Raw genomic sequence first — 213616 nt, 5'->3', positions numbered from 1 at the left:
AGGTTAGCAGGCTTGTGGCTTTACCCACTGAGCCATCTAGCCAACCCTGCAGTTTTTATTTGTCAAAAATACCTCAACACAGCTATAATAACGACAGCGACGATGGTGATGGTGATGATAATGATAAAAATAAAATCTCAAAAGGTATCGACTCTGAGGGTGACAGTAAAATGGATTCAGAAGAAACCTGACTTGAAGCCTGAAAACACTGGGCAGGCAGCATTCTTCTAAGTCCTGAAAAAATCCAGCTTGCCTAATCCCCACGTCAACCATGTGGGGTACGAACCTGTACTATCCACAGACAGCACACCCAGCATAGTGAACAGGTAGCTTGTCCTGGATCTCAGCTAGGAACAAAGAGAAACAGGATGAGGCCCATAGGTTCCCACAAAGACTGAACCACTAACTAGCGAGTATGCATGGGACTGACCTGGGCCTTTTGCACATATCTAACAGTTATGTCGGTTGGTCTTCATGTGGGACTCCTAGTAGCAGAAACAGGAGCTGTCTCTGACTCTGTGGCCTGCCTCTGGGTCACTTTCCCCATCCTGGGCTGCCTTGTTTAGCCTCCATGGGAGGAGATGCTTACTGCAACTTGATATGCCAAGGCTGGTTGATAACCACTTTTCTGAAGAGAGAACAGGAGTGGATGTGGTGGTGCTGGTGGTAGGGAGGTGTGGGGGGGTGGACAGGAGAGGACTGGGAGGAAAGGAGGGAGGGGAAACTGTGGTTGGGGTATAAACTAATTAACTAAAAACAAAAGAGACAACCAGGATGAAACTCATGACATCAGCAGCCACACTAAGCCACCTGGCACCTGAGACTGAAGTGAAAAGCACGAGCTGGGGCAATAGGTCAGCTCTGGCAGTGAGGTCATCTTCGGATACCCACTGTCCACTGGTTTTTACCTCGCTGAGCTTCCAATGAGGTGGGCTCCCTTTCTAGTCCATGTGAGGAGTGAGACAAGGACAGCACCTTCTGGGCTCCCAATCCTGATCCTCACATTTACCCCACCCCACACCATCTTGCTTGTGGCTTCCTCTCTGGCCACTGAAGGATGACTTCTCCAGCCACGTGACTTCCTCTAACCTCTTGGGTTAGCCTCCTGCTTTCCATAAGGATCAGTCCCCTTACTGGGCAGTACCCCAGCTTCTTGTTTGTCCTTGCTCTGTGTTCGAACTGCCATCGGAGGGAGGGTCATGCAGAGGCTGGAGGAGGAAGGGCAGTCACAGGCACTGCGGAAAGAAGCGGACACGGAAGGCCATAGGTCCCATGTGCCGCCTCACCCTGAATGTGTGTGAAGCCCAAACAGCGTTGAGTGTCTTTAAGACCAATGTGTATGGGAACACTGAGCAAGAAACTGGAACAACTGGCCTGGGGAGGAAACTATCAAATGATCTGATCGTGCTGCCCCAGAGAGAAGAACTGACGCGAGAATGCTCCTCTTCTTGAACTTCAGCATTTCTGCAGTACACACGGGCCGGAACACTGGCCATGGCACGGCCCCAAACCCTCCTCACATTCAGATTCAATCACTTGTGTTCTAAGGACAGAGGCAAGCACACACCAATGTTTTCCCTGTGGTTAGATTTTTTAAAAATTGCTTCCAATTGTGTGGAGGTATTATTGAATAAAAAGTTCACGTGTGCACACCTGTGTGTGAGCGTGCATGTCTGTGTGCGTTTGTGTGTGGGTGCTCTCATCCCTTCAGGAGGATAGAGGTCCACATCTGGTGTCTTCCTCAGTCAGCTCCCCACCTGCCTTATTTTTTCAGCCAGAGTGTCTCCCTGAACCTTGCAGCTTGCTGGTTCTGTTTCTCTGACTAGCCAGCAGACTCCCAGCAATCCTTTCATCTCTGCTCTTCCTTCCTCCCACCAATGCCGGGCTGATAGACAAGCACTGGCACACATGGCATTTTTACGTGGGTGTGGTGAATCCAAACTCAAGTGTGCATGCTTGCATAGCAAACACTTTGCCCACCGAGACAGCTCCTCAGCCCCAGATTGCATGGACCTAAGGAATGCAATTGATGATTTGATTGGAGCATACAATGTCAGAGATTACTGCAATTAAGCTACTTAATATATACACTCCACATTGGGGGGTGTGTGTGAGTGAGTGAGTGTGTGTGTGTATTGGGAAAATGTTTGTGTTAAGAACGTGTAAGATCTCGTGGCTTTTCTTAGTAGCCTTTAAAAGAACACAACAAAGTATACTTAAATTATTCTTGCCATAGCTGTGCCCAGATGTGAAGAGAGAGACATATGTATTCTTAAATATATTTAGTTTTGCTGGGTGTAGTGACATACACATGCAATCCCAGCACTTGGGGAGGCAGAGGCAAGTGGGTCTCTGTGAGTTTGAAACCAGTCTGGTCTACAAAGCAAGTCCAGGACAACCAAGGGTACATGGAGAAACCCTGTCTCAAGGGGGTCAGGGAGGCTGAGGGAGAGAAAAGAAAAAAAAATACATTTAGTTTTATATGGATTTGTCTTTTGACGAGCTACTATCTTGGAAGAACCTAGCTAGAAGTCCTTTTGCCTGGGCTGGAGGGCACTACTGAGTCTGTCCTGTGCTTCGAAAGGACTTCCCAGTCTCAGGTAAAGTTTGCATTTTAAACTGCAGTTTGAGAGTGAGAGGGCTGAGACCCATAGTAGGCCCATACCCATACCCTCTGAGGCCTCAGGCCCATCTGCTCCAGGAGGGGGCAGGGCCTCTCAAGGCTGGCATCAGGGCATCTTATCAGGACACACATAAAGGGCCCTATTGAACTGCAGGCTCCTCGGCTGCCGTCCTGACAAAGCCCTTTTCTGCTGAGCCACAATGGCTCTGTCAGGCAGGTAGCAGGGCCTGCAGCATTGTCTCCCCCGTCAAGAACAACAGGGCTCACTGTTTGACCCAGCCTTGGTCTCCATGGGGCGGGTGGGTGCTTTGAAAAAGTCTAACCAGCTAGGGACAGATGGGCTCTGTCCTTAGGCAACCAGGGACTGGTAAACTAGCCATAAATCTTTTGGCCAGTTATTTAAGAATGAGCAGGAAAAAAAATTTGTTAAAACCTTGACTTTTCTAAGCTTTGGTCCAAGGGTTGGTACTAAAGATCTTCAGAGATGGAGGTGGTGGCCACTGGCCATGTGTGCCTAATGTAAGCTCTTGACAAGCAGCCAGTCCAAGCAGGAGTTTGTCACAAGCACTAAACGGCTTCTGTTAAGATTGTGGAACAGACAATCCTTTGATGGAGGGGTCTTTCCTGTGCACTGTAAGTTGGTCAGCAATATCTGGCTTCTACTGTCAGGTTACCAAGAACACACCCATGTCTCCACCTTCTGCCCCCAGTTTTAATAACCCCCAAACACCTCAAGATAAACTACCAGATCGCCTTGAATTAAGAACCACCAAGATTTCACAGAGCAAATGAGATGATAGTATGAGGACTCCGTTAAAATGAGAAAAATAAGTATTCAATTTATTTCCTATTACTCCACTTCCTTTGATGTTTTATAAAATACAGCACCTACAACTGTTTAAAGTTGCTTTAGTGACTTGTGGTGTGTTTCTGTTGGACAGGGTTGTTACAGACACAAACCCTGGGCCACAGAGGGAAAGCGACTAGTGGAAGGTAACAGAGAGAAAGAGCCAGAGATCAAGTCAGATCTCCAGACTGGCACTCCAGACTGTCTCCGCTACTCCACACCCATCACAGTGAAAAGATGTTCCTAGATGTCCTTTGTTGGGGTGTTTTCAGTGTCATGTGGTCAAATAACAGCTCAGGAGGAATAGAGACAAGAGTACAGTTAATGCTACTTGCTTGCTAAATGTCATGTGTGTGCCCCTTTCATCTTTGCAATTACCTTAGAAGAGGGTTCTGTGTGTAGCTCCATTTTTCAGGTTAGGAAATGGAGGTTCATTTAGGACACTCATCTCATGAGTTGTGATGTCAAGACTCAAGTGCAGATAATCTTCAATCCAATGCATCGAGCCTTAGAGCTCTAGGTCCAGTGACACTACATGAGATATGGGGAGGCCCATCTCCTTATATTGTACATTGGGTAAGAAAGAGTCTTCAACAGCTGGAAACGGTGGCCCACACCTGTAATCCAAGCACTCCAGGAGGCAGAGGCAGGTGGATCTCTGAGTTCAAGGCCAGCGGGTCTACAAAGAGAGTCCAGGACAACCAAAGCTGCAAAGAGAAACCCTGTCTCAAAAAAAAAAAAAATAGTCTTCAGTCTATCCCAGCTCCAGCTCCTCAAAGCTGGTCTCTCTTTGTAGACCAGGCTGGCCTCAAACTCACAGAGATCCATCCATCCGCCTGCCTCTGCCTCCCTGAGTGCTGGGATTAATGGCGTGTATTATCAAGCCCGGCTCAATCACGTTCTTAATCAACTCATTACAGACTCTGCAGTCTGAGAGATGGGTAAAAAAGGGTTCAGGAAACATGACATCTTCTCTCTATTCTGCCACTAACACTTGGGACTTAAGGCAATTTCTTAACATTGGGTCTTGGTTGTCCATATATGTACACTGAAGCTGAAAAATTCAAAGCTTCCCCAACCCTTTTCTTTTCAGTGAAATCAGAGTAGATGGCAACCCTTTTTTCCTCTTAAATAGAAAGTTACATGGAAAGAAAACAAACAAACCTCCAAAATTACCTTTTTTTTTTTTTTGTCCCTTCAGAGAAAGACCTTGAAGGCTTGCTGCTTGTGTGTCTCCATGTTGTCTTTCTACTGTCTGCCCCCTAGCAGCGACTGGACACCCTATCCATGCTCGAGCTTGGAAGCTGGAAGTTCAAAGATTAACATGCTGGGGTTTATGTGCTCTGCTGGGCAGACACCATGGGTCACTGATCTTGTGAGGTATTCTAAGATTTAGATTTGGAAGAACAGTCAAGGGCCTTCTTGCATGGAAAGGCTTATGGAAGTGTACCTCTAGGACCTACTCAGTTCTCTAGGTTCAGTTGTCAGGGCCCTGGGCCACCAGCATGTGTTCCTAATTGGCTTTGAATACTCCTGAGTGAGTGGTGGGGTCTGAGCCTCAAAGGAAAATTCCTACCTGTTCTGGAGTGGTGTGTGAGGTGGTGAGGTCTGCTGGGGAAAAAGTGTTTCACTGCAAGTTCAACCATCGTCAGTGATTGGGAGGAGAAGCAATCTTGTGCCTGTGTGTGACTCTCACCTCAGCCACTCGTAACACAACCAGAATGAATCAGATTTTCATCCTACAGAATACAACACCCAGAACAACCTCATCCAAGAAAAAAAATAAGGGAGTGGAGAAATATTGCCTGTAACAGGGAAGGAGAGCTGCACAGGACCCATTTCCAAAGCAATGCCCTCCCTGAGTAGGAAGTGTGGAGGTTTTATTTCAAAGCATATATATATATATATATATATATATATATATATATATATATATGGAAGCTCAAGGCACTTGTGTTTAGGCATACTTCTGAGCATGCTCAGTTTTAAGAAGAAAGGATGGCAGACACATTTGGAGGACAGGGAGCACATATTCCAAAAGATAAAATGATGGAACACCCTGGGGCATGCTCAGTGTGTGTCATAAAGATGATGGACAGTAATACCTCTGAGCATGCTTAGTTTTCTTCCAAAAGTCTTAACTGAAAGGAAAATGACTCTTTGAAGATGCATTTGTAATAGGAGTTTCCTTCTAAAGGGACTTGCCTCAGTTTATAGCAAACAATTGCTTTATGACTTTAAGCAAGCCATCTGCCCTTTCTTGCTTTTGTTTTTCGAGACAGGGTTTCTCTGTGTAGCCTTAGCCATCCTGGACTCACTTTGTAGACCAGGCTGGCCTTGAACTCACAGAGATCCACCTTCCTCTGCCTCCCTGAGGTCTGGGATCAAAGGCATGCACCACCACATCTGGCTCGTCATTTGTCCTTTCAAGGCTCCATTTGTTTTATGTGTATAATGAGGATGACAGTAATGATTTCATAAGAATTTTAATTATTACAAAATTGTCTCTGATTGAATATTAGTGACGTGTAGATTCTGAGTCCTTCCCCATGCACTAACAGCGGTCCCTTACAGAAACCCTGTGAAGTTGGTCTTATGTTATCAACCTAACAAACGGGGAAACTGAGGCACAGAGCACTTAGTCAACAGGCACACATTCCCAAAGCCATAGCTACCAGACGACAAGCGGAGATGTTTATCTGGCACCATTTCAGCTGCAACCTTACAGAAATTTCTTACACTAAAAACTGCCTCAAAGGCTGGGTTTGAAATTCTTGAGAGACAATTACAGACAGCCACAATCACAGGCACACACACCAGTAGCTGCTCAGCCTGTCAGTCCTCCTTCTTCTTCCCCATACTAAGGGCACCAGGAGGCTGCAATGGGCCTGAGGGAGTCCACAAGTGTCTAAACATTCCTTTATTCCAAGCAGGTTAAAAGAGAAAAAGAGGGCTGGGTGCGGCGGTGCCCACCTGTAAACCCAGCACTCAGGGAGGCAGAGACAAAAAATGAAAACACAGAAAGAGAGGTAAACTGTCTCTTTTCCAAAGACTGGGGAAAACAAGGTTTCATGTAGCTCATGCTGGTCTTGAACTCCCTACGTAGCCATGGATGTCACTGAACTTACAGTCCTCCAGCCTCTGCCTCCCGGCTGCTATCGTGCCCAATTTATGTGACTCCAAGCCAAGCTGTCATCATCTTCAGGAGTTCGATTAGGCTTGCTTGCCAAAGAGCATCACAGCTGGGCTTGTCAACTGCTGATGTTCCCCATTGGAAGACGCAGGTGAGGAGGGTCAAGGGGCCATCACCTGAGTATAAAGCTCGTCCTCCCAAACAGCTGTATGCAATTCTGCCCTAACTGTATGAGACCTCACGGTCTCTTGGAAAGCTGGAGGATATAAGTGGGGGAAGGATATAAGCTGGAGGGGACTCCGTGTATGAAGTCACAAGGAGTTGTTTTCTAGGCCACTTCTGGACCTTCCAGTGTGGTGGCTTTAACATTCCCCCATTATTCCGTAAGTAAACTCATTATTAGTTCCCTGGAGCGAACTTTGGTTGAGCTGCACCTTGCTTTGTTGTGGGGACCGTAAGAGAGGAGAGATATTTTGTTTTCCCCAAGGGAAGGAATTTTAGCCACAGTGCTGCTGGGGGTAGAAACCAGGACTTTGTGGGTGCTAGACAACTGAGTTACATTCCCCAGCTTTAAGTGTGTGTCTTCAATGTATGTCTCCCAGCCTGGGTTCCATTAACTGTACTGAACATTGTTCTGTGTTAGGTAAAGCTTGAAGCGTGCTGTAACCCCCTTCCCCGTCTTCCACAGGCCCAGGGAACGTTGTATTAAAGGCACAGAACTGGCCTGCTATAAGCATCCTGGTTCATTTAGTTTAATTACATCAAATCCAATTGGTCATGAAATTCCACCCACTCACCACATACTATTAATAGCCTGTTCTAGAGAACACATTTGAGAGGAAGCTCATTCCTGTCTCTTTATGCATGTGGGGTAACCCACACCCAGAAACTACACATCAATCGAAGAGCCTTCTAGACCCCCTGGCAGTGCCTACTCTTGTAAATAAATCCCTAATTCTTCACTGAGCTGTAGGGTAAAGGGTTAAAAAGCAGGCCTATGCTCAGGCTCTTCCTACCTAGTTTCTCTAGCCCCAGAACAGCTTCTTTAATGTCTTTGGGCCTTCATTTGCCTATCAAGCATATGCAGATAATCCGGTATACACCCAGTAAGCCTTGTGTGGTGCTTAAGCAAGTGACAAAATGAATATGCAAAACAGCACCACCAAGCAAGTTGTTACCAAGCCTCCTGGAGCTTTGCATAAAATGTAGTTGGCCCGCATGTCCGTGGCCCTGGAACCAGGGCTACTGTTTGATTGGAAGGCCTACTGGAGCCTTGCTGGAGGGAGGCTCTGGACAGGCCTTGTTCTGTGACCACAGCTTCAAATGGGAGCGCACCTATGCATCTTCCTGACTATATTTCTCCTCCTACCCCTCATCTAAGCACAGAGGAATCCATGCTGAAGTTGTCAGTTTAGGAAACAGGAGGAAAAGGACCATAGACAAGACTGCATAATACAAGGGTATTTATTGACTCTTCAACCAGAAGGCTCTGACATCAAAGTCAGGCCATGACTCTTCCTAATTGCCGGATTGACTCAGTCACTTAAAGTCCTTTTAGTCTGTGTTTCTCGTTTGCTCCATGAAGGTAATTCTACTTCGGCAGTCTGATGGGACATGCAAAGTTACATAAACTGATACTCAGTAAGCATTCACTCACTGCATTCACTCAGTGGGCCCTGTTCTAGCAACCAGGGACAGCTCAGGTCACAACGGGGAAGGTCCTCGCTCTCACAGATCTTACATTCTAGAAGGGGTAGATAATGCCACATGAATAAGCAGAGAAAGTGTAATAATGGGACATAAAGAAAGATAAGGCCAGATCTCTGGGAAAGCTTCCCAGACAATGATGCCCGAGATCAGATTGCCTTTCCAGATGCTCTCCTCTCCAAGCTTCTAGTTCTGCTTTCTGCGCTCCAAGGAGAGAGACACCTGTTGGGGCAGATCCACAGTGGGAAGAACTCCAGGCCGACTGGCTGCTGGGTAACTTTGCTAACATGATCACACCGGAAATTCCGGTTCGCATACCAGACCTGCATGAGAGACCCCACAGGAATCCAGACTGTGGGTTGAGGATTCCTCAGGACAGGTGAGGGAATGGTGAGGCCTAAGCATCTCAGTTAAGATCCAAGACCTGTCTCTGTGTAGCAGCTTAGGGATGCTAGGACCACAGAGTCCCCCCACAAGGGCAGAGACACAGGGCCTTCTGCCTCAGGGTTGGCTGTAGACCAAGGCTGTGGACCAGTCAAAACCCACACTGCCCTCCCCCCCCCCCACCGCCGCAGTCCAGTTAAACTTAATTAGTGATAATTATCTACATTTTGTTCTTCAAAAATGTAACTCTATTTGCTACCGTCTCATTAGCTATTGGTGTTTCTGTGTCTATGGCCTTCCGCACTCAGAAAACCCATTCTATGGAGAGGTTGACCTTTGGCCAAATCCTGGTAAAGCCAAAGACACATCTTCGTTTGAGGGAAGGTCACGCCGTTAATGTTGAGTATTTTGAAGGCTCCAGATCTTCTATAAGACAAAACTCATCACACCTGCTTCCGAAGGATACACACATTACTTTGCACGTGGAGAAACAGGCTTATTCAACCGGTTTGGCTTTTGGACATAGGGAAATACATCTCATATTTTTAAATGTACATTTATGGGGGCAGAATTTCAAAGACAGCAGTGACAGGTGTTAAGTGTGAGGCTCGGTGGGGTTTTGACAGACGTGCAGACTATAACCACTCGGCAGGTAAAATTCCCTGCCAGCCCTCACATGAATTAAAGCACATTTGATTTCTTTCATATGTTTGTTTGTTGGAGACATGGTATCATTTTGCTCAGGCAGGATATGGCCTCACTGTGTAGCTGAGAATGATCTCGAATTCCTGATCCTTCTGCCTGCTCCTAAGGGCTGGGGTTACAGGGGTGCTCCATTGTACCCCACTAGAGATGTTAGTAAGGCATGAGAATTCTTTCAATATCACCAACATCCCACGTATACAAAAATATTTGGATTTATTTTTATGTAGTAACTACTTTTGTGTTTTTATTCTCACACTGCAGACAGGCTCGCTTTCAACTCAGAGCTCTGCCTGCCTCTGCTGAGATTAAAGGTGTGCCCTACCACCACCTGGCCTCATCATCCTTGCATTATTAACATATGTACCAAGAATAGTGGGTACCAAAGCTGCTGACAAAAGTGCCAGACACTCATAAGAGGTGTGTGTGTGTGTGTGTGTGTTGAGCTTAAGTCAAGGGCTGTCTCTGAAAAGATGCTATTAATGATAAGAACCGAGTCATTGTGTGATAAGCATTGTGCTGGTACCAGTCTAATTTTAACCATTATGTGGACAGTATAAGTAAGTTGTAGTTTCACTGATCCCAGAGCTGGTCACTAATGGCCCTGGGCGGTAACTGCAGTTAGGTGTGACCACAGAGTTCCACCACTGAATACTAACTATCCTCTTTCATTGCTGGGAGTGGGAGGTGGGTGGGTCAGTTGGTGGGGGCTGAGGCAGGAGAAATATGTAGGGCTGAATCTATAGGAGAAAACTGGTCCTCCTAGACAAGCTAGTGAGCTTGACTCGGGGAACAGATGGCTGCCATCACAGCAGGCCATTAAGCATCCCCCATTATATTTGTGTGTGTGCGTGCTCGCGAGCACACACACACTCTGGTCCTCATGGCTGCTCAGCAAGTATTTTATCACTGAGCCATCTCCCCGGCCTCTCCAGGCAGTGTATCTTTATACATGTCTACAGTTATATCCGTAGGATAAATTCTGGAAGTAGACTTGCTAGATTGAAAGCTATGACTGTCTAAAAAGTGGATTCTTGCCAAAAAGGCTTACGGTTCAGCTGAATATCAACACTCCCCTCCCCCATGCCAAAATCTTGATCGATGGAACCTGTTACCTTGCACCCTGAAAAGACTTTGTAAGTGTGATTACATTAAATATCTTTTTAAGATATATTTTATTATTTGATGTTGTAATATAATTAGATAATTCCCCCCCTTCCTATTTCCCCTCTAAACCCTCTCATGTTACACACTCCTTGTCCAGTTCTCTTTCAAATTCATGGCTCTTTTTAAACATGAGAGGGTTTAGAGGTAATTGTTGTTACCTTTATATGTGTATGTTACATATATATTTGTGTGTGTTTATACATTCCTAAATATCTAAATACAATCTTCTCAGTCTGTGTAATGTTACTTGCATGGATATGGTTTCAGGGTTGAGCATTTGGTGTCTTGTAACCATTAATGTGCTCTTCCCTTTGGGAGACTATTGTTCCCATTCTTAGCATTCCTTAGCTGTGTGTAGTTCATTGCCTAGGGCTGAGGCACTGTGAGTTTTGCCCTTCCATGTTTGCATGTCTTCTGGTGTCATCCTTTTCAGGTCATATTTAAGCAGCTATGCTGGGGAGACTTAAATTGAGTATCTTGAGATGGGCCAGTAGCTTGCCTTTTCCATGTGGTCCTAATATAATCACAGGGGTCCTTCTAAGTAGAATGTAGAAGGGTCAGAGAAGGTCAAGAAAGATCGAAGCCTTTACTGAAGTGATGTGGCCCCAGCCAAGCAAGAGTAAACCTTGATAAGCAGTAATAAACCAGGAACAGATTTTGCCCTGGCGTGTCTAGAGAAAAAGCAGGCTTCCTGACACCATAATGTTAGCCCAGTGACTGTTTAAAGAATTAAATTAAAGAATATGTGCCAGATCATGAGGTTTAGTTTTTGTTCTCCACAAGAGAGTAAGTTTGTGTTGCTTCAGGGACTCCATTCAGAGTAATGTGATAAATCAGCTGCGAGGGATTAGTATAATGTTTTGCCTTCTCTCCCTTCCCCTGAGAATAGATGGATGTTGTTGTCCTAAGTCTTCCAAGCATTCTAGGCATTCCCTTGGTGAATCAGAAGCTGTCTATGACCGTCTAAATATGTTAGCTTACTATTTCTGGGTATTCACAGATACTGGAAGCCTGCTCGAAGCCTCCTGAGCTGAGCGATTTTCTTCAGGGTTTCTTCCCGCATGACCAGGGCATATACAATCTCAGCTTGGGAAATCCTGGACTGTCTGGGAGAGAAATCTCTAGAGAGCATCTGGGGTGCCAGTCTCATTTGGAAGATGAGGGAAATGAAGCCTGTGATAAGGAAGCTAGGATTAGCATCTCTGTCTCCCAGTGTTCTACACATCCTCCTCTGGAAGACAGGAGGCGTGGGAAAGCCAGGCCTGGGTTGAGTGAGGGTTTGGGAGATGCCTCAAGTCACAGGTAAGTCTATTTTTCTCAACAACTCATCCCCGGGGAGTAAAAACCTCGATTTTACTTGGGCTTGCCTTATCCGTTGGTCAGGAAATGTACACACAAGAGGACCATAGAAGGAATAATGGCCTTGGAGTTCAAGAACAAACTGCATCCTCTTTTTATTAGCTAGAGAGCATGCTAAGGAGAGACTAGGGTGGGGAAACCTCCCCTCTATCTTCTGCTTCTTGGAACAGTCCTCTCTGAGGCTCTGTCTCCTGTGGTCAGCCATTTCTCTCTCCAATTGGTTTCTTTTTGGTAGGTCTTTGAATCCATTGGGAAACTTTCAGATTGATTAAAATCTAGAAGTGAGTGAGAGTGTCTGAGATAAACTTTCACCTTCCCTGGGCTATCCTGGGTGGAAACTCTGGTTGGAGAGAAGAAGACAGATGATCCTGGCTGCAAGGAGAAGTGAAGAGACTGACACTCTTCACCATACCTGTGCCTCTGGCGTCTTGCAATAACTCACAGCGTAGGTATCGCTACTTTACCATTCTTTGTAGATAAGAACATAGATGGGCCTGGGCATGGTGGGGCATGCCTTTTAATCCCAGCACTTTGGCAGGTGGATCCCATGTGTTTAAGGCCAGCCTGGTTTATGAAAGTGAGTTTATGACAGCCAGGGCTATTACACAGAGAAACCCTGTCTTGAAAAACAAAAACAAAAAATGCTTGTCAAGATTAAAAACTTGTTAATTATGTTTTTTTCTTATGTTGGTTTTTAAGTTTTCCATATGTATGCTACAGTCTGAAAGGCAGGAGGTTAAAGAGATCCTTAGTAAGAGACCAGGAGGAAGGAAGGATCTCCTAAGGAAGGTGAAACGGAATATAGTGTTATGGAGATATGAAGGAGAAACTAGATTATAATGGAGGAGGATTAAATAAGGAGGGGATTGGAGAGTGGAGAGGCAAGTAAAGGAGGGAAATGTGGGAAGGGACTAAAGGTCTTTTGAGCAAAAACAAACAAACAAACTACATGGAAAACCACTACTGTAGAAGTTTCCTAAAATACATCCATCCATGAAAGGGGTTTTTAAATGGGGTCACTATACAGTAGGGGAAACAATGACCCAACTAGACATCCTATGCCACAAGCAAAACCTCCAGTGATAGGAATGGTCACATCTTCTTCAGTCAGTCCAAGGGGGCCCATAGAACCCACCAAACATTACACACTAATGCCAAGGCTATTGGTTGCTCTCCACAGCCTGATGGTGATGCCCTGTAGCTGAAGACAACACTTACTCATAGAGAAGGCAAGCTGGTACCCAACTAGAAGCCTCATTCCCTACTGATGAGCCTTCCTAGTGCTGGTAGGTATCTACATGCTACCATGAGGAGAATTACCACTTAGCTACAAACCTTGCAACCAATAACAGTGACTTTCCTGAAAAATACACTGGAGTGATAGTGGCATAAATGTTATGGAACGAGCCCCTGGTTTTGATTGGATTTAAGGCCCACTCCATGAAATGGAACCCATACCTGACACTGCTAAAGTGGCCAAGAACCTGAGCCTGTTTAAGTCATGGGCCTTAGAGGAAAACCTAATACTCTTATCATGTTAAAGGCACATAACAATAAGATGACTCCTAATGACATACTGCTATACCAACGGATTAGCGCCTTGCTCAGCCCTCATTAGGGAATATTTTTTCCTGAAGTAGGTGGGAATTAACACAGAGACCCGGATAATGTGTAGAGGGTGAGAGATTTTGGAGTATTCAGCTCTAAATGGGAAGTCTCCCTCAAAGCCCTTAACCTCAAGGCTCAGAGATCTATGCAGAAGAGCTGGTGGAAAGATTGTAAGAGCCAGAGGTGAAGGATAACCCTAAGGAAACAATGTCTTCAAGACACAATAGGACTGACGCGTGCACGCGTGCGCGCGCGCGCGCGCGCGCACACACACACACACACACACACACACACACACACACACACACAGTTGGCAGCATATATAAGTTCAAGTCAGATAGGGTCCCAGTACTGAGAGGGGGAAGTGAGCATGGGTTCCTATCCCTAACCAAGAAACTATTTGCAAGATACCCTTTGGCAGAGGGGAAATCAGCAATTTAAAAAGAGATGTCACTGGGTATATTGGCTACACTCCAGGGGAGGTCCTTTGCCCAGGAGTAGTTGGTCAACACAACATGAATTCTTTTTTGTCTTGATATTTTTTGTTGTATTGTTTGCATATTTTCACTTTTGGTTTTAGCTGTTGTTGCAGAGAAAACATGAAGTTGGTTGGGTAAGAAGGTATGGGGAAGACCTAGGAGGAGATGAGGGAGGAGAAAAACATTATCAAAATATATTGTATAAAATGTTTTCTAATTTAAAAATCTTACAACTTCCAGCAATCTAGCTTGTTCTCTATTGCTTGCCCAAAGAAATGAATATGAACTTCATTTTCAGTCCTAACTCTCTTCCTTTTCTCCCATTTATCTGTCTGTTTATTTATAGTATTTACTTTTGAAATAGGGTCTCACTATGTAGCCTTGGCTGGCCTATATCTCAACTATGAAGAGTACTTGCTTCTGCCTCCTGAGTGCTGGAATTAAAGGTTTGTGGTTCCTTACCTGCATCTCTTCCTTTTTTGTTTGTTTCTGTCCATCCTGCCTCCATCTTCTTCCTCACGGACTCTGCTTCCTGCATCCCATGGTACATATCAGACAACCCCCTCTGCTCTTCTCATTCATGCTGTTCCCTGTTGATATCAAGTACAAGCCACCCTTTGAATTAGGGGTGGTGGGAGAGAAGGCTAGGGGAAACTGATTCATGATACACAAGAGGAACATTTATGCTGTGTCACCCAGAGCCCAGGGCATGGGCATGATGATAGTGCTGAGATGCATGGCACTTTCGTGAATTGTTTTTATTGAATGGTTGAGATTCCCACTGAATAAGGCCCAGAACAGAGAGCTTGGAGATACTCCTCTTTTGGAGCAGCAGAAGGAAGGGAAAGTTCTTGAAGGATGACGGAAGACCTCAGTCTCTCTGGACTAGGAAGGCCAAGGTGACATTTCTGCTGGACTGGAGTGGGTAGTAGTGAGCTTGCCAAGCTTCTACTGTGTTTTTTGAGTTTGGGTCCTTGTGTATAAGACAGAGTGATGTTGTTGGCATTTGGAGGGTGGGGCTGATGGCTGCACTCTGTCTTACCCAGTCATCCCTAGCCTTGTTGCAGACACGGTTGAACCCAGTTCACTTTCTCAAGCTCTCACCCGGTGCCTTGGCTCCCTGCCAGAAAGTGTTTTAAGACCTATACAACTGGCTCTCTTTGATTTCTCCCTTTCCTGTCCTTCGGAAACCCCACAAGGCAGAACTGCCTGGGTTTTATTCAGACTAATGAGGGTGGAGTGCACAGGCAGCCTACTTTTTGTGCTGATAGCACTCTGAAGCATGTTTTCCCAGGGAAATCCCACCCACTTTCTCCTAGTCTGCAGGAAGCCTGGGCCGGCTAGACAGCAGAGCATCTGGAACCCGGTGGGAATCACACAGGAGGGAGCTTGGGTGGGAGAACAGAATAAATCAAACCATATGGATGAGTGGGGCCTGGCTGTGCGAGTTGGTGACTTGCCACCTACACGGATCAAGTGAACAACTGCATCTCTTTCCCACCATAGGCTCTACCTCGTTGAACGGGCCAGTGTCTAGGACAGAGGTAGCACATACCAGAAGTCTCTAAGTAGACTTTTGGTCTACTTCCATATCACTAATGAATTTATAGAATATGCTGGCATCCAGCTTGACATTTTATTACACTGACTAAAGTCGATGTAAAGCTATGCATTTGAAATACGACAAAACAGGCAAAAATCCAAGCTAATTAAACACAACAGTCCTTAGATAGCTCTGAGCTCCTGGATTTAAAGTACGTGTTCTGCGTTCTCCTATGCATTCTATGTTTTCTTTCTTAATGTTAGCAATAGTGGTGGTTTTAAATATTTATTCTATTATGTGTATGTGTGTGCTTGCCTTAAGTGTGTGAGTGAGTGTATATACATCTGTACGTATGCAAAATTTGTGCTTGTCAGTGCCTTTGGAGACCAGAAGAGGGTGTGGGATCCCCTGGAGTTATGGGAGATTAGGAGTTGTTTGGTGTGAGTGCCGGGAACTGAACTTGGGTTCTCTGAAAGAACAACAAGCACTTTTAATCTCTTAGCCTTCTCTTTAGCCCCTGTAACATTCTGTGTCCAGCTTTTGCTGGTTTTTGTTTATTTGTTTTTGTTTTTTTGTTTTGTTTTGTTTTCTGACCGGGTTTCTCTGCATAGCCCTAGCTGTCCTGGAACTCACTCTGTAGACCAGGCTGGCCTCAAAATCAGAGATTCGCCTGCCTCTTCCTCCCAGGTGCTGGGACTAAAGGCATGCGCCGCCACCAAATAGTCTGGAAACGAATATTTTAAAAATAGTCTACGGGCAACCTTGAGTCACTGTAGCCCTTGGATGACTTTTAAGAAATTAATTTCAGTTCCAAGAAACTCTGCTCTAATAAGAGACAGTTTCCAGTAAGAGTTTTAAAACAATCTTAGCGTCACAAGCCTACCATGCACACGACACGTGACATCTGACTGCAGGGACACGGCCATACCAACTATTACTACCACAGAAACATTACAAAATACCTCTATTGCTTCACACAAAAAAAGCATATCATTTTCGGTATTTATTAAGTATCTAAATTATAGATATTTCTTGATTTGTTCTTTTAAGTGGTTATTTCTGGGACATTACGATGTATCCTGGAAGGCAGCAATGGGCTCAATGTTTTTCTCGCCACCTTTCAGTAATACAAGTTTTGGCTTACACTATGCTAAGGCAAGTCTGTGTAGTAGCATGAACTGCAGGTAATTTTTGGTTGGGTAAAACATTTTTAATTTCACCGTCTTAATCTGTTTATTATTTCACTGCAATATAAATTATCCACTCATCCACACCTTTTCCTGCAAATTTCGCACTTGCTTTCACCACAGAGAAGGTATTTTCTAAAAGGCACATATTAAAAAAAATGTTTAAAGACCTGCCCAGTAAATCTGTTCTATTTAGATGCCCTTGGTTTTTGTAATATCGATACTGAGTAAAAATCTTATGCTAAGAAATCAACAGGGAACATTTTACTTCCTCTGAAGTCCATACTTTTCTATGTAGTTGAGGGTGCTCTGTTGTTCTCTCTTGTCTAAGTTTGACCCTGTTAGCATTTCGTCAGCACGATCACGTACATCTGAAAGTCGTTAGAAAGTAAAATTTGATGTTTCCTTAAATGTTTGATGTTGAGCAGAGCCACAGAATACTTAGTCTTTTTGTTGCCCTTCTTCCCAAACACAGACACGGAAGCACAGTTATGATCATGTCTCTGAGTAAATTTGAGCTGTGTGCCGTCCGTGGGCAAAATGTGTTCCTGGGTATCAGGTTGAACTTAGTGCCATGTTTATAGACCTACTTAGGTAGAAAGCTGTTTTCTTCAGACTCTTGGTTTTTGCTTTGTTTTGTTTTGAGACAGGGTTTCTCTGTGTGGTCCTAGCTGTCCTGGAACTTGCTCTGTAGACCATGCTGACCTCAAACTCAGAGATCCACCTGCTTCTGTCTCCTGAGTGCTCGGATTAAAGGCATGCGCCACTGCACCTGGCTCCTTCAAGCTCTTTTTTTTTTTCTTGTTTTTTTTTTAATTAGTTTTATTAATTACACTTTATTCACTTTTATATCCCCCCCGTAGCTCCCTCCCTCCTCCTCTCCCAATACCACCTGTACCCCTCCCCAAGTCCACTGATAAGGGAGGTTCTCCTGCCCTTCCCTCTCATCCTAGTCTATTAGGTCTCATCAGGAGTGGCTGTATTTTCTTCCTCTGTGGCCTGGTAAGGCTGCTTCCCCCCTCAGGGGGAGGTGATCAAAGAGCAGGCCAATCAGTTCCTGTGAGAGACAGTCCCTGTCCCCATTACTATGAAACCCACTTGGACACTGAACTGCCATGGGCTACATCTGTGCAGGGGTTCCAGGCCATCTCTATGAGCAGTCCTTGGCTAGAGTATCAGTCTCAGAAAAGACCACTGTGCCCAGACTTTTTGGATCTGCTGCTTTCCTTGTGGATTTCCTGTCCCCTCCAGGTCTTTCTATCTCCCCCTTCTTTCATAAGAGTCCCTGCACTCTGTCCAAAGTTTAGCTATGAGTCTCAGCATCTGCCTTGATACCTGCAGGGTAGAGCCTTTCAGAGGCCCTCTGTGGTAGGCTTCTGTCCTGTTCCCTGTTTTCTCCCTCTTCCGATGTCCATCCTCTTTGCCTTTCTGAATGGAGAATGAGCATCTTAGTCAGAGGGGATCCTTTGAGCTCTTTAAGTCGTCAAGGATGACCGTGGAATTCTGATCCTCTTGCCTCCATTTTCTATGACTAGGATTACAGGCTTGGATGAGTGTTAGGGTTCAACCTCAGGCACACTAGGCAAGCATCCTACAACTGAGCTACATCCCTGTATATGTGTCTGTTTGGGGTAGATGCCCCCAAGTCCTAGTTTTGTGACAGCCAGCCAGCAGGCTCAAGTCCAGAGTCCAAAAGAGCTACAGAAAGTGGGTGACTAATGGCTGTTCGCAGAGCAGAACCCTCAACTCCCCTTACTCTACCCCTAGCAGTAAAGCCAAGCCAGCCTGCATAGGTAGTGGGAACAAGTTAACAAAGCCACAACCTCTTGCAAGTTTCATCACCTCTACAGAGATTAAAGACCTTTTAGTAACTTTCAGCAGATCAGGGTTCTCCCCCTCCACCCCCCCAGGTTTGGTAGCTCTTCCTTGATTGGTTTCCGTTTCTACCTTATTTGCATACTCACACTCAGCCCTTCAGGGCCCAGCTGGGCACCCATGAATTCTAGCATCTAAGGCTTCAAGAATTTTGTAAAGATGTGTTTGGGGGATCTGGGCTGCTGTTCAGTGCTGGCTTTCCTTTTTTAAGCTAAGCATACTCAACACCTGCCTGTCTGGTGTTTTTAAAGCATTGCCTGATTCCCATATTTCCTTCTTCATTTTCTTGGTGGGTCTAAATGTTGAAAGTGGGTTGCTGTAAGCCTTCCCTGATACCACATTGTGATATCTCTCTCCCACAGAGCCTTTAATATTTGACTTTTATATTTATAGGCTGTAGGCTGGAAGAATACATGTTTACAATTGGCATAGGCTCCTGATCAACTAGCTCCTTCATTGGAAAGTCAATAGGCATCTCTTTGAACAGAATGCATGTGTTTTGCTACAGAAAGCTACCTTGATCTCCTTCGTTCCAAATTGTGTGGCATGTTTTCCACACTTTCTGTCCAATATGTCTGTAAGAGCAAAGTGAGTCTCTTGTATGCATACATCTTTGGGCCTTAAAAATTCATTTGCTTGGGCAGGGAATGGTGGTGCTTGCCTACCTTGAAAATCAGCTCTACAGAGGCAAGGAAAGATCTCTGCAAGCTAGGAGAACACAGTGAGATGCTGTCTCAAAACAACAACAACAACAAAAAAAACCAGAACAAAACAAGATTCCATTCATTCATTGTGTTTTTATTGGGGAACTTAATCCATGAATATTCAAGACAAATTACTATAAGGTAAGTATTTCCTGCTGAAAATTTTGTTAACTGTTTTCTGGTTCTTCTGTAAGTCTTTTAGTAATTTTTGTTTTGTGATTAGACATGTTTTGTAGCTTTGAGTTCTTTTGATTTTTCTTCTGTTTCTGGTACAGATTTTTTGCTTGTGGTTACCAATTTTGCGAGAGTTATTCCAGGAGAACAGCCTAGTGTTGATTGCTGACATCTGTATACTTTTATCCCCCACTCCCACAGTTTTGATATGGGAATTCCTATTACTCTGTAATATATATCCCTTGATAACTTTAGCTGAGTCATTATTAATTTTCCCCTCTTTTAAACCTCAGACTAGGGCTCAAATGACTTTATACACCCATTATACTTCATAGTATTTTGAACACAGCTCTGAGTAAGTCATGCCACTGTTTGGGCTTTTGTGGACTTCATGAGTTAACAAGGTTTCTGTTTGTGCTTAAAGTATGCCTTTATCAATTTCTGTAAGCCTGGTGTGGAAATAAACTCCCCAGCTATGGACTGCTTAGAAGCATTTGTCTTCTCTCATTTTAGAAAGATAATTTCAATTGATAAAATATTTATGGCTAGTAGGCTTGTGTTTTTGCTTCAGCACATTGAAGATATTATCCCTCTGTCTCTGGCCTGCATAGTTTCTTATGAAAAATCTGTTGATGATTAAACCGTTGACTTTTTATGTAGTGTTTTCTTATCTCTTTCTGTTCACAGCTTTTTTCCTTTGACTTTGACCTTTTTCTCTCCTTCCTTCCTTCCCTCCCTCCGTGTATGTGTGTGTGTGTGTGCATGTGCATGAGAGAGTGAGAATGTGTGTATGTGAATGCCAGACATCAATATCAGGTAGCTTTCTTAGTCATGGTTCACCAACTTAGTTTTCTTATTTGGCTTGAGACAGGGTTTCTCCTTGTATAGCCCTGGCTGTTCTGGGACTCACTCTGTAGGTCAGGCTGGCCTTGAACTCAGAGACCTACCTCTGTCTCCCGAGTGCTGGGATTAAAAGCGCGCGCCACTGAGCTTGGCCATGTTAGTTTTTGAAACAGGTCTCAATGAGCCTGGCCTGATTAGCCAGTTCTTAGGCTCTAGAGGGCCTCTTGTTCCTGCCTACCCAGCACAGGGATTACAGATATATGCCACCATGCCTGGCTTTTTACAGGGGTGCTTGAGACATGAACAAAAAATCCTCATGCTTGTGAGGCAAACATTTACTAAGCAAACCATGTCCCTACTTTCTTCCTGGCATTGAGTTATAACAGTTAAAATGTTCTAGGCCTTGGTGAACTATCTTTTGGTATATCTGTGCTTCTTGTGTCTATGTTGGTATCTCTCTTTAGGGGAACTCAGGTCCTTGCCTTCTCAAATGTTTACTGAATGTTCTCATTCATTCTCTTCCTCCTTCCTTCCCTCCCTCTCTCTTCAGCTTTCTTTCTATTTTTTTCATGTATTTGCCAACATTTGTTTTAATGTTTTTGTTTGTATATTTCCGCAGTTCACTGACCTCCTTGAAGAGAATTTTCAGACCCTTTTCTTTAGGTCGACTGTGGGAGCTTTGTTAGTTTCCTTTGTGGTTGGCATTGATTTCCCGAGAGTCTGTAACCTTGCATCCTTATATTGGTACCTAAAAGCATGAGAAAACAGCCCTCTTCTAAGCAACTTTATTTGCTTGCTTGCTTTATTTATTTATTTATATTTTTTTGAGACAGGGTTTCTCTGTGTAGCCTTGGCTGTCCTGGACTTGCTTTGTAGACCACTCTGGCCTCAAACTCACAGAGATCAGCCCGCCTCTGCCTCCCTGAGTGCTGGGATTACAGGCATGTGTAACTGCACCTGGCTTCCTAAGCAACTCTTCAGAAATATTTAGGCCGGAAACACACTAGTTCAAATATGTGGCATAATCCAAATTTGAATCCATAATTCAAATATCAGGCATAATCCAAAATGACAATTTTTGGACATAGTTGAGAGAAGGGTTTGTGTTTCATAGCCAAGCCCCTCAGAAGATACTGTTGGGATGCCATCTAGAATCGGGGTTGGGAAGTCATCCAGAACAAGGGCTGGAAAGGAGCTTAGATAGATCAGAAACCAAGGTACCCAGAGCTTGAAGGTTGGCCCTGGTTACATCAGCAAGGCAATCACTGATGGCTTTAGCGTGCAGCTGAAATAGATGGTCATTAGAAAATCTGGTGCTTTGTGAAACGTGAGGCTCTGAGTCCCTGAGGCTGGTTTAAATGCATCCTCCTAATTGCTATGTAATCAACGCATTCTTGATGAAAGCAAAGACTTTCCAGACATTAGGCCTGCTTGAGCCTGAGGACCTGGCAATCATGTGCTGGACTCCCTCCTGATACCAGACACTGGTCAATCTGATGACCCTGGAGCCCCTGAAAGCCTACTGACCAAACTTCCAACTTTCGTTTGGGGGATTAGCCCAGGCTTTGGAATTCTCTTAAAATTCCAGCTTTGCTACTTGGTATCTGTGTGAAAATAGTCTCTTGAATTTCTGTAAAAATGTGCATAAAGTTAAGTGCCACACAGTGATGTCAGATGCTTGAAAAGAATGGTTAGCCTTAGCATGGTACTTATATACATGAAGCTTCATCAGACATTAGTTTCAATTCTTCCCTCTCAAAACTACAGCTAGAGTCCGACTCGCTCCCAAGAGCAGGATTTACCTTCTTTATTTGCCTAGTTCAAAGCAGTTATTATTTTTTTCTTTTTCCACTTTTGTGTGTGGTGTATATGTATGCATATGCATGCATTGTTTGTGGTCACACTCATGTAAAAGTGTGTGTATCGTAGGCTGGAAGTTGATGGCAGGAATCATACCCGATGGCTCTTCAGCCTTTTTTATTGAGAGGGTCTCTCAATCAAATCCAGAGCTCAGCAACATGGTACACTCACTAACTGCTTTGCTCTGGAGATCCTTTGCTCTGCCTCCTAAGGCTGGAATTATGGATGATAAGCTGCCCCAGCCACCATTTATGTGTTTTCCTGGGGATCTGAACTCTAGAACTCACGGCTCAGCAAATGTTTTAACCACTGAGTAATCTCCCAGACCCCAAATCAGATCCATCCATCCATCCATCTATTTTTGGTTTTTCAAGACAGGGTTTCTGTGTATAACCTTAGCTGTCCTGGAACTAGTTCTGTAGACCAGGCTGGCCTTGGTCTCATAGAGATCTACCTGTCTCTGCCTCCCGAGTGCTGAGATTAAACACATGCTCTACCACAGCCTAGCTACCAGCTTTATTTTTTAAATGTATAATTCCTTCGGTTAGAAAACAAAATAATGTATCAATGTAGGGTATCTATATATGCTATATTGTAATTTTACTTCTACCTTATTTCAGGTTGTTTGTCTAGAGGTTAGTTTTAATGTGGCTTCCACAGATCAATGAAGACTGAAATGTGACCAAGAAATGAGGACAAAGAGGCTAGTTTTGTCTAGTTCGGAAGCAGTTTTAATGGAGATGAAAATGTTTTATCAACTCAACACAGGTACCCCCAAAATACAAATCAAAATATCCTCTTCAGCTGCATAGCAAATATGATCTAAGAATTTAACATCATTATCTGATCACAAGCGTAAATAGAAGTTCACCATAAATAAATGTAAATTCATTGTACAAAAATCCCCAACAACTCTTAATACAAATATGGTACACATTTGACGGTTTCTGAAACAGAATTCTTTTTAAAACATTTTAAAATCTAAGCTTTTTTTCCTTGATTTTTAAATACATTAAAAAAAAAATCAAAAAGGGGGGTGGGGACAAGGAGAGCTAGAGAGGAAAGAAGATTGAAGTTGTCCAGTGTCCACAGGCGATTGCTGAGGAAACGAAATCTCTGTCCTCAGAGTGAGGACCTCAGTTTATTGGGATCAACTCTCCTGAGGAGAATGTGACTCTTCCCACAGGGTCAACTGTTGGGGGTCAGGAGTGCAGGGTGGGAGGGATGAGTTGCCAGAAAGGCAGTCTTACCAAGCAAAGGGCCCAAATCTCTAGAGTGTAAAATGAAGGCTATTCCCCACCAGGGCCAAAGATTTGGAAGGTGGAAATCTGCCTCTGGGATACATCTATGGTCATCAAAGGAGAGAAACAATCAGACTAGGAATTAATAGTGCCAGACAGGAAGGCTGGCCAGCTTCCATTTCAAACCACATCCCTAAAATGCAAATGGCTCCTATTCTTGCTCAGAGAGACCTCAATGCCCAGAGCTAGTGAAGGGGTCCAATCTATAGCTGGGGCTCTGAGTCTGTGATATGCAGGAAAGCAACTGGAAAGATTCAGATCTTCTGGCCCTATTCCCAGAGATTCAGACTTGGTGTCCGGGAATGAACACTCAAGTTTCTCAAGTTCTCAAGATCCTCAAGAGTTCTAATTTCCGTGACCACACTGGCGTACGTGGCCATGTCTCTCAAAGGCGCAGGACATGCATATCTCCTCTGTTCCCTGTGTGGTTAAAAATGGTGATGGATGTCAGCCACCTTCCTGGGGGCTGGGATGGTTAGTTCTCCGCTTTCTCTCTTCCTCCCCAGGCTAGAAGAGGAGTATCTCTCATCCCCTTCCTATGTTTTGGGGGCTCAGGGCTATGGCTTCCCTCTACAGGTCAAAAGACTAGCTCTGGACAGAGCCATGGGCACCTCCTTAAAGATCTGCTATACAGGGAGATTCTACAGCTGTGTTTGATTTAGCATGGAATGCAGAAGTCAATGCACCCCTGTGAGAGAATCTATACCCCAGTACTGAGCTTGAGCAAAAGGAAGAGACCAGGAAGTTGAGAGCAAAAGAGTTAAACAGTCCAAGAATCTTTTAGCAGCTGACATGATGAAAATTCCAGTTTGCTCAAAGGTGTGTGTGTGTGTGTGTGTGTGCGTGTGTGTGCGTGTGCATGCGTGTGCATGTGCATGTGCATGTGCCCATGCTCAGGATTGAAAGCTGGTTGAAAAAGATTTCTCCTCCTTGCCTCCCTGTCTCCAAGATATCTTAGCCATCTGTTGGAGTAAGCCTGTAAAGTTTTCTTTTTTTATGTGTGTGGGGGGGTATTTTTCTGGATGAGGTCCTGTGTTAAGCGGTCACCAGTTTGGTCTCTGCCTAATGCTATGTGTAGTGCCATGGCCAACACGTCTAAGCACCTGTGTGCGGAACAGGAGTGCCTCATCTCCCCCCACCTCCCTAAGGTCTTACATCTCTCCTTTGGGAGCTGGAGTTTTGGCCCGTGCTGACAGATATTGCTTCCACATGGTAGGCCTGGTCCTTTTCTTCACCTTGTTCCACTCAGTGGGATATGGTTTCAAGAGCATTATTTTCTTCTCTCTAGGACTGTTCTGCAAGGAGGCACTAGGGTGGGCCTGGGGGAGACTGTAAAAGGTCAATATCATCTATTATCCCAACAGATTAAAACCTCTTCCTGGTTCACCAAGGGTCAAACCTTGATGGTGGAATCCCTAACATCTAGCACATGAAGCAATGTGACCAGGGAACTGGAGGGGGAACCCCAAAGATGGGCCCAGTAAGCTGAGGCACACAACTGGATCAGGCTCATTTCTCTGCTATGGCTACAGTCTTCTCGTCTTAGTCTCTAAGACTACAGTGCTGGACCAAATACAGATACTGGGTAGGAGGTAATGATGTTGGGGAGTGGTCTTGGGAAGCAATCACAGATGGGGTAGGCAGCTGCAGGATGGAAACAGTAGCTCTTAGATACAGTTAAGGTAGGAAACAAAAGAAGAAGAAAGCACACACCGTCCTGTGTTTTCGTTGTTTTTTGTTTACACTATGGAAAACCCACCATGGAGATATCATGGGAGAACATGCAGGAACCCAGCCCTTGGGAGTGGTGCAGATGTGTCGGGGAAGTTTTCTTTTCTTTCCAGGCCCGTCCCATACACTGTTAGCTGGACCTGCGGTAGGCTGACCGCTGTGTTCTCTCTCCTGCTTCTCCTCCTCCTCCAGTTTGAAGGTCTGCAGGACTTTCCGCCTAGCAGGTGGTAGCCAGCGACTGGTGGATCGGGGGCTGGAAACAGCGCACGTGCTCCACAGTGGAGCTGTCTGTCTCCACAGACTTCATGTACTTGTTCAGGATAGCAAAAACCTCATTGTTCAAGATCTGGTACTTCCTGATGCGGTCAGCCATCTTCTTCAGGGGCTGTAGAAGGATGAGGACGCTCAGGTTAGAGGGGGAGTAAAGGGAGAGGCAGAGAAGGGGGCTGGGATCCAGGTTCTTGATGTTTCAGTGGTCATACTTCTCTTGTCTTTAAAGGGTTCCATGCCTCCCAAATACAATGCTGAAGGTTTATGATAACCATTGCAAGTTTCCAGGTTTACAATGAACCTACCATATTCAAAACAGCGCAGGCTCCTTGTGAAGATCAATGAGATAGAACTCAAGGATAGAAACAAACTCTGTGTTGATCAAAAGGCTCTGAACAGAATGACAAGACCTTCTGAAGCATGTGTGTATCAGGGGCAACCTTTCCAACAAATGCTGCCAAGACTGCCTACTTACATGCAAAGGAATGCTAGACCCTAGTTTATATACTGTATCCAAGAATAAGCTGGAAATGGACAAAAGGCTTCAACATGAGTCAAGCTCTGAAACACGTAGAAGAAAGCTCAGGAGTACATCTTTACGATGTTGGATTTGGCTATGACACCAGTGTCACCACCAGCAAATGCAGAGTGAAATGAAGGTTTCTGTACGTTAAAAGATACCATCAATGGAATGAAAGGAAGTATATGTGAAATAGGTAAGAAGTTATTATTCTGAATGCATAAAGCACTATATAATCCAGGGCCAGGAAGATGACTCAATGGGAAACTGTGCTTGTCTGCCATTCAATCCCCAGACCCACATTTTGGGAAGAGAGAACTGACTCCAGTAAGTTGACCTTTGACCTCTGCTTTGGTTGGTATGTTTCTCCAAACATAGACATGCACACAAAGGAAGTAAAAATGTGAAAAAATTAAGCAGTGATTAGAATTTGGAGAAAAGATTTAAAGGCACTTCTCTATAGAAGATGTGCAAAGACCCAATAATATATGGAGCTTTATATTCTTGGATGTTACTCTTTGGTGTTAATGGTGAGTCCATCAGAGAAAACAGTATGGCTGTTCCTCAAGAAACTGAAAAGAATTATTAAATGGCCCAGCACTTAGACTTCTGTGTGTATATTAAGAAAAAAAAAAAAAAAACCTGAAAGGAGAGACTCAGCTGCCTAGGATATCTAAGTTCATAGTTCTGTTACTATTCCTAGTCGCTCACAGTGAAGGCAAGGCAAGGGGCCATGGATTGTGCTTTTGCATAAGATGAAATACTAGTTAACTACAAAATTATAAAATAATGGGATTCTAACACACTGTAACATGGATAAGCCTTGTGAAATAAGCCAGTCACAAGACAACAGAGCTGTTACTCCCCTTACATATGAGGTACACAGATTCCATAGATTCATAGAGACAGAAAGAAAAATGGTGGCTGCCAGGAACTGGGGAGTTATTTAAATGGACGCAGAGCTTCAGGAGAAAGTGAAAACACATGGGGCATGACGATAAAGGTTGCATGACACTGTGAGGATGTAACACTGAAATGGATACTAGGAAATAAGTTACTTATAATAACTACAACTCTTAACACCCTTTTTTTGTGAGGTGGCTCCCATTTCCTCTCTTCTGATCCCTGGCCATCTCTTTTTGTGCTGGACCAGCTAGATCAACCTCCCTTAAGGCTGCGACCCTTTAAGACTGTTCCTTATGCTGTGGTAACCCCCAACCATAAAATTATTTTGTTGCTACATCATAACTGTGGTTTTGCTACTGCTATGAATCATAATTTAAGTTATCTGATGTGCAGGATATCTGATATATGATCCCTGTGAAAATGTCATGCACCCACAGGGGTCATGACCCACAGGTTGAGAACCCCTGTGCTAAACACTCACCCCTGTGCCTCCCTGGCTGTGGGGTGGCTGCTCCCTGTGTCTGGAATCTATCCAGGCCACCTGCCCCCCCTGTATTTCAGGCTATCCTCCCCAAGCCCCACCCCTATGAAGACCTCTGACCTTTCCCCCACCACTGCTGTTTAGCTTAATGGCTCTGTTTTCTTACAGCATCCATACCCTCCCAGAACCTGCCAAACCTGTAGTGTTTAATGTTCTTAGCAATGGTGGCCAGCACCAACAGGGTCTGCTTGGGACAGGGAAGGGACATTTGAGGCCAGGCGGCCAGGCTTGCTTTTCAGGGTTACCCAATCTATCATAGTATGTTACGGACAGGCCTTCCCCAAGCAGGTCCCCGATTCTGAGTGTCTGCGTGCAGACCTCACCCTCCATTAAATATATAACTCTCTTCCTTCCCGAAGGTAGCCTGTAGCCAGGCCCTGCTGCCCAGGCTGGCCACATCTGCTTACCACGTTCTTTATGATTTCATCCTTCCCGTCCTGCCTCTGCACCTTCAACAGATGGTAGCAGAAATCAAACAGATCAAAACGTCGCTGCTGGCCCAGCAAGACAATGATGGAGCAGCCAGCCCAGTTCAAGCCGTCACCAAAGCATTGCCTGGTGTGGGGGAAGGAAAAGGTGAGAAGCAGAAGGGAAATGTCCTCCCCAGAGCCCGCAGCACAGCGCCTGAGCGGGCCTGCCGCCGGTTATGACCGTTCCTTTATAAAGTAGGTACAAGGACGTCCCTGAGGGTGGTTGCAGTGATACCAGCTGGTCAATGAGCTTCCAGGCATCCTCCTGTCTCAGCCGCTGGAGTACCAGGATGACAGGTGCATATTGCTTCACTTGGCCGTTTTTGAAATGTGTATTTTTTTTATCATAAATTCTATGTTTGTTTTATCTTCTTTTAGACTAAGACAGCAACAGGTCTCATTTTAAATTGATAAGGATTTTTATAAAAAGTAAAAGTTATATTTTACAATATCTATGATTCAACCCTGGTTCAAAATAGATTGTATATAATGCTAAATTTTCAAGGCCATAAAGGTCTATCTAAATTAAGCTAATTTAAAATGTGCACCTAACTGCCTACGTCTTTATCAATTCCTTAATTAATGTGTATTTTTAATCACGTGTCTGTGTATGGATGTGCACACGTGAGTGCTGGTGCCCACGGGAGGCAGAGGCCTGTCTTAACGGGTCCTTCCAGAGCTGGACTTTGTGGGCTGCTGTGAGCTCTCTAACACAGGTACTGCGATCTCAGTTTGTGCCCTCTGCAATACCAGTATAGTGCTCCTAACCACTGAGCTGTCTTTCCAGCTCTTTCCCTGGCTTCTGGTCCTTAAGGCTTGCACTGAGCCATCTCAACTCTAATTGGCCTTTGAGACTCACATGGCTAGTCACCCGTGGCCAGTCAGGAGGCTGTGTTGGCTGCCTGGGGTTAAGAGCAGACAAGGAGGGTTGCAGGGATCAGGTAGGTACTGCTCATATGAGAGGCCAAGAGAGTCCTTGGGACTCTCATGAAGCCCTACTATAGGCCTCAATTCCCAAGAGACACATGGCTGACCGTAGGGCCATCCTATGTCACTTTAAGTAGCAGACCAGCTCGCCCTAAACATGTTTCCTGCTCCCCTCACACAGGGCTGGAAGGACACAGCCCTCACATCTGTGGCCTTTCTCTTCCCATCCCAGCACTAACTTCCGCAGGGGTCCCTAATCAGTCCCTCCCCACCCCTTCCTTCCCTGCTTGGCTAGTCACCTCTGCCACGGCCCCCTCAGCATGAAGCTAGATGGGTGCAGGAAGAAGGGGACTCTGCACCTCTCGTCTCTGGTGTCAGAACTGAGTGATCCGAAAGGCTCCTCATTTCCCAAGAGTGGAGTTTTGCAGGGGTGAGGGATGGTGAGGGGCCAGAAGGCTGATACTCATCAGGATCTTTCTTGCCTTTCTTTATTGAGCCCCAATTCTGTGGACAGCCCTTTACTGATTTTCCTGGACCACCCATTCCCCTTTACAGACCCACATCCCAGATACCGTCACAGGATCAGTTCTAGTCTGAGAATTCAGATCTGACAACTCAACCCAGGCTCCATTCTCTGCTGTCTGTACCCTGCCCTTGTCTCTAACCAGCCCCAGGCGACACCTTGACATATGTGCTTCTATAATCTGGGTGGACCCTTTAACCTCTGGAGGCCAAGAACAGTCCACCAGCACCAGCACTGGCACTGACATGCTTAGAATCACTGTCATACCGCTTCAACCCCTGTTCCCTTTTCTGGCTGGTCCCAGGCATCCCAGTGCTGAGGGAAGGGGGAGAGGGTGCACTCACTCAGCTGTGAACTCGTTGGTCCCCACAGGGATGCAGTAGACGAACTGCATGGCACTCCACAGCCTGTGGAACTCAACACACTCATCCACGTGCATGACGCCATTGGTGGGAGGCGGACCCCTCCAGATGGGGTCCTGCAGGTAGCTCCTAATTCGGGTGAGGATGACCTCGAACATGGACAGGCCGCAGCAGAGTCGTTCCTTGGTCAGCAGGTCACCTTCCCGAGCGATGGCGATTTGCTGGGACGGGAAGGGCACATTAGCATTGCACCCGCCTCTGAGATCCCGTCTGCCCCACTTCCACCCGTGCTGGCCACATCTAGAACTTGTTCGCTAGGACTGCCCAGAACAGGGCACTGAGGATGAGAACTTGAGGGCACGGAAGCCTTATGGTAACTGTCACTCATGGCAAATAAAATCCAGGCACCATCAATAGAAGAGTGATCATAAAAAATAATTTATCTGACCACATACTGGACTCAAAGTCTGGTTAGGACTGAGGAGATGGCTCAGTGCAAGTACAAGGACCTAAGTTCTGTCCTCCAGAGCCCAGATTAATAATCCAGGCATGGCATATGTGCCTGTAATTGAGGCGCCAGAGAGGCCAGGATGGCTAGTTAGGTACACAGAAGCGGAAGTGGTCCTGTCAGTTATACAATGTATCACAACTAGAGTATGCAGCACATCAGGCTCACAACAAGGGGTAGGGGTGACTCCGTCCGATTCTACGGGTACATCATTATTTCTATTTCACAGATGAGGAAGCCGAGGCTTAGAGGTGCAGCCACGGAAGGTATAAAACTTGGATTCTGCGCCACAAAGCTTAGTTCTACAAGTTAAATTATGAAACGAGTTGAGTAAGATGGAGAATACCCTCAAACACCAGTACAACTCCACAAGATGAACAGCATATATGTGTGCTTGTGAGTGTGGGTGCATGTAGAAAACATTTGGGAGTCAAGATAGTTGTGGGTACAGATGGGCTGGGGGAAATGGGTAAGCTTTTCGCTTTTAAAATAGTTTTGTACCATGGAATGTGCTAGAAAAAAACGTATGTCACTGTTTTAAAATTTGCCACTGCCTTCAGAGAATTCTTTTCTCTAGCTGGAAACCCATCTTTGACAACGGCGCATGGCCTCGATTAGTAATTCAAACAAGCTTCTCATCTGGTTCTGGCTACTGCGCGTAGAGCAATCAGACAGGCAGACAGGCACATCAAACACATGACCGCGTCTAACAACTGTCTGTGCTGGGTTGAAAACCTCTAAGAGCAAAGGCGCTGAAAGCCATCTGCAAGGCACATATTAAAATCTAAGGTCAGAGTCAGGTCTTTTCGTCTGGGAACAAAGCTAAAGAAAGCTGGCTTCTGAAACAGCCAGACCCACAGGACACACATGAGATCAGCTCCCTGTGGGAGGAAGGGTTCTCGGGGAGGGCCCTTCCATAGGGGGCTGGAAGGGACCACCTGCCCTCCCCCTCAAAGCGCTCTCCCTTGGAGACCTTCCCCTCCCCCGACAAAAAAGGGAGACCTCTAAGTAAATCCAGGGAAGGAAATAAATCAGGAAGTAGAACCTGTGATGAACATGGGTCATGAGTTGAGTGTAGTTGTCATGATGACTACAAAGTGAAAAAGCTTAAAAAGAAAATGAGTCGGAAAAGACCTGGTGGATATGTGTTTGAAACAGAGTGCACTCTGATTCATGCAGAATCAACTCGATTCCACAGGCAGACACAGTTCACAACACAGGAGAGCACTCAAGCTGCCACAGGCATCTAGAAAAAGCACTCTTAGGACATCATAGGCTCAGCCCGTGATTCTCCTCATTTGTGGTTACTCTGTTCTGCTCAGCTCTCCACATGTGAAGAACATGGTACCTGGAGATGCTCAGTAAATAAAGGACCCATGTCTGTTCTCCTCAGACATGAGGGATTTCTGGGATTCTAATTAATCTGTTGTCTGATTATTCTGATTCAGGCAGCATCTGAGAATCCTGTTTTGGGGGGGCAGGTGGGCAGAAACCCTGGCAAATGACTTTTATAAAACCTGTGGTTTGACTTGCAGCTCCCCACTCACTAGCCAATGAAAGCAGCCTCGACCCTTTCTCTGAAGAAGTGTTCACTCTTCTATTTCTGTGAACCACAAAAAGTAGTATGCATTCACTGGGTAAAATCTGGGGGAAAAAACTTAACATATAAGAAAGACACTGCTCCATTTATCCCATTACCCAGAGATGAGATTTCTTAAAATACAGATATATAAAGATTATGAATATGTACACATGTATGTCTATAGATGATCTATATTATGTTTCTCACTTAACATATCTCTAATTTAAAAACTCATTTCCATAATACATTCAGTGGCATGGTTTTTAGATTGCTATCCAAAAACAGCCTCTGACAAGATGTATTTAGTTCTCTACCCTTGCTGGTTATTTTAAATTGTTCACGGATCTTCAATGTTGGGGACAATTCTAAAGCAACTGCCTGTGGACATGGCATTTGGTGAGCATTGTCTCCTGTCCTGTTGTTGGGTAAATCTCTAGTCTTAATGGTTGTGAGAGAACGTAAATACCTTAAAAGGTTCTGCTAGCTGGATGGTGGCAGCTCACACCTTTAATCCCAGCACTTGGGAGGCAGAGGCAGGTGGATCTCTGTGAGTTTGAGGATAGCCTGGTCTACAGATGGAGTTCCAGGACAGCCAAGGCGACACAGAGAAACTCTGTCTCAAAAACCCAACAAAACAAAACAAAATCCAAAGTGTTTTGCTACACAATAGTGAATGAGCTTCAAGGATGCTGACCGGATAACTTCCCAGGTGATGAGAATTTCTCTCACACACTCACCAGTCAACGTGCTCTGAAGAAAAATGTCTTTACCAAATGGAGATGAGAAACTGCCTTGACCTTGGGGTTCACACCTCACAGATTGCTAGCAATATTGAACTTTTTCTGTTTGTCACCATTTTTCTTAAATGTGAGTCTTGTTTTTGCCTTTTTCGGTATATCATTTTGTGTGCGCATACACGCACCTGTGCAAGTATGCCTTGCCTGTGTGAATGCATGTGGAGGTCAGAGGTCAGCTTTGGGTACCTTTATCTGATCTCTTTGCCTATTTTTTGAGACAGGATCTATCACTGAACTTGGAGCTCCCTGTATTGGCTAGACCGGCTGCCAGCAAGGTCCTGAGATCTGCCTGTCCCCTCCTCTATTGCTGGGGTGATAGGTGTGTCACCAACCCTGGCTTTTACAGGGGTGTTGGGAATCTGAACATAGGTCTTCATGCTTCCACGGAAAAAAAAAAGGCCATCTAGTGCTTGATGCAAATGTGGCCAGCTTGTGGCTTGTTCTAATGTAAAAAGGATGGTGCTTAAAAGATCTTATCTATTTTCTGTTCTACAGAGTGGGGGTCTTTCCCAAGCTCCCTCTCTTTTTATGGAGAACTCTGAGTACATGAAATACCTGACCACATGTGCAGCTTCTCAAAATTCTTTTCTATGGCCCTTCGAATCTTTTGGAATTTTAATTTATTCATTAGCAATCAAGAAATGCAGACCCTACCGCATTTTATATGCATGAGTGTGTGCGTGCACGCGCGTGCACACACACGTAAATTTGCTAACTTTTCTGTACAAATCAAAAAGGAGAGGCTTTCCTGCCGATTCCTGAGTAATAAGCAAAAGGCTGAGCCCTGAAAGTGCAAGACAGAAAATGGCTCCAGAGAACTACACTGACTACCTGGGAAAGAAAACAAGGCACATAATGATTTTTACCAAGTGGACCGTCAGCAAAGATCAGCTCAGTTTGTTCAGAAACAAACACAAACGCTATACTGCTCAGGCCTCCCTGCTTTAAAGCGGCCTCAACAGTTTCCTCTTTCACTGACCCGGATGCCAAACACGATCCAGCAGGGAAGACCTAGCTGGCCGGCTTCAGGGTTCACTATTTGTTAGCTTTTTGGCCTATGGGTTGATGAAATTGTGTTTGTTACTGTTTGTGTATATATGCATTTAGTCCGTGTGCACAAATGTGCATCTGGCACACATGTAGAGCTCAGAGGACATTCTTACCCAGCCTGGGAAGCTTGGTAGCAAGTGCCTTTACCTACTGAGCCATCTCACTGGCCCCAAGTTTTATTTTTTAATTTAGTTTTCTTTCTCACTTTACACACATTAATGGGGAAGAGTGTACCTCAATCTTACCCTACAATCTTTTCTTCATCCCTCTTTCCCACTCCCTGGTAATCTCTGGTTCTACTTTCAGGCTGACCTGAACATAATGTTTAGACTACTCTTTGAGAAGCAGGGGACCTGTCAAACTGGCAAATCCTCTCTCTCACTCGGCTCTGGTTTAATGCTCAGCATTGGATAAAGAGATGTCTATCAGTCGCAAGGAAATGGTGCTCGCTCGAATGGGGAGGGAATGCACTGCCATGAGTGGAAACACATGCCAAGCCCCTTAGGCTCACAGAGCTGGATTCTTGCAGGATGACACCCAGAGAGTAGCAGCAGGCACGCCACTGGCTTGGGGGATTTCTCCCTAAAAGGAAATCTTAGGAGGATTTCCTCCGTTCAACCTCTGCTGCCAAAAAAGTAGGAAGATTCTCCACAGTGTTCCAGCAGCCTCCTCTGGTAGTCACCGCTGACAGTGGGAACCTGATGTGGGCAGCTTCTCAGTCTGACACCTGCGCAGACGGGGCGTGGCCTTATGGAGAGTGGCTACCTCTTGCCCTCTGCTGAGGTTGGGGGTTCTTCTGACCATGGTGATGAGCCCAGGGGTGGCTTTAAATCTCGAAACTCAATAATAGTCAGTGTGGCTGGTAATATAGAGCAACTGGGTCCCCCATACAGTGTCCTGTGACTCTCGATCTCCTTCCTGTCTCCAAATGGCTCCCTTAAATCAACTTGAAGAGGAACAGAAACAGACATTTTGGTGCCTATCCCCCCCCCCTGTTTCTCTTCTGTCCTGCCTCCCTACAGAGTCCGTGAGTGCTCTGAAGGCAGGCACCCTTCCTTACCCAATTCAGTGCCTATAGTAACTGGCACCATTTTTTAAAAGCTATTTTCTAGACTCAAAGTGACCCCAGGCAACTTAGAAGTTATGAGAACATTACAGATAAAACTCAAATCATGTTTGAGTCTTCATCCTCCCAGTGTCTTACTCCATCTTGCTTTGAGAGGTGTGCTGGCTAGTTTATGTCAACCTGACACAAGCTAAAGTCATTTAAGACAGGAGGAAACCTCAGTTAAGAGGCAGCATAAGACTGGGTTGTATGCAAGCCTGTAGGGCATTTTCTTAATTAGTGATTGAGAGGGGAGGGCCCAACCTATGGTGGAGCACATCTCCATCCCTGGGCTGGTGGTTCTGGGTTCTATAAGAAAGCAGGCTGAACAAGCCATTAAGAGCAAGCCAGTAAGCAGCACACCTCCATCAGCCTCCAGGTTCCTGCCCTGACTTGCTCTTAGTGATGAAGAAGGATATGGGAGTGTAAGCCAAATAAATCTTTCCTCCCCAACTTGCTTCTGAAATGGTATTTTGTCACAGTAACAGAAACCCTAACTAAGGCCACTGGGTTTGGAACATCCCAGAGATTCCAGAGGACATTTTACTTTCACACTTTCGGAATGTGGATGTTTTTGAAAACCCTATGTGACATGTAACTTTGAATTTAAGATCTAGACACATTGACTGAAGCACTTAGATGTAATTTTTTTTTCCTTTCTATTATTATGTACTTAACAATGTCAAACCTATCAGCACAGAATGCCTACACAGAATGCCTCACACTGCCAGGCCTAACGCCTCGCGGGCAAACCATGTGAGCACAGCTTCTCCTGATCTTGAGCTTCTTGAGGAAGATACCCTGATGTGGAGTGTGGACTCACAGTATGTGGGGTTTTAATTGTGATTGGCAGTGTTGCAGAATTCCTGATACCTGGCAGGGGTATGATACTGTTTCAAATAGACTTCCTTTCCTCTTTCTTAGCAGAACTCACTCTGCTGGGCGGAGAAGAAAGAAGTCAAGGCCAAGAGGAAACAAACCTCATCCCAGCCTGCTCCAGCTTTATGGTACTGGGCACACCCCACGTGCCTTAGTTTCCCTGTGTGTAAAATGAGGAGGTTGGACCCCAAACTCTCCATTCTTGGGATCCTTTGGGCCCATAATACAGGGTTTGTACCTGAGGTGTCCCCAGCCGCTCTATCAGGGGAACCAGGTGAAGTGGGGCGTACTTGGCTTCCAGGCGCTTCATCCGGACTTCCAGGCGCTCCCCCTCTGCAGAAGGGGCAAAGGAACAGAGTGAGTGTGTGATCATGGGAGGACTTGGTGCTGTTACTGTGTCCCCAAACTTGGCTAGAACATGCAGAACTTTCTCCTTGGCTCTGCAGACTGTTGGTGAGAATTCATCATGAGGGATTGTCTCCCTTTGAGCTTTGGTCAATAACAGAAGCATCTGTCTAGTTGGAATGGTGAGTTCTGTGTCACTCAGTGAGTTGAAACCAAGGCTAGACTTGAGTGACACAGTATGTCTAGCCTTGAAGGAGCAAGGCTCAAGAGTGCCATTTCCAATCACTGAATGATTTCACGGCACCCAAAAACATAGTGCTCCTTCTTGCTCCTTCTTAGATGACTGCAGTCTGAGTTGACTGGGATTAGGAAGTGAGCGGACCTGAGTTTGACTCTCCAGAGGCCTCCGTAATTCTGGCACTCTATGGCAAACAGATGGGAGGCGGAGACAGGAGACTTCCTAGGAGTCTGTAGGTCAACTAGCCTGACACAGCGTCAAACAAAAAAGAGGCCGTGTTTCAGACAAACTGAGAGGTGAAGATGACACCGGAGGTTTTCTTCTGACACCCACGTGCCAATATATTTACTTATAGATTTATAACAGTACATTTTTTAAAGCGAATATTAATTCAAATGCAAGAAGGCCGTCACAGCAGCTGGTGGTTTCTTACCTTTAATGTAGACCCGGGGTAGGATGTTCTGGAAGGGTGCAGCATGAAGCAGATCACAGACTTCCTCCTGAGACTGCAGAGACGGGGGTGGGGGGGTGGGGGGTGGAGAGAAGGCAATTTTCACATCAAATTAAAAATAGTTCCTGGGCCCAGTGTTCAAGCTCTGGGTATTCTTACGGGCAGTGTAACCCTACCAGCCAGTTCCTAAACCTAACTTATTGGTTTCTATTAGTCTATTTAGCATCACAATGAGGACAAAATCAGAATCTGGTTCAATGGGCTGCTGTGAGGACCAAGAGAATCCGCAGCTTCACAGCCCACTCCCAGCTCACGAGAGCACAACACATTTTTACCATCATCGCGTACAGACTTTTTGAAGACTCAAGACCAAATGAATGACAGAGGGACCAGACAAAGCTGAAGGCTACCAGATTCTGGCTGGTGATTAGGTCTATAGGATTAAAGAAGTGAGAAAGGACACAGTTGGGGGTGGGATGGGGCAGATGTTTCAGTTGGTGAAGTGTTTGGCCTGAGTTTGAGCCCCAGAACATCTGTAAAAAGCCAAGTGTGGCTGTTTGTGCATATAATCCCATCATTGGTGAGAGACACAGGCGGATCCCTGGGACTCACTGGATAGATAGCCCAGTCCACTATGTGGGCTGCCATATTCCAAAAATAAAGTGGACTGCTCTTGAAGAATGGCATCTGAGTATTGCCTGTGTGTGTGTGTGTGTGTGTGTGTGTGTGTGTGTGTGTGTGTGTGTGAGACTCTGGACAAAGGTCTGTGTCCCTGGATAACTTTTCATCACATTATACACCAACTAGAGAGAGAAGAGAAACTAGAACCTAGGTCAGACAGATTTTGATGGAGACAAGTTACACATAAAAGCATACCCTTAATCCCAGCACTCAGGGAGGCAGAGGCAGGTGGATCTTTGTGAGTTCGAGGCCAGCCTGGTCGAGTCCAGGACAGCCAAGGCTATACAGAGAAACCCTGCCTCAAAAACCTCCCCCAGCCCCTCAAAAAAATAAAATAAAAAGAAAAGCACACTTACAAATAAAAGGATGCCTATACCACAGTGACGAGAAGGCAAAGTTGGCTATGGCTGGCATGGTTAATAGACCTAATTAATGACCAGCCTCTGCTTGCTGATTTCCGGACACTGCCGGGAAAGTGGCTAGAGATGGGCCCCTCATCCATGTGTTCACCTTTCCTTTCAGTTGTGGGTACCACATGAGACTGGATCCAGGATGCATTCAAACTTAACTCTTAGGAGATACAAGGTTCAGAGAAAACTTAATACTGTAGGGGCTGTTGGGCTTCTTCCACCCCAGGTATGGATGGAAGAGCAGCAGGGAGAGGGAAATCCTGAACTCTCTTCCTGAGAATTGTAGACCACTCCACATGCCTCCCATGTCTCCCTTCCAGCAGGTCACACTTTTGACTATCGCTTAGATGGTGAGTTTCTCTCTGTTCACCGATTCATCTTGCCTGCTCTCATTACTCAATAACACTCAGTGCCTTCAATTTACCAAGTCCGTGCTGCCACCCAGACCGAGATGCGTAGATATTTGACTTCTTGCTGGCGTCCTCACGGGGCTATTCTCCTGACTACACCTCTAAGGCCGACCATGGCCCCTCGTCCTCTGCTTGTCCCTTGCTCACAGCATGGCACATGAATCTCGTCGTCTTTGCCTCTCAAACAGCCCCTACAGTTAACCTATGTTTTGATCCATGTCTCTCTCGGCTCTTTCCGTATTGGCTACTATAACAATATCACTCCTTCAGCGCTGTGATAAGGTATCTGTTATCATCTTAGTCCCAGCAATAACTTATGACTAAATGCCTTGTGTAAGATAATTTATCAAGAATCACTCAAGTGGGTAAATGTTTGTTACGACACATGAATAGATGAAGCCATTTGCCCACAGGAGAGTCATCCAGGCATGAGGAGACTGCCATCCATCTAACCATTCACCCAACAGATATTTATAAAACACCAGGCACGGTTCTAGGCTAGGTAGGTATGACATTGAACCAGTTAGACAACATCTTTGCTCTCATGCCACCTAAATTTCTGTAAAGATTTACGAGCGCAAAGAAAAGTTCAGATAGTGATCGCTCACGAGAGGGACTGAGAAGCAGGCAAGAGTTAATTTGGGTCACTAAGAAAAATCCCTAGGGAGGATGAAAGCTGAACACAGGATGGGCATGGGGGGGGGAGCTAGCCATGCAGATTCAGGCAAGGGCATTCCAGTGCAAAGGCCGTGGTAGCCAATAAGCCAAAGTAGAGCTGCAGAGAGAATCACTGTACACACTGCATGAGGTCCTAAAAAGTGGGGAGCAATGACATTCTGTGTGGCCTTAATGGCACGGTTTAGTGTAGATTTCATTCTCAGTGTAGAGAGGAGCTGTTTAAGTTATTGTAAATACATATCACCCCGTCATCACACAGTCACACAGCTTTGTCTTTCTTACACAAAGTTCCTTTGCGCTTGGGCATGTTGCAAGAAGGCCGTCCACTGCCTGAACCCTCAAGTTCTCCTTCGTTCATGTGGAGCTCTTACGAGCCACCTGAGAGTTCATAGGAGGGAAAAGAAGGCTCTAAAAGAATAATGCAGGACCTCACTTGAAGCCCTCTCTTCCCAGAGCTTGCACACTAGAGGACTAGGGGATCTTGGGTATGGTCATCCTTCTTGAATGCTTTTTCCTTTGCTGTATACTGTTTGGCTAGGGAGTTGAGAAGACAAGTGGGGACTAGATAGCCATTTGCTAGGAGCAGGAAGGTCCCAGAGGAGGAACTAAATGTCTATTTGCATAATGAGGTGGCTGCACACCTTGTGTGGGAGGTAGCTGTTTGCTGTTCATTAGCTGAGATCATTGCCACAGATAGAAACAGCCAGTGGGCTCAGACAAAGGCCTGTGTGAAGGACAGAACAAGCTTCCATTGTGCCGCCTGGGCTGATGGCTGACTTTGCTCTCCTCTGATTAGTAGCTCAAAGCATCTGTCAAAAGCCCACCTGGCTGTTCCCCACTGGACAAGGTCCTTTCCTGGCCCACAAAGCCCACCCTCCAGTGGTCCTTCACACTTGTCCCTGGCTCTGTGGTCATGTGTGTGCATAGCCCTGAAGCTTTGCTTTCTTCTCCTGCACGTTCCTGAACCCACCTCTCTCCTGAACTGAGTTTCCTTTCTTCAGCTCGCAACACCTCTCCCTGAAAGACACTTTTGGGAGACCCTCGACCGTTGACCCGACCCTGCACATGCCACTGTTAAGCATCCTTTAAGAATCACGTTCTTTTCTTTTCAGAATTTGAGCTCAGTCTGTATTTTCTGTTCCACCTGACTGAGGAATAGCTACCTCTCGCTGGAATCCAACCTCGATAAAGTTGAGACAGCCTTCCGTTATATATCGTGCCGTATTTTTCGCTACAGAAGCACGGAGCTGGGGACACAGCAAGTGATCAATAGTCACACAGAACAAAAGCTGAAGGCTCAGGGGCGGGGACATAGCTTATCTGGCAGACGGTTGTCTAGTTTCCTAGTGCGTGGGACGTGGAGGCAGGAGCATCAAGACTTGAAGGTCATCCTAGGCTACCTGGCTACTCTGAGGCCAATCCAGACTACAGAAGACCCTGTCTTAATTTTTTTTTTAAGTTAGGTGTGCAAGCATTCGAGAAGTTTGAGACATATTAGAATCTCTCTGAGTTTGGTCTTCCTATGTAGGCCAGGAACTTTCTCTCTATTAATGATAGAAATAGGTTCTCTTTGATCTGAACTATGAAATATTTTTAGCAAATGCTTCATATAATAGAATTTTCCAGTATTTTTATATTTTCTAACCTATTCTCTCTCTCTCTCTCTCTTTTGAAAACCATATGTATAGAATCACTATATTTTCTACATCAACTATATATTACTCTGAAAATTAAACTTAGGGGGAAAATCAACTAATAATTTTAAAATCAAAAGCCCCTCACACACATGCTGTTCCTGAGAAGGTGATGGATCCTGGCTTTGATCAGGGAATGCTGTTTGCATAGGTGCAAGCAGCATTTGGTTTTGTTTTAGGCTACATTAGGGGCAAATTATAGAACAGAATACAAATGAAAACAAACAAACAAACAAACAAACAAATCCACAATGCTGTAATAACACAAGGGTGCTGGTGTCAGGAGCAGGAGACGGTGGCACTTTGAAGCGTCACCTTCTATCTCAGGGTCTTCCACAGAATAGTCACAGTGATGAATCACGCTTCTGAAAACAGCTTATTGGGGTTGGTGCATTTGATTACACGGAGTGACAGAGATCTCATCTTTCCCCCCAGACAGTCCACGGATACCATGTTAAGTTGCCGTCAGGCCAAAGGTTATCTTCTGTTAAGTGTTATGGAGAAAACGGAAGAGGCGGAAACAGCAGTGATCTCGGGGACTGGGGGTTAGGTAGGGAGAGGCCCTCTCCATCATAAACATGTCTGTATCGCTTCATTCACTGTCACATGTGATTAGGAGAAATGTAGGCAGAACAAGATGCAGATGGCAGAAGACATAGTCCCCAACAACCCTTGGCTGGAGCAGAGCGTCTCTAACAACACAATCACTTTGTTCTTCAGGGAAGTTGAGGCAGCAGGCGCTAACTGAAGACTTCACTGCACACCAATACATCCAGGTGCTTCCTGCTGGTTATCTTCGGCTTTCAAAATCTCGATGCCATAGGTCTCACTGTCGTCATTCTGTAGGGGAGGCTACCAAGGCCCTTGATAATACTGGCTTCCTGGCTCGGTCCACAGAGGTGTTAAGCAGTCAGCCTGGCTCTGAGACCCAGGCCACCTCCCTTCACCACCCACAGCTGTGTGGCAGTCCATAGAACCAAAGCTCAGACAATACCATTGTGTGCCTCCAAGAAAGCCGTTGTTGAAACTTAATCACCCGTCTTCTGTTAAGGGTGTCTGGAGGTGATTAAACTACCGTGGATGAATGAGGTAATGTGTCACCTAGAGAGGCCGTGTCTCTTCACCATATGATCCTTCTGGGTCACCTCAGAACCACAGGGTCCTACCAGCAAAAGACCCCTCTACCTTGAGCCTCCTGACTTCCAGAACTGTAAGGATCTACAAACTACCAGCTTCAGATATTCAGAAAGGCAGTCCAAACCCAGCCGAGAACAAGAAGCCAAAGCCAGAAAGACCGGTCCCCACACGCACACATATAAAACTTCCCTTAAACTTACAGAGGACTGGTATTTTCACAGACAGTTAAAGAAGAACAGGGAGGCGGCTTGCTGGGTCAACTGTTTGCTGAACTAGCAGGAGGACCCGACTTCGACCCCTCACCCTTGTAGATAGGGCAGGAATGGCAGGGTGCACCTGGAACCCCACTGTAGAGAAAGTGGAGGCAGGGGGACACCTGGGGCTTGCTGGCCGGCCAGCCTAGTTCGATTGGTGAGGTTTGGGCCAGTGAGAGACCCTGTGTCCACACCGGTGCACCCATCCTTCTGCCGACCCCTACAAAGAAGGACAAGTCTTAAGCCACCATCTGGTCAAATAAGTAGGAAATTATCGATGTCTTTCTTCCCAGAAGTAACCTCTATCCTGAATTTGTGTAAATACCGTCTCTACAGGCAAAACCCATTTTCATAGGGCTGTTGATGCCATTCAAAAGCACTGCATGCCTCATGTGGTCAGTGTCTGCCTCCCAAATCCTCCTCCCCGACTTTCACAAAGTCCCCTAGCCAGTCTTACCCATCCCCCGAAGCTCCAATCAACTTTGTCCTTCTGGCTCATCAGTTCCCAACCTCCCTAGTGCCGTGACCCCTTAATACAGTTCTGCATGCTGTGGTGACCCTGACCATAAAGTTCTATTTGGTGCTATTTCAGAACTGTAATCCTGCGACTGTTATGGGTCATCACGCGGATATGTGTTTCCCGATGGTTTTAGGTGACCCCTGTGAAAGGGTCATCTGACCCCCAAACGAGGGGCACGGCCCACAGGTTGAGAACCACTGCTCCAGGAGCCTCCGAAGTCCCTCAGGGACACACTGCATTGTCTTTTCAAAACTGGAAGACTGCTCCCATTTCTTCAGGGCCCACAGTGAATAGAGCTGCAGATTCTGATGCAAAACCGACCAGTGACTCCTGCGACCGATGACTCCTGCAGTTACTGACTGAGAGAGCCTCTCCTCAGAGGGCCTACGTGCCTGGGACTGGAATTTCATATGACACGAGAAGTCTGTGAGAAGAATGTCCTGTACAGGGGTACAATACTATCCAGAGCTGGAAACAAGGTTCCACACATTGACCTCCAGGATGGAGGCACAGTAGTAAGGACAGACCATTTTCCAGGCTCTGCAAGGTACGTAGAAGGGCATGCAGTCCTTCCAAGTCCAGTGGAGGAAACAAGCAAGTGGGGAAGTCTACAGGTGCTCTGATGGCGTGTACGGGAGGGCCAGTGAAGGTCGGGCCATCTCCAAACAGGAGTGAGTCACTAACAGAATTTTGATGCTCTACTAGATCCCGGAAGAGGTGAGCGTGGGTTGTGGTGATGGTGACGGTGGTGACCTGATGACAAGCTGGTGGATGTCCAGGACAGTAGGATCTGGCCCTGCTTTGATGCAGACCGGCAATGAGTGTGCCTCCGCGTAGTGAGTGGCCGGACTGTGTAGCAGAGGAAGGGGGGCGGGGAGATGAGAGGAGGCTGGGGGAGGCCTCGTGGGTCAGAGCTGAGAGTCTGAATTCCAGTACAATGGGAAACCACCTGGCAATTTTAAGGGAGAACAACACAACTTGTCATAACTGTATGCCGATTCTTTTGATGTCCCACGGAGAAACTGGCTGAGTCATTCTCTGCCCTACCAGTCAACTTTACCTACCTACCTCACTCTTTCTTGGTTTATCAAGACTGAGTCTCATGTAGCTAAGGCTGGCCTTGCACTCTGAATTCTTCTGCAGCCGCTTCCCAAGTGCCAGGATTACAGGTGTGTGCCGCCATACCTGGCTCAGAAAAAGCCACCTTTTGGCGTGTTCCTGCCTCAGCTCTACTGTGAAAAGAAGTGGCCCCCAGAGAAGTTAGGTCTGATATAATTTCCCCACATTGAGCACAGTGAGAAAGAAGTATGATTTTTCTTCTAAAAGGCCCCGAGATGGAAGACAAGTCCTCTAGCTGTGACCAGCGGGAGAAAGGAGGCCAACAGGATCACCTGCGGGTCCCACGTGACCTCTTTTTAATCTGGACTGAACAACGTCCCGGGCACACAGAATTTTCTGGATCTTGAACTGACGCTTCCTGGTGGAGAATCAAATAGAGCAGTGGCACTAGCCGCGGCCCTGGTTTTATAAACGAGATGGAAAAAGCAGCTCTGGGGCACACCTCGTCAACGAAGAGCTTCCCACGTAGTGGAGGTGGCTGGAAGAGACGCACATTTTTCGTAACCTCGCGCCTTCCTGGTGTGTTGTAACCATCTATGACTTCTTTCCCTAACTTTTTTGGCTCCTGGCCTGTTTTCTTTCCCCTCCTCTAACTCTGCATGAGGACTAGCTTTAGACCTTCCGTGGGAAGTCCTGGCGGCTATTCTGTCCTGGTGGCTGTAACTGTTCTGAACCAGGTAAGAGGACACTAGATGCACTGAGTCCCTTCAGCCCTAGCTGTCTAGGTCCCGGGCTCCTCAAAGCCAGGCCACACTGCTGCCTTCAATAGCGAGCACTGAGATCAGCTGAAAGTAAAACTCCTCAACAACACGGAATATGCAACCAGAGTCTCATTTGTTCATAAAACAGTTTTATAGCTTTTTTTTTTTTTGACCATGAAGAATGAAAGTCGTGTGTGTGTGTATGTCTGTGTGTGTGCGTGCATGTGTCTTCGTGTGCATGAGGGCGCCTAGGTGGAGGTAAGGAGGCAATGTGTGTGCGTGTGAATTCATGTTTGTGACGATACATGTGTGGTGGTCAGAGGACAATTGAGCATGTGCTTCATGTGTGTGATGGCGCCCGAGTAGAGGTAAGGAGGCAATGTCTGTGCGTGTGTATTCATGTGTGTGACGGTACACATGCAGAGGTCAGAGGACCGCCTCAAAGGTTGGTTTTCACTTTCTAGCCTTAGACCGGCTTTTGTTGGCTGCTACACACACCTGGCTGGCTGGTCCCGTAAGCTTCCGGGGATCCTCTTGTTTCTGCCTCCCATCTCACTGTGGGACTATTGCATCCGGGCTCTGGGGATCTGAACTCAGGTCTTCATACTCACCCCACAAGTACCTTCTCTACAGACCCATCTCCTCAGCCCCCCCCCCCCCCCGGCTGAGTTTTCCAAAGTAAGAAGCCACTTTACTAAGAGAAATGCTTACACCAGGAGGGGGCCAAAGCCTGGACAGCAGAGTTGGGAAGCGTGAGTGTTTGAGGCCAGCCCTGCTTATATTGCCATATGACCCCTGCCTCAGAGGAAAAAGCTTCAGCGTCGCCTCATTTGGGGACTGCAAGCTGCTTCTGCAACAGATGCTCAGGGTGGAGCTGACGAGTAAAACCGCTTTTCGGTACCATCTGCATGGACCAAGCGTCACGCCGACGTTTATTATTCCTGTGACGCCCGCTAACGTATTTTGGTGAGAGGTGCGGTGACAGGAGAGCTAATAGGACCCAGGCCTACCGCACCATCATTCGTTGTCAGCAGAATTAAGTGAAAGTGAACGGGCTTTTGGAGCCAAGGTTCAAAAATGATTTATTGTAAGGAGCCCGCATCAAAAGTCTTCAAAGGTTCTGTATGTTAATTTCGGGCTGCTCTTTGCTTTAACATTTTCTTTTACTCTTGCACTTCGTTTAAAATTGAGAGGACTTCCGCCAAACTCCAAAACCCAATTTGCTGTGTTTTCTGAGGCCAGGGACTTGGCTTCTCTTGGCTAAAGGGTACTACAAAGATCCACTGTGCTTATATTAAAAAAAGACCGTGTGATCCTAATGATGTCAGACTTATGTGAAAAATGGCAATTGACTCTATTAAGCTCTGCACTTGGGGGGAAAAAAGACCATTTTCAGCCGACTTACTAGAATCAGCAGCCTAATCTCAAGAGTGTTTTCTTAAGTAACATCTGGCTTTGAGTATTAAGGCAGTAAAAAGACAAATTCCGCTCATGTATTAGGTGTCTGTCTTTGTCAAGTGTCCTAGAAGAACTGACTTACCAATGAGGCTAAGAACCTCCCACTACCCCCATCTGGACTCTGGCTTTCTGGTATGAAGGGGGCTCAGGGCCAGGCCTAGCCAGCAAGCTCAAGCTCTAAACATTCCCTTATATGGACACATGTGTTATTACTGTGAGTGTTTCCTGAAGGGCCCATGGAACAGGCCAGAGATCAGGCTTCCCACACCCACCACGACCCTCTGCATGGAAAGTATAAGCAGGGGTTTCCGTCCTCATTTGAGTCTCTATTTGCAGAGAGAGGCCCACCCGGGAAGCGCCAAGTCTGTTTCTGCCACACAGGCTTCCCTGAGTCCCAGTAGCTCTCTGCTGTGAAAGCAGATAAATCTGAATTTTGTTGCTCTCCCCTCCAGGGTGGGCTGCAACCTGAGCGCTGTTTCCTCTTCTGACTAATGCCATAGATAACATGCCCACGCGTGAATTTTCTTATTCAAGGGAATAAGAAAATCGTCAACATGGATCAGATCCATATCTGATCAACTGGGAAAGACTTGTTGTAGCCAAGACACAGTGGCCTACAGAGTAGTGTCCCCTTTGCTAAAAACATCAGCATTTTCCTCCTGACAACCTGCAGGCTGAATCAGTCTTCGTTTGGAGCCACCCCGGGGTTGACACCTTTCTAACTTCCGTGGATCTGAACTTTTCAGCCCTCTACACCATATACATTCAAGCGTGCCAATATTTCCTTCTAAGGAAGCTCTAGCTGCTGCGATGCATCCAAGAGATTGATAATATGAAGCAGAAGTTGAGAAACCCTCTTATTTCTCATTGCTGTTCCAACCACACTCACAGAAGCGTCCAAGCTTGGCTCCCCAGACTTTTAAAACCAGCAGAACAACCGGCTTCGCAGGAGAAAGGCTGGCAGACACACATCTGGGAAAATGCCCTTCAGGACGTGAGCAGCCGCCATCTTCACACAATAGTGATTTTGTTTAGCTTCTGCTTATCTGGGTTTTCCGAAAGGGAATTTACTTCAACGGTCCAAGGAGGGAAAAGAGAGGAAAGTGATGGTGGTCAGCTGTGGGGCTGGATCATGCAGCCGAGCAAGCTTTTAGTCAGCCAGCCTTCTGTACCTCACCCCCTTGACCAGCTTGGCTGCACACGCGTCCCTGTCCCTCAGTGGGTGGCTTCTACACTCTGAACCATACCAGGCTCGAGGCCCATCTTTTGTGAGAGCCCTAACGCTGGGAACATCAGCACCTCAGAACCACTCCAGTATATCAAAAAGACACTCGTCCAAAAGGTCTGATTAACACAGAGATGACGTTAACAGTTCACAAAGATGTGAGGAAATCAAAACTCTGTAACATGGCTCAGTGAGAATAAAAATTAACTGGTCTGTAAAATCGTCTGGTGATGTCAAGTTTCACCATCCGCAAAACGTGAAGTGGCCCCGGGTAAGGGAATCTCAGTAGGGTCAGGCAGAATCTGGGGCCTTCCTTGTTGTATCTGAAGGGGGTGCTACTGCCATCTTGTGGGCAGAGTCCAGGAGTGCAGCCCTGCAGCCGTAAAACAGAAGAGGCCTCCAACAAAGGATTACCTGGTCTCAGGGTCAGCAGGGCTGATACAGTGAGTTGAGTCTAGACTCTCCTCACCTGTAGGAATAATGTTCTCAGTACGAGGCTGTGTCTGTTTCGACTGTGGCTCACTGCACTGCAAACACAGAAATAAGCAACAGCTACAAAGGTAAGTGGGGTGGCCGTCTCAGAGCCCATGCATGTGTGTGCAGCCGGAGGACTTCCGTGTCTCACTCAAACATGTGTCGGGGGCTATAACATACAACTGGCTTGATGTGTGAAAGTCCACAGATGGTGTGAACAAAAACGTGAAAATCACAGAGTGGTATCTGAGGAAATAGGAATCACCTCGGAGACGGCAAAAGAAACAGATCAGACTCAACAGCTGTTAAGAGCCAGCTATGACCAGTTGTCGGTGGATACTTGATAAGCAATCAAGTGGAACATGTTGATGTCCGCCTGTGATCTCAGCACACAGGAAGCTGAGGCGGGAGGATCTCAGGCTTGAGACCAAAGACCGCCAAAATTCAACATAGTATTTATCCTGCGCCTAGAAGGCCGACATTATTTCAATGTGAAAATAAACAGAATTGATTTTTTGGCTTTTACTAAACACAGAATGAATTACAGATAATGCACTCAGTGGTTTGTTTCATCTTGAAAGGCTAAACCAGCTACAAAGGGGGAAAATTACGAATACATCAACCCTTTTGATTCTTCGACAAAGGCCAGCTATGATAGATCTACTCTGCCTAGATCAACCATACATTAATAACACCTACAAACGAATGAAGAAACCCGGCTAAAAAGTAAACAAAACTCTTAACAGCACTTTACTTGTAAAGAGGGAGTCCAAATGGCCAGGCAAGGACCTGGTGTCCTCAGGTCAACCAAAACCACGATGGGCTGCCGAGACACGCCTAGGATGGCTGTGGTTAAATTCAACTCTTTACCTAACACGTTCCTATCAAAGGACGCATCCAATAGTCACCACGTCTAATTCATAAGAGTACTGCACTCTCAACAGCCCCAAAGAGCACTTTGCTAGCGACAAAATGTCTTATGTAGGTGAAGGAAAAAGAGGTTTCTTTCAGCCCAAAGTTTTGGGCCTCAGTACAGCATGGCAGGGAGGGCGTGAAAAGTCAGAGAAGCCTGTATCATGACAGCCACAGAGCAGAGGAAGAACATGCCTGCACTTGTGGGCTTTTCCCTCTACCCTTAAAAAGATTCTTTTTTTTTTTATATTAAATGTGTTTAAGTGTTTGCCTACATGTATGTATGTGTGCCAAATGTGTGCACTGCCCTCAGAGGCAGAAGAGAGCACCAGATACCTTGACACTAAATTTACAGATGGCTCATGTAGGTGATGAGAATTGAACCTGAGACCTCTGCGAGAAAGTGTCCTTAATCACTGAGCCACTTCTCCAACCCCATAATCCCCGTTTTTTCCACCCACACCCTCAGCCCATGGAATGGTGGCATCTACATTGAGGATGAGTCCTTTCCTGCCATCCCTAGTTAAGCCTTTCCTGGTTAAGTAAAAAGTCTAGCAAAGCCTTTTTGGAAATGGCCTTCACAGATACACCTGGAGGGCGTGTTTTACTTGACTTCTAGGTGCTTCTTGACACAATCAGATTTCGAGTTAGGATTAGTCATTAGCACCCAATTACTCTAAACCAGACTGTTCAGCTCACCCGATAACGTAATGAGAACCATCTGTATTACAAGCTGCACAGAAAGCGCCGGACGACAGGCGTCAGACAGGGAAGGGAAAATACGCTGCACAATTCCGTTCAGATGAGCTTCAAAGACAAAACCACCCTCACCCGGCAGAAGTCTGAACCGTGGCTGCTTTGAAGGTACATCAGGGGGCACAGAGAACTGCCCAGGGCATGGTGAGTGTTCTGTTTCTCGCCTTGGTGGAGGTTACGTGGGCTTGGTGTTCATACAAGGTATCTGCTTAAGGTCTACACACCTGACTGTACATGTTCCTTAAAGACCCCACATGACCCCACAGAGAAAGAGAAATTCCACGTACCCGATCTTTTACACACAAATTGCATCCTCAATCTTGAGATCCACAAGCATGTAACTTAAATGAAGAAAATACGGTTCTCCTTCTAAGTGTATACTCTATACCTGGAAGTTAAGGCTGAATCACCGCTGTTGTTTTAGAGAGGCAGGTCACAGGATAAAAGAAGATACCTGTAGCTTATTAAGCAATAGGAAGACCATGGACAAGTGAAAGCTGAAAATCTATTAGGAGAGAGCAAAAGGTATGGCAAAGACATGGAAAAATGACCTCTCCCTTGGTCCTTCCGGCTGTCTATCAAGCTATTTTTAATTGACCTTTAGGTCAATGCTAACACGCCAACACGATTTCCAAGTAGGAAGTTAAGCCATTCTTGGTATAGCTAAATGTCCCTATTGACCTCTAATCCTTGTCTCTTTCCTGACATCTAAGGACAATGGCTGCTGACCATTCAGCCTGATTAGCTCCTATTTATTCCTTAATGTGTTCTTTTGTAGGTTCTATGTATTTTACACATGTAACCTCAGGATATATCTTTGTTTATAAACTTGCATTTTTTTAAAAATTCTACATTCTCTCTTGCCGTATCTTACACTGTAGGTGAAGAACTACTGTTTGACCTGACTCTTGTGAAGAGCCTCAGTCTTTCAGAAGAATGGATGGTCCAGTTACACAGCTCTTCTTTTATGGCCTTTCCCCTCCCCCTCCCCCTCACTCTGCCTCGTCTCCCTTCCTTTTTCCTTTCCCTCCCTCTTCCCTTCCTCTCTTTCCCTGCCTCTCCTTTTCCTTCCTTTCCCCCTCTCCTCTCACCCTTTCTCCCTTTCTTTGCCTTTTTTTTTTAATGGGAACAACTGATACACCACTTACTTACTTAATTTCCACTTTCTTAGCTCTAAAACTCTCATGCTCTACTTTCACCCCAGCAAGCACAGGACAGCTGCAGATCTCCCCATTTGTCAAAGCAGGAAGCAGAGCTCTCGGCCTTGCTGAGCATGAAGTCCCACCGTGTCACCCCACTTGGCCCAGCTGTCCAGGACTCAGGTCAGCACCCACACCTGTACAATTCTGTGCTTCAGTCTGCCTCTGCTGCTAACATGTTCTTCACGTTGTGTGCGTTCTCTTGGGCTGGAGAGGGTCGTCTGGGGGAATCTAGATCCTGAGTGTCCATCTGCCCTTAGTGATGGACCTGGGAAAGATCTTTCCTCTGAGGTTAGCCTGCAATGGGCGCATGGCCTCCTGCTTTGAACCGAGGGTCTCACTCACAGCTCCTAAAAGTGGGGGCTCACATGTCTGTCCTCCCCTCTCCAACCTTCTTCTTGTGCTCTTGAGGCCTTGAACAATTTTTACCACTCATCCTTGTGACTTCTGAAAGCTATGTTGCTATAGTAACCCAGGCCCACTGAACCGTGTTAAAGAACCTGTTATCAGGAAGAGGAGCCATTAGCTGTCTCCAGAGTCCATTTAAAAGAGAATGCAATTACTCTTCACTGAGGATGCGCCACAGTGCTGTTTCGGAGCTTCTGTTTCGGAAGGTCTGAGAGCAGCTGATCCAGCTGCCCCAAATTAGGATGAGGACGGACAGTGTGGCAAGCCTAGGCTCACCGAGGGTGACCAGCCACCAGTGAATGATCCTTGCAAGCTGTCACTCTGCAGCCCTCACAGTTACTGCTTCCTTTTTCCTCTCTACCTTTGCCGTGTCTCTCACTACCCACCACGCCTCTCTCCTCCACGGACCTGGGCTGCAAGCAGCCACGCCCTTATCTTCACTCTGTGTCCAGTTGCTGCTTTCTCCTTGTGGCCAAGAGGACCTTTGAAAAAAATCAGATTCCCACCCCGCTCCTGCTCACAAGTCCCCAGCAAGTTCCTGTCAGTGTCTTGTGGCCAGATCTGGCCTGCCACTTGGCAGTCTTCTGCCCTCAGCACCTGCCTAGGTCTTTCTATGCCTGTTTATCCTGGCTCCTTTCTGCTCCTTCTACATACCAAGTTCTACCATCTACAACAGCACCCTCTCCCCACAGCTCCTGGCCTTCCCTACTCATGTGCTCAGAGTGTCCCCATGCGCAGTGGACTCGGTTACCCCATTGTGAGATCTTTGCTTATCTCCCTCTCCAGAACAAAGACAAAGCTGCCCGGCTCTTGTTTGTGGCTGCTATCTATCCCACGAGAGCTCCAACAGTCGGGGAGTCAGCTCTTAGAGATCTACGCTTTGTGTGCGGGTGAAGGAGACGCCCGGAGTGTATTCCAATGCACCTGAAGAGTTACATCTCCCTGTATCCCCCCAGTCCCAAGGGGGGGGCCCTTCTCCATTCCTTCCCACTGCCCCAGGCACAGGACACCCTGAGGACTGGATCCACCACATAGGGAAGACGTTGGAAAGAACGTGAAGAGCCTCTGGTTAAGTCACATCAGTCCACTGGGGCCAGGAATGCAGATGCCCCTCTAGTCAGCAAAGGGACTTCCTAAGACGCATCTATGACGGCAGGCATCCTCATTTCAGCTCTTATGATGCCACTACTATTTATCTTTTGCTACTGGTACTTCACATACACTATTTCTCTTCAGCCTCCAAGGTACACGGCAGGATCATTCTTCCGTCTGCTATCGTAAGAGCTGAAGACACAGGGCTGCCTTCGGCCCACGGCAGCTTCTGGAATGAAGTTCGCATTCACTTTCCAGGACACTCTGCATGGAAGCCTGGCCTCAGTCCCCATACTGTCAGGTCCGACAGAAACTCCATTTCCCCAAATTCCAAAAGGCGGAAGGGACAAATGGTTATCTGCGGTGCCTGCCAGCATCCCAAAGCTCATGCTGGCCTCCATGCTCTTTCAGTATGCCAAGTACCTGCTGCACATTTCAAGGTCCGCAAGAGCATCCTAGCTCTTCTCCCCTCCTCCTCTCCCCTAAACTCCCTCCAGCTCACAGGCTTCCTTCCCGCCAGCTACTCATTCCACTTATAACCCTGCTGCTTCAGTTATGCTCTCCTTGTCTTCCCCTCTCTGTCTCCCTCCTCCTCCTCTCTGCTCTCCTATGCTCCTTTCTCCATGTCCCCCGACCCCGCTCTGTTCCTGCTTCTCTCATGACCAGGTCTAGTCTGCTGGCCATGTTCAGTCTGCTGCTTTCTTTCTCTGCCAAGGACTCTTGCATGTCTCTGGCTGTTCTTTCTCTCATATCTCCAATAAAATCCTTTCCCTTAACCATACCGTGGAGTGTTCACGTCGGCTCATTCGCAAACCACACTGGCTTCTATTTTTCTTGTTGTTCCCCCTGGACCCTGTGCTTGCTCCTCACAGCACTACTAACATTATAAGTATCGTTTCCATGGCAACACAACAGCACTAAGCCAGGCAGACACCTTTGGGAACCCATACCCTCAAAGTATTTTTTTTCTTATTTTCAGCTAAAACTTTATGATGCAATTGAGCATGCCCAGAGGCATTTGTGTCCATCACATTCATCTTTAAAATAGCCTTTACAGGAACTAGAGAAAGACCGCTCAGCAGTTAAGAGTACTGGCTGCTCTTGCAAAGGACCTGGGTTTGGTTCTCAGAACATACAAAGATGCTTACAATCATCTGTAACCCCAGGTTCAGGGCCTCTGATGCCCTCTTCTTACCTCTGCAGGCACTGCACACCTATGGCGCACATATATACATGTGGGCAAAACACTCACTCCTTTTACACATCTTTTAAAATTATGATTTAAGCAAAGCACGCTCAAGAACAGTCCTTATCTGAACATGCTCCTAAATGTGTGGCTTCTCTGCATAAATATGCGTAAGTTCCCAGGGTAAAGTCCTTATGCTTTCCTTGCTCACCAAGAAATAACTCCATGCTCCCCTTGCCTGCTGCAGACAGCAAGCTCCCGCCACACTTTCAGCCCTGGGCTGTGATTACGTTGCCTTTGTGTTTACCAACAATGCAAACCTGTTTTATTCAGTCATAAGCACACACAGGCAGCAGCTGGCAGGTGCAGCTTCTTCCCCAAGCACAGCGCTGGTTGGCACTGTGCTTTATGAAAGAATGGATGACTAAGACTTGGCCAACAGCTCTGAGGACTGGGTCCAACCACTGAGGGGTAACCCAGGTCTGAGTATCTCCAGAACCTCTGCGCCCTCTGGCCTTCTGACTTCCAGGAATAAAAAGCTGGGTATGTATGGGGTCCCTCTGGCCGGCAGACACCATGATTTCTGTGGGTTCAGGACTTACCAGAGCTTGCTCTATGAGGAGGCAGAACAGGATGGCGTTGCCCACCTCTCTGAGGCTCTGGAACACGTCTGTCTTGAGTTCTGCATACTCAATGATGTCCTTCAGTTGATGGTGGAAGAACTCCAGGATCCCTGAGAGCCACAGGCGGGACATGGACACTGTTTAGCCAGGTTTATGGGCAGTGACAACTGAACCACAGCCCCAGACTTAGCAGCCGTCTACTTGCCAGCTTAAGGGTGGGATTCCATGCAAGGGTCGATATAGACCAAGTTTAGGGGGCTGGCACAAATTATTTGGAGCAAAATAAAACACATCCATAATCCCAAATGGAACAGTGCTGGCCCATTTGTCCCTTCAAAAGGGACCTGAATTCCTAACAGCAAGGTGACTATTTATAGGTATTATCTACTGAGTTAGGTATTCTACCTACAATATCCCTTTCATTACTCATGATAATCAACGAGGCACTATCCTCCTTTTTCAGAAGAGGTTCAGAGAGGGTAAGTGACAACCCATAATCACACAGCCCGGAAGTCATGCTGTCAGACTTGGACACCAAAGCCTCTAGCCTCATCCTTTTCCTGTTCTCAATCATACTCATACAGAAAGTTATGCCTTAACTTCTGGAAACAAAAAATACGAGGCACCAAATTTATAGCTTCTATCTGTCCTATATTGAATGGTTAAAAAAAAAAAAACAACACTTTCAGCCTCAGTTTATCTGTGTCACATGGCACCCCACAGGAAGGCCTGCTGGAGACCCACACACAGTGAAGGAGACCTTTTCCTTCACTGTTTAAACCAGAGGTTCCCAACCTTCCTAATTCCATGAGCCTTTAGTACAGTTCCTCATGTTGTGGTGACCCCCAGCCATAAAATTATTTTCGTTGCTGCTTCATAACTGTAATTCTGCTACCGTTGAGTATTTGTGTTTTACCATGGTCTTAGGCCAACCCTCTGAAAAGGTTGGTTGACCCACAGAGGGGTCGCGACCCACAGGATGAGAACCACTAGTTGAAATGCTTTCATAGTTGCAGCGCCAACTCCAGCTGGCCAGCAGTCCAGCGGGTACCCTCACAGGATCATTCACTGTCCCTGACAGAAGATGATACATCTGCTCACGGGGTTTAAGACAGGCTAAAGGCTATCCAGTTGGCAGGAGGCACAGCCGGAGATGTCAGTTGCCTGGCAATTTAGAGACTGGCAACGTGGAGGAGGCCAGAGCCTCCTTTTCAGTCACCCACCTGGGGAGCCGTACTCGTGCCGAGGCAAACGGCAAATTTTAGGCATCACCTCTATCAGCGTCTTCACGTACTGCAGGATGGTGCCTTGGAGCTGCAAGACAAGAGAGAGTCCAGAGGAGTGAGCTGGCGTGGGCTAGCCCACTGTTGCCCTGTGCACCTCTGGGCTGAATGAAGGGCCACAGCGGGGTACCGGGTCTCTGTTGAGACTTGTGAGAAGAGCATTTAGAAGAGGGGTATTCCCCCTTATCCTTTATAGACAGGAAAAGAGTAGAGACTTTAGGACAGATGTGGGATGGGGGATTTTCGGGGTTGGGGGGGCGCTTATGCTATGGAGACTAAATGAAATGTAGGCAGGGAGTGGTGGAGAGAAATGCATGTAATCTAATAAGCATGGAAAAGCCATTGCACATTCCTCCCCCTCGTTCCCAAGACGAGACATCTTTAATCTATTACAGCATTTTCCTGTTTTACTCTGGACTTGGCACAGGAGTCCTTAATGACCTATAGCTTCTCACGGCTGCTTCTAAAGAACCGGGCTGACTGAGTCTGGCTTGTTCTGTAGATGGTTGGTCGTAAATTATTTCTCTCCAGGAACTCAGATTTCCAGAGAAACCATGTTTCCAAGTTTTGGCCTTGCTTCAACAGCACTGCAGGGAATTAAAGGCAGGCTCAGCTGACCGTACTTGGATCACACACAGAATGTTGAAAAAGGAATACAGAATTCCATAACTGCCAATATACTGTTGGTTGCCGTGGTCTGTAAGAAACCCCAAGGGCACAAAGTATAGTGAGTAATTAGAGATGTCTGCTAGAACCATGAGAAGAAAAATGGCAACAGATGATTTATGTGTTTACTATGCTAAAGTGTTTTGTTGTCGCCATTTGCTTGTTTTAAAGGGTCTCACATAGTCTAAAATGGCCTCGAACTTACTATGTAGCTGAGGGTGATCTTGAACCTCTGGTCTCCTTACCTCTACCTCCCAGATGCTGGGATTACAGGTTGGTAACTCCATAGGAGCCAGCTTTATGGGGGTTCCAGGCATTGAACCGAGGACCTTGCACATATCAGGCAAGCATTGTGCCAACTGAGCTACACACCCAACCCATTGTGCTAAATCAGTTAACAGAGAGAATGAGTAGCGATATGGCTTTGAATAGAAAAATCAGGATTTCTCAGTTCAGTCAGCAAAAACAAGGGGTGAGATCTGAGACACAAATGAGGAGACAAAAAAAAAAAAGGTATAGGTCATGGCACAACTATGAAGGGATAGAGAGACAGCTCAGTAGGTAAGAGCTCTTGCTACTCTTTCTTGCTGAGCTTACAAATGCTTGGAACTCTTGTTCTAGGGATTGACAACCTTCTTCTGGTATCTGTGGGTACTGCATGCACATGATACACATAAAGGAAACACACACACACACATACACACACACAAAAGCTAGATAAAAAGAGGTATAAAGAGGACATGTAGGAACCACAATGAAACAAGGACCAAGGACTATCAGGGTGACACCCAATGGCAGAGCTGGTACAGCCACAGTTTGGCTTTTCAGTTCAGTAAAGCTAATTGTGTGCACAGCTACTGTACCTGGGAACATGGCAGCAACTCCCAAGCCTCCCCTTACCAAGCTCTTGACGATTTTCAGCAGTTCCTCCATGACTACAGCGATGCCCTGGTAGCCCAGCAGTCTGCAGATGGTCTTAAAGTGAGGGGGCCCCACAAAGTTCCTGTAGGAGCTATAGATGTGGCTGTAGGCAATGTTGAGAGGCTGGAAACAGAGGTTGAGGGAAAGTAAGTGAGGAGGTGCGAATGGGTGCTGGAGGGGAGTCCTGGCAGGTATTTTGCTGATAGGAGAAGTGGGATCTTGCTGCTGCCAGGGACCCCTCTCTGGAGACCTCTTGAACACGTTTGCAAGACATGGGTCCTGGAATGTATGACCAAAATGTCAGGTCCTAGACTGGTGATTGCAAAAGGCTGCTACATGGCAACCACTCGGGCCATGCTCTGTGGGGCTTCCCATGCATTTTCATTCAATGCATCATTCGCACACAACAAAGGTATGTGCTTTGTGGCCGTCTTTCCCCATTTCACAGATGAGGCAACTAAGGCTCTGGGTAGACAGCAGCTTGTTCAAGGTTACACAGTCCCTAGGTGATTGAGCTTGGATATGAAGCCAATATGGCTGACTCTAATGTCTGTATTCTTACCTCTCCCTCTGTTTTAGGAGTTGAAATCATCTACCTATGATATTCCACTTCTTAGCTGAGGTTACGCCTTATTTCTGGGTATTTCTTTTTTAAACCTGGGATTAAAATCTTGCGCATGAGCATGCCAATCTGGAAGGCTGCACCTGATACTCTACTAGCTGAAGTTCCGTATTTAGCTGCTTAGTTAGAAATTCTGCACAAATTAAACGGAAACCATCGTGATATGTGTGGAGGCCTGCAAGACTCGTCACTCCCTCCTGACTCGTCGGGGAAGGTTTAATTAGGCTCAGCCTGTGTTCTGGGTTCAGTATGTTTTGCAATACGTGAATTATCCTAAGCTGTACCAAGTGGGCATCACAGCTCTTGTGTTCTCCCACACTGAGGATATGTGAAGAACAGTTAGTGTTCCCATCAGTAACTTGGATGCACGCTGAACTGGAACACCCGTGAGCTCAACAACTGAGTGTGTCTGGTGAGCTCATGCCTGCACACAGGGAGGCACGCATGAAGCATGAGAAAGAACTGTTGTGGTAAACTACCTAAACGTAGGAAGGGCCATAGCCTATGCCATTTCTAAATGTATGCAGTGAGGGAAATCTCTGAATATGATGTTCCCTAAAGCCCACACTGACTCCTGAAAGGGTGTGGACTGTGCCATTGCCTATGTGGACCCTGAAGCCAGGCCATGCCTCAATGTGCAGACTAAACCTAACTTAACTTAGTGCTTCTGTAGCAGGGAGCCTTATCAATCAAGAATGTGGAAGGGGCTTTGAGGCACGCCCACAGAATGCTAGGAGGTGTGATTTGCTTCAGGGTCTTATCATCAAAGCTCTACTCTGTATTCTTCTGACTCCTTCGGAGTGTTGGAGTCCAGGGGCCAAACAGGCTTGACCGGAGAGGAACACAGACATTTCAAGGCAGATGGGAAAGACCACATCCTCACTGGGTTGTTTGATGTACTTGGCAAGACTCCTGAAATCATGATCCGGGCAAGGATGGACCTGTTGCTGTGTCCCTCTCAAATTTACACACTGAGATCCTAGGCCCCCATATGACAGCATGAAGAGCTGGGGATGTTGGGTGGCTGGAGTCCTGGTGAACAGGACTTAGTGTCTCCATAAGAAAAGGCATGTGCACTTGTTCCCTCTCCAGACACTCATTTGCAGACCAGACATGGATCTGCCAGCACCCTATTCTGTGATCTTGAACTTTCCAGCCTCATGAGCCATAAGCAATAATTACTTGTTATTTCAGTCTCCCAGACTATGGTGTTCTGGTTATTGCAGCCCAAACAAAGCCAAGCACATTTTACTATCTATAATTATATCCCTATATGAAAGTAACAAAACCCTCACTTTTTATACCGTAGCCTAATTTACTTACTTCCTAAAGATTAAAACGCAGAATGATGCTTTGCATTTTCTCCCGCAGGTTTGGCATACTAGAGAACACTACAGGACAAACCTTCGGCAGACATGTGACAGAGCTTGCGGCTCATTCCAACAGCCTCCTCATTCCCACTTGTACTATGGAGTCTGGGCTTTTCCTATGATCCCTGGAAAGCACCTCCTCCTACATCTTCTCTAAAGATCCCAGGAAAAAAAATTCTGCTCTGCACGGCAAGGGGATTTTACATGGATGTGGGTGAGGATGGCGGTGATGGCAAACAGCTTATTGTGAGTCTCTATTTCTCTATCTGAGTCTCTATTTTCATACAGTGAGACTACATGTTGGGCCTTAAGATAAGTACAGTCACAAGTGGGTTCAAGTCCCAGGACCCTATTTTCTTCTTATTGTTTGTTATTGCTTTGTGAAATAAACACTTGTTAGTTACGTAGCTCTGGCTTGCCTGGTGTTCCCTATGTAGCCCAGGATGGCCTTGAACTCATCATAGCATATCCTCCTGCAGAGCCCTAACTTACTAGGAAGATGGTACTTTAAGTATAATAGGGAAGACACGTGAGGCGGTAAGCATGGTGCTTACGCAGCCTATGGAAGCACCCGTGGAAACATTCATTAATCTTATTTCAGCTGAGAAAAGCTAAGAGGGTAGAGTGTCTTGCTCAAACCCTTTCTCCCCAGAAACTACGGCACAGTGGTGATTCCCTGACATGGACAGGTTCAATACATGACATCTAATTTTATATACCATGGTGTATACCCCGCAAGGGGATAGGACGGAAATCAGAGCTGGAAGCAGCGGATAGAACATGCCCTCAAATGCAGGTTTTGTTCAACATTCAAAACATCACAGAAGTCAGCGGTGTCCAGGACTTGGGCCGGGCAGCCCTCATCCTGGGGAAGAGGCTGGAAGAGAGGCACTCTCTTTTCCTTCCAAGGTGCCATCCCCACTGCCCTCTTGCTGAGTGTTTGTCCTTTTCAGCAGTCTCCCAAGCCTCCTTCCTCCCCCAAGGACCTCTCGGTGCCAAGCACCTCCTAGCAGCTCAAACAAAACATATTTTCAGGTAATATGGAGGCTGTTCAGCAGGACTTCCCAGTTTTAGGCAGAGGAGAAACACTTTGGAATTCTTTTTCCATACAAGGGTTAAAAAAAAAAAAATGACACCTCCTGCCCCAACCAACTTGGTACACTTAGGAGGTCTCTGGTACCAATTCTTATGCCAGTACAGGTGGAGAGTTCAGGCCTCAGTAGAACCAACATGAACTTTTCAGACTTCCATGCCACCTCCTTAGTGAACAAGCGCTCCTCCCCATCCCCAAATCCACCACAGACATGCAACAGGAAACACACACATGCAGAACGGGACACACACACACACACACACACACACCCAGAGGGCACCCCTCTGACCTGCTGGCTCAGCAGGAGGCTGGGCCCTATTGAGAAAATGTGGGAATAGGGGAGCCTGGGCATTTTCTGAGGTTCAGCAAAGAAAAACAGGAATGCAGTGTGACTCGAGACATTGAACATTTCCCACCCATCTTTCACCCGAACCATCTCCGCTCTCTGACTCAGGTTACGACCATAGTCCAGTGGGAAACTAGTTAGCTATCGTGCAGCTCATGCAAAATCAGATTTGTTTAAATCCAGATCAAGAAATAAATGAGCTCAGCTCAGGGCTCATTACCGGGCAGTGCCGGTTACAGTTTCTGGAAAGGCAAATGGCGTTTTTCTTTAGGTTTAATTTCATGTGTCATCATTGCATGTGTAGGATGTGTTAACACATGCTGCCTCAGAGGGCGACTTCTGGGGGTCAGTTTTAAACCTGGGTCATCAGGCTTGCACAGGAGGAGCTCCTATCCCCCTAGCTCATCTCAATGGTCCACAAACAAGACTTTAAGAAGAGGAAAGTGTCAAGGGTGTCAGAAGTGTAAGACCAGTCTTGGATACACAGGACTTAAAACCAAAACAAACCAAACCAAACCTAACACTGGCCATCTGCATCTCCACCTCTCAGTAGATGGTAGGCATAGCCAGCCACTCCAAACAATGAATTCTGTTTATCAGGCTAACCCAATTTGTAAGTACTTTGCATCTCTGCTCACTGGACTCACAAAATTACTGTTTTCAGAGATCCCGAGAGGAATTCAAACACATCCTGACTTCCTGTGTGTGTTACAGTTTCTCTAGTGGATGCCAGAAGTCCACAAACAAACATGGGCCTCTGACTGAAGCTGGAGGCCTGGCTAGCTGCAGCTCAGCTCTTTAAAACCACTGCATGTAAATATCAACAAGATGAAGGACTAACATGCCATAAGACCCTTGATAGGAAGATGCTTCCTGGGACAGATCCCAGTCCGCAGGTTCAGATCCATTGCTAGAGCTTGGGCAAAAGTGCTGACCTGCCTGCTTGTCACTTCTTGATTTACCCGTCAGAGCATGACACCATCCAGCCTCTGAGTTTCTTCCTGGGGGTTCTCTGTCCATGGGATGGATGGACCCAAAGGAGTTGTTGGAGAAAGCGAAAAGAAAGGATGCTTCTTTCTCTCTTGTGCCATGAGTTAAGTGCTTTGGAAAAAAATCAAAAGGATCTGGCCCTCTCAGCTTGGAGAGGTCATGCCCACTCTGTAACACGTGGTTTCTGGAGGAAATGAAAGACAGCTCTAACCCAAACCCCTTTCTTTAGAATCGGGACTCATTTGATGACACACAGCCACACAGAGGTGTGCTGCTTCTTGATGAGGATATTTGTTTGTTTCTTTGTTTGTTTGTTTCAGATGAGTCTCACTATGTATCCCTGGCTGGCTCTGAACTCCCTATGTACACCACAATGGCATCAAAATCACAACAAGTCTGCCTTCCTCTGCCTCCTGACTGCTGGGATTAGGTGTATACCACCACACTCTTTTAACTCCTTCATGCTGTCCAGCAGAAGAAATCACTATAAGCCTGGTACCTTGAAACATTTTTGGTAGCTATCAATCCAAAATTAGCACCACTGGTCCCACTTTGAGGTTCAGCTTGTCCACATTCCCCCCCAGAGGCTCCAGCAGAGAATCTCTTCTAGCTAGCAGTGGTGCCAGGACCCCTATTCTGCGGCCACATCACTCCTAGCTTCTAGTCTCTCTATTCAGTCTTCCTGTCACATCCTCCTGCTAGGTTGTTCTCTTTAAGGCCACTGGTGATACTTCAGCGCTCACCCTGACCATGGGCCGGTTCCTCTGCCCATGGCAAGGTCTCTCATTCATCACACCTGCACAGACTTTGTTCTAAAACAGCAAGGGCTCCAGGATGAGCGCTGGCTGCCTGTAGGGACCATCCTGCGCTATGACAGCTGGTGAGGCAGCACCATCTTCGTTTAGAATAGGACATCAGAGGTTCAAGCGGAGACGAGCAGGTTCTGCTGTAATCATAAAAGCCTTGTCCGGGGAAGCCATGCTGTGAAGCCCAGGAACACCAGTGATTGTGCCGTTGTGAGACTTTCTGATAGCGTTATCACCTGGGCTGGTGTCAATTCCCCAGGTCAGTCAAGGTGAGATGTGTTGATGCCCAAACAGATGCTCGATGAAGATGGACCCAGCTGGCTAGAGAGGTTTGGACCCTCTAATGGGGATGTGCTGGGAGGGCTGGAGGAAGTTCTATAATCAACCAATTCATGGCTGAGATAGAAGCACTGTGTGGCTCATGAAGAGAATGCTACCCAAAGGAAACAGCAACAGCTTCTAAAAGCCACAATACTGGGAAATGATTAAAAGAATGAATAATCTGCACTCAAATATGCATCGTTCTGAAGATAGTTTTATGCCATTGTAGAGCCCAGGGAAAATATCTTTAAAGTGTATTCTTTTTGATGGCACCCTTCCTTGTGGAAGTCCTGAGGCAGGTGTACTCGGATTCCAGAGCATGGGATGTTCACACGTGAAAATGGCTGGCTGGCTTCGGGCCTCCCAGTGAGGCTCTGTTCCTCCCAACTTCCCTCAGTTACATCCAGGCAGATCCATGTTCTCTGCATGGTCTCTTTGCTTGTCTGCAGCACTCTGGAGTCCACCGTGCTACACAGTCTTGTCTCTCTACCTCTCAAGAGATGATAACATCAAGGCAAAGCAGGGTGGCGTAGGGCAGAGGGTGGTGAACGGTGCAAGCCGGGGCCAGTCAGGAGCCCAGGTTATGTGACCACCTGGCCCAGGCTTGAAGCATCATTGTCCTGTCATCTGGCTTTGTGAGAGTCCAGTCAGCCTGGCTTTCCATGTCTGCTGTGTTTGGTTGTGATAAAAAGACCCACACTGTCTAGGAGAAACATGGAAAGTGCACCATGTGTTCCCAGCGGTTATTTCTGAGTTGTGTGATACCTTGGACCTTTCTACATTCTTTCATTTATACACAACAAGCACATGCATGAAAAAAAATTAAAACCAACAATGCTGATTTAGGTGGGAAAAGCAAGATAGTGCGTGCGATTGCTTTTGAGGGACTCGGGATGTAGCTTCAAGTGGCACAGAGGATGGTTCTGACCCAACGACCTTTTCCTAAAAGGTCCTAAACTACTGTTTCTGAGCCCAATTCCTCACAGGCTTGGATGGGTGTATCAGTAACATATTGATATCAAACCAACATCAAATCAGGCATTGCTGAGATTCCTACTGTATAATTGAGTAAATCAAAGCACGAGAGAGAGAGAGAGGAAATGAACTGAAGGCCACACGTGTCTCTGAGCTGGATGTTCTAAAGCAACGGTTCTCAACCTGTAGGTGGCAACAGGGCGCCCATTAGAAGGTGCCCTGCATTTCAGGTATTTACATTGCGATTCATAACAGTAGCAAAATTACAGTTATGAAGTAACAACGAAAATTATTTTATGTTTGGGGGTTACCACAACATAAGGAGCTCTATAAAAGGGTTGAAACAGTGGTTCTCAACCTTCAAAGGTGTAGTTGGGTACCATATCTTTAAGTACCAACCCAGCTCTGTCATTTCTTTACTTTGAGGAGGAGCAAGGGAGCCCCCATTCAAGGCTGATTTCCTATGAGAGGAATTTGTCCCTGAAACACGTAACAACCGGGAAGCACCTGGCCCAATGGCTGAAGCGGCCACAGTTGTACATACTGTGGAAAGCGGTGCCTGATGGTGGAGAGAAAAGGGGATAAACTGTTCTTATTGGTTGAAAGCTCCACTGGCTCAGTGCTGTGGGCAGATGGTAATAGCAGAGTCGGGGACCCTGTTTCCAACTCTGCCATTCATCAGTCACGTGGCCTGAGGAATGCCATGTCTCCTCTTGGGATTCCTTTTCACTCTTTTTGAGACAGCCTCTCATAGCCCAGGGTGACCTGGCACTTCTGACTTTTTGGCCTCGACCTCTGGAGTGCTTTGATTATAGGTATAAGCCGCCACATCCAGTATATGGAGGCCTGGGGGCTAAACCCAGCATGCTGGGCGAGCATTCTACTAACTGAACTACATTCCTAATCTCTTCTTCTCTGGGGACTGTGAAATGAGGGGCTGCTGGGCCTGACATTCTCCGAGTTTCTTAATTCCTCATATGAAGGGCCTAGGGGCACAGATAACACCCGGGAGCATTAAAAACAGATTCCCACTCTATGGAGAAAGGGAAGAGTGTTGCCTCATCCCTTCTGAGGCTAATTCTGGCATTTTTATTCCCCTCAAAATAACCCTTGAAAGGACACCTGCCAACTGCAGCATTGGCCCTTCTGTGGAGCGGGGATGCTCTGTGGGGCAGCACCATTGGCATCTGAGAGACGAGACTTGCTGTGCACTTTCCTACAGCGGACTTGAGGCGGTCTGGAGTGATGGATCTGCCAGCCACTTCTGTTAAGACGGAATGCCAAGAGAAGGCCGGGGACACCTGTCAGGTCAAAAACACTGTGCACCCTGGGACTCCAGGCCTCCAGGGCCCCTTAGCCCGGCAGGTGGTGACTCACTAGGCAGCTTCTCCTAGCTTTCTTATGGCCATTGATTGTGGCTCATCAGATGACCTTCATAGCTCTACTAAGATGCTTTGTCCAGGAACCAAGGAGGAGGACGCCGACTTTTAAAAAATATATATTATCTTTAACTGATGCACAGTCAGATTGTATGCAATTATGGGAAACAGCATGACATTCAGTGCACACAGATCTCCGTGATGACTGGCATATCCATTACCTCAGACGTTTATGGACTGAGGACATACTCTGAAACAATAAACAATAAGTCGCTGTCAATCACAGCTATCTTAACACGCCATAGAACATTAGAAGTTATTCCTTCTATTCAGCTGCCCCTTTGCCTACTTTCCCTCTATTTCTTACTTTCTCCAGGCTCATGTGACCACTGTTTTGCTCTGGAGACAACATATTCACATGCATCTGCATACACACACTCAAGTGTGTGCGCACACACACACTAATATAAAAAAACAACAACTTAGAACTCATCCCTACCCTCCATCTTAGACACTTTCGGGCTCCTGTAGAGATGATGGTTACATACTCTTCTAATGCTGAGGAGACTAGGAAGGGATATGATAAACAGAAAGGATGGAAGTGCAGCCAGGATTCCGCAAAGAACACACATACTGGGTGCCATCTGCCCCAAGAACACGAAACGGTTTCCGTGTCTCGCGTCAATTCCAGGTGACTGACTGGCAAGCAGCTGCTCAGATGTCTGTACTGAGAACTCCAGGGCTGACTGTGAGCCCAACCAGAAGGAGAGCTGTGCTAAAATTCCTAGAATGCTGTGACAAATTCGCACAAACATGGTGGCTCCCAAGTGACAGAATGTATCCTCTCACAGTTCTGTAGACAAGAAGCCTGAAATCAACATGTCTGCGGGACCACGCTTCCATCAAAAGCTCCAAGGGAGGACTTTTCCTTGTTTCTCCCCACTTCTGATGTTCATTGGCTCATCTGCCTGTCTCCACACAGCCTCTTCCTTTTGTGCGTCTCTGTGTCTGCAAACCTTCTCCTTTCTCTAAGAAGGACTCCAGTCAATAGATTTAATCAAGGATGATTTCATCTTGAGACCCTTAGCTAATTACCACCCACGAAGATTCTACTTCTAAATAAGGCAGGTTCTAAAGCCGATGCCAAGGAGCCACCGTTCAACCCAGTTCAAGAGACGTGATGGTTGAGCAGTCTTGAAAGGCTACAGGTAAATGAAATGTTAGTACCAATATCCACTGCCCCCACTGGAGTGTTCACGGCTTTACAGATGAAGGAACTAGGATCCAGACAATAGAAGAGGCTTGCCCAGAACCACAACATAAGAGCAATGCAGGAAATGAGAAGAAAGTGGGTGGGTGGAGGGCAGGGGGAGACACAGTTACAGGGGAGAAGTAGGATGGGAAAGGATCGGGATGAATTTATAGTTCGCCCTGGAACCAAGAAGGGCATCTTTGCATTTGAAACCATTATTCACAGATCTAGATAGAGTAAGCAAACGATCATTAGCCAGACTGGAAGATGGCTCAGCAGTCAATCCCTTGCCTGCAGGAGCCTCAGGACCTGGGTTCAAGCCCCAGAACCTACATAAAAATGCTGGGCATGGCGGTGTTTGTAATCTCAGAGCCTCCAAAGCTCACTGGCCAGCTAGCCTTAGCCTGCGTTGGTGTGATTCCAGGCTCACAGGAGACTGTCTCAAACAGGAAGCAGCTAGTACTTGAGAAATGACACTCCACACAGGTATGATATAACGTGTACATGTGAACCTGAACACGCACGCGCGCGCGCGCGCACACACACACACACACACACACACACACACACACAGAGATACACACAGAGAGAGGACAAGCCGACTACAGAGAAAATACAGGAGCACCAAAAGAATGTAATATCTTGGGGATCAACCTGCAGAACATGCTCCCCATTTTTTGGCTGAAGGAAACAAAGTTCGTCTCACTGGGCAAAAGCCTTTGCAGACTGGTCCCTGAAAGCATAGTGCGTAGATGCCTGCTGGTTGCCATGGTGAATGATGCCGATCTGAAGAAATGAATAATGTGAACGTTGGGGGCGACTGTGGGATTACTCAGTGGTGAGACAGACATCAAGGAGAGCCTAGTGCGGAGGAGGGAGAAGCATATCCTCTCTGATTTGGTCCACTCTGTCTCAGAGGGGAGAAGTCTAACCAGACCTACTGCGAGCATCAGGTAAGACTCATGGATGTCTGTCTTGGAAATAAAAATGGCTTTTCCTTTCACACTCAGCCAGGAGAAGGGCCAGGCTGTGGGAATGGCTAAAAATGGGAAGAGTTCAAAAACAGAAGGCAGGGAGAAAAATAAATATGGGGAGATGGATTTGTCCCTGGATGCTGAAGATGCTGCTGCCATGCTCAGCAGATGCTCCTAAAAATGTCTGCTCCAAGGAACTCGGGCTACAAAATAGCCAGCAGCAGAGGGAAGGGAAACAGAAGGCACGGTATGTGTGTGAGAGCAGGATTCCCAATTACCCTGATGGGAGGGCTTTACAGAGCGCGGAGCCTATATATGATACAGTATGAATCCGACCCATTTATGGCAGTTGAAAATGTGTTGGCTGAACATGTGGGTCCCTGGGTGGGGAGATGGGCATGTATGAAGAGACCAGGGAGGGAGGGGGAGGAAATCAGTTTCCTTCCCGCAGCCATCCTTGAAAGGTTCTGCACGGATCTGTCTCATCTTTTTCATTTCCCAATTACGGGGCAGGGATTCCCAGCCAAGTGGAAAAGAGTAATTCCTTTCCCCAGGTATTTCATTGTCTTTAGGGAAGAAAATCAAGGATTGAAAAATTACCTCACCTCACATAGCCGCATTTCCCCTCGGCATCTACCCTAACAGCGCGAGCACAGAAACAGAAATCGGTTTGGCTTAACATTCACTTCAGGCTAACATCTGACTGTGCCATTTCAGTCTACAATACGATCTGCTCTTCTGGTATGGAGATGAGGAATGGAGAGCAAGGCACAGGGAGACAGTTACGGGGACATATAGAGGCTGGCTACCATTGTCTCCAGATTTCTGGTCAGGGGAAATTCAGAAGGGGATTTTTTTTTCTCTCTCTCTCTCAGACAGAATGAAAGAAAACCCAAAAACCTCGAAGCCTCTCTTACCAAAGCAGAAAGGCTGGCAGCTGAACAGGGCTCGGCTGACTTGTCCGGCCCCAGCCACCAGGGCCCTTCATTTAGCAAGAACGTTCTGTGATTAAACCCAGTGGCTTTGCCTAGCAATACAGTGGCTAAGTTCCCTCTTTTTCTGCGAGCTGAGATGCCCGGCTGCTCATCTGTAAGATGGAGTGTGTTGTTGTATGAGAAGCCATCTAATACAGCCTGGATTTAAGAACTGTTTGCTTGCTATGTGAGTGGCTAGACCAGTGGTTCTCAATCTGTGGAGCACAGTGGCACTGGGGATGGAATGACCCTTTCACAGAGATCAACTAAGACCACAAGACAACACAGATATTTACATTATAATTCATAACGGTAGCAAAATGACAGTTAATGAAGTAGCAACAAAAATCATTTTATGATGTGTGTGTGTGTGGGGGGGGGTTTACCACAACATGAGGAACTGTGTTGAAGGGTGGCAGCATTAGGAAGGTTGAGAACCACTGAGTTAGACAGTTACAAATAGTCATGGCACTATTGTGGCTTTTAGAAGTCACTATTAGAAGAAGTTAAGTTATCCTGGCAGCTGATGACCTTGAACTGAGAAGCTAATTTCTTGTACCATGGGCTTTCGAAAAACAAAACAGTAGCAGAAGCTTTAAGGTGGGCTCCAGCGTGAATCTCCACTAGCCACAGGACAACTCAGAGTCTAAACAAACAAACAAACAAACAAACAAACAAAACCCAAGCCACTGGGCAGAATAACAGTTCATAGCCCTCAGAGCAGAGAACGGATGTCAGGGAATCTGAGAATCATAAGGCAGGCCCTCCAAGATTCCACTGAGCTCACTTTATACTGCCAGTGTTCGAAAGGGCTGGGAACATTGCAGTCAGTAATGGATTTCAGCCAGGATGGGGAATGACTGGAGCGTTGCGGGTGCATCTTAGGCCTGAGGGCTACAAGCTTTGTCATGAGCCGGCGCTCATTCCTAACTGTGTTCTGCCACTTGTTTGACAGCTTAACCTCTGGACCTTATTTTTGTTGTTGTTTTGTTTTTTGTCTATATAATGAAGTACTTTTGGCCACCTCACACGCTGAGCTAGCAGTTGGCTAGGATTCTGTCAAGTACTGGTGTAGGGGAATGTCACTCTTCACTGTGATTTGGTTCCAGAACCGGGATGAACATTGAGGTTGGGAACGTGTCTCACACGGGAGCCATCATCTCCTGGTCGTCCTCGGAGCCCTGCTTGGAGGACTATTACCATATTATGTACAGGCCCAACTGGAACAGCATCTTCTCCGGCTACCTGCGCTATAGCTTCCATCACGAGGAGAAGGTGCCTCGGACCATCACCTCCGTGGCGTTAGAACACCTTGCCCCTTCCACTCTCTACTTCCTCTGCATCAGCTGCAAGAAGGCTGCCTTCCCATACAGTCACTACTGTACCATGTTTCACACCCTGGATAAGAGTCCACTGGCTGCGGGGGGCTCCCTGGTGGACCCTCAAATTTCCCTCTGGGTGCTGATGGCCATCCTGCTGGCTTGCTTCACGGCTGTGTTGGCCTTCATCTGCCTCCAGTTCTGGTGCATCCGGTGTCATGAGCCGAGATGGTCTTACAGAGCCGGCCACATGGAGGAAGCCAATGGGTTGGTAAGATGGCCGGAGGACACCCCAGCTCTCGGTCAGAGGGAAGAAGACATGCAGGGGCTCCCCCTGGTGGAACTTCCACGGAAGAACTCTGGGGCCAGAGCTGAAGCTGAGCCAGAGGCTGAAGCCAACCAGGATGTGGTGGCCTTAGCTAGAGAGGGTGGTGACCAACCCGCCATCTTGCCTCACTATAGGGAGTGAGTGAAGTGCAGGAGATGCTCCATTTCACGTAGCCTAAAACGCTCTCCATAGCAAGTCCTATGTGAAAATTTGCCTGTAGACCACCCACTTCTCTCCTCGTGAATGTCAGCGCTGTATGAATGAGTGAGGTTGGATGGATGCCACACAACAACGGTCCCGAAGCTGGAAAATGGACCCTCAAGGTATGCCAGGGACAAACAAGGCATTATTTCTGTATTGTCCCTGTGGAGGCCTAGTTAAGAACTTAAGACCTTGTTTCAATATTAAAACCAACCACGGCTGTATAACAGACAGTACAAGTAGCTAGACCTGAATCTGACACAGTTCTCGAAAGGAATGCCGTGTCAGTCATCTGTTTAAAGGTACGAAAGCCTCAGCCTGCACCTCCAGGTTAAATTTTTTTTTTTTTAAGCCACAGACTGGTTTATCACTTTTATTAACAGCTAAGACCTTTTATTTAAATTGACCACAGCTTTCAAACATAGACTCTCAGGAGACAGCTTTGTATAACCCCGGAAACAGAAATCCATGCCTCTGTTGTTATAAGCAGAAGGGAACAGAAGAAAGGATAAACACAACAAGCAAGATGACATCAAATTGGATGACTACCACCTTGCCAATGAATCCTGGGCTTAAGACCTGCTCTCTTGTGTTTGGTAAAGAGGTAGGCCAGCCAGTGCAGAGGAGAGTAGCATCAACGCTAGCGTCAATGCCTTTCCTTTCCATAACATAAGGTTCGAAAGGGAACCGAAAAGGGAAGTGTGCCTCTTGGTTTGTGAACCATGTCTGTGAGCCCCCTCAAATGATGTCTGCAGGCCCTCCCCATTCTTTTCTTTCTCCTCAGACCCCCTGTTTTTTGGGGTGAGGGTAGTCTTACTACACAGCCTTGGCTGACTAGAACTTGCCATGGAGACCAGAGTGCCCCTGAACTCGCAGCAGTCCTGCTGCTCTTCGTGTTACAAGCTTCTCTCGGTTTGAGGAAATTGCCTCCAACAGCCTGGCTCCTCTGGAGAAGACACCTGCCCTCCCGAGCACCCTCCTCACACCCTGCAGGTGTCCCATCCAGAGCTTCTCCAGCTTAACCACACCTCTAAAGCCGAAGATCTCTTGACCTCACACCATCATATTCATCTAAGCCTATCTCTGCTTACGTTGAAAAAGGGGGACCAAAGGTGGCTGTTTTTGCTCTGTCAGCAAGAAAATCACTGCCCTCTCTCTTGGTGGTAGACATGTTTTACCCTTACCGTGTCTTTCCTTATTCCTTCCATACGAGCCCCTATTATAAGGATTAAATCTATACATACTGTGACATCGGTGGGACTTGGTGAAAACTATTCCCTACCACAAATGTGGAAATGAAGTATGGCTGGGTGTAGGTTATGTCTTCTTCATCTTTGATGTACAGTGAGCATTTACAATCTAACCCATGTCTGGCCTCAAAGGGGTATATACTAAATGTTATTGGATGGATGAATGGCTAGAAGGACGGAAGGCAATAGATCCTACGGGGACAATTAATTGGAATGAGGATGTGCACGTGTGAATAAAAGCTACACGAAATAGAGGAGACCTTCCTCTCAGAGACAGCTCCCGACACTTACAATAGCCTTCAAGCTCTGCCTGCAAACCCCTTATATTTACAGAGCTCAGAATCCCAGAGTCACTAGACCATGTTGTAATGAACCAACCTAGAAACGGGAGAACCTGGGAAGCCCCAGGGAGTCTCCCCATGTACCCACTAACCTCAGCATAACACTCACCCTTCCCCTGAGCTTCCACCCAGCTTCCCCACTGCCGGAGCTTTGTACCCCATCCCTGCTGGCTGTGAACCAATAAAGATGGACCTGCTTGCAGTGCCTGGCTCTCAATGTACCTCTCCAACAATATACCCTCTGGCTTTGCTGACTCTGGGAACGCCTTCCTATTCGTTTTTTCCTCACTCTGTCTGTCACAGGCGGGATGGGACAGGACTAATTTACCTTGGATCCATAGAGGTAATAAGGCTGGACGTTGGCGGGTTTATCTCGTTGCGGTTCTTGGGTGAAAGGGATGGCAGTTCGGACAAAACTAGGAGAAAGGAGACGGACGGGCAGTTAACTGAGGGTGTCCTAGGACGTCCTCCCACGGGCAGGAGACAGCAGAAGCCCCTCCCACTGACACCTGCCTCATGGCGTGTCCTAGATGGCTGCCTATGTGGAGCTGCGCTCTCCTGATAACCCCCTTGGCTTACTGCACGCTCTCCCATTCTTCTCCAAAAATGGGGAAACTTGGAGCCCAGGAGGCAAACTCTGGGGTTGACTGAAAGACCTAGCTGAAGAGGCAAGCTCTGGGGTTGATTGAAAGATGTAGCTGAACAGGCAAGCTCTGGGGTTGATTGAGAGAGCCTGTTTCAATGAGTAAGGCGGAACAGCAACTGAGAATGATTCCTGTCATCAACCTGGGGCGTTATGTGTGTTCACATGCATGCATGCACACCCACACACTCATGTGCCCACACATATTCAAACATACATACATGCATACAACACACACACACAAGTAGGGGACAAAGCACCCCCCCACACACACACACAAAGATAGCACCATTCCCAGTACATGGGCTGTTCACAGCCAGGCTCAGCTCATGTGTTGTCATGGCTGGTGACAAGACAGGCTATATAGTTTGTGGCCAGGCTAAACTTTGTAGTCCTGACGCAAATGCGCGATAAAGTCAAATCTTTAGAAAGCTGGGCTCGTGCTGCTCAATGTGAAGATTCAGGCACATCTGTGAGCAGAGTCTTTTTGTATCCTTCCAGGCATCCAATGGGGATTCAGTCCACACACCCCTGACCCTGGCTCCAGGGGCGGAAAGGCTTCACCTACAGACACTTTCCCCCTACAGACACTTTCCTCCATCTTTGTGTTCTCCCTTGGTTTGCAAATATAGCGGCTAAGGCCCTGTGTGAACAAAGGATTAAGTCTCATTTCTACTTTAGTGCTTGCCTGAGAGCTGTGTGCCCCTTCCAGGAGGCATGTTTCACTCTGTAAAAGAGACCTGTTTTGCACACACATGTTCAGGTATGTGCATGTCCTTCCAAGGCACAATTTGATCACAGCGCCATCCTTCATCAAACTCTCCCAGGGCTAATGAACACGTGATGATCCTATTGTGGCCTACAGAGCCTATAATCTGTTTCTGGGTCAAAACTTCTAGGGTCTGGCACCAAGTGGTTTATTTTTTACACATTTAAACACATTAAGACTTTGGGGGAAGTTTCCTTGTGGCAATTGTCACAACAAAGCTTTAGGCCAGGATACACCAAAACTCCTTTGCAAAGTACATCTCTTTAGTAAAGCACCTGTGACCTTTCCTACAAGAATGGTTCTACTGCCTGCGGAACAGTTCTCGGGATAAGGGCCTAGGGAAGAGCAGTCTGTGATAAGCATAACAGCAAACTCTTTTGCAAAGTACATGGGACCTCCTTCCTGAGGGTGGGTCCTATTGACTGAGAGACAGTGCTCAGGATTCTGGGCCATTCCGTGAGGGCTGGCTTTACAGAACCGCAAAGATTAGCAGGTATTAATACACCCAGCCATTCCCGACCTTCTGGATGGAAAACAAGTGCCAACTTCTTATATCGAAGAAGAAAGCCCGCGTGTTTAACACTTCTGGCTGTTCTGGTGCTTACCTGTGAGCTCCTGCCTTCCGCAGGCTGCCTTTACCCTCTATCCGTTTCTAACTCCCCTAGTGCTACTTTCATCCCCAGCTTCTCCGTTATGTACAAGCTTTGCCCACGATAGACTCCTGCTGTTTGCCTTATTTATTCCTGCTGATCCTTTACCACCCACCTCCTGCATCACTTTCTTGGAGGAGAAAGCCTTCTCTGAGGTTTGCATCGTTTCCAAACTGGGCCAAGTCAGGTTAGACCGCTCCAAGCACCTGGACAGTAGTGGTTGTTCACCGTGGCATTGTCACCTCCACCACAGAACCTATACCCAAGAGCATCTCCACACCAACACTCATCACGGCAACAAACAGAACCGCTCGGCCCAGTTTGGAGGCAACTGACCACAGCCTCTTTTCCTGCCCTGCTCAGTGCCCTGGGCACAGGGATTCCCTTACCGGTTTGTGGATCCATTATAGCAGTAGTTGGGGAGGAAATCAAAGTTCAGCTCCCAGAAGACATGCAGGGTGATCCGGCCATAGGGGGCAGACACATTGTGATTGGCCTCCCGGAACATGGCGTCGAAGCTGTCTAGTGTCATGTGCTTACAGAGGAGTCGATGTGTGAGCCGGTTAATCTCCAGCAGCCACTCCAGCTCCTGACGAAGAGAGAAACCAAGGCTGCTAAAGAGCTGCAGGAAACACACACACACAGACACACACACAGAACATGCCCTACATCTAGAGACTACTCTCAGACAACCTATGACCTCCTGTATACCGACTAGGACCCCTCGCAGTGGCACAGGACAATGCTCCCTTCTTCTGATACTCTTAGAACAAGAGAGGGTAGGAAGGCTACATGGAACCAGGAAGGAGACTGTTGGCAACCTACAAACCCCATTTGCTGCCCTTTGGGTGAAAGTGTGTCTGTGTGAATTTAGGTTTCTTCATTGGTGAGGAAAAGGCCTGTCCCTTAGGGTCCAGTGTCATAAGTAATGCTGTGACTGAGTCTCGGTAGAGATCATTTCTCCATCCTGGAGAAAGTGCTAAATAAATAGGAGCTACCACCTACTTAGGGCTAATTATTCAACTGAAATATGACATTTCTAGGTTTTGGCAATGTTGTATGATTTAAATAAATTAGCACATTATATATATATACGTACATATATTACATATAAATAGCACAGATACATAACAGCATAATTAGCATATGCATATATATGTACATATATATATGTATAAATGCTCATCAAAGCCCTATGAGGTCAGTACTGCTGCAGTTCTTACACATGTGAAAACTGAGGCTTTGTGAAGTTGAATTATTTGGCTTTAGATCCAGGAACTGGGCTCTAAGGTACCATTCTTAACCATGATCAAATTACCACTGGAATGTTTAAAGGAGGTGGGTGTGTGTAGGTGTGTGTGTGTGTGTGTGTGTGTGTGTGTGTGTGTGTGTGTGTTTAGAATGCCTCCTCCTTTGGACCTCAGGTCCTGAGGCACATGAGGCACCTGTAGTCTGTCTGCACTCAGCCCCAGTGACCACCAACTTGTGTGTGCCAGAGGCTCTGATCGTTTGGAGTTCCACCTTCACGAAGAGGGTGAGCTCAGAGTTTAGGTCTGCACGGAGCAGGATGCTGTATTTGTTGGGAAATAAAATGATAATGAAACCCTTCAGGTTGGGTTTCATTTCTTGTTGCTCTGCAGCTTGTCGGTCATTATTATCCAAAAGAATCACAGTCCAAATGGGAAGAAAAAAGCTCGAGTTCTGGGGCACCTGAGGCCACTGTGGCCAGGCTTTGGTGAGGCCAGCTTTAGAGAGTGGTACCTCTCTTACTATTACTGAGGGGAGAATCAAGACGACCAGAAGGCCAATAACATGCCCAAGGTCACACAACGAGAACAAACAAGGGCTTGGGATGGCATTCTGATTCTTTGGATTCCAAGTCATTCTTGGTCTCTGATCCAGCTGGAGAGACAGACAGAAGAGGCAAGAGGTCCTTCGAAAGGGGAACGTGACGTAAATAAAGTCTGCTTTTATATTCTAAAACCATATTGGGATGACAGGGGCCAGCTTTCCCGGTGAGTCACTGGCCGCAAAGATTTGGCTCCCTTCTCATCAGCCACAAGGACCCTGTAGCCTGACAAGTCCACTTTGGAGGGGTCAAGGCTTCTGCCCACACTTCCAACATTGCAGCTTGGGAACCCTGAAACTCAAGCTGCATGGCTGCAACCTGGGAGTGCAGGCAATAACTGTAAATACTAACAGCAATGGGGCCAAGCAGGCCATGAAAGGGAGACTAATTGAAGTAGAAAAGGAATCTTAAGGGATGGGTTATCTGAGGCAGGGTGGGGAACCCTATCATATAGGGGTGTGCCTGCTGCTTTGATATTTTAGCTGATTTTTGCCATGCTACAATGGGCTATGGATGGTAGACCCTTAGTACTCCAAAGAACGCTAACACTTGGATTTCAACCACGGGTGCCCGTCAGAAGGATGTTCTCAGTCTCTGTACCAAGAAGTACATGAAGGACAGAGACAGCCTCAGCTTTCTGCTGCTGTCTCTTGGGGCTGAGCTGATTCTACTGCATCTCTGTCCCCATTCGCTGCGGATTGGTAATACAGTAAACAGATATTAATGGCAACTGCTAATGAGTGCCTTTTGAAGATCACTGAGCCCTTAGCACACTGTGGTACCCTGTTTGGGGGAAGATAATGAGACCAAGGGAACAAATTCTCCTAAGGTTCTACGACTTTTAAGTTTCCTGAACTTGAGTTAGTGTTACAGGGGTGGGCAAAAGGGAGACAGTACTCAACTGCAACACAAAGGCAAAATGAAACAGCCGAACGGGCAGTTTCAAAGAACCAGGCGACAGAGAGGTGGAATGAGAGAAGGAGGGGCTGGCTAGGTTAGAGCAACTGGAACTCTGAGAGGTCAGGGAGATTCCAGCAGGCATCGAAGAATTAAACAGAGGAGGCGGGGCGAGCTTTGCATCCAGCGTGCCTGTGGGGATGTCAGGATGACTGCAAGCTCAGGAGAGCCAGGCCTGCTTAAACAGTGCAGTCAGCCGGATGATAGCTGCCATCTGGGAACCCTAGTCTGGTGCTGTCTGAGCTCTTCCTGCATCTTAGTTGGAGGTTTCCAAATGTTAGGTGTTGCCTCAAGATTTCAAATACACCAGTAGCCAGAGAGTGCACAGCCTGCCAGCCTGTGAGACTCCCTGCTTAGCACACTTACACAAAACGAGGTGACTGTCTCCCCAAGTCACACACAGTGACTCCCACATTTTAGAGCAGAGTTTTGGAGGTGGAAGGGAAGGGCACAATCCTCTGTTTGTTTCTGCCATTGCCTGGAGGCAGAGGCTGCTCAGCTAAGGCCTGCAGGAACCGTGTCTACCCCCAAGGAGAGAGGCTCCCTAGGGGTTCCTACGAAGGCTTCCCAGGAAGAGGATGTTCTGGGTGGGGACCAATGTCTCATCTGATTAAACCAGGGCTTTCACCTCATGTTTTCATTTTGTTCTAGCCAAGAGAACATTCAGTGTCTTCCAGGGAGTGGGAAGAAGCCATGAACACCTGCCCCCGCATAAGTGGAAAACAAGAACACACAGCTAAACAAAAGAGAAGAAACACAAACTCCCACCTCTTGAGAGAGATAAGTGCTGAGGACATTTTAACATGTACAAAACAAATCTGCGTTTCCCAAGAGAGAGGCAGCCTAGTGGTTTCAGGAACGTGAGCTCTTTATTCCAGTTTCTTGTAAGTAATGCAAGATTCAAGTGAGTGGTTGGGTCTAGCAGATGCTGTAAATATCAGCTCCCCCCTCCCCTCCCCGAGAACCCTGCAGCCCCATAGTTCTTCTCTTGCTCCTTTTCTTAAAAAGCTATTACTTGTTTGGCTGGAACCCTTGCTTGGCCCTGCACAAGCCAGGAAACCCCATCTGCTCTTTTTTCCTCAACCCTGCCTGCAAGGAGGAAACTCCGGGCTAACATGTCATCATCATTCCCCTCTCTGCATTTCAGACAGTTTACCCAAGAGCGCCCTCTCAGGGGCTCAGTGTTTAACCGTATATGGGCACAATCCCAGCTCCTAGCTGACGCGTCATCATTCCTTGCCTAAACTCTATAAAAACCCCCTCGCTTTAGCCCAGACGCAGGACTTCACTGACCTCCATCTGGGAGATGTCTGCTGCTTCCTAATAAACCTGCCTGTAGCTGCTTTTGATCTGGCCTAATCTGGCCTATACCCACATCACCAAGGGAGAGAAAAAGCCTATTATTTCTTATTAAGTGTTTATCAACTACGAAGACCCATTCCAAATTCTTCCCAAGTCTATTTCTACTATATCTTGATGGCTCCTTTACTTTAGAGATGAGGAAACAGGCTTGGTGAAGATGTAGAACTTGGCCAAGATCACAGAGCTAGTAACTGTCAGGGGCAGGATTGGAATAATATGTCTGTCTGATTCTGGTGTCCTAGTTCAATGCACTTCCTGCTCCCTCTCAGAGAGAAAACTGACAGGGAGCAATTCCAGCTGCTGTCTTCTAGAAGGGGACAGGTTTATTCCTGACTGCAACAGAGCAGGCTGAAAACTCTGCAGGGCATGGTGCAAAATGAAAACACAGGGCAGTATTCAAAACCATTCAGTATTTCAAGATGGAGACACACCGGAACAAATAACCCACCATAGAGCCCTTCCCGTCCATCAAGGGCTACACACCCTTCACGTGACCTTGTGCTACCTTCACTAGCTTCTCTGGACTCTGCCTGCTTGCTCCACTCTGTAGATCCCAAAGACATTGTCAAACCTGAGGGATGTCACCTCTGTTCTCAAGGAGATTCTCTTCCTCTCCCCTCACCTGGCTACCCGTCTATAAGGATGATAAAATCATTCGCATTCCATTCAAGTCTTTTTTTTTCCCCCAGATACTCTGGTCAGGTGTGAAAGAAGTCCCCTGCCTCTCTTGAACTAGCCCGGAAGAGCTAATAACTATTTCCAACTGGGCATCTATCTGAAGCCTCTTAGAGCAGAAAGCTAACAGGCCTCCTGTATCTTACCACAATGGAAGTCAGGTCTTCACTCTCAAAGCGGCTGATTGCCTGGTCCAGGGATTTGTACATGGCAGCCGAAATGCGCTGGGTAATGAGCCTGTTCAAGTCAATTGATCTACCCAACAGCTGAATGGTAGAGGAAGGGGGCGGGGGGGGGGGAAGAAAGTTACTTAACATCTACACAGACAAGTAAATACGATGCATTGGTACAAAACTGTACTAAAATTATAAAGAGTATTACTGGGACAAGGGAAGACTGTATGTAGAAAACAGCATCACAAAATTTATTGACAATGGTAATTCCATTTAATTTTTAATCTATGTGCATACTATATGTATATATGGCATATGTGTAATGAGTATGCATGCTTGTGGGAGGAAGAGAAAAATGAACTCAATACAGTGAAACACGCATCATCATGTTTGGCTAGCCTGGAAACAGCTGTGTATTGTACTATTCTGACTTTCCTGAAGGCTCTACATAAATGGTTCTCAATGTGTGGGTCATGATCCCTTTGGGGTCACATATCAATATTCTGCATGTCAGCTATTTACATTACAATTCAGAACAGTAGAAAAATTACAGTTACAAAGTAGCAACAAAACAATTCCTCAACACAAGAAACTGCATTAAAGGGTCACAGCATTCGGAAGGTTGAGAACCACTGCCTGACTTAAAATCCATGGAGGGAAAAAAACAACTCCGTTTCGGCTGTGGGAGAAGGCTTGGGGCAAGCTCTGATCTCTGGGAAATGCTTCTGCTGACACCCTAGATTCAGTCCTAAGGTTCATTCTGTGTCTTCCTGTTTTCTGTTTGTCTCCAGGGAGCAGTAGCCACCTTAGCAATGGCCTACTTTATGCCTCCATGGGAGTGACTTTAAAAGCAAGCATATGAAGGGCCGATTAAAGGGTGGAAAAATATAGCTTAAGATAATTTCCACTGGGATCCACACAGGCATTATTGCAGATGCTTTGAAGATAACAATAACCATTTATTCAGCACCTGCTGTGTGCATTGTGCTTTGCTAGGTGCTAAGTGATTACTCTTAAGTATTATTTATTTTAGAATAAATTTCCTACTAACAAATTTAGGTCCCATAAAGGGATCCCGTGGCTAATTCTGCATGAAGCTGATGATGCTAGTCTTTTGAAAGTTATGTTTTTCTCTCTTGTGACTAGGCACAGGCAATGGGTGTCCACAGAGTTCAAGATAGATTCTTTCCTGTTCATCTCAGCATCTTGGCCTCAGCTCTGCTCATGCACAGAGACCAAGGACCACACAACAACCGCACAGAGATCACCGCACACAGGCTGTTCTGCCAGAAGTCTGGCAGGGAGAGTTTAGGGTCTGTGGTGGTGGTCATTATGCCTCTCCAGAACAACAGAGATATTTGTTCTTATCCCCAGCAGGATCTTCTCTACATCTGGGATCAGGAGAAACCACTGGATAAAAACAAACCAACGTCTACCCCAGATTTAGCTTGATGCACTTCATTTAAAGGGGATGCAGCCCTTTTCATTTAATTCAGGGGTGGGTCTACCTGAAATATGTGATAGTGCCGAGGAAGAAAAGGGGACTGCTCAGGATGGCAGGCCAGGGTGGTCAGTGCTTCTCAGAGGCTGGCTGGAGACGAGCCAGGAAGTCTATAACTTACACCAAAGGATACTCACTACTGTTTGTAACAGATTCTGAGGCTGTTGCGGCTGGGTGCAGACACTTCAGGCAGATAGGAAAGTCCACACCACCTCCACAGAATCTGTTCCTCCCATTTCTCCCCTCTGTGGCTTTCTCCCACATACCTGGACGTGTCTCTGTTTTAGCAGCGTCTCATAACGGTTGGATGGTGGGTACGGAATGATCACTCCATAATTCTTACACTCAGCTCGAAAACGTTTATCCAACAGGACACTGGAAGAGAGCAATGTGAAGTAGGTGCACTGAGAATGGTGGCAAATGGCTTCTCAACAACCGAGCCACAGCTATGCCAGGCCACAGGGGTCCACCCAGAACACATGATCTTAAACATCTCAAACAGAATTGTGGCTGCTCTAGAGATGGTTCCCCAGATTTCCTTCTGGCCACAGAAGCTCAATATGTGAAATGGAATTTCTAAATTAATGGCGGACAACCCAGGGTAGAGACTCTTTTCTTCATTATGGCAAATAAAAACAAAACAAAACAAAACAAAACAAAACAAACAAACAAACCAACAAAAAACAGTTGAGTGCGTTCTTAGGATGTCCCAGTGAAAATTCTAGGTAGCAGGAACACCAAGAAAATAATTTTAGGTACTGCCCTCACAGTACTGACTTTCCAATGGAGAGAGACTGATAGATGTGTGAGCAATCAAGAGAACAAAATGATTTGCAACAGGAAGCATGTGCATAGTGTTCACTGTTCACCAGGCAACACACACACATGCACACACACACTCATAGACACACACCACACGCACAAACGTTCACGCACACGGACACACACACACACCTGTAGATGCATACACATACAGTTATTTTTAATGTCACAACAGTCATATAAACCAAGTGTACTATTTTTATCTTCCACAGTGAGGCATGGGTTGAGGAAAATCCCTAGTACTTGAAAACAATAAAGTATGGTCATTTGGAGTTAGGGGTTATAAAAAGCTTTTTTGTTTGTTTGTTTGTTTTGTTTTGCTTTTTTTGGAATAGAGGCTGAAAGATAGTGGTAAAGTCAAGGTAAGCTTATCTCACACGCAATAAATAAGCTTGGTCTGTTTTAGAAAAGAGAAGGCAGTCAGGGTGGGTAAAGAGAATGAGATTTTGGAAAAACATCTTAGTCTACAGGCTAGATCTTGTGAGTCTACAGAACCCTTGTAGAAAGGTGGGGTATGCAGATGAACTGGAAGCCGTTTCCAAGTTTTAAGTGGGGAAAAAGATGTATTTAAAAAGATGTATTTGGCACGGTCCAAAGTAGCAGCCGGCAGCCATCGTGCCTAATGAACCAAACGAGGCAGGCCCAACCTGAGACCCACTGCCATATACACGCTAGATTTAGGAGATCCAGGAGAAAAACAGAGCTATCTCTTTAATAATATTTACACTGATTCCATGTTGAAATTTTAGTGGCTTTGGTTTATTGAATTAGAGAAAACATATCATTAAGATGTCAGCTGTTTCTCTTCCTCGTTAAAATATGGCTGCTAAGATGCTGAGGACTGCGTAGGCGGCTCCCATGTGCAGCAGCATTTTATTTCAGATGATGGGGTTGGCCTGTGTTACCCTTTCCTTCTAGTGCTTCTTTTCTCTCACCTTTCTAGCTTCTCTCAATTTCTACCCTTTTGAAAAGCACCCTCCTTGCAGGGACAGTTGTTGAGAGATATTTTTCAAATAGCGTTATATGTGTGTGTGTGTGTGTGTGTATACCGAGACAGGGTTTCTCTGTTGTAGCCCTGGTTGTCCTGAAACTTGTTCAGTAGACCAGGCTGGCCTCAAACTCATAAGAGATCTGCCTGCTTCTGCCTCCTGAGTGCTGGGATTAAAGGTGAGCCTCTACACCCAGCTGGGGATAGAGATTCTTAACTATGAAAATCTCTCTCTTCTCTTCTCTCTCTCTCCCTCACTTCCTCCCTCCCCCAACAGGTGTGTGTGTGTGTGTGTGTGTGTATGTGTGTTTGTTTGTGTCTGTGTGTCTGTATACAGGCCAGAACAGGGCAACAGCTCACAAGTAGTTGTGAGCTACCTCCTGTGGCTTACTGGGATTTGAAGCTGGTTCCTCTGGAAGACAATCAAGAGCTCTTAACCACCGAGCCATCTCTCTAGCTTCCAAGATGAAAAGACTTTATAAACCAAGCACAGAGAGTCCCTGTGACGTAACACTCCTGAGTTTGTTTACACAGAAAGAATCGGCATGTTTAGGACCACAATTGTCTCAGAAATGCTGCCTCCCCTGTTGTGATTGCACCCTACCAGACCTGCTCACACCCATTAGGCAACTCTGTAGCGATGCATGTGCCTTTGTGCTTTCTATCTGCTCATTATTTAGGATTCATGCTCTTTAGTCAGTGCAGATTCCGTGTTTGGGGCATTTTGTGTGCAGTGCATGTCAACTCCTATTTGAAGTGCGTCTTGCCTGTCCAAGCAAAACAAGCCAATCACTTCCTTAGGGGAGGGGAAACTGAGGTGGGGAAATCCCCCTTGGGATTGCTGACCGGTTTGTCTCACCTTTCAGCAAGAACTGCAATACTTTTATATAAATGCATTTTCTTTCATGATAGTACCATTGCTGGTTATTAAAACCCAAAAATTCATTGAGGATGGGGGGGGGGTAAATACTGAGAAGCCCACAAACCTGACACATCTCCAAGTCAAACTTCTTCACACACACCTTAAATACATCCTCCATAGATTTTTATGTTTTAAAGAGGAAGTTTAAAATTAAGAATCACATCAAGCCACAGCTGTGCTTCTGAAAGCATTTTTGTGGAGGTTTATTCCTCTCTTGTTCCTCTCCAGGACCTTCAAGGTTTATGGTGCCAGGTCATACAGCCCGCCCTCTAGTGGCCACTGCCATGAAGTAACCCAAGCTTCTCACCAAATAATAGCAAGCAAGCTATTATTTTTGTACTTGATCCACCAAGGCTTCGATAAGAAGTTCCCTTTGCCTACACACTCTGGACACATCCTACACCTCATTTTACTTAACTCCCTAGAGGCTGCTTCCTTAAGATGCCCTCAACTAGCTCACGATTATCCACCATATATTCCCAGTCTCATGGACTTCCTTTCGTTTTTATCACTCTGTTCTTCTATTGAACTGTAGACCTCATGAAGTATTTCTACACTATCTGCCCATTCTCCTTTACAGAGTTTCAGTGACCGAGCCCATGGAAACTGCTCGGTTTTCCTTAAGTGCTAAACAAGGGAGAACAGGGAACCATGGCTTCCAAGCCCCAGGCTGAAGAAAGGCTTCCAAGCCCCAGGCTCCCCTACCTGCCCGCCATGGCTTTGTAGTAGGCAAAGATCTGGTCCGCCAGCTTGTAGACAAACTGATCAAAGCACAGGTTCACCTGGAGGGGAGAAGGCAGGGAGGTCAGTGGGTCCTGTCTGCATTAGCCACAGAAACACGGGGCAGCTGGGAGGGCCCCCGGGCAGGGTTGAGTGAAGTGCATTCTGGGGCAACACAACAGCCTTGACAGAGAGGGTAAAAAGAAGAAGGCATCTGTGTCCACGAGTTCGGCCCTTTGCTCTCAGTGTCTTCAGTTAGTTAGCAGAGGAGCCCAAGGAACCAGCTGCAGCCCCTATTGCTTCCCCCTGCTTGGTCAGGGAACACAAATAAAAGCCTGCCCTCTTGTGTGGTGATTAGCCCTGGCAGCCTGCTAACCGGAAGGCTTTCTTGTGTCCTCCTTGCATTTGCTTTTCCTTGTTCTGCAGACCTAATTTTGAGAATGTCTGTGGACATAGAAAAGTCCCTTTCTTCAAGCTTTCCTTAAATCCCTCTGGCTTTTGGTGAACAAAGACATGCACCGCAGTGTTTCAGGATATTCATAGGAGACTGTGAAGTTTGGGGTGGAAGACGAGGTCACACCTGACATCAAGCATCAGAGCCACATCTCCCATCAATGAGCAGGACAGAAAGTGGCTGACGCAATGTGGGACTTTAAAGAGATCAGGCCCTGGCAACAGCAGGGCAGGGGACAGAGTCAAAAGAGGGCTCCGTCTTTGATTCCTCCCTATGAAGTCCTCAGCTTTGCAGGATGAAGTCTTTATTTAAAAGTTTCTGTACCTATGCATTGACATCCCACTATATTACACAGAGCGAAACCCACAGCAGGTCCCGGGCATGGTGCCGGATCCACAGTCACTGTGTTGGCTTCAACCCGAGGTGCTGGCTTCACACCCAGGTAACTGAGGCCTCCTGCCTGCGCCCCTGAATCTAATTATCCTCAGTGTACCCTCTAGAGAAAAGGATTCTACAGGGTCAAGGCAGGGGTGTTCATTCGGGCCCCACCTTCCCTTTCTAGAACCAGCTCTGAATTCTTATCTAGATATTCCCAGCCCCTCCAGAGGCCCCATGGTCTTTTTTGGTGCTCGTGACCTGCCTTTGGAGAAGTCAGATGGCATCATTTGCAAGCGGGGGCGTGTATGGACGGGGGGGGGGGGGTCCTTGAAGCACAGAGGAGAGACTAGGAGAGCAGGAGAGGGCCATTGCACACTATTGTATTTGAGAGCCACAGCTGTCACAGGGAACATGAATATTGTTCCCTGGAGAAGAGTCTCTGCCCCTGCCCCCATTTTGTGTTAATTGCTAAATATTGGACAAGTCCAGCATCTTGGGAGACCGCAGGGATGAAGGAAGCATGTCACTTGCCTCGGCTTCGATCTCGTCATACAGGAACTGCTTTTTGAACTTGGTGAGAGCATAGTAGGCGCTGTCGTTGTATAGATCCAAGGGGTAAAGGACATACCTGTGAAGGAACACAGAGTCATGGGGTGGCAAAGCACACCGGCCTGGAAAACATGAGGTGTGGGCGATGAGTCCGATGGCTTGGCATTGAAGACAAGGTCCCCCCTTCCCCTGTGTTCCCTCCATTTAGGAAGGACCTGCTTTCCAGTTTGCACACAGATATCAGAATTCATGTTGCTAATGGATCCCCTGGCCTAAAACACCTTAGCCAAGGAGGATACTTCTTGGTTGCTAGAGAAGGCGATTTCTTGAGCATGGCTGATTTGAGATGGCCTAAGAGAGGAAGGGCAGGTAGGACTGGGGCCTTTCTAAGTCCATCTGTGTGGCTGAGGCAAATGACCTTGGGGCGAAGTACCATGCCTCATCTCCACGCAGGAGTTTCTTCTTTAAAGCAAAGAGCTCGGTGGCTCATCCTCCCACCCCACCCCAGGAACTTCCTGCTTGGCCCAATCCTGACTCTTACTCCATCATAGAAGGTTCTTTGGTTTCCAGGATATGGTCTGTTAGAATCCAGGGCATGGACATCTCAATTGGGAACTGGATTCGCCGGCCCATGGTTAACTCCAGGAAGAATTCTCGGAACCAGAGCTGGGAGAGGTCGCAACACTGCTGAAGGGCTTCTGGAAGTACAGGGAGAGAACCTTGGCTTAACAGAAAGCGCTCACACGCCACAGCGTTCGCCATCTATTGGCTGTGACCACTGGGAGCACAGCACGTGTGTCACACACAGCCCTTCCCTGCTCTTGCCGTCTTGTGCCTGAAGCCAGCTTAGTAGCACCTAGGGTGAATGGCATCAGTCGGCTTCTGAGACAGGACAAGTTATGTGGGAAGAGGCACAGATGTTTCTCCTAAATCCTACAGAGCCATGCAAAAGAGGCGGGATTTGTGTTTTTAGAACACACCTACCAATGTTCGCTTTCAAGGAAGCTTGGCTCCCTCATCCCCTGTGTGTGGTGATTCTGGCTCCCTTGCTTTTTGGAGGTCTTGAAAACCCAACTTCAAACACATTCGCTGACAGAGAAGCCTGGACTACTGTTTTACGGGTATACTGTGTGACCCCCATGTCACTGGGTTCCCACTTGCCTTTGCCTTGCTGCTTACACCCTCTCCAAGCAGAGGAAAAAGAGTATATGTGGTAGTTTGAATGAAAAATGGCCCCATAGAAATAAAAGAAAAAAATGACTTTGAGATTCCATCTTATACCTATCAGAATGGTTAAGGTCAAAAACACAAGCGACGGCTCATGCTGTCGAGAATGTGAAGCAAGGAACCCTCAGTGCAAGCTTGTACAATCACTTTTGAAATCAAGATGGCAGCTCCTCAGAAAATTGGGAATCGATCTATCTCGAGACCCAGCTATACCATTCTTAGGACTCAAAAGACCTTCCTACCACAAGGACACTTGCTCAACTGTGTTCATTAGCAGCTTTATTCATAATAAACAACCTAGATGTCCCTCAACCCAAGAATGGATAAAGAAAATGTATATTTACACAATGGACTATTTTACTCAGCTATTAAAAATGACACTGAAAATTTCAGGCAACTGGACACTAGAAAAAAATTATCCCAAGTGAGGTAACCCAGACTCAAAAACAAATGTATGTACACACTTATAAGTGGATATTTGCTGTAAAGGATAACCATGCTACAAAACACAGACTCAAAGAAGCCAAGGAGGGCCCAAGGGGGGACGCTTGCTTGAATCTCATGAAGAAGAGGAAATAAAATAGACATCTGAAGTAGATGAAGGGACCCCTCTCTGCCTGGAAGAGGGGGTGGGGAGGGTAATGGGGGAGAGTAGGGGTGAGTGGTGGGGCAGTGGGGTGGGAAGGAACTGGAGAGAGACTGGAAATTGGTGGGGGAGTATCTCTGGGACAGGGGAGGTCCCCTGGAGTCTGTTGGGGTGACCCTAGCTGAGATCCCTAACAGCAGGGGACATGGAGCCTGAAGTTGCCACCTCCTGTAGCCAGGTGGGATTTTCAGTGGAGGGAGGGTGACACCAATCCACCCATAAAACCTTTGACCCCAAATTTACCCTGACTACAAGAAGTGTAGGGATAAAAACAGAGATTGAGGGAATGCCAGACCAATGGCTGGCCCGACTCGAGACCCATCCTGTAAGAGAGAGACAACCCCTGATACCACTGAGACTCTGCTATGCTTGCAGACAGCAGCCTAGCATAACTGCCTTCTGCGAGGCTTCATCCAGCAGCTGATGGAAACAGATGCAGAGGCCCACAGCCAAACAACAGGCCAAGCTCATGGAGTCTGGTGGAAAAGTGGAAGGAAGGACAGAGGGAACTGGAGGGGTCAAGGACACAAAAAGACCTACAGAGTCAACTAACCTGGGATCTCAGGGGCTCACAGAGACTCAACTCCAACCACAGAGCATACATGTGCTGGATCTAGACCCCTTATACATGTATAGCAGATGTGCAGCTTGGTCATCATGTGGGTCCCCTAACAATGGGAATGGGGGTTGTCTCTGACTCTGTTGCCTGCCTGATCCCTTTCCCCTAGCTGGGCTGCCCTGTCAGGCCCCAGTGGGAGAGGATGCACTTAGTCCTGCTGTGACCTGAGGTGCTAGGGTGGGTTTGTTGCTCTGATCAACAAAACACTGATCCAGCGCACGCTGAACCACAGATCTGCATTCCCGGAATGAATACCCCTTTCTAACGGATGCTTCCCAGACAAACTCCTTAGGGGCCTCCCCTTCCCTGAGAAGGTGATGGGGGAGTGGGGAGAGGGGTGTATGAGGGTGAGACTGGGAGGAGATGAGGGTGGGGGCTGGGCCCAGACTGCAAAGTGATTAAATAAACAAAATTTTAAGAAAGTCAGTGAAATGATTCCCAATGATGCTCTGCTCTACTTGTCGGCAGGAGTCCAGCATAATTGTCATCAGAGAGGCTTCATGACAGGAGCAGATGCAGAGATCTACAAACAAACATTAGGTGGAAGGAGGGGAGGAAGGACTATAGGAGTCAGAGGGGTCAAGGACACCAAAAGAACATGCCCCTCAGAACCAACCAAGCAGGGCTCAAACGGCTTACAGAGACTGAACCAACAGTTGGGGAACCTGTCTGGGTCTGGTGCGGGTCCTCTGCATACACGTTACAGCTGTGTAGTTTGGTGTTCCTGTTGGACTCCTAAAGTGGGCATGGGGGCCGTCTCTGACTCTTTTGTCTGCTTTTGGGACCCCTTTCCTCCTAGTGGGTCGCCTCATCCAGCCTTAGTCTTATTGTAACTCGTTATACCGTGTTTGGTTGATACCCCAGAGAGACCTGCTCTTTCCTGAAGGGAAATGGAGGAGGAGAGGGATCTGGATGAGAGCGGACCAAGAGGAGAGAAGGGAGGGGAAATTTCCACAGTCAGGGTGTTGCACACGAGAGAAGAATAAAGAATAAAGAAAAAAGAAAATGGCCCCCTAGGCTCATAGGAACTGGCACTATTGGGGAGTGTGGCCCTGTTGGAGTAGGTGTGGCATTGCTAGTGGGGTTCTCAGATGCTCAAACCAGGCCCACTGTGGTATCGTCTCTTCCTGCTGCTTGTAGATCAGCTACTTTTCCAGCACCATGTCTGCCTGCATGTGGCAATAACGGACCGGACCTCTGAACTGTGAGCCAGCCCCAATTGAATGTTTTCCTTTGTAAGAGTCGCCCATGGTCATGCTGTCTCCTCACAGCAATTGAAACCCTTACTAAGATGGTACAACAGAGTTTATAGTTGCTCTGATCAACAAAACACTGATCCAGCGCACGCTGAACCACAGATCTGCATTCCCGGAATGAATACCCCTTTCTAACGGATGCTTCCCAGACAAACTCATTTGGTCCAGAATGGGTGCAACAGAGCCCAGCCTTTCCTACCTCCCCCAGCTGACAGAAAGGTCTTTCTTTTTGTTATTTTTAAATACTCTTTTGCCCTCGGGAGCAAAATGTGTGCCCCGTGTGACCCACAATTCCCTCTCTCTATGACTTTCAGCCCGACGTCTCTGGTTGCCCTGGGAGGTGGATGCCCTGCCTTCTCTCCCCCAGGCGAGGGCCCTGAGGCTCACCGCTGATGTTCAGCAGGTGTGTGAAGAAGAAAGACTGCTTGTGGAAGTCCTCTATGGCAAGGACAATAGGGCCATCCAGGCTGCTTCTGAGTGTCTTCTTGGAGCCGCTCTTGTCTGCGATGAGGGACTCCAGCATGGTACGGACCATGTACAGCTTGAAAAGGAAAGGAGAGCAAATCAGGGTGGCCCTCCACGCTGAGGAAGGACTTGCCTCCTCCTTCCACCCTCCTCATGCCTCTTTCTGCTCTTCTTAAGGAAGCACTGGCTTAGGCAGAGCAGCAGATTTGGATCCACCAGAAACCTCTTCTCTCTCTGCTCTTCTGGGACCCAGCACATGCCAGGCAAGCATTCCATCACCAAGCTCGCCACCCACCCTAGCGAAAACCCCTGAGATGGAGACTGAGCAGCTTTGCGAAGTTCTCTGCCTAGGGCCCACAGACCCCTAGGTGGACCTGACAATGGCAGGGCGTTAAGACCCATGACAGGTCCCTGCCTGCCCTGCTTAGCCAACGGTGTGAGCATCCATGTCACTCTACAGTCACTCTCTGATTTCCCAGATGACCATGGTAACAGCATGGATGGGGCACTGAACCAGAAGTCAAAAGAGCCAGGTTCAAAGCCAGGCACTGCCAACGACTTGCTGTGTGACCTTAGACAACAAAGCCTCCACTCTGGGCTCCAGTTGCCTTTTCTCACAGGAGGACCCGATAAGTTCTCAACTCAGTCTTTTTCAGCTCTAACATCGGGAGGAGTTACGCACTGGACGAAGCTTTAAACAGCAACCCCAACCCAACTACCTTGTTTCTGAGCCTCTGTGGTTTGAACCTGCCAGTGAATGCTGGCGCCCTCTGGTGGCCAGAGCTGCATTGCACAGCCTTCCAGAGATTCTGGGTGGAAATCGGTACTTACACAGGACACTTAACTCCTGCTTACAGAGCGCCCTACATGCAAAGGGCCCAAGAGCAGTAGGCTTTGTTCTTTCTGCTACTCTAGTTTTTTGGGTTTTTTTTTTTCCCCACACCACTTGTCTTTGAATCTGAGGGCTGGGAAGGGCCTTGAGGAGCCAGGCTAGTCTGTTCCTGCTGCCTCCCGCAGTGGGCACCCAAACCAACCCAGCCAGGCGGTGTTATACCAGGGATCGGCAGCCTCTTCGGCCCTGTGTGCCACCAGTGGGGTGAAACAAAGCCCTCGGGGACCACTGGCAGGCCTACGACGTAGATAGGAGAGAAGGAAGAGGGAATGGGAGGGCAGGAGAGACAGGGAGGAGGGAGAGAGAGAAAGAGAGAGAGAGAGAAAAGCGAGAGGTATTGTATACAGTGGGAAAGCCGCCACGACTGCAGGGGCCACACGTGACACGCTCCGACCTCCCAACAACCACGCTACTGTCTGCTGCTTCTGGATGGGCCCTAGGGTCTCACCCACCATGGGCCTGGAAGTCACAGATCTGCGCGCCATGCTACCCTATGCAGGGGCCCCTTGGTGGGGAAGGGGTGACAGCTGCTGCTGATCTCCTAGACAGTCCACCCTCCAGGTCTTGTCTGTCAATAGGCCTGCCTCTCTCTGAGTATCAAAGTACGGTGCTAATGATGGCCTTGGAAAAGTGGATTCATTCACAACAGGGTCAATTTTTCAGCCAACTGGATCAATTTAACGGGCATTTGACCCGCCAGGACGGCCTACGGCCCAACTACATGAGGCGCCTACATCTACCGCATTCTGAGGGCTGAGGTAGAGCCCTGGGGTGGGCATCAGGAGACCCGGGTTCTTATCCCACCTCTACCTGGCAGTCATCTGGTGACTTGGACAAGTCACTTCCCCTTTCTGGACCTCAGTTTCTCCATCTGTGATAGGGGGAGGGATGAGTTAACTTCTCAGTACTCTTCCAGCTCTGGGGCTCTCTAGGAGTCAACTAAACATGCCCGTGCTGTCAACCTACCCCAGTGGCACCCGGGGTTGGGGGTTTAGCTGTTGGTGACCAACCTGCAGTTCTCCAGTTATCCACAAAGATGGCCTCTCTCTTCTGTCTTCCATCTATAGCCCCTCCGTCCTTCTCCTCTCCTAGCTCCCCCCAGGACCTGTCTTCATCTATTTCTCAGGACTTAGAGGAGTACATGAGAGCCATTCAGCTATGCCGCACAGAGTTAGAAAGCTCTTTGACCTTCAAATATTTCAGATCTGTCTACGGAGGCTTCTTTGGGATGTACCACAAGCAGATGACAAAAGCCCATGCCCATCAGTCATCGGAAATGGCAGAGCTAAGGGATGATAACCCTGTCAATCACTCACCTGCCCCTGTTCAGCCCCAGCCCCGCCCAGACATGGACACACACAGAAGGAGGGGTCAGAAAGGGCCTCAGATGGCCCAGGTCAGGTGATGCAGAGTAGAGACAGGCTTGAAAGGCCCTGTAAGGAGATGCTTCTAGTTTGGGGCTTCTGGAGCCTGCCAGACCCTGGTGCTTATGGTAAGACTCATCTGTTTTCAAATACCACAGAAAGCAGACCAGGAAGTACTTTTCCTGCGTCGGCAGTGAGAAGCGAACTTCGTGATTCCCTCTTTTCTCCCCTTGTAATTTCAAGACTGCTCTGGATAAACACAGGCAACACTTTACTACAGAATCTCAGGCTGGAAACCCAGTGTTCCTGATAACCAGGCTTTCTCTAAGGGGAGGAGGCTTGCCAAGCTTGTGGGCTACCTTTGGAAAAGGGATGGAAAAAGTAGAAAAGTTAAGGGTTTTGCTGGTAATGGGATCTCATCCAAAGTTTCGGGTTTTAGAAGATAATCGGAGCTGAGAGAGGTTAAAGTACTTGCCCAGGAACGCACGGCAGGTCTTGCCACCCTAGGCAAAGGGGCTGACGTTATTACAATCCACAGACTATCTGTGCCAGATCTCTCCTGTGCTGCAGAGTATGAGCTTCGGAGGGCGAGGAGACAGCTGGGTAGGTGGCTATGGTACGACCACCGCTGGTCAGACTAGACAACTGAGGCACAGAGAGATTGTGTAACATGCCCAAGGTCACACAGGTGTCTAGGACTAGAACCCAGGTCTCCTGAATCCTAGGCCAGCAGTCTTCCTTTCCACATCACAACGATACATCACAAAAGGCCCAGAGCAGCTGCTTAGCCCTGCCCCTCCTGACAAGGACCCCCATCCTGCTACACCACGATTAGGCCTGTTGCCCTGCCATGGTCCAACTGGCCTGGAGTCAGAGCAGCCAGGCTGCCTGGGAACTGCTTACCTGTGTGCTGGACGGTCCCACAGCACGGCGGGGCACCTTGATATCGAAGCCACCTTTGGGGTCCTTCTCCCCCCTTAGGCATGGGTCATTGGGGGGCTCTCGGCCTCCCTCCCAGTCACAGATGGTCTTGCGAATTGCCTGCAGGACACTGGGGAAGGAAGAATGGGGACTCGGCTCAGGTGTTGGCAAGGCTGCTTCTAGCCCCCCCCAGGGTCTTGGTACCTCCTGCATTAGCGGTCTGAGTGTCCGTGATGCACACCCATTCCCGGACCCGCTTAGGGATCCTGCTGACAGTGTTAAGGTGCTTTGAACAAGTGGCTGATCCAGTACCTAAGAACTCAGCTCTGAGCCATGCAGGGGACAGGAGGACAGGACCTGGGGGTGGGGAGAGGAGGAAGGACCTACAGGAATGTCTCATTAGCATCGCTGACGCCATGGATAAAATTTTAATAACAGTTTACATTTACAGCCTCTTCACTCTACGTGGCGTGTGCTGAAGCCTACATACAGATTACCTCATCTCATCACCCCACAGCCATGGATACAGTGATCCCTTCTTACAAACAAGGAACTGACCTTCAGGGTACTCATTGGAATAATACACTTTTAGACAGCAGTAGGTTTGAGTTCAAGCTGTGGAGTGGAGGCTTGGTTTATCACATCCACTTGCCAGAGTGTCGCTGTGTGTTTAAGCCAGACTGGAAGCCCACTGAGCTAGATGACCCTCCTCTTCCAGGCCTGCAATCCCACAGTCCTTCAGTGCCCTGAATGGGGCCATCCAGGGACCCACCTGATGAGGACATTCTTCTTCTTGCGCACTGCTTGCCGCAATGGCTCCCGCAGCGTCACCTGGGCGAAATCTTGCAGGGCGGCATAGATAGTGTTTCGGATGGCCTGGTTGAAGACACTCTCCATCCTCCCCATGAGCACCTGCAGACCCTTAATCATGGCGATCACCTGGTGGGAATAGAGCAAGGGTCAGCCTAGCTGTCACTCAGCAAGCCATCTGCTCACCTTGCAAGGTCACCCTGCAGGGAGGGGGTCACCGGAGATCCCCCAGTGGCTCTAAAACTGCCAGGTCACGACTAGGTAAGAGGTAATGCCAAACGCACACTGTCAGATGCAAACAATGTAAGATTCTTCGGCCAAACAGAAGAAATTCCGCCCTATGAAGCAACGTGGATAGAACAGGAGGACATTCGCCATGTTAAGTCAGGCACAGAACAAAGCTTACAATAAAAAAAAAAGAGGGGCTGGAGAGAGAGAGAGAGATGGCTCAGTTGGTGAAGTGTTTGCATTGTAAGCTTGAGAACCAACTTCAAACTTCAGAACCTGCAGAAAAAAAATGATAGTTCAGCCAGCTGGGAGTTCTGTGCTGGGAGACGGAGCAAGTTGGAGTCTTGGGGCTCAAATACCAGGTAGCCTAGACTAATTGGGAGCAGGGGAACAAACTCCATGGTGAACAGCTCCTGAGGAATGACATCTGAAGTGAAGTGCTGGCTTCCACATGCACATGAATGTAACACACACACACACACACACACACACACACACACACACAGGATTAAATAGTGGTTGTCAGTCCTGGAAGGATACAGCGGGCAGTAATGGAGAGGTGAGGGTTCATGTGTATAGGAGTGCAGATGGATAGGAGGGATGATTTCCAATGCTGCATTACAGTGGGAAAACTTGCTCTGCACAAGTAGCTGCATTTTCAAAATAACTACCACAGAGGAATTCAAATGTTTACAACAACAATAATAATTTAGCTAATCTGACCTTTACATAGCGCGTCCAAAATACTCGCATGTCAGAGTGGACCTCATGTGTATTTATAACCATTATGTGGTAACCAAAAATAAGTGATACTTAGAAGATGACACTTGTATCTTGCTACAAAAGCAAGACTACGGTTCATGAGGCAGGTCACTATCATCCTGGCCCATGCTCTAATCTCACCGCTGACTGTTGACAAATCACAGCTGGTCCCTTGGACCACATCCTGGGTACTACTCTGCGGTTTTTGTTTTGTTTTGTTTTGAAGCGCTCTCTACAAACACTGACATCAACCGTACCGAACCAGACCACCGTTCCAACCCCCAGAACATTTACTAAAGCTTTCCTTCGGAATAACATGGCCAACAGCTTCTTGAGCCTCTAGCTGGAAACTTCCGCTGAAGTTGTTCTGAAGATACCTCTGTTTCTGCTTTTTCAGAGGAAGAAGGATGAGCTGCTGCTGTGACAAGTCTGAGATAACCACCTTAGTCTTGTATGCCAAAATGCCTGTGTTCTTTCTTAGGATGCCCGTCTTCTCCTGGCACTGGGCACTCCCTCCCCTGCCTGAAGGAAGGAGGCAGATACCTGTGCAGCTGCTGTCTGCTGCCCAGTGGGTATGCTGAATGTGGTGTGGGAGGGATAGGAATAATGGATCTAGGTAGGAGACACATTCTCAATCAGTCCATCTTTACCAGACTGAGTCGTTCACGCTAGTCAGTCTAAAGTGGTAACACACTGATTTGTGAGAACACAGAGGGGAAGCATGTGACCCATCAGCCATCACATGGTAACCATGCACTCTCTCACCCACAGGGATGCGTCTGCTTACATGCACCAGGCTGAAGCACAGAAGGCCCAGTGGCTAGGAAGGCCCAATGCTATGCACATCCATGCACAAAAACCCCTAAGTGGAACCTTCTGTTGAACAGGATGAAGGAATGAGCGATGAGCTTACATGTGCTGATCTTTTTTTCTTTCTCTAAAACGTTGAAGAAACAGAACAAAATAAACAAGACACCCCCTAAACAAAGAAAGAAACAAGCAAATAACAACACTAGCAACTCGGGTGAGAAACCTGGTCAGAAGGTGAAGATACCCCCAGGAGCTAAAGAGTAGAGTGCTTTGCTGCAGTAAGGTATGTGGAAAGAACTAAGAAGAGAGGCATTCGAAGGTGGTCAGACTCCTGGCCAGAGGTGAAATGAAAACACATCCAGACAGGGGCTAGAGAGCTGGTGCAGCAGTTCAGAGCATTCCGTGCTTTTGCAGACCCAAGTTCGGTTCCCAGCACCCACGCTGGACAGCTGACCAGTGCTTGTAATTCCAGCCCAAGGGTATCTGCTGCCTCTGGGCTCCTTAGACCTCGGGTGCATAGCCTCTCACACAGACAAACCCCCAACTGAAACACTGAGACAGGCGGATCGATAAAGAAGGGTCCAGCTGATTTCAAACACAGAGTGGCAAGCCTGTTGGACCTGAAGGTAAAATCTTTGCAACTTAAGACTAGGTAAAGACTTCTTCGCTAGAATCCCCATTTGCATACTGTAAAATAATAAGATGAATAAATTGGACTCTAGGGAACTATAAAGCCAGTGTTCCTCAAAAGGCACTGTCAAGAAAACAGAGGCAAAGTCACCAAGAAGAGAAGCTACTTACAAAGTATGCATGACAAAACTTTTGTAGTGAGGATACAGAAAGAATTCTCACAACTTAGTGAAAAAGCAGAACACAACCTTTAAAGATGGGCAAAGACAGCCTGGTGGTGGTGGCACACACTTTTAATCCCAGGCAGTCAGGTAGATCTCTAAGTTTGAGGCCAATCTGGTCTACAGAGTGAGCTCCAGGACAGCCAGGGCCATACAGAGAAATAACCTTGTCTCAAAAACCAAAAACAAACCAAAAAAAAAAAAAAAAAAAAAAAAAAAAAAGCAAAGACTTCGATAGAATATTTATCATTACACTCTGGGAAATGAATGAGAATGACAGGATTAATGTGGCTCACCTAAATGATTATTAGAATGGCCAAGTTCGTTAGTAAGATGGCCACTAGCAAGGCCTGTGAGGGCATAGAACAAGGGACTGTGACAGAGACTTGGTGACCATGTGAAAGCCCCCTTTATGTGGCTAAGGAAGGAACATCCACAATGCGAGAACTCCAGTGAAAAGTTACAACTCAGCCAGGCATGATAGCACAAGCCTGTAGTCCCAAGACCTGCCTTGGCCATCAAGCGAGTTCAAGGGCAACGTAATGAGACTCTATGTCTACAAAAACAAAGCAAAAGACGGTCGGAGTGTCGCTCAGCTATCCTTCCATCTTCATCCCCAGAATACTAGGGTAAAGGGTGTGACCATGATCTGCCTTTTGACATGGGTGCTGGAGATCCGAACTGGGATCCTCAGGTTTGTGTGGTCAGTGCTTTCACCCACTGAGCCACCTTGCCAGCCCACATCATATATTTTTTAAGATTTAACTTATTCTTAGAAACTGTCAGACATGTAGAGGTTTATGTACTGGCTGGGTTTGTATCAACTTGACACAGCTAGAGTTATCAGAGAGGAAGGGCCTCAGGGTTTTCTCACTCAGTATCTAAGGCCGTTGAGTAAACGTCTCCCTGAGGCCCAACTGTAAGGCATTAGTGATTGATGTATCAGGGCCTAGCTCATTGTGGGTGGTGCCATCCCTGGGCTGGTGGTCCTGGATTCTATCAGAAAGCAGTCTGAGCAAGCCAGGGGAAGCGAGCCAGTTTGAGTCTTGACTTCCTTCAGTGAGGAACAGCAATATGGAAGCGTAAGCCAAATAAACCCTTTTCTCTCCTACTTGCTTTTCTCATCACGGTGTTCCGTCACGGCAACAGACAACCCTAACTAAGATACATGATTATCTTGCTCATGACCATCTTTACTTCCCCTGGCACCTCCCTCGGGATCCCCCTTCCAATTTCATATCCTCCTTTCATAAGCACATGTTTAGCCATCTATTTGTTATGTTTTAACCCAGTGTGTCCAATCAGTGCTGCGCACACACACATGGGCATGCAGTCATGCCCTGGGCATGGGACTCAACCAACGGTCATGCTCCTAAAAAAAAGTGACTCTTACTACTCCAATAACTAGCAACTGTTCTTCCACTAGGGGCAGGGCCTCATGAACCCTCCACACTCTATGCTGGAATTTTAAATTAGCTGGACCCTTCGTCATTTCTTTAAATAAAAATTATATATGTAGGTATATATATATATATATATATATATATATATATATATATATATATATATATATATGAGTACTCTATCTGCATGTACACTTGCATACCAGAAAAGAGCATCAGATATCATTATGGATGGTTGTGAGCCACCATGTGGTTGCTAAGAATTGAACTCAAAACCTCTGGAAGAGCAGTCAAAGCTCTGAACCAGCTAGCTATCTATCCCCACCCCATCCCTATCCCTCACCCCGTCATTTCTTAGTAACTTTTCACAGAAAACAACCTGGATGGGGGGAAAAGACATCATAAAAAGTGCAGCAAGTTAAAAATGTCAACACTGTTGGGTGACTAAAATGACCCCAGGAACCACAGGGAGCAGCAGTCCTGGGGTGCGTGGGGGAGAGCAGGGCATCGGACACCCACCTCCACAAAGGCAAACTTCTCCTCGCTGGTGTAATTGTAGCGCGTGGCTCTCTCATATTCTTCCGCTGTGCCCGGGCAGTCCTTGTTGCAAAATTTGTCTGTGGGGTGAACCAGCTTCCAAGAGTACTGGGGAGAGAACAAACAGCCAAGACCCTCAGCTGAGGAATGGTAAAGAAAATGGCCAAGCCATCCCAGGGCACACTGATGGGGTGGAGACGAGATAGCACTGACTCATGCAGGATGGGGACAGACCCTGAAAACACAACTTTAAACAAAACAAAACAAAACAAAACAAAAAAACTCTAGACACAAAATATCACAGGCTCTTTATGAGTCTATGTATTTAGATATGGCAGATATAGAGAGTAGGGTATCCTCTAGAAAGCAGAATACTGAGGTCCGAAGGAACAGGGTGATAGGTGTGAGTTTTTAAAACTATTTTTTACGACTTATTTTTAATGACGTTTATGTGGGCATGTTTCTGTCGGTGGGGATGTGCATGAGTGTGCAGGTATTCACAGACGCCAGGGCCATCAGATCTCCTGTGCCGGGGTTACAAGAGGTGGTAAGCCAACCAATGTTGGTGCTGGGTCCCGGATTGTGTGTGTGTGTGTGTGTGTGTGTGTGTGTGTGTGTGTGTGTGATGTTGTAAGTGATGAAAATATTAATTTAAGGGTATATAATTCTGTAAATATACTGAAGTATGTAGGTTCCAGTCACGTAAGCAGTGTGGTGTATGCGTTACATGCTGAAAGATAGAACGCTGAGTAAAGTCAGAGCTCCATGGATGCCATGTGAATCTGGCCATGTGCGACCTGTCACCTCAGGACACTTACCACCTCCATGACGTGGGCGCTCCACTTGGAGAGAAGCTGCAGGCCTCGCAGGGCCAGGTCAAAAAGCTCCCGGTACTCCTCATCTGACTTCTGGCTGTCCAGCCCTGAGCCTGTCACCACCTGGGGGGACACAGAGCTGCGCACTCACCGCGTGGTCCATGGGCCTGAGGCTTATAAGCATTCCTCCTCTGGTTCCCCAGGAGACACTGTGCAACTGCCATGCCCTTTTGCCAGGTAAACTTGGCTTTGACAGTTGTCTCACTGAAGGCCACAGGAGGTGTTAGTCTAGATTCCCCACCCAGCCCCACCCCAGAGCCTTGCAACAAAGGCTTTAAACCTGTCTTGATGGCATTCTCGGTAGGAAGCACAGACTAGCAAGTCTTTGCAGTGATATGAAATATGAGTACGTGTGTAGGCAATGAGTTTCACGCAGCACCGTGACATCACGGGACCCCTAGCTTCATACCCTACCTCACATTGGAGTGCTCATCACAGATCACCAAAACGATGTCACTCACTAGCTATGATGTACTGATTAAAAAAGATCTGGAATGGGGCTGGAGCGATGGCTCAGTGGTTAAGAGCACTGTCTGCTCTTCCAAAGGACCCGGGTTCAGTTCCCAGTACCCACATGGCAGCTCACAACTGTCTATAGCCTCAGTTTCAAGGGATCTGACACTTTCATGCTAATGAACATAAAATTAAAAAAAAAAGAAAGATCTGGCACAAATGACTGTATGTTTAACATTCCACACCATGTGTATGCACATACGTACCCACATGGTGTCTGGATATGTATACATGTCCCCATGAATATAGGCGGGTGGTCATCGGTGATGGACACTATCTTTGTAAATTTGCTTCGTCACTGCTGTCTATCTGTAATTTTCCAAATTAATGCTTGCAGCAAAGTTTCCATCCCTTGCAGACAGCTCTGTGTTCCCAGTTGGGCAGAGGCCTTCCCTTTTTGGTTTAGCTCTCCTATTACAAGCAAACATCTTCCCTGTAGCTTAAGCAGTACTGAGATGCCCAAATTTTTGTGCTTTTCATTAACAGTCTCAGACAGAGCCTGTGTGCTAGGCCAGTGGTTCCCAGCCTCCCTAGAGCTGCTCCTCATGTCATGGTGACCTCAACCATAAAGTTATTTTCATTGCTACTTCATAACTGCAAATTTCGCTACTGTTATGAACTGTGATGCAAATATGTGTATTTTCTGAGGGTCTTACACAACCCCTGTAATAGGATCGGTTGATCCCAAAGAGGTTGTGACCCGGTTGAGAACCACAACACCATGCAGTGTTCTACCTGCAGGAAAGCTGTGGCAGGCACAGTTAGAAACACTTCAAACTGAAGTCACTGTACTGTTGATATTCAGTTAATGTCAACGAATTACCTGAAATTACCACAAAGGTATCTTTAGATGGGAACATAGATACAATAAGACTCCGTGCTGTTAAATACTGTAGCAAGAGGCTCCAGGGAATTCTGGATTTCTTTGTGGACAGTGGTTCATTTTTCAGAATGTTATGACTTAAAGTTATGAAGACTGATAACATATATGCATATAGAAAGCATGTTCATTTGGTTGTATGTGTCTGAGGTAGTCTACATCCAATGAATTTATGCAATGGTAGATGGGAAATACTTAGAAAAATGTTGTATTCTGTATTGTGCGATTTGGTCTAAATACAGAAAAACAACTATTTATGATGTGATGTTTAGCTTTAGTTGTCAATTTGGCACAAACACGAGTCATCTTGGAAGGGTGTCTCAATGAGAGATTGTCTGCACTGGCTCAGCCTGGAGGTATATCCATGGGGGCTTGTCTTACTTAAGTTAATTGATGAGGGAAGACCCAGCCTACAGTGGGTCTGAACTGTGTATGAATGGGGAAACTGAGCTGAGCACAAGCAAGCAAAAGAGCATGCATTCATGTCTCTCCACTCTTTACTGCAGGGGCGATGTGAGCAGCTGTCTCAAGCTCTTACCTCTGGGACTATCTCAAAGTGATGGACTATAACCTGAAATTGTGAACTCAAATAAACTCTTATAGAATAAATTCTTTAAACTGCCTTTTGTCAAGAGTATTTTATCATAGTAACATAAAACTAGACCATGTGGCGTTTACACATTGTATTAGGTCTCATAAATAATAAAGATGATTTATGATAACTTTGGTATGCAAATAGGTTATATGAAAAACTAAGAGACTGGAGGATCTGTAGACTTTGGTGTCAGTAGTAGATCCCGAAGCAATCCCTAATGAGTATCAAAAGTTAAGATGATGACAATGATGATGATGATGATGATGATGATGATAGCGCCTTTGGCCAGATTTAGTCTCAGATGGCACAAAAATGTGAGTAGGAATTCTGGCCTCAAGACAAATAATTCTGCTTATCGCACTTTACTGGCACTTTTGGAAAGACAGATAAAGGTTTGAATTTCATATGGTTCTTGTGAGCGCCAAGCCTACTAACCACGCTGTCCAAATTTGCCAGTCTGACCCCATTTCATATGCCCAGGTGATGATCACAGGTACTTCCTGAGCTGGGGCTTGGGAAAAGATGATCACTATGGCCACTGGCCACACGGTGGAGCCACGGAGCAAATGTGGGCTCTTCCACAATAAGGAAATTCAGATTGGGGACCCATGCAGGATTAAACATCACATGACATGAATCTGTGAGAAACACAGGGACCTACAAAGACATGCTAATTAAAGTTATCCTGAGATGGTAGGATTCTATGGGATTGGTTACCTTCTTCCCTTTCGTATATCTAGTTTTTTAAGTCTGTGAATTGAGCATGCTCTTACATTAAATAAATAAATAAATAAATAAATAAATAAATAAATAAAAGATTTGAAAACAGTCTTTAGTGTCGCAAGAGGTATTCGCACGGTGCACACACATGCGGATCACGGTGGGTATCAGTGTTCAGTTTTCATTTTCTCTGGAATGGGGTCTCTTTGTTGTTTGCCATCGCATTCACCGGGGTAGCTGGTCCACAAGCTTCCTATAGGAGGGTTCAGAACCGTGTCTCTGGCTGCTGAAGGTGGGGAGGGGATGAATCCTGTATCGCTAATAAACAGTTACTGGGCCCTTACTGTATTCCAGGTACAATACATATGACAGGGACCCTGTCAATGATCTTCATGAACCTTTCAAAATATACCCTATCATTACCTCCGTCTGGAAGATGACTGGATTGTTTTTAACTGGCACAGTAATTACAGATCTCTATGGGACACAGTGCGAAGATTCAACACACGTGTACAATATGTGAGGAACAGATGGGCTACCTGGCCTGTCTATCACCTCTCATGTAATTGCTTCACGTTGATGTCCATAACCAGCATCAACCACAGTCACTCCACTGTGGTGACAGAATATTACAAGTGATTCCTCCTACTTGGCTATCTTAAACCGGTACTTTTCTTAAATATTTGCTACGTAATAAAAAGTACAAATACCCCAAGAAGAAGGAAGTGCCCCTCGGGAATTACCTGTATACCCATTTTGTAGATGAGGGAATCGAGGCACAGAGATACTGGGCATCAGTTCTAGTCTGACTCTGAAACTACACTTCCAGCAATGTTACCCTCTTGCCTCCATCCTGTGCTGCCTCTGCCTGCCCAGTCTCTTGGTACCGCCGGCGGCTCTGGACCAGCCGCAGGACTCACCTCGCTGTTGCTGTAGCGAGCCAGCTCAGAGATGAATCGGATGTGGTCATCCCGGATCTGGACCATCTGCTCGCAGATGTTGTACTGGGGGCTGATGCTGCTCTGAGTGCACGTCCACCTGGGGAGAAAACCACAGGATTTGTGAATGGGTCCCGGCTCCGGGCACCTTCGTGGGACAGGCTCCTTCTGCGCACTAGCTGTTCCTGGTCTTCAGACAACATAGCTGGCTCCCCTGGGTGGAACCAGATGATAAAAGCGGCTGCCTACACCCCAGAACCAGCTCTGTAGGCACCATGGCTAGAAAGGAGACTCCTGTCCCTGCCTTCTCCAGATCTCTCCACAGGTGTTTCTGGACACCAGTGCACAGTACTTACCACTTAGGTGAGGGAGCAAGGGCCAAGATCACAGCCCCTCTATGGCCACAAAAGGCTAGAACGATAGCCGAGCAAAAGCAAGGTGGGCAATCTCCCTGTCTTTCCCAATAAGCACCTGCTGACACGGAAGTACCCACAGCAAGAGACTCCCTCTCTCTCAAGTGGGTGGTTCCTCCTCCCCACCTTTTCTTTTCTCCTCTTCTCTTCCCATTTTCCTCCCTCCTCTCCTCTCTTCTTTCTTTTTCGTCCTTTTGAACAATGTTATTGGGAAAAACCACCCTGAACTGGAGTGGAAAGAAATGAACAAAAGCCCTCATTCTTGGCCCCTCTCTTCCTCTGTCCAGAACAAGGGGCTCAATAGCCAGACCAAGAGAACGAGGAAGTCAGCAGGCAGGAGAAGGGCTTGGACAGAACTTTGATTCAAAAGAAGATTCGAAGGGCACTCTCACAAGGATGATGAGCAGTGACACCACCCTCACCTCCCTCTGGCCTAGACTCTGTTAGTTTTTCATTTTGAGCTTACTCAGTGCAGGCGGCCCTGTTGCCCAGGCCTTTGACTCTCTGCCTGGTTGTAAGCTGATACCTGCCTAACCAGCATCTCTCTCTAAGACTTCCAGACATGGTCTGAATTTCCCCAAGGACCCATCTCTGGGGCTCCAGGTAGATGTAGGTTGTAGGTCAGGGACCGCTCTTCAGGTATCTTCTAAGTTAAGGCAGGCTTTGAGCTCCTATCCTCCTGCCTCCACCTCCCAACTGCTGGGATTATAGGTGTTTGTACCATACCTGGGTTCTGCTGGTATCATTTTAATCCCAGCTACTAAGAGTGGCTTCGGCAGGAGAATCACAAATTCAAGGGAACTGAGTTTAACTCAATGAGACCCTGACACCCGCCCCCCCAAGGTAGTTTTGTAGGATGCTTGCCCAGGATGCGTAAGACCCTGGGTTCAATGCAGCATTGAAAACCTCAGAAAGACACTGACCAAAGATGGCCAGGACCAACCATAAGGATAGGCCATAGTCTCTTAGGGGAGGTAACCAACCTATGTCACAGCTGGAACCATCCAAGCCACACTGGTAACCCCGTACTTACTGAATAGTCACAAAACCTCAGCAGAGACCTGAACCAGGGTGACAACTGCAACCATCAGTAGACTCCTGCTGTCCCCACTGAGGGGAGGGGCTTACCGCAGAGCAGCACAGGGGCCGTGGCTGTGCTCTGGGCCCTTTTGAGCCTGGCAGCAAAGAGCTGGTGCAAAAGAGCTCAGAGCACCCTCACTATACCCCTCCTGGCACTACTGTTCTGCGGCAATCCACCTGCCCAGGGCTCTGGGGAGGGAGGAGGAACTGAAGTGGTCCCTCAGCTCCCTGCCCAGGCTGGGCGTCCTCACAGGAGCCGAGAGACATTACGGCAGGCACTCACTTGGACTTGTTCTCTTCATAGTGAGCACTGGTCTTAATGTATCTGGCCAGCTCTATCTGCATGTCGCCGAAAAGAGGCACCACCTGCAGCTGCTGCAAAGGAAGCAAACAGAGCGCGTGAGATGCCACAGGCAGGGCCGGGCTGCCGAACCGTCGGGGTAAAAGGCTTCGCTGTGCACCTGGGGCCAGGAGCTTGAATTCTTTTGCCACGGAGTCCTGGCATCTGGAGAACCCCCAGCCAGCATACAGGCCCTTCCCCTGTTTCCAACCAACTGCATACTTCAAGCAACCGACACCAGAAAGGCAAAGTGACTTGTTCAAGGTCACATAGGAGAACAGGTGAGGCAGAGGATCAGGTGGCTGGCCTCCCTGTACAGGGTCCTTTCTACAGCTCAGAAGATTTCTGCTGCTCCGAATTAGACTAGGAGCAGATGGCAGACGGCTACTACCTGGGGTGGCCTTCTGGAGACTGTCCACCTGATACCTAACATTAAAGTGCAGATAGGTCAGGACGTGTGGGAGGGAGGCTTCTGTCTCCCCACATCTGTCTCTCCTGCACCGCACCAGGCACTTTACAAGCACTATCTCAGCCGAGCCTGGCTGCATAGGCCTGTGATGCTAGATGTTAATGACACAAGATGATCTGATGTTCACAGGCTCCCTGGGCAACACAGTGAGACTACCTTAAAATAAAAGTAACAGACACAAACAAACAAACAAAAGGTTGGGACATAACTAGTAATAGAGGAGTTAATTTGTATGGGCAAGACCCTGGGTTTAATCCTAACTGCTTGTAAAATCCAACCACCCAACCTCCCACTATCTCCACCCACGTATCACCACATGGAGTCAATACTGCCCCTTCTCACTGTACTGGCACAGGGATAGACTCAAAGCAAGCTTAGTCTGTACAGGAAGTCAGACCAGATAGAGTGAGCGCCAGGATCAGAACCCTCGGCTCCAGGATGCCTAGTCTATGCCTTTCCCAAAGCTACCCAGTTAGAAGGCAGCAGAGCCAGATTAAACCCTGGCCTTGTGTAGGCCTGGTCCATCTGTCCATCCTTCCATCCTTCCTTTCTGCCGCCTGAAGGAGGACATTGCAGTTTCCCAACATGGGGACAGTCTTCCTCTGGGGCGGCTCTGGAGAAAAGCTAACGAACCAAGCCAAAAGACCCCTCTGAGGACTCACATTTTCTCTTAAACCTCACCCAGTATCTTCCACAACACAACATCCCCTTAGGGTGGTGCTCACATCTGCAGGACCCAACATACAGAGTAAAGTCAGAACGAGACTTCAGTTGCAGGTGTGACAACTCTTTATTCAAACTCCAAATAGCTAAAAAAGTTTGCCTGCAAGTTTTTATTAGAATGTTTTGGAGCGAAGCAATCAGATCACAAAGGCACTTGGATGGATGTGCTCAAGCAGAACGCTGGTGAGTTAAAAGTGCCTAAGTGATGCAGGCAAGAGGCCTGTCAATGGCCAACATGAAGCCACTTAAACTCTAGTGTTTCAGGGATGGAGAAATGGCTCAGCAGTTAAGAGCACTTGCTGCTCTTCTAGGGGACCAGGGTTTGATGCCAGGTACCAACATGGCAGCTCACAACCATCTTTAACTACAGTTCCAGAGCATCCAACACCCTCTTCCGGTCTCTGAGGGCACTGCACACACATGGTGCAGACACATTCAGGCACAACACCCATAAGATAAAAGTAAATGTTTTATATGTATACATACATGTATATACACACACATTTTTTTTTCTTTAGTTCTACTTTCACGAGCTGTGGGGTGTAATGAAAATTAACACAGGTATTGTATCCCTAGAAGGATACAATTCTGTCTTTAGGTGAAAGATTTTAGGAAAGGGAAAAAGAGCATGCAGGAAGACTTACAAGGCCTTCGGTGGAATGGCAGTGGAGTCCTGAGGCTGGGCATCACCCCCATGTGGGCAGCAGCCCTTGCTTTAGTGAGAGCAGCTGGGGCCTGTGCTCCATCTGCCTTTTCCCTGAGTAGCTCTAGATGCCTAGGAAGCATCTCCACAGCTTTCTAGCTAATTTCATTCCTTCCTTCCCTCTATAATCTAGCCTCCAGCAATTCTGTCCCCTGTCCCGCCCCAGACCCCATTACTAACCTTAAAAAACTTATCAATTTTGCTAAGGTTGATTCTCTTCTTGGCGTCCAGTTTGTAAATGTTACTGACATTTCCATCCATCAGGTAGAGGCCGAAGCCCATCACCTAGAGTGAGAAAGGGCCAAGCACAAAATTCTCTGCCATCTTGTAGGGACACACACACACACACACACATGCTATTTCAAAAGCATGCGCATCTCCAACTTAAAACAGGAAACATGGGGTCTAATTTCAATAAGAAATTTAATATAGTATTATAGTAGCCACCCTGGGCCAGCGGCTGTGGTTAGGGTTTAACAAGTCTGGTTTCGACTCCCACAAAACTCTTAGGTGCCATATGTTATTCTAAAGATGAGGAATCAGAGACAGAGAGAGGTTACAAAGCTTGCTGGAACCAGGTAAGCTGCAGAGACTATCTATAAAGGGTTTAGCCTAGGATCCACCATCCAAATGTGCAATTACAGATCCTCTGGGATAGGAAGGGCCTTGTTGCTTACCAGAGTTGTTGAGACCCGGACAGTGGAATGATAATAAACGACCATAAAATTCCCCAGGAAAACAGCACTGCAAAGGGCCCTGAGGGGAGCCATGGGGGACAGAGTTCAAGAGCAAGCCTCTGCCTGCAGGTGCTGATACTCTTGATATTTCAGCCCATTTGCTAGTCCCTTTAGGTAAATGAGCAGCTGCAGGGGTTCTGCCTTTCCTATAAGCTAGGAATTTCTCTATCAGGAAGTTTAGCTCTACAAAAGGCTATGCTATCAGGGTTTTCAGTGCGGTCAAATATCTGTGTGAAAAAAATATAATATTTCTATAAAATAGGTTTCTTGGCATCAACTAAGGATGGCATTGCAGAAACATCCTTAATGGTATTTGCAATGTGTGCATGGCATAACAAAGCAAAGGGAGAGGACTCAAGGAAGACCATAGTCACAATTTTAAGTGGATAAGATGGCCCAGTCAGTCACGTGTTTGTGGCGCAAGCATGGACCTGCATTCAATCTCTAGCACCCATGTAAAAACTGGCATGGCAGTACACGTGTAACCCCGATGCTGTGAAGGCAGCATCCTGAGCTTGCTGGCCAGCCATCCAGGCCAAACAGGTGAGCCCAGGTCCCAGGGAGAAACTATGTGAGAAAAGAAGCTGGGTTAGGAACAGTTACTGCCCTTGCAGGCGGCCCAAGTTTGCTTCCCAGCAACCATGCTGGGCAGCTCACAATAGACCGTATCTGCAGTCCCAGGGTATCTGACACCTCTGGCCTTCGCATGCCTGTTTAAAATAATACAAATAACCCCTTAGAAAAGAAGATGGGTGGCTCCTGAAAACTGACACCGTTAGTCTCCACACAGACAGACAGACAGACAGACACACACGCACGCACGCACGCAAGGAAGCAGTGGGAGGTGGGGAAGTTTTACCTTGAGGAGCATGTGTTTCTCACTGGGCGTCAGGTACATCTTATTCTCATAGTAATCAACACAGATGTTGACAATGTCGGCCAGCAGTTCCTCATAGCCTGGGATCACTTCCAGTTGCTGGTGAAGACACTAAACAGCGCCACCCGCTGGTCAGGCAGAGCAAACGTCCTCCTGCACCACCCAGAAGGCCCAGAGCTGGGCAGACTAAATGAGCACTTTGGTCCCCACTGAGGTCCCAGGAGGAGGGCGCTTTCAAAGCCCGCTTTCAATGATACCTGACTGCCCCTTGCTGCTAGACACTAGCGGGTAGTTCCTCTTCACCTCCTACAGCAGGGACCTAACCCCCTGAGTCTCCCATGCTAACTCAGCCAGTTCTGAGGGCTGGGTGTACTCTCGGGCAGCTCGGCTTTACAGCGATCGGGCCTGCGGTAATTGCCCCTTAGTTTTGAGGGTGTAGGCTTCTCCGTGCGGCTTCTTCAGACAAAGGCAGGGAGAAGACACACCCAGGGAAGGAGTAACGGGAGGTGGGTAGGTATCTCCTTCCTGGTAGGATCTAGTTCCTGTGAAGGAAGGTTTCTCTGTACCCCTTTCTCCCAGAGAGACAACTCGGGCCACTACACGATACTCAGTGGATAGCATCACTGGACTTCTTTACAGACAGCAGGGGGCTGCGACTCCATAGCCTTCCACAGTGACCAAAAAAATGCCTTGCTACCACCAGGCCTTTGAGATAGGTGTGAGGACTGGGGAGCATCGGGTCCCTCTTGTGCTGCCCTGGGTCCCACAGACACTCCTGTTACTGAACTGACTGATAGCAAGATAGGTCCGGCTCTTACAGGCACAATGGGAGAAGAGAAGCCCAGGGGATGTCCCCTGGCAAATGGGTGGCAGTGGCTATAGCTGTGCTTTCTCAGGCTCTTGGTCAGGTTCTGAGGGCCTTAGGTACATGCTTCATTTATTTTCTCATTATAGTCTCCAAATAATACACCCACTTTACGGATGAGTAAACTGAATCTCCGACTTTGCCCGAAGTGTAATAATGGCTCCAGGGCAGGCTTGTTCTCAACCCAGAGGATGATGTGGGGCCCACACTCCTGTCTGGGAAGCTTCCAGAGAAGCAAACAGGAAGAGGTCGCCGGCTCTCATGAAGGGCAGTGGAGACAGATATGGAATGGGCCTGTGTGCTCTCCCTTGGAGTCCTCTCAGCCTCCAGCCCTAGCCTTGCTTCCTTGGGACGTCAAGCAGGACCAACAAGGAACCTGGGTGATCACCCTCACCTGGGTGATCCTGTTGTGATTGGCCAGGAACATGGACAGGTTCTGAGATTCCTGGATGGACTGGGGGTCGGCCATCTTCCTCAGGAACTGGGCCGCTCTGAAACACAGAGAAGGAGGTGCTGACAGGGCACACAGGAGTCCACTCCCACTCAGCTGCCAAGAGACATGGTCCTGATGTCACGAGGCTCTGGCCATTGCAGGTGAGCCCAAGGTCAAAGGAAAATGTGTTTGGCAGTCCTTTCTCTGGGGCTGCTAATACCCTCATGGTAGCTGCTGGGAATTGGAAGGCGTGAAAGCACAAACAAACAAACAAACAAACAAACAAAAATCACTGGAATCCCTGGGAATTTAATGGAAACCAGGAAGGAATAATGAGACAGGGAGTGGGCAGTGTCCTTGAGCCGGGATAGGACCTCCAGGAAAGCTGTACAATGTGTCCTGTAGAACAACCACAGGCAAGAAGGTTAATTTTTTTTTTTCATACACTCTGTTCATTGTAGGAAAATCTCAACATCCTATTCTGGGGTTGGTTTGTAGTACCAGGGATTGGACCCAGGGCATTGTGCATGCTGACCTCTGAGCTGTGTCCCCAAACTTTTTACTCTTTTTCATTTTGAGATAGAGTACTGCTAAGTTTTCCAGGGTGGCCGTGAACTCGTGATACAGCCTAGGCCTTGAACTGATGAAAACCACTAAGGGTTACAATCCCGTGCTGCTAGGCCGATTCTCCTGCCGTAGCCTTCCAAGTAGCAAACACAGACCAGAGATCTGGGTTTGCCTCCACATTCTCATGCACCGCACTGCCTGGCAACACGAAGCCCTCCAACCTAACTAGGCGACAGATGGAAAGAGGAAGAACAGAGAGAACACAGGCTGGCTTTAACAGTGTCCCAACGTAACCCAGCGAGGCACAGCTCATGTTCCAATAACCTGTGAGGATGGAGGCAATGTGCCTGCCTGGTTTACAATGCAGATGTCCATTGTGGTCATGATGGGAGTGGCGGGCCATAACGGGAAGTGTATGGGGAAGGATGCTGTGCTGGTGGCCATCTGTGATAGCCTGAGCTGGCCTTGAGACGGGCTCTAACTATTGGGCAACCTGGGTTTCACATCTGCCCTCGTCTCTCTGTAATTATCTTGAAATCCAGGGAGGTGTGGCAGGATAGATAAGGTCGTTCTTTGCCAGTGATATGGACGACCCTTCCAGGAGGTATTCATAGACATTGTGGCACTCATCTGAGCTTCAATCAACTCCCCGGGATCTGTCACTTTTCAGAGGTCCCTGTCTTTAGGTGGCTATATCCTGGCTTTTGGAGATGAAGGACTCCCTCCCAATCCCCAATCCCACTCTTTTTTTTTTTTTTTTTTTTTTTTTTTTTGGTAATGCTGACATGGACCCCTAATTTATCCATCCACTCAGATCACCTCCATCCCGCTCAGTGCTTGACAGAGGGATTAGCAGGATGGAGTGACAGCAGTCTTGGCTGGGACTTTCCAAATGCATGTGGAAGGTATGCCTGGGCTTTGCAGTTCTGGGACATAAGCGGTGCCCTCTGTTTCTCACAGAGAGTGACAATGACACTGCGTTATGGTAATCTTTCCACCATGAGGCAGGCATGGCAGAAATTGCTTCTGTTCTCCAGATGGGGGGAAGAGAGGACCGGATTCCATTTTGGGACATCAAGCCTGGCCAACACCAATTCTTATGAAGCCTCAGCTTGGAACTGTCTCCCTTAGGTTACCCTGACATGGCAGCTGTGGTTTGAAGAAGGTCACAGCAGGGACTAAGTCTGTGAGAAGGGTCCAGGGATCAGGGAGGGCTCCTGACCTCTTGTAGGCGGAGTGGTCATTCTTGACGCTGCACTTCATGTTCTTTAGCTCATCCAAGACTGCGAACATGTTGATGAACTTGCCCAGGGTCAACAGGTAGGCCTCGGAGACAAAGTCTTTCCTGCGCTCCGCATGGCACAGCCTCTTCACCTCGCTACAGAAGCGCTCGATGGCCTTGCGCTGGAGACAGAGGGGCAGGTGGTGAGGATGGGGCAGCCTGGGGGACCTCAGTATGCTCTCGGGGAGGAGCAGGTCAAGTTCCCTGGGGTCCTCACTAGAGTCAAGTTGGAGAAATGAGGACACATCTGCCATGTTCCCGCTCCCAAAGCTAATTGTGACATCGTGCTGGGACCTGTTCCAAGTGAGTTTATCTGATGAATTAGTCCCAAACACATTTTCTAAGAAGCATTGAATTCCCACTGTGTGACATGCAGGGAAAGAGACAGAGGTCCATCCAACAAGCGAGTGATTATTGAGCATCTACTATCTACTATGCAGCCATCCTAAGGACTGAGGCCAAACAGAAACTAAAACAAGAAGAAAAGTCGGGCACAGCAGCACACACCTGTAATCCCAGCGCTTGGGGAGGCAGAGGCAGGCAGATTTTTGTGAGTTCAAGTCTGGCCTGGTCTACAAAGCGAGTCCAGGACAGCCAAGGCTACAGAGAAAAACCCTGTCTTGAAAAACAAAACAAAACACCAATAAAACAACCAACCAAGCAAACCAAACCAACCAAACAAAACAAGAGCAAAAACTGCTCTAAGGCTCAGATATGGCAATTAAGTAACAGAAAACAAATTCTTTGCAGCAGAATTTCATACTTGATATGGCAGGCAATGAAGAAGGGATGGAGATTGAGAAAGGGCTCTAAAGAATTGTCTGTCTAGTACTCTGTAATTACTTGCCAACAACACACTCCCTTAATATTAAAGTTTTATGCTCTCTCTCTCTCTCTCTGTGTTTGTGTGTGTGTGTGTCTGTCTGTCTGCCTACATGCCTGCCTCTCTGTCTCTGTCTTTATATCTCTCATTCTCACCCCAACTGAATGCAGGGCCTTGTGTATGCTAGTCAAGCACTCTACCAGGGTACACACCTCTATATCTTAAGCTTTTCTTTGTCTTTCAATCTTAGTTGGAATCTTTAAATCTTCTCAGGTAGGCCTTGGATTTCTTCCTGTGTCAGCTTCCTAGGACCCTGATATTACAGTACTATGCTATCACGCACTGCTGTAGTACATCCCTTTTCTTCTCATGGTCCCACCCTCCCTCCTTCTTCCCCCTATCCCCTTCCCACAGTCCTCAGAAAGGGTGAGCTCTCCTCCCTTACTAACTTAAAGGCCACACACTGTCAATTCTCTTCAGGACTGCAAGCATCCTCTTCCTCTGTGGCCAGGTAAGGTTGACCCACCTAGTGGAAGAGATCCAGGAGCATGCTAGCTAATTCAATAATAGAGAAAATAGAATTTACACATATTCTGGAAGGAAGAAATAAAGCTACTTCTGTTTGTGGAAATAAGAAGGAGGAGGAGGAGGAGGAAGGGAGGAATTGCCCATCTAGAAAGAAAGACTGAAATCACCAAGAAATGTTTTCTTTAGGGAAATGATTTGAAAGAGAAGGAGAAAGATAGGGATAAGTGTAGGAAAAGGAGCTTCCAGTGCAAATGCCCTGAGGCTTGGATTGAGCAGAGCAAGTACAGGGAAAGAGCAAAGTCAACCCTAGAGGGGTGGTGAGCTCTTAAGGGCTCTTATGAGAGCTTTTGCTTTGACCCCGAGTGAGCTGGGGTTGCTGGGGCTCTAGCACAGTAGTGTGGCCTGTATCATAAGTAGCTGCAGAGGTGACAGCAGACTGCAGGGGCAGTTACGACACTTGGACATCCAAGGCAGATTCACTAAATGACCCAGGACTCTACTCACAGGAACCTGTTGGTCCCAGTTTGCTGTCTACTGCTGTGATAAACACTGTGACTAAAAGCAACTTGGGGAAGAAAAGATGTATTTCATTTCAGAGCTTAAGGTCCACCCTGAAGGAAGTTGGGACAGGAACTCAAGGCAAGTGCCTAGAGGTGGGAATGAAACAGAATCCGTGGCGGACCCATTGCTTGGTCAGCCTGCTCTCATACACAACCTAGGACCACCTGCCTAGGAATGGCCCAGCCTGCAGTGAGCTGGGCCCTTCCACACCAATCATTAATCAAGAAAATGGCTCTACCGACTGACCTACAGGCTAATCAGCGGAGGAATTTCATCAGTCAATGATTTTTTTTTTCTCTATATGACTCCAGCTCCTGTCAGGTTGACAACAAACTAACCAGCTCACAATCCAAGAGAAACAGTAACACAGAAGCTCTTACAAATGTTCAGCATTTGTTCCTAACAGACCCAAAGGGGAAAATCCCCACATATCACTAGGTGAATGGCTAAATAAACTACAAGGTATGTGTTCAGTGACATGGTATTCCATTATTAAAAAAAATAAAATGATTCTGTTACCTGCCACAGTATAGATGACACTCAAAAATACCCTGCCAACTGCAAGAGGCCAGTCCTGTATAATTTCATTTGTAGGAAAATGTCCAAACAGGAAATCCACAGAGATTAAAAAAGAAGTAGTTCAGTAGTTGCCTGGGGCTGGAGAAGAGGGGGCTGGGGTAGTATGGGGTAATGGCTCAAGAGGTTTCTTTCAGAGGAGTAAAGATATTTTAAAACAGATTATGAGATGAACACACAATTCTGTGAAGACACGAAAGCATGCTGGCACGTTCACTCTACCTGGATGACTCACAGGAGTAAATATTTCATCTAAAAAAATTGTTACTAGTTCAAAAGCAAGAAGAAGGTATTATAGTCATGATGGGGCAGTGAGCCACAGTGGGGAAGGAAGAGGAAAGGGAAGAGGAGGAAAAGAAAGAGGAAAAAGAGGACAAAGAGAAGGAAGGGAAGGAGGAAAAGAAGGAAGAGGAAGAAGAGGAGGAGGGAAAAACACAGGATTTGACCTGGCATTGCTCCTTGCCCAGACTGAAGTACCACCCCAGTGCAGCCCCAGCTCTTTCCTAGATGCTGAGTACAGGGTGGGTCCTGGCCAGTGCCAAGAGTCTATGAACGAAGCTCAGCTCCTCAAGGTATGAAGGGTACGGATAGGGCATGCTCTGTCACCCAGTGTGGGGTACAGGTTGGCTTTGAAGTGTTCACCCTGCCACCCTTGCAGCTGCCAATGGGACCCCAGGAAGAAAGTGGCTGCTCACACTTCCTGTCCCCTCACGCTACTGTAACCTAGTCGTCCTGTCACCTGTGAAGACCCTTAGCCCTCTCCCTGCCCTTTCTCCTCTAAACAATGGCTCTTCCAGAGCTCCTGAATAGTCTCCTGCTAATGTCCTTATGCTCCTCTCCCTTAGCCTCTTCCCCACGCCAAGCATTCCCTCCCTCTTGTCCAGATTTCCTAAAACTTCAGGTCAGCTCACATCATCAAATCCAAAGCTCAAGGCTCTCAGAACCATCTTACTGGGTCCCTGTCCCCTCTCTAGCCTCTCCTTGGACGGCTTCCTTGTTTTTACTGTTCTACAGCCCACCCCATTGCTGTCCCCCATTTCTCGAACACACTGATTCCTACAGGCCTTGGGGCTTTGTGCGATCATCTTCCTGGAGACCTTCTCATGACCATCACACCCCTGCCTCTCTTGTGACCCAGGTCACAGTTCCATGCTACTATCTCTAAGGCGGCAACTACCTGTAGATACTCTGCAACCTATAACTGTTATGAATCTTATTTTGCTCATGCCCTTACCATATCCTAAAAAACTACTGTGTGTTTTTGTAGCTCTGCCCTCCAAGCACACACATACTCCACCTTCTGTGGAGGTGGGGACACCTGTTGGCTTGGCTCACCCACGGGGTGTAGGCGGCTCCCAAAGATATTAGCTGGATGGAAAAAAAATGACACGGCACCAAAGTCTAGCAGGAAGGTTGGCGGGGAGGTCTCCATGAGCCTTCTGCTGTGGACCCCTCTCCGGCCAACTCACCTGAAAGTACATGAATTTCATGAGCTTGGTGACCTCTGGCTCCAGCACCTCCACGGTCTTCTCGTAGATCTCTACCCGGTTGGGCTGTTCATTGCACTTCACCTGTGAGAGTGAGAGGCAGGGTTCGTCATTCAGGCTCCTAGATATACAGCCTGTGTCATGAGCATGACCCGCCAATAGTTCAAATGTGGCATCCTGCTGTGGGTGATATGGTCACCCTAGTGAGAGGGGGCTGTGGAAGACTGACGGGCCCCAGAAGGGCTCCCTGGAGAGCGGCTGCAGTAAAGGAGCCAGCTGATCAACACTGGGCCCTCCTCCTTTTCCTTCTGGTCTGTGCTTTTACAGTTGGCTATACATGTATGTATGGAGAACTGCAATGTCCTCGCCCCTTATCCTCATGCATAAGATGATGAACCAGTCTGCCCTTGTTATGCTCTATGCCTGGAGCAAGCTCCCTGGCCATTTCCATGTTAATGATGGCTGACCTAAGCTTGTGCCATCCAGAGACCCATTTCCCCTGCAGTATCTGTAGTAACTGCAGTATCACATGCCAGATGTTCTTTGCACACACACACACACACACACACACACACACACACACACGCACACACACATGCACACCAAGCCTGCCAACAGTCTGGCTGGCTGTGGAGTGAGGCAATGCATGATTTTATTTTTCTGTAGACAGTGACTCACTATGGAGCCCATGCTGGCCTGAAACTCAAAATCCTCCTGCCTCTTCCTCCTAGGTGCTGGGATTACAGGTGAGTAACACATACATTGGACGAGGATGGCCTTTTATGGCTGTCAATGGCTAGATAAATGCCAGTGGGTCATTCAATGGACAAACTGATACAATCATACCCCACCATTACAAACATTAGAAGGACTAAGGTGGATAAAGCTGGAATTACTGTGAAAAGGTGGCCATCAGAGCAGATAGACAAAAATGTCACGGAAGAGTTAAGTAGGATTTGATGGCTGTTTTATTTTTGTTGTTGTTGTTGTTTTTGTTTTTTATACTGCTGGGGAGAGAATCTAGGTCTCAGGCCCTAAGCCCCTGGATATGTTTTGCAATGCTGTGCCAGTGAAACCACAGCTCCGGATTGGTCCCTTTGGCCAGATGAGAGTTCAGCAGACAAAGGTACTTGCCTTCAAGCCTGATGGTCTAAATAGGAGAGAATAAATTCCTACATGTTGTCCTCTGACTGCCATATGTATGCTACGGCGCATATATATACCCTCCCAAGAGAGAATAAACAAATGTAGTAAAAACTTTTAAGAAAATCAATTGTTGAAAAAAACAAAATCAGGCTTAGAGAACTACGAAAAGTAAAAAAAAAAAAAAACTTATTGATAATAGCTGTCCCTACATATGAGGGTCAAAAGGAAGAGAGAAGGTACCTTCTACGTCCTTCATGTGCATGTGGTTTCTTGATTGTGTTACGATGGAATCCACTAACTGAACAAAAAATGCCAATGATAATAAAAAAAACCCTGTATTTTCAACAAGTCCAAGATGGTATAAAAAATGAGAAACAATACAGTTCTGTGGTAACAATATGGATTTATAAAATATGTTCATGCCAATAAAAACATCTAGGGCCATCTGTAGCGAGGGTTTGGGTTTGGGTGGAGGTGTGAGAGATACCGTGCTTGCTACTTCAAGTCCTTTGTAACAGCCTGGTTGGCAGGAGACATATACTGCTCTTTTCCAGCGTGTGCTGGAAAACTTTTTAAGACCCTGGGCGTGGACCTTGTTAGGAGTATTACGGGACACTCTGAGTCAGAGGCTCAGATTCACCTCCTGCCACCTGAAGAACACAGCCCCTGGCTTGGGCTCGGGTTGGAGGGGTGCTGGAGGGGCAGTGACGCCTCCCTGAAGGACAAGAGAGGCACGGCAAGGACGGTCTCACCTGCGGGATGGCCCGGGAGCAGCTGCGCCAGGTGTACAGCATGACGGCATAGTCGTGTCCCTCCTCCAGCATTTCGTTCTGAAAGGGCAGAGCACGTCCATCAGGGAAATCTAACACGGGGGTCACGGGCTTCTCCAGGCTCTCAGCTGGACCACCCAGGATGTGTTCTGTGGCAGGCAACAGCAGCGTGGCCCGGGGGCTTGCTGACAAAGTCAGCTCTTGGGGCCGTCTAGGCCTGCGCATTAAGAACCTATATTCCAGTGAGGTCCCCAAGTCCCCAGGCAAGTCACCTACACTTTACATCTAAGAATAACTGATCTAATAAGAACTTTGGTAAAAGCCAGACGGAAGCCATCTATTCTACGATTCCTTTGGATGAACTACCCAAAAGAGATACAGCCCTAAAGGACACACAGTGGTTGATGGGAACACACGGAGAGAAGACCTGAATGTGGATGCTAATTGTGTAAGGTGCCTGTATGGGGTGATGGAATCAGATGGCAGTGACAGCTGTATAACATGGTGAAGACCATTAAAATACTGATGCCTGTATTTTAAATGGTTTCTGGTTATGGAAAGCATACCTCAAAAAAATATTAGGAGAAAAGAATTAGTATTATGCTTCCTCGTCGTGTAAATGTTATCTAGGGAAAACTGAACTTTAAATTTTAAATCAATTTATCATCTCTACATCATAATACATCATTAGGGTGGAATCCAATTTAATTTGGAGTTTGTTAGTTCTTGTAATTCTATTCAACAGCAACAGTTTCAATTCTTAATTAAGAAGTCAGTAACATGCTGTCCCCAGATCAGAAATGACACAGACCAACCCATGGGCCTCCTGCTTTCTCTTCTGCTTGGGAACACGTGTCTAAAAGTGGAACTGACAGTAACATAAAGAACACGTGGCTTTTCTCAGCACCCAAATGCCCACAGCAGGCATCATTTCATTCAGTTAACGAAGGCTGCAGGTCCCAGGCTCTGTGTGTCAGTGCTAGAAGCAGGCCTGAGAACCAAGAAGTGCACTCTGCCCTCTGGACAGTTCAGCCAGGGTTGTTGCATAACAAGCCCAGAAAACAGAGGTCAAGATGGCATGGTGGGAAGAGCTCTGGGTGGGACCTTGGCAACTTTGAATTATTGGTTCTTTTCCGGGCCATCTTTTATATATGTATATTGCATAATATATTTACCTATTTATTTTAAGAGATATGTATCCCAGGCTACTTTTTCTAGGTAGCTGAGGGTTACAGACATCCACTACCAAATCCAGTTTATGTGGTATTGGGGACCAAACTTAGGGCTCTGTGAATGCTAGGCAAGCACTTCCAGCCATGCCAATAGGTTTATGCAATTTGTCACATCAGCATCAGAAAACAAATGGAATCATGTTCAGAGCCAGCTTGTCCTTCAGATTTGACTATCTGAGCCTGTGACCTCGTACTTCTGGGACACCTCAGTCTGCATGGTTCTGCTCCCCATCACCCCAAAGAATCATTCTGCCAGCTGAAGATGACATCCAGTGTCTCTCATGTACATTACAGATTCACCCCTAAGGTCACTACCCCCATTTATGTCTCCAGCCAACAATTGTTTGGAGCATGTCATCCAGCTTAGGTGTTCCATTTGCTCCTCTTTATAGCTCATTCCAGGAGTAACCCAGGAGTAAGCATGACTGAAGCAGAGTTCGGTTCCCCTCTCCCCCATGGTTGAACACTGCCCATCGCTATTTTTTGTTTGTTTATTTGTTTGTGACAGGATCCCCTAGTCCAAGTTAGCTTCAAGCTCCCTATGTAACTAACTGAGGAAGTGATCTTGAATTTCTGATCCTCCTACCGTCACAGTTGGGATTACAAAGCTTTTGCCACACCACACCCAGTTTATTTGGTGCTGGTGCTCAAGTCGGGGCTTTGTGTGATCTAGGAAGGCACCCAAACAACAGATCCAGCCTCCGAACTAGGCTGTCATTAAATGAATGAAAGCCCTTGGTAAGAGGCTCAGCTGTGTCCCTCCCCTCCCCACACTATCCACATGCTCTAGCCCCAAACCAGGTACGTGAGACTGTGACTATTTCTAGGTGGGATCTTTTGAAAGGTGATGAAGCTCAAAGGACATCATGAGGACAGGCTGTCACGCATTCTGACTGTCATCCTTATAGAAAAGAGACATACATAGAGACATCTGACACCCAGGAGTTTGTGAGGAAAGAGCCAGGGTAGCCAAACAGACATGTGGAGATAGCAGCCCCACTGACCTGCTCAAGGAGCCCCACCCTATAGGGCTGTGAAAAGGAAACACCCATAGTTTAAGCCAGTCATGGTATTTTGCTATGGTGGCCCAGGCATCAAATATAATCTCCATGTATGGAGCCCTTACCTCATTCTCCATAAATGTTATATACAGTACACATACACTCCACTTCTGGGAAGTGTGAGAATTCTGTCTTTGCTGATGTCTGCCTACCATCCCCCTCCCCATCTCATCTCTGTCTGCTTCAACCCCATGTGGAGAGAACCACAGAAAGAGGTCAGGACTGTTCCCAGGTTCATGCAAGGACTTACTGGTGGTAGGACCATGAGCAACTTGCTTATTAAGTTCTCCAGACCTCAGTCTTCTCATCTCTACAATAGGTATAATGATACCTTTGCAAGCCCTCGGGTTATTATGAGGTTCTGATGACATCACGAAGCAGATTGCCCTGCCTCCATTTCAAAGAGCAGTGTGCACACACATGCTATCATTAGCCTCTCACAAGGCTGTACTACAATTTAAAATTGGCTTCCTCCATTAAGCTTCCTCTGGTCTTCTCGAGGCCCCTTCAGAAACTGAACTCCAAACTTTCATCACAATATTGAATGTTTATACATTTTTATTCACCTGCAAAAAATAGTCTGGAGGGCCAAACTTTGTCACCAGGGAGTCCTAAAGTTTACCACCCACCAGCCGGGAGACCCTGAGTCAATTTCTTATCACCCAAGAAGCTCCAATGTTGGCCAACTGAAATATCAGAGCTGTCAATCACCAGACTCACTCACAGGGTCTGTGTGAGCAGTATATGAGACAATGAACCCGAAGTATCATAGAAGAAGTGTTTGGTTGAATTGTCTCTTCTCCCCTTGACTCACCGAGAACTGAAACTGTCCCCATACTAATTCTAGACTCAGCTCACAGCAGGTACAGAATACTTAATGAATGAGTTGGGTTTGTAGAACACATCTCATACAGTGAGAACAGACCAAGGGAACATGTCCCGGGGTCCACAAAAGAGGAATCTAGAATTCTGCAAATTTCCCTGAAGATAGAAGAAGAGAATTCTGCCCTTTTAGGGTCAAAGGCTAGAAAGGAAAACAACTGGCTCCATTTATGAATGATGTAGGCCAGCAGCTTCTTTGAGTCAATAAATGCTATCTTCCAAAGCCATGTCACTATCATTTTTGTGCGGGACTTTTTTCAGAATGGACTTTCACAGGCCAGCTGACTGAGGCAGAGTAAGCACAGGCCAGGCGCGGGAAGCTTCCCATGGTTCCTCTGCTTCAGCGGGCTATGTGCCTGCACATGTGGGTCACGGAAACTTACCATGCTGGAGTGGACCGTTGCCTGCTCAATGTACCTTGCAATGCCGGTGACAAATGCATTCCTGTCCTCGAAGTTCGTGTCAAAGTTAGCCTGTGGAGGTAGAGGACAGGAGGGCATTTCATTTGATTGTTGGAAAACACATCCAGGCTGGCTGGGTGTCTAGGGAACAAACAGCTGCCAACAAAAACCACAAGCTTTTTTTGTGGAAACCTACTGCCCCAATCACTTCAAACATCACCCCTGACCTCTCCAACTCAGCTGAGGACAGAAGGACAGTACCTGCTTCTCATCACTGACCAGTTTCACTCAACCAGGCCTCAGAAGTGTTTAATTCCGAGTCCACACTTTTTAATTCCAGTTAGTAAGGCCTTACTAATAAACTTCACTGATTTACTCATTGATAAATGCACTGAAATCAATCTGTTCTATATGCATGTCATCATGAATATTAAAAAAAAGTCCAAATACAAGGAAATCATACTTCCACCTAACTATGCAAGTCTAAACGGCTGCTGAAAGTCAAGGTGTGCATGGCTTTGATCCAGACACTCAGACACATTTGCCTCAGGGTGCACAGGTATAGATGCACAAGTCAGACCACAGCACTGCAGATTTTAGAATTAAACAATGTGGAAGCAATGAAAACAGCCGGCAAAAGCTTCTAGATGTCAGTCTGTCTGTACAATGGGCCAAGAAGGACCATGAGCTGCTTAAACATAAGGTGGCATTACTGCACTGATGCCCAACAATATCCACAGAAGAAGTTTTTGTTGCTGTGCTTTTTGAGGCAGAGGCTCTCTCTGTAGCTCAGGCTGGCCTCAGGCTCACAGCAACCCTCTTCCCTCAGCCTCCTGGATGACAGGATTAGAGCTGTGAGCCCCCACACCTGGCCCCACAATAAATGTTAAAGAAAAGATGAGTCAGAACAGTATATATACATATACATGCATATATATAATATACACGAATTCCTGTTTTAGTAAAAAGGAAGAATACATACACCCTATATACCTGATAAAACAAAAATGTGTATATACACAGAGAAGGGTATATTGTTATAAGAAATCTCTATGCTATACTTTTTTCATTTTATTTATAATGAAAATATCTCTGTAACTAAAATCAAAATATACTTGGTATAATTAAAATTATTATCTCTGTTAAAAGCTATAAATAAATCAAATTGAGGAAATAAATCTTCAAGTATGTGACTGATAGATTTAACTATTGAATGAAATGAAAAAATATATAATTATATTTAGTCATAGTTGGCCATCCAAGACTTAGCAACAAAGATCCAATGCAGCCCCAAATTCCAAATTAACACATTCCTTCTTAACATGGCATTTAGGTTAGCACGCCCAGACACGGGGCTTTGGCTAGGTTGCCTCCAGCTGCATGGATGCCCTCCTCACTAGGCCTGCCAGGGTCACAGTGGTGTGTGATGGGATGGGGTTTATCATGAAATCTAATCTAGGGCCAAAGCAAACAACTGTGACCCACTTCACTGAGCCACTCGCTGCTGCGTGGACTTGTGTGAGCTCTTGTCATACACATGAAGGAAAAGTAATTACCCAGGCAGACTCTAGAGGATTGTAAATTGTGATATTTAATTCATGAGATCAGGGATACTATAATCTGGGTGATGCAGCAACAGGAACAGCCCAGAAGGAATTTGGGGTCAAGAACAGATCAACAAATGCTCCCTGGGGGAGGGGGATGACCCTGGCACACATTTATTAGTTAATCTATTCCTTCCACTGGGCTCCTAGAGTGCACAGGGACTCCATCGCCTCCCGACCTTTCACCTTTTCAGTACCGACCTCCTCTTCCCTGCACTTCGGGGCAGGTCCCCTTACAGGACCTCTAGAATCCAGGTCTCTCCACCGCAAGCTGCTACTTCCATTACCTGGTACATGATGGAGGATGGTGGGGGCTCGATGCATGGCTGCTGGTCTGGGAGGGGCAGTTCCTCCAGCAGGTCCACGTTGGACAGGGCATCTTCCAAAGTGACGTGGGTGGTCATGGCTGCAGTGTCTGTCTTCCACACTGATGGGAAGGAAGAGAAGGATATGGGAGCATTTCCAAATGTCTCCTTTGGCCCCACCCTGTCCAAGCCCCTTGTGGAGGTTGGAGAGGGCCAAGAGTCACTGGTGCCACTCTCAAATGACACTTCCTCACAGGTGTCTTCTACCTACACCTTTAAAATCTGAGACTCAGGTTCTGTGAGACGGCTCAGTGGGTAAAGGCACTTGCTGTCAAGATGACCTGAGTTTGATCCCGGAGACCCACATGTTGAAGAGGGAGAGCTGACCCTCACATGTTACCCCCTGACCTTCACACACTCATCAAGCATGAGCCCCCATACATCATGCACACACACAAATAATATAAAATAAATTTTGAGGCTGTCTTGGCTGAGTCTCACCACAAGTTGGATTCTGCCCCCAGATGAGTGGTGAAAAAACACAGCTCTGAAAAGTAATGTCACCCACACGATCAAGTAAGCAAGAATCTGGATTGATGCTGGGCACAGGGACAGAAGCCAGGCCCTCCGTCCTTCTTAAGGACATTCATTAGCTACATTCTTAGATAATGGTGCAGGACAAGAATGTATGATGGAACAGCCAGGATGGTCAAGGAGACCCAGGCCTAGATTTTATAGGCTAATTAAGCAGGGACGGTACAATTATTAACTCCTATAAACGAGCCTGTGTGCGGCAATAGAGAAGCTGCCATGTCTCCCTTGGCCTGGGGACATTTTATGGACCATACCAAAGCAATCAGCCCTTAACAGCTAATTCCTTGTCTTGGACCCAGGTGGAATGTGACTGGCTGGGCGATAGCTCTGCCAGGCAGTGAGGCAGAAAGCACTGAGCAGGGCAGTTAACCAACTCAAGGTAATTGCTATTTTAAGAATACAGCCTCCTACAAGCAGAAGAATCATTTTTTAAATACAAATTTCCATGTGAAAACTGATGAAAAACTTCTAAAGTATGACTCGGTGTTTGAATCAGGTTCTCATAAGTTGCCTCCAAAAAATGATATCTTAAACCAGGTGTGGTAACACATTTCTGTAATCCCAGCAGGATTAGAGGCTGAGGCAGGAGAATCAAGAGTTTTCAGGCTAGCTTGGGTTACGTAACAAGTTGTAGGCCTGCCTGGTTACCTAATGAGACTGATCTCAAACTGTGTCCCTCAAACAAACCAACATCATGAGTTACTATGGTACAAGGAGATTAGAAATCACCAGTGCAAATTAGAAACCCCAAATTCATTCCTTTGAAAACTTGAAAGCAAAGAAAATTCACTCATAGCTACGGAGTGATTCAAACAGAAATGGTAATTACTTAGAACTTAGAGCACGAATAAAAATCTTCAATACATGTAGCTGAAGGTAAGAAAAGCAGAACTTAGGTTGAGAGAGAGAGAAACGTGCTCAGTGGAAAAAGAGGCTTGCTGCTCTTTCAGAAGGCCTGAGTTCAGTTCCTAGGATCCAAGTTGGCTGGCTCATATCCACCTATAACTCCAGCTCCAGAGACTCTGGTACTCTCATTTGCGCGCGCGCACACACACACACACACACACACACACACACACACGCACGCACACACGCACGCACGCACGCGCGCACACACACGCACGCGCACACACAAAACAAATCTCTCAAGAAAGAAAATAGGAACTCAATTAGCCCAGTGCTGCACTCAAACATTTAAAGAGATCAAAAGCTCAATCACAAAGAAACGAGGCTGGAATGGTTGGTCAAAGACAGAAACAAAATAAAACAGTAGAGGTAAGCAACAACAACAGCAACACCCAAGACTTACAGAAAGGCTAGTGACAAGGAGGCCAAACCTTTGCTACATGAATGAGAACACACAGAGAAGGACCACTGTGCTAGCTCAGCCCCCATGCAGGAAAGTATGGTTTAGGGCTGGAATCTCTCAGTGTCAGGGACCATGCCCTATTAGGAAAAACAGTGTCTAATGCCAGGCCACATGGGGACCTTTGACCTAAATGTGGTCTAGGTGCTGCAAAGAGCTGGACCATGAACACGGTGAACAAATATTTCCTTCAGATCTAAGGTTGGGTTGGCAGATGGGGGCTGGGCTGCTCCAGAGACACTGACTAGAATTCACACTCCACTGTTTCAAACACACCTCCTGGGGATGCACATTGCCAGTGACACAGCCAGCCTCCACTGAGGACACGTGGAACTCAGCAGTGACCTCCCCCTCTGCCTCTCTTCTCATCCCTATGCAAAATTCTAAGTGTGGTGCCCAGGACTACAGAAGCGTGACTGCCAGGCCACAGTGAGGCTGCACTTCCTTGCATTACTATTCTTTTACTTGTATTTAAAAAAATATTGTGCGTATAGCATAGGCAAGCAGCTGAACACTAGCAGTGTTTGTTACTTTGTGGGTCCTTTTTCTCTCTTCCACCCTTCTCCACCCTTATTAAACCCCTAACATTAGATCTGAGAGAAAAGAAGGATAGAGGAAAAAGGGGGTGAAGTTATTATTGGACGACTTCTTGCTGATTAGGGGCTTCAAGTTCTTTCGGGCAAGTTTGATCTTTGCCATCAGGATATCTAATGCGTTTCTTCTCTCTCTCTCTCTCTCTCTCTCTCTCTCTCTCTCTCTCTCTCTTGGCACACGACCACTTGACAAACTGTAACCAACAGCACCCATCCACCAACCAGCCAACAGCAACCCTGCCTCTGGGGGCCCTAGCATTTATATAGCCTCCGAAAAGTACCCAGAATTCCAAACGTCACACACTAGAAGAAACAATCTGCCGCTGGCAAAACCACACCCCTGCTAGAGCATGAGGCAAATTATAGTCACCTGCTATGAATCAGCCTTAGATCCGCACACCTGGTATATTCCCATAATATTTTTTTTAAAGAAACCAAAATTACAAAATTTCTCACTACAACAGTGGACCAGAGCAAGAGCAAATGCCTTTATATCACTGAGATCATAAATTTACCAAATAAAAACCTGGTTCTTATTACTTGGACTGTGCCTGTGATCCAACTTTTATGTTGAAAATGGAAAAACACAGAGAGGTCACTTGCCTTTCCTAAATAAAATAGACCGCTGGCTAGGATAATCAATTCAAAAGAAAAGAGACATAATAATTTGTTTTCCTTTCTTAGAAACAAAGCCCACTGCAACACCTTTGCCTTCCAACCCCTAATGAGTAAGTGGATCTATGCCCCGGATGGCAAAAGGACCAGCAACACTTAAATGAAAACAGCCAAGTAGACTATGCGCTGCCTGACGGATGGCTACACCATCACCTGGGAAGGATGCTGGACTCGAGAGGAATGAATGCTAGAATCTCTTCAAGCTTCTGATTTCAGTTCACATGATAACACGTCACAGGTACATAATCATTACGGAGGATGTCGCAACGTCTTCAACAAACAAGCTGGAAGAGGAGAACAAAAGGAGTGCAGCAGGGGTCAGGGGGAGCTATGAGATCTTGTACCCTAACACAGTGTTGTTTGAATTCTGGTGGGACTATTTTGAACACATCACCCTGAGAACAAAACTCTAACACTTAGGAAAAACAAACTGGAAACCAGATTCCAAGTGCACACTTCACACTAGCGAGAAACGGCTTTTTTTTTAGTTGTCATGCAGTGTCAAAATTATGTTTTCCAAAGTGTTTTCTAGAAATACCTACTGAAATAGGAACAAAGTGATATAGAGGTTTTACTTCCCAGTAACACAAGATGGCAGAGAAAAAAACAAAATCAGGGGTAACAGGGCTGGACGGGTAGAGGGGCTTGAAGCCAAACCCGAGGATCTGAGTTCGATCCTTGATTCATGTAGTTTGTCTTTTAACACTAAAGATAATTTTGGAATTCCCTCTCTCTTCCTCCCTGACTCCCCCCCACCCCCATTGTCATCTACCATCATCCCCCTGTCACCTTTCCCCTAAAACCTAGGGTTTTCAGGACTGCATAAGCTTCAAAAATTGTTCTTTTGCTAGAGTAACCCTTAAGGTTTTCCCTTTCAAAATAGTAGCACCACACAGTTTCCTTGAAGAAAACTAGCAAGTGGACTGCCTCATAAAGCCAACAAATTAAGAGTCTCTGTTTACATAACACAGCTTTCCTTTTCTCCTCGGAAATCCTGCTTCTGCCACCAGCTTGACTCTGTGGCTCATCCGCTGCCCAAGGGAGGCGGAAATCAGACATCTTTTAATTCAAGTGCTGGAAGTCAGTGCCAAACCCACATAAATCAGAAAAGAGGGAAACCTGAAAAGAGGTATACGCGAAACCCAGCATGTATGCCTTTTCTGGCCCCGGGAGGCCAGCCTGTTACGCAACCTTCTACGTGAGACTAATCCCATGCGGTCAGTCCATGCTCCGTGCCGCTGCTTTGTCATTTCGGAAAAGAGTGTAATAAATTATCTTCGCATTCACTCTAGGCCCGATTTACCTCCTGCAGTTGCGGTCTCTCGGCATGAGGATTCAGGACAGTTAGTTTAATTCAGTTATCTCCATAACCAACCCAAAGCCTGTGGCCTGACTGCTCTGAGTTCACGAGAAATTTGCTTCTAAGAGTGGAGGCAGGGCCTGCGAGGCTGAGATGGCTGATAGACCGCAACAGGACGGGGTGAGTCTTGGCACCAGTGCATGATGGGAGCTAGGAGAACCTGGCTTTGGAAATGCAGGTTTTGCCATCACAGCTAAAGCAGGGTCTCACCACTATGATCCTTTCTAGAAGAAAGTAAGGCAGTTTTACCAAGGTGGAATAGCAGCCGGTGGGTCTGAGCCCTGGGTCTGAACCTGCTGCTCAACCCTGAACAGCCCTTGGTCCATAATCATGTTATTTAACCCCTTGGAACCCCAGTCTCCTTATTTGTGAAAGAATCACAATTTATAATAGCACACATTTATAATACTTATAACGGGTTAAGTATATACCCCTTTGTTCTGATGAGCATTTTATAACTTTACAGCATGTAGAACACTTAACAAGGCAGCCTGCACCAGATTAAGCATTCAGGAAATAGTGTCAGGAGATAAAAGTACGAATGATCAGCTTCCTGGGCTCTTCGTCATAATTCACCAGTCGCGGCAGCCTCCATTCTCTAAACCAGACTGAGAGCGCGCTACACAGGTGCAGCACAGCCGGTAAGGTGGGAGCAGATAAACAAAAAAACAAAAACAAAAACAACAAGAAGCTGCTGTGGTAAGCCTGGCTCAGCCCAAAGGATTTGCTGTGCAAACCTGTGAGAGCGGGGTTCAATTCCTAGAACACACATACAGGCAAAAAGAGAGAACCAACTCCAAAGTTGTTCTCCCTTGTACACATGGCTCTCCTTGCATGCACAACTCAGATACAGAAGCATAGACACATCCACTCTCCTAGTTTGCTTTCTGTTGCTATGAAAACACTCTGACCAAAAGCAACATGGGGAGGAATGAGTTCATTTAACCTTACAGGTTGCAGATCATCACGGAGAGAAGCCAAGGCAGGCACCCAAGCAGGAACGTGAAAGCAGGGACCACAAGGAATGCTGCTTTTTGGCTTGCTCAGGAACTTTTCTCATAATGTCCAGGCCTACCTGCCTAGGGATGGTACTACCCACAGTGGGCTGGGCCTTCTTACATCATTCCCAATTAATAAAATACCTCACAGACATGCTCACAGGCCTATCTGATGGAAACAATTCTTCAACTGAGGTTCCTTCTTCCTAAGTAACTCTAGTTTGTGTCAAACTAACAAAAACTAATAATGCCCATACTAACACACCCATGCCACTGAAGTTTTTACAAGGCTAGTTCACCCAGAGACTGCTTTTTTGTAAAGGTTAGAGGGGAAGGGCCTCCTGATTGTGCTAACTCAGCTACATTAGTATCTCCTGTTTTCAGAAAAACGCAACAATAACAAACTGGCTTGTTTCCGAATACAGCCTTCCTGCTCAGACTAAAGCAATGGCTTCTCAGTGCCCCAGCACTGAAGTTCATGTTGGGTAATCCATCAAGTAGATAAACACTGCCACTATTTCCCTACTCCCTCTACCAAGGCCAGCATTGTCACTAGGATGTCAGTTCTGTACGGCTCTTTCATCTTTACTTCCCATCACCACTGCCCCACAAATCCAGGAGGGCAGCTACTATCTGATGTTTCTCCCAGGTCGCCTTTACTAAGAAATAAATGCTTTCATTCATGCCGGTGATTGGCAGAGGCCTGGTACTGACCGGCAGAGGCCCGGTGCACAGGATATCTTTCTTTCTAGTTCCGTGTTCTTTTAGGTCATGCCTACTTTTGTACCTTTTTGGAAAATGCTAAGTGTATCACCAATCCTCCCAGGTTGGTTGTTTTTCCCTTCCGCAGGACCGAAACTCTCCCAAGTTGAAAAGATTAGGAAAAGTCATTTGGGAGATCCACAAGCATCTAGAGGCTAGGATATACTTTTCCCATCTGTCCAGGTATCTAACTAGAGGACACACACACACACAGAGATAGAGACAGACAGAAAGAGAGGCCACAGACATACATATATATACAGAGAAAGTATTATGCAAATACATGTTAAAATACAAAACAATTAAAAGGGAGATAGTCCCATTGAGATAAAATAAAATGGCATTTGAGTGAGCAAGCAAAATCCCAAGGGCACAGCCTGCTTTCCCATCCATCCTGGGTGTAGCACAGCGTGGCAGGAAGCCATGCAGGCATGGAAGGTCGCCATGGCAGGGTACAGCTCCAGGATGTCGGAGACCAATGCCCTGTGGAGCAGAGCCCCTTCAGGCTTCAGAAGCAGCTGAGCAGGAAAGCAATCATGCATGTTCATCTTACAGGAATCCAGAGTGTACCACGGCGGGCCGTGCCACCTCCGCTCAGTGGGCTGGGCATGAACAGTTGTACAGAGACAGTCTGCGTAGACCAATGTCAGGCTTGCCAACGCTATGGGAACCACTTGGAGCTGCGTTTAGGGGATAAGCTACATTGAGGCTTCTTAAGCCTTTTCTCCCATGATCTCTTTCAACCCGGGAAATGCAGACATGACTCTGGGAGTGTACGGCCGGGTAAAACAGGCGTGCAAATCAAACGTTTACTGCTAACAACCCATAAGGGCATTGATTTCCAAACAATTTCTTGGCATACAGACGATGCTACCATTTGTCAAACATGAAAGCAATTTGCGTCTTGATGAATGTGTGTGGTGTGCGTACACAGGTATATGCATGTTTCTATGTATGTTAGCGTGTGTTAACATATATGTGGAGGCCCAAAGTTGACCTTGCATGTATTCCACATCCACTTTCCACTATACATACAGAGGCACCGTCCCTCAAATACAGAACTTGCAGACTTGGCTAGTCTTGCCAGCGCACTTCCTTGAAGAAGCCCCTGTCTCCAGGCTTCCATGCCCACCTGGTGTTTTTCATGGTTTCTGGGGATCTAAAATCTGGTTCTGCCTCCCTGCAAGCCCCTTACCCACTGAGCCATCTCCCTGAACCCTGGACTTCTTTATTTTTACAAAAAGAGAGTTAAATTCTAGTCAAATTTTTCAGACTGCAGGATGCAGGATATCTTCAATGTTTTTCAGTTTATCCATGGTTTGACTTTCTGATCATCGATGCTGAGAACACCACTTTACAAGTAGACACTACAAAATAACAAAAGCAAAAACAAAACAAAACAAAAACAAGCAACAACAACAACAACCAAAAACATGTTTAGAGCCATTTTAGATATTGTTGAAAATTCTGTCGTAATCCCAAATCAAAATCCATCTAACAATTTTTTTCCCAAACACATTTACTCAGCAATCTTAACAATCCAGCATTCTAGTACAATGATATCCGATAGTGTATTAATTTGTTATACGCTGAGGAATGACAGAAGGAAAATGTTGAGTTTTTGTTTTCTGTAATTAAGCCAAACTGCTTTTATAAAAGCAGCAAACTTTGCAAAATAAACTCACTGCAATTGGAGCTGGAGAGATGGTTTGGTGGTTGAGAGCATTGGCTGCTCTTCCAGAGGACCCAGGTTTGATTCCCAGCACCCACCCAGAAGCTCACAACTGTCAATAACTCCAGTTCTAGGAGAACTGACCCTCCTCTTCTCTTCTGGCTTCTGTGAGCACTGTATGCATACAGTCCACAGACATACATGTAAGCAAAACACCGTATACATAAAATTTTGTGTGTGTATGTATGTATGTATGTATGGATGGATGGATGGGTGGGTGGATGGATAGATAGATGGATGGATAGATGGATGGATAGACAGATAGATGGATAGACAGACAGATAGATGGGTAGATGGATGGATGGATGGATGGATGGATGGACAGATGGATGGGCAGACAGATAGATGCCAGATAGATAGATAGATAGATAGATAGGACAAAGTTTCTCTATATGTAGCCCTGGCTCTCCTGGAATTCACTGTGTAGACCAGTCTGGTCTTGAACTCACAAATGTCCACCTGCCTCCATCTCCGTAGTACTAGGATAAAAAGGTGTGTGCTACTACTGCCCAGCAATAAACAGATATTTTTTTAATGACTGCAATGGTATGTAATATACAGAGTACATGTGTGTCCCTAACCAAGGCTGTAGTGAAGTTGGGCAACTGAGTGCAGGATCAAGAGCTCCACATAGCACCACATCAGGTAGAGGCATCACTAATATTGTGGTACCCAGGACAGAAACCCTTACACTGTCAGCATGAGTCTGGAACTGGGAGAGATGTAAGGGAATGACATCCTTGTCTGTGAGTGGGACTCACCCCACCTTAGTCTCATTACTTTTGGGCCACACTGAACCTGCACACTGACTAAGCACTTGCTGTGTTGTCTCCCCTGCTCTAAACCAGGCTCCCTGAGATGAGGCATGTGCCTAATTTACACCCAGCATCTATGCTAACAGCACAGCTACAGCGGCTGGAGAGATGGTTCAGTGGTTAAGAGCACTGGCTCCTCATCTAGAGGTCCTGAGTTCAATTCCCAGCAACCACTTGGTGGCTCACAGCCATCCACAGTGGGATCTGATGTCCTCTTTTGGCATGCAGGTGTACATGCAGCTAGAGCATTCTACATTAAATAATTATAAATCTTTAACAAATAAAATAAAAGCTACAACTGAGTTAGAATTTGTTCACTGGGTGGAGAAAAATCACACCTTCTTCTGATAAAAGAAGGAGAGAGGGAAGGAGGGAGAGAGGGAGGGAAGGAGGGAGGGGAGGAGGAAGGAAGAAAGGAAGGAAGGAAGGAGCCAGTGAAATGGCTGAGCAGGTAAAGGTGTTTACTGGATGACCTGAGTTTAATCTCTGAGACCCACATGGTAAAAGGAGAGTAATGACTTCTGTAACTTGTCCTCTGATGGCCACAAACTTGCTATATATTGCATGGGTGCATGCTTGTGTGTGTGCGCACCTAATCCATAAATAGATAATAAATGTACAAACTATAATGTACCTAAAACTTTGCAAACATACATCCATAGCAACATTATACATAGCTTTCCAGAGGTATGAGCACTCTAAATGTCCATTGACTGACTAAGAGATAAAACTGGTACCCCTGCATAACATATTCAGTAATAGAAAGGATGTTAGTCCAGACACATGCTGTATCCTAGATATACACATGAGCCTTGAAAACATCATGCTAAGAACAAAGAGCTCCACACTGTATGATTCCATGTATACAGTATGTCTAGAAGATCTATGGAGATACTAAATGGACGTGTGGTTGCCTAGGGCTGGATGTGGGTTTGGAGGAAATGAGCTCTCTTTCTGGGATGCCAAACATGTCCTAAAATTATCAGTGATTGTGGATGCACATGTTTGTTAGTTGCTACAAATTATGGAACTGTTTGGCTTAAATGAAGAGTCTTCAAATACTCCAACTATGTCTTAACAAGGTTGCTGCTACCCCTAAATTAGTATTTTTATGAACCTATGGGTACAACATAAACAAGTGGGGTACGGAGTGAGTGACAGATGGAGCAGGAGACAGTGGGAGGGATAAAGAGAGTAGCAGACACCCCTCACCTGTCCCATGGAACAGTCCCTAAACTGGCTGTTCGGCCTTTCCACTGCCTGTCTGTTTGAGACACAGTCTCACTTTGTAGCCCAAGCTGGCCCAGAGCTCACAGCAAGTCTCCAGCCTGGAGTTAGAATGACAGGTGAGCACCGCCACACCCGTTGCCCGCGGTTCTCGTCCTACTCCTTCTGCAGCAGCTTAACTGGAGAAAAGACTTCTCAGCCGACAGGAAAGCGCAGGGGAAGGGGTGTGTGGGATTGATTTTGAAGTTCAGAATAAACAACAAAAAGAGAGAGTAGTTAGCCTGCCTCTGTAGGATAACCTCTTGTCCTACTCCTTCCTAGGGATTCAGAAACTGCGGCCCAGACATGGCTTTTTGCATGAGGTGACTTGGCTAGTTAGGGACTAACACAGCAATCTGGGAAGACAGTGTCTGATGAAGCAACTGACATTTAACTTGACATTAAGGGAAAAAAAAATATCTACTTTTCCAATGAAACAAAACGCCAGATGAGAAAATAAACATACCATCCCTTAGCCTTCCTGCCCTCAGCAATGAGACACCTTAATAATATAGATGCTTTATGTGTGATCTAGGTTAAAACATTAATCTCAGTAGATTGGGGGATGGGGGGTTGGAGGACACGGCATGATAGAAAGAAGGCCAATCTGCATTTATGGCAGCGGGGAGACAGTCGATGAGGAAAGAGAGAGAAGCCCAGAGCACTCATGTGAACGTCTCAGAGACCAGAGGGAGCTGCTTGAAGAACCAGCCCCTTGGGGGAAGCCCCGCTCTGCAGGGCTTTCAGTGTTTTATTTTGCATGAGCATGTGCATGTCCTGCTTTGAGGGGAATTTTTAATTCTCCCCTGGAGGACAACCCACAGAGCAGTTGAGACACCTGGCCAGCACACAGCACCACTGGTTCAGTGGTGTTTCACTGCCTGTCCCCTGGGAGCAGTGGCCTTGTCACCTGTCTCTGTTCTCAGGGGACCCGAGGGTGGAGCAAAGAAGCCTATTTCAACCTCCACCTGAGCACCTGCAGACAGGCTGGTCTACCCTGCTTGTTTTTCTACGAGGAAGTGGGGGGGGGGGGAAAGGACCTTGGTGGGGCGGAGGGGCTTGCCATTTCATTGGCCGCTTTTTCTCGGTTGCTTCCTGTGTCAGTGGGGGTGAGGAAGGCTTTTGGTGACAACCAAAAGTAAGCAGATACCACAAGCTCAGGGCCACAGTCCCTAGTCCTTTATAGAGGGGAGGTCATCCATTCATGGTGCTCCGCTGATTTTGACCTCCCCACCCCCACCCCCAGGGATTACAGCATACCGCCACATGAGGAACCCCAATGAGACTTGTCTGTGGAGAGGGGAACAAGCCTTCAGAATCTCTGGCTCAAGGAACCATCTGCTGAGGAAACAAAGAGGGGACTTTCAGGGTTGGTCTCTAGGTTAGAGGATACAGATCTTTCCTACCTCATTGTGGACCTGTGACCTGAACATGGCTCCATCTGAGACTGACTTAGGCTCCTAAGCCACTTTCACTTACTCTACAAGTGCAAGATTCTCCATGAAGCATGGAGACTGGGACTTGGAGCGGGGAGGACAGCTCAGTAGGAAAAGAACTTACTGTGCAAGCTTTCAGAACTGAGTTTGAACTCCAGGAGGATCTCTGTGAGTTTGAGGCCAGCCTGGTTTAGAAAGCAAGTCCAGGACAGCCAAGACTACACAAGAAACCCTATCTTGAAAAAAATAAAATAAAATAAAGTAAAAGCTGGGCCTGGGGGTGCTTGCTTGTTAAACTGGTGCTGGGGAGATGAGGACAGGTGGATCTTGGGAGCTCACTGGTTAGCCTGCTGAGCCTAATTGGCGAGCTCCAGGCTGACAAGAAACCATTTTCAAAAGAATTAATAATAATAATAATAATAATAATAATAGCAATAATAATAACAATAATAACAACAAAAACAATAAATCAAAGTAGAAAACATCCAGAGGATGGTTACATGGCTAACCCATGACCTTCATTTGCACACACACATGCTTATATGCCTATGCACACACATACACACACACACACAAATATATATATATATATATATATATATATATAAGCTGGCCTGCTAGCAGCCTCAACCATGATGTCAGGGTCTGTGTTGTAGAAGTTGCTGCAACTCACAGCTTAAGCACTGAGGTCTGCCAACAAGCTATATTTTAGAAAGCCTGAGGAGAGGTTTCAATGTGTCCCCATCATAGCACTGCTGACATGTTTGTCCTTTCTGCACAGCACAGTCCTGACGCGATGTGACATATCAATCATGTGACTGCCGTGCACCACATGGACTTTCAAGAGGAAAGAAAGAAAGTGGCAAACCCCAAGCAACCAGTTAAGAATCATTGTATGTGATCTTCTCTCCCTGGGCCTTTCCAACCCGTAGGCAAATGTTTCCGGTTCTAACTGGGACATTTACCTCCATATAAGGAGCATTCTTAAAGCCACACTTCCGCAGCTTGGACCATCTGCCCACGGTGGCCAGAGTGTACAGGGTCATCTGTCTGTTCAAGGACATCCTGGCTGTGCGCCTCTGCTCCAACTACTGCCACAGCTCCGTGGCTTGCTCCCTCCTCTTCTCAAATCCTACCCTGTGTCAAGGCTCACGTCTAGAACAACCTATTCTGAATGCAGAAGGAAAACATTGCTTTTGTATGCAACAGAATAGTGTTGGGCCACACACATAAAATGATGTCGTGTGCAGAAGAGTGGATGCAACTGGAGCTTCTTATTTCAAGAGAATTAAGTCAGTCTCGGAAAAGACAAATATCACACATCTTCTCTCGTCGACGGGTCCTAGAGTTTATATAGATGCATAAACTCTCAGATGGACAGGTATGAAAGTAGAAGCAAAACCTTCTAGAGGAACACAGGGGACTAACATGGAAAAGGGGAGGAGGAAGGTGATGGGGACTAGGGAGGGAACATGCTAGAAGTATGTTGCATACTTTCAGGAGAATGGCCTTACATAAGCCAGTTTACCAAACTAGCAAGTATAAACAGGGCATTTCCTTTCGCAGCAGCCACACTCTTCCATAGTCCCCCAGAATATGGAATAGAACTCACCGTCTCCCATCCCACCACAAACTGCTTCACATTTATACAAATTCTTTGGGCCACCACCGACGCTGGGAATAGGCTTCTTTTCTGGATTTGACTCCTCAGACTAGCAAAGAGGGAGGGGCACCTGGGCACTGCATATTTCATCGATGTTTAATGATTTGTTGCCTGCTTGAGCCAAAGACCCAAATCCATATCTTCCAGTTTAAACACAAAGAAACAACAACAAAAGGAATGTGAAATTATATCACGGTCCCTCAAGGCACCCTATCTACAGAAGCCTGACTTGTTTACTTGTCTAAGAATCTAGGAAAACTTCTGCAGATAAAATTCTCCCGTCCTCCAGTCCGCTTTGCCCTTTACAAGAAGTGTCATCGTGTCTCTTTCTTACATGGAACTGTAACAGAATCGGAGGGTGAGGGGGGACATTCAGATTTTAATTCCTACCTCACTATTCACACTTTGCTCAACCCTAAGCACTGAGATAACGGGTCTCTGTGATGAAGGTTTACCCTGCATGTTCCTTAATCTTATGGGCCTTCAGGGAAGGCTGGGGGGGGGGGTACTGGTTCAAACTTAGGGAGTCTCTGGAAGTTTCCTAATTGGCCCACCAGCTTTATTTTCTGTGGAAAGCCTCACATCCTGTCAAGGTTGATCATCACTGTCAACCTGACAGGATTTAAACTCTGAAAGTGATTCCAGAGAAGTTTACCAAAGAAGGGAAAGTCTACCTCAGTATTGAGTGAGTCCACCACTCCATGGGCTGTGATCACAGACTAAATAAAAAGGAATAACAACAACAACAACAACAATAAGCAAACAAACAAACAGCACCGGCATTCATCTTTTTCTACTTCCTGACTCAGAATACAATGGGACCAGCTGCTTCATGCTCCTGCTGTCAGGATGGAGTGGCCCTCTTTAAACTGCAAGCCAAAAGAAATCCTTTCTTCCTTAAGTTGCTTTTGTGGGGTACTTTCGTGACAGCAACAAGAAAAGCAACTCACTTGAAATCAATTATAGAGACAATCCCTCCATTCCACCTTAGGATTGAAGTCCAAGAAATTCTACACTGAGAAGACTGGCCACTGGGGCCAGCACCCAATCTAACGGCCCCACTAATGAGGTCATCTCTGGGTCTCTTCCTCTGGAAGGTTCTCTTTGCTTTCCCCTGTCATCACACGGCTACTGACCTGACAGGAGGCTTTCAAAATGCCACCCAGGCAGAAGGAGCCCTTCAAGAAAGTCTGCTTCACTCAACTCTGTCCTCTCAAACCATTTCTCTCAAGAATTTGCACTCAATTCATTTCTCCTCTGCTGCCAGGACCTAAGACGCGTGGTTTATGTGGATGTCTTTTGAGGCCCCTCTCTCACACACACGGTCCTTAGTACAACAGCCACAGCCACTAAGCCACTGTCCAAACCTTTGCATCCTGGGAGATATCCCCCCCCCCCCGAGTGAATCCTGAAGTGTCTTTCTCGGGGTAAGGACATTATGAACCTGTGAACTACGAAGTGTCTTTCAGTTTCCTTTTGGTACAGAGAAGCCACAGATTCAGCTCTTAAAACTGACACTCAAAACACACTTAATAAATAGTTCCTTTAGGAATGGAGGCACCCATCCAAAATAGCCAAGCGCAGGAGCCTCTTTCTCTTCCTCTTTCCATGACTTCTTCTCCAAATGGGGGTTCACAGACATTATCTCATCGCAGGCCTTTGGTGGTGACAGACAGGTAACAGGCTGGGCAGAACGCTTTCCATTGCTCAATTGTTAAAGTCAGGAAGGCAGCAGCCATGTTAAAGCGAGTCAAGGAGAAATCCCACTTCCCAAGTTCACTGTGCTGCTCTGTCTGTCCCAGAAGTAAAGCCAAGCTTGCCCTTGACATTTTGAATTAGTTGCAAAATGCTCGATACACACAGAGGAAGAAGTTCTTCCCGGACTCTGTGTGCCTGTAACGTGAGACTTACCTGTGCTCACTCATTCCCACCCCCTTCCTCCTGCCTACTCCACTTTCAGCAGTTGCCAGGTGAATGAAGCCCTGGCCAACACTTTGTCTGATCACATGCCTCTCCAATGTCTTTGGCATATGTGCTGCAATGGATTGGACAGACCAAATCCCCTTGAAAAAGGTTCAGGCAAGATTCAGGTAAGCCCCGGAAGTCCAGAGGTCAGAGAGGACTGTGAGTGGAATGTGCCCGTGAACCAGATTCTCAGTGATCTTGTAAATGGTGCATCGCAACAATAAAGATATAAATAGAGGAGCAACTGTGCGCCACAGACCCTATTCAGCACTTTCATGCATCCTTCATTTAATAAGAGCATCCAAAGATGTACCAGCCCCTCCCCCACCACAGCTGGCCTCCCTTTCACAGCCTGCAAGGCACATACTGCCTCCATTCCTTTCCAGCCACCACCTCCAGCTACAAATGCAAGGCCGTTCGCTGGACCCTAGATATGGCTTTGCTTCTCAACTTGACAAGACCAAAGGCCTCTCACAAAGGCTCCAATGAGGTGACTGACGTCTGGTTTCGTCAACTGTAAGTGAATAATTAATACTTGCCAGTAAAGAAATAGACTCATTGTTATGGTAGCCACATGGAGGCCATAAAAAGGCCATTTTGTGAAGCTCTTGGTGGAACCCTGGGGCTAACAGCGGCCCAAAGAAGCCTCTTTGAGCATGGAGGCTGAGGCTGAAATGTGAGGACAGGAGCCCTATACTGTTTCCCCCGCAACTCTGTTCCCAATGCTAATTAGCTTGTTGCCTATTCATCACCTAATTTAGCTTTCAGGTCAATGACAGCCTCAGAGGCCCACTGAACAGAGAGGGGGCACAATAATCAGAGGGTAGATGTCGTGTGATCGGGGCCCTTCACTAGTTGTTAAATTACTTCTCCTTGTGATCTGATCTGAGCAAAAGTCCCCGAACCTACACACACAGCTGTATAACCCCACTGTTGGCCCAGCGCCTAAATCACGCTTTCCTTTCCATTTTCCACCACAGAGGGAACAAGGCAGTCTCAGGTTCCTACACAACCAGTCAGAACTGGCCAGGAAATATAATAAAGAAGCTTAGTGAGCTAATGCGGCTGGCCTGGGGCTCAGCAAGCAGAAGTACCCAGAGGCACCGGCTTTGTAAGCAGCAGCGTGCTGTGTGTGGCTTCATAACTGTCAGGGCAGACGGCGGCTAGCCCCAGTGAGGAACTCTCTATGGGAAAACTTCACACCCCACAAGTGGAGACCGGTGCTCAACAAAGGCCTCTGGTGACAGTAACCCCTGACTTATCAAGCACGCGCCTGTTCGTGCGCACGAGTGTGTACACACACACAAAACACACACACACACACACACACACACACGCACACACACACACACACCGACAGTATTCCTGTCCACCAGGCCAAAGCAGCCCTGACTGAAAATGAATCTGACAGCTGCTGGACATGTCGTTTTGAAGGCAGTATCTCTCCCACATCTAGCTTACATCTGAAAGCCAACCATCAGAGGCACCAAATATTTTGACTTCAGCTCTGTTTCCTATTAAAATGTCTCCTCTCCTCAGCTTCCTTTCTAGATCCCATGACTTCTGAAGCACCTGCTCCACATCCAATGGGAAAACCTTTTGTATTTAACCCTTCAAGATAAACACCGCTCACTGGTTCCTTTCTCAAGCAAGTTTGACAGAAGAGAAGCGACACACAAGGCATTACACGGAGGGTCGTCAGGCCACAGACGGTTTCAGGGAAGGGACAACTACCTTCATGGACTTAACAATCCTGACCATACACATGAATCTATATTTCTGTCCTCCAACAAGGGGGGGGGGGGTGCACTGAGTGCTAGCCATGGGATCTAGCAGGGCCTGTGCCCAAGAGAATGCTGGTCACTTCCTGCCCTAAGGGGAGGGGCAAGAGGTAGAAGTAGAAATGATAGGTTAGGAGCCAATAGCCTGCAGTCTGTCCCCCAAATCTTTCTGCCCAGCTGTGGGGCTGTGGGCACTAAGGAATAGGGCAAGCCAAATTCAAAGTCAGGTTCCCTGGGCTGGAAAGCACCCGGACAGTCACGGTAGAAAACCATCCTTCGGTTGGCCCATTCTCCCTACCCCCACCCTTTAGGCACAGGCTACTCTTTCCCTTCCTGTACACACAGGAGGGCTTACCTTCCTGGAGGCGATGTGGCCATCTCCCACAACAGACAGGTGGGCAGCTAGCTACATAGGAAGGAAACCTTGTCCGCTAGGATTTCGTCACCCCACCTTCCCCCCCATCCCCCGAGCCAACCAGGGGAGAGGCGTTAGCAAAGGCCAGAACGCTTCGAAGCAGGTCAGCCATGCCTCCCGGCTCATCACAGCCCTCCTCTCCCAAACCGCGCCACTGCGGCCCCGGCCCCACCCGGCTTCGGTTCACCGCGGGCGCCCAGTAGCCCATTGCCTACCAGGCGGGCCCAGGCGGCTCTCGCTGGCCTTGGCGGAATGACGGTGGCTGCAAACGGCCGGCGATCTTAAGTACCTGGGCGCAGGGATGTGGCCCCCGCCGGGCTCGTGTCCCCTGCAGGTGTCCCTGGTCCGCTAGACTATCCCTGTCTCCCTTTCCGGCAGGGGGCTCCGGCCCAGGCCACGCACCTGCTGCTGCTGCGGTCGCCGCGCAGGGCTCCGCGCTGTACCCACGACTCCTGGGAGACGCTCCCTGCTCAGGGCGCCCGGTGCGGCGGAGAAGAGAAGGGGCAGCGCGGGGCCTGCAGCTGGGCCTCTGGGGACCCGGGGCCGCGCAGCCTCGGGCGCCGAGCCAAGCGCCCCCAGCGGGCTGCGAGAAGGAGCGCCCGCTCCACGCGCATCCTCAGGAGCGCATCCTCCGCCTAGGCAGCATTTCGGTCCCTGCATCAGCCCCGAGGTCCCCTTACCTGGTTCGATGGCAGGTCCAGGGGAGGGGCCCGAGGCTACCGCAGGCCCCCGCGCCGGGGCGCAGGATGCTCAGCCCCGCTCCGCCGCTGCGCCCGCCGGCCGCCGCGCCGCGCCCCGCCCCGCCCGCGGTTCCGCCCCTCCGCCCGCGGCGGCTCCTCCCCTGGCCACGGTGCCCAGCCCCTTCGCCGCGGCTGCTGTCACACAAAGAGCCGGAAATGGCTGCGGCGAGGGGCTCCCTGCGCACCCCTGACCTGCAACCCACTGCACACAGGGTCGCGCTGGACCCATACCTCCTGGCCTTAGAGGATCCAGCCTCCCGACTCTGGAGGTGGAGAAGGGGGAGGGGGGACGACTGTGGTGCTGCCGCCTCCATCACCAGCAACACCTGCCGCCCCAGCAGGAAGGAAGCTTCGGCTCTGTTCGCATTTCCCTGTAGTCAAATTATTTTCAAGTAGTCATTTATCCATCACGTCTCTATCGACTACCCGTTTTGTTCCAAGCCTCTTGTCCAGAGCCAGGTATGCACGCAGTGGTGTTCAGCGGAGCCCCTGCCCGCTTGGAGCTTATTATCTGCCAGCATTAACTGACCTAACAGAGGTCCGGTGACAGCTGGGAAAGTCAGCCAAAGAAGGGAGCAGGCTGAGCAAGCGCGGAGGGCGTGGGCCCTTCCACTAATTGAGACTGCTCCTTAGTGCTCCACCTGTGGTCAAAGTAACTTCCCACAGGGCCCGGGCTCAGAGGGTGAAAGCGCTGGCGGGCAAGCCTGATGACTTGGGTTCGATCCTCAGGTTCGACAGGATGGAAGGCGTGAGACAGGTCCTGTAAATTGTCCTCTGACCTCCACCCACACGGACTCACACACACACACACACACACACACACACACACACACAAAATGAATGTAATAATTTAAAAACAAAGAGAAACTTCTTTCTTTCCATTTCTTACAGTAGTACCCAGCAGCATTTTTTTAAATTTTATTTTATTTTATTTTATTATTTTTTGCAGTAGTGACCCGGGTGGACCTCATTCAGGAAGAATTGCCTTATGGACAAAACCGTGATATGCTGAGGGGACAGGCACCTTTCTTAGACACTGTGTGGTGCTCCTCAGAGACTCCACGCTCCCTGAGATGCAGCCTGCAGGCTTTTAGGTAGAGATGAGGCTGGCTGCTTTCAGTCCTGACCTGTGCGCAGGCCAGCCTGGTGCCACTTCCTCCGCTTGGGAGAAGCAGTCCCTGCAATGAAGGGAATCATAACTGTCCTGGTACTATTTTTTTAGTTTTGAGATCTATTTATTTTATTTTGTGTGTATGAGTATTTTGCCTGCATTCATGTATATGCATATATGCACCCGTTGCATGCCTAGTGCCATGGATACCCTGGAACAGGAGTTGCAGATAGTTGTGAGCTACCATGTAGGTGCTGGGAGCAGCCAGCTCCCAGCTAGTGAGCCATCTCCCCAGCCTGCCCTGGGTACCTCGTAGGGGAACTAACTGGAAAGTGCTTGAGACGCTGGGATGTGTGTATAGAAATAAGGACTGAAGGCTTGGGTCAAGGGAACCTTCTGCAGTGCTTGTTAGAGTCCACAATTTGGAGTTGTCCAGTTGTTCTTTATAAATGGCTATAAAGGAGAAGATATAACACATCAAATTTGGGGAACTAGTAGGGGATCCTTTTAGCTGACCCATAGCAAAGTTTTCACATGGGAAGAGCTTTTTCACATAGAGTAACCGCTTTTTTCAGGTCTCAGGAAAGGCCTTGAAAAGACTTAACTGATCACACATGCTTCCCGAAGGGCTCAGAATTCATGACATGATCTTTTGTGGTTTGATGTTACATCACTCAGCTATTTTAAATTGCTATTTCAGAAATGATGACTTACACATATAGCAACACACATACATTTTTTTCCCCTCTGATGCCATGTGAGAAAGCTGTGGGGGTGTTTGTGGAAGATGACTCTAAAAACAGAACTCAGGTTTCTTCTTGTTTTTTTTTTTTTTTTTAATTCATTTTTCACCACGATCCTTGGAATTTCAATCTGCAGTGACTACAGATGCTAAGAGTGAGGAATTCCAGTCCACTGGGTTTTCATTTCAAAGGGAATATTCTTTGGGTGTCTTTTTTTTTTCCCAGAGATGTATTTCTCCATGTTGTTCTTTCTCTGTCTTTTTACTTTTCAGGGAGAGTTTGTTCAGAAGCAGCACAAAACGACTATTATTATGAATGTGGCTGTATTTTATGCAGTTTTATTTTCCCTGGCTCTTGGGTTCTGCTTGCTTATAGAGGAGACACAGCATGGGCTTTTACAGTTAAAAGCCAGGGACTTGACTTTGTGTTTGAGTTTTGCAACCAACTGAAGGTCGATCTTAAGCAAGAAGTTTACCCCCCCCCACACACACACACGCATACCCTGTTTCCCCATCTATAACTGGCTTGGCTATACTCCAACATCCCTCTGTCTGTAGAGAATTACGTGAGTTAAAAGAGAGGGTGTTTCCATCTCAGAGTGGCACTGCGTTGGCTTCACACTGTCCTTGGGGTGGAGCCCAAACTCTATGGTGGCCTAGTAGGGACCTCATGGCCTATGATCTATCAGGGCTCTTCCCTGTGAAAACTTTGCTATGAGTCAGCTAAAAGGATCCCCTACTAGTTCCCCAAATTTGATGTGTTATATCTTCTCCTTGACCCTTGCACAAGCCAAACTTCTTGCTTGGAAGGCCTCTTGTCTGCTTTCTCCCAGGTCACCTGCTTGACTTCTGTTCATCCTTTTGGTATTTCCTTAGCTGTCACTTCTCCCAAATTCCTTCTTTGGTTGGGTTAGTTCTGGAGTCACTGTTTATGCTTTTGTAACTCCCTAGCCATCCCTCTTATAACCCATTTCCTGTTTTGTGTTATAGCTGCATCTTCATTTGCCCGCATCCCTCAATTAGACTTTATCTGAGAGAGAAGAGACGTCTCGGTGTTGCCTCTGGAAATATCCTCAGAGCCTGTCACAGAGTCTGGAAAAAACAGGAGCTCAGAAATATGGGTTGAATAAACAACTCCAGGTGAACCCTGACACTCCATCATTAAATTTGTAGCTGTCTGCCTGCTGCCCTCAGTTTTCTTTCATATCTCAGCTCAAGCAGCAGCAGCAGCAGCAGTGAGAAGACTGAGGCCACTCATTTAACTCTCACAGTTTTGCTATTAGGAGAATACAATCATGTGTTTCACTCTATAACTGAAGCCGAGGCTGGCAAGGGACCTTGCCCAACCTATCTGTCCACACAACAGTTCGCTTCACTTTGCTTTCCCAGAGGAAAATCTCTGTATTTGTATGTTGCCTTATTCCAAAATGATTCTTAATGAACATTCCTGGGACGCAGTACAGTAAAGCTAAAACATAAAAGAGCTGATGAGACAGCTTAGTAGGTAAAGGTGCTTGCTGCCAAGCCTGAAGATACGAGTTCGATCCCAGGGACCCACAGGGTGAAAGACTTGTGAATTGACTTCCACAAGTTGTCATCTGACGTTTACATATACACTGTGACACATGTTAGCGTATAGTCAGCTTGCTTATGGGTTGCCTAGTAACCTATGATGTCATGATGTGGTGCCAGCCAGGTGTGTGGCAGACGCACCAGATATAAAAGACCAACCTGCCACCTCATCTCTCTCTCTCTCTTGCTCTCTCCCTCTCTCAGTCAGGGCGCTCCTCCCCCTATCTCTGTCTCTCTCTGTCTCCCTCTCCCTGTCTCTCTGCCCTCATGGCTCACTCGGGCCCTAACTGTCTTCTGCTTCCCTTCCCCTGAATAAACTCTTTCATAGAATATCTCTTGTGCCTCGTTTTAAAAATAATAACACAGCCGGGCACCATGGCACATGCCTGTAATCCCAGCACTCGGGAGTCAGAGGCAGGCAGATCTCTGTTAGTTCGAGGCCAGCCTGATCTACAAAGCGAGTCCAGGATAGCCAAGGGTTACACAGAGAAACCCTGTCTGGAAAAACCAAAGGGGGTAAAAAAAAAATAAAATAAAAACAAAACAAAAAACAATAACAACACATGTGTGCCCCACACATACCTACAATAAGTAAATGTAATTAAAAATAAAATGAATAAAAATCAGTGAAGGGTTTTCTAAGAAGGGGAAAAAAAAAGACTTCAAAAGTATTTGCTAACGAAAACCTTGACCTTTCACCTGGCATTCATTGACTGCTTACTGGGAGCCAGGCCCTGAGTCAGGGCTTCTGTATGGCTCACAAAATTCTAATATGCATCTTTGCTATGTTATTGGTGGGATCTGAAGGGCTTGCCCTATAGTTGAGCCATTGCTGCTTCATCCACTTGGAAAAGCACGCCCTCGCTCCGCGCTGTATTTTTGTCACTGCATTTTGTCACTGAACATCTCAGGTGATAATGAAAATGGAGGATCTGATAAAACCTGAATAGACTCAGAACACAACAGTGAGAATGAGGCGCTGTCCCAGGTCCTCTTGCACGCTCAGAGGCCAGTGTGGAGACAATCGTGTCACAGAATGCGTGAGAGCACTAGGACTTGGAGATAGCCAGGGCTGACCTGAGGTCCCCATTCTTCTACTAATTGTAGGACTGTGAGTGATTTCCACAGCTCATTGAGCCCCCATTGTCTTTATTTGTAAAATTGGGAAGCTATTACCGAACCCTCCCCATAGGCCCTTGTGAAAGAGAAACAAAACGACACCCATAAGCAAGCTAAGTACAGTACATGGAAAATGCTCAAGAATGGGAGCTAGTGTTGCTATTATTAAATGTGGGTTTCATTTTGAGTGATCCCTAAGGTGAATGCAGGACTTTGATTACGCTTCGCAGTTCAAACTCTGAAACCCAAAGCATGTCAGTAACCTCTGTGATACTGCTTCCTCCTCTGAGACACCCACTCCTGATATTATCCCACAAAGTCTGGGAAGATCAAACAGCCCTAGGCAACAAAGTGCTTCTAGAAGGCCAAAACAGGAAAGCAAGCAAATGCTTGAGTTGTTTGTCTCCGTTTGTGGGCACAGCTACCCCCAAAACAGTCTTTGAGAAACAGGAAACTCAACAGTAGCTCTGAGGGTGTGGAGGGGTGGGAGTGGGTCATCCACACAGAGGATGAGGCATCCCAATCTGCCGGGCTCCTTTAACAAAGGTCCCATGGTTGTGGCTTGGTGTGCGTGGGCCTCAAGTCTAGGGGTTAGTGCTGATGTAGACTAATGCAGGGAAAGAAGGTGGAATATCTCCTTGCACGCCGATTGAGCCTGAAGTGTCCATTCAGATCTCTTCTCCCCGGAACTCCCATGCGCCCTTCACCCTGTGGCTCATACTTCACTTCCTCTGTGATGCTGACCCCGGTTCCTTAGATGTGTGGACTTATTTCTTTCTGTGTTTGCTGGTTTTGTGACTGTATCACCATCCGATAACCAACACCGGCTTTTTCTAATTATAGATAATTCCTGTTACCCAGAAGTTGAGTTCAGGGGTTACTGTGAACACAGGCTGAATTTGTGAATGCTGAACCACTGTTCCTAGGGGGACATAAAAGGTATAAGGTCCATCCATCCCTGGTCCGTTTCTTAGCCAATCGAGGAGCGTGTGTGTCTGTGGGGAAGTGTGTGTGTATTCTTTATTATTATTATTAATTACTTTTTAAAGGTGTTTTTATCTGCATGTCTGTGTGAGGGTGTCAGATCTTGGAATTACAGACAGTGTAATTCATGAGCTTGTGAGCTGCCATGTAGGTGCTGGGAACTGAACCCAGGTCCTCTGGATGAAGAGTAAGTGCTCTTAACCGCTGAGCCATATCTCCAGCTGCCATGTGTATTCTTGTTTCATGCATTTTCCTATTCCAAACCCAGCTTCATTAAATTTGTTTGTTTGTTTTTTGTTTTTGAGTCAGGCTCTCAAGAGACTGAGCCTTTACTTTACATTGTGATTGAGGATCACCTTGAACTTCTTCTTTTTTTTTTAAATTTATTTATTACGTATACAGTGTTTGGCCTACATGTGACACCTGCAGGCCAGAAGGGGGCACCAAACCTTATGATAGATGGTTTTGAGCCACCACATGGTTGCTGGGAATTGCACTCAGGACCTTTGGAAGAGCAGCCAGTGCTCTTAACCTCTGAGCCATCTCTCCAGCCCCACCTTGAACTTCTGATCCTTCGTCTTTCACCTCCATGCTTGGATTCCAGGCATCACCACGCTCACTCTGTATGGTGCTGAAGCCAGGACTCAGTGCTTTGTGCATGTTACCCGGCTCCTAATATCCCCTTTTCATTCTTTACATTATACTGTGGTTAACAGCCCTATAACTTTTGCTTAAACAAAGCTTATCTGATACATTTTCCTGATTTTTTTTTGCATTTATAGAAAACACGCAGCCCTTTATTATTCCATTATGTGGCCATATCAAATACTATATCTACCAACATAAAGCACAATAATGCGACATTAAGTAGATCACAAAAAGATCACAGCGAGAGAGGTGCAGGATATTCTGTTTTCCTCGATTGGGATTCTGCATGGAGAATATCACAGGATTCTCATAGCTATGGATAAGCTTCAGCTAATAGTCAAATATAGAATCCACAAACAGTGAGGCCCAGCTGCGTGTGCTTCGGTCCTTGATAACATGTTTGCTCATCTTTTTAAACCCTGCGCCTAACATAGAATTGTGGTAGTTACCTTAGTCTTTGCTCTATTGCTGTGGAGAGACACCAAGACCATGGGACTCAAAAGAAAGCATTTAATTGGGGCTTCCTTACAGTTTCAGAGGTTTAGTCCCTTATCTTTATAGCAGGGAGTATGGTAGCATACGTGGCAATGGAGCAGCAGCTGATCTGCAGGCGGAGAGAGACTGTGTCTGGCACGGGCTTTTGACACACTTCCTCCCACAAGACCACACCCACGTGAGGCCATGCCTTTCAAAAAATTCAACTTCCTGGTGACTAATCATTAAAATAGATGGGCCATGAGAACCATTCTAACTCAGGTCACCAGAGTAGGTGAATACTCATGTATGAAAGAAATTATCTCTACGCTGCTGCTGATAGTGTCTACATAATTCTGACATTCTATAAGCCAACGCTGCATTATTTCTTAGGGAGGATCTTTTCTAAAAGCTTTTAGTAATATTTTTTCAATGATTTCATACATATATATGGTACATTTTAATCTCCTTCTGCCCATCACCCCGCCCCTTCCCTGTAAGTCTCTTTCCCACATTCATGTCTTTTTGTTTTGTTTTGTTGACTCACTGAGTTTAGCCAGGGCCATCTGGGTGACCACAGGTTTGGAACTGTCCATTGAAATCTCATGCACTTCCTAATGGATATATAACTGAAGACAATATCAGTACCCCATAGTTCAGCAAGGAGTTCCAAGCAGGCTCTTTTCTTGGAAAGAATCTTTTTTGTTTTTGTTTTGTTTTGTTTTTCCATCAGTTCTTTGAGAATTTCATACAGTGTGTTTTGGTCATACTCACTCCTCCCTCAAACTTCTCCCAGATCCACCATCTTCCCTCCCACCCTTTTTGATTTTCACCCATCAAGACCAATTTGTGTGACCTATGTAATCTTGGATGTGTGGCCTTCCCCTGGAGCATAGGGACAACACTGTCAAAGTGTTTAGAACTCTCTGTTTCTCCCAGCAACTGTCAGTTGCCAATCATTCCACTGTTTCTGGTGGGACTTCTTGCCTACTTCCCTGCTCCATGCCGGGCTTTGGTCTGGATGGAGCTTGCACAGGGCTTGTGCATGCTGTCATAGGTGCTGTGAGTTCATGTGTGTAGCTGCTGTTGTGACCAGAAGTCACTGTTGTGTTTTGGTCTTACAGTCCTCCTATCACCTCTTCACAAGGATCCCTGTATCCTTGGAGGAGGGAATGTGATGTAGAGATCCTATTTGGGGCTGAGCACTCCACAGTCTCTTTTTCTTTGTACCTTGGCCAATTGTGAATCTCTGTGTCAACTGTCATCTTCTGCAAACAGAAACTTTTCTGAAGAGAGTGTGGAGATGCATTAATATGTTTTTGTACCATGTGGATAGGCTAAAGGCATCCTGGCGGGGATGGGTCTGGGATCTAGCAAGTTCTATTGGAGGTCTGGGGCCCTCTCAAGTAGCTGCAGGGTGACTTGGATGGAGACAGGGCTGGATCTTGATGACATTGTTTAAATACTCAGACATCTACCCCCATCCACACAGTGCTTATATCACTCTTGATCTGGTGTTTCTCGAGAGTAGGCTTTGGTGCGCTAAATTTCTAGTAGCTCTTTAAGGCCATTGCAAATTAATAAATTCTAACCTCATAACACATGCTTACCATGTAAGTATGGCTTCCTCCTCTAACCATACTCCCCATCTTAGTTCTGTCTTTTCCGTAGAATGCTGGAATTGTGTGCTGGGAGATTCAGGAAGAAGGGAGGAGCAAATCTGTTTGTACAACCTCCTTGAGAACTTTCCCATGTGATTATATCCTAATCAGGGTCCAGAACTGAGTCCTAGACAGTGCTCAGTGGAAGGCCTGTGCTTTCTCCCCCATGCCTAATATCCCGTAGAGCAGGAACAGATTCCTGCTGGGGACTTGGGCATCCGTGAGCTGTGACGTGTCAGGTGCCCAGCACACCCAAACCTCGATAACCAAGGTAGTAATCCAAGGGAGTTTTAAGAAGAGTAACTACTTATTATGGTCAGCAGTGACCAAGGGACTCTGAATCACAGCAGCTGCATGTCACCCACACAGCAGGCGGTGAGTGAGTACGGTCAGTGGTGTGGCACTGTGAGCAAGTACCAGAAACAAACTTGGAGAATGTATTCCTCTTCCATGAACTTTGCCTTTCTCAATTCAACTCCTGTTACTGTGGTAAGAACATATTTTAACTGCAAATTTGATCCTTCCTTCCTGATCAATGACATTTTTACCTTGAGAGTAAAATTTTCATCATCCTGGACTTTTAAAACACATCTAGATTTATAGTCTGTTTCAATTTAGCCACCGCTGGTCATTCTGACCATCCAACAGCAAATGTGAGAACATATGTTTGTATATACAAACACATACACAACACATTCACTGATGCCCCAGAAAAAACAAACTAATAAATTCCCCAAATGTTCTATTCCCTTAACTTGCAAAATACTTCTATTATTTCTGCCCACTTGCTTTCCTAAAAATACCTGTAATTTATCTCCAAAACAGAATTAGATGTTATATTCTCTATGGGAATGCTTCTCAAATTTAGTGTGCATTGTTCCTGCCTGGATCTTGTTAGAATGAAGATCTTCTTAATAGGTGAGGCGGAAGCCTTAGACTGTTTGCTCACTCCTTGGCTGCTGCCCTCAGACTGAGAGTTTGAGGAACGAGTGCCAGGAATTTTCCCCCATGTCCTCCTTGGCCAGACCAATTTTGTCACCTTTTTCCTAGAGTCTTCTTTGACAGACAGCACTTCCATTGTTGTTTTAATTGCTGTGTTCTAATCTTACTTGAAGCTGTGTCTGCCTTGTCAGAAATTAGCGTCTTGTCTTCTGTCTTAGTTTCTGTAAGCATCTGTGTATACCCTGTGCCAAGTGCACGGCATTCGGAAAACACTTGATGCTGTGTTGGGTACAGGGGACATGCCACTGAGGGTTAGTTTTTACTTGTGAAAGAGGAAACTCTTTTGTGAAAGAACTGAAACTCTTGACAATCCGCTGAGGTGCCTATTTAAGGTATCAAAGTGGACCTGGCCTCCAGGTTCTCCCAGCGTCCCTCGGTCTCTACCTGTTACACATTATGGCTGGCATTTCCTGTCCCCTACCCTAAACTTCTCCAGCCCAGAGGTTGGGATGCCCTTTCCTAAAATAATCCAGCCATTCTGGTTACCAGGACCTTTTCAGTTTTACCTTTTAATCTCCTGGCTCTCCCCTCTCTCCTGCCCCATCTCCTCACATGGCTGGCTCAGGGTCATGTCCACTCTGGACTCTCCCAGATGCCCCTGCCTCTGGCTATGCTCTCCCTCATAGCTACAATAAACCTTCTCCTCGACCATACTTAGGAGCAGTCATGTTCCCCTTTTTATTGTCTTTTCTTTTCTTTTTTTTTTTTTTCATTCAGAAACCATGTGACCATTTTTATTTAAGCAAAAATTAAGGGGTCAGCAATTTGAAACTCAAGCCACAGATCCTATATTTGTAAAACATACAGCTTTATCTTTGACATATGCAACTTACCGTTGTGGCCTCTACAGAGGGTAAGACACACTTGCAGTATTTTTATCTTGAACACGAGCAAATAAATACTCTCCTGATCCAGGTATAAATACATAGTTCCAAACATTACAAATCACATGACCTACAAAGTACAACTCAAACCAAAACCTTTCATCAGGAATTCTCTTGTGAACACAAGGCACCATTTGCAAAAAAACCTAAGGCAGAAACCAGCAGCGGAGAATCCCATCCACCCATGCGGGCCACTGGAGTGAGCGCTGCACGCATGTCCGTCAAAGCCTCCGTGCAGCTGAGGTTAAGGAAGACAATGCCACCATACTGGGGCCAGGCTCCTAGACTACACTACAGACATCTCTCGGTTCCAGTGTTTACCTCCTAGGTTGAAAGTCCCAGAAACTCTCCCTTAATTACGGGTTCCCAAAGGAGAATGGACCACAGGCTTCGAAGTAAACAGGGATGATTGTGGGCCAGCTGAGGGAGACAGTTTTTTTCTGAATGACAGAGTTTTATCTGGACACAGTGATTATGGCTGGAAGTGATGCCTTCAAGTCTCAAGCCAGCCAACATGCTACGTGACTCTGCTCATTTTTCTAGGAGCTTTATGTGAACACTGCAGGAGAATCAGGTGTTCTTGGCAGCAGGGGAATACTCCTCACAAGAGATGCACAGGTTGAAGGGATAATTACAGGGACACTCGGTAGGAGACTAGTTGAAAGCCCCTTTGAAGCTCTCCTACGATGGCCTCAGGCAATGTGACTCTGGTGGGTTGGGAGAATGAAAGGGTTAATTTTGAGTGGCTGTGAACTCAGATCCAGGTGAGGAAGAACATGAAGGGGAGAGGCTATTTCAATTTGGAGGGTCCCACTGAACACGCCCCCTCCCCAGTGCTCTCTGCAGGAGCAGCGTCACCAGGTGCTGCTGTTCTGCTCAAGGACTGCCTTTCCTCTCTTGTATTAATCTCCTCAGCAATCCATTCTCCGTAGGAGGCGGTGCTGAAAAGAATCAAGAGAACATAAATCCAGCCGCACTGGAGTTAGATTTGGGTGGTATTTCAATCTCTGTCCTTCCCAGTTCTGTCACTCGGGGCAGCTTGTCTGCCTTATCAAAGACCAAGTTCACTTTTTGTAAAACGTGAATAATACTGTGTCATTGGGTTAGTATGAACAGGGATTCTCCAGGAATGGCTTGTACTCAGGATACATGCATGTCACCTGTGTAAATGCCAATCAACAGACAGCTTGTGCCTTTTGGAAGTACCCCCCAAGGCTTGACTCTATTTCCTTCCACATAGTCTGAGCAGGAGCAAATTCCTTTTGCTAGGCTCTTGAGAGCTTTGACATCTCAACCTTAAAACTGCTAAACCCCTACGGCCCAAGAGAACCCCGACATCTCAAGGCCACATGACAAGCACAGTGCTGCCCTCTCTTGGTACAGGTAGGTAGTGCAGAGTATATGCTGCTCCTGAGAGGCTGGGTGATGAATATTTTGTAGACATTGCCTCAGCATTCAGCTCAAACAGGAGATCTAGTCACCCGTGTGGCTCACTATGAAACAGGGTCATTGAATCACTGAAAACTCAAAGCCTTGGTTTGTACCTGTTCATTTCCTACCATCAGAGGCCCTCTCATTCCCGACTACCTTCCAACACCCAATGGTCCAGCCTTGGGGTTTGAATGGGGTCACCCCACTCTATCCACCCAATGGAGCTCACTATGCCCCATCAGAAAGAGGTGGCAGTGTGCTCTGAAGCCTCATGACATCCGGCTTCTGGCACAAGCTGCCACTCCACCTCGTGGTTGGCAGGAAGCTGTGGCTGACAGCCTCACAGTAGTAGAACTCTGGTTTAATCACCTCCTGTATTTCTTAGAAAAAAAAAAAAATGAGGCCTCCCACTCTTTCATCCTTAAGTGGGGATATTGTCTCGTTGGGTCAAATAAAACATTCGACCTATGCTTAAAATAATAATAAAAAGAAGAATGTGGCCTATGTCTGCCTCTCCCTGTTGCTAAGAGGAGAAGAAATGCTTCTGAGAGCGGGCGATGGAGCTTTGAGTACAGGGTATGACAAGAGGCTGAGGTGGGTGGACACAGACACAGCTGCTGTTGTGGCGCAACCGTCGGCTCGGTGGCTGGCCCTCCAGTCTCTTCTAGGATGCTGCAGTCGTAGCTGCATAGGGGCTGGCACCAAGGTCCAGGCACCTGTGGGGGTCCTGGGCTGGTGGCAGCCCTTAATGCTCTGGAAAAAAAGGATGCTGTTCCTTCAGTCAGGATCCACGGCTGTGACTGGTCAGTGAGTCCCTGCTAAAGTCCTGATTCTGCCATTTCAGCCAGGTGACTTAACAGCTGGGAGAAGGGGGGCCGGTCTTCCGGTTTCTGGAGAGTAACAAAGAGATCTCCGTGAGTTCCTCATACCAGCGCGTCCCAGCTAAGTGCAAAGCAGACCCGGATTCAATAGCAGCATCCTCTCCAAGTTTAGAGTATGATTCCACACAGGCTGTATTGGAGGCAAGATGACCTTACTGAGACCAGCTGACCTAGTTTTAAATTCTCAGCTTCTCTCTCTCTCTTTTAATGAGGATCAAACCCAGAGCACATGTAACTCTGAGCTATATCCCTAGACACTTAAATCTAGCTGTGCCACTCGTCAGTTATGTGACACTGGACAGATGGCCAAGCCTCTCTGAACATCAGTTTTCCCACTTGTAAAATGGAGATAAAATCTAGCTTATAAGATGATTTTGAGAATTAAGTAAGTCATGCATAAAATGTATCCTAACAACACTAAATAACAAAAAAGGAAACGTGTGTTTAAAGCTCATACAATATGTATGGGATGTATATGAGGAAAATATAAAATTCTGATAAACCAGAGATGATTAAAATCAACACTAGTGCTAAGTTCCAAGACAGCCAGAACTATAGAGAGAACCTCTGTCTTGGAACTCCCCAAGCCTCACCTCCCTGAAATTAGCTAAAAGCAACAGCAACAACAAAATCATTGCCAAATAAATACCAGCTATTAATATTTTTCAGTATTCAAGATTTCTTTCAGTGAATAAGATGTATTTTGTGGTCCTGTTTATCTTTGTACTTTTTTGTTTCTGGTTATAAATTCTGTGGGAACTTACAGGTTACATGTTATTTAACTGTCTTATAAATCAAAGAAAGGAGGTTCAGAGGACTATCCAAGCTTAAAGGTAAAGATCTGTTAGGACTGAGACCATATTTGCCTCTACTGAACTTTCTGAGATTCTGCCTTGCTGTTCTTCAATAATCTGAGGGTCTTTAAAAAAAGACTATCCCACTTATGGGTACATGTCCAGAGAAAATGATGTCAGTATGTTAAAGAAATACATGCTTGCCAATATTTTTAGTGGCACATTTCCCAATAGCTAAGATACGGTGTCAGTTTAGGTACCCATCAATAGAACTTTAGTCAACACAATGAACAGATAAAAAAGTCATTACATATATATGTATATATACATATATAATGTAAAATGAAATTTTATTTGGTAAAAAGGAAAAAAGAATGAAATCTTGTCATTTGTTGCAACATGGGTGAAACTGGAGGATGTGACATTGAGCGAAAGGTCAGACACAGGGAGACTCTCATATCCTCTCTCATATGTGGAAGCTAAAAAGGTCACTGTGAAAGTGGAACAGTGATTACCAGAGGCTGGGGAGGATGTGAGGAAAGAGACAGGGAGGAGAGTGGATAATAAGCATGAAAACACAGTCTGATAAAGGAGAATGTTCTCGTGTTGGACAGCCCAGGGAGAGTGCTGTTCACTGCCTGCCTTTTATGAGCGCCTAGAAGGGAGGAGCTCAAAGGCTCCAAGCATGACATAATGATGAGAAGAAATGACTTTACTTGATAACCCACACACTCAGCACACATTGATCACCCATACATTAAGTACACACTGATCGCTGTACATTGCAATATCATACTGTACTTCATACGTATGTATAACGAGAACCTATTTAGACATATACAAGTGTACAAAGTCCTGCCTGTTTGCTATGGTCATCCTTGGTCCCCATCGTCCTAGGACATGCCCTTTCCCTTGTGAAGGAGGCCCTGGAGATGTGTGTTACGATCCAGGGAGAGCCTCCTGGTGTACTGACCTCTTTCCAGCAATGATTCATGATCTGGTAGACATGGGGGGAGGCCAGGCGGGGCTTGTATAACCGAAAGCCAGTGCTGATGTCTTCCACGACCTCGGAGTTGCTTCGGTTTTCGTATGGGATTTTGCCTTCGCTGAAGACTTCCCACATCAGCACACCTAGAAGCAACAGCGAGAAGAACAGAAGCTAAGGGCAAAGTGCATCAAAGAGACTCGGACCTAACCGACAACAGAGACCTTGGAGAAGCACAGCATCAGGCCCTCTGGAGGCTTATCAGGCCTTCCCTTAGTTTTTTCATTGATAGATTGATGGTTCTATTTTAAAATATTTATTTTTTATTTATGTGTGTTTGTGTGTGTGTGAGCATAAGCCCTGTGGTTTGCATGTGCTGGAGGAGTCTACAAGAGGCCACAAGATCTTCTGGAGAGGTTGTGAAGTGTATACAAGCAAATGAATTTATGTCTAGTCTTGGCTTTTATTTCTAAGCACTCTCTCTCTCCCTTCCCCTCCATAGCTATAAATACATACACATATATGCAAATATCCCCAAATCTAAAATCTAAACCATTTTTGTGTCAGGCATTTCATATACGGAATCTTAGATTTTACTGTAGAGACTGAGAACAAATCTTTTCATAGTGTTTCCCCACCTCTGTCTGCCTCCGCTTCCCAAGTGCTGGGATTAAAGGCGTGTGCCACTAAGCTCAGCTGCTTTCTCCTTCCTTCCTTCCTTCCTTCCTTCCTTCCTTCCTTCCTTCCTTCCTTCCTTCCTTCCTGTCTTTGCTTCCTTCTTTCGTTCTTTCTTTCTCCACCCCTCCCCCAACACACAACAGGGTTTCTCTGTGTAGTCCTGGATGTCCTGGAGCTCTCTAGGTAGAATAGGCTGGCCTCGAACTCTGGGATCCTCCTGCCTCTGCCTCCTTTGTGCTGGTGTTAAAGGTGTGCACCACCATGCCCACTTGCTGCTACCTGTTTCTGTTCTTCACCTATCTGTCTATCAACCTCCTTCCTGGGCTTTCTTCAAATCACACATCTCAGGCAGGGATGCACTTTAGACTAACCTTCTAGAAAACACAGTAGAATATCCTTGGGCTGACATGCCATGACTTCATAAACTCTATTCTCAGTCTGCAGGTGAAGGTGCGAGTTGTGGCTAGAACTATTAGCATCTTTCTGAGGCCCTGCCTTGGCGGTGTCAGTAGCTCTATCACCAATGGAAAGATGGCCACACATTGGCCCTACCCTTCCTCTATACTTGTGGACAGTTGTGCAAGGACGTTGCCAGAACAATTTCCGCCAAGTACATTCTGTAACTTCTACTCCATTAACACAGTGTCAGCCAAGCCTGAAGACAGGGGGGAGGGTGAATTAAGGCATAGATCAGAAAGATTCATAATCAACAAGCCCTGGACTCCTGGGATTGGCTACTATAAAGTGAAGGAGGTAGTATCACTAGTTCTTGCCCTGAGATACTTGATTTGCCAGAATCTCCCTTGCTTCTGCCCTAGCAAAATTTTCATATGGAATGGCAAGGTCAATCTGAACAGTTTCTCTCCAAAGCGGCATCTTAACAGCCACCATATCAAAGAGGTTATTAGTACACTTTCATGTACACTGTTAGCCTGCAGAAATTATGAGTTAGGCTGATGTCAGACCCAGCAAGTCATTTAGCCTCTCCCACATGCTGATATCATTCATTCATTCATTCAAGCCCAGCAACTGTAACTGCGTTTGTTCTCCCTCTAACTCAGTAACTCCTGTCCTCTGGACATAATGGAGCTTTTGCATTTGTTGGTCCCTCTCAGGGACACAGCTCCATGAATATTTGAATGGAGATGTTTGTTCAAGAGGTACCTCCTAGAAAGGCCTTTTCAGACCATACAAGTTAAAACAGGCCCTTCAGCCATCTCAGATAATCTCTGCACCATTGCTGTTTTATTTGATTCACAGCACTAACTGACCCAAACTTGGCTGAATCTATCTGCTAGCTTGAGTGATAGTCATCTGTCTCCTCTCCCCAAACGTTTAGCTTCAAGAGGGCAGAAGTCCACTCTGACCTGTGTCCTCCTGCTCCTTAGCACCTTGAGGAGCCCTGGAATATAACAGGCACCATTGTCTGTTATACTGAATAATAAATGCTTACTAAGGATTAAGTATGGGAATTCGATGTTGGATGCTGCTCTGTCCTGCTTTCGAAGGCCTCATATCCAATCTCCTGACTCCTCTCACTTTCCAGCTCACAGTAGCTACCTCAAGACTCTTTCCCACTATTATTTTTAATTAGCTGTCTCAAAGATCTCAAGAAACAAATGCAACAATAAGAGGTCCTTCGAAAACTTCAGGCTGATCCCACACAGGCCCTCAGTGGGTTCTTTCTCCATATAAAGGTCACATAAAGTTTGCATTTCAGAAAGAAATAGCTGTTCCATAGTTCCAGATCACACAGGAGTGGACTCAGGGAGAAACTTACCAAATGACCACACATCCGACTTGCTGCTGTAGCGACTGAAAGAGAACACTTCTGGGGATGCCCACTTCACTGGGAATTTGGTGCCTGTGGAGCTGGTGTACTGATCATCAAGGACAAACCTGGGATGAGATGGGGAGGAGGTCAGAGCACTGGAGGGCTGAGTCTTACTCCTTAGAGTCAGCTGACATCACAACCCTGTGTTACCTGGTCATCCCAAAGTCGGACACCTTGATGACTTGGTTTTCTCCCACCAAACAGTTTCTGGCGGCCTAGAGTAAAGGCGGGTAGGTGAAAGAGAAATGAAGCCATGAGTGGATATTTGTTTTTTTCTGCGTTGTACGCTGCAGAGCCTTACAGACATTATGCATCGCCAACAGCCTGCTGAGCTAGCTGAAAATTCAGCAAGCTAGATGAATGTGCGAACCGCTTTATCGGGATGAGGAGTTTATTTTCATTACTGATCCTAGTTATCAGAGAAGTCCAGTGCTGTCCAGCTATTAAGTCACTCGGATGCCACCTGATGCGGTAGGCAACGCACACATTAGGGCTGCCTGCAGAGTCTGCCGAGGGATTAGTGTGAATGTGTTTAGAAGCTAAGCCTTGTAAAGGTACCCTAACTAGGGAGAATACTTGGCCCCTTTCAGTGTCCCAGAGGGCAGTCTTGGAAGAGTTCTGGGAGACAAGAGACAACTGGTGGGTCTCACAGTTAAAAGTACCTCTGTGTTCTCATGGGAACTCACAGGAATATCAGAGGTTCTCAGGCTGACTCTAAGGTCATGTAGTGCAATTTTAGTAAAAACAAACAAACAAACAAAAAAACCTGAGTGTTAGCTCAAGTGCCCATCAGTGAGAGAAGGGGTAAAGAAAAGGAGGTGTGTATAGACCTTATAGACCACTGTATAGACAGTGGGGTTTTATTCAGCCATAAGGAGGAATGAGACGTCATTTGCTGGGAAGTGGGCTGGAACTGGGGGTCATCTGGGTAAGTGAAATAGCTACCCTTAAGGATAAACAGCATGTATTTTTCCTCCCTCACACGCAGGATCTGGATTTAAAAACAAATAAAGCATGCAGGTAGAAGTGGAACTATTTGGGAAGAGAAAGGGTGCCAGTGAGATCAGGGACAAGAGACGACATTGAAGAGTTGAATATGATCAAAGCATATGATACACACATAGAAAAAAATCATGAGGAAACCCATTACAATTAACATAGGCAAATAATATGTTTTACACAGCAAAACTGTCCTTGCCCGTTTCCTTCATATTTTTCCAGGGGGAAACTGAGGCACAGAGAGGCTAATAAGGAGTAATTGTAAGTTCTGCTTTGGAAGAGTGTGAACTGAAATTCAGAGAGCATATATCAGGGAGAAGCTGGGATATAGCTCCCATCTGAGCATTCCTGAAACACTTCTAGGAAGAAGCTGAGAGGAGGGACATGTTACTTAGTGGTATTCTCTCAGTCTTAGTAATGCCACATTTTAGGGTGTGTATGTGGTCCTGTGTCCCAGGCACTTGCTCATACCAGGTCTCTGTGGATGACGCACGCCTTCTCCAGGTAGGCCATGCCCTCACACACATCCAGGCACATGCCCAGCAGGGTCTCTGCAGCAAAGAGCCCCCGCTGACTTCGCAGATAATCTGACAGGCAGCCATGCTCCATGAACTCAAACACCAAGCAGATGGGGGCTTGCTCCAGGCACACCCCATAGAGCTGTACCAGTTTGGGGTGAGAGAGTTTCCTGGAAGAAGAAGACAGGAGATAAGATGACTTAAATTCAGCATTCTGAAAGTGCTGCACATGTTATGGCACCGAGGTAGATGAGGGTCATTTCATCCAGCACATGGTTCTGAGGACAGAATCAAATCTCAGACCTAAACCAAAGAGGGGCATGGGAGCCAAGGTCTGAGGATAACAGGAAGTCAGCTGCTATGAATGAAGACAGGCAGTGGCCAGTGTAGGCCAGAGCAGAGATGGGTAGTAGAGGAGACTGGAGAGCCTGACTATATAGCAGGTCTTCTAGATCATGCTGAAGAAACCCTCTCTCTGTCTCTCTCTCTTTGTGTGTGTGTGTGAAGTCCACAGGTCAGCCATGGGTGTTGTTCCTGAGGCTTTAGTCAGCCTTCTTTCTTTAATTTCTCTCTCTCTCTCTCTCTCTCTCTCTTTTGGAAAATATTTTTTTCTCACACACTATATCCTGATTATTGTTTCCTTTTCATATATTCCTCCCTTTCCTTTTCCCCTCCCCTCCCATCTGGATCCATTCCCATTCTCTCATTAGACAAGAAACAGGCTTCTAAAAGAGATAATAAAAACACAACAAGATAAACACAAACTAACACATCAAGAGTTGGACAAGACACAAACAGGAAGGAAACAGGCCAAGAGAAGGTACGAGAATCAGAGACTCGCTTGTCCACATACCCAGGAGTCCCATAAAAACGGTAAAGTGGAAGCCATACTATATATATACAGAAGACCTGGTGCGGACCTGCACAGGCCCTGTGCCTGCCGCCCTCATCTCTGTGAATTCATATGAACTCTGCTCACAGTGGGATAGAGGACCTTATTTTCTTTTTTGGCACCACGTGTGTGTGTGTGTGTGTGTGTGTGTGTGTGTGTGTGTGTAGCATGTATGTGCCTGTCCCCAAGGAGGCTAGACTAGCCAGCAAGTCCAAGATCTGCCCTGTCTCCATCTCGCCAGCATTGGGACTCTAAGCATATGCCATCATGCCCAGAATTGTTTTTTATTATTAATAACGTGGTTTCTGCAGATTGAACTCAAGGCTGGTTCTGCAGCAAGCGCTTTACCAACTGAGTCATCTCCTCAACCCAAACGCCCCGTGAGGTAGGATTTTTCTATTGAGGCATGACAACACATCACAGTGGAAATTCACAAACTCAGCCCAGAGGATGCCTGCACACCCCTGTTGTAACTCACATCATAACTTCTGCCTCCTCAATAAAGTCCTCTTCTGACATTGCCCCTTCTTGAATGGTCTTGATGGCCACCTTGTCCTTGTTGAGCCAGTAGCCGAGATGCACCAGCCCAAACTGCCCACTGCCAATCTCCTGCACAAAAGTTAGCTCTGAGGGGTGGATCACCCACTTCCCTGGAACAGAGAAAGCGAGGGAGTGCTTTTAGAGCAAGCAATTAATACGGTATGACTCAGACACATACATAGTCTTCTCTAGCCTCTGGTTACTATAGCTCAAAGAGGGCTTAGACTGTCATAGGTAATCCCTGGAACATAGGATATGTTTTCAGAAATGTCATAATGCGGCAGGAGGGAGCAAGGATAGAAAAGGAAGATGGTGTTAAGTAGGCTAAAGAGTGTGGATGAAGGGATCATTACAAGATCCCAACTCTGTTTTTCTTTTTTCTTTTCTTTTTTTTTTTTTTTTAGCAGCATCTGACTGTAAAGTTTTTATTATGACTTTTTTTTTTCTTTTGAGACTTAATCTTACTATGTAGCTTAGGCTGTCCAGAAACTCACCATCTAGCCCAGACTGGCCTCAAATTTGTAATCCTATTGCCTCAGTCTCCAGAGTACAAAGAGACTTGCAGATACTGTGCCTATAAGTTTATTGGTATTTTTTTTTCAGGGGAAATTTCCTTTGCATTTCTCACTTGATGTCTTTTAGTTCTAGGTAGATAGTACAGGAGGGAAGCCATTTTGGAGGACAGACATCATACTAGGACCCATGGCCCTGAAGGTACAGGCCCTACTTAAAGGCATTAAGCAAACATTTTTTTTTTCTGGTATTGGGGATTTAACTGAGGACCTGACCCATGCAAGACTAGTGTTCTGCCACTAAGTTAAAGGCCCAGATCTGAAAAAAAACGTATCTTTATACCATCTATGTAGACACTTCTGGATTCTGACAGTTCATAGCTCTTAGGGAAGACCCAAACCCAACAAATTAGATTATAACAAAAGTCCCAAAAAGCAGCTAGAACACAGTGCTAAGGGTTTGTTTTCTGACATTTTCTAATAGCATTTAGTAGAGTGCTCTGTATAAAGTAAGTGCTCAATAAATGCCTCATTAATAAGCCTTTCTTTAAAGCCAAAGGACATTGACTTGGTCGTGCTAAATGTGTTTAGACACATACATTTCTTACACAATTGCATATGATCATTATCCTAACCATCTCTCCAAGTCATCCAAGTTTTTGAGAACAGTTAGGCTAATGGGAAATCCTCTTAGAATTCGTCCTGAACATCGAGGTACGTGAGCTTTAGCTTAAATGCCTAACATCTGCTGCTTACCATATCTTAGCCCCGCCGTGACAGGGGCTTTCTGCCTCCAGGAGCAAACTGGATACCGGAGTCGAGTGACCAAACCTAGGTTGACGGGAAAGCCAATGGCTGTGGTTAGGGCTTTGCCATAGCAACCGTTTAGGTTAAATCAGCAGGGAAAGGATGGTATGTGAAATAATACTTTCAGATCCCAAAGTTCCACCATTGTTTCCATACAGTCCTTGAGAGGATTCATGACCATACTGGGGTAGTGATGTCACGACCTGCAAAGCAGATGTTTCTGGTGGTAGGCATGGGGATCTCGGGCACTTGGAACTTTTTTGTTTGTTTCTGTTTTGGGGTTTTTGTTTGTTTGCTTGCTTTGATTTGTGGCCAGCTTGTGCGGCGTGAAGAATCTTATAAGGACCCTGTATATTTCTTCCTTGTGAGGATCCCTTCCTGGCTTGGTCCCCAAGAACTTACCTCCTCCGTTGTACTGGTGATACTTGATGAGCAGAGGGATGGAGTCAAACACATACTTCTCAGCCACATAGTACCGCTTGGGGCTGTCGTTTGTTTCTTTGATGTGATAATGTTTTATACAGGGGTTGTTCTCGCTTGAAACAAATGAACACACACAGTCGTTACCAAGAAGCAAAACTGATGCATCAAGGCATCTATTCGCATCAGATTTCTCATGGTCTTGGTCTAGAAGCCCTCACCAGGAGGGTGGTGCTCACGGTGCTGCAGTGTGAGTGTCAGTCTCAGTATGTTGGCCCTGGGGTTGGTGTTGTGAGAGGAAGCTCTCTGAGGGGCAACGGTGCCGAGATGTGTTGGTGTTGGTAATGCTTCATCCACAGCCACAAAATGAGAGAGAAGCACACTGTACATGTTATCACTGCAAACGGAAACCACCCCGGGGATTCTCCCTCCACCCCAGACTGAATGGCTGTCATCAAGTAAATTGACGACAAATGTTGGTGAGGAATTTGTGTGTGTGCGTGCACGCATTCGCACAAGTGCAAATGGCGTGCGTGCTTGGGGAGAACCCTGTGGGTGGGAACGCAAACTAGTATAGCTGCTATGAAAATTAGTATGGAGGTTCCTCAAAAACTGAAGATAGAACAACCATGTGGCTCCAGCTACACCACTCCTGGGTATGTACCAGAAGGACTCTGAGCCAGAATAACACAGGGATTTTTGATCACGCATGCTTATGGCTGCACTATTTATCATAGCTGGGATCTAACTATCTATCTATCTATCTATCTGTCTGTCTGTCTGTCTGTCTGTCTGTCTATCTATCTATCTATCTATCCATCCATCCTTCTAACTATCTAACTATCTTTCTACATCCTAGAGTAAGTATATATATCGCTTAACAGAGGAATGGATGAAGAAAATACAGTCCACATATACACTAGAATTTCATTTAACTGCAAAAGAAGAAGAAACTGGGATATTCACAAGTAAATGGATAGAACTAGAGATTATTATGTTACACAAAATAATCCAGACTCAAAAAGACATGTACTGAATGCTTTTTCTTATATGTGGACTCTAGCTATAAGCACACACACATACATGTGCGCGCGCACACACGCACACACACACATACACACACACGTACTTCTCTCTGACACACAGGGCTCTCAATATGGTAGGTAGTTTTATTAGCAGATCAAGAACAGGCATTTGTCTGCTTCCACTTCTAGATGAAAATACTTTCTTTCACTCTCTAAGTTAACTGGAACACTCACCAAATACAGGGGCAGTATTTGATGTCTTTAGAACTCTGCCATCAGGCCTGGCCTTAGCCAAGGAGAGGATCTGGTATCCACCCAGCTCTGTCTCTTAGCAAACCTCTTCGGTTCTGCCCTTGAACTCTGCTTTGCTTTAATTAACAGGGGCAGTGGAGGAAGCCATGCATGGTGAGGTTCTGCATGGTGCATGGGCAGATCTTGCTGTGCCCAAGCTGGCACACTAAAGCAGTTGTCCCCATTCTTCTGAGCTAGGTGAGCACCATACCTTATGATGGCCTTGGTGAAAACAGAGACTGTGTATGTCCCGGGTGTCCTGGAATCTCGGACCATGAATGCTCCTTCTTTACCCTGATAGAAAGAGCGAAAGGTTAGAGATCCAAAAACCAGACTCCTGCACCCAGCTCCATCTTCTTGCTTTCAGAAGGAGGAAGCACTGAGCGGCACAGAGCAGACTTTGAGTAGTAACGGCCACCATTTCAAGTACACATTCGGCAGTTGTTTGTGGGAGGTCCTACCTGGATACACAGACACAGGCCCTCCCCCTTACAGTTCACCAGGCACCAGACTGCACAACTATTTCCCAACCCTCAATGCTGGATGGAGTCTGGATACCATTATCCTCCTTAGTAACAAGGACAGCAAGTGAGTGCCAGAGGGATTAAGTGGCTTTCCCATGGGCCAGCTTAGTGAGCAGAGGGGTTGAAGTTTGAGCCTTGGCAAATTCCTCAACCTTTTCTTGATCGATGATGCTCCAACCTCTTCTATGCTCATGGCCTCAGGGTCACCATGAGTAACCAGGTAACCTGGAAACTCCCTAATTCCTGGGTGGGGCTCTGTTTCTCAGACCCTGCCCACCAAGCTGACTTCACTGAAGGGCAGAAGGAGAAAGAGCAGAAGGAGAAAGAGCAGAGCAGCAAGGTACTAGGAGAGGGGTGGGGGCGGGGTGGGGAGAAAGAAGTGCTGACTATCCTGCCTGCTCTGGTGGAGTCAGCATAAGCAAACAGGCATGCCAGTTCATCCATTCCTGATGGGGTCTGTAAAATCTGAAATGTTTTAAGAACCGCCACCCTAGCTCTTCTCCTACCACTTGTAAACATCTGTAGAGCTTGTTAATTATGATTTACTTAAATTAGAGATTGCGAAGGCCAGAAGTGAAGGTCAGAATTAGACGGGAACCTTATATGGAAGTCGTACAGTTTATATATACACAGGGGAAATACCTACAATGTAGAATAACAGAAGCCCCTCCATCCCTCAGTCCCAAAGGTGAGTTTCTGCATTAACACACACACACACACACACACACACACACACACACACACACAGAGGGAGAGAAACAGAGAGAGAGGGAGAGAATATAATGCATTCTAATAAGCTTTTTGCCTATTGGAGATATTTTTATGTATACTTTTTTTTTTGTAAATGGAATCATGTGGTTTTCTGTGAGTGGGTCCTTTCATTTATAATATTGTTTCCAAGGACCACCAAGGTGGTGACAGGTAAGGACTTCACTCCCACTCGTGGCTGAGTGTCCTCCCACTGTCGGGACAGACCGCACTTGTTTTCCATTCGTCCCCGGCAGCCACCTCTTGTCTGTTGGGAGTGGAGACTTGGTCTCGATTGTTTTGCTCAACAGGCTGTTTATGGTGTTATCCACACCTCGAAGATAGGATAGCTTTTTTTTTTTTTCAACCATCTGCCAAATAAAGTATCTTTGGCTCTTGGCTGGTTGGAATGTGATGGGTTAAACTTGAGACAGGAAGAAACAGACCTCAAGCAGAGGCTGGTTTTATCTGGTTATGTCATTTATTCTAAAGGAAGAAACACAGACCAAAAAGACCAGAAGCTCACCAACTGTCTGAAGAGAAGAGCGGAAACAACTCTTTTATCTAACTGATACTATCTGGTTGTTTGTGTTGGCGGTACTGTTTCAAAGAATCACTGTTTTTCCGTAAACAAGTTGTGATTACGGCAGTCCTCGGCTGTAAGCACTCTATAAACACCAGGTGAAGGAGAGGTAAGGGTCATGGTCGGGTCTGCAAAGCATGGAAGGCTCCACTTCCACCAAACACTCTTCCTCCATTGCAGCTGATGTGGGTGGCATCTGGTGAAAGCTGCAGAGACTCTCACTCGAGTTCTGAGGAAAGCACTGCCTTACCACACACTTCCTGCAAGGAGCTGAGAGGTTGCCATGGCCACAGAGCCCCTGAAGAGGGTCACAGAGGGGGGCTTCACTTCCTCTCAACACAGTCAAGATCTCAGGGTGATTTTTATCGCCTCACTTAGAAAAACGAAGAGGCAACAACAGAAAAGATTATGGAAGGAGGTGAAGCATGTGCATGACCCTGGTGGGAAGGGAGGAAAGAGCAGCTCGTGGACCTTCTTATACTCTCTGTCTATTTGAAGACACATTCCTGCTGTAGTGAGCCATGCCACTGATCCTCTGAGTGCGGCCTCAGTTTATAGGCCTTTTAACACAAAGAAGATGAACCAGCTGGTCTTTCAAGGGAGTTCTACCTGCAGCCATCTTGGAGTATTGTTAATTCCAGACGTTTCCTGATTAAGAGTGTACGTGTCAATTTCCTCATCTGCAAATTGACCTTTGTAAGGCTATTGGGAGACTTGAATACAGAACAGTTCCTGGAATATAATCCCAGGGCATTGATTATTAGGGTTATCAGTTTCCATTACTATCACATGCTGCGCTATAGCACCTGTTGGAAGCCATGAATTATGTTGCTCGTCTTCATCTGAGACATGTTTCAGCATCTTTCTTTCTGTCCAGAGGACTTGAAAGAGATTTTGTAGAAGATAATCTCAAAACAAAGGTATGCTATTGTCAAAGACAGTCTGATGCCTTGAGGTCTTGTCATGCTGACGTATGCTTTAAATGGCTCCGACATATACGGTCCATACTGTGGGGGTGAGGGTGGGGGTGGGGGTGGGGGGGTCTTCTCTTAAAACAAACCCCTTTTAAGTCACCATTGCATCTTTGGTGACATCCTGGAATCACAGAAGTGTAAGAAACCCAGGTTAGGCTCCTGCCTAAAGTGTGGGTCACCAGAGTGTGAGATGCTGCTGCCTGCATGGGGAGAGCTACGGAATACCTGCTCACAGGAACTGACTGACCCTCTCTCTAGATAGGCTAAGGCTCAAGGGAAATGCTAAGACTGAGGGCAGAGTGCGGACAGAGCCACTGGAGAAGTGACACTGCATCTCAATGTTCAAATTAGAAAAAAAAAAAATCACTGCTCATGACTAGGCAGAGGACTGGATTATTAAAGGAGGCGTCAGTTGAAGAACTGGCCGAATAGGTATGAGATTCTTCTCCATGTCCCTTCACTAATTTAAGTCACATAATCACTTGAGTGTTCCCTGGAGTGTTTAGATAGGCCTGGAGTACAGGAGAAAAAATAATTTTTTTTGGAGGTGTTGTTTTAATTTTTTTATGTTTATGAGCATGAATTTATATACAGGAGCCTGCAGAGGCCAGAAGAGAGAATTGTGTCTCCTGTCACCTGCCATATGGATGCTGCAGATTGAACTTGGTCCTCTGCAAGAGCAGTAAGCATTATTAGCCATTGAGTCATATCTCTAGGCTGGGGTTTATGTTTTTAAAGTTTCCCCAAGGATATTCCTGAGCAGCCAGGTTCCGAGAATAGAGGTTAACTTGAAAACACACAGTAAGCATTTGGTGAACTCATTCATGCAACTACTAACTTTGTACTAAGCATAGTAGGGACAAGGTAAAGTGGAGAAATACACAAACACATGTACATGTCATTGACATAGTCTAAAACCTAGAAGCTTCAGTTAATAACAAGGGACATGAACATGATCCACCTCATAAGACTCTGAGTATACTGGAGAAACAGCATGATTGAGTCAGTTAGCAAGTGTATAAAACATAGAAAGAAAACCTCACACTATAACCATCCAGAACACAGACTAAAGCTTGTAGGGCGTTTCTGAAGTTTGCCTTTAGACTTACCTAAGAAGGGATAGAGTATTTGGTAAGTGAATTCAAAATATTAGCTAGAACGCACATCTGAACAGTCTGAGCAAGCAAAAGATGTTTAAATGTCTCAAAACGGCTCAGCAACAAGGATTGATTTCATTTGTCATTGATGTGGGCTGTTTGAAGCTTTCTACTGATTTTATTGAGGGTTCGACAGAACGTAATGAAAATGTCCTTGTTTAGGCACAGCACAACACAGAGTCTTCATTCTGTGCTCTTTGTAATTACTTCATATTACTCAAGCTCAACTGTTTTACAGCAGCTCAGGCTGAGGAATGAGATGAGCTGGCTCTGTATGTGTCCTAAGCCCAAATCACGAAACTGCAGGCTCCTGAGAATTACTTTTGGAGGTCCTGTTTCTGCAGATCTGCCATGAGATCTTAGAACCTGTATCATTGTTATATTTATTTATCATGTGTGTGTGGGGGGGGGAGTTTGGGGGCGATGTATGTGGAGGTCAGACGACAACTGTGGGAGTCAGGTCTCTCCCTCCATCATGCGTGTCCTGGGTGGTGAACTCAGGTTGTCAGGCTTGATGGAAAGATCCTATACCCACTAAGTCACACCACAGGCCCCTGGGAATCTGAATTTTAAACACCTTCAACAATCCAGACATAAGGTCTATTGGGAACCAGGAGAAATGATTAATTGCTGAGGACCAAGGAGAAACGAGCGTCCAAGGACTCAGCTCAGTTCCTCCTCCCTGGGTCCACTTTCCAACTTCTTTGATCTTGGTATTTCTCCCACTCACCTGTGACTGAGTGAGATTCAGTGACCCAGTGGGGTCCAGTTGCAATGGCAGTGACTATGCACAGGGCCAGGAGAACGTAAGGGTAGCATCCAAGGGTAACAGATCAATGGCGCTCTGATGTACTCTGACGTTCAATTTGTCCTCACCGATGAATGGGGGCCCAGAAGGCAGAGAAGAAATCCCCACAGTCACCCACTGAGTTGATGACAGAATGAAGACCTGAACAGTGGTACCCATCCCATCATATCATGCTTCCTTTCTTCTCATCCATCTTTCCCTTAACTCTGAGGTCCCGGGGTGAGGTCACTCTCTCTCTGCCAGAATTCATGGCTTTAGAGAAGAAACTGCCGGTGAAAAATCTGTGGGATTCCTGTAAACTACAGCCCCTCCAGGAATAATCCATCCCTGAGAGCCAGAGCCAGAGACGAGTAAAAGCAGAGCGGTCCTGAGGCCAAGGTCACTGCAGCAGTAACTGTTAGCACTGAGGCCCAGCGTCTCCCCCCTTTCCATTCCTGTGCTTTCTGGCCCCCAAAATCCTCAGAATATTCATCCATCGTGAAGCCAACATAGGAATCTACCATATTAGCATAACCAGAACATGGCTGGAGACCGTGCAAGTTCCTTTCAGTCAGTAGACAGATGAAGCATACTCACCGTGTCCATAAGGAGCTTTTCAGCTTTGTCGCGGCTGATGCTTTTATTGTACCACCTGAAAGCCAAAAACAAGCCATGTGTCACAGTTTGAATACTTCATTGCTTATTTATAAAAGATAATGCTTGAAAATCATGTGTTTGCTTTCTGTTTCTACCAGTGACTTCAAACTCAAAAGGAAAGCTATGACCATTTCCAGGTAGTAGGGTGTTTATCCGAAGAAAGAAAGAAAGAAAAAAAAAAAAAACCAAAAAAAAAAAAAAAAACAATAAAGCAAGAATTGGCATCATTCTGGTAATTGTTGAAGCTGAGTTTCAGGGCCTTCTTTTTCTAATGCACTCTACTTTTGTGCAGGTTGGAAATTTTCCATGATAGTGTTGCAGAAAATATTCATCTCCCCCATTTCATGTGTCAGTGGGTGGCTGTAAGTAGGAGGGTGTTAAGCAGCCATAAAAAAACGTTAATACTAATTTGCAAGTTTAGCAACTATCCTTTGAAAACAGTTGCCATATTCTCTTCTTAAGACTGGGCCTCCAGACTTTTTGCAAAGTTTTTGTAGTTGATGAATATAGTTAATAAATGGCAAAAACAGGAATAATTTTTAAGAATGAGGTTTTTGAATGTTATTAAAGGGCTGAGATGTATTTTGACCATCCAAATCATTTAGGTAAGAGACAGTGTGGAGAAGGGACTGCCACAGGGCTAAGAAGGAGAAAGACAGGAAATGGCCATGCAGGCTATTCAATATCCATACATATGTATTCCTGCAGGATGGTCAGTAGCCCATGTAGATATGCAGATATGCAAGTTGGCCAATAGACCCATGTGGATGTGCAGGCTGACCACACCTCTCCCTCAGTCCCTCACTTGCCCATCCCTTCTCATTCTAGCCCTTAGTGGTAGTTTAAAGCATTCAATTGAATATATGCTACCATATATATGATACAAAGAAGACAAAAAATAAATAAAAGCCTCAGCCCTAAGACGTTCAAAGATCTGCAGCACTTGAATAATAATTCTCTAGAAGCCTGAAGGTTACTTCCTGGTAAAGGAAGCCTATACGACCTTATTTCTGAACCAGAAAGCCTACAACAAAAGTAGAATGGTCATCAGTTGACAATTTATTTTGGTAGTTAATAGACACAGGAGCAGCTCTAGGTGGGGAAGAAATAGTATCTACAGAACTTGTTTGGCTACTGCAGAGCATCTAAGAAGAAGAGAATCAGGAGTATGTGAGGGCAGTCTGTATACCTCCATAGCTCCTTAGAGGGCCAGCAAGCATGCTTCATCCCATCCAAGCTTTAAGCAGTGTGTATGGGTTGCTAGAGCTGTGCATCTAAAGTGTGAAACCAGTCTGGTTCAGTGGACAGTCTGGTTCAGTGTCGCTGTCATAAAGTGAGGTCTGCTTGAGTTCTGTGTGCAGGGCAGGAGGAAGTGTAGTGTCTTGCTTGCCTCTGTCTTGTATGATCCCATCTTGAGCAGAGGAGGGATCAGAGTCAAATGGTGCCTGGTACAGTAGCCTCACTTCTGCAGTTCTGCTGTTTTGTCCTTTCAGTTGCTCACAGTGAACCCATGGTGCCAGCAAATACCAAATGGATGCTTCTAGAAATTAAGAACTCTAAGTCCTGAGTAGCATGATGAAATCTCATGATGTTTATCTGGGATATAACTTACCCTTGAGACAGCATATCTACTGACATACACTACCTACCTATTAGTCACATGGTAGCTGTGTGGGTCACTAGATAGACTGCCACAGTATTGCTGTGTCTGTGTTCAAGTGACCCTTATTTAATGCAAGAGAAGTTATGATGGCAATTTTATGATAGTAGATTGTTATAACCTCTATCTCATCACTAGACATTAGTGTTAATCTTTCAATGTATCTAATTTAAAGTAAGCCCTCCCACAGGCTCTAGATAGAGGGAAAAGCATAGTATATACTGAGCTCAGAACTACCTGCAGTTTCAGGAAACCCTGTAGGTCATAGAAAACACTCCCAGGAATTAATTGGCTACTGCAACCTGTCCAAGGTCTCACTTCTAAACTGAGGCAGGAAACCTGAATCCAGTTAAGTCACAAACCCATGATACCTTACCAGGTGGTACAGTTTTGAGTTCTTTTGCAAAACTCACCTGAAAGTTAAAGAATTAAAAAACCTGGATAGCTTTCCTATGTCTAGCTATAATATTAAATATCAGAATATTTCCTTATGTTATATACTTTTCTAGCTGGGCTTCCATAACCCAGGAAATGAAAGCTGGCAGTGTATGGTCCAAATGGGTTCACTGACCATATGGTTTTTATTATGAAAATGACTTAAAATTTCTCTAGGTCGGGGATACGGATTTTCACTTGCCCCCTGGGGCCCATCAATTCCCTACTGGTTTTTATTTTGTTGAGGCCTTGAATTTGCTTCTTGAATCACAAACAAAGGGATTTTGATAAAGTGCCAAAACAAACACAGCTATTCAGCGAAGCAGTCATTTAAAATAAACAACCATCTTTTTTTCCTCCAAAGGCATTGACCATAAAACAATTATTTCAGCTAAGTATCTCTCATCTATGTTTCATCTCGGCACAAACATCCTTGGAAAGGATGAATCATCTCTCAGCCCAGGGAAGGGCTATTCACACATATTTGATCAAAATATTGAGAGACACTCTTAAGACAATGATAGCACTTGGTTCCTGGCATCCATTCAGACTGTGGAAACCGTTACCTTGGTCATTGACTCCTAATGCGTTAGTGGAAGTTCTGGTTAGCGTGTATCTTTTTCCTCTGGTGTTTTATATTTAGCGAGTACTAATTTTTTTTTTTTTTGCGGTGGGGAATTATTTCATCTTCGGGTCACAGTCCATTATCAAGGGAAGCCAAGGCAAGGCCCTCAAAGGAGGAGCTGGAAGCAGAAACCATGGAGGAATGCTGCTGACTAGCTTATTCCCAGGCCCACAGTTAGCTACCTTCTTTTTTCTACCCCCCCTTTTTTAATTTTTGAGATTATAATTTAATTAAAACAATTCTCCCTTCTCTTTCCTCCATCCAAACCCTTCCATGTATCCCTCCCTGATCGCTTTCCAATTCAAAGCCTATTTTTTCACTGATTGTTATTGCACACCATCCTAACTATAACCTGCTCAGTCTGCAGAATGCTACCTGTACGAATGTTTTCAGGGCTGACCCCTGGGCAGTGGGAAACCCATTAATGTGATCTTCCCTCAGATGCTTAGAGTTCTTTGTGTGGGGGTGAGGCCTTGTGGGCTTCTCGGCATCCAGTTTGGCATGTTCATTGGTACCATACTCGTTCAGTTCCCAGGTGAGCAGTCCTGTTAGTGAGACTTTAGGGTGTAGCCGCTCACTTTACCAGGAGAGGCACTCTCTCAGCAGATTCCCGAATACTCTGGCTCTTACAATCTGTCTGCCTCATCTCCTACAATGTTCTTGAGCCTTGGGTAGCGGAGTGTTTTATAGATATACCCACTGGGACTGGGCTCCACAACTCTGCATTTCAGGGCAGGCAAGATGGCTCAGGTAGGAAAAAGCGATTGCAGAGACCGCATGATTTCAATCCCTGGAACACAGAGGTGGAAGGAGAGAACCAACTCCAGAAAGTTGTCCTCTGACTTCCACACACCCTTCATGGCACATGCAAGCACACTCTCACAACAATAATAAAGTTTAAAATTGTTTCAGAATTACAGAAAAGTATAAAGCAACTCCCATTGACCCTTTACCTAGATGAATTAGTGACTGAAATTTCATATATTTACTACTTTCTCTAGATAATTTAGGCATATGGATAGGCATATCTAATTATTCTATCTATCTATCTATCTATCTATCTATCTATCTATCTATCTATCTATCGTTGTGTGTCTATGATATGATGTATCACTTGCCGTGATACATGTGTGTGTAGGACAGAGGACAACTTTATGGAGCTCCTCCTCTCCTTTCACCTTTATGCACATTTGGGAATCAAACTCATGTCATCAGAGAGCAGGAAGCACTGTGCACACTGAGTCACCTCATCAGCCCCCGGCATATCTTTCCTGCAATACTTGAGAGTAGACTTCTACTCCTGAATACTTAGTGGGTCTGTTTCCATGAATGGTAATGTCTACATATATTTTGTCTAGTTGCAGACCTTAACCAAAATTGTATTACTTTTCTTAATACTGTGCTGGTAACAAAACATTTTTAAGGTTATAGATCCAATCCCAGGTTACTTATGTATTTATTTAGTCACTGTATTCCTTAGTTTTAACGAGGACCAATTTCTCAGCCTTTTGTGGCTTTCATCGTAATTGGTTTTGAAGAGTAAAGGCTATTATTTTATAGAATATGCCTTCATTTGGACTTGCTACTGTATCTTCATGATTAAGTTCCTATTGCGCATGTTTTGGAGCAGGAATAAGAAACAATATTTTGGAGCCATATTGAGATGAATGTTGATTATAAGATAGGGTCTACCAGGCATCTCCATTTTGTAGTCACAACTGATTTATGAAAGGATGACTTTGAGCCTATAAACATACTAGCACTATATCACATTGTGTCACAACTACCCTGTTGTGATAGCCATTGATTTAGCCAGAACTGATACTTTTGAGCTACAAATGCTGTTTTCAAGCTTTGTCATCCTTCTACATGCATTTTTTTTTTTACATTCTCCTAAGAACGAGCATCCTATTTACTTAGTTACTTACCTATCACTCTATTTTATGGATTATTATTTTATTTAATGAGTTATAGTCTACCACTATCTTCATTTATTTTGATGCTCAAACTGTCCCAGTCCAGTCAGTAGGAACTCTAAAAAAAACTTACTTCTGTGCCTATTTGGCATGATTAAATCACTGAAACAAAAATTTCAAAAAAAAATTTTTAGTTCTTTACTTTCTAGTGCAACAAGATATTCCAGGTCTGTCTTGTTCTTTTCTTGCCTCGGCCCTGGAGTCTGCATTCTCCACAGCTTCCAGAAATTACAGCTCTCTTTAAGTGGGGAATATCATTCAGAACTAAGGTCACAGCGGCAGGTGTAGACCTTCTAGCTTCCAAGCTAGGGAGTACGTATGCATGGTGGGTACTTTGTACACTGGATCCAATTTTATCAGACACTTGACAGGAAGGGAGGAAGCCTGAAAAGCTTCAAAAGCAGGAGATTCGACAGCAAACAGGGAGGTAGAAGGAGGTGATGGACTAGAGCAGAGCAGAGAGGTAAAACTAGGAGTAGTTGGGTTAAGCTAGATAGGTATCTGGGAATCTGCACAGCTAAAAGGCCTAAGCTTTAAAATATTAAAAACCCTCTGTCATTATGTGTGCTGCTGGTGGGTCCGAAAGTTGCTCTATACCACTCAAGCAGATATTTGGATATACCTGTGGGCATCAATGTCCTGATACTGGAAATATGGTGTTTAACCATGGTTTAAGTCAGTTGATAAATTATCCAATATTCATAGGGATTTTATTTCTCAAGTGATACCAATACTTGGGATTTCCAGAAAAAGACTTCTCTTTTCAGACTCTTTTCAAGGCCCCTAAGAACCATTCCATTATAAAAGGAAAAGGCAGTATGCTGACCACACTCCCTTTTCTCTTATTTGGGCTAAACCTTTACTGTTTTAGTAATCAAAGACTAGGGAAAAAAAAGGGGAGGGGGAGAAAGGAAACCATTGAATACTTTTATAGCAACCAATAATTTATGTTTGACCTAAGAAGAAAATTTTAGTATCATAGTTCTAAAAAGCCAATCAAAGCAGAATCTGGTGATAAATGCTTTTAACCCTAGAACTTAGGAGGCAGAGACTGGTCAATCTCTGACCTTTAGAACAGGCCAGTCTGGTCTTCATAGTGAATTCCAGACCAGCCAGATCTTTCCTCAACAAACAAACAAACAAACAATATACAAATGAGTGATTTAAAAAAGTATCTTACTCATAGGTTTCAAGGTTATTTGGAGATTTTTCCACCAGGTAACTGCTTGGTGCATACCCTTCATGCCTGTAAAAAGAAAAACAAGTGTTTAGACTAGCAGACAACTGATTTTTACATTTTCATTTAATAGATTTAATCCACTAATGTCCTTTAAGAATGGGAAGCCTCATGGTATTTGGCATTTGTGATAAGACATTTGAAAAATAGAAATAAGATAGCTGATGAAAGTAACAAAGGTATGCTTGGTTGAAAGCAACATGCTCCAACAATAAACATAAAATATAATAAATAACAAATAGCTATTTTACCTAAAGGGCTCTGCTTGCTGTTCTCATCATAAAATTTCCTCTATTGGGAAAACACCTTTCAAAATTTATTTTCTATCAATAGTTTGTGTGATGTTAGTATTTCTCCACTTTATGCTGTCATTTTCAAGCAAGGAAATAAAAATAATTAAGATATAAAAAGCCAACTTTCCAACCACATGTCCTTAAAGACTGTTCCCTGTTGGTCATATACACGTTTAAAAATCTCCCTAACTGAGCACCTTCAGATTAAGAACCATGAGGATAAGGATAAGGTGAGGAAGAGAAGATGACCTATGCCTGTGATCTTGGAACTCAGGAGGCTGAAGCAGGAGGATAGCTGTGAATTTGAGGCTGGCCTGGGTTACACAGTGAATTCCAAGCCAGCCTGAGGTACAGTGTGAGACCCTGTATAAGATAATAAATATAAATAATAGTAAAAAAATAAAAAATAAAAAAGTCAAGGTCAGGCTGGATTCCAAGGTGAAGTGTAACAGTTGAATTGGAATTGATAATACAGAAATGAAATATGACAAAAAGTTATTGACCATTCTCAACACTTTTTACATTGTATATAGCTTTGTAGATCTTGAAGACACTTTGTATTCATTCCCAGCACCAGAAAGCTGGTAAAGAATCCCCTCAACTCTCTCGGCTTCTAGTTCTTACAAGCGAAGTGAATAATTTAAACTTGATTTCGTGTAAAATGCCTCCAGATTCTGCCAATGTACGTGAAGATGAACAAAAAGACTCCCTTCTCTCACCCTCTCAGAGCTTAGTAATAGCCAGTGTTGGCTTTCTGTAATTCTGTTGGGAGGTATGCAAGTTCGTTAAAATTCTAGGAGAACTTATCTGGAAAGAGGAAAACATCGTATACTCTGACCTAGCATATCTCAACATCTCCACAGTCAGAACTGGGATATATGCGCATACATACACGCATGCATCCAAAAGCTTGTCATTGCCTGGTCTTCACTCAAGCTTTGTTCAAAATAACACATATGGGGCTGCAGAAATGGCTCAGTGGTTAAGACCGCTTGTGCTTGCAGAGCGCCTGGGTTGTTTTTTGTTTTTCGTTTTCTTAGAATTATTTGATGTCTGAGCGTTCTACCTGGATATATTGATGTGTACTGTGTGTGCACTGGATCCCCTCAAACTGGAGTGAAACATCATGTTGAGATGTTTTTCATTCAAAACTCCACAATAGGCCATTACGATTTGTAGAACCCTGTTGTGTCCATGTATTATTTAATGGTTGCTCTTCTAACGACATCTCTGGTGCCACCTGAGGCTTTCTAACATAACCGCTGCTCTATGCCATCTTTACACACTTTTTCTTTCCGCTTACTTCACAATGTGGTGTATTTAAAATGTATTTAAAAACACAAGGACATCACAGAGCGAGCTGCCAAGCACCCAAACTGCCAATATCAGTGGAAAAATCAGGGGCTTTTAGATGAGTTGAGGACAGGGGTAGGTTAAGAGGGGGTACAGGGATTAAGTATGGTGAGCGTAAGCATCACTGCTACTTCTGGAAAGAATGACCAGCTCACTCTTCTCTCCCTCCCACTGCGATCAGTTCTGCTTTCTTAATTCAGCCTCAGGGCAGCTGAAGGACGTGGGACATGCCTTCCCATATCTGCATTGTTCCCACCGTAGCCACACACTCATCTTACCCGTTCTTGTCTTGAACCCTCCACCAGTGGGTCTCAGAGCTGTCCAGCAGGTAGTATTCTTCATCACACTGCAGCGCAAGCTCCTGGGGATCATTGGTTTGGTAGTCGTACAAGGCGATGACCAGGGTTTCTTCTGGCTCCTGAAGTGACCGCTGGGGAAGAGACAGCAGAACCAAGCAAAGACACAAGAAGGTGGTGAGTTCCTGGAATCCTGGATTTTAGGCTAGGTCAACCTGGCAGCTCTCTCCATCCAGTGGAGTTCTTTGCAGAGACAGCTGCTTTCCTCAAGTTAAAATTCTTTATAAATCAGAATTATAGATCTGAGCAGATACAAACAGCAACAGTACCTACTTCTCTCATTCTGTGAGGCAAATTCTGATCCCAGTGAATTCCAAGAAGCCATGTAACTTTCTCAGAAATTTATTGGTTTTTATACTGGTTCATCTGATTCATGGGTTTGCCCAGATCCATCAAATCAGAGACTACCAGGGCCCCAAGAACTCATTTAACTGGTGATTTCATTTAGAATGGGAAATCAGATCCATGGCAGGAAACAGACATAGCCAGTTCCTAGAGAATTACCTCAGTGCTCCCTCCACCTATGGCTCCTTTCTTCCTCTTGCAGAAACCTTGGCCTATGCCTCTGTCCCATACCATATTTTCAATTAGTATAAGATATTAATGACATGAAGAAAAGCTCAGAAGACAAACAACTACCAGAGATCAAGATGAGCACACCCAAGACTGAGTGACAGACTTAAGAACAGACTAAATATGGGAAAAGATTGAGTTATTGGCCAGAAGGTAATGTAGTGTCGGGGAGTCACAAATTCCAGGTACACTGACGTCTGCGTATTTAATGGAGCTTGAAATAAGGTGGTGGGTGGGCTGACTCCTCCACACAGCTAAGAGCCTGTGGACCTGAGGCTTTGACTAGAACTAGGAGGTGGAGAAACTGTGTCCAAGGCACCCAAAGAAGGTACAGAAGTGATGCTATGTTGTCCAGGTTACTGTAGATCCAATTCCCCTATTAACCCTTAGAAGAAAAAGCTAGGGAGTCTCACACAATCGGGGTGCATTTCCCAGGAGTCATGGAGAACACATAATGGGATGCTCAGATATCACCAAGTTTGAGGTGTACCATGGGTATTTAATAGGCAAGGGCCAAGAATGCAAGATGTTCTGCCGTGTCTCACAGACTTTCCAGCTTCTGAATATCCCAGTAGATATCCACACAGGGAAAACCCTGCATAGAATTCTAATACACAAGCGGCTTCTGTTGCACAATGTGTAGCTCACTGGACTTTTATAATAGTCAGGAAGACCCAAAGGCTAGGTGCCCAATAAAAAAGACTGGGTATTCCAGGAGTGCTTACACTCAGTTTAATTTAGAACACTTTTGAGAATTGTTTGCCATTTTGGAAAGTCATATCACTCATGGAAACACTAGAACTGGACCATCAACAAAACATTCCTGGATCTACGACACTTAAGTTGCCAAATTCAGTGGGTTCTGTCTATGGGTTTGGGCATTTCATCATGACTTCCCATACACTCATGGTCCTCTATTTAAATTTAGGAATATAGTTTATTCTGTTTTTCTGTTTTCAATAGTATATTGCATTTATTTATTCTCTTAAGAAGGACTTGAAGGACTCATTTCTGTAAATCCTTACATACTATTTAAGATTTAAAAAATTATGTCTTTTTCTTTATGCGTATGTGCATGCATGTGTGTGTGTGTTGTGCTTGCCACATGAGCTCTGGTGCTCTCAGAAGAAAGCACTGGATCACTTGGAGCTGGAGTTTCTGGCAGCTGGTTGTGAGCAAAGCAGTACGAGTGTGGGATGAGAACTTGGATCCTCTTGAAGAGCAGTCATTGTTCTTTACGGCTGAGTCATCTCTCTAGCCCCTACTTATGGATTTCCCCTTAGGGTAACAGGAGGATCTTTACAAAACATTTCTCATAAAACAGAGGTATTAGGTCTTAATCACTAGATTAAGTCAAGGGTTGGCATTTGTAGAAAAAGAGGGTCAACAGGCTTAAGAAGGACCGGTTGAGGTCCTGGATGAGAAGGAGAGGCTTGCAGTAGATGAAGGTCTCATTTCTTGGTCACTCTACTGCATGGCCCTGGCTGCTAGGAGCTCTCCTAGTTGTAGGTGAGCAGAACTCCACAATGCTGAGACCTCACAGGTCAGACAAAAGTGGCAAAAGGGTTCCTTGCCTGGGAGCCATGGGACAAGCAGATACATTTATGTGGCACCTTAGGAAGATCTTCTGGGTGAATTAGGAGAAATCTGACAAGAAGAGCTGAGCTCTGTAGTGCAGAGAACCAGGAAAAACTGGGGTTTGGACATCTGGACATGCCTCACTTGCACCCACAGGATAGAGAGCCTGGGTATGTCGACATCCTCCATCTTGACTAACAACAGCTACCCTGGTCCTCTGGAGGGCAATTCCACAGTCTTCCTCAAGTAGAGCATGTTTTGGTTAGCCTCAATTGTCACCTTGATAACAACCAAAAATTATCTAGAAGAGAATCTCAGTTGAGAAACTGCCAAAATCAGATTGGCAATCAGGGGATTGTTTTGTAGTTGATGCAGGAGCTCACTGTGGGCAGTAATACCCTGAAAAACATAAGAAAGCTAGCTAGGCAACAAACATCTGTGGTTTCTGCTGCATGTCCTTAGCTTTCAAGTGGGTTTCTTGGTTGGAGGTAAGGCTAGCAAGCAAGCCTGCCTTCCAGCTCCTGCCTTAACTTCCCTCAATGATAGACTATAACCTGGAACTTAAGAAAAATAAACCCTTTCCTCCCCTACACTGCTTTTGGTCAAGTTATTTTTTTAACAGCAAGAGAAATGAAAGTAGAATGGAAGAGCATAAGGCCTGAAAGCATGGTGTAAAATATTGTTTCTCTGTATGACAGCCTGAGATGTCATTGCCCTTCAGGGAAGAGACAGAAAGGGGGAAGGGAGAAATGACTTCAGGTGGCAAGGAGTAACAGAAACACTGCAATGGTTCTAGACGTATGGACTGCATGGAGGACTCTAAAACCTTGTGGTGAAAGAGCTCACAACACCATAGGCGCTGCATCTCTAAGGACCTCTGAAGTCCCTGTAGTGGTGGAGCTCAAGGAGTGATGGGCAAGCAGCATGCTCTGGCTTCACCTTCACTGACACTGACAGCAAGGGAGGAGCAGGCTAACAAGAGAACGGGGAGGTTGCTGGGTTTGGGTGGGCCTACTAGAGGGAAAAAGCGAGGGCAGTGGGCTTCCAAGCCACAGCTGCAAGGCAGCTCTTGGAATAATGCTCAGAAGGTCGAGGAGAGTGGCAGACACCTGGTCTTCTGCAGCAATGTGAGTATCTCTGCTGTGATGTTTGAGTGTCAGCTAAGGAGAGATCTGGAAGTTAACCTGAGGCTGAGGATTTAGAGTTTCCCCTCTGAGGATGCTGCCACTGTGGAGACATCACTGTGCTTGGCTGGAGGAGACAATCAGAGCTCATTCTTCAGGAAGAAGCATGAAGGAGCTTTGGAAGTTTCTGAGGGCACGTACCCGAATGAGAGCACTGATGTTAACGTGGCCAGAATGTGAGGGCCCTCCAGAGCTGGTTCTACATCAAGTCATGTAAATCAGTTTACCACAGAGCAGTGCTTCTCAAACTTGAGTATATCTCAGAATCGCAGGGATGAATTACTATGCAGATAAAGAGCCTCTCTCCCAGTGTTATGGCTGGGGGTGGTGGTGGTGTTCTTAAAGTGTGGCTGATGCTGGACGTCTGTGGACCATTTCTGGAGAATAACAAATCCAAAACCCATACACCAGAAGCTCCAGGTCCTGTTAGTACTGAATTGCCTTGGGGAAAACCCCAAGACTTGGTAGTTGGTTTGCTAAGTTTGGAAGGGCTTTGGAATATATAAAGTATCATCAAGTGTTTGTCTCCGGAGTGTTCTATATTGAGTCATAAAGAAAGCTAAATACTGGTGTTTGTGGACTGTGTATAGCAAGGTGGTGGTAAGGACCTTCATGGTCTTTTAAGTGGACAGACCCACTTAATAAGTGGTTCTAAATCTGTTTCACAATGGTCAAATATCATACAACCTGTGTATCCGATACGGACATTATGATTCATAACAGCAGCAAAATTACAGCACAAAATTATGAAGTTGCAATGAAAAATAACTATGGGTGGGGATCACCACATCATGAGAAATTATTTTGTTGTTTTGGTTTTGATTTGATTTTTCAAGACAGGGTTTCTCTGTGTAGCCTTGAATAACCTGAACTTGCTTTGCAGACCAGGCTGGGCTCAAACTCAGATTTGCCTGCCTCTGTCTCTCTGAGTGCTGGGATTACAGGCATGTCCCTCCGCACCCAACTGAGGAGCTGTATTAAAGAGTGGTGGCATTAGGAAGGTTGAGAACCACTGTACCTGATAGCCCCCCAAACCAATGTGTTAGATATACCCCAATTGCAACTGTTCACCACATGCGCACAGACCTAAGAAAAGCAGAGATACCACAAATAGGCTTACAGCATAAGCCCACCTCACTTACCCTGTTGTCTTCAGGAGTAGGAGGAAGAGGCTTCTTTGAAGCTGAAACAACAAAAACCAGAAAAAGATGAACATGAAACCCCAGTCTTTCAGAGAAAAGGGGCCCAATGAGAGGAATGGAGAAAGTGGCACAAAGAGATGATGAAATAGAGACACCAGAATCAACTTTGGTAGAACCTGTCTTTCATCTCTTGCACTTGCTACTTTCCAATTCCCTTTTCTAGAAGATACTAGAAACTTCCAGATGTCAGTATTTTTGGATTTCCTTCTGTATCCCCTGACTGGGGAGGGGCCAAGATTTGGGACCTTCTCTGCAGGTAGCAAGACTTCCATGAATACATGTTACTTTCTGAGCTCAGGAGTGGGAATGTGTGACTCAGAGACAGTGACTCACAACCTTCCTGATGTCACTGTGGGTTTGATGAGGTGGGAGGGCACTGTGCTTTCTGAGTGGGCTGAGATTGCTGTTAGTTCTCTTGAGGCATTTAAATATGTATTCTTGATGCCTTATTAAAACTACACACCTTCAAAGTCAATCTCTCTCTTTCTCGTCTTTGTGTCTTCATATCTCTTTTCACTTGGCTTGCATCTCTTCTTTCTTGCTTCTTTTCTCTTGTTTTTGACCCTCTCTTTTTTATTTCTTTATCTTTATCTATGGACCATATTCCTTACACCACATCACAGTTCAGCCCTTGAAATAATGGACAAAATAGTGTGTGTGTGTGTGTCAGAGAGAGAGAGAGAGAGAGACAGAGAGAGAGAGACAGACAGAGAGACAGAGAGAGAGAGAGAGAGAGAGAGAAAGCAGTGTGAGAGGCTTGTGGGCGTGCACAGCTTTTAGTTCAGAAAAAAGATCTCTTTAAGCACTGGAGATAAAGAATGGGCTGTATAGGCAGGCTGGAAGGTTTTCATCCTTACACATGGTAAAGTTGAAGCTATCCCACATCATGGCTGAGGTAGTTAAGACTCAGGTGGACACTGGAGTCCAGTCCCATAGTGGCTCCCTGAGCAAGGGTAGGTTGGAGTATTGGCTTGTGCATACAATGAGCAGACAAAGAAATCTTATCTTATCCAGAACCTTATCTTCTAAGCTGGTGTTATTAAAATTCGGTGGTCATCATTCAGATCACTCATATCTGAGAGCCCCTGGTTTAATCAGCATGTACACACAAGCATGTACACACACACACACACACACACACACACACACACACACACACACGGGTGGGTGGGAAGACATCTAGTTCCATTTATCATGGGACCTGGACCAAGAAACTGGATTGACTCTAGCATTCCCAGAATGAGCCCCTTCTATGCTCTATGTCTGGTTATCTGTGATGACTCACTTTCTCTTTCTCTAGTGATCTTTCTCTTTTTGCCCCTATTCTCCCTCTGTGTAATATGGGCATGGGATGTAGTTAGGACTGGCAGAGATGTGTGTTGCTGGTCATTTCCTCTCAACCATTCTGCCATTTCTCAGACGCTGCTAGATCTTGGATGCTTGCATCACAAGTAAGAAAGGTAACCATTTACCAAGAGCTTGTTAAGGGCTGCCAACGTCCTCAGAGCTTTCCACCAACTCTAATGAGTTTCCAACAGTCATTCAAAGTAGCTGCCTATTACTCTATCCATTTATGAAGAAATTACCTGAGAGGCTCAGAGAGGTTAAGGAACACATAACAAGAAAAGGATGTGGCAAGGAGTTTTTTTTTTTTTTTTCCAAAGCCCAATTTTTATGAGCCTTTACCCCAGGAATATGATGTAATGTGTCAGTGAGGTATGCCTCTCAAAACTGCTTGAGATCCTGCCAAAACTGTGGGGAGTGATACTACTTAACTAAGTCAGAAGAGGTGACAGTGGGTTGCTGTGCGACAGCAAAGTTGTCAGCCAGATGGCTGCACCTCGCATGCATGGCTATGGCTGAGAGCTGTTCAGCTACTAGGCTCAGAGTGGAGCTTGCAAAGACCAGCCCAAGGGGAGTCACAGTGAGTTACTCAACCACTTGCAATACCCCAATCACGTGTCTCAGGGTGAGGGAAAGCCTGTGAACCCTGCTGCGGAACATTGCACTCTACAAGGTGAAACTGCAACACAACAGAAGCAGATTAGAAGGGAAGCAAGTGAGGGATTACATCACCTTAGGGTGCTGATACCACTCTTACTACTTTAGACCTGAGGCCATAGGAACCCAGGTAGCCAGGTGACTCCTCTGAGGGTCCAAAGAAGGGTATTGGCAGGAATCAGAGACTAGCTCTGCCTCTGGGAGGGCTCCCCTTCAGGAAGGCATCCTGCTAATCCCCCGAAAAGACCCACACCTTTTTTTCTCTCTGCTTGGGTACAGCAAGCAGGATCAACAGCACTAGGAGCAGGCACTGACCTCCACAAAGCTATCCGTCATGCAGGCCAACAGACGGATGACCTTGAGTCTTTCTTTCCCAAGTACAAGGTGAGAAACAGTGGTTTTTAAAGTGGCTCTGAGAGGCTGTGACTCAGGAAGCCATGGAAAACCCAACTATGTGTTATATCCGCCTTGTGTTAGGACAGTCAAAACCACAGGATGAGAAATAGTATCTGTGGTAGGAGAGGCTGACAGAGGAGGAAAAAAGGAAGTAAAACAACTAATTGTTTCTATCCCTTCCTGCCTGTGTGACCTTGAACTGCTCAAGGCTGTCCATCTCTTTGACCCCATCTCTCTACCTGAGACTGCTGTGAAGAACCAAAGCATGATGCTGTGAAAGTGCATTTGAGTAGAGCTCCAATTAGTTGGAGGTAGAGGTCCTCAAGTCACCGTAACATTAGACAAAAATCAAGATACACTTAATTCCCAGGCCTGGGCTTTTGATGGAAAAGCCAAGAACAAACTTTTTGTTGTTGTTTCTACGTTGCATTTAGACTATGTGTTCCTTTTTTTGGGGACTAAGCAGGTTGAAGACAAGTCTGAAGAACAGGCAGGAAGATGCCAGAGTTAAAATTAAGAGAAGTTGAATTCTCTCTCCCTTAAGCCTGTAGAATTAAATGATATAATTAGACATGTGCATGGTGTTATATCACTAAAAGAAATATTTAAGGCTGTCTCTATACTTTAAGATCTAAGAAGACAGCCTTGGATGGTGGAGGCATACACTTTTAATCCCAGCACTATGAGTTCAAGGCCAGCCTGGTCTACAGAGTGAGTTCCAGGACATCCAGGGCTACTAAGAGGGGGAAAAAAAATCCAAGACTGTTCAAATTCCGTAACAGCCTACTGAAGTACTTCTCAAAAGTCCCCATTTGATCTTGTCAATACTGACACTTTGATCTAGTAGATCAGGACCAGATACATGTTTTTATGTTTATGACTAGCTCTTAGGTAGTAGAGATGGTTGACTAATGACCTCACTTTGAGTGTATCAGTTTTGACATAGAAAGTACGAAAAGGGTGGTGGTAGATACAAGGACCCCGGGAAAATTCTGGAAATAGAATTTTGCTGTTAATCTCTGATGTCCTGTTGATGGGAATCTGAGATGGTTTCCTCTTTGTCTCTTTCCCAAAGTCTTACCATTCTTGGTTGGGTCATAGGGGGCACAGCCTACTGCAAGCTTCTCCAGCTGGGAACAGCACCTCCACCGCCCATCCATCCAGAAATTAGGGTGATACTTGGACACCAGGCTGTTGTTATTCCTCGTTTCTGAAAGAAGTTGGTACCGAGAGAGGACTCATTTCTGGGCCAAGCTGATCAAGCACCACCTATCTTTTAACTCCCTGAGGCTAGACCCTGAGCTGGGTCCCAAGTACTAACTGGAACAGTCAGGCAACCACTGTGTTGTTTTCTAAGGGAACCCGGGTTGAGTTAGGCACCAGCAGATCCAGTTCATCTAGTTTTTTTTTCTGGATTTGTCTCCAGTTGGCTGTGTGTCTCTAGGATGGGGAACCCTCATCTGAGCCTCAGTTTCCCCAGATTTCCCTGTTATGCCATCAATTGGATGAGTGGGCACTATAATGAAGCCTCCTCATCTGAACCTCAGTTTCCCCAAATTTCCCTGTTAAGCCATCAACTGGATGAGTAGGCTCTATAATGAAGCCTTTAGTGGTAAAGGAGAAAGCTGAGAAGGTGGGATTTCTATTGTTCTCTCTCTCTCTTTGAATGACAGCAACTTTGCCTTTTAAAAAATTTTTTTTTAATTAAGGAAAGGTTTCATGTCCTTAAACTGCAGATCTTCCTGCCCCTACCTCGAGTGTGCTGGGCTTCCTGGTGGGCACAGCCCAGTCAAATTTGTATGGTGCTGGTGTTAGAACCAAGGGCTTCATGCACGGTAGGGAAGCACTCTACCAGCTGATCTGCCCTGACGTGCTGTAAATGTGATTCTGTTCCCTCTAGGCTTACGGTTTTGAAGTAAAATTCCTTAGGCATAAAAGGGACTCTGCTAGCAAAAAACGAGAAAACCCTCAATATTAGTTAATCTCTAGAGCTTCCTCTAGTTTTAAAATTCATATATATATGTATACATAAACCCTAGTATAAGATACAGGAAATGGATGTGGCTGGGCTCTTTATTAGTTTTGGCTTGGTGTCTGTTTTCAACCCATGGCTACTGCGCTTGAGAGCACTTTGTAGCTGGCCTAGTGCTTGCTGGTTCCTATCCAAGACTGGAGATTAATTTGACCTAGAAGCCTATAAGTTATCACGTTAGCCTTATTTTCCAGACTAAGGTACTGAGGCTCCAGACAGTAAGGGGCTTGCTCCCTTACTCCTCATAGCTGCTTGAAAACCAGTCTCCTAACACACTGGGGGATTCAAACACTGACCAGATACTGTTTTCAGGTGAGAGTTTTTAAACGCACCTTACATGTGCTAACTCATTTGATTCTCAAGATGGCTCTATGGCTGCACTTAGACAGCTTTTCTGTCTGAGGAGACGGAGACACACAAAGGTTCAGCAAGTGGCACTTTCTGGATTTTCGCTATGGCAGTCAGGGATTTAACACACTCTGTGGGTTCTAATTGTGCTGTCAGGAATGTGAGGCTGAAGAAACAGCTAACTGGGCAGGGCTGGGCACACCTGTAATTCTAGTGTTTGGGAAATGGAGGCAGGAAGATCAGGAGTTCAAGGTCAGCCTTGGCTACTTAGGAATTAGTAGCTAGACTGGGTTCCATGAGCCCCTGCCTCAAAAAATAAACAAACAAGCAAACAAGCAACTTAATGCTTCCTGGGCACTGGCTATGGTTGCCTGTTGTAAGAATTTTACCCACTGCAGCTCTGTGGAGAGTCTATTGTTTCTTTTCCCTCTCTTGTCAAACAGCTAGGGAGACTGAAGTGAGGCACGTGCCCAAGAGCACGAGGAAAAGCCTGGATGCCAACCCCTATGATGTAACTGGAGGGATTCCCACTCTAACCTTCCTTGTTCTACTGGAGTAAGCAAGCATTTTTTAAAAAATGCCAGATAGTAAATATTTTAGGTTTGACTGGCAATAATCAAGGGGATCATGTGGGTGCTTATACAGTCCTTTGAAATGATTTAAAAATACAGGAACCGTTTTTATCTTAGAGCCTTCCATGAACAGGTGGTGGGCTGGATTTGGCCAATCCCTAAATTATACTTGCTGCTGCTTTCTGGGCCCGTGATAAAAACCCAAGGCACGGAGCACCAATAAACTTTGAAAAGCAGTCGCTCACAGATTCCACTGTGTTCCTTCATGGAGCCTGAGACCAGCCCAGGATCAAGGAGCTGAATTACCTTCTTTAAGGGTCAGCACCCAGCGCTGCCGGCTCTCGAAGTCTGGAGCAAACACATACAGGAGGTAGTTGTCATGCGCGACCTAGGAACACAAGAGAGTCCATGATGAGCAGGGCACCCAGAAAAGGGCGACCCACCACAGCTCCATCTCAGTATTCATTAGCGTTTAATCCGCGTGACCTGAGGACCAGCGTGCTTTCCGTCAGAATGCCTGGGTGCTGTGCCATCAGGGTGACTCTCCACAGTGCAGGTGGCCTGTCTTGTCATGCCACCAGTGGGTGTTGGCCCACTTTAAGTGACAGGAGAAAGAGAGGCTGGTTTCTTGACTAGATAACGTGCTTATCTCTCATCAACATTCTCGGTCATTAGGACAAGCTTTCTGGGGTGTGTGAGAGTAAGTTATTAGATGATGAGCGTGGCCCGAGGATCCTTTGAAAACTCTTAGTGAGGTGTAAGATCCACAAAGAGTTCCGCAGCACAGCTCCTGTCTGTGTTCACTCACTCTCCTCACTGAGGGCATCCTGCAGAACCCAAGCACATTTCTAAATACTAAACCAGGCCATGGGACATTCCTAAAGCACTGCAATATTAACCAAGCTGTGGGTCTCTGAGGTGCTTTTTTTTCCCCCATAGACTCATTTGTGATTGATACTCTTAATTACTGGAAATTTTTGTCATTCCTTTTACTTTTATTTTTACAACTTTGAACTCAGGCGGAGTATGGTGGTACATCCTGTAATCCCAGCATGTGGGAGGTAGAAGCAGAAGGATTCTAAGTTCCAAGCAAGTCTGGTGATAAGAAAAAAGAAGAAAGGAAGGGAGGGAGAGAAAAAAAAAAGGAGGGAGTGAGAAGGCCCAACTCCTGGGGGATACTTTTCTAGTTTTTGTTTTTTAAGCTCTTTTTTGGTAACTCGTTAAAAATGGACCATCTGGGATGGAGAAGTAGCTCAGAGCTAGATCACTTGTCTAGTACATGCTCAGGACCCTGGGTTCAGCACCCAACACTGGAAAATAAATAAGCTAGTGTTAGGGTCTGAGAATCACCGAAGAAAGACCCCGGACTCAAGTAGTATGCAAAAGCAAAGTGCGTTTATTCTGCACAAATTTGCCGGAATGCTGGGGCCACCATTCCTTAGAATGGGACCACAATGTGAGCTTGCAGGTTCAATTTAAAAGCAATTAGGGAGGTTTCCTGAAGGAATGAGGTAACTCTTCATTTGATTGGTTGACTCAGGAGGTATGGGGGGCTTAGGATTGCCTAAACACTTAGGAACTTTCCAGCTGCTAAGGTCTTTTCCTCACAATTGCCAAATCATTATACTTAGCTCAAGCCCATGTGTTGATGTTTAAGCAGATTGGCTGCCTGCAAGCTGCAGTTTCGGTCAGATTAGCCAATCAGATTGGGGCCTTCTGGGGATCTCTTGGAGGCTTTGGAGTTATCAGTCCTCTCACTAGGAATATCTGCCCTTTAAGTGGGCAAACAAGAAAGATGTCTAGGATGTGGGGGGAAATAGCCACTCCATTGGAACTGTAAATGCAAAGGGTGGTGAACAAGAGAAAGGCTAAAAGGTACACTGACCAGCCCAATGGAGCTTTCTGCACAGAGAAAGGGCTGTGACCTGTGCTGTCAACACAGCACTCTCTAGTAGCGAGCGGCTACTCCACATTTGCGATGTGGCCAAAGTAGTACCTGGCAAGCTGCATTTTAAAATCAGTCAATCTGTCTTTCATTCTCCTCTCATCTTTCACTGTGTGTGTTTGTGAGCATGCACACACAATGTGCATGCGCACATACACACAAGCACACAGACAGACACACAGATATACACACACAGACATACACACACACACACACAAACACACGCACGCGCGAGAATGCCTCATGACTCTTTCCTCGCACTTTTTAAGAACAGAGGATGGAACTCAGGTCAGCAGGCCTGCACACAAGTGCTTCTGCCTGCTGAGCCATTTTGCTGACCCTTTGAAAATTATTACTTATTTAAGAGTATTTAATTCTGGTTGTCACTTATATATAAACATTCACATTCTGCAGGTGCCTGCTATTTTGAACATCACAACCGTCTCCAGATGTTTTTCAGATTGTGAAAATTCAGGAACTCCAGTGGAGGAACGGGAATTAGGACCGCTTCAAGGCTGGGGCTGTAGTCAGGAGCAGAACACTTGCATAGCAATCTCTGGCAATCCCCGGGAAAGCAAGAACCTTTTCAAGAGTCTGTACCTCTGTGAAATGAGTGAATGAGTGAATGAATGAGTGAATGAATGAATGTCACCAGTTGGAAGACTAACACATAAGCCTTCCCGTGGGTTTGGTCTAAGCTCTTGGCATGGATGAGACTCTTCCTGTCCCCATCGTGTCTCACAGGCCTGAGGGTTCTAACCATGGATGAGGACAGAAAGCTCTGTAGTACTGACAGGCTTACCTGGAAAGGGTACTTATAGTGGCATGGGATGCTGATGTCACTCTTGACAATCTCCACACACTTGATTCTGGAGAGTTCGATGGAGCCCTTCAATGTGCGCTTCTTCTGGGAGGAGACAGTACATCCGTTTAAGTGAGAGAGAAAATGATGTTTTCATTCCGACTGTTTCCAGAAAGTTACTATTTGAAAATTTCCCTTCCCTTTGCAGACCAGCCTCAATGTTCCCAACCAAATATCCCAAAGTCAGCCGGGCATGGTGGCACATGTCTTTAATCCCAGCATCCAGGGAGGCAGAGGCAGACGGATCACTGTGAGTTCGAGGCCAGCCTGGTCTACAAATTAAGTCCAGAACAGCAAGACTACACAGAGAAACCTTGTGTTGGAAAAAAACCCTCAAAGTTGCCTCCTGACTTAGTCCGAGTGGACTCTGAGAGCGGGCTCCTGGAAGAGGGGCCTCTGAGGGGTCATGATGGGAACTACTCTTCTATCCAGTCAGCCACAGTGCTGCACACCAAGGTCCTGCCGACACACAGCAACGTTTGTAGAATTCACAGCTGGGGCTGGAAAGGGGCCACATGTGTGACAAAATCCCCTGCTTGTGGGGACAGTTCCTTGCCTCTTAGGGTTGACTAGAGAATCGGGGAGGAGGATATAACTAACTTGCCTGGTTTGTAACAGGGACTTTTACAAGGTACCTTCCCAGGGGGTTAAGGAAGGGCTGACTACCGCAGGAGAACTGTGACACTTGGGTAGACTGGTTAGCACCAGGAGGTTAACACCATCAAATTCTCCAGAACCGGAATCAGTCTTTGCTTTCTGATTTTCTGCCTGGGGACCGGTCTTCCACTTACTAGCTGAGGCACAGTACTGATGAAAACAGTCAAGATGTGAGAAGAAGACCTGATTGAATACAAGGAGGCCTTGTGGTGTTTCCTTTCAAAATTTCCTTGAAAAACTACTTCATTTTTTTTTTTTTTTGAAATACAAAAATAAATCTATTCGTGCTTACAGATAAAACTATATGGAAAATCAAATGTGAAGTAAATGTTGACAGGGTTGCATTATTCTACCTTTCTTTGTGAACTGAGGCAGCCAACAGGGACAGTTTGCTTGTTCGTATGATTATTTGGGGGGTTATGTATGTGTGTGTAAGTGTGAGGCCAGAGGTGGACATGAGATGACTTCCTCAATTGCTCTCAACCTTACTTTTTTTAAGATTCAATAAGAATTTCTTATTTCTTATTGAATCTAGAGTTATCAGCTTAGCCAGCCTGTGAAGCTCTACTGTCACCATCTCCCCAGTGCTGGGATTATAGGCCCATGCTGACACCACCATTGTTTTTTCTACATGGTTGCAGGGGATAGGAGTGCAGGTCTTTGGGGCTACATGGCAGACACTTTACTGACGAAGCCATCTCCTCAAAGCATTTGTCTTTCCCCAGAACAAGACCAAGCATCTGCTTCACGTATTCACCTCATGGCTGCTTTGCTGATTCAGTTGTGGTAAGAGGCCCACCCTCTGGACTCCAGCTTCTACAGCTAGAAAAGAGGCCCCGGTGTGGCCCGTCATCAAAGTCCTCAGGCACTGCCGGCCTTCACTTGAGAAGCAGCAGTGCACAGAGGCCTGCCTGTCCCCTAACAGCCTGTGGAACTCTGGCCACTGGTGAGCTCAGGCTGCTGGGGGTCTGACATCGCCTGACTGCTTCTTGGTGAGCCGGACAGGAGGCTCATGGTGGTATCAGAACATCTCTGGCTAGCAACTCTTCGTGAAGACTGGGTTCTTTGTCGCATGCTCAGTGCCTAGTTCAGTGGCTGATTCTTTAATGTCCTTGGCTAGGACATCATGCTGGGCCCAGTTTAAACAGTCTTAATCGGATTTAAAGCTAACATATTTGGAAATGTTTATCGAAGGCCAGAAATGAACAAGGCACTGCTCTGGGTTCAGAAGGCAAAGCAGTGAACATTGCTACTCCCTCATGGGGGCCATGTACAGGCCCTTACTTAGAATGATTTTACTTATAGTTTCTGACTGCACAGTGGTGTAAAAACCATACTTCACAGCCACACATCGTGGTGCGTCCGTATAATCACGGCACTAGGCAGGCTGAAGCAGGAGGATTGAGAGCTCTAGGCCAGTCTGGACTGCATGGTTAAGACCTTGTCTCCAACAATGTACAGTGTAGTACATGATGAACAGTAATTCCAGCACTTAAGGAGCAGAGGTGGGAGGATTACCGCAAATCTGAAGCCAGTCTCCCCTCCATCGTGAGTTCTAGGCCAGCTAGGTCTATATGGCAAGGTCATACTTCAAGAAATTGGATCAATTATCAACCAATAAAAGAAAAAAAATTTACTCTTCAAAATTTGAATTTTATTTTTCTTCCTAGGCCAGTGATATCTCATATGATAGTCTCACCATAATGCTGGGCAGAAGGCTACAGCCACTGGGCAGCTACGGGATCGTGAGAGAGGACACCAGACTCTCTGCAGTGAGCTGTACTGCTAAAGTATGGTGTTTGGTAGGCCGGGTGTTCAGCTCACAGTTTAAGGACGTATAACACCTTCATAAGTATAGGAGGTCAGAAAGGAGAAGCAAGAGCTGACAAGACAATGGGATAGGTAGATGTCATCAGAACAGGCCTCTGGAGAGAAGACACTTGCGGCCGACTATGGAAGTTCAACAGGAGCCCTCTGTGACCAGGTAGGGGTGAGCACTCTCCATTAGAGGAAGAGGCCCGGGCCTTGCAGTTAGGTCATAAGGTGGTAGAGGGAAAGGTATTTGGAGTAAAAAAAAAAAATAGGGGTGAAAATTCTATGTGAAGTTCTGAGGCAGCAGCGTCCAGTGGAAGTTGTAAGCGTGAACTGCACATCCATTTCAAGTTTTCAGCTGGGCATGGTAGCTTATAGCTATAATTCTAGCACTTACGAGGCTGAGACGGGAATTTCTACAAGTTTGGAACCAGCCTGGGTTACATAGCCTACACTTATACCCTTTAGCTCTAACCTTCGAAATCCTGTACTTTCCACACAGCTCAGCTTGGACTTGCCATACCTAAGTGCTCAGAATTTCCAAGGAGGATTCTTCCTTTCCCTTGAGATGATTCCTAGTGTCCATTTGTTCCACACGTAGACTCGAAGAGACATTTGTGCCTTAAGCGTCACCCAGATGAGTCTTTTCAGTCAGAGAGATCTAACCATTCACCATTAACCTCACTCCCAGTCCCTAGGAACTGCTTGGGTTCCCCCTCCAATCCGCCTGCCCTGGCAGTCTCTCTAGAGACCTCTCCCTGAATATCACAAGACTGGATCCGGAAAACATCAGGCATCAACGTTCCCTCCCTAATCGGTCAATGAGAGCATTGCGTCAGGAGCTAAACACAGTTCAGTCTCTGGGAAATGATGGTTGCCTGCAATCTTCCCAAACAACTGTGCTATTTCTGAAAAAAAAAAAAAAAAAAAAAAAATCAGGGTAAAGCCTGCCAAGAAAACCACATGAAGGCCACCAGAAGAGGGACAGGCCATGTTAGCTTGTGCTCATTCTTTCTTGTTATTCTGACTGTCTGTACCACTCACAAGGCTTTGAGTAGCCCTGCCTCTCTTCAAAGCTATACTGACTCAGGAAACAAAGTCAACAGTCAACAAATGGAACCTTGTGACATTAGGAAGTGTCTGCACTGCCAAGTAATGTAACTGACTGAGGGAAGAGACCATGAGAGAGAGAGTCTGCCGGCCATACCCCTGACATTGGATTAATACACGGCATGTACAAAGAACTCAAAAAGCCCGGAACCACAGGAATGTAAACAAATCAACCAATACTTGGGACCATGAAATGAACAGGTTGGTCCCAGAAGAGAAACTCAAATTCCATTCAACAGGTGAAACAATGGTCATCTTAACTAACTGTCACAGAATTGCGAATAGTTTTAATTCAAGTTTTATGATGGGATTCTATCTCAGCCCAGAATCCCAGTCATTTGGAAAACAATAGAATAAATGCAGGTGAGGGTGTGGCAACCTGGAACTCTTATATACCGCTTGAGGACTGTAAACTAGCCTAGCTACTATGGAAGTCAGCATGGCGGGTTCTCTAGAAACTAAAAGCAAATCTATCACACAAGCCGGGTGATGCCTTAGCATTTACCTGAAGGACCCCAAGTCACAGAGAAACTATACAGCATTAGTCACAGCAACTAAGTCACAGACTCAGCCAAGGTGTCAATCAACAGAAGACCTGGTAAAGACACGGTCATATAGATTCGTAGTAGAACTTTTTCAGGTACAAAGAAGAACAGTCATGCAATTTGTAGACAAATGAAAGCAGCCGGAGACAACCATACTAAGCCAGGTTCGGAAAGATAAAGTTACATGTTTCCCTTCGTATTTGGTTCCTAGATTTTATGTAGATACATAAAATCACGTGTGCATACATGAAATGAAAGTAGAAGTGAAACTGTGTAGAGAATAAAAGTGACTTGGGGAGGGGGAACAAAAGGAGGAGGAAGAGGGTTAGGTTCATGTACAGTACACAATGTATGAAAATGTTCTCATAATTGTGATGCCATGTGCAGTAAATAGAAATTTTTAAAAATTTATAACATAAAAATTTTCAAAGTGCTACATTGTCCCCATGTGTTGATACAGATAGCTTATATGTCAAACACAATCCAACCAGGTTTATGTACAAAACTACACAAAAGTCTATGTATGTAGCTTTTATAACCTTTTTTTTAATCAGTAGTTTATATAAGATAGAATTGGGTTATGGGTCTTACAGAAAGACAGGGGAAATTAATAAAAGACAGTATTTTAAACTTTTTTCTATACTCCACTGTGTTTAACACGACCCAGCATAGTACTGTCTTTCCATTTCATAGGTGAGAAAATTGAGGTTCAGGGAGGCCGGCTTCCTTAATTCATAGTGAAGATAAATTTTTGACTATTGTGCTTGCTCTGGTGCTCACAGGAAACTTTCATTTCCCAATCTCAGTGCAGGTCAGTTTCATAGCCTGTTTTTTCCAGCCACGGCTCAGGGGAGTATTATTTTCCTGCTGCACTGGCTTGTTCAAAGTTTATTCTGGGTTCCAGGATCGTTCCCCATTCCCTGGTTTTCCAGCATGAAAACCAGGTGCCATCACCGCTTGCTGAGCCCAGTGGATACATCAATATGAAGTTACATGTCAGACACCCTCAAGAGGGCATTTACGTGTGTCTGAAAGACACCAGAATTCCTGATTTCTTCTTTGGTAGAGCAGAATGGGGCAGAAGATATGTTTTCAAGTCAGGCAGACTTGGGTTCGAACCCTGACTCATTCTTCACTTGCTGCAGTCCTCTTAATAACTTTGTGTTAAAAGAATTTCAGGATTTATTTATTTAATGTGCAGGGCCGTTCTGCCTGTAAGAGCAAAAAAGTGCTCTTAACTGCTGAGCCGTTCTTTCTAGCCTCGCTGATACCTTGTTTTAACAAAAGTGGCAAATAATGGTTCCTGAATCACTGAGTTAACTCAGAGGATATGAAACAAGTACTTAAACACACTGGCGAGTTAAAATCATTCAAGTGGTGAACTGTCACTCAAATGTACCTCATCTCCTCTCTTCGTTCCTCCTTTCCCTATCCGCAAATGAAGCCCGAGTCCTTTTGTCTTTACGGTGTCCATACTTTCTTTGCCAGAATGTTCTTTTAGGTGCCTACGGAATCAGGAAACATCACTGGGGAAGACAGCAGTCACACTTCACTGGTGAGAATGACAACTGCGATAGATGGAGCGTTTGTAATTTGTGAAATTAGGACAAAAGTCAGGGAGGGGTGGATCCCTGGGCTCCCGTGAGTGCGTCTATCTGTTGGCCCACCCTGGGATCAGGCTTCGAGAAGATCCACCTGCAGCGCTGTCCGTGCTTCGATACAATCAGGATTTTAACAAGGCGTTCCAAGCTCTCTGCTTGATGCCTCTTCTGGGTCTACCTTAGCTAATGTTCCATCGCATAATTTGCAGTGGTCCATGACATTAAGCCTGACATCCTATAAAATAAAACCTAAATGACTGATATAGGGAATATTGCTTTCCCCACTCATAGCCATCCCAAACTTGGCTTTAGGAGTTTTTCTCCACTGCTGTTTAATCTTCTGTGGAGTTCGCCTGGAGCCAATCCACACATCCATCTCTGTTTAAGTGGCTGGGGTGGGGAGAGGAGGTGGGGAGGAACAGGGGTCCAGACCTGGAGAATCAGGATTATCATCCTCCCTACAGTGACAGTAACGTTGAGCAGGCTGTGGCAGGGCCTGCAGCTCACTTTCTTTTCCTGTGTAACTCTGGTCCCGAGGTGCTAAGGGGTGTTGACTGTTGCCACTGAGCATTGTTGCCACCTGCACTGGAGAACATCACTGTCTCAGAGGAAAAGACATCATCTGGTTAAACATCAGTGCATTCTGTAACTAGCCGTGAGTGCTTCTCTTTGTCTCCCGCCTATCTTCGCTGGACCTAGTCAAGTGAAGTTAGAAGCTGGTTAAGTTAGGACAGATGCCACAGCTGCACCAGCTGCAGGCTGGGGGAATGTGATTCACCCCTGCCTGCCTTCTTTTCTTTCCTTGTTTCCACACAACCTCTCACTCAGACATTAGCTGTAGTAGTCTGGCTTTCACTTCAGCAGTGTTTTCATGCTGTGGTTTACTACAAAGCTGGATGTGGGGAAAGCATTTGGCTTCTTTTAAGGTCAGCCATCTTTTCAATAGTATCTGCTTGCCTAGGCAAAAGGTGTGAATTTTACAAAAAGAGAAGAAACAGAACTATACTCTCATTTAACTTCCAGAGGGCAACTGAGATTCCCCTACTCAAATTATGAACATATTGTCTCATAAAAAATATTGAAAACAGAGACCAGTGGGGTAGAGCTGAGGTTTGAAAATGAGGGGCAGAAAAAGAGCATGTATATATTTTTTCTTATGATGCTTGATTATTTAACCAAAAACATGCATTTATTTTACTGTGTTAAAAGTTAATGAACACAGATACATTTTTCATATAGGACTTACTCCATGGAACCCTCTCTCAAATGTGTAATGATGTGAGAGAAACAATGTTCAGAACAATGTTACTTACTACGCTAGAACACCAAGAGAGACTTGAACATTCATTGCTAGGTAACTGGTTAATTTAGTTATGCTTCCTTCATCATCCTGCGACAACTCTGTATTCATTTACAAAGAGATTGCTCTCTATAAAAGAACACCGTTAAATGTAAAAAGCAGATGTAAAGCAATAGCTGAATCTTCTCATTTTTTTGAAGAAGATAAAATATGTATTGGTGTAGACAATATCCAAAAAGAGTAATATAGGAGGAAGAAATAATTCCAAGTAGAAGAATTTCATAGCAGAAGTAATATGATACTTGAAGGAGTTTTTAAAGTAGTGAACATAAAAAAGATGGAAGGTGCAAAACTCAAAAGACTATTTTAAAGCAGTGAGAAGCATTAGAAAACACCACGCTATAATAAATACAACAGTGACAGATAGATGGGGGGAAGGTAAAGGGGTTCCAGATGAAAAGCTGGGTGTGTAAAATGGCCTCTGTCCTGGTGACCTCATAAACCCATTAGCAAGAAGCTGTATTCAAATAACAACTTCTATCTGCACTTCTGTATCCTTGGAGATTCAAGTTCATGGCAGATCCTCTCATGATCTCCACGGGCAGCATTTTCTTCATTCATTTTCTTTTTTAAGAGACATCACCGAGCATTTAGATGGACATGTGTATCTTCTAAGTGAGGCAATAATTCAACAATAATTTCTAGGCCCGATTCACATTAGATTTAAAAAGAAAAACTAGAGAATGGAACAAAGATGTTAGTTTAGCTCTATTTACAAGAAGCATGTGTTGCTGGGCATGGAGTACGAGCCTGCCATCCCAGCATTTGGGACTGAGGCAGGATCATCGATGCCAAGGACCCTGGGCTCCAAAGCAGGACCTGGCCTCTGAAAGAACTGAGTGCCACACGGCAAGCATAGGTCCTCCAGGTCCTGTGCACCATCTCAGCATCTTTAGTCTGTGACTTCTCCCACAAAGACCCCACTTTCCCATGAAAGCGCATGGAGATGTTTAGTGAGTTTGGAGAGCACTTCTCTTTTTTTTTAAGCCCTAAAGAGTATGCAGCTAAAATAGATAGCGAATAGCTTCGTTGCACTTCAGGAAATCACTTCACAGAGGCAATGTTTAATGGTATTTGTTAATTGGCCAACTGAGGAGGAGCAGGTAAGAGTGTTACAGCAGGAAATGGTATGTGTGGATCCCATAATGGTGCGTGTGGAACTCTCAGCAGAAATAAGTTAGGATATGAGCCCCAGAATAACAGGCAGATGACTAAACATCCTTTGGGAGTGGAAAGGTAAGTTAACGCTAGCCTGCACCAGGAGCATCAGGCACTCCTGCACGTTATGAACAGCTTTATAGAAAAATGGGGGAAAGGAAGGCGAAGGAAGAGACCCTTGGTTACTACGACAGCAGAAATGCAAATAATTTCTACTAACAGATTATTTTAAACCTATCAGAGCAGCAAAGATCAAAGCATCAGATAATGGTTGTTGAGGTTTTGAGAATATGCTTCGCACACATGGGCCTGGGGAAAGTGCATCTTCTGTGGACAGAGACTTGGTCACTAAATAGTAACTGTACATAAGTTTTAACTCAGTGACTCCATGTCTGAATGTGTTTTCTTTACACTGGGGCTTCTCGGCCTCTGTACTGTTGGCCATTCAGGCTGGGCTTCTACCCACCGAACACCAGCAGCAACTACCTCTCCACATCTTCAGGGAGAGCAACTGTCCATAGGTTGCCAAAGTTGCCTCTGACTAACAATCACGGTTATAGTCATTGACGTGACATACTTTTCAAGGTTATTCATTCCTGTTGCTTGGAAATAAAAAACAAGCACACTAAGTGTACAATGGAAGTGTTTAATCCACAATAACGAGCCGCTTTACATTCATAAAAGATGAAAAAGCTCTCTACATAAAGTCTACTATGGACTGATCTCCAAACTGGATTGTTAACCAATGGAGAGGAAAAAAAAAATAAGTTAAGTAGTATGTATATATTATGCTGCTGCTATATTAAAAAAACAAAGGAAAGAGGCTGGGGCACCTTGGAAAAGTCTATAAAAATTATATTTGTTAACTTCTTTTACATTTATTTAGCGGTGTGTGTGTGTGTGTGTGTAGATGGAGGGCACAATTTATAGGACTTGGTTCCCTTTCTCCACCATCTCTGTCCTGGGGGTAGAACTCAGGTCACCAGGTGTAGCAGCAAGTGCCCTTATCCGATGAGCCACCTTGCTGGCTCATATTGATGGAGGTGGGGTTAGAGAAATGGAGTTTGGGACAAGGATGGGAAATTTTGTTAGTAGGTATCATTTGGCAACTCTAAAATATGTGGCTATATTATGCACTTAAGAGGTTTTGTAAATGACCTGTCGCCGCAACTTTTCTGCTCCTGTCCGTTTCTGTGTAGAGATGAAGATGGGCAAACGGAGGTGACAAGTACACAGGTGAGAGGAAGGGGTAGGGCCCATGCCCCAACAATCAGTTCTATTCCATGATCCAACTGGATCAATTTGAAACACAGGGGGAAAAAAGCACCAAGAAAAGTCTTGGCCTGATGCCCCTGAGCTTTGAAATGGATCTTTTTTCAAAGGTCTTTTATTTTTTTTCAGTACGCTAGACTATGATTGATAAAAACTAAGGGATGCTTCCTTGTGCATGGGCCTGGCTGACATTTTGTACCATTCCAATTTTCTGTGCTGACACTCTTTTCTTTCTTCACTAGACTTGCCTTTCTTGAGAAAGCTTGGAGGTCAGTTTGGGGCAGCAGGTTCATCTGCTCACTGTATCCTAGCGCTCGGGAGTCTATAGAGCTGAAGGTGTCCTGGACCCTGCACCTGTGCTGGTACTTCTGTCCGAACTACTTAAATAGACAAGCGCATTGTGGTTCTTGCTGTTAGTCCCTGGATTCTGTCATCCAGGCCTTAATACCTTGGTTTCTATTGTTCTTTCATTCCCTCACCAGGACTGGATAGCATTTTATAAAGTGACACACACAACCCAGATTCCACACACATAAACAGATTTATGTCAAAGGAAACTTGAAATCGCCTTTCTCAATTTAAGGAGTAATTGTAACGAATTAAAGGCATGGAAGAGAGTTCTGCGTTTTAAAAAGCTTGGAACCCCACGGATCTAGTTCAAATCCTTGATTTTTGGGGCAACCAAGGTAAACCCTGGACACAGTGAGGAAGTGACGAGGGCTCCCGGGTGCTGCTCTCTTTCCTGTCAGGTGGCTCTGCTGTTGCTCTTTACCTATGCCTAGATAGACAGCCTGTTACCCACGGTCCGCAGTGCTGTAAATGTTACAAGGCAGCTCTACAGAACAGACAATGGCTTGTGTGACAACTTCCTGCTTTTTACCTGACCGTTGCCTGGTCAAATGCTGGCTGATCTAGCTAAAGAGCTCACCCACGTGAACCTTTCAGAGCCCCTGACATAAGCAGTAAGTCACTAACAGTGAGCCTGCTGCGGTGCGGACGAGCAGGCTTTTGGGTATCCCTTCAATCTTACTGTACAGGTACATATACGTGACTGACTTTAAATCAAATTATTCCATCTATATAAAAACACAACACAAAACGATGCCTATAAAAACAAAGTATTTGAAGATCAAAGCAATGAAAAATTTAAAATTATTGCCGTCTTAGAAAAATAAATGGTTCTTTGAAAATACAAATGGTTCTGCAGCAAATATGGGATTACTTCTGGTGGCTCGTACATTGCTTTAGCTCTTTGGAAATTGATCCAGCAACAAATGCTTGAGCCCAGGAAATGTTCATATCCTGGACTGGTGAGATGGTTCAGCAGGTAAAGGCACTTGCTGCCAAACGGACAAGCTGAACTGGGTCCCCAGAACCCACATGGGAGGAGAGAATGAACTTGCAAAAATTGCTCTGTGACTTTACTGTGGGCTGTGGCGAGCATGCGCGTAACTGCTCTACTAAACGACTACAACTCTTACCCTGTGATATAGTTATTCTACACATAGAATTCCATCCTAAAACCTTAAAAAGAGAAATAACAGCCTTTTATCATATATATGTTTTCATTATACCTAGGAACAACTTCAATGCTGAGCCATAAATGATATACATGTCCATCTATATATCTGGGTACATGAAACAAATAAATTTATCTATGCAACAAATGGATTAAACTATTAAAAATGCAGATAAATAAGAAAGTGATTAGTTTTGAACCCGTGTAGACATAGTAGAAGTGTAAAAGAATGTGTAAAAGAATGAATGGGAAAGTAGAATATAAAATTGCCATATGTTATAACTGTAAATTTTTGAAATAACTACACAGTAATTTGATAGCTTTAGACAAAAGGTTGTACAAAATATTTTTGAGTCTAGTTGTTTTGTTAACTACTTTTAGCAGTATAATAATCTAAAGGCTTTCTATTCTGTTTTGTGTTGTTAATCAAAATTGATTTAATTGAACTCTAGCTTGTTTTCTTTCTTCATTGCTACAGGATACCTGGTCCTGACTCAGGTTATAAAACAGGCCAATTTCCACATGTCCCTGGTTTTAGACAAGCTCTCAGAAAGACACAAGAGAGTTAAGATCTGAAATAACTACAAAACAACTTGTAGGATGAGATACCACGTGTTGGGTCACTGGCCTTGGCCTGGCTTCCTGGCTTCCTTGCCTTCCCCGTGTATAATCTGCCATCAACAGCAGTTAGGACAGCCACTTCCAAATAGAAAACAAATGGTGTTGCGTACTTGCTTTCCCCATTTGGTAGCTTCCTGCTGTGGAAATGAAGTACAAACTCTTTGCCATGCCTCACTGATGGCTCACATAGCTTGGCTTCTGCACCCTCAAATTGCAGCCTTCTTTTGAGCTATGGTCAAGGTTCTCTCCTCACATAGGCCAAGCTTTTATTTACCTCAGGGTCCTTGAGCTTGCAGTTCCCACTGCCCGGAATGACATTCTGAGTATTTCCACTTGACTGGCACCACCATCATTCCTCAAATTCTGACTCTGGCCTAGATAGAGATCTTTCCTCTCACCACACTTTCTTCCAACTCTGCCCCAGCTGCTGCTGAGGTCCATCATAGAACCTGCCGATCTGTCTACCCTGTGCTGTTACGTATTTCACTATGGGCTGTCTTCTTCACCTGTTTATGAGGGCAAACACCTCAACCACATTATTCACACTATATTCCTCACACCTGCCTCATTGGTTTGGACATAGTAGGTATTAAGAAATGATTAGCAAACAATAAAAAAAATAAAAGTTCCAGAAGGTGCTAGGCAAGCTGCCAAGGGAAAGGAGCAATTGACAGTCCTGCCCAGCTGTTAAGCCTCCAAACCGCAACAATGGCTAGCCCGGCAAAGATACCCTCTTGCGCAATAGTGGAACATCTATCTTAGGAGTAACTAACACCTGTTTAGTTGAACTTACAGCCTACGTGATGGGAAAGGATCCTTCTTGCTACTGCAAACCTAGCCGACTACCCAGCTGGAGAAGCATACCCTAGAGGAGAAGCCAATACTTCCATTTTCTTAACGATAATTTCTAGCTGTGCTCTAAATACTTATTTTTATCCCCACAGTTAAGTGTAGCTCCCGTCTTCCATTAAAAAAAAAAAAAGCTTCTTTTCACAACAGATAGACACTGTTAAAGAAGTCCACAACTAGTCAGAATGCAGAGAATAAGTGTCGGTGGGCTACTCAACCCCCATTGATACATCTACAATACAACGCCTGCAGCTAACTAGGAACATCACCAAAGAGGAGGCAGAGATATTTTAAAAGCCAGGAGACCAGTATGTCTGCTGCTAGGTAGTGTCTCCTAGACAAGTTAGGGAAAATGCACCTGTGAACTCCTAACGATAGGATTGTCTGGACAAGCATAATGATTAGCCATATGACATGCCCACATAGACAGGGGGGAAATTCCATAAGGTTCTAACTGTAGATGAGGAGATATTGGTAGCAAATGGCTGCTCGAAGAGGGAGAGTCCGTTTCCTCCAGGGTTGAGTTCCTGTACAGGTTGTCTAAGCCCAAGTGGTCAGCCCTGAACACACGCACAAAGGAGCAATGCTAAGTGGACTCCGTGAGTTGTACGTAACAGTAATATTTAAAGAAGAGGTCATGAGTTGGGGGAAGGCACAGAAGGAGTTGGAAGGGGCAGAGAAGGGTAGGAGTGATGTAGACCCAGTACTCCGGTATGAATTTCCCAAAATAATTAATTTAATAAAATGGATATGAAGCTGAGATGTAATCATATTCTATTGTGTTTTTGATTTACATTTTTCTGATGGCTAATTGAGCTGAACACTTTCCCCATAAACTTGTTGGTCACTTGGATTTTTTCTTTCCAGAAGGATCTGTTCTCAGATCCTTTCATCATCTTCACATTAAATTGTTTTACTGTTAACATGTTTAAGTTCTTTAACTAGTCTGTATGCAAATCCTGTTTTAGATGACTTATACAAGCTTGTAAATATCAACTTATGAACAACTGCAGATTGATGGGAATTATGTGGAGATATGGCATCTTCTGCCATGCTCGCATTCTAAATCTATAAAATTACTGACTTTCAAGGACAGAGAGGTGGTCTACACTGGGAGTTGTATGCACATCCAGAAACACTGCAGAGCACTTTCTTCCTCTGGGTCACTTTCATGAGGCTTCTAAGCCTAGAAGTGTGGCTTCTAGGACTCAAGCGTGTTGGACCTCTTGTTTGGAACTCAAAGTGTGATTCTTGTTTCACGCCGGGTAGAAACTACGCTCTTTTGCTTTCCAGTGAATCCTTTCTTCCAAACTAAGTTCTCTCCTTGACAGTATTTTTCTGAGGCTAACTTTTACTGCAGGAAATAATGAAAGGGTGTGCCAGTCTCAAACTCAAAGAGTTTCTCCTGCCTCCACTTCCTGAGTATTGGGATTAAAGACATGCACCATCATGCTCAGCTTATTTGTGTGCTTTTTAAAGATGAAAAGGGTATATATGAGATAGGGAAGAGGCAGAAAGGAAGGAACAACCAGCCCTGTTGCAACCTTCGCTGTTTAAAAAAACAAAACAAAACAAAACAAACAAACAAACAAACAAAAAAACCACCACTGCGGAGTCTGTACTTGGGAGAGAAAGATCACCCCCAGAGTACTATGTTTCAACTGCCTCACTCTAGTCCTGAGTGTAGGGCCCCCAAAAGACAGTGAACTTGAAGCACTGAAAGTTCAGGAAGGAAGCAGATGTACTTGAGGCACACAGAGCAAGTGTCAAGAGAAATCGGAAGGACAGGCGGTAAAGAGCCTTGGGGGGCTACAGTTAAGAATTAAGTATTCTGAACTTGTCACACAGAGCTTCAAGGTAGAGAGCGGCAGATGAGTTGTAATTTTAAAACTTTACCCTTGGTGTTATAGGGGATGATTGATTGGTATGGAACCTCAGCTGTCCATGGGACCCCAGGTAGCATCAATGAAATTACATTGGGATGAAGTGGGGAGGGACCATGGCTGGTCAAAGTTTCCAGCAGAAATGTTCAGGTACTTTTAAGAATACTGCCTGTGGCTGGGCAGTGGTTGTGCATGCCTTTAATCCCAGCACTCAGGAGGCAGAGGCAGGTAGATATCCGTGAGTGAGTTTGAGGCCAGCCTGGTGTACAAAGTGAGTTCCAGGACAGCCAGGGCTACACGGAGAAACCCTGTCTCAAAAAACAAAATAAGAAAGAAAGAAAGAAAGAAAGAAAGAAAGAAAGAAAGAAAGAAGAAGAAGAAGAAGAAGGAGAAAGAAGGAGAAAGAAGAAAGAGAGAGAGAAAGAAAGAAAGAAAAAGAAAGAAAGAAAGAAAGAAAGAAAGAAAGAAAGAAAGAAAGAAAGAAAGAAAGAAAGAAAGAAAACAAAAAGGAAAAAGAATACTGCCTGCAGAGGGTCTAGCTGTAAAATGCAGCAGGTCTAGCTGTAAACCCAGAGGCAGGAAAGAAACTTCAGGGAGAAGGGGAAAGGAACACAGATCTGATGGTTCTCCAGAAACAGCAGGGACTTTCCACGGTATCTCTCTGACCTAGCTAAGAATTCCGACCAGTGAACTTCCTTTTCTTGCTTAAGACAGGGCCATAACGATTCCTTTCATGGAATCTTCTTCACTTATTCTTATATCCCAAACCCTCCCTTTTGATCTTCTATGTTGTGTGTTTACTCTTTGAGTATTGAGCCTTTTTTTAACCAGGCTCTTTTGCGCTACGCTACTCCCACGTGGGACCTGTATTTTCTTCTTTTCTCCTATTCCCTCTACAAGAAAAAAGAAAGAAAGAAAGAAAGAAAGAAAGAAAGAAAGAAAGAAAGAAAGAAAGAAAGAAAATGAGACAAACGAAAGGCTAGTGAATGTCAAGAGGCAGGAAGCATTGTGGAAACTGATGGAATCATCAGATACCTGTGCTTATGAAGCTTTAGCCTAATGGAGGCTCACATTAGTAAATGAGCAAGTATGACTTTGGCATGGACCCTGAAGGGTACATGTTGCTACAGCAGAACATAATAAGAGCTTGACCCAGTCCAAAGAATTCAAGAAAGGCTTCTCTAAGGATGGGGCATTTAGGGCTGAACAGGTGTGGTGAAACTGGTGCCCAGAGAGAAGACAAAAAGGGACATGTGTGCTAGATTCTGGCGACCCGGGTTCAAAGGGAATAACACTGTCAAGCATATTTGCTTATGATGAGAACCATGCCAACGGCTTCAGTCACCACGTGAGCGCTCACCGGCTGTTGTGTGGAGTGTAGAGGGAGTGGGGTGAGGTGTCCATCATAGGAGCTACAGTGTTAGATGAGACATGCGGACTTCCCTGGGAAGATGACTGGGGAAGTGGAGGTGGACTGCAGCAACTTCAGAAGCGATTGTGGCGAGTGTAGTCATGCCATTTGAGACCTGGAAGAGAGCTCTAGATGGTGAGGTGGGAAGAGCTCTGTCCTGGAGTGTGCACAGAAGGGGCAGAGCTCATAATGTGCTTCACTGGGGCAGACCCGGAGAACACAAGGTGTGGTGGGTCAGAACCCATTGAGGAGTAAGAGCACACGGCATTTTGTGATAACCAGATAACTGGTTAAGCTTGGGAGACATAAGGAACCTCAGGGAAGTTATTTAAACCCTTTCACTTTCTTCCCTGATTTATAAAAGAGGGAATAACAGTTCCTACTAACAGGATGATTGTAGTGTTTACTCAAAACGGTCCGCCTGGACACACACCACATAGGAAGTGCCCAGTCGATGTTAGTCACTGTTTGTTATTAGAATAATTGTGCCTCCCACCTCATTAAAAAGAAAACAAAAAAGAAACATTCCATCTTTCAGAAACATGGCTGTTTTGTGATCTCACAGCCTTATGTGGTTTACAGCAAGTCACACAGCTCAGGTGGTAGAGCTGATCTTTGAGCCAGATCTGTCTGATATCAGAAACTGTGTTTTTGAGGATGCTGCATAATGGTTCCAAAAAGAAAGATGGTACCATCTCCCCCATCCTCTTTCATTCAGGAACTCTGTATGTGTTATACTGCAGCTCATGGAGCAGAGACCCTCGTCTGGGCAGCAGCTGGGGTGGTGATCTTGACTGTTCGTTTTGACTCTCATCAGGGGTAATATATCCTACTCTGTTGGAAGCACAAGATAGACTCTTGAAGTACGTTAGAATAAGAAGTCCTTCTTTTTCCTGGGGTCTCTTAGAACCCATCATGATGGGGCTTGGTGGGTAATAACGATCTTACCATGTCACAAAATGAGCGTAAAGCTGTTAAAAACACTTTTCTTAGGAGGAACTTAGCATCTTGTGAGACAGGGAGAATCGTTAGGGTCCTGGCTTTGCAAACAGGAAAATGTCTTAAACAGATGATACGCCTTGCCTGAGATACCACACCTACAAACTGAGAGAGGTAGGAGGATTTGAACCCAGCTCTTACCAGATACACTGGTTTTTCCAACCTGCAATGCTTGTCCCCATCTACGATGCCCCTTCCATCTCATGCTGAGGGCCCTCTCACCTTCCTCTTTCCCCTATGGTTTAGTTGTCACCAACCTCCCCAGAGACTGTACTTAAGTCTTCCAGTGGTATGTTAGGGTTGGCTTATATGGGGCTATGAGAGCAAGTGGTTACATTTTCAGGAATTTATGATCCATATGAATTAACTGAAATAGCCAAAGGGATTCTTCTTTTTTGAAGTGGGCTCTCATGCATTGAAGACTGGCCTCAAACTTACTGTATAGCTGAGAATGACCTTGGACCTCTTGTTCTCTTCTTCTGCCTCCTGAGTGTGGGGTTGTAACTGTGCACCTCTATGCTTACTTTATGCGGGGCTAGCGATTGAACTTGGCTTCATGCACGCTAAGCAAACACTCTCCAAACTGCCCTACAGCCCAGCTCCCTAAAGGAGTTATTTATAACAAGGAAGTCAACAAAGCGACAAATCAAGGCTCCACAACTCAACTCTACGAACACACCGTCACATTTTACCAGCATGCTGCTGGGCTAAGGAACCAGATAGCAGAGACTTTACGAAAGGCCTGCCACGTGCAGGGAGCGTCTGAAGCCATGTAGATGTAAATGCCACCACTCCCAAGCTGATCCACTGTTTCAGTAGGTTGAAGAAGGTTCTGGGAGCACAGAACCACGTTCACAGCACAGTTCATGCAGGTTGGCACACAACCCCCAAACCGTATTCATATTTAAATAGACGTTTGCTCCATTCAGAGTGTAAGGCAGCGGGCGAGGATAGCTACAGTTGAACTGAACACTTGATTTGTAAAATGGTAGTATTTGTTCTTGCGCATTTTTCACGTGGTGTTACAGTCTGACAGGAGACCTGAACTTTAAGGAACACAACTGCCCATCAGCAGAAACGAGAAAAAGAAGCTGAGATCTTAGTAGGGGTGACCCCGGCTTGCGTAGCTCTCAGTGGCTGTGTATCTCCCATCAAGGGCTCTCCTCTTACCTGGCTTTGATCGTTCCCTCTAACCTTTCCCATCATCTGAAGATGAATAACTTGTGGTACCCTGCCAGTTCCCTCAGAGAAGTAAACATAATGGTGAATGTTTACTAGGTGCTGAGGGGGCAAGAGTATGCTACATTTTAAACTGAGCTGCGTGAGCTTGCCAACGTCTGACTTTTTTTTTTTTCTTTCTATTTGCCAAATAGTAATTTCAATAGCTCAGCTCACACACATTGTCTGTGTCTGGGCCATGTTCTCATGAAATATCATTATACCCACTTCATAGATGATGAGGATTGAAACTTTTATTGAAAAAACCTAAAAACATTCTTCACACAAGTGTAGTATTATTTATAAGTGATGCACTGTTTTGTGCACATTCATGGCCCTGGGCCATATATTATATGCAGGTCATATACAACAATAACTCAGTGACCTTGGAAATTAACTAAATAATTTCTGTAATGTTTGAAGAAAAGTTTCAAAATGTTAAATAACACACATACACGTGCACACGTATGTTTACCATGGAAACAGATACCACAGCCAAGAGCTACAAAATGAGTTTTTTCATGGAATTTTTCTTTGTTCTTTTTAATTCTTTTTGTTTGTTTTTTTCAAGATCAAGTTTTGCTATGTAGCCAAGGCTGGCTTGGAATTCACCAAATAGCCTAGGCTGCCCCTGAACTTGTAATGATCCTCTTGCCTCAGGCTCTTTAGTGCTGGGATTACAAGCACGCACCACCATATCCAGCTTGTGCTAGAGATTTTTAATGATTCTTAAGAGGTGAGGTGCGTGTGGTGGCACCTACCTACAATCAAGACACTCTGGAGACTGAGGCTAGAAGACTTCAAGTTCCATCTGGGGTTATATAGTAACATTGTCACAAACACACATCACCACCAACACCATCAAAATAAACAATTTTTAAAAAAGGGATCATGAAAAAAAAAGAGGATGCACAGACGAGTTTGGAGGGAAAAGGAAAAAGGAGAAATAATGAAATTATAATTTCAAAAATTAACACCATTTTTAAAAACTGGTGAAACTGTAAAGTTTATTTAGAGAAAAGTTATTTAAAGGCGCATGACTATACTTTCATTATGAAATGTGAACTTCATGTTTCATTTACAGAAACACAGAGTTGATGTCATGTGATTTATTAGTTCTATGTGCTGAATCCTCCAAGCCCAAAGCTTAGCACCTAGCTGGTGCCTGCACATATATAATTCCATTGCCTTCTAATCTATCATTGAGACCCTGCTGAAGGCATGTGATTCTCTTTACTGAGAACGTACAAGAGAGGGGCAGCATTATTTTACCTAAAACTAAAAAGGCTAGCCATTCCCCCACCAGGTGATCTGCTCCAAGTTCATGGAAAGCTTCAAAGACTGGATCTTACTCTGGGGATCTTCTAATGAGACACTAACAAGGAACTGAAGCACCCTTGTCTCAGTGACCAGCAAATTAAAACCTAAATACTCATCTCTGCCTTGCAAAAATAACACAACGATGTGACAATAAATCAAGCAAGCGTTAAAAAGTGCTTGAGGAGGCCTAACCAAGAGCCACTGCAGACAGAGGATTCTGAAAGAAAGAATGGAACTTGGGATTGATGTCTTGTCCTTTTATTTATAGAGAAAAGGAGTCTGATGAAGAAGGACATATTCCAAGGATCCCTCACTCAGTGGGAAGCACAGCAACATTCTGACCCCCCATGAAGTGCTTCTATAAAACTGTATTATTAACACACACTCACTTGATTTTGTTGCCACTGTTGCTGTACAATATGGTGATGTCTTTAGACACATGTAGCTGGGCAGCCACAGTCTAGGGAGGATCCCTAGAAACTTTGTGTTCCATACCCCTAGTCTCCTGAGACATTTTTACAATGGACCAAGAAGGTTGCCATGTGCTTTACAACTTTAGAGTATTACATGAATGAAAATATGACCCTATGGCCTCGGAGGAGTGATGACCGCTGAGACAAAGAGAGGTCAACTCATAGAAATTTTACATAAGACCTCCCCTTCACCATTCTAAAAACCACTTCTTTCATAAAGCATGGAAATTTGGCTAAACTGCCCCTTTTGTCCTAATGAGTATAATTAATATCTTTACTGCCCTACAGCCTGTAAATACCGCATACTTAACCTTCACATGAACTTCAAGTTCTATCCGCAACACTCACCACATAAAATATTTCTATGATTGAAAATTAAATATAACCTTGTGGAGGAGAAAAATGGATGAGTTGGACCTACAGATTTCAGAACTGAAATAGCCAAGTCTAACCGACACCTGACCCTCAGAACTCTCCACATTTGCTCCGAGCTCTCTAACTCTGCTCTGTGGCTGCTAAATGCAATGTGTCTGTTTTCTAGGTGTTCAAGTTTATCCCACAAGTCAGTCCAAACACAAAACAGTAAGCCAAAAGCAAGTGTTTTCATACCCCGTGACGATCCTCGAAGTACGCCAGGCTGGCTTTTGTTAAGACAAAGAAACGGACTTTAAAGTTCGAGGGAGAGGTCCTTCTCTTCTGCTGGGACTTCTTGATCAGCTGCTCTTCCAGGAGAATGAAGTTGTTCATGGTCCAGTTCTGAAACGCGATGCGTCTTGGGCATCACCCCTCAGTACAAGCCAAGGAGAGAAACAGCCAGGAATGCGGCAGGATGCAGTTGATCTTTAGAGAGTCATTCAAAGGCGACTTGCCTCTAACCTTATCTCTTCTATCAAGATCAGCCAGCCTCACTGCTGAGCTCCCTCCTCTGATGTCAAAGGCCATGACCACATCCTTTCAAACTTCACCAAGCTAAGAGGCAAAAGCAAAAATATGTGTACCCTTAGCTACATGAGGTTTGAAGAAACTTAGAATTATAAAAGGAATTCAATTTTAGTTTTTAGAGTTCCTAGTTTAGCTTCTACGAAAGTTAAGGCATGTAGAAAAGGGGATATGAACAGGAGCCCAGGGGTTAGAGCAGCTCCACTTGTGTATGTTTCCCGGTGCTATTACCATGGATTGCCACAGGCTTAGTGGCTCAAATCGCCATGGATTTACCTTTGAACTCTCTAGTTTAGAAGTCTGAAATGTGTCTCACTGAGTGAAAATCATGGTGACTGTGGGACTGTGCTCCTTTCTAGCAGGTCTCTGAGGGACACTGCCTCTGTGACTATTTTGCCTCCCGAGGGACACGCTGGTGGCCTTGGTTTTAGCTCTCTCCATCCTCAAAGCCAACAACTGTAGGCAGTCCTGCTTCCTCCAAATTGCTGAAAGCTCTTCATCCTCCCTCTGCCAAGTTTAAGGATCCTGAGAACCACACCATCTCACCATGGTCATCCAGAACAGGGCCCCTATTTTAAGGTCAGCAGGTGGGCATTGTAACTCCATTTGGTATGTTAATTCCTTTTGTCACCCAACCTCTCATGGTCACAGGTTGTTGGGATTAAGGAATGGAGAGATTTGCACAAGGCTGTAATTCCACCTACCAGTTTGAATTCCATCTCTACTCCCTCCCACCTGCCCAGTGGCTTGGAACTTCCTTGGAAGCAATGTGGACCTTGTGTGAGGCACCCCAGGGCTCCCTTTTAACAGCTCTGTCGGCCCCAGTATGCCTGGCTTTCAGGGTGTCACGTTAGCCTTCTCTGTATGCCATTTCACAAATGTGTCTGAATGCAACCTCTTGTCTCTTTTCTGGTTAACGCCTATGTGATACTGCCAGTGTCAGCCAACATGCAACTTCCTCTGGGAAGCCTTCCATACTTTTCCACATGGAATCTATTTCCTCCTGCCTATAAGGACCCTTATAAAGAAGCAGCACACACAGGCAGATGGCAAGTTACCTCCTCGTGAGGGTTCTTTGGGAGCTGAACGTCGTTTGCTCTGTGAACCGAATGTCACCTGCCCCTTGAGTAATGCAGAGTCTGGCCTTAGCATCAGGACAACATGACGGTGTGGTACTTACGAGAGGTTCACTGTGACCAGGAGTTTAGTAGTCAAGAAGTCCCAGTGCAAGCAGAGGCAGCACAGAGCAGAGAGGGCAAAGGATGAGACCAGGAAGAGAGCATGATTCTCCAGTTTATTTTTAGATGTAAATTGTTAATTGCAGCCTCCTTTCACATCATTATATTAGATGCTGTTGAATAATGAAGACAAAGAGAGGGGAAAGGTAGGAAGGGAAGGGAAGAAGGGAAAGGAAGGAGAGTATTTTGAGATTTTTAAGACATGAAAATATAATGTACAAAAGAGGCAGACTTTTGAAAAATGTAGCTTGTAGCAAAGATGACTACTTTCTTTCCCTCTCCTTTTTCTAGGGTAATTGATTGCTTTAAGATTATCTGGACAGATATCTGGTCAACCTGAATAAAGACTACATTATTTTTAGCCTTTCCTGTAATTTGGTATGGCCAGGTGACTCTTTTCTTAACAAGAGAACATGGCAGAATGGACACATCCTGGCAAGATGTGGGGTTGTATTCCTATAATCTCAGCTCGTGGGAGGCTGTCTCCAGAAAAGGAAGGGGTTCCTTACTGGGAACCTTCCTATCTCCTCCCTTTCTCTTCCTATCCACTAGGGTAGTGAGCTGATGCTTGGAGCTGGAAGAACTATCTTACAATATATGCTGTGAAGGTTACATGTTGAGAGCAGCTGATCCCATGATAGGAGGAGTCTGGGGTTAGAATGACTATGGATTGGATCATTCATGCTACTTGTGGAGCATCTTTCCATACTCCATCTTAGACAAAAGGCCAAGAAGCGGGCATCATCTTTTCTTTTCACATAAAAAAATATGCCATTAATATTTCTAGGACCCTGTTATTTTAGTTTCTGTTACTGGTAGCACACCCAACGCTAACATCACGCAGTATCATGTACCACCTTCTCAGCCATACTGTAATTTACTCTAGAAATGGTACATTTGTGCCAGATTGACTCAGGTACCATGATTCACAGACTTTATATAGCAATTTCACCTGGGAAAGCAAAATATGAGGCACCGTTGTTTTTCATTAACTGAGTCTCTATGTGGTACAATAAAAATAATTTTGTTTTCTACGCAGAGCACTGCAAACTACTTAGTGGGACTAGCCTATGTCTACTCTTACATATAAGTCAGTTCACAAGTCGATGCACTAGCCCACTCCAAGGTTACTTAGCCACCTGTGATGTCATCATTGGTCGCCGTTCGTGTTTCAAGTCTTGGAGAGATCAGGAATATAAGACACACATCTAAACATAGTAAAGGCGATATACAGCAAGCCTATAGCCAACATCAAACTGAATGGAGAGAAACTTAAATCAATCCCAATGAAATCAGGGACAAGACAAGGCTATCTACCTCTCTCTCTCTATCTCTTCAAAATAGTACTTGAAGTCCTAGCTAGAGCAATAAGACAACTAAAGGAGATCAAGGGGATACAAATAAAAAAGGAAGAAGTCAAAGTATCACTATTCACAGATGATATGATAGTATACCTGAGGGATCCCAAAAATTCTACCAGAGAACTCCTTCAGCTGATAAACACCTTCAACAAAGTGACTGGATGCCAAATTAACTAAAAAAAAAAAAAAAGTCAGTAGCCCTCCTGTATACAAAAGACAAATGGGCTGAGAAATAAATTAGGGAAACAACTCCCCTTCACAATAGCCACAAATAACATAAAGTACTTGTGACTCTAACCAAGCAAGTGAAAGACCTGGATGAAAAAAACTTCAAGTGTCTGAAGAAAGAAATTGAAGAAGAAATCAGAAGATGGAAAGACCTGCCATGCTCATAGATCAGTAGAATTAACATAGTGAAAATGGCCATCCAACCAAAAGCAATCTACAGATTCAATGCAATTCCCATGAAAATACCAATACAATTCTTTACAGACCTTGAAAGAGCAATTGCTCTTTATATAAAAAAATAAAAAAAAACCCAGAATAGCTAAAACAACCCTGAACAATAAAAGATTTTCTCGAGGTACCTCCATCCCTGATCTTAAGCGGTACTATAGAGCAACAGTAACAAAAACTGCAAGGTACTGGCATAGAAACAGACTGGTGGATCAAAGGATTCAAATCAAAGATCCAGAAATAAACCCACACACCTATGGATACTTGATTTTTGACAAAGAAGCCAAAACCATACAATGGAAAAGAGATAGCATCTTCAACAAATGGTGCTGTCTAACTGGAAGTCTACATGTAGAAAAATGCAAATAGATCCATATTTATCACCCTGCACAAAAGTAAAGTCCAAGTGGATCAAAGACCTCAACATAAAACCAGACACGCTAAATCTGTTAGAATCATGATTAACTCTGTTTATTTTATCTCCTTTTAGACTAAAAAAGCAAGAAGTCTCATTTTAAATAGGTATGGATTTTTAAATTCAAAGTTATATTTTTAAAACATGCTATATATATGATTCATCCCTGGTTCAAAATAATTTTTATATGATGCTAAAATGTCAAGTTTATAAAGGTTCAAGTTAACAGCTAATTTAAAATGTACGTCTGCCCATATCTTTATCCATTCCTGAATTAATGAATGAATGAATACTGTTTCTCCCTCCACAAGCTGCCTGTGATCTGGATTCACCACAAGGATTTCTGGCTAATAGATTTAATATAATAAATTCAACTGTAATTTTAAAACTGTTTCATACTGTTCTACTATTTTATTCGTTCTAAAACTCATAACTCATATAGTATGATAGGATCAGCAGGATTGCCAGTCTATGAACTGTATCTCTGATTGAACATTTTCCTTTGATACTAGATCAGAAACATATTTATAGTCACGCTAAAAACAAAACAAAACAAAAAAAAAACTGATTAAACTTTACCCAGTCTCTCGTTTTATGTATTCAAGGTTAAGTTTGTTCAAGGTTAAGTTTGTTTGGATCAGCTATATGTAATAGATCCTGGTTCTCAAACCTGTCCAAAAATGTGCAGAATAGTACATTTAGATGCTTAATTAAAAAAAAAAAAAAAAAAAAGCTTAAT

The 213616-nt window shown here is 45.8% G+C and overlaps 3 protein-coding genes across 11 annotated transcripts; 1 reads left to right on the top strand and 2 right to left on the bottom strand.

Annotated features, from left to right (window-relative positions):
• Positions 1-22903: 22903 nt before the first annotated feature.
• Positions 22904-140174, bottom strand: Cyfip2 (cytoplasmic FMR1 interacting protein 2). Of its 9 annotated transcripts, XM_021646392.2 has the most exons (33): positions 139740-139863; positions 125020-125150; positions 121621-121760; positions 119712-119801; positions 116136-116213; positions 114220-114321; positions 110203-110384; positions 108375-108471; positions 107098-107226; positions 105682-105786; positions 103550-103641; positions 101756-101873; positions 98071-98190; positions 97235-97360; positions 92624-92790; positions 91834-91981; positions 89729-89803; positions 88597-88750; positions 85003-85159; positions 84444-84540; positions 83066-83142; positions 79895-80003; positions 78101-78220; positions 73501-73700; positions 71378-71465; positions 56488-56631; positions 54862-54952; positions 53618-53748; positions 36684-36756; positions 35906-36000; positions 29729-29967; positions 27872-28019; positions 22904-25612 (listed from the first exon to the last, which is right to left on the bottom strand). In XM_021646392.2, exons 3-33 carry the CDS (start codon positions 121735-121737, stop codon positions 25445-25447), a joined length of 3837 nt encoding a protein of 1278 aa, XP_021502067.1. In that variant the 5' UTR covers positions 121738-121760; positions 125020-125150; positions 139740-139863; the 3' UTR covers positions 22904-25444. The 9 variants fall into 9 exon arrangements, with proteins under 9 accessions (XP_021502067.1, XP_021502068.1, XP_021502066.1 ...); XM_021646393.2 differs by lacking the exons at positions 125020-125150; positions 139740-139863 and adding an exon at positions 140031-140174; XM_021646391.2 differs by lacking the exon at positions 125020-125150 and having other exon boundaries at positions 139740-139893.
• Positions 66491-71320, top strand: Fndc9 (fibronectin type III domain containing 9). The gene is made up of 2 exons (XM_021646399.2): positions 66491-66615; positions 68720-71320. The coding sequence occupies exon 2, from the start codon at positions 68727-68729 to the stop codon at positions 69396-69398; it is 672 nt and encodes a 223-aa protein (XP_021502074.1). The 5' UTR covers positions 66491-66615; positions 68720-68726; the 3' UTR covers positions 69399-71320.
• Positions 140175-149803: 9629 nt separating the features above from the next.
• Itk (IL2 inducible T cell kinase) lies at positions 149804-209310 on the bottom strand. Its single transcript, XM_021646402.2, has 17 exons — positions 209078-209310; positions 188601-188705; positions 186160-186241; positions 183983-184111; positions 180445-180485; positions 175890-176041; positions 173909-173974; positions 167973-168027; positions 162815-162897; positions 161270-161403; positions 160817-160891; positions 159487-159658; positions 158070-158286; positions 156750-156814; positions 156546-156664; positions 154076-154233; positions 149804-152317 (listed from the first exon to the last, which is right to left on the bottom strand). Exons 1-17 carry the CDS (start codon positions 209213-209215, stop codon positions 152246-152248), a joined length of 1863 nt encoding a protein of 620 aa, XP_021502077.1. The 5' UTR covers positions 209216-209310; the 3' UTR covers positions 149804-152245.
• Between the last annotated feature and the right edge of the window lie 4306 nt (positions 209311-213616).

Source organism: Meriones unguiculatus, chromosome 11, assembly GCF_030254825.1.
Source record: "Meriones unguiculatus strain TT.TT164.6M chromosome 11, Bangor_MerUng_6.1, whole genome shotgun sequence".
NCBI classification, from domain to species: Eukaryota; Metazoa; Chordata; class Mammalia; order Rodentia; family Muridae; genus Meriones; species Meriones unguiculatus.
This window is presented reverse-complemented; position numbering and strand designations above follow the sequence as displayed.

Excerpts from the sequence above, each read along its gene's own strand:
- Fndc9 (XM_021646399.2), top strand. The coding sequence starts at position 68,727 with ATGAACATTGAGGTTGGGAACGTGTCTCACACGGGAGCCATCATCTCC.
- Cyfip2 (XM_021646393.2), bottom strand. The coding sequence starts at position 121,737 with ATGACCACCCACGTCACTTTGGAAGATGCCCTGTCCAACGTGGACCTG. Across the intron at positions 89,804-91,833 it reads TGGGACCGTCCAGCACACAG|GCCTGCCAGTGGTCCCCGAG; the intron begins GTAAGCAGTTCC and ends TCTACGTCGTAG. Across the intron at positions 88,751-89,728 it reads GAAGAGGCTGCCGATCCCTG|CTGTACATGGTCCGTACCAT; the intron begins GTATAACACCGC and ends TTCCTTTTCAAG.
- Itk (XM_021646402.2), bottom strand. The coding sequence starts at position 209,215 with ATGAACAACTTCATTCTCCTGGAAGAGCAGCTGATCAAGAAGTCCCAG. Across the intron at positions 184,112-186,159 it reads GGTGCTGACCCTTAAAGAAG|AAACGAGGAATAACAACAGC; the intron begins GTAATTCAGCTC and ends AACTTCTTTCAG. Across the intron at positions 161,404-162,814 it reads TTCACCAAGGCCATCATAAG|CGAGAACAACCCCTGTATAA; the intron begins GTATGGTGCTCA and ends ATTTGTTTCAAG.